General features: G+C 46.9%; 1 protein-coding gene across 2 annotated transcripts; it reads right to left on the reverse strand.

Annotated features, from left to right (window-relative positions):
- Positions 1 to 35,418: 35,418 nt before the first annotated feature.
- LOC140916532 (transmembrane protein 121) lies at positions 35,419 to 221,822 on the reverse strand. 2 transcript variants are annotated; one of them, XR_012160542.2, is made up of 3 exons: positions 221,300 to 221,822; positions 36,832 to 38,740; positions 35,419 to 36,197 (listed from the first exon to the last, which is right to left on the reverse strand). XR_012160542.2 is itself a non-coding variant. In XM_073358186.2 (2 exons), exon 2 carries the CDS (start codon positions 37,955 to 37,957, stop codon positions 37,019 to 37,021), a length of 939 nt encoding a protein of 312 aa, XP_073214287.1. In that variant the 5' UTR covers positions 37,958 to 38,740; positions 221,300 to 221,822; the 3' UTR covers positions 35,419 to 37,018. The 2 variants fall into 2 exon arrangements, 1 of the variants encoding a protein (XP_073214287.1); XM_073358186.2 differs by having other exon boundaries at positions 35,419 to 38,740.
- Positions 221,823 to 288,358: the final 66,536 nt, after the last annotated feature.

Genomic DNA, 288,358 nt, shown 5'->3' on the forward strand with positions numbered 1-288,358 from the left:
TGTGGGTGAGCTGCCAGCCTGACTGGAGACAGGCTCTGAGGAGCTGCAGCCTTCCTGAAACCCTGACTGAGGGGAGCAGTGGGCTGGCTGCTGAGCTGTGGGTTGGCTGAGGCCCAGGGGCCTGTGATTAGACAGGAGGACAGTCTACAGCAGCAGATGTGAACCTGTGATGATCTGGCAGTCGGCTGAGCCCAGCCATGTTGAAGGTTTGGTTGTTTACACATATCTGTTAGACCTTGGTAAAGGCCTCTTTGGCTCCAGAAGTGGTCAAACTCTGTCAAGTGGTCTATCCAGATGGCCAGGTCACTCCTGTGGCTGGAGTAGACCAAAGGACAGTGGGGAAACTGAGGCAGACTTGCTGCATCACTACCTCCAGCCACAAGGGGGCAGGCTGTTGTGCCAGATTTGCTATGAGGAGATATGGAAATTGAAAGAAGGGAGTTGTCTGGAGGAGCTGGTTAATTACACTAGGCTAGGGCAAGGTCTCACTGAGACAGAGAGAAGGGCTTCTTCATCCTAAATAAGTAAATACAGTTTGACAACTACTTCCAGTCCTGCTGTCTGGTGCGGTGCCTGAGGAGGCTGGCTTGGAAACACTAGCACATGGTAGAGTCTGATGAGGGATTGGTACTGTGTTCAGAGAGAGAGCTCAGTTAATCTATCAGGGTGAAATTCACCCCGTGTGGAGGCAAGCACTTAGATCATCCTCATTGACGGCTATGGTGGGGTATGGTTCCAGTGTGCTCTGGCTGTGATACTGGGAGACATTGCCTCTCACTGGACGAGGCCAGCAGATGGCATTTCCCAGGGTGTTGCTTTGCATCTGATTCCTTTCAGTGTCAGTTGTGAGGGGTCTGACTTGGGCGATTGCTCAGTGCTCCCCAGCAATACTGCATATTGCTCTGTCTTTTGCCTCGGAGCAGAATTGGTGAGGCATAAAGGAGGGCATTGCTGAGACCAGAGATGGCTGAGAGAAAGCCGTACTTAAACCCTAGTGGAAGTGAACAGTCGCTGGTTTGGAGAGCAGCAGTTCCCCAGGCAGCCTTGACTGGGCTTCAGAGGGACACGTGTGACTTCTGGCGGAGCCTGACTTTATACACTCCGTTCTCAGCCATGGCCCAGGGAGCTATTTACCATTTAAAAATGACTACCAGGTGGCTTGCTGTTGTCGTCATCATCTATTTAGTGTATTATGGTAGCATAGCCGAGCCCCCGTGATGGACCAGGACCCCATTGCACTCGGTGTACTAGAACAAGAAGACAGTCCCTGCCCCAAAGAGGTTACAAATGAAGTCTAAGCCAAGAGACAGTGGCTGGCTACAAACAGAGAAGGAAGTACCAGGAAACAGAGACAAGCTTGCAGCTTTTCCTTTCTCCCCGCCTCCAACCTGGTGCCCATCACACACCCTGCCTCTGTGATATGGAGATTGTGCTCTGTACGTAGATCTGCTGAAGTGACCAATCCATCGCTCTCCCAGTTAGCATACAGGAGGACGGCCCCGTTACTCCTGCCTCCCACTTCTTCACTCCCTGCAAGCATTAGTTTCCCTGGGAGTCCTGCCCCGTTCTGTCCCATAGCAAAGCAATGTCCTACCAAGCTGTTCAAAGATGGTGCAGATAAAGCCGAGTGTCAGCAGGGAAGAGCCCTCCATTCAGCTGCAAGTGGAAGGTTATACTGACTCTACTGTCTCTGAATTGGTCTGCCCACCCCTAATTCTCCTAGACCTTTTGTGTGTTTTGTTTTTTTGGAGAGGGATGGGATTTATTGGGATAGAAGTGATGGGGATCTCAGTTCATCTATGTTCTTCTCTTATGCTGTCAGACCTTCTCTGAATTTCCACCACTGCATGTGAAGCAAGGCTTGTGGCACCAACATGCTGAGCATTTCAGCTGGCTTGAAGGACCCTGGGGCAATATCAGCTGTGACTGTTTCTGATCGGTTTGGAATAATCTGATGTATGGGTCATTGTAGACAAACTAGTAGGGGGGAAGCTTCCCTGATGACTTCCTTTTGGCAGGTTAAAATGTTTGATGACTAAATCTAAGGTGTGGAGGAGGGCAGTGGTGTGGCAGCTGCCATCAGGCCATGGGGACACTACAGTCAGCTTTCTCACGTCTCTCTCAATGTGTGATGCCAGGCATGCAGCAGCACCAGCCCTTTGCTGTCACTTCATCCAAACGTTCATCCAACAAGGGATGCCAAATGGATTTGGCTGGGCTCAGTGCTTGGTGAGGAGCTGGAGTTTCTTGCTTAGTTAAGCTGTCTTGGAACTATTTATTGGCTCCTGCTTTTAGGTGAGATTTGGGAACACCTTGGGAAACACCTTGGGGAAAAAATAAATTCAGTTATAAATCCTCAGCACATCTACTCTGCCAGATGAATGATGTCAGATCATCTGTCTCTGCACAGATGCTAAGGCTAGTCTATAAGGACCAGAGTGCTGGAAAGGCTAAGAGAAGCTCTCTTTCTCTTTGTCCCTCCAGACAAAATGATTATGTTGTTCATGCAGCTGAAACTGCTGCAAACTCTGGTGTAGATCCTGCTATAAAAGTCTCCTTTTAGAGCCCTGAATTGGCTTGCAAGGATGTTTTTCCCCTTAGCTCTGCCCAAACGGGTGTGACTAAATAGAGATCTAGGGCTAATCTACACTAGAAGCACTACAGCGGTGCAGCTGCACCACTATAGCACATCTGGTGAAGATGCTTTAAGCTGACAGGAGAAGCTCTCCTGCTGATATAGCGCTGTCCATGCCAATGTTGCTCGGGGGAGTGGTTTATTCACACTCCTGAGTGACATAAGCTATACCGACATAAGTGGTAGTATAGACATAACCTTAGTTAGTTGGGGGAGTGTCTAGTTTTGGAGTTTCCAGAGGGGTCATCTGTGGGTGTAGTTCTGGGTAGCTACCCTCTCCTCATAGTCATGCCCTGAGCTGGCTTTTTGGAAGGAAAATCCTGGCAATATGAAATTAGAAGGTATCATTAAGAGGCACCAGGGGAAGCCCTCAGCTGATGACATTTGCTGTATTTTTTTCCCATCAAAGGGCTTGTTCTGACCCATTGTGCTGTCTTCACATCAGATTGCCAATGGCTTTGCTGATTGAATCCCAACTCTTTCCTACAGGAACCAAATGGCCAAAAGCCAAGTCTAATCAATGCAGGACTCTGATGGCCACATTGCATTTCTGAGCTGGAAGCACTGTTACCTGGATACTCAGTGCTGCCTTCTACTTTCTGGAACAGGTAGTTCTGTGTGTGCATCCTTCCAGCTTCAGGAAGGCATTGAGTGTTTTTGTAGCCTTCATCGCTACTGTAAGCATAGCTGGAGTTTTTGTAATGCTCAGACTGGTCTTACGAAACACTCTTGTTCCATAGAAGCCTGTGCTCATTCCTGAGACCCTACAATCCAAATAGGCATCTAGATAGCAATCCTGAAGCACTTACATGAGAGGAAAGTGATCAGGAACAGTCAGCATGGATTCACCAAGGGAAGGTCATGCCTGACTAATCTAATCGCCTTCTATGATGAGATTATTGGTTCTGTGGATGAAGGGAAAGCAGTGGATGTATTGTTTCTTGACTTTAGCAAAGCTTTTGACACGGTCTCCCACAGTATTCTTGTCAGCAAGTTAAAGAAGTATGGGCTGGATGATTGCACTATAAGGTGGGTAGAAAGTTGGCTAGATTGTCGGGCTCAACGGGTAGTGATCAATGGCTTCATGTCTAGTTGGCAACCGGTGTCAAGTGGAGTGCTCCAGGGGTCGGTCCTGGGGCCGGTTTTGTTCAATATCTTCATAAATGATCTGGAGGATGGTGTGGATTGCACTCTCAGCAAATTTGCGGATGATACGAAACTGGGAGGAGTGGTAGATATGCTGGAGGGCAGGGATAGGATACAGAGGGACCTAGACAAATTGGAGGATTGGGCCAAAAGAAATCTGATGAGGTTCAACAAGGACAAGTGCAGAGTCCTGCACTTAGGACGGAAGAACCCAATGCACAGCTACAGACTAGGGACCGAATGGCTAGGCAGCAGTTCTGCGGAAAAGGACCTAGGGGTGACAGTGGACGAGAAGCTGGATATGAGTCAGCAGTGTGCCCTTGTTGCCAAGAAGGCCAATGGCATTTTGGGATGTATAAGTAGGGGCATAGCGAGCAGATCGAGGGACATGATCGTCCCCCTCTATTTGACATTGGTGAGGCCTCATCTGGAGTACTGTGTCCAGTTTTGGGCCCCACACTACAAGAAGGATGTGGATAAATTGGAAAGAGTCCAGCGAAGGGCAACAAAAATGATTAGGGGTCTGGAACACATGACTTATGAGGAGAGGCTGAGGGAACTGGGATTGTTTAGTCTGCGGAAGAGAAGAATGAGGGGGGATTTGATAGCTGCTTTCAACTACCTGAGAGGTGGTTCCAGAGAGGATGGTTCTAGACTATTCTCAGTGGTGGAAGAGGACAGGACAAGGAGTAATGGTCTCAAGTTGCAGTGGGGGAGGTTTAGGTTGGATATTAGGAAAAACTTTTTCACTAGGAGGGTGGTGAAACACTGGAATGCATTGCCTAGGGAGGTGGTGGAATCGCCTTCCTTGGAAGTTTTTAAGGTCAGGCTTGACAAAGCCCTGGCTGGGATGATTTAATTGGCGATGGGTCCTGCTTTTGAGCAGGGGGTTGGACTAGATGACTTCCTGAGGTCCCTTCCAACCCTGATATTCTATGATTCTATAGCCTGCCATTTTGCTGCTTAGTGTCCCGAGCCTGAATTTAATGGATGAATGGACTTTAAGGTGGATAGGAAGCTGGCTAGATTGTTGGGCTCAACGGGTAGTGATCAATGGCTCGATGCTTTAATGGATGATTGGCTCGATGATGGACCAACGGCTTGATGTCTAGTTGGCAGCTGGTATCAAGCAGAGTGCCCCAGGGGTTGGTTCTGGGGCAGGCTTTGTTCAACATCTTTATTAATGATCTAGATGATGGGATTAATTGCACCCTCAGCAAGTTCGCAGATGACACTAAGCTGTGGGGAGAGGTAGATATGCTGGAGGGTAGGGATAGGGTCCAGAGTGACCTAGACAAATGGGAGGATTGGGCCAAAAGAAATCTGATGAGGTTCAATCAGGACAAGTGCAGAGTACAGAAAAATCCCATGCACCACTACAGGCTGGGGACTGACTGGCTAAGGGGTAGTTCTGCAGAAAAGGACCTGGGGATTACAGTGGATGAGAAGCTGGATATGAGTCAACAGTGTGCCCTTGTTGCCAAGCAGGCTAGTGGCATATTGGACTGCATTAGTAGGAGCATTGCCAGCAGATCAAGGGAAGTGATTATTTCCCTCTATTCGGCACTGGTGAGGCCTCATCTGAAGTATTGCGTCCAGTTTTGGGCACCCCAATACAGAGAGGATGTGGAAAAATTGGAGAGAGTCCAACAGAGGGCAACAAAAATGATCAGGGGGCTGGGACACATGACTTACGAGGAGAGGCTGAGGGAACTGGGTTTATTTAGTCTGCAGAAGAGAAGAGTGAGGCGGGATTTGATAGCAGCCTTCAACTACCTGAAGGGGTTTTCCAAAGAGGATGGAGCTCGGCTGTTCTCAGTGGTGGCAGATGACAGAACAAGGAGCAATGATCTCAAGTTGCAGTGGGGGAGGTCTAGGTTGGATATTAGGAACCACTATTTCACTAGGAGGGTGGTGAAGCACTGGAATGGGTTACCTAGGGAGGTGGTGGAATCTCCATCCTTGGAGGTTTTTAAGTCCCGTCTTGACAAAGCCCTGGCTGGGATGACTTAGTTGGTGTTGGTCCTACTTTGAGCAGGGGGTTGGACTAGATGACCTCCTGAGGTCTCTTTCAAACCCTAATCTTCTATGGTTCTATTATTTGCAGGTGTTGTACAGCCGAAACAGCACTGCTGTCTGTCAGAGTAAAGTGTCATCTTGTGGCACTGGAATGTTGTGTCCTCTCCGATGTCTGTGCTGGGTTTAAAAAAGTCAGTTAAAATTGTTTCCAAGTTGATGGAACACAGAGTAATAGCCCTATAACACCCAGTGCTTCCAGCACCAACCCGGCTTCTCACAGTGATGAGAGACTGGCTTCCACACCAACTAGTTCTGAATGTGTACATTACTGCTACCAGCTGTAAGTCCCATTCTTCCATCTGTTAAAGACAGTCCTAGTTTCAGTTTGCCTAAATCAACCCTTCTTTTGCCTGTCCCCAGGGCTCTGTATAGCTCACTGCACAGGGTTATTGTTGTGTGCTACACCTGAAAGGGATTCACTTGATCCCCTTCATCACCTGCATAGCCAGGGGACAAGGAAACCAGCCACCAAGAGGAAATGGTCTCTTGGATGCAGCAAAGGAGGCAGGAAGCAAAACCAGATTGTTGTCTCAATTCAAGCCCCAAGAGTGCATCCTCTCAATGATGTGGGAATGGGGGCTCCCCTTTTCTCTCAGCCAACAGAGAATGCCGGGACTTGTAGTCCAGGGGCTGCTGGGACTTACAGGTGATCCTGGCAAGGCATGCTGGGAAGAGTGCAGGATATTTAAGCAGCTCTCTTCCCTCAGAAGAGGGAGAGACTGTTTGTGGAAATTGAGTTCTCCCAATGACCGGAGAAACCCTGCCTGCCCAAGCACTGGGAAGTGACTGAGTTCTCCCTACAGATGCTGGGAAGAAAGTAGACTCTGTGGAAGGGCTGGTTTCCTTTGCTTTAGAGTTTGTTCACACTTGGCCTCTGACTCCTGGGGAGAGTCAGGAGAAATGCTTACAAGGCAGAAACCTCTGGGCAAGGGCCACATTACTTTTAAGGGAAGCCCGAGGGAGGGGGTGGGGACTTCTGAGCCACTGTTGTGAGCCACTTGGAAGGCTTTGTGCTTTGATAACTGGAAAGTCACCTCATGATGCTGGATATCCAGCCCACTGTGGGGCTTATGCCCCCTCTCACACTTTACACGCTGGTCTAGGAACCACTCACCACAAACTACACATGCCCCATGACCCAGCTGTGACAGCCATGAGACCTGGCACGTGTAAGGAGTTCAAAGGACTATACAGAAATGTGCCAGATGGACATGGACTTTTGGGACAATACGTGTTAAGTGGGTTTCCTGGGGAATCCCTGGTTATGCAGAAACCCAGCTATTTGAAGGTAGGGCCTGAGGAGGGAGACATTGGCTGGTGATAACCTGGTCCCAGGTCTGAGCTGTGTGAAGAAACAGCCGAACTCTCTAGTGGGGGTCTGGTTCCTGATCGAAAAGCTGACATGAACTTGGGACCAAGGGCAGACCCAGCTGTGGGGTTTGAAAAACTGATTCCTACCAGAGCCCGAGTTGCTTTGTGAAGGCTGGTTGTTAGTTGGTGTACGCTGTTAGAACCTGTGCAGAGAGTTACCCACAGATGCTGGACCCCGGTCAGACCTGCTGGGGAATCAATGAGATACAGAGGGCCTGCAAACCTAGTCCCCCACACACTCTGAAGGGTGAGAGATGTGGGTTTCCACCCCAAGAGAGGTGAGGTCTGGGACCCTGAAACTTTAAGTGGGTGCCTTTAAGGAAGACCACGAGGGGTCAAAGGTGGAGTTAACTGTGTCACCAGCTACAGTGACTCCCGCCATTAAACCATGCTTTACACCAGGGGTGGGCAAACTTTTTGGCCCAAGGGCTACATCTGGGAATAGAAATTTTATGGTGGGCCATGAATGCTCGCAAAATTAGGGTTGGGTTGCAGGAGGGGGTGAGGGCTCTGTTTGGGGGTGCAGGCTCCAGGGTGGGGCCAGAAATGAGGAGTGCATTCTGGAGGGGGTTCTGGGTTGGAGCGGGGGAGTGGGGTGGTGGTGAGGGCTCCAGCTGGGGATTTAGGCTCTGGGGTGGGGCTGGGTATGAGGGGTTTGGAGTGCAGGAGAGGGATCAGGGCTGGGGCAGGGGTTTTGGGCATGGGGAGAGGCTCAGGGGTGCAGGCTCCGAGTGGCGCTTACCTCAAGCGGTTCCTGGAAGCAACAGCATGTCCCTTCTCCAGCTCTTACATGGAGGCATAGCTAGGCCACCAAACATATGGTATGTCCCTCCACAGACACCACTCCATCAGATAGACAGACCAGTAAAGTCCCCCACCCCCACATACTAGGAACACCGCTGTACTTAGCTTAGACCTTGTCAGCACTGGGGATTTCAGCCACTAACATAGCTGCCCCATTGCAAATTTTATGCCACACCCACAAGTGGGTTATTGGCAGCAGGGACTGAACTTCTCCCTCACAGCAACCCACAAGCCTCAACTGTTCTGTTATCTGAGGCTGTAGAAGGCTCACCAGCCTCTGTGTGAGTGTGACGTTCCCCTCTGGTGTTATCTGGACTGGTAATCTGCTAGGTAACTCCAATCCTTGATTCTGGGAGCCAGCCTTACCCTGCTTTGCTGTGAGAACCCCCACTCCTGGGCTATTTCCCTCACCCAAAATAAACAGAAAATAACAAAACTGTGACCTCCTCCTGATTGTTCTTAGCCACTGCACTTAAGACTCACTTATAATCACAAATATCAGTGCTTAAAGTGTGAACTTCACTTGAAGTAACAAGCCGTACATACACCCTACTCGCTGCGCCACTGTGACGTTCCCCTCTGGTGTTATCTGGACCAGTGATCTGCTAGGTCTCCCCAATCCTCAACTCTGGGATCCAGCCTTACTCTGCTCTGCTGTGAGAACCCCCACGCCTGGGCTGTTCACTCACAGCCTCTGTGAGTGAACAACTGAATGTTCACTTCGATTGTGCAACTGAATGACACTAGCCAATATCTCTGGTCCCAGACACAACCCTAGAAACCTCCATCTCGGAGTGTCCAGTTATGCCCGCTGGGCACTGCAAGCTTATATGAGTTCGTCAATTTAACAAAGAAATTGATATGTACCAGGCATTTTATCCCAAGGGGAGTCTCTGACATGCTTCAAACTAAACACATTGCTTCAGGTAGAATAAAGAAATAGATTTATTAATTACAAAGATAGATTTTAAGTGATTATAGTCAAAGCATAACAAGTCAGTTTTGGTCAAATGAAATAAAAGCAAAACGTATTCTAAGATGATTTTAACACTTGCAATGCCCTTATAAACTTAGATGGTTCTCACCACAGGCTGACTGGTTGCCCTTTAGCCAGGCTCTCCCCTTTCATCAGCGCTTCAGTGGTGTGGTCTCTGTAGACGTAGGTCAGTGGTTCTCAAGCTTTTGTATTGGTGACCCCTTTCACACAGCAAGCCTATGTGTGTGGGATGCCCCTTATAAATTAAAAACGCTTTTTTAATATTTAACACTATTATAAATGCTGGAGGCAAATCGGGGTTTCAGGGTGGAGGCTGACAGTTCACAACCCCCCACGTAATAACCTTGTGACCCCCTAAGGGGTCATGACCCCCAGTTTGAGAACCACTGATGTAGGTGGAAGAGAGAGGAAGAGCATGGCAAGCATCTCTCCCTTTTATCATAAGAACATAAGAACATCCATACTGGGTCAGACCTAAGGTCCATCCAGCCCAGTATCCTGTCTACTGACAGTGGCCAATGCCATGTGCCCCAGAGGGAATGAATCTAACAGGTAATGATCCAGTGATCTCTCTCTTGCCATCCATCTCCACCCTCTGACAAACAGAGGATAGGGACACCATTCCCTACCCATCCTGGCTAATAGCCATTAATAGACTTAACCTCCATGAATTTACCTAGTTCTCTTTTAAATCCTGTTATAGTCCTAGCCTTCACAACCTCCTCAGGCAAGGAGTTTCACAGGTTGACTGTGCGCTGAGTGAAGAACTTCCTGTTATTTGTTTTAAACCTGCTGCCCATTAATTTCATTTCTTATATTATGGGAACAAGTAAATAACTTTTCCTTATTCACTTTCTCCACACAACTCATGATTTTATATATCTCCATCATATCCCCCCTTAGTCTCCTCTTTTCCAAGCTGAAAAGTCCTAGCCTCTTTAATCTCTCCTCATATGGGACCTGTTTCAAACACCTAATAATTTTAGTTGCCCTTTTCTGAACCTTTTCTAATGCCAGTATATCTTTTTTGAGATGAGGGGACCACATCTGTACACAGTATTCAAGATAAAAAGAAAAGGAGTACTTGTGGCACCCTAGAGACTAACAAATTAAATACTCCTTTTCTTTTTGTGAATACAGACTAACATGGCTGCTACTCTGAAATCTGTCAGTATTCAAGATGTGGGCGTACCATGGATTTATATCAGGGCAATAAGATATTCTCCATCTTATTCGCTATCCCTTTTTTAATGATTCTTAACATCCCGTTTGCTTTTTTGACTGGCACTGCACACTGCGTGGATGTCTTCAGAGAACTATCCATGATAACTCCAAGATCTTTCTCCTGATTAGTTGTAGCTAAATTAGCCCCTATCATATTGTATGTGTAATTGGCGTTATTTTTTCCAATGTGCATTACTTTACATTTATCCACATTAAATTTCATTTGCCATTTTGTTGCCCAATCACTTAGTTTTGTGAGATCTTTTTGAAGTTCTTCACGGTCTGCTTTGCTCTTAACTATCCTGAGCAGTTTAGTATCATCTGCAAACTTTGCCACCTCGCTGTTTACCCCTTTCTCCAGATCATTTATGAATAAGTTGAATAGGATTGGTCCTAGGACTGACCCTTGGGGAACACCACTAGTTACCCCTCTCCATTCTGAAAATTTACCATTTATTCCTACCCTTTGTTCCCTGTCTTTTAACCAGTTCTCAATCCATGAAAGGATCTTCCCTCTTATCCCATGACAACTTAATTTACGTAAGAGCCTTTGGTGAGGGACCTTGTCCAAGGCTTTCTGGAAATCTAAGTACACTATGTCCACTGGATCCCCCTTGTCCACATGTTTGTTGACCCCCCTCAGAGAACTCTGTTAAATTAGTAAGACATGATCTCCCTTTACAGAAACCATGTTGACTTTTGCGCAATAATTTATGTTCTTCTATGTGTCTGACAATTTTATTCTTCACTATTGTTTCAACTAATTTGCCCGGTACTGAAGTTAGACTTACCGGTCTGTAATTGCCAGGATCACCTCTAGACCCCTTCTTAAATATTGGTGTTACATTAGCTATCTTCCAGTCACTGGGTACAGTAGCTGATTTAAAGGACAGGTTACAAGCCATAGTTAATAGTTCTGCAATTTCACATTTGAGTTCTTTCAGAACTCTTGGGTGAATGCCATCTGGTCCCGGTGACTTGTTACTGTTAAGTTTCTCAATTAATTCCAAAATCTCCTCTAGTGTCACTTCAATCTGTGACAATTCCTCAGATTTGTTACCTACAAAAGACGGCTCAGGTTTGGGAATCTCCCTAACATCCTCAGCCGTGAAGACTGAAGCAAATAATTCATTTAGTTTTTCCACGATGACTTTATCATCTTTAAGTGCTCCTTTTGTATCTTGATCGTCCAGGGGCCCCATTAGTTGTTTAGCAGGCTTCTTGCTTCTGATGTACTTAAAAAACATTTTGTTATTACCTTGTGAGTAGCTAGCTGTTCTTCAAACTCCTTTTTGGCTTTTCTTATTACATTTTTACATTTAATTTGGCAGTGTTTATCCTCCTTTCTATTTACCTCACTAGGATTTGACTTCCACTTTATAAAAGATGCCTTTTTATCTCTCACTGCTTCTTTTACATAGTTGTTAAGCCACGGTGGCTCTTTTTTTAGTTCTTTTACTGTGTTTTTTAATTTGGGGTATACATTTAATTTGGGGGATACATATCATGTCCTTTCTTCCCTCTTGGCTTTGCTCCCCCCCACTTCAGAGTCAGGTGATCATTACCTCATTGCAGTCCCAAACTGATCAAAGGAAGGGGGGTGACTCACTCGAGAGTTTGTTGTTGTCTAGGCCAGTGTCCTTTGTTCCTGTGAGGCTGGGCTGGGTTTGTCCCATACATGCCCTGGTGAGGTGTGAACTTCCCCTCCCATTCTGGAAGGCTTTTGCTCAGGCTTGCTTTAAAGCCATGGGGACACATTTTCAGCCCCATAACTATATACATGAATTACAACCTATAACAGCACTATAACAACAATGGTCAGTACATCATGAGCCTTCCGAAGACACCCGACATGAGAAACTTTGCATTAGATACCACACAATCATATTATAAGATGAACATAGGGGTGCTGGGTGTTCCTCCGAGGTACAGAACGTCACAGTGTGGACTATCCACCACTAGAGGACAACAGAGTGCCACTCTGAGCCAGTTACACAAAGCCACAGTTAGCTACAGTTTGGACCAGTGTCACAAGGAAATTTAGATAAACACATGAAGCCCTGGACACTGAGCCCTCTTTTTAAAGGACAGTATTGTTTGATGCCCTTGCAGCTTTTCAGCTGGAGGCTGGAAATGTAGGTGGTTCTCACACTTTTTGGTTTGGGTTGGTTTAAAAAGGAACAGGCAGGATTTTGCCAGCAGGATGTGTCATTTTGCAGAGGGAAGAGTTTGCCAACTCGCCTGCTCAGCACAAAGCTGAAAGGTTACAGACTGCTTATTTTGAATTGTTCCCATTGCCTGCTGCAAAATATAACCTCCACCAAACAAACAGCTGAGACAGGCACCAGTAACCCAAGCATCTGGCCTGATAAACCTGTTGAAACATGTTACTGAATCTGTGTCCAAATTTCCAGACAAGCCTTCTCCATTGACCATGGCTCCTGCCTCTGTCGATGAGTTATCTATTCTGATGGATTATCCCACACGCACCCTAACCTAATTCTTCATTCATTTCCTCCATCAGCAACAACTGATCTCGCTCCTTTTTGTAGCCCACATTCGTTTGCTGCAGGATCAACAATATATCCACCTGACAATGAGCCTGTCCCATAGGCACTGGTGTCAGCATTATCTTTCAGGGATATTGAGCTGTTCTCCAAGAGCAGACTTAACCAAGAGCACCACTGTTTTACATGGGTGCCGGATTGCAACTATGCCAGCCCTCACTCCATCAGAATAATAGAATCATAGAAGATTAGGGTTGGAAGAGATCTCAGGAGGTCATTTAGTCCAACCCCCTGCTCAAAGTAGGACCAACCCAAACTAAATAATCCCAACCAGGGCTTTGTCAAGCTGGGCCTTCAAAACCTCTAAGGATGGAGATTCCACCACCTCCCTAAGTAACCCATTCCAGTACTTCATCACCCTCCTGGTGAAATAGGTTTTCCTAATATTCAACCTAGACCTCCCCACTGAAACTTGAGATCATTGCTCCTTGTTCTGTCATCTGCCACCACTGAGAACAGCCAAGCTCCACCTTCTTTGGAACCCCCCTTCAGGAAATTGAAGGCTGCTATCAAATCCCACCTCACTCTTCTCTTCTGCAGACTAAATAAGCCCAGTTCCCTCAGCCTCTCCTCATAAGTCATGTGTCCCAGCCCCCTGATCATTTTTGTTGCCCTCCACTGGACTCTTTCCACTTTTTCCACATCCTTTCTGTATTGGGGTGCCCAAAACTGGACGCAATACTCCAGATGTGGCCTCCCCAGTACCGAATAGAGGAGAATAATCACTTCCCTTGATCTTCTGGCAATGCTCCTACTAATGCAGCCCAATATGCCATTTGCCTTCTTGGCAACAAAGGCACACTGCTGATTCATATCCAGGTTCTCATCCACTGTAATCGCCAGGTCCTTTTCTGCAGAACTGCCCCTTAGCCAGTCGGTCCCCAGCCTGTAGCAGTGCATGGGATTCTTCCATCCTAAGTGCAGGACTTTGCACTTGTCCTTGTTGAACGTGATCAGATTTCTTTTGGCCAAATCCTCCAATTTGTCCAGGTCACTCTGGACCCTATCCTTACCCTCCAGCATATCTACCTCACCCTGCAGCTTAGTGTCATCCGCAAACTTGCTGAGGATGCAATCCATGCCATCATACAGATCATTTATGAAGATATTGAACAAAACCGGCCCCAGGACCAAACCCTTGGGCTCTCTGCTTGATACTGGCTGCAAACTAGATATCAAGCCCAATGATCTAGCCAGCTTTCTATCCACCTTACAGTCCATTCATACAATCCATATTTCTTTAACTTGCTGGCAAGAATACTGTGGGACACCGTATCAGAAGCTTTGCGAAAGTCAAGGTATATCATATCCACCACTTTCCCCATATCCACAGAGCCAGTTATCTCATCAGAGAAGGCAATCAGAAGTTACTAGATCGCAGGCCCTGGTTCTCATGGGAGACTTCAATCACCCTGATATCTCCTGGGAGAGCAATACAGCGGTGCACAGGCAATCCAAGAAGTTTTTGGAAAATGTAGGGGACAATTTCCTAGTGGAAGTGCTGGAGGAACGAACTAGGGGCAGAGCTCTTCTTGACCTGCTGCTTACAAACCAGGAAGAATTAGTAGGGGAAGCAAAAGTGGATGGGAACCTGGGAGGCAGTGAGCATGAAATGGTCGAGTTCAGGATCCTAACACAAGGAAGAAAGGAGAGCAGCATAATACAGACCCTGGACTTCAGAAAAGCAGACTTTGACTCCCTCAGGGAACTGATGGGCAAGATCCCCTGGGAGAATAACATGAGGGGGAAAGGAATCCAGGAGAGTTGGCTGTATTTTAAAGAATCCTTATTGAGGTTACAGGGACAAATCATCCCGATGTGTAGAAAGAATAGTAAATATGGCAGGCGACCAGCTTGGCTTAACAGTGAAATCCTTGCTGCTCTTAAATACAAAAAAGAAGCTTACAAGAAGTGGAAGATTGGACAAATGACCAGGGATGAGTATAAAAATATTGCTCGGGCTTGCAGGAGTGAAATCAGGAAGGCCAAATCACACTTGGAGTTGCAGCTAGCAAGAGATGTTAAGAATAACAAGAAGGGTTTCTTTAGGTATGTTAGCAACAAGAAGAAAGTCAAGGAAAGTGTGGGCCCCTTAATGAATGAGGGAGGCAACCTAGTGACAGAGGATGTGGAAAACGCTAATGTACTCAATGTTTTTTTTGCCTCTGTCTTCACGAACAAGGTCAGCTCCCAGACTGCTGCACTGGGCAGCACAGCATGGGGAGGAGGTGACCAGCTCTCTGTGGAGAAAGAAGTGGTTCGGGACTATTTAGAAAAGCTGCATGAGCACAAGTCCATGGGGCCGGATGCGTTGCATCTGAGAGTGCTAAAGGAGTTGGCGGATGTGATTGCAGAGCTATTGGCCATTATCTTTGAAAACTCATGGCGATCAGGGGAGGTCCCAGATGATTGGAAAAAGGCTAATGTAGTGCCCATCTTTAAAAAAGGGAAGAAGGAGGATCCTGGGAACTACAGGCCAGTCAGCCTCACCTCAGTCCCTGGAAAAATCATGGAGCAGGTCCTCAAGGAATCAATTCTGAAGCATTTAGAGGAGAGGAAAGTGATCAGGAACAGTCAGCATGGATTCACCAAGGGCAAGTCATGCCTGACTAATGTAATTGCCTTCTATGACAAGATAACTGGCTCTGTGGATGAAGGGAAAGCAGTGGACCTTTTGTTCCTTGACTTTAGCAAAGCTTTTGACATGGTCTCCCACAGTATTCTTGCCAGCAAGTTAAAGAAGTATGGGCTGGATGAATGGATTATAAGGTGGATAGAAAGCTGGCTAGATTGTCGGGCTCAACGGGTAGTGATCAATGGCTCCATGTCTAGTTGGCAGCCGGTATCAAGTGGAGTGCCCCAGGGGTCGATCCTGGGGCCGGTTTTGTTCAATATCTTCATAAATGATCTGGAGGATGGTGTGGATTGCACCCTCAGCAAGTTTGCAGATGACACTAAACTGGGAGGAGTGGTAGATACGCTGGAGGGTAGGGATAGGATACAGAGGGACCTAGACAAATTGGAGGATTGGGCCAAAAGAAATCTGATGAGATTCAACAAGGACAAGTGCAGAGTCCTGCACTTAGGATGGAAGAATCTAATGCACCGCTACAGGCTAGGTACCGAATGGCTCGGCAGCAGTTCTGCAGAAAAGGACCTAGGGGTTACAGTGGACGAGAAGTTGGATCTGAGTCAACAGTGTGCCCTTGTTGCCTAGAAGGCCAATGGCATTTTGGGCTGTATAAGTAGGGGGATTGCCAGCAGATCAAGGGACGTGATCGTTCCCCTCTATTCAACATTGGTGAGGCCTCATCTGGAGTAATGTGTCCAGTTTTGGGCTCCACACTACAAGAAGGATGTGGAAAAATTGGAAAGAGTCCAGCGGAGGGCAACAGAAATGATTAGGGGACTGGAACAGATGACTTATGAGGAGAGGCTGAGGGAACTGGGATTGTTTAGTCTGCAGAAGAGAAGAACGAGGGGGGATTTGATAGCTGCTTTCAACTATCTGAAAGGGGGTTCCAAAGAGGATGGTTCTAGACTGTTCTCAGTGGTAGCAGATGACAGAACAAGGAGTAATGGTCTCAAGTTGCAGTGGGGGAGATTTAGGTTGGATATTAGGAAAAACTTTTTCACTAGGAGGGTGTTGAAACACTGGAATGCGTTACCTAGGGAGGTGGTGGAATCTCCTTCCCTAGAAGTTTTTAAGGTCAGGCTTGACAAAGCCCTGGCTGAAATGATTTAGTCAGGGATCGGTCCTGCTTTGAGCAGGGGGTTGGACTAGATGACCTCCTGAGGTCCCTTCCAACCCTGATATTCTATGATTCTATGACTCTATGATTCTATGAATCAGGTTGGTCAGGCATGACTTGTCCTTGGTAAATCCATGTTGACTGTTCCTGATCACCTTCCTCTCCTCTCCGGACGAGTTGCATCCGAGAGTGCTGAAGGAATTGGCGGCTGTGATTGCAGAGCCATTGGCCATTATCTTTGAAAACTCGTGGCGAACCGGGGAAGTCCCGGATGACTGGAAAAAAGCTAATGTAGTGCCAATCTTTAAAAAAGGGAAGAAGGAGGATCCTGAGAACTACAGGCCAGTCAGCCTCACTTCAGTCCCTGGAAAAATCATGGAGCAGGTCCTCAAAGAATCAATCCTGAAGCACTTGCATGAGAGGAAAGTGATCAGGAACAGCCAGCATGGATTCACCAAGGGAAGGTCATGCCTGACTAATCTAATCGTCTTTTATGATGAGATTACTGGTTCTGTGGATGAAGGGAAAGCAGTGGATGTATTGTTTCTTGACTTTAGCAAAGCTTTTGACACGGTCTCCCACAGTATTCTTGTCAGCAAGTTAAGGAAGTATGGGCTGGATGAATGCACTACAAGGTGGGTAGAAAGCTGGCTAGATTGTCGGGCTCAACGGGTAGTGATCAATGGCTCCATATCTAGTTGGCAGCCGGTATCAAGTGGAGTACCCCAAGGGTCGGTCCTGGGGCCGGTTTTGTTCAATATCTTCATAAATGATCTGGAGGATGGTGTGGATTGCACTCTCAGCAAATTTGCGGATGATACTAAACTGGGAGGAGTGGTAGATACGCTGGAGGGGAGGGATAGGATATAGAAAGACCTAGACAAATTGGAGGATTGGGCCAAAAGAAATCTGATGAGGTTCAATAAGGATAAGTGCAGGGTCCTGCACTTAGGACGGAAGAACCCAATGCACAGCTACAGACTAGGGACCGAATGGCTAGGCAGCAGTTCTGCGGAAAAGGACCTAGGGGTGACAGTGGACGAGAAGCTGGATATGAGTCAGCAGTGTACCCTTGTTGCCAAGAAGGCCAATGGCATTTTGGGATGTATAAGTAGGGGCATAGCGAGCAGATTGAGGGACGTGATCGTTCCCCTCTATTCGACATTGGTGAGGCCTCATCTGGAGTACTGTGTCCAGTTTTGGGCCCCACACTTCAAGAAGGATGTGGATAAATTGGAGAGAGTCCAGCGAAGGGCAACAAAAATGATTAGGGGACTGGAACACATGAGTTATGAGGAGAGGCTGAGGGAGCTGGGATTGTTTAGCCTGCAGAAGAGAAGAATGAGGGGGGATTTGATAGCTGCTTTCAACTACCTGAAAGGGGGTTCCAAAGAGGATGGCTCTAGACTGTTCTCAATGGTAGCAGATGACAGAACGAGGAGTAATGGTCTCAAATTGCAGTGGGGGAGGTTTAGATTGGATATTAGGAAAAACTTTTTCACTAAGAGGGTGGTGAAACACTGGAATGCGTTACCTAGGGAGGTGGTGGAATCTCCTTCCTTAGAGGTTTTTAAGGTCAGGCTTGACAAAGCCCTGGTTGGGATGATTTAACTGGGAATTGGTCCTGCTTTGAGTAGGGGGTTGGACTAGATGACCTTCTGGGGTCCCTTCCAACCCTGATATTCTATGATTCTATGATTCTATGATTCCTCCAAGTACTTCAAAATGGATTTCTTGAGGACCTGCTCCAAGATTTTTCCAGGGACAGAGGAAAGGTTGACTGGTCTATAGTTCCCTGTATTCTCTTTCTTCCATTTTCTAAAGATGGGCACTATATTTGCATTTTTCCAGTCATCCAGGATCTCCCCCAGCCACCACGAGTTTTCAAAGATAATAGCCAATGGCTCTCCAATCACATCAGCCAACGCCCTCAGCCACCAGTGCATTGCACCTAGCCCCATGGATTTGTGCATGTTCAGCTTTTCTAAATAGTCCTTAAACTGTTCTTTCACCACTGAGGGCTGCTCACCTCTTCCCCATACTGTGCTGCCCAGTGCAGCAGTCTGGGAGCTGACCTTGTCTGTGAAGACCAAGGCAAAAAAAGCATTGAATACTTCAGCTTTTTCCATGTCCTCTGTCACTAGGTTGCCTCCCCCACTCAGTAAGGCTCCCACACTTTCCCTGACCTTTCTTCTTATTGCTAACATACGTGTGTTAGGCGGCTTATTCCTTCACCCACTTACTTCCCTGGTCCTTCTCGCATGAACAGAGAGCAACAATACCCGAAGTCGAAAGGTGCAAACATTTCGATGTTTATTGGGGTGAACTTCCAGCAAGCATGATTCCAGTTTCCTTCCTTAGTGTCCCCCTTCCCAGCTCTGACACCACAGAGCCTTACACCTGTGTCCCTGTTCCCATTCCTCCCCTTAGCAAAACATGATTCCAATTTCCCCACCCCCATTCCATGTTCCCATTTCCCCCACCTCCTGATTGACTGCAGACTATATAGTAAAACTTGAGTTCTGCTTTGCTATACCTTAACCAATCATTTTCCTGAAATTTAACTAACCAATCCTAACATATTGTAACATGATTATTTAACCAATTATATCCCACCACATTAATTAGTTTACACTCAGCAAAATTAAATATACAGCAGACAGAAACAATCACAGAACCAGACAGAGATTATACAGACAAACAATGGCAAAGTGGGAACTATAATGACAAAACAATATAGAAGTGAGGATTTCACAAAAGACCAAGGCAAAAAAAGCATTGAGTACTTCAGCTTTTTCCACATCATCTGTCACTAGGTTGCTTCCCCCACTCAGTAAGGGTCCCACACTTTCCCTGACCTTCTTCTTGTTGCTAACATACATGTAGAAACCCTTCTTGTTACCCTTCACATCCCTTGCTAGCTGCAACTCCAGTTGTGCTTTGGCCTTCCTGATTACATCCCTGTATGCTCGAGCAATATTTTTATACTCTTCCTTAGTCATCTGTCCAAGTTTCAACTTCTTGTAAGCTTCCTTTTTGTGTTTAAGCTCACCGAAGATTTCACTGTGAGGCCAAGCTGGTTGCCTGCCATATTTGCTATTCTTTCTGCACATCGGGGTGGTTTGTTCCTGCGTCCTCAGTAAGGTTTCTTTAAAAAGGCTCTCCTGGACTTCTTTCCCCCTCATATTAGCCTCCCAGGGGATCCTGCCCATCAGTTCCCTGAGGGAGTCAAAGTCTGCTTTTGTGAAGTCCAGGGTCTATATTCTGGTACCCTCCTTTTTTCCTTTTGTCAGGATCCTGAACTTGACCATCTCATGGTCACTGCTGCCCAGGTTGCCACCCACTTCTACTTCCCCTTCCAATTCTTCCCTGATTGTGAGCTGCAGGTCAAGAGGAGCATGGCCCCTAGTTGGTTTCTCCAGCACTTGCACCAGGAAGTTGTCCCCAACACTCTCCAAAAGCTTCCTGGATTGTCTGTGCACTGCTGTATTGCTCTCCTAGCAGATGTCAGGGTGATTGAATTCCCCCATGAGAACCAGGGCCTGTGATCTGGAAACTTCTGTTAGTTGTCCGAAGAAAGCCTCATCTACCTCATCCTCCTCGTCTGGTGGTCTATAGCAGATGCCCACCATTACACAACTCTTGTTGCTCTTGCCTCTAAACTTAATCCAAAGACTCTCAACGGGCTTTTCTCCAGTTTCATACTGGAGCTCTGAGCAATCATACCACTCTCTTACATACAGTGCAACTCCTCCACCTTTTCTCCCATACCTGGCCTTCCTGGACAGTTTATACCCATCTATGACAGTGCTCCAGTCATGTGAGTTACCCCACCAAATCTCTGTTATTCCAATCACATCATAGTTCCTTGACTGTGCAAGGATTTCCAGTTCTTCCTGCTTGTTTCCCAGACTTCTTGCATTCATGTACAGGCACCTAAGATAACTAGCTGATTGCCCTGCTTTTTCAGTAAGAATCAGGAGGCTTCCCCTGTTGCACCCTCCTCCTTGTGTTTCCTCCCAGTATCCCAATTCCCCCTTACTTCAGGGCTTAGGTCTTTATCCCCTAGCAAACCTAGTTTAAAGCCCTCCTCATTAGGTTAGAAAGCCTCCCTGCGAAGATGATCTTTCCTCTCTTCGCAAGGTGGATCCCATCTCTTCCTAGCAATCCTTCTTCCTGGAAGAACATCCCATGGTCAAAGAATCCAAAGCCCTCTCTCTGACACCACCTGTGTTACCATGCATTTATTTCCACAATTTGATGGTCTCTTCCTGGGCCTTTTCCTTCAACAGGGAAGAACGCTGTGGTCACAGAGAAATGTCTCTACATCTTGAGCATCTCAAAAGCAGGACTTTAGCTTACCAAGATATTCAAAAGGAACTTTCTTCAAGCACTGAAGAAGAACAAGAAGGGATCAGTGTGTCACAGAAATCGGGGCTATTGTGCATGGAGCAGAGCAAAAGAGTGCACCACAAGAAAACATAGGGGATGAGGTTTTCAAAGCTAACTATAAGGTTTGGATGTGCAATTCCCATTCAGTTTACTGGTACTCAAATCTCTTAGGCAACTCTGAAGGTATGGGGCAGAGGTGGTGCAGAACATCCTGGTGAACACTGATGGAAGAGCTGATAGTTGTTAGCAGCTTTATCCCCATCAGGAACAGAAAGATTCTGCCTCAGTGCAGGCAGGTCTTTCTTCCTTATGCACCATGCTGTGAATACAGGGATGCTGGAACTATGGGTGCGGGGGATGCTGTGGCATCCCCTGGCTTGAAATAATAATAACAATCCAAATACATGGTTTCTGCCTTCAACACCCTCACTATAAAAATTGTTCCAGCACCCCTGTGCTAAATGATAGCTAAATGATGATCCTGTCTCAAGAATGAGCTAGGTCAGATTGATGGAATTCTCCAGGAGATTTTTCTGTGCATTTGTTGACAAGAAGTTGAAGACTTGTCAGAAATCTGGTCTGCAAACTACACAGTAAGCATGCAGCACCGTTCAGAATCTGCTGAGTGAGTGTGCTGTGGGAGAAATATGTCACAAAAGTCTCCAAGAGTTCAAAGTTTGTGTGTGTAAAGGGCTCTCTGAGATTACTGTATGTCTGAAGCATCCCCAGATGTCTTCCATAAAGATGGAATTCATTTGCATACTCTTTTGCTTACTGGTTCAATCACCCACACAACTGCATAATCCCTCCCCTAGATGCAAGATCAGCAATTGGCAGCAAAAGACATGGTGTGTGTACTGCCATTTCATGCACGTCCATGGGTGGGATCAGAAGAAAAACAGAGGCCACTTGCCTTAGATCGAAAACACTCCTTGTGCTGACTAAATAGAATGGTTCTTTTGTTCTGCTTTAGAAAAACTTCAGCACTCCGTGAGAATCCTTGGCCACGTTTACTCTGGAAAGGGTATGCAGGTAGAGCAATACTGGGCTAGTTATTCATGTGAACCCTCCTAGTGGAGACACTGGGATGCAGGCAAGATTCTTTTACCAGTATAATTTATATCAGTTCTGTAAACAAAATAAGCTACACTTGGTAAAAGCACCTTTTTGGTGGTATAACTGTGTGTACACCAGGGCTTTTGCCAGCACAGCTATGCTGGTTATGGGGTTGATTCTTTTCATACTCCTATGACATGGCCATGCTGGCAAAACTTTTCCATGTGGCCCAGGCCTTACGTAGAGTCACACCCAGTGATGAGCTGCCAAAATCTTAACAACGGGTTCCCTCCTCATCCCACAAAGAGGTCGTTGCCCACCCCTACCCCCCAGGGACTCCTGCCCCATCCAACCGTGCCGCGTTCCTTGACGCCCCCCCCCCAGGACTGCCCCCAGAACTGGGCAGGAGGGTCTCGTGGGCCACCGTAGTGGGTGCCCACCCCTAAGAGCCAGAGGCACCTGCTTACCTGGGGCAGCTCCCAGGAAGCATCCGGCAGGTCTCTCTCACTCCTAGGGGTGGGGGTGCGTAGCTGGAGGGGAGCAGGGGGAGCGGTTGCTCCCCCACTGATCGCATCAAAGGTGGCGCCTTAGGCGCCGACTTCCTGGGTGCTCCGGGACTGGAGCACCCACGGGGAAAATTTGGTGGGTGCAGAGCACCCACCGGCAGCTCCCCACCCCGCGCCCAGCCCCAGATCACCTCACTTCCGCTCTGCCTCCTCCGCTGAATGTGCTGCCCTGCTCTGCTTCTCCGCCCCCCGGCTTCCCGCGAATCAGCTGTTTGGCTGGAAGCCTGGGAGGACTGAGAAGCAGGCAGCGGCTTCCTGCTCAGGCCGAGGGTGGCGGAGGTGAGCTGGGGCGGGGAGCAGTTCCCCTGTGTGCCCCCCCCAGGGTTACCCGCTGCGGAGCGAGCGGCCCTCCTCGCACCCCCCCCGCCCCAGCTCACCTCCGCCTCCCTGGGCCTGAGCTGGAAGCTGCGGCCTGCTTCTCAGCCACCCCGGCTTCATGCCCGATCAGCTGATTCGCGGGAAGCTTGGGGGGGCGGAGAAGCAGAGCGGGGGCGGTGTGTTCAGGGGAGGAGGCGGAGGCAGAGTAGATGTGAGCTGGGGCTGGGGGTGGGGCGGGGAGCTGCTGGTGGGTGCTCTGCAACCACCAAATTTTCCCCTTGGGTGCTCCAGGGCTGGAGCACCCATGGAGTTGGTGCCTAAGGCGCCACTTTTGGCCAGTTAAATTTAGAAGCCTTTTTAGAACCGGCTGTCCCCCGTGGAACAACCAGTTCTAAAAGGGCTTCTAAATTTAACAACCAGTTCTAGCGAACCGGTGCGAACCGGCTCCAGCTCACCACTGGACATCCTTTCCTTGCTTTGCACAGGTTTCCTCTGGTCTTTTTGTTTCCACAGCAAACCTCAAGCTTGTCTCTGAATTCCAAGGAACAGCTTTAGCTCTCTGCTCTTCTCTTTTTATTGCCTGTGCTGAGCAATCTGATAACAGTGGCTTTTATGGACACATTGACAAGAAAGGATCGTTTAGCTGGGTAATGAGTGTGCTGAGCAGGGGGATGCTATTACTGCTACAGATGGATTTTTAAAAGCAGATTAGAGGCTTCCTGACCACTGACCTTTGCTACAGTTTGGGCAGCGCATGTACATGCCAGTCAGCAGCCACAGTCAAATGGCTGAGGGTCCAATAGTCTTGTCATTGAATCTTGGAAGTGGATCAGAAGAAACAAAGCTCATGACATGGCAGAAGAAAACAGATGTTGTCAGGGTTATTGTGGTCAGTGCCTGTCTCTCTGACACTGGTGATGAGTGGGATGGATAGACACACAGTCGGGAGGGACAGACCCTTGAATGAACACCCACCTAAAAGGGACACTTGTTACTTTCACATAACACAGAAGTTGGGCAATAAACATAAAATGGCCTTGCTGGGAGATGGCAACGTAACATGCCTTCTAGTCCTAGACTCCAGACCAATAATACACATTAATCAAAATCAGAGAGAGATAAAGCAGGCTGCACCCTAATGCAACAACCAAACTCACCCCACCTTATTCTTGGCTGGCTGGCTGGCTGCAGACTGACTCTGATCACATGCTTCCCAGCAGAGCCCTCCCCCTAGCCTGCAGGCAGGACCAGGAACCACCTGCCCTTCCTAAAGTGATAGGATGTCTTTCCAACACAGTCTTCAATACACCACATCTCTGTCAAATCAGAACTCATAGGGGACCCAACTCTCCCCTCACTAAAGGGCCTGGTCCAAAGCCAATCAAGGGGAGTCTTAAGTTTACACTGAGTTCAGTGGGCTTTGGCTCAAGCATGCACCACCTGTATCATGTTCACTGGAGTCAATAGAACATAATCTGTGTAAATGACAGGCGAATGGGCACATTGCACTGAAAAAAAATCCTTCACTCTGTTACTAATTCAACCCCGATACTGTCAAGGTGGAACCTGATGAGTGGGACTGGGGCAGGCCAGGCAAGTTTTGGTGGGACCTACATTGGTGTGACACCTGGCTCTCCTGTTTGCAAGCTGGGGCCAGGCGGCTGCCAAACAAACATAAGCCTCAGCATGTGACCCTGGCCTCTGTGCACACTCAGGAAAGATCTCTCAGCTACAGTCCTGGTTCCCTGGCATACTGCTAAGGAACCAGAAAGTGCTGGAATAATTTGTGCCTCGCCAGTGAGCTTTTTGTTTCTTTTTAGCTCTTCACTCAGGAAAACTGAACTGGCTACTTCCCTCTGTATTTCCAGGCCCTTGCAGGCTGTGACCTTCTGGCACTAGAAAGATGCTGGTGTGTTTTGGATTCTCAACACTGCAGGAGAAGGATTAGGTAGCAGGGGCCAGATTTTCACAGTCTTCAGGTGCCTACAGAGGCAGCTTGGTGCCCAGTGCAATTCTGAAATGCACCTAAGCAGGCTGGGTGCCTAATGCCATTGATTTCAAACCCTGGGTGCTCAGTTGCTGGGTATTATCTGTAGTCTGTGACCACGGTCCCCAGGAGCAGGGAGCAAGTAAGCTTCTCTGTCTATCCAGGCCCAGCAGGTGGAGGATGGAGGCTCAGTACACCAGCATGTTAAGCCATGCTCTGCATCAGCTCAGCTGTGTGGCCCAGCAAGCATAGGGGAGGGAGGCAGGCCAAGGTCCTGTCTGTTCCTCCTCATGCCATGCTGCCTGTAAGCCTATCTGCAGCTTCTGAGGACCCTCTGTGCCCAGGCCCAGTGGCTGCAGACCCTGCAGGTGTGTATATGATGAGGGAGGGGGCCTGCTGTCCTGTGTGGGCAAGGGAGCCAAGCCAGAGTCTAGTCCTAAGGCTGAAAAATCATGGCTTGTGAGTCCAAGCTGACCCCTGAATCTGGAGCCCAGTGCCATCAGACGCCAGGGAGGCTTTTGGGGTAACAGAAGCACACTTGTTTGGGTAATGGTGTGGGTTTTGTCAGGCACGTGTCGTGTGTTTTATGACTTATGCATTTTGTGTGTAATGCGGGGTGTGTTTTATGGGGCACATGGGGTATGTGTTGCAGGGCACGTGGGGTATATTTTGTGACCTGTGCATTTTGTAGGGCACGTGGGGTGTGTTTTGTGACACATGTGAGGTGTGTTTTGCGACGCATGTGGGGTGTGTTTTGTATACTATATGTAATTAAAAAATTGCTTTTTCAAACCCCTGTAACCTGTGATTCTCACTAACGTTTGTCACTTGTCCAGCTCTTGTGTCGCTGTTGCCCTGACAACTTCACACAGCACCGGCATGAGTGAGGGCTCCAATGTACATACTTTTATCTACTCAGGATAGTAGCTTAAAAAATCCTGTCCTGCTCCCTCGTGCCACACCCACAATTCCATCCCAGCTACTGGGAGCAACCACTGGGGGCAGCGAACTGACAGCTGGGCCAGGGTGTGTGAGAGATGCAGGAGTCAGAGCCTTGCAAGAGCCTTGGCAGGTGGAAGGAGAAGTACCTGGAGCAGGTCCCTCTTATCAGCTAGACATGAATTGTGCTACCTCTGGCTGGCAAACTCTGACCACTGGATTACTAATAAGCCTGCCTCTGACGGGGTCTGTGGGCAACATTCTCAGAAGTACGTAGGCAATTTAGGACCCTATGTTTCATTTTCAAAAGGGTGTTAAGCATTTGGGGCCAGGTATTCAAAGTTTTTAGGTGTCTAACTTCTACTGAAATCAGTAGAGGAGGGAAGTCATTTATTGCTGTTATGGGCCAGTATTGCATCTGTCAGGCTTCCCTCCGCACTCTGAACTATGGGGTACAGATGTGGGGACACGCATGAAAGACTCTCTAAACTTATATTTTACCAGCATAGGTTAAAACTTCCCCAAGGTACAATTCCTTTCCTTGTCCTTGGACGGTATTGCTGCCACCACCAAGTGATTTACACAAAAATTCAGGAAAAGGGTCACTTGGAGTCCCTGTTCTCCCCAAAATATTCCCTCAAGCCCCTTCACCCCCTTTCCTGGGGAGGTTTGAGAACAGTGTCAATACTGACCAGACCCTTTGTTTCTAGGACACTGAAAATTAAACATGTTCTTAAAGGAAGAACTTTATTTAAAGAAAAAGTAAAAGAATCACACCTGCAAAATCAGGATGGAAAGTAACTTTATTGGGTAATAAAAAGATTTAAACACAGAGGATTCCCCTGTAGGCTTAGCTTCAAAGTTACAAAAAACAGGAATAAAACTCCCTCTTAGAATAGGGAAAATTCACAGGCTAAAACAAAAGATAATCTAACGCATTTCCTTGCCCTTACTTACAATTTCTGTAATTTTATATGTGTAATGTATTAGGTATGTTTTCAGGACATGTTTTACCTGCCTGGTCTCTCTCTCTGTCCAGAGAGGGAACAAACAAAGAAAGCACAAACAAAACCTCTCCCGCCCATTTGAAAATATCTTCTTTCCTTATTGGTCCTTTTGGTCAGGTGCCAGGTTATTTGAGCTTTTTAACCCCTTACAGGTAAAGGAGGGATTTAATGCTACCCTTAGCTGTATGTTTATGATAGCGTCCTTTTCCCTCCTCCCCTGGGAGGGAGAAGGGAGTGAATTGGGGCCAGAAGGTCTGTGATTCACAGTGCCTCCTGGCAATGCTACCATGCTGGTGCATGTTGTTCAGGGCTGTGTTCAAGTCATGAGCTAGCCCTAGCTGTCTGGTTGTGTGGAGGCTGAATGCACTCAGAAGCATTTGCTGCTGGGCAGAGTTAGCTTGTTTGTTAAACGTGAATGTGTGTGACCTTGCAATGGGTCATTTATATGTCACAGGACTGAGTCAAGGGCTGGAAAACCTGCCTCAGCATGAGATGAGTTTAGCAAGTTCAGTGAGAGGTGATTTGATCACAGTGGGAAGAAGATTTCTGATGCTAAAGGGCACCTCAGTCTAGCAGACAAAAGACAAACAGACTCCAGTGGCTGGAAGCTGAAGCAAGACAAGTTCAGACTAGAAGTTGGGTGCATGTTTTTAACAGGGAGGTTGGTTCACTATTGGAACCCCTTATCTGGGGATGCGGTGAGTTCTCCATCACTGAGATCTCTAAATCGAGACTGGGTTGTCGCTTTCCAAAAGATCAGCTCTAGCTCCACCAGAAGCTGTGGGCTGGATGCAGGAATCCCTGGGTGAGGGTCTCTGGTCTCTGCCATGCTGGTCAGATGAGATGGTCACAGTGAGCCTTTTCCGCCCTTAAAGTCTATGAATCTATGTTATTGTCACTGGTCATTTCCATGCTTCCTAATCCCTCAGTGTTTTGCTTGTAATGTCCTTGTGGTGCAGTTTACAAGAGGCTTGTGGTGTGTAGGAGATCAGACTAGATGATCCAACTGTCCCTTCTGGCCTTAGACTCTATGCATCTGTGTTACCTGCTGGAGGAATCTTGGCCATATCTTACCAGTGGCATGTGCAGGGGATCCCAGCCAGCACAGCTCTGGGGGAAGATGGGCTATGTTACCTGTAACATCCCAACTCCTCTGCCTAGCAATGAGCTGTTCACAGGGAGCAGCAGCAGCAGCGGAGGGTTAGGGAGCAGATCTGTGAGCGCAGGGCTGGGCAGAGCTTAAGGTGTTACTGTGGGTTCCAGTGGCAGCTGGTAGGAGCATGAGAGGTAGGAAAAGGCAATGGGAGGGGGAGAAGGGTTAGCACCCTATGTTGTGGGCAGAGTGAAATCACTGGGCTAAGGCACTGCTTAGCCTGAGTGAGGCCAATACAAGGGCCAGAGTCACACCAGTTACACTGTCATTTTAGGGCTAGAGAGAAGACTGGCTCAGTGGTCAGGGCAGTAGCTGAGGACTTAAGAGACCTGGGCTCAAATCCCTGCTCTGCCACAGACTGCCGATGTGACCTGGGGCAAGTCACTTAGTCTCCATGTGCCTCAGTTTCCCATCTGTACAGTCGGGATAATAGTTCTGCCTCATAGGGGTGTTGTGAGCAGAAATACATTACAGATTGTGAGGCACTCAGGTGCTATAGTAATGGGGACCATATGGATTTGACACTCTGTGCCTCGGGGGAACCCCCTGCACCCCATGTTCATCCTTATAATATGATTGTGTGGTATCCAATGCAAAGTTTGTCATATTGGGTGTCTTTGGAAGGTTCATGATGCACTGAGCATTGTTGTTATAGTGATGTTATAGTAATTGTTGTTACAGTAATGTTATAACTGCTACAGTATGTTATAATTGTTACAGTAATGAAATGCATCTGATGAAGTGGGTATTCACCCATGAAAGCTTATGCTCCAATACATCTGTTAGTCTATAAGGTGCCACAGGACTCTTTGCCAGTAACGACAGGTTTCAGAGTAGCAGCCGTGTTAGTCTGAATCTGCAAAAAGAACAGGAGTACTTGTGGCACCTTAGAGACTAACAAATTTATTTGAGCATAAGCTTTCGTGGGCTACAGCCCACTTAATCGGATGCATGCAGTGGAAAATACAGTAGGACAATTTTATATACACAGAGAACATAAAACAATGGGTGTTACCATACACACTATAATGACAGTGATCAGTTAAGGTGAACTATTACCTGCAGGAGAGAGAAAAAACCCACCTTTTGAGTGATAATCAAGATGGGCCATTTCCAGCAGTTGACAAGAACAGTAGGGGGGAAAAATAAACATGGGGAAATAGTTTTATGTTGTGTAATGACACATCCACTCCCAGTCTTTATTCAAGCCTAATTTAATGGTGTCCAGTTTGCAAATTAATTCCAATTCAGCAGTCTCTCATTGGAGTCTGTTTTTGAAGTTTTTTTATTGTAATATTGTGACTTTTAGGTCTGTAATCGAGTGACCAGAGAGATTAAGTGTTCTCCGACTGGTATTTGAATGTTATAATTCTTGACATCTGATTTGTGTCCATTTATTCTTTTACGTAGAGACTATCCGGTTTGGCCAATGTACATGGCAGAGGGGCATTGCAGGCACATGATGGCATATATCACATTGGTAGATGTGCAGGTGAATGAGCCTCTGATAGTGTGGCTAATGTGATTAGGCCCTATGATGAGGACATCACTATGATGGTGACTGCTGAACTGGAATTAATTTGCAAACTGGATACCATTAAATGAGGCTTGAATAAAGACTGGGAGTGGATGTGTCATTACACAAAGTAAAACTATTTCCCCATGTTTATTTTTCCCCCCTACTGTTCCTCACACGTTCTTGTCAACTACTGCAAATGACCCATCTTGATTATCACTACAAAAGGTTGTTTTTTTTCTCTCCTGCTGGTAATAGTTCACCTTAACTGATCACTCTTGTTATAGTGTGTATGGTAACATCCATTGTTTCATGTTCTCTGTGTATATAAAATCATCCTACTGTATTTTCCACTGCATGCATCCAATTAAGTGGGCTGTAGCCCACGAAAGCTTATGCTCAGATAAATTAGTCTCTAAGGTGCCACAAGTACTCCTGTTCTTTTTGCCAGTAATGTTATCTCGAGTGAGTCAGCCCCCTTCCTTTGTCAGTTTGGGACTGCGATGAGGTAATGCTCACCTGACTCTGAAAAGGGGGGTGGGGGCAAAGCCAAGAGGGAAGAAAGAACATGATAAAAGGGAGAGATGTTTCCCAAGCTCTTTCTTTCTCTTCCACCTTCATCTATAGACATCACCATCAAGCCTCTGAAGCACTGATGAAAGGGGAGAGCCTAGCTGAAGGGCAACCAGCCAGTCTGTGGTGAGAAGCATCTAAGTTTGTAAGGGCATTGAAAGTGTTAAGATCATGTTAGAATACGTTCTGCTTTTATTTCATTTGACCAAATCTGGCTTTTTATATTCTGATGTATAATCACTTAAAATCTATCTTTCATAGTTAATAAATTTGTTTATTCTACCTAAAACAGTGCATTTGGTTTGGCATTTGTGTCAGAGATTCCTCTTGGGATAACAAGTCTGGTACATATCAGTTTCTTTGTTAAATTGATGAACTCATATAAACTTGTAGCGTCCAGTGGGCATAACTGGACTCTGCAAGAGGGAGGTTCCTAGGGTTGTGTCTGGGACCAGAGATATTGGCTAGTGTCATTCGATTTCACAATCCAAGGAGCAGCCTACATACCAGAGGTTGTGCATGAACAGCCCAGGAGTTGAGGTTCTCACAGCAGAGCAGGGTAAGGCTGGCTCCCAGAGTCAGGGATTGGAGTGACCTAGCAGATCACCGGTCCAGATAACACCAGAGGGGAACATCACGATGGAGTCTGTCCACACTGCATTGTAAATCTGGGTTTACAGTTGCTGGACCTGGGTCTCACAGCCATGCTAAGGCATCCACACTGCACTACACAGAACTTCTGACTCAGGTCTGTGGCTTGAGCAGCGTCCATGCTGCAAAATGACAAGGCATGGCCCCGAGTTACAGCAGGACTCAGGCTCTGACTCACCCGCCTTTCAGGATCCTGGGTCCTGAGTGTGGGCTGACCCAAGTTAGACTGATTTCCATGTGGACAGAAGCCTAGGAAGTGTGCATACCCTGTAAGTGCATACCCTGTAGACAGATAGCCAGGAGAGGCCAGAGCAGCTATCTGTCCTGGAGTAGTAAGGAGGTTGTAGGGACACCAGCAACAAGTATGCCCTTCCCAGGACGGCAAGGAGGGAGCAGCACCCAATGTTTAATTTGTGCCAGAGCTGAGCCTACATACCTCTAGGCTTGGCATTTCATGGCCCCAGCATGTCTGGGCTTGCGGCATCAATTCTGAATGTAAAAAAACTATTTGCACCCCAGCACCTCTTTCATTACAAATGAAGCAGTGCCTGTGTAACCCACACACCTCCTGGGTGTGGTATTCTGTCCCATGTAGTGGCACTGAGACCACTTAAAGAGAGAGAGATAAAATGAGTCTGCTCTACGGCCTTAGGTAAGAGGCAGTTGGCTTTAGCTCATGTGGTAGAGGCTCATGAACTCCAGAGGCCCCAGGTTCAATCCCACCCACCGATGACCAGGGTCTGCCGGCGTTACACCTGCACCAGATTGTGGCTACAGCTCTCAGTGTTCTCCGTTCAGCTAGAAAATGAGCTAAATTCTGCCCTGGCCCTGCCGCTCCCTCTCCCTTCTTGGCAAGGGGATTGGAGCCTTCATTGCTCGGGAAACATTTTGAGCTCCTCCGGTGAAAGGTGCTGGAGACATGCAAAGAGCTGGGGTCAGGCTGTTACTCTGACATTCCCTTTGCCTGCACGCAGCAGGGAGGTGCAACAGCTGTGGCTCACGGGCAGTGCTACGTGAAGATGTCTTCTGCAGAACTTCCCAGCACTAACTTTTGGATTGACTGACCGGGATGAGGGAGGGAAGGCAGTGAAATCAGACTGCAGACTAGCTGCAAGTTCTGTGTCTGATGCCTTATGGCAGCCTGGAAGGCAGGTCTGTATGAGTGCTTAGTGCAGTGGATATCCCTTTGTTCTGATCTCCTGGATGCAGGAGTTACTCTGTGTCCCATAAAAATTACTGACCCATGTTCCAAATGGCAGTAGCCATTATCTGGAACATGGTTAGCGCTCATGTAGCATCTTTATACAGTACCAATGCCAGAGGCATTGCAGGAGTTTGAAGGGTCGGTAGGTTCCCCATATATCTATTATGGGAAAAGCTTTAAAAGAATGGGACATAAATTAATTAGACACCAAAAAGAGGGGCAGAATGTTATCAGGTACTTGAGAGTTAATTGCACTTATGCTAATCTTGATGTATTCTAATGACATCAGTAGGGTTATCATGTAATTCCAGAGTAATTTAGCAATTTAATTAATTTCTGCTAATCTATTTTAAATACCTGCTCTTCTCTCTCTTGCTCTCTCTAGGAAGGGAATGAGATGTCTAATCTCCAGTGCTACCCACTCTACTTGGGGCTATTTGAAAGTCGTTTGATTTTTTTCCATTTGCTTTTCTTCCTTCCCTGTTTTTATCCCAGTGGACAAGCCCCTACAACATCACCCAGGAGGGAAGTGACCTCCACAGAGTTAACAAACATGAATAGGGAGATGCGTCCCATTAAGACTAGATTCAGGTGTGAGGACAGCTGGGTGGCTGGAGTGGTCTGTCAGCACAATCAGGTAGCAGAGAGAGTCCCCAACAAGGTAGCAATGTTGAGCAGACTGGAGTGGCTGCTTTCACTAGGAGCCTAGATTCCTGCCCTGGGTCACCTGGATTGGCTGGGCCCTTAGGACTCGCAAGTAATTCTTCAGTCTCAGAACACTCCCCACACTAGATCTGGTACAAGCCCCACAGCAAGATGGAGCATCACTTACTGTGGCCCATGTTCTCAGAGAGGTGGGAGCAGGGTTGGGGGGGTACCTTTCTGTTTCAAGAGGAGAGCAGCTGTCACCAGCTCCATTTAGCACCAATTATATGGCCTCGCCAAGATCCCGGCAAGTTGCCAACATGGCCTTTGCGTGAGATGAATTTGGTGACTCTGACCCAGCGTGTGGGGTGCCAGCTAACCATGAGCATCCACACTAACCAGGGACATCATATCCCCACGTCCCCACAGCCATCTAGGGAGCATCTTCTGTGTGTGGGGAGGTAGCACTTTTGTTGGGGTGCAAATGGAATCTCATGAAGGAGCTTTGTCTCGTTACATCTCTGAGGAACCCTGGTCACTGAGTAGGCTCGGTCCCAGCTTGTACGGGGGGTGGCTTGGGTTGGAGTGGGTGAGGTGAGGTGGGACTGGGTAGAGAGAGTGGCTGAGAATGTGTGTGTGGGGTGAGGTGTAGCTTTTCTTTCGAAATCCCATGGCCATGAGGGCTCACACTAGCTGTTCCTAGATGACCGTGCTGTGGCCTTGTCCCTGTATGGTCAGCACTGGGAGGCATCAGTGCAGATTGCCCATAGCTGTGCAGATAATGAGTGCCGGCTCCAGCTTTCCCAGTGCGCTGCAGTGAGACGTGCTAAGTACAGGTCCCCTGGGTGCCATGTGGACAAGGCTGTTGTCCTGACTAGAAATGGGCTCAAACCAGTCCTGGGCCCCATCCTCTGCCTTGCCCTGCCCTCTTCCCGGGGGTGGGGGGAGCTCAGATCCAGGTCTGAACGTGGTAACTAGGACAAGTTCAACCCCCCCCCCCGACTCTGGGCGAAAGCTCCCACTCGGTGCTCTGTGCCCAAGCCCTGGCTGTGACGGGCCAAGCCCACACCCTGGAGTGGGCACCTGCAAGCTCGATGACATGCAGATCCAGGCCCATCTCTCACCCTGACAGCAGCTTGCTGAGCTCTCTGAAGCAAGAGGAGTGATGGCTGCCTTGGCAGGCTGGTTGCAGAGGAGACAGCGCTGCCCGCTGGGGTTCCCAGTGGCCTGAGCGTTGTGCCTGGGCCCCCCATGCACAGAGACCAGAGCCAGCCCTGCAAACCCACAGTCCTGCCTAGCTCAGGAACTGGCGGGAACTCCCATCCCTCTGCCCTCCTCCCATTGCAGGGTGGGGATGGCATGGGGAAAGGGTCTGGGTAGGCCGCAGGGAAGGCAGGGCCCTGGTCAGGGACTGTGGAGCTGCTTCTGGAGGGCACTGGGAGTATCGTGGGGCTGCAGTGATTTCTGGGTGAAGCCTGGAATCCCAATGGCTGTAGAATGGGACTCCAACCCATGGCAAGGTCTGGTGGTTCGGCACGAACTATGAGGAAGGGTGCCTTCGCTGCAGCAAGGCTTCACAGCAGAGGCCACAGGGCTGCAGTGGCACCTGACAGGCCGTTCCAGCCCAGTGATTCGGGACTCCTGGGGACAGATGGTGTCAGGGCCACGAGTGAGCAGAGGAGGGCAGCAAGCAGTAGGGTGAAGTGCCCCAAAGGGGGCAGGGTGGCAGTTGGGCCATGGCACTGCAAGGAGGAGTTGTCTGTACATTGTCCTTGCACATTGAACCTCTCAGGGAAGGGTGGCATGTCCATAGCTCAGTCCATAGCTACTCAGGGAGCCTCCCCCATCTCCTTCAAAGGAAGAGCGTAAAAAAAACCACCTGCGGCTTTCAAGAGAGCTGAGGAACTGCTGCCCACCCTCTGCCTCCCGCTCTCCCTGGGGGATGTGTGCAGCACCCCAGAGGGCAGGCCATATAGGAAATCTAGGCATCTGCGTCTGAAAACATTGCCTTGCCCGCTGATGGATATCTGCACTGCAGTGGGCTGGCCACTGCCTTGGCTGACCCTACAGTTGAACCCAGGTCACCCAGCACTAAAAAGCACACGCTGCTGCAGCATGTGCTGAACAGCTAACCTCTGAAGGGGGTGGTGTGGTGCAGTGACGGACTCACAGCCTTTGGGGGTCAGGCACAGAGGACGGTAACAGTGTGTTACAGTAGCACTATAGCCAGTGAGGATCAGTTATTGCCTGATGCAAACTGGATTCCGTGGGCACCTGATCAGGGTAAATAAGAATCTGTGTCATGCCAACAATGCCCTGCCATCGCCTCTGTGCCCTGCATTGTGTATGTTCCCCTGAGAAAAGCAGAATGAGAGACTAGTTCACAGGGTTTTGAAGTAGGGCTTCCTGGGTCAGGGAGGAGAGCAGAGTCAGCAGCTATGTGCTCTAGGGTGGGGAGGGAAGCCAGTGGCATGACCATGCTATTTTGGGGGTTAGCAGTACCAGCATGGGTGTATTATGGTGGGTAGGGGCAGCAGGAGAGAAATCGGAACATCTGGCCTGTGGGACATTCTGAAATTTTGAAATTTGTTTTCATCCAGTATTGGGATGTAAAGTTGAAATTTTCATAGAATGGAAATTCTGAAAAAAAAATCTCACTTCTGAAACATTGAAATAACCTAACTGAAATGTTTAATTTTGATATATTTAAATACCATATAATATTAAAATTTATATTTATAATGTAATATAAAAATCAAACTGAAACAAGAAAATCAGAATGGAACAAAATGGGAAACGCAAAATGAAATGAGAAAGTCAAAGCAAAAAACTCCATTTTGAAATATTTTTATAGAAAACATCATCAGAATCAACACATTCCCATGAAACATTTTGCAATCAATGAAACATCATTTTCTGATGGAAAACTGTTCCATCAAATTTTTTTCAACCAGTTCTAGGCAGCAGAACAAGCAAGCTATGGCACCCGGGGGAGGCCATGAGACACACCATGATTGTGCTCTCTGGGGAGAAGAGAGCACAGCCATGTGCTCTGGAATCAGGATGGAGTAGCAAGAGAAGATGCCGTGGAGCTTGGATGCTGGTTGCAGGAACTGCTGTGGATTCAGGAGATCCCAAATGAGATGGGACACCAGCAATGTTGCAGTACTACGAGCCCTCCACATGCCTCCAAACACAGACACAAAACTACAAATCCGGTTTGTTCTCACTGGGTTTTTATTTTTATTATTCAGCTGCCCCCCAGCAGCGTGTATGAGCCATTTGGCATGCCCAAAGGGGAGGAGATCTGTACATGGTGCTGGTTCCCAGCTCTCCCATGGTCACGCGGCTCAAGCAGCATTTCTCTCCATTTCATGGAAATGTTTTATTTTTAAAAATATAGTAGCTGTGGAAAGCAGCCCTCTTTATAAACATTGATGCTGGAGTGAAATGCATCATCATCATCATCATCATCATTGTCATTATTATTAGCTCTCCTCGGCATCTGCTTCCACTCATGCTGGCCCTGGCTGGACTCACCAGGCCAGCTGCACTGCACCATCTGTTGTAGTCAGGAGCGTTCACACTGCCAGAGCGAGCGAGAGAGATATCCTTCTAAAAATAGAAATATTGTGCTGAGTCATTTGAAGTGAACAAGATACATAAAACACCAGCATTAGATTAACATTAGCTTGTCAAATACTGCTACCCGCTGAGTTGGCTTAGTGCACTAGCAGAGATGGATATCCCTGCTTCCCAACCTGTAGCCTAAGCCGAGTAGCAAGAGAATGAGAGGAGAGACATAGCTGTTTATAGTGTTGGGTGCTACTTTTTGTGTCATTCCTGCTGGGACTAATAGCAAAGGGAGCTGTTCCAGTGGATTACAAACCAAAAGAAGCCAGACCCAACAATGGGTATTCCCAGAAAGGATCAAAGAAGAGACAGTTATAAATAGGGAACAGTAAACACAACCATTTGGAATAAGACACATCTATAATCACAGGATTCACTGGTGCAAACGCCCCTCCCCCCCATTCCCATTCCATACAAAGGACTCTGGTAACAATATCTTCATTCCAGACTTGGAGCGAAGGTGAGAGTCTTAAGGAACAAAGAAATCTCAGCATCGGGGAATTTGGTTGGGCAGGGAAGGAGTGGGTAAAAGGAAGGGAAGGAAAACAGAAGGTGTAGCTGGTTCAGGTCCTTTGCAAGTTCATTTGGTTTTCCTGGAGAACTCCTAGGGCTATACCTGAGATGAAGAGGTCTAGGAAACACTCCATAGTTTGATTAAAATGTGGTAAGTGTTTTGTGCCTGGGAGAGCTCTCCTTGCTGGGACTTGTCCATCACGCATGCCCCATACAATGGGAGAGCAGCTTCTCTCCTCCCTACACCTCTAATGCAATGCAAGCCAATGCTGATGTCCAGAGGTGATCTGTCATGTAACCAAAATTTCCCTGGTGGGTGACTGCTCATGAGAAATGCCCTGTGTACTGTGGATAGTCTGATTGTGAGAGATTGAGTTCTGCTGGAGCTCCAGGGCAATAGCATTCTGGGGGAATTCTTTCACCTGTTTCTTATACTCTAAGAAAGTGCATGCCTTGGTGGCTATGGCAATGATGTTCTTGCCAATAAAGATAGTGGAGACCCTGCTGTCCTGGAACAAGACCATGTTAATGGCCCGGATGAATATGGTGACAATGTTGATGGTGACCAGGCTCAGTACAGGGTAGAGCATCATTTTCTGCGGAGCAATGTGCTCCCCTTGCATGCTAATCTCACTAAGAGAGACACAAGGCAGGATCAAGAGCAGTATGTAACAATAGAAGAACATGAGCCCTTCTGCCCAGATGGGAAGCCCAGTTTTGTGTGGCTCCCACAGGTTGGCCTGAATGTCTAATATATCCAGCAGGTCCAGGGCCACCCAGAAAAGGCGTCCCCGCAGATCCTCCTTCTTCCTGAAGGTTCGTATGTACTCCATGCTGTCCAAGGCCACCAGCACCAGGTAGAGCCCTGGCACACAGATGGACAGGAGCAAGGTCAAGGCCTTCCTGGCCACCGTCTCCAGATTCTTCTTGTCTGCTTTGTAATTCTGAAATATAAAATACAGCTTAATCTCCAGCACAAAGATGTAGAGAAACCACAGGATCATGGCGTAGCCCCGCTTGGCTGTTTTCACCTCAGCCCCCACCCATACCGCCACATAGCGCAGCACGATGAGGAAGCAGATGTCTCCCACCAGGACGATGATGCAGACGCCAATCTTCCGTGGCCCTTGGTTCTGCTCCACCAGGTAGGCGTCCATGAAGGCCATACTGGTCATGATGACAATGGTGGTCAGACACACGTGGCGTTTGTCAGGCGGCGGCAGCACCATGGTGAGGTGAGCGCCTCCTTGTTTCACTTCAAGCACAAGCCTGCATCAAGGGAGGAGGCCCATGGGCTGAGTGAAGAAGCTCATCAGTTATAGACAAAGCACCAAGGCCACCAGGAACAACCCCCCATAAAAAGTCCCTGAAAGGACAAAGCAATAGACAATCCCGGCTCTCCAGGGTCTCACATCAGGGTGCTGCAGCAGAGAAATGCACCAGAAATTCCAAGTCACCCTTCATAACAGCTGATCCCAAAGGCTTAAATCCAGTAGCTCTGCTCTTTAGGCAGCAAAGCTGGTCCCACACTGAGCCCTCAGATAGATCCTCCACGACATCGCCTAACACTCTCCAGTGCTGTTCCCAAGGGCTACACAGGGGTTAAACACATGGAGCCTTCATTAAGAAATCCTCTGCCTCTTTGCTGGGTTTCCCATTGTGGTCAGTAAGAGGGGAGAGAATGCCCCTGAATGGCCTGTGGGCAGCAAGTTAATGTCTCTAATGCGCTTCGTAGCACCAAGCCGGAAATTCTCCTCCAGATCACTGGAAATCAGATTAATAATCAGGCAAGTGAGTCAGATCTGTACTGCCAGGACCCAGTTGGGGTGTAAGAAAGGCAAAGCAGCTCAGGAAATGGCGCTTTCCTCCTGGTGAACGGCTCAGGAGTCAGAGATTAGGGGCTTCTCACTACCTCCGCTGGAATCTCATTTGTATTATCCATGGTGAACCTTGTTCATTCTTCCTGGCATAGGGTTTAAAACCTTCACCTCTGGCCCACCATTCACTGCGATCTGGAAGAGACCAAGAAGAATACTGGTTAAGGGCCTACCAGTCACAAATACCAGGGGTAAAAAGATGCATTTGTGGATGTTCCTCAGCTTTAGAGGTGATGGGTAGGCTCTGAGCTGGACTCCCTACTTGTAACTGAGACTCCAAGTCCTGCACACTCAGTCTGCTTTAAACCTGTGTTAACCAATGCTACCAGAGTGTGCGGGAGGCTAATGTCCCTCTTCTCTTCATGCACAACTTAAATATGTACTAATATTAGAATGCCTGCCTGTGACTCTGGAAGTGCAGAATATCTTTCTATTCAGGGAGATGCACAGCAGGGTGGTGCAGTTACATGGATTTGCATAGGAAATATGCATCAAATGGCAGAGGAATAGAAGCCTCTTCCTAAGAACCCCAGCCCTTAGGTGCAAGAGAATCCCTGCTGGTCTCTATCGGACAGCAACACAGTGTGATGACTGGCCTATCAATTTACCCTCATTGTGAGCTCAGCTGTGAGAAGGGAGGAGTGGAAGGTCCTAAGGTGTCACAATAACCTAAACAGCTAATGCTGATGGGAAAAGGTGAAAAGGAGAGACAGAGGGACTGAATCCAAAGAAAAAGGCTATAACTCAAGGACTGTGTTAAGCGCATGCCTGGTAAACAGGAACAGTGTGAGACTGAAAGTCAATGAGCCAGTATTGGTGTGTCTGATATTAGGCTCAATTGGTGGATGAAATAATGAGGGGATGGGCTGCTCTACTCACCACGGCCTTCAGGGTTCCTTACAGAAAGAGACTTTGGGAGAAAAACTGGCTACTGGAGTGACTTTCACCATCATGGCTGCCACCCCCACCATCTCCTGGGCCCAGCCCTTCTTTGTGCTGATCCTGAGAGGTGTCCTGACCCAACCAGGCCGGAGAGAGGGATCCCAATGACATCACCACCTCCACCAGCTGTGGCTGAATCCCAGCTGCCACCTGGGCTGTGGGACTTTGCTAGCTTTGTGTATTCTTTTCCTTCCCCACTTTATTTCTTCTCTTTCCTATTCCTCTGATTGTCCCTTCTGTCTTAATAAGAATTTGATTTAGCTGGCCAAGACCATCCATTTTACAGCACTGCTGTGCGCCTGTGGCCCGATGGAGGTAGCTAAACCAGAGCCTTGAATAGCCTGATGCTGGTACAAGTTTGCTAGGTCTCGGTGTGGCTGGTCAGATCATGTGCTGGGCCTGTGTTTTTCCATCAGTGAGGTTGCATGTCAGAGTCAACCCCAGAGACAGAAGCTGCATTTTCTGCCTTTGCTGTTCTTTTCTCTCCCCTCTTGTTTGTCTTGTTTTGTCTTCTTGGGAAATGAGATCCTATTTAACAACAGCAACAATGACAGCCCCAGCCCCTCTCAACTAACTTCTTCTCTTTCCCCACAAATGGACAGTTCTTACCATCTAAAGGATTGTCAAACAGGGGCTTTTTCACTTTAAAGACTCTCTCCAGCTGCAGGGAAAGGGAACAAGGGATGTTGTTAAAAAGAAAGCCTCACTTAAAACTTTGCATTTCAAACACATTAACTGTTTTCCTTCCTTTCTATATCTTTAGTAAAAGGTTTAGAAGACTGTTGAATGGGGTGTTTGCCATGGCACTGAGCAGGTCTCTGTGTACCAAACCCTGAACCTTGTTTAACACTGTTTAATACTGGGCAGGGTCTGGTTATGCCAGCACCTTATATTCCATCCCAATTAACACACCACCACCTTTCAAATCATGCATACAAAGAAGCATGGGCGACAAGTGCTGTCCAAGAGGCTCTGTGCGCTTTAATGAATATGGGCTCCAGTTCAGGAGCTGTACCAGTGTGGAAAACTAGGAGGCTCCCTCGCTCCACAGACAGGCAACAGTACACAAGGCTATGGTTCTGCCAGTGGCACAGTTGGGCATCAGCATTCAGTGTAGTATGGGCTGGGTGATAGCTACAGGGCAGATCACTGCCACATATGTGGTGGCCCCCAGCTTGGCCAACACACTGGGGATTGAACCAGGGGCCACTGGAGCTAAAAACATGAATGGCTGCAGCGAAAGAGTCAGGCAGTCGGGGCTGGGGCTGTAACAAACTCCCATTCTCTGTGGATCAGGTACAGCGAGGAACCTGTAGCACACACTCACCAGTGGGTTACACGGAGCCCTGGCCAAACTCAAAGCAAACAGGAAGTTTAGCTTTTACGTCATTCTTGTCCCTACAGTCCTAGTGCTGGATGTTACAACCTGGCCCAGCCCCCTCTGTACGGGCACCAGTCTCCTGCAAGTGGACCTAATTGCTGGGTTTCATGGACTTCCAAGCCATTTGGGTCTGGGTAGAGTCCAGTCCCTGAGTCGCTAGACTGTAGCTCACAAAAGCTTATGCTCAAATAAAAGTGTTAGTCTCTAAGGTGCCACAAGTCCTCCTTTTCTTTTTGCGGATACAGACTAACACGGCTGCTACTCTGAAACCCAGGGATATACTCTTTGCGATAGTCTTGAGGGAATCTATTTCTTAGCCATTACCTGCACTAATTTGCAGAAAGTTTGGTAGGAGTTGTAATAGAAAGAAAGCCTGGGACATGAGGCCTGGAAAAAGAGGCCAGGCATGAGGTGTGAGGCATGAACTAATGTAGTGGCCAGGCCTTGCGAATATAAAGCCGAAGTCAGGCTGTGAGCAGAAGTCAGGCTCTGCCTCCATGCACGTTCACAGTACCTGGCCAGAACAGGGCTGGGATTACCAAAAGACACACATTCCTGAGAAGTGCTGGGCACCGAACACTCACGCAAGCACATTCCAGAAGGGTGGTAGCAAAACACCGCAATACCTAGTATGGAACAAACACACTCCCCGAAGATAACAGGGACACACTTCTCAGAGTAACAGCCGTGTTAGTCTGTATTCGCAAAAAGAAAAGGAGGACTTGTGGCACCTTAGAGACTAACCAATTTATTTGAGCATAAGCTTTCGTGAGCTGTAGCTCACGAAAGCTTATGCTCAAATAAATTGGTTAGTCTCTAAGGGACACACTGACTCCCCCAAAAGATAAGGTCAGGATGACAGTCTGATTGAGAGAGATGTTTTAATTGAACCAACAGGTACAAGGTAAAGGGTGATAACTAGCCACGTCAGAGGAGCAAGACGTAACTTGTTTGTATTGGTGTATAAAGAGAAGTCTCAGCAGGAGTGTCTTTGTCTAGCCGAGGGGGGAATGGGAAGTCCTGCCGTTCTCTGAGCTTGTCCATTGTGACGAACATACATGTGTTAGTGCTTCTGTAGAGTCTACAGGATACTAGGACTGTGCTTCATTAACAATAAATCTGGCTGGGTGCCTTGGCTACTAATCAGGTCTTGTGGTCTTTGTGGGCAGTTTGATCGAGGTCTGCTGTGTCAGCTCTCTGGCCAGAGCTGAGGCAGCACACAGAAAGAATACAGGCGCAGCCGATGACTGACAACAGAAGTCATTTATATTGGCTGGCCCTGGTGCTGGTATTTGTGCTAGTGAAATACTGTGCAGCAGTTTGGGGGAGAAGTTGGCATATTCATCACGTGATTCAGATCTGAACTTGTACCATTAGTGGTTGCCTGAGCCGTACATTAACATCTAATTTCTACGTGTTGGCTCTAATAGCTCCTCCAAAACTTTAAGACAAGATGCCTTCACCCTTATAACTGCATGGAGGGCTGTGCCAGATGAAAACAAGCTGCCGCACACAAGGCTGACATGGTTCCAATAGGTGCAAATAAGCACCGCACACTTCCCACAAGAGCTGCCTGCCTCTGGAAGAAAACAGCTAGACTGGCAGTTCCTGCTAATTGCCATGACTGACTTTGCAACATCCTTTTATAGTGGACATTCATGCACTCATGTCCAGTGCTGCTGGTCCGATGCCCAGCTCAGGTGAACAAGCGCATATCAGGGCCGACAGCTGTGTCTCGCAGAGTGACAGCAACTGTGGGTTAGACAGGTGTGCTGGTCAAATGTCAGAAGCCCAAACTTACATTCACCTGTCGGCAGACTGGGACACAGATCATGGACTAGCCTTAACAGGCTGCTGACTGGAACAGTCTGCCACCGGTCAGAAATTTGGCTTAGTCCAATCTTCACAGTGCCAGCAGTGCCTGCCAGCAAGGCAGACAGTCAACATGGGGTGGAGAAGTGCATGCTTAGAAGATCGCAGGGTGGACTGCAACATTGTGCTACCCTCAATGATCCATCAGTTACATGGCTGAACAATCTAGATATGTGATACACATGAAAGAAGAAACCTCAGGGTGGCACTTTGTGACCACAACTTTGGCCTTGGCCAAAAATGGAGGTTAATAAGCCTACTACAGACTTGGCTAGTAGAGCTGATTCTTCTAGCTCAGGCAGTAGAGGTGTGTGGTCATCCAGAAGTCCCAGGTTCAATACCCCTTGCTAACAACCTATCCAGGGGTGTGGTATTACCGTAGTAGCCACCCACTTTATTTTCTCCCTCTCCCACAAAGCAACAGGAAGGCTCCACTCTCCCCACCTCTGCAGCAGCAGAAGGCATGGCCAGCAGTGGTAGTGAGTAAGAGGCCAGGTGGCTGCCACCTTGGTATTATTGGTTGCTCCCCCTGCTGTAGGATGTCTGCATTCTCAGGCAGACCTTAGTGCCTTGGTTACAGTAGGGGCAGTCCCTCCTTTCTGACTGATCTTCCCAGACTTAGGCAGCTATCACTGCATGGGTTACACATGGAGCTGTTCCCTCTCTTAAAGCAATTGTCTCAGGCTTTCTGCAGACTCAGGCAGACACCACTGCATCAGTTACACTTGGGTCACGTTCTTAACCTTTTCGTCACAACCGCAAGGGTTGGAAACACATTTGTTTTAACGGAAATGAAGCTGAGATTCTGATGTCATCACATGGGTGGGAGTCAGTGTCTTAGGTACCTGCGTATTGTGCCTGTGTCAAAAAAAGGCTAATGTAGTGCCCATCTTTAAAAAAGGGAAGATGGAGGATCCTGGGAACTACAGGCCAGTCAGCCTCACCTCAGTCCCTGGAAAAATCATGGAACAGGTCCCCAAGGAATCAATTCTGAAGCACTTAGAGGAGAGGAAAGTGATCAGGAACAGTCAGCATGGATTCACCAAGGGCAAGTCATGCCTGACTAATCTAATTGCCTTCTATGACGAGATAACTGGCTCTGTGGATGAAGGGAAAGCAGTGGACGTGTTGTTCCTTGACTTTAGCAAAGCTTTTGATACGGTCTCCCACAGTATTCTTGCCAAAAAGTTAAAGAAGTATGGGCTAGATGAATGGACTATAAGGTAGATAGAAAGCTGGCTAGATTGTCGGGCTCAACGGGTAGTGATCAATGGCTCCATGTCAGGTTGAGAGCTGGTATCAAGTGGAGTGCCCCAGGGATTGGTCCTGGGGCCGGTTTTGTTCAATATCTTCATTAATGATCTGGAGGATGGTGTGGATTGCACCCTCACCAAGTTTGCAGATGACACTAAAGTGGGATGAGAGGTAGATATGCTGGAGGGTAGGGATAGGATACAGAGGGCCCTAGACAAATTGGAGGATTGGGCCAAAAGAAATCTGATGAGGTTCAACAAGGACAAGTGCAGAGTCCTGCGCTTAGGACGGAAGAATCCCATGCACCGCTACAGACTAGGGACTGAACGGCTTGGCAGCAGTTCTGCAGAAAAGGACCTAGGGGTTACAGTGAACGAGAAGTTGGATATGAGTCAACAGCGTGCCCTTGTTGCCAAGAAGGCCAATGGCATTTTGGGCTGTATAAGTAGGGGCATTGCCAGCAGATCGAGGGACGTGATAGTTCCCCTCTGTTTGACATTGGTGAGGCCTCATCTGGAGTACTGTATCCAGTTTTGGGCCCCACACTACAAGAAGGATGTGGAAAAATTGGAAAGAGTCCAGCGGAGGGCAACAAAAATGATTAGGGGACTGGAACACATGACTTATGAGGAGAGACTGAGGGAACTGGCGATGTTTAGTCTTCAGAAGAGAAGAATGAGGGTGGATTTGATAGCTGCTTTCAACTACCTGAAAGGGGGTTTCAAAGAGGATGGCTCTAGACTGTTCTAAGTGGTAGCAGATGACAGAACAAGGAGTAATGGTCTCAAGTTGCAGTGGGGGAGATTTAGGTTGGATATTAGGAAAAACTTTTTCACTATGAGGGTGGTGAAGCACAGGAATGCGTTACCTAGGGAGGTGGTGGAATCTCCTTCCCTAGAAGTTTTTAAGGTCAGGCTTGACAAAGCCCTGGCTGGGATGATTTAGTCGGGGATCGGTCCTGCTTTGAGCAGGGGGTTGGACTAGATGACCTCCTGAGGTCCCTTCCAACCCTGATATTCTATGATTCTGTGATTCCTGAGGAAATCACACACCACCATTTTGATACAGCTGAATAGAGGGATACTGACTCTAAACTCCGAAGGCACCATATACTATGTATGAGTTGATCTATTTGCCAAATGATCAACCATTCTTTTCTGACAAGTCCTTATAGAATAACATGTCAAAACACATTATAGCCTCTGGATTATTGGTTAATTGTTGGGAACTGGGGGTGAGGGGGGACTGATACCAGGACTAGGGAGTTTTAGGACACTGAAGATATTTTCCTGTCCTCCTTTACACAGGAAAGTGCATTAAACTTGGCTATGTGTATGGAGCCCAGATTTAATAAAAGCTAGTTTCTTTCTTGCTTGAGGGAATGAGAATGAGAGAATGAGAATGAGAGAGAAGTTAGATTTATTGGCTGTCTAGCAGAATTGACATGGATTTTTCTCTGTTCCCATTAATTCCAGGTAATTGCACTTGCATATTTGTAGTTATGCCCCCCAAAGGAACCAGAATAGCTTATAGAATGGGACACTGGGTCTCAGACAGCAGATGACTTTGTCAAGGTCAATAAGTATGTCACTGGCCAAGACAGAACTTGAATTCTGGTCTTTTGAGTCCCTGGGGAATGCCTTAATCACAAACCATTCCTCCTGCATCATGTGTTCATGGGTGGTTTCCCTACACAGACCTCAGAGAAGCCACTTCCCCGGCATCACACCACAAACTAGGGGTAGAGGAGAAGACAAAACCCAGTTCTTCTGGGTCTCAGTTTATTTCCTTAGCTTTCTTTGCTGCTGCTGCCTCTTCTTCATTCAGTACACACTATCACTGCACTGAAATGCCATCCTGTGTGACTACTGGCCAGGCAATTCAGCTGTATGTCTCCCAGACCACAAATCCACCTGCAAAGGTGGCAGACTTGTTCCCAGGGGCAGCGTAACTAGGCTAAACAAAACTTGGCACCGTGATATTAGTGCTGTGTGTTCTACCCCCAGCTAGGCTGAGTGTGATCTAGGCAACCTCTGTTACTTTGTCTGGTGAATGGGGGACACAGGCCTTGGTCAGAGGGAAGAAGGCCCACAAGTGGTAATGGCAGAACTGGCTGAAAATGAGAATTTCTGTGCTTCAGGAAAGGCTGACATTTCAAAATTTGTTTAATCTTGAATTGGGATGAAAAGTCAAAATATCAACATTTGTCACAGAACAGAAAGTTCTTAAACATTTCAGTTTGCCATTGTGGAAACATATTTTGGAGTGGTTCAGCATTAACTTGTGCTGCCATGAGTTGCCACAGGGGTTCATGGAACTTGTAGTTTGGGTTTCCCCATTCTCCTTTATGGGCCAGGCTCCTGGCTGGACTACATCTCCCAGGATGTAGCATGTTTATGCAACTGTCATGATTCATAACTGTGCTTTAAGAAGAGAAGAGACTGCAATGTATTGTGGGAGATGATGTCCAGCCATGGACCCCAGCCCATAGAAGAGAATTGGTCTATGAGACATCTGAACAACTCCTCTGAGGCAGCTCTGGTGCACACAGATGAATGTTAAAATGCCCTGAAATGAAACATTTTGATTCAGTTGGACACACTGAAATATTTTGATTCAGGATGACCTGCCCCAAAACAAAACGTTTCATTCTGATTTTCCTGACAAAATTTCAACAAAATTGAAATTTTTCCACAGAAAATTTAAATCTTGCAGTGACTGCGTTTGTGATCAAATAATCGTTTCCATGTAAAACGCCCAATCAGCAATTAGAAGGGGAGACGTGAACACATGGCCTCCAGATACTCAGCTGACTGTGTTCCTATTAGGGTGGAGGGTACTTGTTGCAGAGGGTCTCTTAGATGCCTCACAGGAGCACATGTCACACTGCAAACATTTCACAGGTTGTCTGAAAATGAATGGAAGGGTCCAGGAGTACCAGCAAATGGAGCTCCCCGTTGTGACTGGTAAAAATTTGCAAGCACTGTTCAGAATTACTCATGTGCTATGTGAGCAGCAGACAGCACTTAGCATTGCACTCATCAGCATGAGCATCCTCCTCACACTCCTTGACTGTTCCTTGCTGCCATCAGTGCCGTGATTAGTTCTCTCTGGAGGTTTCAGATAAAAATATATAGCCATTTCTGTAACTGCGTTTTAAACTCTTGCCAGGGTTTACTGGGGATTTACAGCCGGGGATGGATAATTCCAGATACATTAGGTCTCTCAGGAGGAAATGGTGGTTTCTGCCTTCAAGTATTTCTTCTTTCCAAAGACACTGATTATTTTAAAGTCTGTGTATGCCTTGTAAAGAAGCTGACGGCACCGTTTTATTTAGAAACAATTCTGCTTGTACATCCTCAGCTTTGCACTTCCCTTCCTCCATTCTGTCTTGCCAGGTGCTATCCAGCCACAGCTGCCTCCGTCTGAGGAATGGGCAGCTAGGAGAACAGCAGAGGTTTCGAAGAAGCACAAAGCCTCCAAAGAACATCTCATGCTTTAAGGAAAATTGTCCTTGGGCGCAGAAGCAATCAGAAATACCCAAATTATAATTCACTGCAAAACTGTTTCCCAGTGGAGGAGTCAGCAGTGATGGAGAAGGTGTAAGTCCTAAACACAGCACCTATTCACAACTGCGGGACACTCTTCAGTCCTTGTGTGGCTCCCCCTAATGCCCTTGTGGGCGCATGTGCCAAAGGTGGTGGGAGAGCTGGGGTAGGTTAGAAATGCCTGCAGTGCTGAGCCTGAGGTGGTAATTGGAGCATTTGCTATACTGTGACATGCACACGAAAAGCCAAGGAGACAGTCTATCAATCAGGTAAGGCACAAGTTTGCAGGCCATGGCTGTGGAGGGATACTCAGTATTAGCCAAGGGCTGGAGGCAGTGATGGATGGGGAAGCCTTACAGCCATTGAATATGTGTAGCTTGGCTGAGCTACAGCTAAGGAAGTGACAATGCTAAGTAGGCACAGTCCTTCCTTGAGTGTGTGGGCTGCACGCCAGCACACCCAGGCTGCCCTGTGCAAGGGTGCAGGATGGAGCAGGACCACAGACCAATGGCACCCCAGGGTCACTTCCCTGTGCTCCAGGATTGGGTACTGGCTCCAACCAATGACAGGTCTAAGAGTCAGAACCCTGCTGTTACACTGTGAAGACAGGTACTGTCCTTCCTGCCTAATGAATATCCCTAACAGAGCCGGTTGGAAACCTTTAACTGAACCATTTTCCACTGGAGAATGTGGTTCTGTCAGAATGGAAATGCTTCGTGAAATTGTGTCGATTTCCCTAAAATCTTGTTTTGGAGAAAAAAATGGAAAAAAGTTCCTGTTTCGACATTTTGTGAAGGAAACATTTTGATTTTTTATGTTGAAATGACTTTGCCCTATAGGCTGTTTTTATTTTGTGTAATATAATATAAAGTGATATAATTTACAAATTCAAAACTGAAATGGAACATTTTGATGTCATCAGAACAAAATGCTTTGATCAACCCAAACATTTTTTTCAGAATTTTCTTCCACAGAGGATTTAGAAATTTTTGGATTTCATTCTAATTCATAATGAAGCCAAATCTCTGAAACTTGAAATCCTTCACAAACCAAAATGTCCAGTCCATACTCTGTACAGCTCTCATCCCTAGTATCCAGCCTCTGCCTCCAGTGTCTCCCACAAGCCTAGCAAGATGTGAACAGGAATACACCACCCTATCTAGACTGGTGCTTTTAGATTTCAGACTCAACTTTGTTTGAACAACTCACTGAACAACAGAAATTCAAAATGCATCATGATCTCATTATTTCCAGTTACTGCCTTCCTTCCACATCAACCCAGACTGGGCAGAGTACCCAAGCCAACATCATGGGTTGGAAACAAAACACAGACTCAAAAAGCAGACAGACCTAAAAGACCAATTGCTGCTCTCTATGCAGGTGTGAACAGCAATGTAAGGAAAGTCCCCACACATAAAATACTATGACTCCTTGGCAAAACGCGAGTCCCCACTGCTAGTTCCATGGAGAGATTTCCAATGCACAGTAATCTGAACAGTTGGCCGGGCACTTTTATATAGAAACCTACTCAAACAGTAGGCCCGAGAAGTCACCAATACAATTAACCAGCACCAGTCCTCTGCTGAAGATCATGTGGGCAAGAAAATCTCAGACAGTCTGCGATTCAGGAATCAGAAATGTCAGTCACACCTATGCAAAGGCATACAGAAAGTCTCCCGACTTCATTTAGACTAAAATCCAGCCCATTGGAAGGTATTTATTCAGGATATTAACAATATCAGCAAGGGATTTCATCATTGCTAGAGCTGAGTGAACTATTTAGAGCACACAATAATTTTGGTTTGTGAATTATTCAGGAACAGATCATAATGATTTTTAAGAATTAGTTTGTTTGTTTCAGCTGTTCACCGTATGGTTTGGAGGAAGAACTTTTAGCCATGTGATTGGTGAACTAAGTAACATGATTTGGATTCAGTTCCTTCTTTGTTTGATTTCAGCACTACGAACATTCATGTTGGACCCTAAAGGTTCGATACCCGAAGGCAAATGAAAAGAACCTAAAATGTACAGGCAGTCCTCGACTTTACAACATTCGACTTACGACAAATGGCACTTATGACATTTCTGAATTGACACACTGATTCGACTTATGACAGTTGGTTTCGACTTTCTGATGCTTGGTCCTGCAATGGAGTATATTGCGGTTCCGATTTACGACATTTCAACTTACGACGCAATTTAAGTCCAAGGACTGCCTGTATCATTTTTAAAAAAAACCTCATGATTTTAAACCAGTCTCTTTTATTCTGGGTGTCTGACTCCAGATTTTTGAATGATTCAGGCAGCAGCAGTCATAATTGCCTGACAAATCTGTTATGTAAGTAATAAAAAGAGCGTCTCAGAATGGCCACAAGAGATCAGCTGGGACAAATATTTATTCACATGAGTAGTCATCAAACTTTTGCTTCCCATAAGAATTCTTGCAAATAAAACCCAGCTCACCTGACTGCTCCTAAATAATGAAATTAGAAGGTCAAAGGAAAAAAAAATCAACAGTTTTGTACTGGAAACCACGAACCTGTGATTGGCTAACACAAGCCTTCTGGGAATGCTGTTGTAGGGGCTTATGTACAGAGGCAGTGTTGAGATTCACTCAGAAGCCTTGGCACAGAACAGGTATTTCTGTGATAAACTAAACCACTGCAAATATGGGATGAGCCAATATAGACTTAAATCAATATGTTAGATAATAAGTTGCTCTACTGCTAATAACTTATGTAAATAGCAGAACAATTACATTGGCACACTCAAGTGCATTCCACAACCTTCCTAATCAATAACGGTTTTAACTCAGCTGGCCAAGTGTGTCTGAAAATTCAGTTCCCTAAGTACACATTGTGATAATGACAAAGTGATCCAATGGAATCAGCGAAGGAGCTGAGGTGTGGAGGGGAAAACAGCAATCCCAATCAGAATATCCAGCCTCTTCACTGAGGGGCCAGAGGAGGGAACGGCACACCCTGCAGCGTAGAGTAGCCTGCTTGCTCAATGCCCACGGCCATTTGAGTAGAACAGAACCACACACTGCAGAACCTCAGCCTGTTAATTATGCCGCATGATTGTTAACTGTATGTTCCCCAAGGTGCCAAGTTGAAGGGTGAGGAAATGTGCAAGGTGATGTGTAAGTCACTGATGTGTGCTCCAGATCCCCCTCCATGCTGATTCACAGAGCCTATGACTTATTACAGCCCTTAGCTATAGAGCCTTGGCTCATTCACTCCCGCTGAACCAGCTCATGCTTTTAGCTCCGGAGGTACCCCATGTGTCAGTCAGGATGGCAGCCATCACAAATGTACACTGGAAGGCATGACTTCAGATACCCCTACAAGCTCTGGATGAGCAGCAATCAAAGGTCAGCTCTACACATCAATTTCATACCAGTATAAATCTAATGGTAAGGGTGTGATGCAGTTAACACAAGCCCTAGTGTGGCTGCAGTTATACCAGCATAAAGGTACTTTATCCCAGGCTAGCTATACTGCCTGTATGGGATTAGATACAAAGCACCTTTATTCCTGTATAACGGTGTGCACATCAGGGGAATTGAACTATATGTATCTGACTTTTGAATGTCACCTAATTCCACTGGCCGCCTTTGAAAATCTCACCCTCAGCGCTCGACCCTGCTCCCAGTGAGTAAACAACAAAAGTCACATTGACTTTGAGGGACACAGGAGCCTCAAGGAGCACTGCTGCCATGGAGCATACTTTTTAGAAAGTGAATTAGTGCTAGTAAATTGTCAGGGAACATCTTTGATCTGCAGTTCAGTTTCTCTGTCATGCGGCCAAACATTTAATTCAGGAGACTGGGAGTCAGGTTTAGAAATGCCTACAAAATCAAAACTTTCTTGTGAAAAATGTCATGGGAAACATGTCCTGTTGAAATTTGTCTGCTGAAAGACTCCAGTTTCCTGTGGGAAATTCCTCAACAAATTGAAAGCAATGTTTTCATTTTATTTAGTTCTGAGACACTTCAAAATGATGTTTTTGTTTAATTTTGGCTTGAAACATTTCCTTTCAACATTTGAAAAATAAGCATTTCAATTTTTCATTTTCAGTTTTGGGATTTTTAGGTTTGTTTTTTTTTTCCTTTTCTCTCCCTTTTTTCCCACTAGAAAAAAGGGGAGGAAGATAAAAAAGAGGGAGAAAAGTGACGGGAAAATAATTTTTGCATTTTTTTTTACTGTTTTTGAAAAGCGAGGCAGAAAGAAGGAGAGAGAGGGGAAAGGTCCAGTTTCTCCAAATAAATCTTTTCCCAGTCATTCAAATGACTCAATGAGTCGGTCGACACTGGGCAGGGGCAGAGAAGGGAATGGCTAGAGAAAGCAAGGCAGTGCTTTCATTGACTGGTTTGATTTTCAAGACAAGGCCACAGGCTAGCAGGGTAATTGGTTACAGGTGCACAGCAAACAGGCTGGTGCAATATTCAGGTCGATGTAACTGCAGTTGTACCAGTGTTGGGTTTGCTCCTCCCCAGGGACGTGATGAAGACCAGCAAGGAGGGGCATTGTTTGAAGAGTGAGATGGCAGCGGCATGGGCACCATTACAGGGCTTTGGATACCACAGGAGCTTTCCTTCTGCCCCTTGACATTTGAGCTCAATCATCGCTTCAGATAGCAGAGCTAGCTCTGGAGCAGGAGATGGCATGTGGCAGGACACGTTGCTGACAGAGGCCAGGGAGGTCAGGCTCAAAGCTTCATGCTCTTCTATGGATTTCCAGCTCTGTTGTGAGCCTGCTCCATTCTGTGGGGACCTAGCCCTTGGAGAACAAGTACATCCGCACTAGCGCACAAGGGTCCATCCCATATATTGAGCGTCGGTCCCACAGTCTCACCGGGGGACTGAAGTATCAGACGTCTGGGAATGATGATTTCCCACAAGCAATAGAACACTCAGCATGTGTGACCCAGGTACCACTCTACCTCATTGGGGTGGGGGACCTATGCTTGTAGCCACATGTGTCAGGGAAGGCTCGTTGTGTGGGGATTTGCAGCTTGCTATCAGGCAAATAATTGAGTGTGGGGGGTGATTAGAAAAAGCCCTGCTAGGACAGCATAGCTGGCTCTGCAGCAGGGCCTCACAGAAACCATGATGAACAAACAGCCAGAAATGTATTCCTCTTCACCAACAGCCTTGGATTCAGCTATGCTCCAAGCCCCTCTGCGTTGGGTTCCAGGGAATATTTGGGCACTGGCAGTTTGCTAAGGGCTAATGCAAATCCTCCGCACAAGCCCATTTTAAATGTGAATGCTTCAATCTCCCCTGGAAGAGAATTCTAAATCCCATGTTTGTCGTGTTCGAAATTCATGCTGTGTTGCTTAGTGACCTAAATCACCAGTCAGGGAACAGAACCAACACAGTGGAGATTTTGAAGGTAGTATGTTAAATATTTGCAGTCTGGCTCAGTGGTTGGGGTCCTGTCTCATCCCCTGCTCTCCTCTCGCCAGCAGCTCCTCCTTGCACCATCAATGGTGCATCAGTGAAAACGGGAGCGGGGTCTTGTGAGACTCCACCTTTCTTTGTACAGACATCACTAACTACCTCGACTCCTTCACACACCTGCACCAAAGGCAGGGACTTCAAACCCAGGGAACCAGGCAGCTTTGAATTTGCTTTGCTGACCCTTGTTCTGCAGAGTGAGAGGAGACCCCTGGCCAGACTGGCTCCCCAGCTCCATTAGGGTGATAACCGGGAGGAACATGTGTGTACCTGGAACCTTCAGGGCCTGACTGAAATGAGCTGGCACATATAACAGGTGCGGGCAGCTGGGCAGACAGAGCTACTTTCCAGTTGTGAATTTCTTAACCATTTTTGGATTAAACCCAAAATTTTACATAGGGCGCTTTTGTCTTCTTCCTCCTTGGGTTTTTCTACTTTCCCCAGCCTGTCTTTCACCTCAGCCTCACAGATAGTATCTATCTAATCCAGTGGTTCTCAAACTGTGGCTTGCGACGCCATTAAAATGGGGTTGCGAGGGCCAGCATTAAATTTGCCGAGACCCAGGGCTGAAGCTGAAGCCCGAGCTCCATCCCCTCCCAGGGGGGCAGAGCTCAGGCTGTGGCCCCTTTTCCCCCCACCTAGGGTGGCAGGGCTTTGGCTCCAATCACCCCCCAGGGATCATGTACAGGAGGGGGTCACAGTGCAATGAAGTTTGAGAACCTCTGAGTTCTAATCTATCTATCGATCCCCGCACACCTCATCTATCTATCTATCTATCTATCTATCTATCTATCTATCTATCTATCTATCTATCTATCTATCTAGCATAGAATCAGAGAAGATTAGGGTTGGAAGAGACTTCAGGAGATCAACTAGTCCAACCCCCTGCTCAAAGCAGAACTAACCCCAACTAAATCATCCCAACCAGGGCTTTGTCAAGCTGCGCCTTCAAAACCTCTAAGGATGGAGATTCCACCACCTCCCAAGGTAACCCATTCCAGTGTTTCACCACCTTCCTAGTGAAATAGTTTTTCCTAATATTCAACCTAGACCTACCTCACTGCAACTTGAAACCATTGCCCCTTGTTCTGTCATCTGCCACCACTGAGAACAGCCGAGCTCCATCCTCTTTGGAACCCCCGTTCAGGTAGTTGAAGGCTGCTATCATATACCCCCTTACTCTTCTCTTCTGCAGACTAAATAAGCCCAGTTCCCTCAGCATCTCCTCATAAGTCATGTGTTCCAGCCCCTTAATCATTTTCGTTGCCCTCCGCTGGACTCTCTCCAATTTGTCCACATCCCTTCTGTAGTGGGGGGCCCAAAACTGGACGCAATGTAGTCTCACCAGTGCTGAATAGAGGGTAATAATCACTTCCCTTGATCTGCTGGCAATTCTCCTACTCATGCAGTCCAATATGCCATTAGCCTTCTTGGCAACAAGGGCACACTGCAGACTCATATCCAGCTTCTCGTCCACTGTAATCCCCAGGTCATTTTCTACAGAACTGCTGATTAGCCAGTCGGTCCCCAGCCTTTAGCAGTGCATGAGATTCTTCCGTCCTAAGTGCAGGACTCTGCACTTGTCCTTGTTGAACCTCATCAGATTTCTTTTGGCCCAATCCTCCAATCTGTCTAGGTCACTCTGGACCCTATCCCTACCCTCCAGCATATCTACCTCTCCCTCAACCTTAGTGTCATCCGCGAACTTGTTGAGGGTGCAATCCATCCCATCATCCAGATAATTAATGAAGTTGTTGAACAAAACCAGCCTCAGGACCAACACCTATCCATCCATCCATCCATCCATCCTCAAACACACCAGTGCCCCTTAATCATGACCCATAGTACCTCATTCTGGTTCAGCTCTACGAATGCTACTCAGTTCAGACCCACAACACCCCCTAATAGGCTAGCCCTGGGGTTCCTCATGCCCAGCTCAGCTGATGCCCCTCAAATGTGACCCACATACCCCAGTGGTATTTCAGCTCTGGGCTCCCACACATACAGCTCTGCTGATGCCCCTCAATCCTGACCTACAGCTCATTCTGTCATTTTAGCTCTGGCTCCCCTGGCCCATGACCTTCAATCATGTCCCACAGCCCACCCTTGGATGTCCCAGCCCAGAACTCCCCTCTGCAACTTCCCTCCAGCTCTGCTAACACACCTATTACACTTGGGAAGAAATCTCTTTGTCAAGTTTCTGCCCTTGCCTCAGACATACCTGATGAAGTGAACTTAGCAACAGAGTGTAGATCTCACTGTAATTGACTGAACTGTGCTCCCTCAGCCCTTGCCACCTGCCCTGTAGCCACGGTTCATGATCAGTGCACAGTTCCCAGGGATACAATAGCTGGGTTTTGCTTTTTCCGTTTTTTGCACTAAGGCCCCATTTTCATTGCTCTGTTTCTTGTTACTTAATGGGAGCATCCCTGCAGCCTCTGCCCCCGGTGCCACCCGGTCCAGCCCCTTCCTGCACAGATACATCCTGCACCAGTCAGAGCAGCGCAGGCAGGTTGCGTCTGGCTGGCGAAGCGTGGCTTCCAAGCAATCCCAATAGCTCTTTGATTGATTATTTCTTAGGCAAGTTTTACAGCCAGTGCCTGGAAATACCCCTGCTCTGCTCTTGTCTATGGCAGGAAATCTTGGGCTGCAGAGGATTTACAATCAATCAGCTTGGGCAGCGGCACTGCATGCTGGCAGGGCCAAAATGCGCCGGTAGCTGAATGTCAGCTTCTGCGCAGTCCCAGGGGTCTGTGTGTCCTGTTAGCAAGGGGATCAGTTGTGTGGGGTCTCAGGGCTGGTTAGACTGATACGGGGCTTAGCCTGCACTAGAGTGTGATCTTTAGCCCTTGAAATCCTGCCTTTCAAAACCGCACACTGCACTGGCATTGCAATGTAGTCTGGCCAGGCAGCACTGTCCGCTACCTTTCTTTTGTTTGCTCTTTTGTTTGGTCTTTGAAGGCCAGAACATGATTTGAACCATCTCCTTTTAAATCCATTCTCTGCCACTGACAAGGGTCAGCCAAGTACCGGCTGCTTTACTGTATAAAGAACTAAGACAGGCTCATCTTCCTCCCTACTATGTTTTGAGCAAGAAGACACATTAGATACGAGCCCTAGTACTCCTTTCTCTCTAAGGGCAGGTCTACACTACTGCTTAAGTCAATGTAAGTTACATCGTTCAGGGGTGTGAAAAAAATCACCTCCCTGAGAAATGTAACTTACATCGGCTTAATGCGGTGTCTGCACCACTGTATGTCAGGAGGAGATGCTTTCCCGCTGATTTAGCCTCCGTTTCTCATTGAGGTGGATTAATTATGTTGATGGGAGAATGCACTCCTGTCAACATAGCATGTCTTCACCAGATGTGCTAAATTAACACCACTGAATTCTGATTTAGCATGTTAGTGAAGACAAGCCCTAAGTGAGGAAGGGAAGCTGAGTGCCCAGGTATTTATTATTTGTATCTCTTTTTTAAGGTGGTGTTTCCCACCCACCATGGTCACAGACTCCTAGACTTTAAGGTCAAAAGGGACCATCATGATCATCTAGTCTGACCTCCTGCACATCGCAGGCCACAGAACCTTACCCACCCACTTCTGTAATAGACCCATAACCTCTGGCTGAGTTACTGAAGTCCTCAAATCATGGTTTAAAGAGTTCAAGTTACAGAGAATCCACCATTTACTCTAGTTCAAGCCAGCAAGTGACCTGTGCCCCAAGCTTCGGAGGAAGGAGAAAACCCCCAGGGTCTCTGCCAATCTGATCTGCGGGGAAATTCCTTCATGACACCAGAGATGGCGATCAGTGGGCGAGACAGCCAGGCAGACACCTAGGAAAGAATTCTCAGTAGTAACTCAGAGCCCTCTCCATCTAGTGCCCCATCACAGGCCATTGGAAATACTTGCTAATAGAAGTTGCAAGATGGCCCATATGCCTTTGTCAACCTTATCAAGCTTGGTCTTGAAACAAGTTAGGTTTTTTTTGCCCCCTGTACTCCTTCTGAAAGGCTGTTCCAGAATTTCACTTCTCTGATGGTTAGAAACCTTAATCTAATTTCAAGCCTAAACTTGTTGATGGTCAGTTTATAGCCATTTTCTCTTATGCCAACACTGGCTCTTAACTAAAATAACTCCTCTCCCTCCCTGGTGTTTACCCTCTGATGTATTTATAGAGAACAATCCTATCTCCCCTCAGCACTTTTGTTAGGCTAAACAAACCAAGCTCCTTAAGTCTCCTTTCATAAGGGAGATTTTCCATTCCTTGGATCATCCTAGTAGCCTTTCTCTGCACCTGTTCCAGCTTGAATTAATCTTTCTTCAACAGGAAAGACCAGAACTGCACATAGTGTTCCAGATGAGGGCTCACCAGTGCCTTGTATAATGATACTAACACTTCCCTGTCTCTGCTGGAAACATCTCGCCAGAGGCATCCTATGATTGCATTAGTTTTTTCATGGCCACATCACACTGGTGGCTCATAGTCATCCAGGTCTTTCTCCTCTCTGTCACTTCCAACTGATAGCTAAAATGCTTGTTGTTAGTCCCTAACTGCATGACGTTGCACTTTGCACTATTAAATTTCATCCCATTTCTACTACTCCAGTTTTCAGCATCCAGATCTTCTGATATTCCAGTCCTCCTCCATACTGACAATACCTTCCAATTTTGTGTCATCTGCAAATTTTATTACCACACTCCCACTTTTTGTGCCAAGGTCATGAATGAAAATGTTAAATAAGGTTGGTCCCAAGGCAAATCCCTGAGGAACTCCACTAGTAACCTCCCTCCTGCCTGACAGTTCACCTTTCAATATGATCCATTTTAGTCTTGCCTTTAATCAGTTCCTTACCCACCTTTCGATTCTCTTATTAATTCTCATTTTCTCCAGTTCAACTAAGCTGGAAACACACTGGGGGGGGGGGGGGCTCCAGCTCGCTTGGCCCTGTCCCCTGCATCCAGGCCTGGGCGGGGAGTGAACGGGGTGGGCCACCGCCACATTCCCAGCTGGGTTCTCGCAGGGAGCCACTGCGCTGCACAGAGCAGCAACCTGGAGTGGGACAGGGGCCGAACATGCCAGGGCGCAGGTGCAGAAGGAGAAGGACAGAGCCACTCTACCTCCCTCTGCCCTTCCCACCCAAGCTGAGCATAAATTTGGGTGGGGGGGCAATTGACCTCGCATGCCCCTCCCATGCATCGCCAATGCCTGTACAAACACTGAACCAAAAGACATTCTATGGTGAATGTGGGAATTGTGGCAATATTTGCATGAGTCCTGTGTTCACCTCCATTTCTCTGTGAGCTTTGCATTGCTATTCACTCTGTGATGGGAAGGGATGAGGTGTTTGATTTGGGTAGTGGCCCGGTTGGAGACAAGAGTTGTTAACAAACTGACTAGAGTTTACATCTGTGACTGGAGGACCCGGAAGAGACAATGGGAATCCCAATGGCTGGGACTTTCACACCTTGAGACCACCAGCCAAGCGGAAAGAGTTTCCCCCACCTCTCTGCAGGGAAGCTGGAGAACAAAGAGGAACGGTGTCAGGCGTCGGGGTTAAGTGCTGAGCTCACAGGGTCTGTCTACACAGCTAAGAAAACTCCCCGGCTGGCCCATGCCAGCTGACTTGGGCTCATGGGGCTCGGTCTGTGGAGTTGTTTCATTGCTGTATAGACTTCCGGGCTCAGGCTGGAGCTTGGGCTCTAGGACCCTGTAGGGTATGTGACAATGTCCCTGTCCCAAAGTGCTTACAATCTGAGTGCCACACAAGAGACCAGAGATGGATCCAGACAGACAGGGAAGTACAATGAGACAATCTGGTCACCAGGCCAGGCAGTGGTATCAGCACACCAGCATCTTCACTATTGTCACATTTTCCATAGGCACCAGGGCAGAGCATTTTTGAGGAGGGATTTGAAGATGGACAATGCGGAGGGTGACATTTACAGGGAGCCTTCCAAGCGCGGGGGGCATCCTGGGAGAAAGCATGAAGAGACTGGTCTGAAAACATAACAAATGGGTGATGGGAGTAGATCAAAGCCTACGAGGGACACATTAGTGCACAATAGTAGGGTCAAGATGGCCAGTTACTGCAGGGCAGGCTACAGCGCTAGAGTGTTGCAGATTTACACCCCAGCTTGCGTCCAATAAGTCTCCGTGTGGACAAGCCCGAAGACTTTGATTCATTGTGATTTGATTTATTACAGCTAGATACTTTTAATGCACAATGCTATCTTCATCCACTTAAGCTTTATAAACACCCTCCTATAAACTAAAAACAATGAGGAGTCCTTGTGGCACGTTAGAGACTAACGCATGTATTTGGGCATAAGCTTTTGTGGGCTAAAACCCACTTCATCAGATGCATGGAGTGGAAAATACAGTAGGGAGGTATAAATACACAGCATATGAAAAGATGGGAGTTGCCTTACCAAGTGAGGGGTCAGTGCTAATAAGCCAATTCAATTAAGGTGGAAGTGGGCGATTCTCAACAGTTGACAAGAAGGAAGGAAAAATCACTTTTGTAGTGCTAATGAGTTCAATGTAATCAAGGTGGCCCATTTCAAACAGTTTACAAGAAGGTGTGAGTATCAGCAGAGGGAAAAATTAACTTTTGTTCCTTTGCTCTCTGTCACTGCTTATCTATCTTTAAATTTTGCTTTGGTGAATAAAACCTACATATTTATAGCTAAGCTTGGAATGATTCGATTTTTATTGGTCAATGTTGGTAAATGTCCAGTCACCGTACACTCAGAAGCCAACAACAATATTTCCAGCAATGATAATTGAAATGTACAGCTAGGCTAAGTAAGAAAAAATGCTGCTTCAGAACTTATTAAAGTTTTATTTATTTATTTACTTTCTATATTGTGACACGTGACGCTGACAATCTGTGTTTTAATGGCTATAAAGCTTTAACTTTTTGAATCTCAATATCCACTGTCATTAATTATTGTCCAACTGTCCCTATTACCTGACCTCCTTAATTTCCTACAACTGTGAACGTTTAAATAGCTAAACATAAAAAAAATGCTTAATACACCCCATTTTGTGCGGGTGCCACAATTTCTATTGATCCAAATAGAAAAAAATCTCGAAAAGAACCATTGATATTATCAGTCTGAATGAATTCCGCCAAGCCTGTCTCTAAGATCTGGAGCCTGTTTTTTAGAAAAGCACCTCAGAATTCAACTGCCACTGAAATGGGCAACTGGCCCATTAAAACTCCTGCAGCCGGTGTGCCTGCTTTATACCATATTCACCCTCATGCTTCGTCACCGGGCTGACGCCACATCTCAATCCCTCTGCTAAAACTTCTTCGCTCCTGGTACATGGTTCCTTTGCTCTCCCACAGCTAGGAGGGCTGAACTAAGCTTTCTTCAGAGTCCCATAGATGCTGCTGCTGGTTGGGCAGGTAGCATCGCTGGGTTCACCCTCCCACGTGCTCAGAGTAAGCCTGCTGCACTTCCCTCATCCATGTGTCAGCCTTTGGGGGAAGGGCTCAGCACAGCATGTGATATGGGGGTCCTGGTGTTATGCCCACTGGGGTCACAAATCACCTAGATGTGCCAAAACCACTGCTCACTCTTTGACTGAGGCTTCCCAAGATTTGTGGTGTCCTCAGCTGTGATTGAAGCCTGGCGCAGATAATCCACAAGGCTGCAAGTCTGTTTCAGGAAGCTAGGGGGTAGAGTGGGAGGGGAGGTTCATCTCACAGACAAGCTCTATACCCCAAGGAACAATCCTGCTTTGCCTTCCCCTTGCACCAGGAGCTGGACTGGAGGGGATCCTATAGCCCTTTCCCACATCCAGCTGGTGTGGGCCCGATCCCCAAGTTATCACCCTGACTTTCTCTGGCCAGACTCCTGTTGAATCCTGGATGGAGTGTGGGCCCTGCCATTCCAGGAATTGCTATGTGACTGAGAAGCTGTGGCTGGCCAGGGACTGGAAATGCATCTCCCGCTTCTCAAAGGCAAGTGCTCCCAGGAACCAACAAAAAGCGAAAGTTGGACAGAGCTGCGTGCAAAGATATAGCAACAGCTGAGCTGACTGCAAAAGACAGTCTCTGTAGTGGAAGCAGATGGCTTCTGAACCCAGCTCTACCTGGCAAATTAGATTCAATTATTTCAGTGATTTCAATTCTGCTATTAAAAATGAGAGAAGCAAAACCCTACAGAACATATGTCACCCGGTTAGTCAGGATGCGTAAAGAGTCATTTTGCCTTTAATTGCCTTGATTTATTCCAGATTTACTGGATGTAAATCTGAAGCCCCCCTTCATTTAGTCTTTCATTAGTGAAACAAACAGATTCTTGTAGGCCTCAGACAATCCTCTCCGCTGGGTTTGTTTTCAGATCAGGTTCCTACTGCAGCGCTATGCTCTGAGCAGCTGTTCAGCATCCAGGCAGGAAGAAGTGGCAGCCTGGTCTAGGTGGAAGGTCGAACAGCTCCTGGAGAGGCAAGTGACCTGTGGTCCTACCATGAGGCTGTATTTTACAAGGGACACAGGTTAGCTTTACAACAATTGCCAGTATTCTCTTTTCCTCCTTGGAAGCTGGTGCCACATTTGCTTTTCTCCAGTCTCTGGGGCTTTCCTGTTTCTCCAGAACTTTTCAAAAAGATTTGCCAGCATTGTCTAGAATCCTAGAGCTAGAAGGGACCACAAGGGTCATCTAGTCTAACCCCCTGCCAAGATGCAGGATTTGTTCTGTCTAAAAGGTTCATCATTAGTTGATTCCAGCTTCACCCCAGGATGCATGTCCTCTAGACCATTTGATTTGTCTGGGTGTTGGCCAAAGCCAGAGAAATGAATTGCCATTGAGTTTTGATGGCTTTGATGAGAGGGAACCCCTGTGTACTGAACCCGGCCCTTGCTGCTATCAACTTGGCCTGGCAGAAGGGTTACACAAGGAATCCGTTGTGTTCTGGGCTGTATGACCCCTCCCCTTGGATGAACAGGTAAGCTTTTGATTTTCGCCATACTCAGGCCCAACCTCCCAGGCTGCCATTAGGCTGAGCTGCCGCAGTGCCTCATGGGAACTGTAATCCAGGTGCCACATGCCCCATTCTCTCTTATGGGGAGGGCTACGTCTTCCACAATGCATCGTGTTGGCTCAGTGGAACATTTCGATGGCAAATTTCTGACCAGCCCAAGTGACGGGCACCATACAAACGCCTAGACAGACATGTTACAAACAACACAAAACAGTTGATGGGTTGTTCTGCCAGCTGCTCTTTCTGTTCTGAACGTGATTTCTTTGAATGGTTTTAACAAGCTCTGCCATGCACAGAATCTCTCCTTCACTGTACATAAAGTTCTGCCTTCCCCACTGCCTGGTCCTGATGGCTAATAGTGTCTTGCTGCCTTGCACGGAGATTAAACAAAGCTACAGCACAGCCTTCTAGGTGACAGTATTACTCACAATTCAGCTGATTGCATTTCCCAGGAACAATCTATTAATGATAAAGCCACCTACTTGCCGCAGAGGTCAGAGCTGAACAGTGGTGATAATTGCTTCTACTTCCTGTGACTGATTGAATAATTTGCAGTCCCTGATCACAACACTGCCCTGAAAGAAAAACCATAAATCCTGCTCCCCCAATGCCCACACAATCACTTACTTCCACTTACCCACTCTGGACACCATCATTAAACACCTGCTTTTACGCTAGTCAGTTTAGAAATTCACTGCACAAAACTGAAAATAGCCACAGATTTGGGGACTCTTTGAAATTTCTCATCAGCTCCACATGGTTTCTTCCAGAATTCACCATGATCTTCCCCAAATCCTCATCCTTTGCATGAACCTTGGATGTGACTTTCACAGGTTTGAAACCACAATTTGCACCTTACACCTCCTGATCCCATTTTCACCAGAGACCTTTTCATGCTAGTGTAAATGGCTGACATGAGAAGGCAATTATTGCTGATGAATAAAAAAACAACCTTTTGTCTCACAGGTTGACTGTGCATTATTTGAAGAAGTACTTCCTTTTGTTTGTTAAACCTGCTACCTGTTAATTTCATCTGGTGACCCTTGATTCTTGTGTTACGTGGAGTAGTAAATAACACTTCCTTATTCACTTTCTCCACACCACTCATGGTTTTATAGACCTCTATCATATCCCCCCTTAGTTGTCTCTTTTCCAAGATGAACAGTCCCAGTCTTTTTAATCTCTTCTCATAAGGAAGCTGTTCCATATGGCTAATCATTACTGTTGCCCTTCTCTGTCCCTTTTCCATTTCCAACATATCTTTTTTGAGATGGGGTGAGTAGATGTGCATGAAGTATTCAAGGTGCAGGCGTACCAGAGATTTATATGGTAGCATTGTGATATTTTCTGTTTTATTATCTATCCCTTTCCTAGTGGTTCCCACTGGTTCCTATCGATTCCTAATGGTAATCTGCTGCCGCATACATACACGGACTTGTGGTTGCCCATCAGCTATACACATGGCATCAGGGAATAGATCTCATGACCTCTAGCTCCAAAAGCCATGGCCTCTACATCAGATAAGTGAAAGGAAAGTCCCCCATGCCTCTCTGAAGTAATGGTTTAGAGTCTCTTTGCAGGATACAGCCACCACAAACTGACATAATTGAGCAGATCTGCACCTGAGAGAGGGCAATAGCTCTCTCTCTCTCTCTCTCTCTCTCTCACATACACACACACACACACACGTACGTATATTAGAAGCTATGAACAAGGACACAACATCCTTATCCCCACCATGCCCTGCTGCTTTTCTATGCCCATTAATTGCCATGTTGTGGTTCCCCACAGAGCTGAACTGCATGTCCCATACCCGGCAATGGTCAGGCATTGGTCTATGGCAAGATGGCAGAGGTGCTGTGGGTTGTGGGGGGCAGAGGAGGAGAGGCGCAAGACTGGGGGCAATGAGAGACAGGACAGAGAAGGGGAAGGGGCCAGAGGAGCAGGTGGCCAAGTGAGAGTAGGCCTGGGGAGGGATACCTCAGACTTGGAGAATGGGTGAGGGAGGGCTGGCTGAGGTTGGGAGGAAACCGGGGTGGCGTGCTCCTTCTGGAAAAGGAAGCAGTTGGCAAGATCCGGGGGTGGGGAAGCTTTGAGGGAAAGGCACGCTAGTCCTACAGCACAAGGGCTCAACTCCTTGGAGCAGCACCACGTCCATTTCCCACTGCTCTCCTCGCAGCAGGCTGGGAGATCCCTCTGGTGCCAATGCTGCCGCTGCATGTAGCTTGGAGCCCTGTGGTTGGAAATGTAGCAGACATGCCTCTCCTTGGGGCTGCTGTGCAGCACCAAACACAGGGAGAAATTAGAGCCCTTCTCCCCTTGCAGGTCAGGCTTGGCATGCTCACCCCCAGTTAGCCCCAGATCCCAGCATGGTCTGGAGAGGAAGGAGCTGCGTGAGTAGAGGGAGTGTGGCTGCAGAGTACCTGTTTACTCATGCAGCATCACTTCACCTTGCTGCTCTGCCTCGCAACCTCTCGGTGCCCAGCAAGGCGCACACACACAGTGCCCAGGGCAGGTGCCAGACTGCAGCTTCTGCTCAGCTCCTTTGCCCGGGAGATGCTGGGACCCACGAATTTATATGCTCAGTGCTCCCTTTCCAGCACCTTCCTTGCCACTGCACTGATGCAGGCTCCTGCGGACAGCGAAGCCAGGGAGTCAGTCAGGAACATGCAATCTCCCCAGGTCCTGACCCTGGCCTTGCTGAGCTGCTCAGTGCTGCTCAGCTGCTGAGTGGGTGAGCACAGCCCTCCAGCTGGGGGGCTAATTTGGCCTGCGGGCACCTGCCACTGTCCAACCCCCTGACAGATTTTAAAAGATCCCTCACCATGTATCTTTGGCTCCGTATGCTGCTCAGTCCACTCATGTTTCTAACGGGCTGTCTCCTTTCTCATGTTTCCCTGTGCCCTGTTACTGGCCCAGCAGGCCTGGGAGCACCCACTCTGGGGAGGCACACATCAGAAGTCTCATTAGAATGCCCTGTTTCAGATGCCCGCTCCTTTCTGAAAAGCCGGGCCCAGTCCCTAGACAGACGTGACTTGTGCACAGGATGAGTAGAATGTGTCCAACCATTCTGGAGGAGAAGGAGGTTAATACAACCCACATTCTTCCCCTCTGAGGAGGGCTTCTGGCCCACACATCATACCCCACATCCCAGACCTTGGGCCCTGGCCATGACCTGGATGGGACTGATGACCTCTGGACCCAGCCTGCTTGTCCTTTGCAGGAAGACAGCAGAAGAGCTGCAGAGCTACAGAGCTGGCCAGGAGCAAAGGGTGGGGGATGGGCTGTGAGACAGAAGCCTCCGGAGCAGAGGGCAGGAAGCAAATGACAGGTGTAATAGGGTGAGAAGGAGCAGCTCAAGCTGATGGGAATAAGCCCCAAGGAGAAGCAGACTTTGGAAGACAGAGCCTCAGGTGGGAGGAATTGGGTCCAGCGGGGGGTCAGGGTGGAAGAGCCTCTTTGTACTTGAACTTTGAATGGAACATTAAAGAGAGGCCAAGTCCCTGGGGAGCTTGGGGCGGGGATGAAGACTCTGGGGGCTTGTTTATCTTTTGGGGACTGGGGTGCTCCAGAAGGGATGATTTTTTTGTTAAACAACTTAGAAGGAACAGCCAAACCATGCTGGGTTGTTTTTTTGAGAAGGCCTGAGAAGGGGAAACTGAGCCACCTCCATTCATGAGGGGGCACTCAGGAGGCAGCAGCCTGGCCACAGCACGGTTTAATTGGGATGGGATCAGCTAAATAGAGAGCCAAAGGATAGGAGAGGGTCCATAGGAGGCAGAGGGTGATGGGGACAGGACTAGGATGACCAGGTGTTCTGTTTTCAACTGGAACACCTGTTCAAAAAGGGATCCTGGTGGCTCCGGTCAGCACTGCTGACTGGGCTGTTGACTGTCTGGTTGGTGGCGCCACACAGCGGGGCTGGCAGGCTCCCTGCTAGCCTCCACGATGCATGACTTCCAGGAAGCAGCCGGAGCATCCCCCCTCCAGCTCCATGGAGTCCCCGCCACAAGCAGCACCCCCGCAGCTCCCATTGCCTGGGAACCATGGCCAATGGCAGCTGCGGGGGTGGCACCTGCGGACGGGGCAGCGTGTAGAGTCGCCTGGCCGCGCCTCCGCCTAGGAGCCAGAGGGTGGACATGCCACTGCCACTGGGAGCTGCTTGAGGTAAGCACTGCCCAAAGCCTGCACCCCTGAACCCCTCCCAGACCCCAACCCTTTGCCCCAGCCCTGATCCCCTTCCTGCCTTCCAAACCCCACAGTCCCAGCCCCACCCCAGAGCCCACATCCCCAGCCAGAGCCCTCCCCCCACATGCCCCAACCCCCTGCCCCAGCCATGATCCCCCTCCCACCTTCCCAACCCCTCATCCCCAGCTCAAAGCCCCCTCCTGCACACCAAATCCCTCATCCCCAGACCCACATCAGAGCTTGCCCCCCCAGCCGGAGCTCTCACCCCCCACCCCAACTCCCTGAGCTAGTCCAATGAAAATAAGGAAGGGAGTGAGGGTGGGGAAAGCGAGTGACAGAGGAAGGGGGGATGGTGTGAGTGGGGGCGGGGACTCAGAGAAGAGTTGGGACACGTGTGGGGCCTCTGAGGAGGTGCGGGGCTGGAAGTGGGGCAAGGATGAAAGTAGAAAGTTGGTAACCTTAGACAGGATGGGGCTGGTGGAGGGAGGGGAGCATGTGGGGCAGGTGGAGTGGGGCTGAGGTGAGGGAGGGGCCTGGAGGGGATTGGAGCAAACAATTAACCAGCACAGGGCAGAGAAAGTCCAGAGTCACAGGCATGCCTGGTACCCTCCCCTTTACTCAAGGCTCAACCTAACATTTACACTCGGTTTCAGGCACACACAGCTGGGACATTGGCTAACAGCGACAGATATCACCCTGACTGAAGTGCTGCACTTGCACGGTAGCGCATAACTGTGGGGAAAGCATTCCAAAGACAAACTTTCCATGTTGTAGTAGAAAGAGAGAGCCTGAAGCCTGAACCAAAGTCAGCTCTGAGCAACAGTCAGGCCCTGTCCAAAGCAGATGCTTGCCAGCAAATCAGTGTCTGGTACACAAACTCGGCACCAGTATTGCTACCAGTGCTAAAACACACTGAACGTGTGACCACATTCCAGCAGGCCAGCACAGGAACCCCCCAGCCTAGCACACAATAAAATGGTTCGACAAAAGTGGTGGATAGTGATATTCTGTCTGAAACATTAGGAATAAAAGTACAAAGACAGGTGGTGAATAGGGATGTTTTGTTTGAGACATCAGAAGGAAAGTACAAGGGGAGGTAACAAACATTTCCTGAAACACATAAGATGATACGTTTCAGAGTAGCAGCCGTGTTCGTCTGTATTTGCAAAAAGAAAAGGAGGACTTGTGGCACCTTAGAGACGAACCAATTTATTTGAGCACAAGCTTTCGTGAGCTACAGCTCACTTCATCGGATGCATACTGTGGAAAATACAGCAGATGTTCTTATACATACAAACCATGAAAAAATGGGTATTTACTACTACAAAAGGTTTTCTCTCCCACCCACCCCACTCTCCTGCTGGTAATAGCTTATCTAAAGTGATCACTCTCCTTACAATGTGTATGATAATCAAGGTGGGCCATTTCCAGCACAAATCCAGGGTTTAACAAGAATGTCTGAGGGGTGGGGTGGTTAGGAAAAAACAAGGGGAAATAGGTTACCTTGCATAATGACTTAGCCACTCTCAGTCTCTATTCAAGCCTAAGTTAATTGTATCCAATTTGCAAATGAATTCCAATTCAACAGTCTCAGGATTTCCAGGTTTATGGATCTTGGGTAGTAGATAGAATATCCCAGGTCGGGGTTCCAGGGGTGTGTCTGTGCGGATTTGATCTTGTGCTTTTTCAGGGAGTTTCTTGAGCAAATGCTGTAGTTTCTTTTGGTAAGTCTCAGTGGGATCAGAGGGTAATGGCTTGTAGAAAGTGGTGTTGGAGAGCTGCCAAGCAGCCTCTTGTTCATATTCCAACCTATTCATGATGACAACAGCACCTCCTTTGTCAGCCTTTTTGATTATGATGTCAGAGTTGTTTCTGAGGCTGTGGATGGCATTGTGTTCTGCACGGCTGAGGTTGTGGGGCAAGTGATGCTGCTTTTCCACAATTTCAGCCTGTGCACATTGGCGGAAGCACTCTATGTAGAAGTCCAGTCTGCTGTCTCGACCTTCAGGAGGAGTCCATCTAGAATCCTTCTTTTTGTAGTGTTGGTAGGGAGGATTAATCCACAGAGACCTCCCTAGCAACACTACAAAAAGAAGGATTCTATCTACTACCCAAGATCCATAAACCTGAAAATCCTGGGCGCCCCATCATCTCAGGCATTGGCACCCTGACAGCAGGATTGTCTGGCTATGTAGACTCCCTCCTCAGGCCCTACGCTACCAGCACTCCCAGCTACGTTCGAGACACCACTGACTTCCTGAGGAAACTACAATCCATCGGTGATCTTAGGACCTAGGGGTGACAGTGGACGAGAAGCTGGATATGAGTCAGCAGTGTGCCCTTGTTGCCAAGAAGGCCAATGGCATTTTGGGATGTATAAGTAGGGGCATAGCGAGCAGATCATGGGACGTGATCGTCCCCCTCTATTCGACATTGGTGAGGCCTCATCTGGAGTACTGTGTCCAGTTTTGGGCCCCACACTACAAGAAGGATGTGGATAAATTGGAAAGAGTCCAGCAAAGGGCAACAAAAATGATTAGGGGACTGGAACACATGACTTATGAGGAGAGGCTGAGGGAACTGGGATTGTTTAGTCTGCGGAAGAGAAGAATGAGGGGGGATTTGATAGCTGCTTTGAACTACCTGAGAGGTGGTTCCAGAGAGGATAGTTCTAGACTATTCTCAGTGGTGGAAGAGGACAGGACAAGGAGTAATGGTCTCAAGTTGCAATGGAGGAGGTTTAGGTTGGATATTAGGAAAAACTTTTTCACTAGGAGGGTGGTGAAACACTGGAATGCGTTGCCTAGGGAGGTGGTGGAATCTCCTTCCTTAGAAGTTTTTAAGGTCAGGCTTGACAAAGTCCTGGCTGGGATGATTTAATTGGGGATGGGTCCTGCTTTTGAGCAGGGGGTTGGACTAGATGACCTCCTGAGGTCCCTTACAACCCTGATATTCTATGATTCTATGATCTTCCTGATAACACCATCCTGGCCACTATGGATGTAGAAGCCCTCTACACCAACATTCCACACAAAGATGGACTACAAACCGTCAAGAACACTATCCCCAATAATGTCACGGCTAACCTGGTGGCTGAACTTTGTGACTATGTCCTTACCCATAACTATTTTACATTTGGGGACAATGTATACCTTCAAATCACGGCACTGCTATGGGTACCCGCATGGCCCCACAGTATGCCAACATTTTTATGGCTGACTTAGAACAACGCTTCCTCAGCTCTCGTCCCCTAATGCCCCTACTCTACTTACGCTATATTGATGACATCTTTATCATCTGGACCCATGGAAAAGAAGCCCTTGAGGAATTCCACCATGATTTCAACAATTTCCATCCCACCATCAACCTCAGCCTGGTCCAGTCCACACAAGAGAACCACTTCCTGGACACTACAGTGCTAATAAACGATGGTCACATAAACACCACCCTATACCGGAAACCCACTGACCGCTATTCCTACCTACATGCCTCCAGCTTTCACCCCAACCACACCACACGATCCATTGTCTACAGCCAAGCTCTGCGATACAACCGCATTTGCTCCAACCCCTCAGACAGAGACAAACACCTACAAGATCTCTATCAAGCATTCTTACAACTACAATACCCACCTGCAGAAGTGAAGAAACAGATTGATAGAACCAGAAGAGTTCCCAGAAGTCACCTACTACAGGACAGGCCTAACAAAGAAAATAACAGAACGCCACTAGCTGTCACCTTCAGCCCCCAACTAAAACCCCTCCAGCGCATTATCAAGGATCTACAACCTATCCTGAAGGATGACCCAACACTCTCACAAATCTTGGGAGACAGGCCAGTCCTTGCCTACAGACAGCCCCCCAACCTGAAGCGAATACTCACCAGCAACCACATACCACACAACAGAACCACTAACCCAGGAACCTATCCTTGCAACAAAGCCCGTTGCCAACTGTGCCCACATATCTATTCAGGGGACACCATCACAGGGCCTAATAACATCAGCCACACTATCAGAGGCTCGTTCACCTGCACATCTACCAATGTGATATATGCCATCATGTGCCAGCAATGCCCCTCTGCCATGTACATTGGTCAAACTGGACAGTCTCTATGTAAAAGAATAAATGGACACAAATCAGATGTCAAGAATTATAACATTCAAATACGAGTCGGAGAACACTTCAATCTCTCTGGTCACGCGATTCCAGACATGAAAGTTGCAATATTACAACAGAAAAACTTCAAAACTAGACTCCAGCGAGAGACTGTTGAATTGGAATTCATTTGCAAATTGGATACAATTAACTTAGGCTTAAATAGAGACTGGGAGTGGCTAAGTCATTATGCAAGGTAACCTATTTCCCCTTGTTTTTTCCTGACCAACCCCCCCCCTTTTCCCCTTCCTCAGACGTTCTTGTTAAACCCTGGATTTGTGCTGGAAATGGCCCACCTTGATTATCATACACATTGTAAGGAGAGTGATCACTTTAGATAAGCTATTACCAACAGGAGAGTGGGTTTGTGGGGGGGGGGGGGATCTGGATTTGTGCTGAAAATGGCCAAACTTGATTATCATACACATTGTAAGGAGAGTGATCACTTTAGATAAGCTATTACCAGCAGGAGAGTGGGGTGGGGGGAGAGAAAACCTTTTGTAGTGGTAAATACCCATTTTTTCATGCTTTGTATGTATAAGAACATCTGCTGTATTTTCCACAGTATGCGTCCAATGAAGTGAGCTGTAGCTCATGAAAGCTTATGATCAAATAAATTGGTTAGTCTCTAAGGTGCCACAAGTACTCCTTTTCTTTTTATAAGATGATACATAAGCTGTTTATCCCAGATTGTTTGTCTCAGTCTATAAATTTGGGATACCTTAACCCTTCGGCTGGCTTAGGGGGCAGTGGACAGTCCTGCCACTCACTGAGCTGGTCCATTGTCACGGCATACATGTCTTAGTATCCCCATATGGTCTGCTGAGTGCTATTACCATGCTTTGTCAACAATAAACCTGGTCAGGTGCCTTTGCTACTAACTGTGGTTATTGGGCAGTTCAACTGGAGCCTGCTGTACGGGCTATCTGGCCAGAACCAGTGCAGCATGCAGAAAGAACATGTACGCACAGCAAACATCTGATGACAAATGTCTTCAGCTTTCAGCACAGAAGTGGGTAGCTTCTGAGCCCAGTGCTGCTCCAATGAAATCCCCCATAATTTCAGTGGGGTCGGGATCAGGCCTGCCACGCTGTACACTCTGCAGGAGGACCCTGTGGCAGGACCCCAGCCAATCACTTTGGGACTTTTTAAACATTTTTTCTTTCTTGAAAAAGAGAAAATAATCCAGGAACGTAAACTACAAGCACCCAAGTCACTGAACATTGCCAATGCACCATGATAGCTGGTAAATTAAATGGTCAGAAGTCAGGAAATGTGAATATTTAGGCTGAACATGAAACTGTATTTCTGTCTCTTAGTGCTCATGCATTAGGGTTATCTTTAATCACTTGATTACAAGCAGTACAATTTCCTCATGAATGCTATCAAATATAGCGTCCTCTTCAAAGTCCATTGAAGTGCCTTGGATTTACACTGGGCTCAGTGAGACCCGAGTTTGCTCCACCACCTTAGCACCCCACAGTTTTGTACAAATGCATTGGTTCAGAACAAGGCAGACTGGAGCACCAGCACTGCTTCTCGCAGTATCATGTGCACCTTGGCAGACTCCCATTGAAGTACTCACCAAGCCGAACCCTGCTTAATATCTGACAGCTGGGCATATAATAGCCACAGGGGTGACTGCCTGGAGAGCTGCAGCTCAGTAAAGAATGCAACACATAGGCTCAGAATGTGACAGTCTTATCTCCCAAATGTTATTGCTTCCACTGAGAATCATAGAAGATTAGGGTTGGAAGAGACCTCAGGAGGTCACCTAGTCCAACCCCCTGCTCAAAGCAGGACCAACCCCAACTGAAGGGTTAATGTCTAGCTATTCCACCTGGAAGCAGGCGGGGCACACCCTGACTGTTTCCTAGGAGCAATGCACACATTGCTCTATCCAAGGACAAGGGCTAGATATGAACCCTGAGAACTTGATTGTTTGGACAGCAACTGTGGGAGGTTTCTTTAGCCTGGGCTCAAGGCCTGAGAACCAGGATTGTAGTAGATAGAGGATGGTAACTAAGCATATGAATCAACGTCATACATTCCTTTGTGTAGCAGTGTGTAATGCTTAGGGGGAGAAATATAATAAAAGGAGAAGGTGGAAGGCAGGGGGGGCAGAACAGCCCATCTCTGCTGACCAGCCTGTTTGCTTGCATAAAGCTGTGTTCTGTCTCATCACTGAACCGCAACAACTGGTGCCCAAACGTGGGGCCCTCAGCACTCACCTCACCTGGCAAGGGTTTCAGACGCGTCACTCATCCACTTCGTGGATCCCGGTGAGTATTTTTCATTGTGGTAAGTATGGGAAACTCCCTCTCTGCTTTGCAAGTGCAACACCGCAATGAGCTGCAGTATTTGCTGCGTAAGGCTCAGCATGACTGCCCGGCTCGAGAACTCACTCTCCTGCTACAGGAGGTGCGTGCCAAGTGCCCGTGGTATCCTGAAGCCGGAAGCCTTAAGCTAGCGGACTGGGAGCGATTGGGCCAGACATTGCACAAAGAGCCTTGGGCGCCTGTGCAGGCTTTACATGCCTGGCACCTCTGCCGCGACGTGGTACAGCGTGTCGCCTCGGACAGACCCTCCCTCGCGAGGCTGGTGCTCTCGCTGCCCCCGTCCGCCCCTGCAGCCATCCCCCCTCCTGGCGATGTGACACAGCGTGTCGCCTCGGAAAGGCCCTCTCCAGCACCAACAGAGGAGCTGCCGATCCTGCCACCCCCGTCCGCTCCTGCAGCCATCCCTCCCCCTGCTTCGCCCCCAGTGCCTCTATTACCACCGCCTCCCTGGCCTTCCCCACCGGAGCCGGTGTGTGATCACCCTCCCCCCATGGGGCCCCCCGGAGAGTCATCTGCATCTGCTCAGAAGCTTTCGCTGGTGCAACAAATGGTTCACGCAGCGAAAGCTCGATCAGATCTTACAGCAGAGGAGCTGGCTGATCTGGTCTCCGTTTGCCCGGTGACCTGGCAGAATGATGACCAGGGCAACCCCGTGGGCACCTGGACCACTCTGCCATACTCGGTGGTTAGAGAGGTAAAGAAAGCAATTCGTGAATTTGGCCTGACTAGCACCTTTGTGCGTGGTCTCATTGAAGGGATGGGTGCTGGGTACTCCCTAATCCCTGAGGATTGGAAAACGCTGCTGCGCATGATGTTGTCACCCAGTCATTATGTTATTTGGCTTAGTGAGTATCGGCAGATGGCAGAACGCCAAGCCCAGGTATATAGAGAGCAAGGTATCATTTATGAGCATTTGGCAGGGGAGGGCCAGTTTGCTACTATTGAGATGCAGTCTCAACTCCCTCAGGCCGTCTTCCCCATTATTTCCACCTGTGCCCAGCATGCTTTCAAGAAGGTCCCGGATTCAGGCAAGCCTACCAAAAGCTTTGTCAGTATCCGTCAGGGTGCCTTAGAGTCCTTTTTGGATTTTACCAACAGATTGCAGGAGGCTATCCTCCGACAGGTGGATAACACTGAGGCAGCTCACGAGCTCCTGTTAAAATTGGCAGTTGAAAATGCAAATGAGGATTGCCGCCGTGCTCTCCAGGCAGCACAAGCCTCTGGTATTTTAGAGCTCTCAGACATGCTGCGGGCGTGCCAGAACATTGGCACACAAGCCCACAAGGCTGGAGTTCTGGCTGCCGCCCTCAGAAAAACTGGGAAGGAGGGGAAGCGCTGTTACCGCTGTGGTAAGGAGGGTCATTTTCAGCGGGAGTGCCGCTCATCTAAGGCACCAGCCCGACCCTCAAAGAAGTGCCCCAAGTGTGGGAAAGGTTATCACTGGGCTAATCAGTGTCGTAGCGGGTCGGGAAACCGCGCGACGGGTCCCCCCCGAACCCAGGGCCAAACGGGGGTGTTTCCTACTCAGGCAATCGCTCCTCTGCCTTGGAATCCGTAGACTCTATGAGGGCAGCGACTGCTGGAAGTGCAGGGCTTGATTTGATCATGCAGGAGGACACTGACTTTCGGCTGCCAGGGGAGGTCTGTGCCATACCTACACAGGTGACGGGACCTCTCCCTGCCGGCTTTGTAGGTCTTGTTCTCCCTCGCTCACATGCTGGGAAACAGGGCTTTTTTGTCATTCCAGGGGTCATTGATGCTGATTACACTGGCATTATTAAGGTTCAGGTGTGGACTCATCTTCCACAGTCGCTCCCGCGTGGACGGTCAATTGCACAATTGATTTTAGTCCCCTATCAGGTGCCAGCTGCCGAGGATCGAACTCGGGGCAGAGGAGGCTTTGGATCTACGTTGTCTCACTCGCCGTCTCACAGCGCGTCTTCTCCACTTGTTGCTCTGACAATGTCAGTTCGCCCCTCGAAACCTCAGTTAACACTTCTCTTAAATGATGTTCCTTTTACAGGGCTGGTGGACACTGGAGCTGACGTTACAGTGATTCGTGATCTGGAGTGGCCAGTTAGTTGGCCTACGGTTCCTTCTAAAGAGTTGTGGGGGATTGGGGGTAGCAAACCCGGGCGCCAAAGTTTGTCTTGGGTCACGGTCTCTAAACCAGGAGGCCGTGCCCTTGCTACAATCCGCCCTTTTGTGCTCCCTGTCCACCTCAATATTTGGGGCCGTGATTTACTTACAAAGTTAGACACCACCCTCGATATTAACATCTGATGGCCCAAAACCCTCCCTCACCCACCGTGCCCTCCGCCTTACCCTTGGTATGGCAATCCTTAGAGCCCGTATGGATTGACCAGTGGCCCCTCCCTCTAGAAAAGCTAAAAGCGCTTCATTCACTTGTGCAGCAGCATTTGCAAGCACAGCGATTGGAGAGCTCCACCAGTCCCTGGAACACCCCGGTGTTCGTTATTAAGAAAAAATCAGGTGCTTGGCGGCTGTTACATGATTTAAGGGAAATAAATAAACGCATCCAACCTATGGGCCCCTTGCAATTTGGCTTGCCAAATCCAAATTTAATTCCTCAAACCGATCAACTTTGTGTGTTAGATTTAAAAGATTGTTTTTTTACCATCCCCCTTTGCCCTTAGAATTAGCTGCTGTTATTTTGGCCTTTCAACTTTTTGCTGATTGTCCCTTTAATTTAATTGTGGATACCCATTATGTTTATCAGGTAATTGATCATTTACCCCTTGCCCTCATTACCCCTCAGGTTGATGCAGACCTCCTTCACCTGTTTTTGTCTTTACAGCATCTTCTTGCCACTCGTCATTTCCCTTACTTTGTTGCTCATATTCGCAGTCATACCCCTCTGCCTGGGCCACTCACTGAGGGCAATGCACGCGCCGATCGCGCGTTGCGTGGTCAGGTAAATTCCCTTTTTTCTGACACCATTGAAAGCCATGCCTTTTTTCATCAGTCTGCCTCTGTTTTGGCCCGGCAGTTTCACATTCCTGCTGATCAAGCACGTTCCATTGTTCGTTCCTGCCCCCACTGTGCTGCTGCTGCTCCTACTTTTTCTTATGCCGTTAACCCCCGAGGTACCGCAGCAAATCAGCTGTGGCAAATGGATGTTACTCATGTACCACAATTCCGCCCCTATTCATTTTTACATGTTTCCGTTGATACTTATTCAGGCTTCCTTTGGGCAACCCCACAACGTGGGGAAGCCACTAACAAAGTTATTCACCATTTGCTGGCCTGCTTTTCTGTTATGGGTCGCCCTTGCCAAATTAAAACAGATAATGCCCCAGCCTACTGCTCTGCAGCCCTCTCCACCTTTTGTGCCCGCTGGGACGTCCGTCTTAAACACGGAATCCCTTATAATTCCACGGGCCAAGCCATTGTTGAACGTGCCAATCGCACACTCAAAACCTTGCTAGATAAACAATTAAAACAAGGGGAGCTGCGTCTCCGAACCTTAGGAGACATTCAACAACAAATGCATATCCTCTTGTTTACTTTAAATAATTTAACACTGAATGCAGATCAGCAGACTCCTGCGGATCGGCATTTTCACAAATCTGAGGTACTGGAAAGACCGCGTGTCTTTTACCGTCAGCTGCCCGATCCACAGTGGCTGGGCCCAGCACCTCTAATCACTTGGGGTCGGGGATATGCTGCTGTGTCTCTCCCTGCAGGACCGTTGTGGGTTCCAGCCCGGTGTGTGCGACCAGCACTTAAACAACATGGCATGGCACCAGGGGCTGTCGAATCCCATACCAGAGTTTCAGTTGACCTTGGAGGAGACCGCGTTGCCCCCCGAGTCGACAATGGCGGGACGGAAACGGAGGAGGCGTAGCGTCCCAAGCCAGCCCGTGACATGGGGAGCAGTAAAAGCATTGGTCGCCACGGCTCAACGAAAACTGGCAGCAGATCAGCAGCCAGAAACTCCTAAGACTTTCAGAGGAACAGCCGTGTTAGTCTGTATTCACAAAAAGAAAAGGAGTACTTGTGGCACCTTAGAGACTAACCAATTTATTTGAGCATGAGCTTTCGTGAGCTACAGCTCACTTCATCAGATGTTTACCGTGGAAACTGCAGCAGACTTTATATACACACAGAAATCATGAAACAATACCTCCTCCCACGTATTGTTTCATGATTTCTGTGTGTATATAAAGTCTGCTGCAGTTTCCACGGTAAACATCTGATGAAGTGAGCTGTAGCTCACGAAAGCTCATGCTCAAATAAATTGGTTAGTCTCTAAGGTGCCACAAGTACTCCTTTCCTAAGACTTTGTTTGTGGCGATTCTCGCCCAAATCACTGCTAATTCTGTGATGATTGTGTGCCTTTTGTGCCTGCTATTTCCTGTAGGGGTTGGCTCGGAAGCGCCTCCCCCGTTACAAGCCCGAATGACATATAACATATGGGAAAGATTGGCTTCAATAGCAAATGTTACCCACTTTTGTTTATCTAATTTTGTAGCAGCCGGAGATTTGTTAGGTACATGCCTTATTCCAGTATGTCATCACCCTGAGGAGATGGAGAATAAGACACTGTTCTCTGCTTATGCTAATCTTTCCTCCCAGTACTCTAGCATGGCTAATTGGGGCCCGGCCAACTATACTCTGCCTCGCACGGCTATATCCCTCCACACACCGTACCCGGCCGGGGCTCACAATGTCACCTGTGCGCGTGTAGTTAACTGCACTAGTGCAAAGGTGCCCTTGGGCTGTCAAAAAATTTCTCAATCCCTTTTAAATTGTTCCCATGCTGTTAATGTTTCATATAATTATGGCCATATCATCCTACCATCAGGATGGGTTTTTACTTGTGGTTCATGCACCTTTAATTATATTCCTGCAAATTTAAGTGATGGCACCCTTTGCTGTCTTAGTAGAATGATACTTATATTGCCTTTTGCTGGTCACAATTGTAGTAAAAGAAGTGTACCCCTTTTAGATGATTATATTGCAGATGTTAAGCTTTTGGTTATTTTGTGTTTGTAATCATTGGGCTTATTTTTTTGTTGTTGCTGTGTACAATGTATTCCTTCCTTGTTAAGACTTTGTAAAATTTTGCCCTGGAAAGCTCCCCAGGTTATGTCCTTGTCTGTCTGGGAGTTAAATAGCATGACAAAACAAATTGACGGCTACCATGAGATGGCCAACTATCAATAAACAAAAAAAGGGGAGATGAAGGGTTAATGTCTAGCTATTCCACCTGGAAGCAGGCGGGGCACACCCTGACTGTTTCCTAGGAGCAATGCACACATTGCTCTATCCAAGGACAAGGGCTAGATATGAACCCTGAGAACTTGATTGTTTGGACAGCAACTGTGGGAGGTTTCTTTAGCCTGGGCTCAAGGCCTGAGAACCAGGATTGTAGTAGATAGAGGATGGTAACTAAGCATATGAATCAACGTCATACATTCCTTTGTGTAGCAGTGTGTAATGCTTAGGGGGAGAAATATAATAAAAGGAGAAGGTGGAAGGCAGGGGGGGCAGAACAGCCCATCTCCGCTGACCAGCCTGTTTGCTTGCATAAAGCTGTGTTCTGTCTCATCACTGAACCGCAACACCCAACTAAATCATCCCAGCCAGGACTTTGTCAAGCTGGGCCTTCAAAACCTCTAAGGATGGAGATTCCACCACCTCCTTAAGTAACCCATTCCAGTGCCTCACCACACTCCTAATGAAATAGTTTTTCCTAATATCCAACCTAGACCTCCCCCACTGCAACTTGAGACCATTGCTCCTTGTTCTGTCATCTGTCACCACTGGGAACAGCCAAGCTCCATCCTCTTTGGAACCCCCCTTCAGGTAGTTGAAGGCTGCTATCAAATCCCCCCTCACTCTTCTCTTCTGCAGACTAAATAAGCCCAGTTCCCTCAGCCTCTCCTCATAAGTCATGTGCCCCAGCCCCCTAATCATTTTCGTTGCCCTCCTCTGGACTCTCTTCAATTTGTCCACATCCCTTCTGTAGTGGGGGGTTCAAAACTGGACGCAATACTCCAGATGTGGCCTCACCAGTGCCGAATAGAGGGGAATAACCACTTCGCTCGATCTGCTGGCAACACTCCTACTAATGGAGCCCAATATGCCACTAGCCTTCTTGGCAATAAGGGCACACTGCTGACTCATATCCAGCTTCTCCTCCACTGTAATCCCCAGGTCCTTTTCTGAAGAACTGCTGCTTAGACAGTTGGTCCCCTGCCTGTAGCAATGCATGGGATTCTTACATCCTAAGTGCAGGACTCTGCACTTGTCCTTGTTGAATCTCATCAGATTTCTTTTGGCCCAATCCTTCAATTTGTTTAGGTCACTCTGGACCCTATTCCTACCCCCCAGAGTATCTACCTCTCCCCCCAGCTTAGTGTCATCTGCGAACTTGCTGAGGGTGCAATCCATCCCATCATCCAGCTCGTTAATAAAGATGTTGAACAAAACTGACCCCAGGACCAACCCCTGGAGTACTCCGCTAGATACCGGCTGCCAACTAGACATTGAGCAGTTGATCACTACCTGTTGAGCCCGATGATCTAGCCAGCTTTCTATCCACCTTATAGTCCATTCATCCAGCCCATACTTCTTTAACTTGCTGGCAAGAATACTGTGGGAGACTGAAACAAAAGCTTTGCTAAAGTCAAGATATATCATGTCCACTGCTTTCCCTATATCCACAGAGCCAGTTATCTCATCATAGAAAGCAATCATGTTGGTCAGGCATGACTTGCCCTTGGTGAATCCACGTTGACTGTTCCTGATCACCTTCCTCTCCTCCAAGTGCTTCAAAATGGATTCCTTGAGGACCTGCTCCATGACCAATACAGAACTGTCCAAATACTAGTAAGCTCCTGGGACATGACCAGGAATTGAATTCAGATCATCTCAGTCCCAGCCCTGTGTCAAAATCATAAGAGTGTCCAATACATAGCACAGGGTCAAGTCTGGCTGGCATACTTCTTATACTTAGATTGTAAACTCTTCCGAGCAGGGACCCTCTCCGTGTGCTTTGTTTGTATGGAACCTAGCACAATGGGTCCTGGTCCATGGCTGGGGCTCGTAGGCACTACCAGAACACAAATAAATAATAATGCTAATCATGAATTCTTTTTGCGAATACAGACTAACATGGCTGTTACTCTGAAACCTGTTTGTGGTGTGTTAATAAAAAGTTCCATTCAGCCACCAAACAGGAACCATTTCAGTCAACTAGCTTTTGCCAAAGTTGTAAGAGGGTGCAAATTGGGAATGCGAATGAAAGCAGCTATGTTGACGGAAAGATGGGCCAGAATTATGAATGCAAATTGTGACTCTGTGCATCTGACAGCTCCAGTGTTTCACAAGCACCAACAGTGGCCAGTGAGGCAATGTCACTCAAAATGGAATGAACGATCAAGGCCACGGTCACTGAATCTCCCGACTTGGCTGCGATGGGACCAGACCCCACAGGTTCACAGCTAATCTCATTCTGACCGATGCTCAGCATCTTTCCAGTGAAAATCTCCTCTCACTTTCTGCTGATCCCTTTCCCTGCTGAAGCTTTTGCTAGAACATAAACGAGGTCCCCGCCCACCAACCTTCTCCCATGCACTCTCCCTGAGTACGCTGTGCCAATGCTAGAAAGACATGGGAGGATGAGGTGTCTGTAGGCCACCGTGGAGACCCCGTTCCATGTCAGAGCCCAGCCCCCTGAAAACGGGTGTGCACAACACACACCTGCCAATGGAGCAAGTTAGCATTTACCATGCCGCTCCTGGCAGGCGAGCTGGCGTTCTGAGTGCATATGTGCAGGGGCTGCTTGCTCATTTACATTCCATGGCTTTCCCTGTAAATCCCTCACTGCCCTTTTTCCGGCACCTTTTCTCTTCCCTCTCTGTCGCTCTCCTCGCAGTCACTCCTTGGTTCTCAGATACTAATCCCTTTGTCTGGGCTGCAGGCAGACAGCAGCCAGAGGAAGCACACAGGGAGCACTGGTGATGTTACAGTTTAGCTTTGAATCAGTCAGCATGTTCTCTCCTGACAGAGATGGAGACCCGCAGCTCAGAACAAAGCCTAGGGACAGAGGAGATTCCGTGCCTGAGCCATCAACACTCTCTTGCCATTCTTCTCTAAGGAGAAATAATTTGTCCTTCTAGAAAGCTTCCCTCAAAGCACTTGGCAAATATAGATTAGTTGAGCCCTGTACTCCCCACTTTGAGGAAGGCCCAGTAAATGTCCCTTTTGCAGCAGAACAGACTTCCTCAGAGTCAAGCAGGAAGTGTGGCAGAACTAGGAAGAGAACTTAGGAAACAGAACACCCACACCAGAAGCAATGACATGGGTTGAGGATAGGTGCTTTTCCTCTATACCTGGCTAGGGCTGGCTATTGGGGCTTGGTTGCGCCCAGTCAGTTAAAAGGATCTGAAGAGTTTAGGAGGGGGTTTTGTCCACAGAGACATAGGCAGTGTTGGCAACTGTAACTGGTCAAAATATTTTCAGCAAATAGTAAATTTGCTGAGAAATCCATTTTTGGGGCACTGAAATTATTCATGAATTTGGGGCAAATTCAGCAAACTGTTTTGGCCCTGATTTTTTGGGGGGAAGGGGAAGATGTTGAAAGATTTTGTTTTGACACTTTCAAAATGAACTTATTTGGTTTTGAATCAACATTTCATTTCAAAATGTCATTTTGTTTTGAAATGATTGATTCAAAATGATTCATGCAGCCCAAAGAAATGTTGTTTGCTTGTTTAGTCAATAAATTGAAAAAAAAAAGTCCATTTTAATTTAAAACTAACCAAATTTGAGATTGTTCAGATTGGTCACCAAACCGAGACTCAGTGCTTTGCTCAGCTCTGTTGGTGACAGTTCTGGCTGGAGCATTTGACCACCTGTCTGTTTTAACTTGTGCTCTGAAAGTGGGGCTACTCCAGTGCAAATGTCACAGCTACTTTTGTTCATTCTTGTTGTTCAAGGCAATAATAGCATCTATGTGCAGCATGTGAAGGACAATAAACTAGGAGAGATTATCCTGAGCCTCCGAACAAGGACATAACCTGCTCCCTAATTATTATTATTACATGTGATTTAATGTGCAATCATATGCCAAAATCGAGTGAAGTTACATAATTTGCCAAGAATCTGCCCAAACTCCAATCTGCCCAAACACAATCCAGCCGGGCCAAATGCACTGAGTGTCAAGCAGGTATAATTTGGCCTTAAATATGCCGATTAAATTTCCAATTGGCACTTTACAGTCACTGTGCTATTAGTCTGCTCATCTTCGATTTATACTCCCCGACAGATCATGCAACTACCTGCATCTCAGAGTTGATAGTGTCGTACCAGTACCACCTGCTAGTCTTGTGTTCACGCTGTATGCACTTGGAATGGCCTACTTAATGTAAGAGTAACTCTTGAAATTAATACCTACTGCTTACACAGCGAGGGCTGTGGAATTGCTCACTTACTGTGGAGCGTAAATCCCCAAACAACACTGACTGAACTCCCTTGCTTTCCATCTGAACATTTCATGCTTTAAGCTGACAGCCTGAATCTGCAACTGAACAAGGTGAGCACTTGCAGCGCAGTGTGTCCATGCTGGTCTGGGGGTGGGTTTGCCTCACTACCTCTGCATAAAACCAGTGCAGTCACACTGCCCACTGGATAGCTAGTCCACAGGGCCCAGACAAACCCCTCAAAGAAATGGCTCATGGGATATTTGGAAAGGCCTTCTGGGAGCCCAAAGGGGACTGTGGGAGAAGAGATCAAACTTCCATAATTCCCAGGGAAAACTTGTATTTCTGGGTCCTTTTTCTCAAAATGGAGGCCAGGATGAAGAGTCAGATCTCGCTTGCTGCTCAGCAAGAAAAAGCACTGCTGCAGCAGCATCTGAAAAGGACCTGTGAGGCAGCACGCTCTTGGAATAAGGCATACGTTTTTAACGGTGAGTGTAACATACCATTGCAACAATGTACCAAGGGTCGTGGTGAAGTTTCCTTCACTGGTAATATTTGGGGGATGTTCTCTGGCCTGTGTCATACAGGAGGTCAAACTAGATGATCAATGGTCCTTTCTGGCCTTGGAATCTACGGGAGGAAAAAAACAGTGTCCCTCTGTGTCATAAATATAAAGGGAAGGGTAACAACCTTTATGTATGCACTAATATAAAATCCCTCCTGGCCAGAGGTCAGAATCACTTTACCTGTAAGGGGTTAAGAAGCTCAAATAACCTGGTTATTTATTAAAGCACCTGACCAAAAGGACCAATAAGGAAAGAAGATACTTTCAAACCGGGGGGGGGGGGGGGGGGGAGAGAGAGAGAGAGAGAAAACAAGCAGGTAAACCATCTCTCACCAGCTGAAATGATACATCTAAAATTATGGAAATTGTAAGTAAATGCAAAGAAATGTGTTAGATTAACTTTTGTTTTAGCTTGTGAATTTTCCTTATGCTAAGAGGGAGTTTTATTCCTGTTTTTTGTAACTTTGAAGCTAAGCCTAGAGGGGAATCCTCTGTGTTATTAAATCTTTTTATTTACCCTGTAAAGTTACCTTCCATCCTGATTTTGCAGGTGTGATTCTTTTACTTTTTTTTTTAAATAAAATTCTTCTTTTAAGAACCTGATTGATTTTCAGTGTTTTAAAAACCCAGGGGTTTGGTCTGTGCTCACTTTTTAACCAGTTGGTTAGTATATTATTCTCAAGCCTCCCCAGGAAAGGGGGTGAAGGGGTTTGGGGAAATATTTTGGGGAAACAGGGACTCCTAGTGGCCCTTTTTCCTGGATTTTTGTCGAAATCACTTGGTGGTAGCAGCAATACCATCCAAGGACAAGGAAAGGATTTGTGCCTTGGGGAAGTTTTAACCTAATCTCGTAGAAATAAGCTTAGGGGGTCTTTCATGTGGGTCCCCACATCTATACCCCAGAGTTCAGAGTGGGGAGGGAATCCTGACACTTTGCATGCCCCAAAGCAGAGCCTGCCTGCTCTTCCATTCCTCTCCCCCTTTGGTGCATCACTAATTTGGCTATTTGTGATCTCAGACGCATGCCCCCTTGGCTGATCTGTAGGGTCTGGTCATAACACGGCTTGTGAGGAAAGCTGATGAGACATTTTTGCTGGAATAGTTTTGCATCAGAAAACACAATTTTGCCAAAATCAAAGCATTTTGTGGAAAAGTTGATTTCAATGACTTTTTTCATGGAAAAGTGTTGAAATGAAGTGTTGTAGTAATGCTGAAATGTTTTGGTTTAATAAGGTAAAAATGTTTCTTGTTTACTTTATCATTTAATTTCATTGCCTGAGTAATTACTCAGGGGTCAGGGCAGCTTGTACAGCCTGCACTGATGTGTCACTGCTCCAGTAACCAAGCTAGGTAGATTAAAACTAGCTTGCCTATGTGTCCACAAGCTGCAGTCAGACCTTGTGAATGACGAGTAAATATACCCTCTGGTTAGATTGTTATATTATATTATAGTTCATGTTTTATGGTATAATACTTCAGCATGATCAAAACAAAATATTTTGAAGTTTGCAGATCAAATTTTTTCAGAATTTCCATTCCATGAACATTTTTGAAGTTGTGACTTTTTGTTCTGATTTGGAATGAAAACAAATTTCAGAATGTTGGCCTTTCCTGTGGGATGGAAATTCCATTTTCTGACTAGCTGTACCTGTTAACGTGAGGAATAAGAAACTTCAGGGTTAATAATAACTATAGTGATGGCTCATCCATCCCTGGGACTACCAAAGACAGAGAAAAAAGGTGTGATAATTTCTGGTCATATTTGAATTCCTGGGCCTTCCTGCAAAGGGCTAAAGGTGGTGAGGGCATCAAGGTAGTGTTCAGTTACACATGTAGTAAGACCGTACTGGGGAGAGGAGAGGAATACTGCAGGAATTGGAGCCATGAGGTGGCATTCAGTTCCAAGGGTCCAGAGATATTTGCTTATTGCAGGCAAACAGGATCTTTGACAACATCTGTATGCAGAGGGGTACCAGCAAGGGAATGAGCAGGCCTGTCTGAGAGTGCTACTCATGCTGCCTTCCCTCCTCCTGCGCACTCCCTGGCCACTCCAGTCCAGCTCTGCTCCCTCCACTCCTCTGAAGCCACCCTCACCAAGTTCACTAATGATCTCCCCAGCTGCGTCTGTTTCTCTTTCTCATCTTGGCTGTCTCTCTCCTCTTGACTTCTCGGACTGCATTGTCTACACTAGAGCTGCTGCAGCGGCACCTCCCTGAGAGGCGGTACCTAGGGTGATGAAAGAATTCTTCCCTTGATCGTGCTGCATCTATACTGCACAAGGCACGAAATATTTCACAGCCCTGAGCAATGTGGCTGGGTCAATCTAATATTTAACTGTAGACCAGGCTTTAGTCTCACTGCAAAGTGATGCTGGTTTAGCTACGTCAGCTAGGAGTGTGAACCAAATCCCCATCTACTCCTTGCCTCTCCCACTGTGCACAGTCTGACTTCTCTGCCAACCCCTTGGGAGCTCCCTCTGTCAGCTCACATTCCCATGCTACAGAGAGTGTATGTTCCTGAAGTGCTCTTACAAAACAGAGTCAGAACACGGACCCTGCCAAACATTTACACCAAGTGTGAGATATCACATTCAACCTGACATTACAGCAAGTGCTAACAACACCTCCAGGGCAGGTGTGGGGAAAGGAGAACAAGCTGATGGTTCAGATCCCAGGAGTCCCTGTTCATCCCCATATGGATAAAGACAAGTTTGAGGGAGCAACCTTTGTAGCAAGTGGGAGGGCTGAACCAGGGGAGGGAGACGTACAAAGGGGCAAGTGGTTAGGAGGGGCAGCAGAGGCTGTATGAGCATCAGCATAGGGTACATCTACACTGTGATAAAAGATGCACGGCACAACCCCGGTCAACTGACTCGGGCTTGTGGACTATCACATTGCAGCAGGAAGCTTCTGCAGTAAAAGCAGTTGAAGTGAAGGTCCCATTGTCCTGCAGGGAGAAGCAGGGATGTGGCATATACCTGAGCTCATCATAATTACCATGGGCAGGGCCAAACGGGCATTATAGACAGAAATGCACTGCCCCATGGAAATCTCAGAGGGGATTGCACAGTGGAGACAGTCACTCCACAAGCACCCCAGAAGATGCGGGTGAGAGGGCACATCTGTATCTGTTAAACAGTGTGGCCCTCCCGGTTATTGGGAGTAGGGCTGGGCAACATGTTTTTGACAAAACTTTTCTCTGTCAGAAACAGCCATTCTGTCAAATGTTTTGAGGAAATGCACTGGGCTCAATTAACATGGCCTCAGGAATGTGTCCCAGGCCATGCAGCAATTCTGGGGGGGCTCTCCCTGGCTATATGCTATTCTGAGGTAATTGTCTGACTCTCTTGTGTTTTTTCCATGAAAAATTTCAAAAGGTTTAATTTCTGTTCCATAGCAGAACAAAAATAAATTGCAAAACCTTGACTTTTTGGCCAGACAGAATTGCTGTTTTCCAGACCGGCCCGGCAGTGCACATTGCCACATGACCACGTGCTGTACAAATTAAACAACACATGGCACCTCCCCCACAGGGTGGAAGGGCTAGGCAGAGACCTGACAAGAGAGGCTGACACAACACGGGAAGTGGCTGGCTTCCATTCCTGGCTCTGCTGCTGATCTCACGTGTGACCTTTGGCCAGTCACAACCCTCCTGCCTCTTGTCTGGTTAGGTTGTCAGCTCTTTGGTGTAGGGGCAGGCTTGCAGTCTGGGCTGGCGCCTCTAGGTGGCACAAATTAATACAAAGAGGCAGGTGAAAGGAGTGACGAGGGCTCCAGCTCCAGAGTGAGCCTGATGGCAGGGCAAGCTGGGGCTGGATGACAGGGGATGGATCACTCGATGATTACCTGTTCTGTTCATTCCCTCTGGAGCATCTGGCATTAGCTGCTATCAGCAAACAGGATACTGGGCTAGATGGACCATTGGTCCTACTCAGTGCAGCCGTTCTTATATGGAATATAGCTGTGTTTGTGATGTCATATTCATGCATAATGGGTGTATTAGTGTGAGCACAATAATCAGAAGACAAGCTCCCCCTTTTCTTGCTCTACCCCATTGCCTTCCTCTGGTGCTTGCTCTGTGACAGCAATAGTGTCTGGGGTTTGCAGCCGTGGCAGGATCTTTTCACCCCACTGTGCCATAGATGGGTCAGTAGAAACTCATTCTTATTCCGCTGCGTTGGAGGGAGGGGAACTGGTGATGCAGCATCATTAGTGCCCTGCCCTTTGCACAGCACCTTTGGAGACCTGGGCCTGTTTGTTTGACTCTGTCACAATCGCCAGGGCACAAGCTATTTGGCACATGCTGTGAATCTAAATGGGTGCTGCCTCTGGCTCTGTTTGATGGACAACAGTTCTGCACGAGCATTCTTCCTGCCAGCCCCATAAAAACTAAGACCTGAGTTGTGCTGCTGTGGTAATTATTTTCTCTGCAGTGGCAGACAGCAGCATCTCTCTCTCTCTTTTGTTGTAGCTGGGTGATGGGCAGCTGCAGGCACTGGGGAGGAAAAGGGTGGCCTGACCACTTAAAAAGGACTTTTGCCAACTTTGATTCTTTGTAGCCAAACACAATGGTTGAAATGACAGTGCAGGTGCTTTCTAAAGACATGACACAGGGATGAGGGCCTGGGAGCTGCTGAGACCTGTATCATCTCCTGGGACTGGGTGATGAGAGACACAACTGGAGCAACTGCCCTGATTCTCCCTCCTCAAGAGAAGCAGCTGGAGCCACATACTTATAAAATCTACTAATAGCTGGCCACCAGACCACCCCAGGGCTTCCTGGTGGCAGGGAGGAGATCCTAGGAGGTCCTGTGCAAAGTTAAAGCAAATAATTGGAGTCAGGATACCTAGGTTCTATTCCTGACTGGGCAGCTAATCTTCTGTGTGACAGTGGGCAAGTCCCTGCCCCTCTTTATGCCTCAGTTTCCCCATCTGTAAAATGGGAGCTAATGATCCTGACCGTCCATGACAAAAGGCTTGGAGATGTGCTGTATAACAGCTGGGTTGTATTATAATGTGGTAAGGCCTTGATCCTGATGGGGGCCAATAACCACTATCACAATGCAAATAATAGTGCACTCCCAGCATACCTTTGTACTAGCTCTGTCTGTGTTTGGAAAACATTTTATAATCAGCCTGAGTTACTCAGAAATATTTGTCATTTGGACAATATGAATAAAGCTCATTGACAGGCAACTAGACTGAGAAAAATATAGACTACTTCAAGCTTCCAGAAATATTCTTCTGCCCAAGATCATACAATGGGTTTCATTTTGGGCAAAGGCAGAGGCGAAGCGTGTGAAGGACATGCGGGGTCACGTCTCCCCTCCCCCCGATTTACTGCTTGGCTTGTACTGAGCATGCTCACACTGCTGCCCCTCCCCCCGCTATTAGCAGGCACAGGTCGTCTCGGGGTAGAGAGAAAGGGCTTGGTTTAACTTGGTCTTATAATGGACAGCTAGCTTCAGCCTTAACTCTAGAGAGATCATAGTATCATAGAATATCAGGGTTGGAAGGAACCTCAGGAGGTCATCTAGTCCAATCCCCTGCTCAAAGCAGGACCAATCCCCAACTAAATCATCCCAGCCAGGGCTTTGTCAAGCCTGACCTTAAAAACTTCAAAGGAAGGAGATTCCACCACCTCCCTAGGTAACGCATTCCAGGGCTTCACCACCCTCCTAGTGAAAAAGTTTTTCCTAATATCCAACCTAAACCTCCCCCACTGCAACTTGAGACCATTACTCCTTGTTCTGTCATCTGCTACCACTGAGAACAGTCTACATCCATCCTCTTTGGAACCCCCTTTCAGGTAATTGAAAGCAGCTATCAAATCCCCCCTCATTCTTTTCTTCTGCAGACTAAACAATCCCAGTTCCCTCAGCCTCTCCTCATAAGTCATGTGTTCCAGCCCCCTGATCCTTTTTGTTACCCTCCGCTGGATGCTTTCCAATTTTTCCACATCCTTCTTGTAGTGTGGGACCCAAAACTGGACACAGTACTCCAGATGAGACCTCAGCAATGTTGAATAGAGAGGAACGATCACGTCCCTCAATCTGCTGGCAATGCCCCTACTTATACACCCCAAAATGCCATTGGCCTTCTTGGCAACAAGGGCACATTGTTGACTCATATCCAGCTTCTTGTCCACTGTAATCCCTAGGTCCTTTTCTGTAGAACTGCTGCCTAGCCATTCGGTCCCTAGTCTGTAGCGGTGCATGGGATTCTTCCGTCCCAAGTGCAGAACTCTGCACTTGTCCTTGTTGAACCTCATCAGATTTCTTTTGGCCCAATCCTCTAATTTGTCTAGATCCCTCTGTATCCTATTCCTACCCTCCGGTGTATCTACCACTCCTCCCAGTTTAGTGTCATCTGAAAACTTGCTGAGGGTGCAATCCACGCCATTCTCCAGATCATTAATGAAGATATTGAACAAAACCGGCCCCAGGACCGACCCTTGGGGCACTCCGCTTGATCCCGGCTGCCAACTAGACATGGAGCCATTGATCACTACCCGTTGAGCCCGATGATCTAGCCAGCTTTCTATCCACCTTATAGTCCATTCATCTAGCTCATACTTTTTAACTTGCTGACAAGAATACTGTGGGAGACTGTAACAAAAGCTTTGCTAAAGTCAAGGAATAACACGTCCACTGCTTTCCCCTCATCCATAGAGCCAGTTAGCTCATCATAGAAGGCAACTAGATTAGTCAGGCATGACTTGCCCTTGGTGAATCCATGCTGACTATTCCTGATCACTTTCCTCTCCTCTAAGTGCTTCAGAATTGATTCCTTGGGGACCTGCTCCATGATTTTTCCAGGGACTGAGGTGAGGCTGACTGGCCTGTAGTTCCCCGGATCCTCCTCCTTCCCTTTTTTAAAGATGGGCACTACATTAGCCTTTTTCCATTTGTCCGGGACCTCCCCAATTGCCATGAGTTTTCAAAGATAATGGCCAATGGCTCTGCAATCACATTCACCAACTCCTTTAGCTCTCGGATGCAGCACATCCGGCCCCATGGACTTGTGCTCATCCAGCTTTTCTAAATAGTCCTGAACCACTTCTTTCTCCACAGAGGGCTGGTCACCTCCTCCCCATGCTGTGCTACCCAGTGCAGTAGTCTGGGAGCTGACCTTGTTTGTAAAGACAGAAGCAAAAAAAGCATTGAGTACATTAGCTTTTTCCACATCCTCTGTCACTAAGTTGCCTTCCTCATTCAGTAACGGGCCCACACTTTCCTTGACTTTTTTCTTGTTGCTAATATACAGAAACTTCTCACTTAAAGTCATCCCGGTTAACGTTGTTTTATTGTTATATTGCTGATCAATTAGGGAACATGCTCATTTAAAGTTGTGCAATGCTCCCTTCTAAGGTCGTTTGGCTGCTGCCTGCTTTGTCCTCTGCTTGCAGGAAGAGCAGCCCGTTGCAGCTAGCTGGTGGGTGGTTGAAGTAGGGTGGACTGGCAGCCCCCCTATCAGCTCCCCACTGCCCTAAATTCCCTGTGCAGCAGCTGCTCAGCAGGCTATCAATTGCCAGCAGTTCAGCTGTCCCTCTCCCACTGCCATGTGCTGCTCCTGCCCTCTGCCTTGGAACTGCTCCCCAAGACTCCTGCTTGCTGTGGGGGGGGGAGGAGAAGAAGAGGGGGGCTAATATCAGGGTGTCCCCTTCCCCCCTGCTCCTGCACCCCACTTACCCCATCTTCCATAGAGCAGGGGGGACATACGGATGGAGGGAGCTGCTGTCCGGTCTCAGCTTGCTGATCTAATTAACAAGGCAATGTACTTCTGACCCCACTCTTCATACTTAAAGGGGAAATCTCTATCTCACAAACACACACATGGTGTGTGTCTCTGTTTCTGTCTGCCCTCCCTCCTTTCCTGTAGAGTGTGAGAGTTAATCCTTGAGGGCTCAGCCAATTGCTAGTTCATCATTTAGCAGTAAGGCATTCCCTGGGAAATATCCCACCCTCTGACTTCACCACCTCAACCAAGCTTCACAATCACCGTCACTGTGTACCAGTATTAAATTGTTTGTTTAAAACTTATACTGTGTATATATATATATATATTGTGACAAAGCTCTGTCCTTGCCTCCATGGGTCCCGCATTTCCTGACAGATTTTGCTAGCCTCAGAGGCTGACTGTCACCCTCCATGTAACCCTTCTCTCTCTAGAGACAAGGGTCACAGTCTACTGAGCCATTTTCATCATAAGCCAGCAAGGGAGGTGAGAAGTTATCCTTCCTTGCACAGTCTCTGTTGTCTCCTAGTCTCAGTGATTAATCAGGGGGCAAAGGGGGGGGAGCCCTGGCCCACACTCTACTCCAGGCTCCAGCCCAGGGACCCTAATAGTATCAGCTATGGTAGCTGACCTTTTAGAAACATGACATGTCCAATTCCCTGGGCTACTTCCCCCACAGCAGCCCTCACTTCCTCAAGCTCCACTTCACCCTTACCTCAGGGCCTCCTTCCTTGTGCCTGATATGGTGTGTACTACTCAGTCTCTCCAACAGTGCAACTTCCTCCCACAGCTCCTGACATGCACACCCACCTGACTGACTGGGAGGCTTTTAACTAGTTTCAGCCAGCCCCTGATTGGTTTCAGGTGTCCCAATCAACCTAGCATTCTCCCTGCCTTCTGGAAAGTTCTTAATTGGCCCCAGGTGTCTTAATTGACCTGGAACAGCTGCCATTTCACTTATCCTGGTACCAGGGATTTGTTTAGCCTGGAGCTAATATATCTATCTCCCACTACTTTTCTATAGCCATCTGACCTTGCCCCATCACTATATATATATATATATATATAGTCTTTTGTCTGGTGAAAAAAATTTCCCTGGAACCTAACTCCCTCATTTACATTAAGTCTTATGGGGAAATTGGATTCGTTTAACATCATTTCCCTTAAAGTCGCATTTTTCAGGAACATAACTGGAACGTTAAGTGAGGAGTTCCTGTACCTGAAGAAACCCTCCTTGTTACTCTTAACATCTCTTGCTAGCTGCAACTCCAGGTGTGATTTGGCCTTCCTGATTTCACTCCTGCATAACTGAGCAATATTTTTATACTCATCCCTGGTCATTTGGCCAATCTTCCACTTCTTGTAAGCTTCTTTTTTGTGTTTAAGAACAGGATTTCACTGTTAAGCCAAGCTGGTCGCCTGCCATATTCACTATTCTTTCTACACATCGGGATGGTTTGTCCCTGTAACCTCAATAAGGATTCTTTAAAATACAGCCAGCTCTCCTGGACTCCTTTCCCCCTCATGTTATTCTCCCAGGGGATCCTGCCCATCAGTTCCCCGAGGGAGTCAAAGTCTGCTTTTCTGAAGTCCAGGGTCTGTATTCTGCTGCTTTCCTTTGTTCCTTGTGTCACAATCCTGAACTTGACCATCTCATGGTAACTGCCTCCCAGGTGCCCATCCACTTTTGCTTCCCCTATTAATTCTTACCAGTTTGTGAGCAGCAGGTCAAGAAGAGCTCTGTCCCTAATTGGTTCCTCCAGCACTTGCACCAGGAAATTGTCCCGTAAACTTTCCAAAAACTTCTTGGATTGTCTGTGCGCTGCTGTATTGCTCTCCCAGCAGATATCAGGGTGATTGAAGTCTCCCATGAGAACCAGGGCCTGTGATCTAGTAACTTCCATTAGTTGCCGGAAGAAAGCCTCGTCCACCTCATCCCCCTGGTCTGGTGCTCTATAGCAGACTCCCACCACAACATCACCCTTGTTCCTCACACTTCTAAACTTAATCCAGATGCCCCAGAATCCATAGCTGTGCTGTAGGGAACAGGCCTGCATTGGCTGGAAGGAGGGAGGGGAAGACTAGATGTACCAGACGAGGTCTCCTCCACCTCCGACGTCTGTCAGCCAGATTCTGATCTCAGTGATGCGGGTGTCTGATTCCAGCGACACACGTGCATTGGTGGCATGACGGTGAGTAAAGCTGCCTTCTAAGGCCTGGTCCACACTAGAAAATTCAGCTATATCAGCCAAAGAATTCTTCTGTCAACCCAGCGCCCACCTCCTGGGTATTACCTGTGCTGATGGGAGAAGTCTGGCTGTGCAGGGAGTGTCTCCACTGCAGTACTCAGCAGTGCTGCTGCAGCGGCCGTGCCATAATGTTTAGGTGCAGACAAGCCCTATGCCGTTCACCTGTGTGTGATTGCCAGCATGGCAGTGGGCTAACTGAGGAAAGATTGCGGGCTGCCTAGGTGGTAACCTGCCTTATGGGGGTGGGAGGGTAAATACACTGAAGACTGGAAGTGCTCAGATACTATCACAATGGGGCCAGATAAGTGCCTTGGATACATTGGTGTAAATCCCTGATTCACTTCACTGGTCCTACACAAAACCCACAGGCTGGAACTCAGAGGAGAAATAGGCCCTTGGCAAACCCCAGGACAGGCACCAGAGATCAGTTTAACCTACCAGAGGAAGCTAATGCAGGCCCTGCCCAAGCACCAGAACCCAGAGCCCATATGCTGCAGCACAGAGGGGTGCATTTTTACTCACTGGAAGGCTGAGGGCTGCAGCTAATTTGCATAAATTATTAAATCAAAAATAAACATGCACGTTCCTAGCTGTGGTTTGTGCTTGTGGTCTCCTGTGTAGTTCAACCAAAACTGAATGGTGGTTAGCTTCACCAGCACGAGATACCTGCAGTTGGGGTTATCCACCTAACCCCAACTCCAAGCCAGCCCAAATGGAGTGCTTCAGATCTGGATCCAAATTCGAGGGCATGAAGCTATACTAGCAGCATCACTTGGTTCATGGCAGGTCAGGGTCGGGAAAGGCTGGCATCTTACTGGACTCAATGGATATTCTCCCTTGGCAACTGTAAAGCCCTGCAAGTGGAGCACTGAAAAACTACCAGCTCTTGGAGAGGCTCATCCTGATGCTCATAAGAGTTAGCAGGAATCATGGACTCTCCCAGCAACCCCAGTGTCTGCACTTGGAAACTAACAGTTTTGTGTTGACGACTTATGTTTAATTCCCCAGTCTCATGGAAGAGGCACAATGGGATCCAATGGCTGGAAGTTGAAACTGGACAGATTCAGACTGCAAATAAGAGTGAGGATAATTAGCCATTTTAATTTAAGTTATTTTAATTTAAGTTAATTTAAGTTTTAATATAAATAATTTAAGCTAGGGTAATTAGCCATTGGAACACACCTACAATGTGGTGGAGTCTCCATCACCAGCAATGATTAAATCAAAATGGGATGTTTTTCTAACAGACCTGCTCTAGTTCACACAGGAAGTACTTTTGGAAAGGCCTGTGTTATACAGGAGCTCAGACTAGATGATCACAGCAGTCTCATCTGGCCTTATCACCTAGGAGTCTATGAAATTTGACCACAAAGATCACTTTTTTGTGGGCATCCATGGCAGTTTTACTTGGAGAAGCTGGGTTAAAAGTTGTATGGAAAGCAGCATCAGGTTGGAGGGGAAACTGTAAAATGCTTTACTTGTTATGGAGCGGGTGAAAATTTGATTCCTTCCCATCTCTGCCATTCAGCAGGCAGGAGGCCTACAAGACTTGAATTGGTTAAAATGGCATGAAAAAATGGTCAAGATAAATGACAATTTACTGCGTTGTGAGGAGGTGCTTAGGGGGTCACCATAGGGACAGCATAAGGACTTTTCTTATTTAAAAACTTTGTTAGCAATTAGAAGGATGATGTGAACAATGAGGACATTAATGACGTTTACAGATTATTCTAATTTGGGGAGGATTACAAATGTCAGAGAGGGCAGAGAAATGGCACAGTGGGATCTAGTGCAGGGGATAGAGGAATGCTAAGCCCAACTATGGAAAATGTCAGTTCCAAATGAATTATTTTGAGCAAGTTGTGAGTTGATGTAAAAGAAGTGACTTTGTGTGTACAAAGTGCAAGCTGGTCTCCATATTGGAAGAGAAGGTTCAAGGTCTGGAGCAACAGGTATCGATCCTGCGTTGCATAAGAGAAACTGAAGATTTCCTGGACAGACGTCAGGATATGCTTCTACAGGCACAAGGTTCTGAAGATTCACAGCAGCGCGGACAGGAGGACGGTGAAGAAATCTGGCAACATGTGACCTCCAGAAGAAGAAGGGGGAACGTCCATGTACCAGCAACATGGATACAGGTAAGTAACCGTTTTCATGTTCTCTCCACAGGTACCATTGTGGGGAGTGGCCCAGATGATACGTCTGGGGGAAGGGAGCAGAAGGAGACTCCACCAGTTGAAAAGCATGAGATGCACTGTCCTAAGGTTGGGGGTTCCACGACCACCACGCCCAAGAGAAAGAGGCGGGTGGTGGTGGTTGGGTACTCTCTCCTCAGGGGGACTGAGTCATCTATCTGCTGCCCTGACCGGGAAAACAGAGAAGTCCGCTGCTTGCCAGGAGCTAAGATTCGCGATGTGACGGAGAGTCTGCCGAGACTCATCAAGCCCTCGGACCGCTACCCCTTCCTGCTTTTCCACGTGGGCACCAATGATATTGCCAAGAATGACCTTGAGCGGATCACTGCAGACTATGTGGCTCTGGGAAGGAGGATAAAGGAGTATGAGGCGCAAGTGGTGTTCTCGTCCATCCTCCCCGTGGAAGGAAAAGGCCGGGGTAGGGACCGTCGAATCGTGGAAATCAATGAATGGCTACGCAGGTGGTGTCGGAAAGAAGGCTTTGGATTCTTCGACCATGGGATGGTGTTCCAAGAAGGAGGAGTGCTAGGCAGAGACGGGCTCCACTTAACGAAGAGAGGGAAGAGCATCTTCGCGAGCAGGCTGGCTAACCTAGTGAGGAGGGCTTTAAACTAGGTTCACCGGGGGAAGGAGACCAAAGCCCTGAGGTAAGTGGGGAAGCGAGATACCAGGAGGAAGCACGAGCAGGAGCATGTGGGGGAGGGGCTCCTGCCTCATACTGAGAACAAGGGGCGATCAGCGGGTTATCTCAAGTGCCTATATACAGATGCACAAAGCCTGGGAAACAAGCAGGGAGAACTGGAGGTCCTGGCAAAGTCAGGGAATTATGATGTGATTGGAATAACATAATATGGAGACTTGGTGGGATAACTCGCATGACTGGAGTACTGTCATGGATGGGTATAAACTGTTCAGGAAGGACAGGGAGGCCAGAAAAGGTGGGGGAGTTGCATTGTATGTAAGGGAGCAGTATGACTGCTCAGAGCTCAAGTATGAAACTGCAGAAAAACCTGAGAGTCTCTGGATTAAGTTTAGAAGCCTGAGCAACAAGGGTGATGTCGTGGTGGGAGTCTGCTATAGACCACCGGACCAGGGGGATGAGGTGGACGAGGCTTTCTTCTGGCAAGTCGCAGAAGCTACTAGATCACACGCCCTGGTTCTCATGGGTGACTTCAATCATCCTGACATCTGCTGGGAGAGCAATACAGCGGTGCACAGACAATCCAGGAAGTTTTTGGAAACTGTAGGGGACAATTTCCTGGTGCAAGTGCTGGAGGAACCAACTAGGGACAGAGCTCTTCTTGACCTGCTGCTCACAAACTGGGAAGAATTAGTAGGGGAAGCAAAAGTGGATGGGCACCTGGGAGGCAGTGACCATGAGATGGTCAAGTTCAGGATTGTGACACAAGGAAGAAAGGAAAGCAGCAGAATACGGACCCTGGACTTCAGAAAAGCAGACTTTGACTCCCTCAGGGAACTGATGGGCAAGATCCCCTGGAAGAATAACATGAGGGGGAAAGGAGTCCAGGAGAGCTGGCTGTATTTTAAAGAATCCTTATTGAGGTTACAGGGACAAACCATCCCGATGTGTAGAAAGAATAGTGAATATGGCAGGCGACCAGCTTGACTTAACAGTGAAATCCTTGCTGATCTTAAACACAAAAAAGAGGCTTACAAGAAGTGGAAGACTGGACAAATGACCAGGGAGGAGTATAAAAATATTGCTCGGGCATTTAGGAATGGAATCAGGAAGGCTAAATCACACCTGGAGTTGCAGCTAGCGAGGGATGTTAAGAGTAACAAGAAGGGTTTCTTCAGGTATATTGGCAATAAGAAGAAATCCAAGGAAAGTGTGGGCCCCTTACTAAATGAGGGAGGCAACCTAGTTACAGAGGATGTGGAAAAAGCTAACATACTCAATGCTTTTTTTGCCTCTATCTTCACGAACAAGGTCAGCTCCCAGACTACTGCACTGGGCAGCACAGCCTGGGGAGGAGGTGGCCAGCCCTCTGTGAAGGAAGAAGTGGTTCGGGACTATTTAGAAAAACTGGACGTGCACAAGTCCATGGGGCCAGATGCGTTGCATCCGAGAGTGCTAAAGGAATTGGCGGATGTGATTGCAGAGCCATTGGCCATTATCTTTGAAAATTCATGGCGGTCGGGCAAAGTCCTGGAAGATTGGAAAAAGGCTAATGTAGTGCCCATCTTTAAAAAAGGGAAGAAGGAGGATCCTGGGAACTACAGGCCAGTCAGCCTCACCTCAGTCCCCGGAAAAATCATGGAGCATGTCCTCAAGGAATCAATTCTGAAGCACTTAGAGGAGAGGAAAGTGATCAGGAACAGTCAGCATATATTCACCAAGGGAAAGTCATGCCTGACTAATCTAATTGCCTTCTATGATGAGATAACTGGTTCTGTGGATGAAGGGAAAGCAGTGGACGTGTTATTCCTCGACTTTAGCAAAGCTTTTGACACGGTCTCCCACAGTATTCTTGTCAGCAAGTTGGATGGATGCATTACAAGGTGGGTAGAAAGTTGGCTAGATTGTCGGGCTCAACGGGTAGTGATCAATGGCTCCATGTCTAGTTGGCAGCCGGTATCTAGCGGAGTGCCCCAAGGGTTGGTCCTGGGGCCGGTTTTGTTCAATATCTTCATTAATGATCTGGAGGATGGTGTGGATTGCACCCTCAGCAAGTTTGCAGATGACACTAAACTGGGAGGAGTGGTAGATACGCTGGCGGGTAGGGATAGGGTACAGAGGGACCTAGACAAATTGGAGGATTGGGCCAAAAGAAATCTGATGAGGTTCAACAAGGACAAGTGCAGAGTCCTGCACTTAGGACGGAAGAATACAATGCACCGCTACAGACTAGGGACTGAATGGCTAGGCAGCAGTTCTGCAGAGAAGGGCCTAGGGGTGACAGTGGATGAGAAGCTGGATATGAGTCAACTGTGTGCCCTTGTTGCCAAGAAGGCCAATGGCATTTTGGGGTGTAGAAGTAGGGGCATAGCGAGCAGATCGAGGTACGTGATCATTCCCCTCTATTCAACATTGGTGAGGCCTCATCTGGAGTACTGTGTCCAGTTTTGGGCCCCACACTACAAGAAGGATGTGGATAAATTGGAGAGAGTCCAGCAAAGGGCAACAAAAATGATTAGGGGACTGGAACACATGACTTATGAGGAGAGGCTGAGGGAACTGGGATTGTTTAGTCTACGGAACAGAAGAATGAGGGGGGATTTGATAGCTGCTTTTAACTACCTGAAAGGTGGATCCAAAGAGGATGGATCTAGACTATTCTCAGTGGTAGCAGATGACAGGACAAGGAGTAATGGTCTCAAGTTGCAGTGGGGGAGGTTTAGGTTGGATATTAGGAAAAACTTTTTCACTAGGAGCGTGTTGAAACATTGGAATGCGTTACCTAGGGAGGTGGTGGAATCCCCTTCCTTAGAAGTTTTTAAGGTCAGGCTTGACAAGGCCCTGGCTGGGATGATTTAGTTGGGATTGGTCCTGCTCTGGGCAGGGGGTTGAACTAGATGGCCTCCAGAGATCCCTTCCAACTCTGTTATTCTATGATTCTATGATTCTATGAAGAAGGGTTAGAACTAACTGATACTGACACCACATGTTTCCAGCAGTGAGGTTAATTAATCATTGGAACCACTTACCAATTTACTAACAAATATGCCCTAGGTTGACCAAAATTTATGGGCTCAAAGCAGGAATCACATGAAATTCTCTGGCCTGTGTTATGCAGGAGGTCAGACTGGATGATCATACTGGTCCCTTCTGGCCTTAGAACCTATGAGTCCATGTCTTTCACTCCTCTTGAGGAGCTTGGATTCCAACCCTGACAACCAGAAGAAGATTGCAGAAGACCATTGAGGGCCAGCCTCAGATCTGGGACCTTCTACTTTTGTGTCTTGTTACTTTTTCCACTTGTAACCACTGAACAGATAAAACAGATTAATCTCAGTTAAGGCTGTGTGTATGCTTGGGGATGCTCAGTTCTTATTATATCCAAACTGGTTCAACCATCATTAGTGAATGATTCCATATAGCTCATTGCTGGTTCATTCTAATGACTAGGAGAACCTTTCATGCATTACCAGATGTTGTGACTTTGGTCTACACTACACAGTTAGGTCAAGAAAACTATATCGCTCAGGGCTGTGAAAAATTTCACACCCTGTGCAACATGGTTAAGCCGGCCTAAGTGCCAGAGTAGACACTGTTAGATTGATGGAAAAATTCTTCCATCAACCTAGCTACCTCTTCTCAGAGAGGTGGATTGAGTACAGCAATGGAAGAACCCTATTTGGTCTACATTACAGTGCTATAGCCGCAATTGCACCACTGCAGCTGTGCTGCTGTAGCGTTTCCTGTATAGGCATAGCCTTAGCGTGAAAGGGAATAAGCAGGATTTACAAAAGCAAGGATGCTTCATCCCTCAGCATGCTTAGTTCATTTATTTTGGCAAGTGTGATTGAGTTCTAATTATTGGTGGTAATATCTCATTGCCTACTAGTAAATGTGCTGCAGTATATTTTATAAAAGTCATCAATTCTTAGCGTTAGGAGATCGCTCAGCAGCTCGGCCTCTCTTAGATGGCTATTAAACCTGTTGCTATTAAGTCTTGGTTGAGTCCTGGGTTGGATTTGATGAGGAGTGTCAGATTTGCAGAGTGGAGGCAATGTACTCTGCTGTATTTATTTGCATTTGTAGCTTGAGAAGAAGCATGCAGGCCAGTGTAGCACCTGCACCTCACAGACACTTAGAGATGAGAAATTTTCTGAAAGCTGTGGCTGTTAAGACAGCTGGGGCTGGGGCGATGCTGGGTTTCAGTTACCAAAGAAAGCAGGAAGCAGTGAAGCAGGTATCCAAATGGAAAAAGGTTCTTGCTGGTGCCTTTCTCAGGGTCTGCTCCATTGTTTGATAGGGAGTATTGTGGGTGGTGGCTGCTGCAGCATTGGCTGAATGACCTGGGGAGCAGTAAATATTCCCTCTACACATCACCCCATCTTCATCTAGGACAAGAAAAATCATCCCAGCCCATAAGTCACTGAGGAGTCACTTCTTGTCCTCTATTTTCCAGCCTTCTTTCCTACCAACCATCTAATAAATCTAATAAAATCTGTCTAATTCAATCTGTCTAGAATGGTGTCTAATTCCATTCCAGCTTCCTGACTGCAGAGTTCCTATATCACTCACAGGTCTAACCAGCTGCATCAGTGGCATATGAGCCAAGCCAACAGGCTGCTGCATGCTGCTCAAGGAAAGCAACTACTTGGAATGGGAACTTGCTCACCTGATCGATTATAGGTTTATAGGCTTCTCTGCAGCTAGGTCTAATTGAATTATCAGGAGCTTTGAGCTCCAGGGTCACAAACAGCTGACTGCTTCTAGCCTTATGTCTGGGCAGTAAACAAGTTGCCACTTAATTTGTGTGGAGATGAACATCACACACCACACTCTGTCTCGGTACTTACAGTGTCTGAGCACCTCACAATCGTCTATGTATTTCCTCACAACCCCCCTGTCAGGTAGAGCAGGGCTGTTATCCATGATACTGATGGGAAACTGAGGCACAAAGAGACTAAGCGACCTTCTCAAGCTCACAAAGGAAGTTTGTGATAGAGCAGGGAACTGAACACCATGCTCCTAAGTCCTAGCCTAGTGACCTAACCACTATCCCATCCTTCCTCTCCAACACTAGTTAGTAGCTCCCCAACATCCGAACGAACTCCTCCCTTGGGGAACAAACAGTTGCAGCTGCGATTCCACTCCACAAGATCTACTCTGTTCCAAAGCACGGGGGACTTGGGCAGGCATCAGCTGTGCTCTCTAATGTAAGAACCAGAGCTGGAATTGTGCTGATCAGATCTTCAGAAGCTTTGCTTTCTGTCAATCTCCTGGACACAGCTTCTGCTGCTGTGAGGCAGGGAGATGGACAGCACAAGATGCATGGCTCTGAATGAATGATTTCCCTCCCTGCTGCGTGGCTCCCAAAAGCATATCTGAAGGAGGCTCTCAATTTCATTAGCTTCATAGGCAAAAATACCCACACCTGGCATACAGTGTTAACAAGCCTCAGCGCATCAAAGAACAGGAGCGATTTGTACATCTCCAAGGGTCTCAAAGTGCTTTACAAACAATTCAATAATGATGCTTCATAAAAACCCGGCACAGTGGAAAAGGGACATAGAGTCATTTTCGGTTTCAGAGTCGTGTTAGTCTGTATTCGCAAAAAGAAAAGGAGTACTTGTGGCACCTTAGAGACTAACCAATTTATTTGAGCATGAGCTTTCCAACTTCCCTGAAATTCACTGGCTTCTTGGGGACAGCATAGCAGCTCCTCCACAGGGCACAGCAACACTGCATGAGAGTGAAGAAGAATACCATGTCTCATGGAAATTGCAGGGGTGATTTAAGGTTAGCTGAATATAATTAACTGAGCTGTACACTGGGATGAATATTCCTGCTCTTAGGGGAAAAATGTGCCAGGTGATTTAGATGACCAGAAATCGTAAGGGTGTGGATTTTATGCCTCATGCAAAGCCATCACTACATGATCCCTTACATCTTGTCTGGGAACATGTCCAGTGCTAGATCAAAAGAAAGAATGCGTCACGGACCAGGATGCAGGCACTCAGAGCAGTAGTGGTCATGCGTAACTCTCAGAGCAGGAGTCAGGAATCAGAGCCAGGGATTAGAGCCAGAAACTGTCAGAAATCAAACCAAGGGTCAGAGCCAGAGTCAGTAGGCAGCAGTGGGGCACAGAAGCAGGGATCTTGAACAAAGCAGGAGGGCAGGAAGCAGGAACAAGGCAGGTATCAGGAGTCAGGCAAGAAGGTAAGATCCAATGTAGCAGCCAGCCAGGAATTCACCTAGTTGCTCAGACAACTTCCTGTGCCTTCTTCTGGCCTAAATAGTGAGTCTGAGCCAATCGGAGAGACCAGATGTCTTCTCCCATCAGGAGCTTCATTGGCAGTGCCTCTGGTAAGCTGGGGTCCACCCACTGACACTCCCTGCTGGCAGCAGCAAGCTGCCAGATGGTGGCTGCGGCCCGAGGACTGCCTCGAACCCACGACCCCTCAAAGGATGCCATTAACAGTATCTCCAGCTAGTTAGGGGAGCACCTCATTGTTCTTCGGGGGACTTCTACCCTCACTGGGTCTGCCTCTAATTAGCATAGAGTAACTAATGGGATTGCAGCTCCAAAGGCTGATTGCAGGAATGACTGGCAGCTAGCTGTTAACTCTACTCCCCAAAAATTGCATGGAAGTGTATTTAATGCGAATTTGCACTCCAGCCTCTGATGTTGTCTCTGCCACTGAGAGATCAGCAAACAACTCCTCCGACAGGGAGGGGGTGACTCCCAGGTCAGCAGAGAATTCCTCAAAGGGTATGCTGCTGGCCTCACATTTCCTCCCTTGTTAGTTCCGAGAAGACACCAAGGGAAGTGGGTGGCACTTACAACTGCACAAATTCTCTAAAGCGGGCTCCAAATGGGCGGTTGGAAAATTCCTGACAATTCCCTGAGCCTAAATCATTCATCCACTTCCAGAGTATTATTTCCAGACTAGCAGAGAAGGTGTCAGGCACTATGTTAATCAAATCAGGAACCATCAGTGTACAGAACGTACATTGTGTTATCAACTGGAATAATAGTGCATGCAAGGTGGGGGGGGGGCACCCCAGCAAGTCAGTCTTGCTAGCAATGGTCTGCTGCATGACAGGGTCAGTGGATTCTTGTGCCACCACCACAGATCCACGGCTCCATGGATCATGAGACCAAAGCAGCCTAAATGTTTTTGATCTCCTGAGGGGTGGCACCTCTGTGGATTATTTCAACAGGTGAGTTTGTAATGTGAAGTGACCTGGTGCCCATTCATATCTGCTGTGTGTTTTAGCTCTTAGGTCTTTGGACCACTGGAGTCAGGTGTATGTTTTCTAATGCTGGTTAAAAAAATGCCATTTATTTTCCACAGGAAATTTAGATTTTTTAAAAAAATTCATGTGATCAATTTTGAAAACTAAGAATGTGCACCAAAAGAAAAAAAGTTTTTCATTGAAAACAGAATGTTTTGACACACATACAAAGTTTTAAAATGTTTAAAAATGGTTCAATGACAAAATGTCTAGCAACTCCAGTGCTTTGATGGTGTTCTTCTCTGAATGATTGATCCACCATGTGTATGGAGCACCAATCACTGCGATATCTGGCGAATAGTGGTCAAAGAGGATTGGCTCTGGAGTGAATGTACCCTAGGCAATGAACCACTGGAATCAACTGAAGGGAAGTGATGGATTCTCCATCTTTTGCAATCTTCAAATCCAGCCTGGCTGCCTTTCTGCAAGATGCATTAGTCAAACACAGGATTTTGGGCTCAATACAGGGGTGCCTGGGGGAAATTCTTTAGCCTGTGATATACAGGAGGTTCATCTAGATGATCTAATGGTCCCTTGTGACCTTAACATCTATACTCAGGTCGAGACTGGAGGATAAGGCACCGATCTTGCGTGTTCTGAGCTCACTCCAGACAACACAGGAGCTGCCAACTGGAATGATACTGCTCTGGGAAGTACCAGAAATGGTGCTTCCTGGAAAGCCATCCAACTATTTTATTTTACAGTATTCCAAGTGTGCTAGCTTCCTGACAGTGCCAATAAAGAGACAGGACCCTGCTTTGAAGCGGTTACTCTCTTCACAGATACATACTCATAGACTGTAGCTGCCCACTCTGCGCATCTAGTCACAGTACGACTGACCAATTGTAAAAAGGTTCATGGTGGACTGGAATGAAACACACGCTAAGGTAAGTGGGCACTGCCTAATGTTAAACCTGGATGCGTCTCCCAAGCCAGTGGATGTGGCACAATGGAGATCTGATTCTTTTCTGTCTGACCGATGTGATGGTCCTTGTCTCATGCCAAACTGAGCAGCAGCAGGGCTCACTGGGAAAGTCACCCTGGAGCAGCCAGAGCGGACAATAATCCCAAGACTGCATCCCCATGCAACACCAGAGAGCGTCAGAGTCCCCTTGCCCCAGAGAGTGTAACATGGTGTGAAAATTAGCTGTACTGGAGCTCATTGTCAAGGAGATCAAATATTTATGGCTGCATTCTCCTGCTTCCAATTTTAAGCCGTGCTGCCTTATTTGTTACAAATTTACACAAATGTTTAAAGACATCTTTACATTCTTTCTAAGTACAAAAGGCTTATTTCTCCATGTAGCATTTTGTTAGTTAGACTCAACCTCGACATCTCATCTCCACCTGCATTCATCCTTGTCTTCAATGCACTTCTTTTCCTCTTAGTAATGATTATCATTATGCTGAGAAAAATGGGTCATTTAGAGCCATTTCTTTACTCCCCAAATAAAAGGCAATGGGATGCAGGATATCATTAAAATTCTAAACCTGACTTCCAACCTCAAAAACAGCCTTCTTGGTATTCATATGTCTCCTCTGCGGCAGGCAGGAGGGGAGGTAGGAGGGCAGAGAAATAACTTTTCAGAGTTTTCCAGTGAGACATGCTCTGTCTGCAGTGAGATGCATTTGCATGCAAGATCCAGCATGATCATTAAGTGACGTGTCAGGAGAAGAAAAAGAACAGAGCCATGGGCACAGTCACTGGCAAACTGAGAGCAGACTGGCAGAGCCATGGGCATAGTCACAACCTGGCACAATTCCAGTGACTTCAATAATGCTATGTGGACTTACGCCAGCTCAGAATCTGGCCCCAGGATATTAAGTAAGACTGACCCTGTGACCAGAATAGTGCTGCTTATTACTCTCTACACACAGTCTCTACTCTACTCTCCATTTACTTTTCTTTGCGACAATGTTCATACTAGAACAAGTCAAATTCATTTTAATGGTAGGATTTTGTGGAACACAATATCAACTGATTTACAAAACTCTGGATATATTATATTTCCGATCCTAGTTCCAGGATAAAAAATGATCTCAATTTGGTGGATCTCATCCTAGTTCTAGTACCATGACTGATAAATATGGGGTGTATCTCAGCCTGCTGCTGCCCATGGTGATTTCTGTATAAATGTTTGTGATTGAGAGCTTTCTAATAGGGGACTGTCTGGGATGGCCCAGGCAGGAAGGAGGAAATGGCTCAACATAGCCATCTAGCATCTTACACTTAATGGTGTTTAAGAGACAATGACAGAATTATTAGCTCTGCTGTCTCTAGAATCCCCCAGTTACAGTGGCGGATTAATTATTTTGCTGCCCCTAGGCCCAGAAATAATTGCTGCCCCCCTCACCACCCCAGCTCACCTCTGCTCTGCCTCAACCTCCACCTCCTCCCCTGAGCACGCCGCTGGGTCCTGCTTCTCCCCGCTCCCTGCCAGTGCTTGTGCTCGAAACAGCTTCATGAAGGAGGGAGGGAAGGGGGGGAACGCGGCATGCTCGGGAGAGGAGACGGGGCTGGGGCAGGGATTTGGGGAAGGGGACCAATAGGGGCAGGGAGGGGTTGGGGCCTGGGGGGTGGGGAAGGGGTGGAGTTGGGGCGGGGCCGGGGACAGAGGGCGCGAACCGGCACCGCGAAAAGCAGCCTGTGGCTGCTATTATAAATTTGCCACTGTCATAAATATAAAGGGAAGGGTAAACCCCTTTAAAATCCTCTCACCTGTAAAGGGTTAAGAAGCGAAAGGTAACCTGACCATAATGACCAATGAGGAGACAAGATACTTTCAAAAGCTGGGAGGAGGGAGAGAAACAAAGGGTCTGTGTCTGTCTGTATGCTGCTTTTGCCGGGGATAGAACAGGAATGGAGTCTTAGAACTTTTAGTAAGTAATCTAGCTAGGTATGTGTTAGATTATGATTTCTTTAAATGGCTGAGAAAAGAGTTGTGCTGAATAGAATGACTATTCCTGTCTGTGTGTCTTTTTTGTAACTTAAGGTTTTGCCTAGAGGGATTCTCTATGTTTTGAATCTAATTACCCTGTAAGGTATCTACCATCCTGATTTTACAGAGGTGATTCCTTTACTTCTATTAAAAGTCTTCTTGTAAGAGAACTGAATGCTTTTTCATTGTTCTAAGATCCAAGGGTTTGGGTCTGTGGTCACCTATGCAAATTGGTGAGGATTTTTACCAAACCTTTCCCAGGAAGTGGGGTGCAAGGGTTGGGAGGATCTTGGGGGGAAAGACGTGTCCAAACTACGTTTCCCAGTAAACCCAGTTAAAGTTTGGTGGTGGCAGTGGAAATTCCAAGGGCAAAGGGTAAAATAGTTTGTACCTTGGGGAAGTTTTAACCTAAGCTGGTAAAAGTAAGCTTAGGAGGTTTTCTTGCAGGTCCTCACATCTGTACCCTAGAGTTCAGAGTGGGGGAGGAACCTTGACAGCCACCCCTACAAATTTGCCGCACTAGGCCTAGGCCTTGTTGGCCTAGGCGTTAATACGCCGCTGCCCAGGTAGACTGCGGAACTGATTTGATGGGAGGGGCGGCCAAAGCCTGCCGACACTTAGAGATGCCTCACGGAGAACAAAGATCCCAGCATGGCTTAAAAGGATACACTCATGCACAGGAACTGGAGTGAAATGGGGCATGTCAAGGAAGCCATGCCTGCTAAGAGCACCCTGCTGTGCTGGCAGGACCTTAGCTAAGACAGATGTGCATAGGCTTTTTGTTTCAAAAACCTTAATGCTTTGTTCCAACTGATAAATAAAAACCATTTTGTTTTAAGGAAGCTGTCGGTCATCATCTCACTGGTCACAGTTCCCAGAGGGAAGAAAAGTGGGCCTGAAATCCAGTTCCCCCCTGGGCAGGGGGCAAATGGCACTGCCCTACTTCACAGGGGTATTGTGAGGATACATACAGTAAAGCCAAGGCAGCTGCTGGAGATGCAGTGAACCAGATTCTGAGCTCCCTAAACCACACCAGGGACTGAGCCAGTGTAGACATGGCCCCTGGACTAGGGAGCTGAGAACGGCACTCCCAGTGCATATTGAGCACAGCTGGGAATTGAGGCCACTGCATCTCCAGCAGCTGCTTTGGATCACTCAGTGAAACTAATCAGGAATGGTGGGTTTCCCTTGTGGTGGCTTGCACTTCCCATAGAGAAGATCCACATCCCTTCACAGACAGCTGCCAGCCCAAAGGGACATCAGCAGAGGAGCTGCTGGAGCAACAGCTTCAGAGAAGGAAGCTGTTTATTCACAGAATAGCAACTAGTTTCCCCTGCATGCCATTTGCCAATGCATCTCAGCTGTGAGCAGTATGGCCTATCAAGAGCTCAGGTGCCATAGCACATTGAGTCCTTAAAGCATAGAATCATAGAATATCAGGGTTGGAAGGGACCTCAGGAGGTCATCTAGTCCAACCCCCTGCTCAAAACAGGACCAATCCCCAACTAAATCATCCCAGCCAGGGCTTTGTCAAGCCTGACCTTGAAAACCTCAAAGGAAGGAGATTCCACCACCTCCCTAGGTAACGCATTCCAGTGCTTCACCACCCTCCTAGTGAAAAAGTTTTTCCTAATATCCAACCTAAACCTCCCCCACTGCAACTTGAGACCATTACTCCTTGTTCTGTCATCTGCTACCACTAAGAACAGTCTAGATCCATCCTCTTTGGAACCCTTTTCAGGTAGTTGAAAGCAGCTATCAAATCCCCCCTCATTCTTCTCTTCTGCAGACTATATAATCCCAGTTCCCTCAGCCCTGGTCTACACTAGGAGTTGAGGTCAAATTTAGCAGCGTTAAATTGATTTAACCCTGCACCCGTCCACATGATGAAGCCCTTTTTTTCGACTTAGAGGGCTCTTAAAATCAATTTCCTTACTCCACCCCCAACAAGGGGATTAGCGCTTAAATCGGCCTTGCCGGGTCAAATTTGGGGTACTGAGGACGCAATTAGACGGTATTGGCCTCCGGGAGCTATCCCAGAGTGCTCTATTGTGACTGCTTTGGACAGCACTCTCAACTCAGATGCACTGGCCAGGTAGACAGGAAAAGGCCCACAAACTTTTGAATTTCAATTTCCTGTTTTCATGGTCACCTGCAGCTTGCCATGCTGGCCAGAGCTCATCAGCAGAGGTGACCATGATGGAGTCCCAGAATCGCAAAAGAGCTCCAGCATGGACCGAACAGGAGGTATGGGATCTGATCATTGTATGAGGAGAGGAATCTGTGCTATCAGAACTCCATTCCAGTTTTTGAAATGCCAAAACATTTGTCAAAATCTCCCAGGGCATGAAGGACAGAGGCCATAATAGGGACCCGAAGCAGTGCCATGAGAAACTTAAGGAGCTGAGGCAAGCCTACCAGAAAACCAGAGAGGCAAACGGTCGCTCCGGGTCAGAGCCCCAAACATGCCACTTCTATGATGAGCTGCATGCCATTTTAGGGGGTTCAGCCACCACTACCCCAGCCGTGTTGTTTGACTCCTTCAATGGAGATGGAGGCAACACAGAAGCAGGTTTTGGGGACGAGGAAGATGATGATGATGAAGTTGTAGATAGCTCACAACAAGCAAGCGGAGAAACTGGTTTTCCTGACAGCCAGGAACTATTTCTCACCCTGGACCTGGAACCAGTACCCCCCGAACACACCCAAGGCTGCCTCCCGGACCCACCAGGCGGAGAAGGGACCTCTGGTGAGTGTACCTTTTAAAATACTATACATGGTTTAAAAGCAAGCATGTTTAATGATTAATTTGCCCTGGCATTTGCGGCTCTCCTGGATGTACTCCCAAAGCCTTTGCAAAAGGTTTCTGGGGAGGGCAGCCTTATTGCGTCCACCATGGTAGGACACTTTACCACACCAGGCCAGTAGCACATACTCGGGAATCATTGTAGAACAAAGCATTGCAGTGTATGTTTGCTGGCGTTCAAACAACATCCGTTCTTTATCTCTCTGTGTTATCCTCAGGAGAGTGATATCATTCATGGTCACCTGGTTGAAATAGGGTGCTTTTCTTAAGGGGACATTCAGAGGTGCCCGTTCCTGCTGGGCTGTTTGCCTGTGGCTGAACAGAAATGTTCCCCGCTGTTATCCATGGTGAGGGGTGAGGGGCTAGCCACGTGGTGGGGGGAGGCAAAATGCGACCTTGGAAAGAAAGCACATGTGCTGTGTATGTAATGTTAACAGCAAGGTTTACCGTGAAAGAGTGTAGCCATTGTTCTAGAAAATGTGTCTTTTTAAATACCACTGTCCCTTTTTTTTTCTCCACCAGCTGCATGTGTTTCAAGGATCACAGGATCTTCTCCTTCCCAGAGGCTAGTGAAGATTAGAAGGCGAAAAAAACACACTCATGATGAAATGTTCTCTGAGCTCATGCTGTCCTCCCACACTGACAGAGCACAGACGAATGCATGGAGGCAGAGAATTTCAGAGTGCAGGAAAGCACAAAATGACTGGGAGGAGAGGTGGTGGGCTGAAGAGAAGGCTGAAGCTGAAAGATGGCGGCAGCACGATGAGGAGACAGGATTCAATGCTGAGGCTGCTGGAAGATCAAACGAATGCGCTCCAGTGTATGGTTGAGCTGCAGGAAAGGCAGCAGGAGCACAGACCGGCGCTACAGCCCCTGTGTAACCAACCACCCTCCTCCCCAAGTTCCATAGCCTCCTCACCCAGACGCCCAAGAACGCGGTGGGGGGGCCTCTGGACACCCAGCAACTCCACCACAGAGGATTGCCCAAGCAACAAAAGGCTGGCATTCAATAAGTTTTAAAGTTTTAAAGTGCTGTGTGTCCTTGTCCTTCCCTCCTCCACCACCCCTCCTGGTGCTTCTCTCCTCCACCACCCCTCCCAGGCTACCTTGGCAGTTATCCCCCTATTTGTGTGATGAATTAATAAAGAATGCATGAATGTGAAGCAACAATGACTTTATTGCCTCTGCAAGTGGTGATCAAAGGGAGGAGGGGAGGGTGCTTAGCTTACAGGGAAGAAGAGTGAACCAATGGGCGGGGGGTTTCATCAAGGAGAAACAAACAGAACTTTCACACCGTAGCCTGGCCAGTCATGAAACTGGTCTTCAAAGCTTCTCTGATGCGCACCGTGCCCTCCTGTGCTCTTCTAACTGCTCTGGTGTCGGGCTGTGTGTAACCAGCGGCCAGGCGATTTGCCTCAACCTCCCAACCCGCCATAAACGTCCCCCCCTTACTCTTACAGGTATTGTGGAGCGCACAGCAAGCAGTAATAACAATGGGAATATTGGTTTTGCTGAGGTCTAACCAAGTCAGTAAACTGCACCAGCATGCTTTTAAACTTCCAAATGCACATTCTACCACCATTCTGCACTTGCTCAGCTCCTGACTACTGTCCAGGCTGCCTGTGTACGGCTTCATGAGCCATGGCATTAAGGGGTAGGCTGGGTCCCCAAGGATAACTATAGGCATTTCAACATCCCCAACAGTTATTTTCTGGTCTGGGAATAAAGTCTCTTCCTGCAGCTTTTGAAACAGACCAGAGTTCCTGAAGATGCAAGTGTCATGTACCTTTCCCGGCCATTCCACGTTGATGTTGGTGAAACGTCCCTTGTGATCCACCAGTACTTGCAGCACTATTGAAAAGTACCCCTTGCGGTTTATGTACTCGTTGGCTTGGTGCTCTGGTGCCAAGATAGGGATATGTGTTCCGTCTATGGCCCCACCACATTTAGGGAATCCCATTGCAGCAAAGCCATCCACTATGACCTGCACATTTCCCAGGGTCACTACCCTTGATATCAGTAGATCTTTGATTGCGTTGGCTACTTGCATCACAGCAGCCCCCACAGTAGATTTGCTCACTCCAAATTGATTCCCAACTGACCGTTAGCTGTCTAGCATTGCAAGCTTCCACAGGGCTATTGCCACTCGCTTCTCAACTGTGAGGGCTACTCTCATCTTGGTATTCATGCACTTCAGGGCAGGGAAAAGCAAGTCACAAAGTTCCATGAAAATGCCCTTACGCATGCGAAAGTTTCGCAGCCACTGGGAATCGTCCCAGACCTGCAACACTATGCGGTCCCACCAGTCTGTGCTTGTTTCCCGGGCCCAGAATCGGCGTTCCACCGCATGAACCTGCTCCCTTAGCACCATGATGGCAGCATTGCCAGGGCCCGTGCTGTGAGAGAAGTCTGTGTCCATGTCCTCATCACTCTCATCAACGCGTTGACGTTGCGTACTCGCCCGGTATCGCTTTGCCAGGTTCTGGTGCTGCATATACTGCTGGATAATGTGTGTGGTGTTTAATGTGCTCCTAATTGCCAAAGTGATCTGAGCGGGCTCCATGCTTGCCGTGGTATGGCGTCTGCACAGAAAAAAGGCACGGAACGATTGTCTGCCGTTGCCCTGACGGTGGGAGGGCCGACTGACGACATGGCTTACAGGGTTGGCTTACAGGGAATTAAAATCAACAAAGGGGGCGGCTTTACATCAAGGAGAAACAAAAACAACTGTCGCACAGAATGGCCCCCTCAAGGATTGAACTCAAAACCCTGGGTTTATCAGGCCAATGCTCAACCCACTAAGCTATCCCTCCCTCTCGTATTTCATAGAATCATAGAATCATAGAATATCAGGGTTGGAAGGGACCCCAGAAGGTCATCTAGTCCAACCCCCTGCTCGAAGCAGGACCAATTCCCAGTTAAATCATCCCAGCCAGGGCTTTGTCAAGCCTGACCTTAAAAACCTCTAAGGAAGGAGATTCTACCACCTCCCTAGGTAACGCATTCCAGTCTTTCACCACCCTCTTAGTGAAAAAGTTTTTCCTAATATCCAATCTAAACCTCCCCCACTGCAACTTAAGACCATTACTCCTCGTTCTGTCATCTGCTACCATTGAGAACAGTCTAGAGCCATCCTCTTTGGAACCCCCTTTCAGGTAGTTGAAAGCAGCTATCAAATCCCCCCTCATTCTTCTCTTCTGCAGGCTAAACAATCCCAGCTCCCTCAGCCTCTCCTCATAAGTCATGTGTTCCAGACCCCTAATCATTTTTGTTGCCCTTCGCTGGACTCTCTCCAATTTATCCACATCCTTCTTGTAGTGTGGGGCCCAAAACTGGACACAGTACTCCAGATGAGGCCTCACCAATGTCGAATAGAGGGGAACGATCACGTCCCTCGATCTGCTCGCTATGCCCCTACTTATACATCCCAAAATGCCATAGGCCTTCTTGGCAACAAGGGCACACTGCTGACTCATATCCAGCTTCTCGTCCACTGTCACCCCTAGGTCCTTTTCCGCAGAACTGCTGCCTAGCCATTCGGTCCCTAGTCTGTAGCTGTGCATTGGGTTCTTCCGTCCTAAGTGCAGGACCCTGCACTTATCCTTATTGAACCTCATCAGATTCCTTTTGGCCCAATCCTCCAATTTGTCTAGGTCCTTCTGTATCCTTTCCCTCCCCTCCAGTGTATCTACCACTCCTCCCAGTTTAGTATCATCCGCAAATTTGCTGAGAGTGCAATCCACACCATCCTCCAGATCATTTATGAAAATATTGAACAAAACCGGCCCCAGGACTGACCCTTGGGGCACTCCACTTGATACTGGCTGCCAACTAGACATGGAGCCATTGATCACTACCCGTTGAGCCCGACAATCTAGCCAGCTTTCTACCCACCTTATAGTGCATTCATCCAGCCCATACTTCCTTAACTTGCTGACAAGAATACTGTGGGAGACCGTGTCAAAAGCTTTGCTAAAGTCAAGAAACAATACATCCACTGCTTTCCCTTCATCCACAGAACCTGTAATCTCATCATAAAAGGCGATTAGATTAGTCAGGCAGGACTTCATGGAGGGAGGGCGGAGCAAATGAATACAAAACAAATCTGGTCTATTTCTTGTTTTGATCCACTCCATCTATCTTTTACATCTTTGTCTGGTAGCAGACGGTGCAGAAGGACTGCAAGCCATCCACATCTCCTGCCTGGCAAAAGATGGTACAATAGGACTGCTAGCCATTCACATCTCCTGCCTGATCACCATAAGATGGTACAATAGGACTGCCTGCAGGGCTAAAGAGAGTGACCTGGTTGAGTCACTCCTAATGTAGCCCCTGCACCCATGTCTGCCCAGGCGCTCCTGACCAACGTGGCCAGGAGCACCTCGGACATGACGATGATGGCTACCAGTCCTATTGTACTGTCTGCTGCTACAAGGCAATGGGTTGCTGCTGCTGTGTAGCAATGCAGTACTGGGTCTGCCAGCACCCAGGAGACATACGGTGACAGTGAGCTGAGCGGGTTCCATGCTTGCCATGGTATGGCGTCTCCACAGGTAACTCAGGAAAAAAGGCACGAAACAATTGTCTGCTGTTGCTTTCACAGAGGGAGGGAGGGAAGGAGGGCCTGATGACATGTACCCAGAACCACCCGCGACAATGTTTTTTGCCCCATCAGACATTGGGATCTCAACCCAGAATTCCAATGGGCAGCGGAGACTGCAGGAACTGTGGGATAGCTACCCACAGTGCAACACTCCGGAAGTCGACGCTAGTCTCGGTACTGTGGAAGCACTCTGCCGAGTTAATGCACTTAATGCACTTAGAGCATTTTGTGTAGGCACACAAAGACAGAGGCAAAAAAAGCACTGAGTGCATTAGCTTTTTCCAAATTCTCTGTCACTAGGTTGCCTCCCTCATTCAGTAAGGGGCCCACACTTTCCTTGACTTTCTTCTTGTTGCTAACATACTTGTAGCAGTATACCCGGAGCTCTGAGCAGTCATACTGCTCTCTTACATACAATGGGAGGGGAAATGTTTCCTGTTTCTCTTCATCTCTGCTTGGTCAGTGAGCTGGTGTACGATGCCTTCAGGATTGAGACAACACTCTCATTTCTCCTCAGAGGGATCATGGGACAGATGACTAGGCTTGGAAGATGTCTCTGAGAGGGGGCTGGTCAAAGGAGGATTAGTGGTATGGTAAAAAGAACTGTGTTAAGTGCCCATGGACCAACCTCCACTGGACAAAACATCTGGTGGCTCAGTCTCTTTAAAATGAAGGGCATACTTCTGCATCCAGCTTTAGTCTTACATTTGTCCCCATCACATTGTCTTTGGCCTATCTTCTCCCTTCCTTTTCCAAGGCTTGCTCCCTGTAACTTACTGTCTGCTGAATTCTCACAACTGCCTTGACACAGCCTCACTGGGAATATGTCATAATCAGCCTCCCTCTGGGCCCATGTATGGGATGTGCCAGCTCCCCCAGGAGGTGTGCATTCTCCATCAATCTCTTACTCTGTGATGCAGGAAGGGTGGTCCAGTGGGGAGGTTCTACCTGGGGACTAGAAAGAGCTGAGTTCAATTCCCTGTTTGCCACAGACTTCCTGTGACCCGTGGCCAAGTAACTTGGGCTTTGTGTAACTTAGTTCCTCATCTGTACTATGGGGCTAATAGCTCTGCCCTGCTCATGTGGGTGATGTGAGGTTAAAGACTCTGAGGTGCTCAGATACCATGGCAATGGGGCCATCTTGGTACCGCAGATAGAGTCTGTTAAGCAAAGAACTGACAATGAGGTCTCCTTCCTCCAGGCAATACCCCTCTTCCTGGCTGCAGTAGACCTCAAGAGATTTTGGTGCACGCTGTGTGACACCCTGGTACCCCCTTATTCACCAGTGTCATATAATTAGGATATGTTTTGCACAAAGTATGCCCTGTGAGGTATCATTCTAAAAGACTGGATCTGCTAGACATTAATATCTTGTTGGATTGTATGTGCTATTGTTGTATGTAAAGTTATGAAGTTTGGCTATGTATGTGTTACTGAAACATGTTGTGAGGTTGAAAACACCCACAAGCAGCCTTTCAGGTACAACAGTAAAAAGGCCAAACAATGTTAATGGCTTATTGAGGAAATACACACAAGCACAAGGATTACCCCAGGAACTGTGTACAACAGAAACCTCTCAGAGATAGCACTACACAATGGGAACTGTTTGACCCAGGTCACAGCAAAAGAGCTTTCTAGCAAGTGGGAAGAAGACATAAAAGGGGGAAATGACATCATGATGGTACCTCACTCTACTTACAACACCACACCTGGAAACACCTGAGGAACACAGACTGAACTGGGGGATGTGATGGTCCCAGACTAAAGGGATTTCTAGCCTGTGTATGAAAACCTGGGAAACCCATGCTGAAAAGCAAAGGCAGCTTGTGCCTTAAGAATCTGCCAGCCTGTTTATCACTCAGGGTGAGAATTTGCTAATTCATATCCTACCTATCTAGTATGTTAAACTCAGTTTGCGTTTTTGTTTACTTACCAGGTAATCTACTTTGATCTGTTTACTATCACTTATAATTGCCTAAAATCTATCTTTTGGAGTTAATAAAGTTGTTTTTGCTTTATCTAAACCAGTGAATTGGAGTGAAGTGTAGGGGAATCATAGCTCAAGGGGCAAAGGCTGTTGCATATTCCTCTCCACATTGAGGGAGGGGGCGACTTTATGAGCTTACACTGTACAGTTCCCTATGCAGTGCAAGACAATATAATTTTGGGTTTATACTCCAGTGGTGGGTGCATGTCTATGGAGCTGGGAATTGCCTTGGTTGTAGTCTTCCTATGCAGGGGCTGGTCAGTGAGCCTGCATATAACTGCAGCTGCATGTGTCCCTGCCTGTATATAGGCTGGTGAAAGTGCAGGCTGGAGGGCTTTGCAGCTTGTCACAGCAGTACAGTGTAAAGAGGGAGCTCAGGCTGGTGGGTCAGGGGACTCAGTAGTACCCCAGTACCAGGTGGCACCCCGGGGGGAACCCCATCACACAATGATCCTCTGCCCCACTACTAGTCTGAAACTCCTCCCTCAAAATCAGGGCATGGGGTGAAGGAGGGTAAATATACAAAATCTTTGTACAGTTATGGGGAGCTACCTGCCCCCAGCACAAGGAGAAGGAGAGCCCAGCAGACACTGCACAGTCGTACACTAAGATTTCTGAAATGTCCTCTGAGCTGCTCTGCTCCCTCCCTCCACACCCAGGGTTGTGATTCCCTGAGGCCTTCTCCCCTGCCCCCACCCACATGAGAAAGGCTTCTCCTTCCACCCCACTTACTTACTCTGAGTAGCACTGTACGCTGGGCACAGTCCCATTGCTTTCAAAGGGCCAATTCAAGGGGCTGGGTGACATTTAGTGGGAGGAAGAACCTGATTACAAGGAATGATTTAGAACTAGAGCTAGTGGGGAATGTTCCAATGCAGTCAAAACTGAAACTGTCCGCGGGAAAGTTAGTTCCAACAAATGTTTTGACTCAAAAAATGGAAAAAAAAAGTTTTGAGAATGTTGTTTTGTCATTTTCAAATTGAAAAACTCTGGTTTTCCAATTCAAAAGAATTTTTTGTTTAGAAATTTTAACTACTTATAGTAAAAACATATTTTGATGGTCAAAATTAAAACAAAATGTTCTGAAATGATCAAAATGGCTCATTTTGATTGACACAAACTGAATTTTTTTTTGTATTTTCAGTTAATTAAAAAATTGAGATTTTAAGTTTTCATCACAATTTGAGATGGGAAAAATGTGCTATATCTTGAAATTTTTCACAAGATGGGAAAGCCATATCTTGCCCATCTATATTTACAACTGCTTGAAAAATAGACAAAAAAATCACCTTAATTCCCAAACTTTTGAAGTTCTTTCTGCAGGGTTCAAAACAGATTCATTTCTAAAATAAAAATGTTGTGAAATTTTTAATTTTTTTTAATCAAAAGCATTCTTGAAATTCTTATAGAAATTTCCATTTTATCCTAAGTCAGGTTTTCAGTCAACAAAACAAAACAAAAACGTCACCAAGTTGCCAACCATTTCGGTATGAGCTTCTGGTAAAAATTTAGATGACAAATGTAATGAAAATTTGTTACTTGTTTTTCTCACCAACAGAAGTGGGTCCAATAAAAGAGATTACCTCATCCACCTTGTCTCTCTAATATCCTGGGACCAACACGACTACAACTACACTGCATACATCTCCTGATATTTGGTGTTTTTTTTAAAGCCCCAGCTCCTGGGGTCATGTAAATACAGTGGAATCTCAGCTTTCATGTAATGAATAAGTAAGTGCATAGTTGCACAGAACAGCTTGAAAACTTTGTACCTTGTATATTGGGTGACCCAGGGATACCCTAAAGACTCAAACTCAAAAGGTAAATAAAAAGAATGACAAATCTTTTATTTGTTCGGCCAATTTAATGAATTTGGGGGTCCTAACTCAGGGTGTCTAGTTAGCAGCCGGTATCAAGTGGAGTGCCCCATGGGTCAGTCCTGGAGCCGCTTTTGTTTAACATCTTCATTAATGATCTAGATCAGTGGTTCTCAAAGCCGGTCCGCCGCTTGTTCAGGGAAAGCCCTGGCACACCGGACCGGTTTGTTTACCTGCCATGTCCGCAGGTTTGGCCGATCGTGGCTCCCACTGGCTGCAGTTCGCCGCTCCAGGCCAATGGGGGCTGCGGGAAGCAGCTCGGGCCAAGGGACATGCTGGCCGCCCTTCCCGCAGCCCCCATTGGCCTGGAGCGGCAAACTGCGGCCAGCAGGAGTCGTGATCAGCCGAACCTGTGGATGCGGCAGGTAAACAAACTGGTCCGGTGCACCGGGGCTTTCCCTGAACAAGCGGCGGACCAGCTTTGAGAACCACTGAGCTATATGATGGGATGGATTGCACTCTCAGCAAGTTTGTGGATGACTATAAGCTAGAGGGAGAGGTAGATACACTGGAGGGTAGGGATAGGGTCCAGAGTGACCTAGACAAATTGGAGGACTGGGCCAAAAGAAATCTGATGAAATTCAACAAGGACAAGTGCAGAGTCCTGCACTTAGGATGGGAGAATCCCATGCACCGCTACAGGCTGGGGACCAACTGGCTAAGGGGCAGTTCTGCAGAAAAGGACCTGAAGATTACAGTGGATGAGAAGCTGGACATGAGTCAACAGTGTGCACTTGTTGCCAAGAAGGCTAAAGGCAGATTGGGCTGCATTAGTAGGAGTGTTGCCAGCAGATCAAAGGAAGTGATTATTTCCCTCTATTCAACACTGGTGAGGCCACATCTGGAGTATTGCATCCAGTTTTGGGCCCCCCCACTACAGAAAGGACGTGGACAAATTGGAGAAAGTCCAGTGGAGGGCTATGAAAATGATTAGGGGGCTGGGGCACATGACTTAGGAGGAGAGTCTGAGGGAACTGGGGTTATATAGTCTGCAGAAGAGAAGAGTGAGGGGGGATTTGATAGCAGCCTTCAACTACCTGAAGGGGGGTTCCAAAGAGGATGGAGCTAGGCTGGTCTCAGTGGTGGCAGATGACAGAATAAGGAGTAATGGTCTCAAGTTGCTGTGGGGAAGGTCTAGGTTGGATATTAGGAATAACTATTTCACCAGGAGGGTGGTGAAGCACTGGAATGGGTTACCTAGGGAGGTGGTGGAATCACCATCCTTAGAGGTTTTTAAGGTCCGGCTTGACAAAGCCCTGGCTAGGATGATTCAAGCAGTGGGTTGGACTAGATGACATGCTGAGGTCTCTTCCAACCCTAATCTTCAATGATTCTATGATTTTGAACACTGGGGGTTGGCCACATTGCTGCAGTGACTCCTAAGGGGTACAGATCATGTTCCTATGTCCATGTCCCTAGCGACACACAACCAAGGAGAGAGAAAAAAATCAGGTTATTGTCTTTTTATGGAATCTTTGCCAGAGCCCCTGTTAATGAGTCTCCAGGCTGGATGACATTCTGCATGCCATATGCTTGGCCAAGCCTTTGAAAGCTCTCCATTTTCCCTGCCCTCCCCCCAGGAAGCAGACTTCCTATGTCCGTCAGTGTAGAATGCCAAGGCCCATGGGCCAGGATTTGGGAAGGTTGATTAGTAGTTTCTCTGTGTTAGCGGATGCCCAGCGACACATACTGGGGTTCCTCTCTCCAATTCCCCTTTGTTTGGCTGGTCTTTGTTGCTCACTGCAGCTGGCAGCCTCCTAGAACCATCACTGATGCCTGCTGCAGAAGTCTGAACAACCTTCTATTTAGAGGTAATTCTGCTTGCATCTCTGTTGCTGTCTGGTCTGTCTCTCTATCCCTGGTTAGTCAATGAGGTGTATTTGAATCGAAACAGACTCCCTGCTGTTTAACAGTCTTCTCATCTTGTTTTATTTCCCACCTGAGGCCATCTTTTAATGGTGCCCATTGCAGACTGCTGAGTGATACCCTCCTGCGGACCATCTCCTAGAGGACTGTCCAGTTATTAGGCACACATCCCGTGGCACTGAATGAAGGGGAAGCTGCTCCTCTTTTTTATCACTTTGGTAGCCACTTTGTGATGCCGGTTTAATGAAATGCAAGGCAGTGTGAATAGAACACTGGACTGGGACTCAGGAGACCTGGGCTCTGCCACTACCCTGCTGAGTGATCTCGGACAGGGTCATTGTTCTGTGCCTCAGTTTCCCCATCTGTAAAATGTGGAAATGACACTGACCCTCTTTGTAAGGCACTTTGAGAGTTACCGATGAAAAGCTCTAGAGAACAGCCAGGTATTATTATTATTGCCTCTACCCCAACTTGAAAAGCTCTGTATGGACCCTCTTATTCCAGTTCAACAGCAGTTTGTTTGGCTCAGCATAAAGTCAGGAGCAAATGAGCCCAAGTCCCCTTCTGCTGCTTTAACTGGAAGGCCCCACTTCCTTCTGCTCTTAGCAGGGTGTCCCACTAGTTCTTACCTCTGCAATGAAGCTAGGTATCAAACCCAGCCAGTGTTTGGCAGGGAAAGCCAAACTCCACAGCCCATCTCTTCCCTCACTGCCAAGCATAGAGAAACTGAGCTGGACTCAGCTAAGACAGACTCTTTCCTTCGGGAGAGCACATGGGGGCTGCAAGGAACGAATGTGAAGGGCTGGGTGCAGGCTCGGCAGGAGATGAGTGTGAATGAGGAGGGCGGAGGGGAGCATGGGGGCTGATGGAGTATGTGAGTGCACTCAGTGCATGTCCTAGTGTAGGGTGGATGAAAACATGTGTATATCTGGAGTGCATCTGTGAGCTGGAGCTTGCGGGGCATTGGCTGAGAAAGAGTTAGACCAGAAACTGAAAGCTGTCCTCAGGAAAAACCTAAACTGAATTATTCATTTTGAGTCACTTTGGCAAAAATCGGTGTCAGCCTGAGTGGTCACAATGTCTTATGAAAGTTTGTTGTATGGGTGACTCGTCCCTGGCTGGACTACATCTCCCGCTTCCACTTTCGTACAAGGTCATCCATGGCCAGAGGACTATTTTTTGCCCAATCTTGGAGGGGTTTGGATACTTTGTTTCTGGGATATGGGACTTGCATGATACTCAAACCAGGCCCAAACCTATGTTTAAATGGCTTTGTTCTAGAACCTTCAAGTGAGGCTAAATCTCAATCAGTAAGAGCTAAAGCAGAGGGTGGCTTATTGGGAAAGAGATCCACTGGTGCATTTGCAACACCAGAATGGGATGTCAGGCTCCCTGGGGTTTTTTCATGTGCCAATGAGCCCTGTGAACACCACAAGAAGAGAGAATAAATTGCTAAAATCACACTAGTTCCCAGGGCTGGCTCCAGCTTTTTTGCCACCCCAAGCGGTGAAGAAAAAAAAAAAAGAAAACCCAATTGAGCTGCCACCGAAGTGCCGCCAAAGAGGAAGAGAGGGAATGAAGAACCCACTGCCGAAGTGCTGCCGAAGAGGAAGAGAGGGAATGAAGAACCCACCGCCGAAGTGCTGCCGAAGAGGAAGAGAGGGAATGAAGAACCCACCGCCGAAGTGCTGCCGAAGAGGAAGAGAGGGAATGAAGAACCCACTGCCGAATTGCCACCGAAGACCAGGACGTGCTGCCCCAATAACACATGGAGTGCCGCCCCTTTCTATTAGCCGCCCCAGGCACCTGCTTCCTTCGCTGGTGCCTGGAGCCGGCCCTGCTAGTTCCACCTCTGTGGTGACTCCATGAGAAATCCCTGAAACTCAGAGACAACATTCTCTCTCCAAAACAAACAGTTCCCTCTCCTCCCAGACTAGGATGCTTTACACTTAAGGACATGTTCTGCTCAGGGATAAAAACAGTATTTGCACATTCCTGATTAGACAAACTCGGGACTGAATCCACTCATTACCCTCTCTGCACTAAGACACCAAACATAAAAAGGGTCATTACACACAGAGCTAGTGTATCCGCATAGATACAGACTTCCTCAATCTGAATCATGAAGTCATGGAAAGAGCCAAGATAACAGTGAGCTTTAAGAATCAGCCTTAGTGGTGGAGACAGGTATGTATGAAATCAAGTGTAATGCTAAAACCCTGTACTAAACCCCACCTGGAAGTTGTACTGTGCTTTCTCCAGATCTAGTAACAATAATTACCCACAGTCAGACTTCTTTAAAACCTGTATGAGAAAGGTGATGGAAAACAAGATGGGAGGATCATAGAATCATAGACAATTAGGGTTGGAAGAGACCTCAGGATCTCATTTAGTTCAACCCCCTGCTCAAAGCAGGACCAACCCCAACTAAATCATCCCAGCCAGGGCTTTGTCAAGCTGGGCCTTCAAAACCTCTAAGGATGGAGATTCCACCACTTCCTAAGTAACCCATTCCAGTGCTTCACCACCCTCCTAGTGAAATAGCTTTTCCTAATATCCAACCTAGACCTCCCCCACTGCAACTTGAGACCATTGCTCCTTGTTCTGTCATCTGCCACCACTGAGACCAGGCTAGCTCCATCCTCTTTGGAACCCCCCTTCAGGTAGTTGAAGGCTGCTATCAAATCTCAAATGAGGATAATCCATACAATGGCCTTTCCATTTTTTACAGCTGCAGGCTCAATGAGTTATCATGTGCTTGAACAAGTGTTTTGTGTCTTTTAGAAAAAATAATTTCTGTTCCTAAAGCACAGGGAATCAAATGAGGGAGTAAAAGTAACAGGATGCGATGCAGGTGACCAATCATGCAGTACAAAAAGCAGATAGTGAACACTGCCAGCGAAGAGTTTGTAAATGATCTACCTTCCGTTGGGTCAGAAAGACCATTCCTCAAACAGTTGCAAATGAGAGTAAATTCAATAATATCATGTTCTGCTCCTGGAAAAGGGGTTAATCTATCCCATAAAAAATGGAGGGGGAATAAACATCACATGCATCACATGCATTACCTTGTAAGGCCATATTATCATGCAACTAGTTTAAACCATTTCTGTATTTGCTCACTGCAGGCCATGCTATTCCTTCCCATGCTGCATGATACCTAGATCCCCACAGGACTGGTGGCTTTTAAATTCCTCACTAAATTGAAGTAGCCAGAAAATGTTCTGCTCCATAAACTGAGTGTTACACAGAAAACACGCTTCTCTCCTACCCCACCCTCCAGTATTGTTTCATTTCAACCTGTCAGACTGCAATCTGCAAATGAATTAGTACCAGTGTGATGGAAAAGGTGCAATATCATCTCTGATGTTGTAATCCCACCACTCGGCAAGGAGGGAAGAGGTTCACAGGATAGCAGCAAAGGGGAAGGAGGAAAGGAGAAGAGGATGGAGGAGATGGATTAGTATCTAACCTAGCTCTTCATAGGCAGATGCAGTGACAGGAGGGGAGTGTGTGCTCAGACCCACTCAGCCTGGCGCTCTGTCTCCTCTGCTGGTGGCTGATGAACCTGCTACCGTCTTGACTAGCACAGCTGAGTCTTTTCGCTCAGGCACTGCCGCTTTAAGATTTTGAGGTCCCAGGTTTTATCCCTGCTGCACGGGCACTGTATTACAAGGGCAGGAGGTGGGGAGGGCATTCACAGGCCCAAGGGAACCGCAGTGGTACTGGGGATAAACATAGCACTTCCTTCTCCAGGGCTGCTGATCCAGGACCAAAGCCCCTTCCAATCATGTTAGTGAGAGGGATGGGGTTGTACACACTGCTCTCCCCTTGCCTTCCTGGCTCTGGCCACCTGCAGCAGCATGGCCTTCCCATCACGAGTAAGGACTCAGGCTGCTACACTGGACTATCAGAGCACAGACCCTTCAGCTATGGCATCCCAAGCATAGGCACTGACTCAGTGGGTGCTCCAGGGCTCAAGCATCCACCAAAAAAATAGGGGTTGCTCAGCACCCACAAGCCACCAGTAGGAGCACATACCTGGCGCACAGTGAAACCAGAAGGCGGAAATACCCACCAGCAAAAACAAAAGTCAAAATCTATGACCCCAAGTGACTGCGGATTGCTTCGCAATGACCATGTTTGGCTCCAACAGGAACTCCCAGGGAGGCTGCTGCTCTGTGGCTTGGACAGAAATCATCCCGTATTTACTTTGCAGTTCTATGGCACTTCCCATATAATCATTTAACTAATCACTACTTAGTGACTGCCAGCCCTGTAACTAAAGTGGTCCAGTGCCCTGAAAGGGCAGGATTTACATAACACTTACATCTCCTGACCTGACCAGACAGCTATTACCTTCGCTTCGGGAGCGTGGCCTGTCACATGCTGTTCACACATTAGAACAGGGGTGGCCAACCTGTGGCTCCGGAGCCACATACAGATTGTCAGAAGTTAATATGCGGCTCGTTGTATAGGCATCGACTCCAAGTCTGGAGCCACAGGGGCCAACTTTCCAATGTGCCGGGGGTGCTCACTGCTCAATCCCTGGCTCTGCCACAGGCCCTGCCCCCACTCCACCCCTTCCTGTCCCCTCCCCTGAGCCTTCCATGCCCTTCCTCCCCTCCCCCCCAAAGCCTCCTGCATGCCACGAAACAGCTGATTGGGAGGTGTGGGGAGGGAGGGGGAGGCGCTGATCGGCGGAGCTGCTGGTGGGTGGGAGGCATTGGGAGCAGCGGGGGGGGGGGAAGCTGATGGAGGAGCTACTGACATATTACTGTGGTTCTTTGGCAATGTACATTGCTAAATTCTGGCTCCTTCTCAGGCTCAGGTTGGCCACCCCTGCATCAGAAGATGCTTATGGGCTTGTACATGGTCCTCACCACCCCTTAACCCTTCCCATGCTGCAGTGGAACCTTCCTTCATCCTCCCATCCAAACTGGGCTACTGGGCCATTTTCACAGTGATGTAAAATAGAAGTTTGATGTGGGAGCAAACCAGTAGCCTGAGTGAATCTAGGCAGGAGTTTCTCATCTGTTGCAAAGTGTTGTTTGCCCCAGAGCTGTATTTAGAGCTGTGATTGTCTTCTCTCTGATATGGGTGTTGACTTATCTCAGACAGCGATACCCCTCCCTCTCAACTAGCCAGCTGTCCCAGCAGTGCTGCCTCCAGAGAGCTGCAACAATAGGACACCAGTCAGCCATGAACAGAGGATTGCAAGCCTGGGAATGTCTTTCAGTTAACAGCTGCTTTCCCAAATGCAGTTACTGCCAAGGCCTGCCTTCGTGCAGCTGAAGTGGCGTTAGTGTTGACTCAGCTCTCACACAGGGTCTGTCTATACTTTGAGCTGGGGGTGTAATTTCCCAGCTCAGACTGAGCTAGCGGGCTGGACACAGACTGTAGCTGTGGTGGCATGGTGACACCATGGGCTAGCCTCCCCAAACACCTGGCTATTGAGTTCGATGGGATCGTAGGCAGGGTGGCTAGCTCCTCCTGCTGCTTGTGCCACTGCAGCTATGCCCTATGTTTAGCATGCTAGCTCAGTCAGAGCTAGCCAAGGTACATGCCCTTGGGCTGGGAATCACAGTCCAGCTTAATGTGACTGGTGCAGAACCAGTGTAGGAAAGAGGCTCCGGGGGATGGCACCTGTTCCGGGGGATGGCACCATGGGGCAGCAAGTATCTAGCCGAAAAGGAGTAACTGGAGGTCACAGAGAGGAACAGGCCCTGGTCTCTGACATGCTCTTTGTACCTCTGCTTTCGGCCCAGTGAGACACAGATGCCCCCACCCTCACTGGGGCCTGAGTCTTAGCAGTGACGAGTTGCAGCTTTCCCCGTGGTCACGGCAGCCCTAGCCTGGGTTGCAGCCCAGTGTCTGGGTTGCATCCAAAGGGCTCAAGGGAGAAAATGTCCATCCTCCCCTCATCTGAGCAGCTCAAAGCAGGTGGCAGATTAAGGAAGCTTTTGCCCCTCCACAGGAGACAGGGATCCATTTTACAAAGTGGGAATTCGGGGCACAGACAGGTCAACTTACTTGCCCCAGAGCATCTAGCAAATGGAACCAAGAGACATGACTCCAACACCCTGACAACATTCCCTTGTGGATAGCCAGGTACCAAGCACCACAGGAGAGTGGTTTCCTTCCGTGCAGCCCTGTGCACTGATGTCAGCTTCACCTGCACTCTCAGGGTCTACGCTGGGATTAAAATAGAAGAGCTGCTGCTGATACCTGGCATACCCGGAGGCAGCTGCTGCAGAGACTGTCAGGGGCTGAACAGTCTCTGCACAGCAGTCCTCAACCATTCCTTCTCCATTAGTGTCAGCACAGTCTGTACCGGACAGGCTCAGGGGAAAGCCCGGAGCTGCTGAGGAAAGTCTCTCCTTAGCCTTTTCTTGTGTAGGACACATGGTGAAGTTTTGGAGAGGGGGCAGCTGGGCTTGGGCTGTGCTGTCAGCGGCCCCAGCTGAGGCACTGTGGAGCTCCCCATCACTTTCCTTTCTCCCATAAAACCCTGGAGCCAGGCACATGCTTGGCCCATGCAGACCAACTCCGTATTACTGACTACAGTAACATTGCTAGAGGCCACTACCCCCACACTATGATCCAATACCTCCCACTGCCAAGGGGGCACAGCTCAGCCTCTGTCCCAGTGGGATTGCTCACTCAGCCACCCCACCTTCACATGTGCAAAGAGACCTTTCCACATGCTCCAGCTGGGCTCTCAGGGAGGAGCCTCTGGAATAGGGTGCTGCTGTATGAGGCTCCTGACTGGGGAGGGGCACTCTGTGCTGAGTGAAGGGACACCAGAGGCTAAGAATGGGAACAGGGTCATGGGCTGGCTGAGAGCTGCTAGTGACCTCCTTGGGGGTCAATAATCCAGACTGTCCTTATTGGGCCTTTTCTATCCTCATGCTTTCCTATCCTCTAATGCATATAAGGATGCTGAGGGAATTGGCTGATGTGATTGCAGAGCAATTGGCCATTATCTTTGAAAACTCGTGGCGATCGGGGGAGGTCCTTAAGGATTGGAAAAAGGCAAATATAGTGCCCACCTTTTAAAAAGAGAAGAAGGAGAATCCGGGGAACTACAGACCGGTGAGCTTTGCCTCAGATCCTGGAAAATCATGGAGCAGGTCCTCAAGGAATCCATTTTGAAGCACTTGGAGGAGAGGAAGGTGATCAGGAACAGTCAACATGGATTCACCAAGGGCAAGTCATGAGATAACTGGCTCTGTGGATAAGGGGAAAGTGGTGGACTTGATATATCTTGACGTTAGCAAAACTTTTGATACGGTCTCCCACAATATTCTTGCCAGCATGTTAAAGAAGTATGGATTGGATGAATGGACTATAAGGTGGACAGAAAGTTGGCTAGATCGTCGGGTTCAACGGGTAGCGATCAACGGCTCGATGTCTAGTTGGCAGCCGGTATCTAGCGGAGTGCTCCAGGGGTTGGGCCCGGGGCTGGTTTTGTTCAACATCTTCATTAATGATCTGGATGATGGGATGGATTGCACCCTCAGCAAGTTCGCGGATGACACTAAGCTGTGGGGAGAGGTAGATATGCTGGAAGGTAGGGATAGGGTCCAGAGTGACCTAGACAAATTGGAGGATTGGGCCAAAAGAAAGAGGTTCAACAAGGGCAAGTGCAGAGTCCTGCACTTAGGACAGAAGAATTGCATGCACCGCTACAGGCTGGGGACCGACTGGCTAAGTGGCAGTTCTGCAGAAAAGGACCTGGGGATTACAGTGGATGTTGGATATGAGTCTGCAGTGTGCCCTTGTTGCCAAGAAGGGTAATGGCATATTGGGGAGTGATAGCTCAGTGGTTTGAGCATTGGCCTGCTAAACCCAGGATTGTGAGTTCAGTCCTTGAAGGGGGCCATTTAGGGATCTGGGGCAAAAATTGAGGATTGGTCCTGCTTTGAGCAGGGGGTTGGGACTAGATGACCTCCCGAGGTCCCTTCCAACCCTGATATTCTATGATTCTATGATATTGGGCTGCATTAGTCAGAGCATTGCCAGCAGATCTAGGGAAATGATTATTCTCCCTCTATTCGGCACCGGTGAGGCCACATCTGGAGTATTGCATCCAGTTTTGGGGCCCCCACTACAGAAAGGATGTGGACAAATTGGAGAGAGGCCAGCGGAGGGCAATGAAAATGATCAGGGGTCTGGGGCACATGACTTATGAGGAGAGGCTGAGGGAACTGGGCTCATTTAGTCTGCAGAAGAGGAGAGTGAGGGGGGGATTTGATAGCAGCCTTCAACCACCTGAAGGGGGGTTCCAAAGAGGACGGAGCTAGGCTGGTCTCAATGGTGACAGATGACAGAACAAGGAGCAATGGTCTCAAGTTGCACTGGGGGAGGTCTAGGTTGGATAATAGGAAAAACTATTTCACTAGGAGGGTGGTGAAGCACAGGAATGGGTTACCTAGGGAGGTGGTGGAATCTCCATCCTTAGAGGCTTTTGAGGCCTGGCTTCACAAAGCCTTGGCTTGGATGATTTAGTTGGAGTTGGTCCTGCTTTGAGCAGAGGGTTGGACTAGATGACTTCCTGAGGTCTCATCGAACCCTAATCTTCTGTGATTCTATGCTTTATATTTTCCACGATGAAGATTACAAAACAGAATTTTATTCTGCAATGCCTTCTTTTCAATTAAGCACAGTGGTGTGAGACTCATCCATCTACCTACCCATGGCATTGTAAAATGCCCATCGCGGTAGCATTTAATTGGCCAAACCTCAATCTCAAAACCTTTGCAAGTGAGTTTCAAACATGCTCATCCAGTACCTCTCCAAAGCTCTCTGATCTGGAAACAGGACCTCCTGCATCCTAGTGTTGAGTCACATGCTGCTCAGGAAACATCTGTGGCTGCATGAATACAGATGACAGCATTACCAGCAAACAGGCATCAAGCAAAGGTACGATCATGAACTTCAGCTCCAAAGCCACCAGTCTCCATCAGATATTACGCAGTGACAAGTCAATCTAATAGATAAGCCCTAAGCCCGTAACTTGCAGTCACACACTAGGCCTCCGAGCCACGTTCCTTTTCTAGGTGACCTGGAGTGTTCACTCCTCCAGAATACAAGCAACTAACAATAACTCTCATCTCTGGCTCTTTCCATCAGTAGATCTCAAAATAGTTCACAAAGGAGCTCAATATCATTATTCTCACACCCAGGGCATGAAGAGGGAAAGTGACTTGCCAAGGTCACTGGCAGAGCTGGGAACAGATCCCAAGTCTCCTGAGCTGTAGTCCACTACTGTATCCACTAGGCCACACCACCTTCATAGCTTGCAGCTCCCACACTCGGTTTCTGAGGCGCATTCCCTCTCTGGGCAATATGAGGAGTACAAAGAGACAGCTGAGCACTCTTGTGAGAATAACCCTGCCTGGCTTACATTCAAAGAACTGCAATGATTCGGAGCTGCTAAACCCCATTACTACTCTCTCCGAGGCTGCTCATCTTGGCTTGTGTAATGCCCCCACCAACAGATCGCTTTGGAAGCATTTGTTTCCAACTGTAGTTAAAGAGAATCTCTCTTCGAATCATCAGTAGGAGTCACTACAGCCTGTGTGGCTCTACAAACTGAGTGGTGGCTGGAGTACTTCTTAGCAGTAAACAGAACTCCAGCTTCCACTGTTGCTATCGCAGGTGGAGCTGCACGAGTCAAGAATGATGCCTCCAGTTTTTCCCACCGTACTCTAAGATCAGCTGCTAGTTTAACCCATTTTGCAAAGCACATATCTACCAGGCAAACAGAGGAGAGCAGAGACGACCCATGCCAGCCAATGGGGTGAGGCAGAGTGAGGGCAGCCATCTTCAGCAGAGTGAGGGCAGCCATCTTCAGCAGAGTTACTGAGCATGCTCAGTCTGTGTGCGCATGCTCAGTGCAAGTCAAGGAGCAAATCTGGGCAAGGGATGTGACCCCACATGCCCCTCCCGCCACGCGTCAACTCTGGAGGAGAGCATGGGACAGTTGGTATAACTTAGTATTACAACAGCACATGGAAACACCGAAGGTTAGGGATAGAGATGAACTCATATGCACTTAGCCTCTCCCTTGCCCCTGATTACGGGAGCCTTGCCTTTCAGTAGTGAAGATAATCCAGTTCTCCATTTTAATGCAGGAGCAATAAATGCATTAATGCAACTGCCAGCATTTAACCCTGGCGGGGAGAAAGAACAATGTCTACCACCGAGCACCTAGAGCCCTGGACATGCGAGAGGCTGATGTTAGCTTCTGAGCTCAGAATCAACCCAAGCGACATAGCTAATACTCACTGCTCAAGCCACTGACCAGCGAGAGCTACCCCCCAAGGCAAGGTAGCTGAGACTGATTAGTGTTTCCTACCACTGATATGTGCTGCCTGGAGCTGAGCCAGCAATTATGGAAATGTCTGGGGCCTGATGCCTCACCAACCATGCCAGCTTCACTCTGCTGTGACTCAGAGTGGCTCTGGCAGCCATATAGCATAATGCAGCAGGGAAGCCAGCCTCTTATCTATCATTCTGTTCTGCCAGCCCGGCCAATGGTTTGTTTGGAGAGTCTGATCCCTGTATGCTTGGGACAGAGGCTACATATCCCATCAGGGATATCTGTAAGCATACAAGTTAAAGAGAATCCATCCATAGAGGTTTCTAAGGCCCAGCTTGACAAAGCCCTGGCTGGGACAGTTTAGCTGGGGATTGGTCCTGCTTTCAGCAGGGGTTTGTCGTAACCATACAGCTAAGGATAGCCTAGAATTCCTCCTTACCTGTAAGAGGTTAAGAAGCTCAAATAATCTGGTTGGCACCTGACCAAAAGGACCAATGGGGAAAGAAGATACTTTCAAATCTGGGAGGGGAAGGCTTTGTTTATGTGTTCTCTGGGGAAGCAGAGAAGCATCAGGTTAGAAAACTCCTTCTCCTAAAATCATCCTAAAATGAGTCTCAATATTGCAAAAAGAGTAAGTAAATAAGGCAAGGCGTGTTAGATTATCTTTTGTTTTTAGCTTGTGAATTTTCCCTGTGCTAAGAGGGAGGTTTATCCCTGTTTTTTTGTAACGTTAAAGTTCTGCCTAGAGAGCAATTCTCTGTGTTTTGAATCTGATTACCCTGTAAAGTTACCTTCCATCCAGATTTTACAGAGGTGCTTCTTTTACTTTTTTTTCTTTATAATAAAGTTCTGTTTTTTTAAGAATCTGGTTTACCTATTTGGTTGGTAGATTATTCTCAAGCCGCCCCAGGAAAAGGGGTGAAGGGGTTTGGGGGGATATTTTAGGGAAACAGGAACTCCAAGTGGTCCTTTTCCTGAATCTTTGTCTAACTCACTTGGTGTGGCAGCAGTACCCATCCAAGGACAGGGAAGGATTTGTGCCTTGGGGAAGTTTTTAACCTAAGCTGGTAGAAATAAGCTTAGGCGGTCTTTCATGCGGGTCCCCATATCTGTACCCCAGAGTTCAGAGTGGGGAGGGAACCCGGACAGGGTTGGAGTAGATGACTTCCTGAGATCTCTTCCAACCCTAAGCTTCTGTGATTCTATTATTCTATAAGTGTGCAATACAATGCAATGCACTGGATGGGGAGCACATGTCACAGTACCATTGGAATCTTGATGCCTATTTTTGGCTGATACCAGTCCGAGTACTCATCCAGTTATCAAGATCATTGCTCCATTTTTCTAGTTTACAATTCAGTATACACTGTTCTCACCCCATCAGTGTCGCTGTTAACCACCCACTGCCGCTAGCCAGAGATCCTGACATGCCCATTGTAATGGAGTACTCTGCTCCCAGGCTCTGTGCCGTCCTGGCTAGTGAGAAGCTCATCACTCCTGGAGAGTGGGGGCCAGGTTCTTTCAATGCATGCTAGAGGTGACTCTAGTGCAAACAATGGAAAATCTGGGTCCAGGTTCCATTCCTCATTTAGATCACAAGTGAATATTATTGGGGTGAGTCTGCTCCTTTAGTCCCTTGTGGACACTTGGTCTGTAGCCCCAAACTGACAGTAAATCCAGCTGAGTGGGGACAGCAGGTTGGGTTCGAGGGGCACTGGCAGAGCTGTGGGGGAACAGGGGGCTGGGAGAGCACGGAAGTCAGAATTGAGAGGCACTGGCAGAGCTGTGTGTGGGTGAGGCAATCAGGCCTGGGATAGCAGAGTCAGAAGAGGGGCAGAAGAGAGGGACATCCACAGAGCTATGTGTGTGGGGAGCCTAAGACTGGAAGAGCAGGGAGTGCTGGAGGTTAGAGGGATGGTGTCGTTATTGGCAGAGCTGTGTGAGGAGAGCAGAAGTGGAAAGTGTCCTGTACATCAGGGTTGAGTGCCAATGACAGAGCTGTATTTGGAGCAGCCTTTCTGCAACCTCCTTCTAACGCATGCAATTACCCTTGTACAGCACGAGCCTTAAACTCACCCAACCAGTCCTTTTAAAAATCACCTCATTTCCTACTATCCTTGGACGCTGTGAATCTACTGCTCCACTGCTTTGTCTCTCCTGAGAGGAGAGCTGGAGGGCCCCACTCCAGAAGTCTGTTGCCAACTATCATTAACTGAAAACGTTTCTGCAAATTGCACTGATCAACTGCAGCAAGTAACCCCCAACACAGGTCAGGCAGTGTGACAGACCTTCTGAGGGGAATGCCAGGCAGCCATAAATGGGGGCTGCACAGAATGCCTCTCTCCTTGTGGCGCCGGAAGATCCAGGAAGCCAAATGCTGGTGAAGCCCAGACGGCTGCACTGTAGCAGTCCCATAAATAACAAGAAAAAAATTAGCCTCCAGTGTGATTAATTCCTGGCCTTTCAGGGTGCTTGATTCATCACCAGAAGCTGAATGGGAATGATAAGAGGGGAGGAGTGTTGCATGCTGCAGTCCTGGCTTATGGCAGGAGCTCCCAGGCCTGGCGTCAAAGCCTGTGGGAGAGAGTTTATGGGGTGACACTGATCTGACTGTCTCTGACCCCTCTCTCCACCCAGGCCACAGCTATTGGGATGGGAGTAACGGATGGGGCAGCTGAGGTGTTCCAGGAGAGCCCTGGCGGGAGACCAATGAAAGAGCTAATGGGGCTGGACAAGCACTCCAGCCAGTGCCCACCTACTCTAGTGAAAGGACAGTGTCAGGGCTTGTGGGATAACATGGCTAACTCCTTTTATATAAACCCAGTCTATTATAACCATGTCTCCATGAGCCACATTACAGTTCTAGGACACAATCGCCTAGCATGGCAGTGACCATGAGATGGTCGAGTTCAGGATCCTGACACAGGGAAGAAAGGAGAGCAGCAGAATACGGACCCTGGACTTCAGAAAAGCAGACTTTGACAACCTCAGGGATCTGATGGGCAGGATCCCCTGGGAGAATAACATGAGGGGGAAAGGAGTCCAGGAGAGCTGGCTGTATTTTAAAGAATCCTTATTGAGGTTACAGGGACAAACCATCCCGATGTGTAGAAAGAATAGTAAATATGGCAGGTGGCCAACTTGGCTTAACAGTGAAATCCTTGCTGATCTTAAATACATAAAAGAAGCTTACAAGAAGTGGAAGATTGGACAAATGACCAGGGAAGAGTATAGAAATATTGCTCGGGGATGCAGGAGTGAAATCAGGAAGGCCAAATCACACCTGGAGGTGCAGCTAGCAAGAGATGTTCAGAGTAACAAGAAGGGTTTCTTCAGGTACGTTAGCAACAAGAAGAAATTCAAGGAAAGTGTGGGCCCCTTACTGAATGAGGGAGGCAACCTAGTGACAGAGGATTTGGAAAAAGCTAATGTACTCAATGCTTTTTTTGCCTCTGTCTTCACGAACAAGGTCAGCTCCCAGACTACTGCACTGGACAGCACAGCATGGGGAGGAGGTGACCAGCCCTCTGTGAAGAAAGAAGTGGTTCGGAACTATTTAGAAAAGCTGGACGAGCACAAGTCCACGGGGCCGGATGCGCTGCATCCGATGTGACTGCAGAGTCATTGGCCATTATCTTTGAAAACTCATGGTGATCGGGGGAGGTCCCGGACGACTGGAAAAAGGCTAATGTAGTGCCCATCTTTAAGAAAGGGAAGAAGGAGGATCCTGGGAACTACAGGCCAGTCAGCCTCACCTCAGTCCCTGGAAAAATCATGGAGCAGGTCCTCAAAGAATCAATTCTGAAGCACTTAGAGGAGAGGAAAGTGATCAGGAACAGTCAGCACGGATTCACCAAGGGCAAGTCATGCCTGACTAATCTAATTGCCTTCTATGATGAGATAACTGGCTCTGTGGATGAGGGGAAAGCAGTGGACGTGTTGTTCCTTGACTTTAGCAAAGCTTTTGACACAGTCTCCCACAGTATTCTTGCCAGCAAGTGAAAGAAGTATGGGCTGGATGAATGGACGATAAGGTGGATAGAAAGCTGGTTAGATCATCAGGCTCAATGGGTAGTGATCAATGGCTCCATGTCTAGTTGGCAGCCGGTATCAAGTGGAGTGCCCCACGGGTCGGTCCTTGGGCCGGTTTTGATCAATATCTTCATTAATGATCTGGAGGATGGTATGGATTGCACCCTCAGCAAGTTTGCAGGTGACACTAAACTGGGAGGAGAGGTAGATATGCTGGAGGGTAGGGATAGGATACAGAGGGCCCTATACAAATTAGAGGATTGGGCCAAAAAAAAATCTGATGAGGTTCAACAAGGACAAGTGCAGAGTCCTGCACTTAGGACGGAAGAATCCCATGCACCGCTACAGACTAGGGACCGAATGGCTAGGCAGCAGTTCTGCAGAAAAGGACCTAGGGGTGACAGTGGACGAGAAGCTGGATATGAGTCAACAGTGTGCCCTTGTTGCCAAGAAGGACAGTGGCATTTTGGGCTGTCTAAGTAGGGGCATTGCCAGCAGATCGAGGGACGTGATCGTTCCCCTCTATTCGACATTGGTGAGGCTTCATCTGGAGTACTGTGTCCAGTTTTGGGCCCCACGCTACAAGAAGGATGTGGAAAAATTGGAAAGAGTCCAGCGGAGGGCAACAAAAATGATTAGGGGGCTGGAACACATGAAAAGCGGGTTTGAACACGGCTGATATTTTTCAAATTCCCTCCAGACTCTGACAATAATCACTAAGCCAACTGACAAAGAGAGACACAGCACATGGTGAAGGGGCTGTGTCTAAGACCAGCACTCGGCTCCCACAAGGCCCAGATCTCTGTTCTCAGAGGGCTTTTGTAGCCGTCTAATTGGCGGGGAGGGGAAGGGGATGGGGATGGGAATTGCACCAAACAGCTTGAGGGGCTGTGAGAGTCCGCGACCCAGCGGTTCTGTTCCCCATTAGCAGAGAGGTTAAGAAATGTCCTGACCATCTAGTACGCAACTTTGCAGCCGTTAGAAAATGCAGAGCTAGAAATGCGCTCCCCCTGGGGCTGATATTGTGTCTGGAACTCCACTGGGCCAGTCTCACTCTGTCTTCAGCCACTAATCTGTCTGTCAAAAAAAAAAAGAAGGCAAACTTGCTCCACCCTATACAAAACCTGCCTTCATATTGCTCATGAGACCATTCCCCTCCCAGAAACTGAATGATTTTTTTCTTTTTATCCTGAATATCTAATATTTTCCCTAAAAACTGTTTTTTAACAGATTTTTTTTAACAAAATGAATATTTTTGTGAAGTGTATCTGCTTTCCACAGAAAATTTCAACTTTTCATTAAAAAACCCACCCCCCCACTCCCCCACCCCAGAATGAAGAAATTCAATTAGGAAATTCTGCTGAAGTGCTTCATAGGAATTGTAGGTTGATGCCAACACTCATATTTTCTTGTATGGGTCCAGTTATCCAACCAGATCATGTTTCCTGTAATGTATTCAGCAATGTGGTGCACCATGGGAGATGTAATCCAGCCTGCAGCATAGCCCAAAGGGGAGAATGTCATCATTAGGCACTCAAACCACAACTCCCACAAGGCCCCACAGTGACATTTCTGGATCAGTTTTCTCAGTTTGCAGCTGAAACGGTGGGGCTTTTGATTTTTGATTTTTTCTGACCAGCCATACTTATTATGGATTAATTATTTTACTGGGGATAAAATGTATGAAATGCTAACTGCCGGGGTCACACTTCTTTCCTTTCCTGAAGCTCAGTGCTACATTGCTGTTCTCTACTCATCTGCTACTTCCTCCAGCATCCTCTGATTGGTTGCCTGATGCATCTTCTAGCTCCCTGCCGAGGTAGGTACTGCACTGGAAGCGGCAGCACAACTTTCTCACATGCCATTGCCCAGCAGCGGGTCTCTTGACCAGAGGGGCCACGCATAGAGAGGGGATCCCAGTTGCTACGTCCATTCAGTCCTTTGCTTCCCCGATGAGGCTGCCAACAAGAGCAATCTATTGGGAACAATGGGAAGTTGCATTCAGTCTGTTGTCACCTATATCATTCTATGATAACTTTGTGGCTCATTCACAGCACCTTCACACATTTCTCTCTGTGTCTCACAACTGTCACCAAAAATGTATACGTGAGCAGCACTGGCAGTGGATAAATGCTGCTGTATGGGTGAGGGTGGAGGGCAGACCTGGAGAATTGGGACATCCAGAAATTTAGTGTTTTCCCAGCCTTTCCACTGCTCCTTCTTTAGGCAGGATTACGCGAGCTCTTTTCATTGTCAGCATGTCGAACCCATATCTTTCACCCTGCCCCGCATCAACCCCAAATACTTTCCACACAGTTCCAGCTGGGTAAGCCATTTCATATCCCATCTTAGGGTCCTACACAGGGGCTATCACACAGATGTCTCTTATTAACATTCACAGGCATTCAGCTCTCCTAACAGGAGAGTAGAACAGACCCTATATGTTTGTAAATACACAATCCTGTACGCAAGGTCTGCTCTAACACTGCTTCCTTACCGAGCTACCTTCCTGTATTTAGCTTATTTACATGGTGCATATTGTATCGCTATCTTGGTAGTTAATTAGTATGTAACTAGGCAGCTAACAGCTGTCATGTAAGTATCATGAAATTCATGCCTTGTAGCTTGATGAATTGTCAGAATGAATAAGCATGTACTAGCCTCTCAAAAAGGAGACATCAGTGCATTTCAGAGGGGAAGAAAGGCGCCAAAGTGACAGCTCTTGGGAGCACAGTCCCCTCTTTACACACAGAGCAGGCAACAGCCGTACGCGTTTTCTCCAGGCTGCCCTTTGGCCAACATGCCTCTGCTCCAACTTGCAGGGATATTCCCATGACCTCTTCAGTCCTTAACCTGTGTTCTGAGGCTGCCAGGAAGAGACCACTTTGGCTTTTCTGGTGGGTTTGGGATATTGGGTGCCTGCCCCCAAGAATTGAACTGAGACCCTCAACTTGCACAGGCAGCCAAAGAGCTATGATATAGCAATGACCTGAATTTGAATTGGGCTTCATAAGCAGCTTCTAATGCCCTGGGCCCTAACATCCCCTCTGCAGTACCATTCAACCTTGATATGACAATATCCTGGACAAATCTTATGGAACTAAGTGTTAGGGGGCCCAGTATATTAAAAATGCAATTGTTTATGTATTATTGTGGAATTGTATGTAACTTCTCTAGGAGATGTCATTAATGCCATTTCTAAGAAGTATTAAGAACTTCAAAAGACTTCTGGGGACAATACATGTGACATGGATTTCCTAGGAAATACTTGAGGTGAGGGGAATGCAAATAACCCACCCCACTTTTTAAGCTTGACCTTGAGCATAAAACCTGGCTGATTACCTGTTCACAGTCCCCTCAAAGGCTCAAACTGGCTAAATGAATGACTCACAGATCCATGAGGGTTCTTGTTCTGGGCAAAGGGGTGTTATGAACTTGAAACTACACAAACCTCCTATGTGGGGTTGTAGGCCCACTCACCTGCCAGAATCCATGTTGGAGTTTGAGTTTTATTGTTTTTAATGTTTTCTCTGTAACACTTTTACCTTAAGAATAAAATGTGCTTGCTTAGAAAGAGCTGGATGGTAACATATACCTATAGCAATGACACTGTGTACCATCTCTGAGGAGAAGCCAAAAGAAGCCAGCTTTGGCAGACTGTCTTGCTGGGGATTTCACAGTATAGTCAGGGCACTGTGGAGCCTGGAAATACCCTAGTAAGAAGGCAGAGAGATGTATGTCTCCACCCAAGAGTGGCAGTGGCTGGGGAGGCAGAAGCCTGAGGGTGGGTGCCCTTGCTGACCACTGAGGGGAAATACAAGTGCAGTTGCCATGAATCATGAAAGCTTCATAAGCAGCTTCTAGCCACATGGGTTACACTGTTCCCTGTTCAATGACACTCAGCGTTTCTGGTACTCATGGGAGAGTGGCCAGCCAGACCAATGGCCTTTCTAAGCATGTCACTGATGAGAACTTGCCAGAGAACTTGCCAGTAGGCAGCCAATTAAACCATGGCATTGAAATCACTGGAACACACTGCAATTCAGAGTCCTCTCTCCCAGAATAAACATGGCCTTTCACCTCCAGAAGCTCCATTCCTGAGGCAGTGGTTGTGCCAAGACAAAGAAACAATACAGCCTGGAAGCCTTTCCAGTGAAGAGAGAAAATGCCACTTGCCCCCTCCGGCTCCGAGCTGTTCCAAGACTTTAGGGCCAGATTTTAATTACACTGTTTCAGGCTTTATTTAATGGAGTTAGTCCATTCCACAGTGCTACTGTGATGATAATCTGGGCCCAGGTTTGCCCCTCCTACACCAACCAAAGAATGTGCAAGAATCTTAGAGCTTGTCTACATTTAAAGCACTTCAGTGAAGACACAACCCACACCAACAGGTGGGGTTCTCTCATCATCATAGGTACTCCATCTGCTCAAGAGGAGCTAGCTAGATTGACAGTAGAATTCTCCCATTGATGCAGCACTGTCTACAATTGGAGTTAGTTTGGTTTAGCTGTGTTGCTCAAGGAGGTAGATTTTTCATACCCGAGCAGTGGAATTATAAAGACATAATTTCCTAGTAGACTAGACTTTAGACATGAAAGCAAAACCAACCTCTGTACATTTAGCACTGGTGTTGGGAATGCTGAATTTCTTCTTAATTCTGTGCTGGCCCTCAGCTGTCTGTGCCCCCACACCAATCAGAGGCTGCCACTCATGTTTCCCTTCAGCCCAACACAGATGGCTGGAGCCTGATGGGGTACAGCATCTCTTTTCCCCTTGTTCAAAGCCCTCCATAGCAGTAATGCACCTTAGGAGAGCCCCAACTGAGCTCTTCATCACTTAGCTCAGCATTGTGCTTACTAATCACTGTTTCCTGCCAAAGGAAATAATAGCCTATGGACAGCTCTTGGATCTTGTTATGACACTCATGCTTTACTCCCAAGGGGCACATGTATGTCTGTCTGACCTTTCAGGATCCTCCCACTCGCTGCTTTCCCTCACCTCTGCATGCTCCTTAGCTAATGGTGGGCCATGGAGAGTCTCTCTTCAGAACTGCTATGTAGTCAGTTAGAGGCGGCCCCTTAAGTTTTTTGAAGCAGTTTCCCTTTCCCTGACATCCAGACTTGTATGGCCAGGATTTCGTTTCTGCGTGAGGGCCTGTATGTCTATCTAGCCAAAGTATTTCTAGAGCATCTGAGCACCTCACAATCTCTACTGTATTTATCCTCACATCACCTTTGGGAGGCAGGGCAGGGCTATTATCCCTTTGTACAGATGGGAACCAAGGCAGAGGGAGACTAAAAGACTTGCCCAAAGTTTCACGGGATGCCTGTGGCAGAGCAGGGCATGAACGTCGGGCTCCAGAGTCCCATGTTAGTGCCCTCATCCCTTGGCCAGCCTTCCTTTTGAGTTTTTCTCCATTTGCAATTGCTGTCCAGTTGGCAGTAGCCATAGCCTTAGTCCTTTGAGCTTAATGGGGAGCTGGGCCTGTTTTGCTAGAGACCTTGCTCTTAGTAATGGATCTGCCCTTGCTTCGACTCCTCTTAGAGCACTGAAACAGTAGGTGCTAAGTGGTGGTAAGAAAGACACGTGCTTCTCACTTCTCACTAGCTGCTAATTCTTTCCTCACCACGATTACCTGTGTATTAGCTCCCAGAGGAAGAGCACCAGAATTATACCTAATACAAAAGTAATCGTGGTGAGGAAAGAATTAGCAGCTAGTGAGAAGTGTGTCTCTTACTTACCACCACTTAGCACAGATGGTTTCAAAGTGCATGAAGAGGAGGTGAAGCAAAGAATAAAGATTTGACAGAGTGTCAGAAGGGCATATGCTCAAGACATAGTTCTCCTCCATTAGAGGAGACTGACTCCAAAGTAAGGACTTTATACAGACGTCCTTTGTGCTACTTACTGTTTTCCCAGTAGAAATTCCTATAGATTTTATGCTGGTGGCACCACAGAGTGGATTTCCCAACTGGCCTTGAGGTAGTGGGGCAGAGCCATCTCAGCCATGGAGTGCCACGCCAGATGCCCTGAGCTACCGCTTGTAAGTGATCAAGTGGTGAATGGGGTTTCACATGGTGGAGTCATGGTTGTCAGCAGGACTTCCAACTATTGGAACCTTATTAGTACTGGAGTGGGGTGAGGGGGTTGAATAAACTCCCACTGTGCTGATTTGGGATTCTTGCTTTTACATCTGTAACTACTGAGTGGTCTGGAGGTTGTGTTTCTGTCTGTGTTCTATTTCCCTTTCAGAGAAGATTGCTTTGTTCAATACACCAAGACCCATGGGTGCTTTTGAGTGGGAAAGAACTACCTGCTAAGGGGGACCAGCAGAGTTCTCTTTTTTCCAGAGCTGAGCTACAAGTAAGGCTATGGGTGGGAGCTTGAAACATTTGATTTAGTTGTTTTCCAAAAGGCACCCCTAAATACTTTGAATCTGGTCATTGTTGCTGCCATCAACACCTGGCAGAATAGTTCCATCTAGAGCCAAACTTGCACCAGTTTAACTTTAAATTGGTTTAAAAACCATTTTAGTTAAAGCACTGCAAACTGTTATCTGACCATTCTTAATTTGATTTGTAGGGATTTAGCTTGTCAGCTCCTTACCAAATTAAAGTAAGTCAGTACTGGCCAGCTTTAAAATGAATTAATAGTGGCCACACTGGAGATTTCACCAGATTTACTAATTTGATTTTTTTAAAAAAATCTTTATTTAAATCAGTGAATATAGACAAGGCGTGGATGAGACGATGGTGTAGGGAGGAGGAGTCTAGATTTATTAGGAACTGGGGAAACTTTTGGGATCAGGGAGCCTATACAGGAAGGATGGGCTCCACCTAAACCAGCGTGGATCCAGACGGCTGGCACTTAACATTAAAAAGGTTGCAGAGCAGTTTTTAAACTAAGAGATGGGGGAAAGCCGATTGCTGCAGAGGCGCATGTGGATCGGACAGAGACTTCTCTTAGAGGAGAGTCTATTGATAGAGATTCTCTAGGTTTTAGTCAGGAGGAGGGGATGAAAGAGGATAAAGTATGGGCCAGATCAGATGAGAAACATTCACATAAAAAAAAAGTGACATATCAGAAAAGGGCAGACAAATAAACAGTGACAAGTTTTTAAAGTGCTTGTACACAAATGCTAGAAGTCTAAATAATAAGATGGGTGAACTAGAGTCCCTTGTGTTAAAGGAGGATATTGATATAATAGGCATCAAAGAAACTTGGTGGAGTGAGGACAATCAATGGGACACAATCATTCCGGGGTACAAAATATATCGGAAGGACACAACAGGCCGTGGTGGGGAGGGGGAAGAAGTGGCACTATATGTGGAAGAAAATGTAGAATCAAATGAAATAAAAATCTTAAATGAATCCACATGTTCCATTGAATCTCTATGGATAGTAATTCCATGCTCTAATAAGAACAGTAGGGATCTATTATTGACCACCTGACCAGGACAGTGATAGTGACTATGAAATGCTAAGGGAGATTAGAGAGGCTATCAAAATAAAGAACTCAATAATAGTGGGGGAGTTCAATTATCCCCATATTGACTGGGTACATGTCACCTCAGGACGAAATGCAGAGACAAAATTTCTCAATACTTTAAATGACTGTTTCTTGGAGCAGCAGGTACAGGAATACACAAAGGGAGAGGTAATTCTCAATTTAGCCCTGAGTGGAGCGCAGGATCTGGTCCAAGAGGTAAATATAACAGGACCGCTTGGAAATAGTGACCATAATATAATAACATTTAACATTCCTGTGGTGGGAAGAACACCTCAACAGCCCAACACTGTGGCATTTAATTGCAGAAAGGGGAACTTGCAAATTTAATTGCAAAAATGAGGAGGTTAGTTAAACAGAAAATTAAAAGGTACAGTGACTAGAGTGAAATTCCTGCAAGCTGGATGCACATTTTCAAAGACACCATAATAGAGGCCCAACTTAAATGTATACCCCAAATTAAAAAACACAGTAAAAGAACTAGAAAAGAATCTCTGTGGCTTAAAAACCATGTAAAAGAAGCAGTGAGAGATAAAAAGGCATCTTTTAAAAAATGGAAGTCAAATTCCACTGAGGTAAATAGAAAGGCGCATAAACACTGCCAAATTAAATGTAAAAATGTAATAAGAAAAGCCAAAAAGGAGTTTGAAGAACAGCTAGCCAAAAACTCAAAAGGTAATAACAAAATGTTTTTTAAGTACATCAGAAGCAGGAAGCCTGCTAAACAACCAGTGGGGCCCTTGGACGATAGAGATACAAAAGGAGCACTTAAAGACAATAAAGACAGGTTTCAGAGTAGCAGCCGTGTTAGTCTGTATTCGCAAAAAGAAAAGGAGTACTTGTGGCACCTTAGAGACTAACAAATTTATTTGAGCATAAGCTTTCGTGAGCTACAGCTCACTTCATCGGATGCAAACTGAATGCATCCGATGAACTGAGCTGTAGCTCACAAAAGCTTATGCTCAAATAAATTTGTTAGTCTCTAAGGTGCCATAAGTACTCCTTTTCCAAAGACAATAAAGTCATTGCCGAGAAACTAAATGAATTCTTTGCTTCAGTCTTCACTGCTGAGAATCTTAGGGAGATTCTCAAACCTGAGCCGTCCTTTGTAGGTGACAAATCTGAGGAATTGTCACAGATTGAAGTGACACTAGAGGAGGTTTTGGAATTAATTGAGAAACTTAACAGTAACAAGTCACCGGGACCAGATGGCATTCACCCAAGAGTTCTGAAAGAACTCAAATGTGAAATTGTGGAACTATTAAGTACGGTTTGTAACCTGTCCTTTAAATCAGTGTCTGTACCCAATGACTGGAAGATAGCTAATGTACCGCCAATATTTAAAAAGGGCTTTAGAGGTGATCCCGGCAATAACAGACTTGTAAGTCTAACGTTAGTACCGGGCAAATTAGTTGAAATAATAGTAAAGAATAATATTGTCAGACACATAGAAGAACATAAATTGTTGAGCAAAAGTCAACATGGTTTCTGTAAAGGGAAATCATGTCTTACTAATCTATTAGAGTTCTTTGAAGGGGTCAACGAACATGTGGATAAGGGGGTTCAAGTGGACATAGTGTACTCAGATTTCCAGAAAGCCTTGGACAAGCTCCCTCATCAATGGCTCTTACTTAAATTAAGTTGTCATGGGATAAGAGGGAAGATCCTTTCATGGATTGAGAACTGGTTAAAAGACAGGGAACAAAGGGTAGGAATAAAAGGTAAATTCTCAGAATGGAGAGGGGTAACTAGTGGTGTTCCCCAAGGGTCAGTCCTAGGACCAATCCTATTCAACTTATTCATAAATGATCTGGAGAAAGGGGTAAACAGTGAGGTGGCAAAGTTTGCAGAGAATACTAAACTGCTCAAGATAGTTAAGACCAAAGCAGACTGTGAAGAACTTCAAAAAGATCTCACAAAACTAAGTGCTTGGGCAACAAAATGGCAAATGAAATTTAATGTGGATAAATGTAAAGTAATGCACATTGGAAAAAATAACCCCAACTATACATACAATATGATAAGGGAAAATTTAGCGACAACTAATCAGGAAAGAGATCTTGGAGTCATCGTGGATAGGTCTCTGAAGACATCCACGCAGTGTGCAGCAGCAGTCAAAAAAGAAAACAGGATGTTAGGAGTCATTAAGAAAGGGATAGAGAATAAGGTGGAGAATATCTTATTGCCCTTATATAAATCCATGGTACGCCCACATCTTGAATACTGCATACAGACGTGGTCTCCTCAGCTCAAAAAAGATATACTGGCATTAGAAAAGGTTCAGAGAAGGGCAACTAAAATGATTAGGGGTTTGGAATGGGTCCCATATGAGGAGAGATTGAAGAGTCTAGGACATTTCAGCTTGGAAAAGAGGAGACTAAGGGGGGATATGATGGAGATATATAAAATCATGAGTGGTGTGGAGAAAGTGAGTAAGGAAAAGTTATTTACTTGTTCCCATAATATAAGAACCAGGGCCACCAAATGAAATTAATGGGCAGCAGGTTTAAAACAAATAAAAGGAAGTTCTTCTTCACATAGCGTACAGTTAACCTGTGGAACTCCTTGCCTGAGGAGGTTGTGAAGGCTGGGACTATAACAGGGTTTAAAAGAGAACTAGATAAATACATGGAGGTTAAGTCCATTAATGGCTATTAGCCAGGATGGGAAGGAATGGTGCCCTAGCCTCTGTTTGTCAGGGTGGAGATGGATGGCAGGAAGGAGATCACTTGATCATTACCTGTTAGGTTCACTCCCTCTGGGGCACCTGGCATTAGTGACTGTCGATAAAAAAGATATTGGGCTGGATGGACCTTTGGTCTGACACAGTATGGCCATTCTTATGTTCTTATGTTCATAGAGCCATGCTGTAGGGAGAAGCTATTCTCCTGCGGTTTCTCCTGGAATGAAAAGCATGTGTGTTGCCGTACAATCTGGCTAGGATATAAACAAACTTTGGGTTAAATTCTCCACTGGTGAAGTCACGGGAGCTGCATCCAATTTACATAGGCCAAGAATTTGGTCCCATATGCCTAGTGAAGAGTCTTGCATCAGAAAACAATACAGCTAAGGTGGAGCAAATAACCAAACCTGTTAGGATACATGCATGGTGTAAATGCCTACACTTTCTCTGGCTGATAGACATGCTCTGTCAAATGCCATCACCTAACTTATCCCAAGGCTTGCTAGGCAGGATTGAACAGGACAGCGTGAGATAGAGATGGCCTGTTAGAACTGAGAGTAGAAGCTCAAATAGCATTACAGGCATCGTTTCTTCTAGCCACAACTGGGAAATTTATGTGCAAAAGTTTTATTAGTGTTTATGAGTTACCTGTGATAACAAAGCTCTTTACTGTCAAATTATACAGACCTCTGTGGGCTAAATTTAGTCCATAGCATCAATGAATGTTACAGGAGTTTATAGAGGAGGGGAATATATCTCCTCCACATTTCAACACGATTGTTAATCAAGGGTGCTATTCCTGATGGTTTCTATAGACGGAAGTCAAAGCATTAAAATTTTGAGCACAGTTCACATATTTGGTTTGGCAAGTCTCTAATTTTGGGTAAAATACAATGAACATCTTCAGGCAGGAACTGAACTTCACTGACCTACCCTGCTGTTAATGGTATCTCAAACATGGACAACGTGGTTTTGGCAGATTTCGTGGTGCATATTATCATACCATAGAACATGATGTGAAGGTTTTTGCTAGCACCCTGGCACCTCTTCTATATTATTATTCCAGCAGAATAAGTGAAACAGCCATTGTCTCCTCTTCCCCTAGATAGATGCTATTTATTGTGTTATTTTATCTGGTGCCACATTTTCTAAAAAATAGAGAAGATTCTTGGATTCTAAGTTGAACACTTCTCTACTATTCCACATTTCACTTCCATTATTTACCCTTTATCATTCAAGCGACCTGTTGGGCCAGTAGAAACCGGATATATAATTCTCATTTGCAAACTAATCATTTTAACAATACAAAATAAATAAAATGTAAGAACCCTAATTCATGAGTATATCTTTTTCTCCAATTAAATCAACTCTGGGGATCAGTCATGAGTAACCTTCAATAGCAAACCCACAGCAGTATGTGAACAGCCCACAGCTCATCATCAACCCTACGGTATCCTCTGCCCAGTTCTCATGAGCCACATTCACAAGCAGCAAGCCAGCTTGTTAACAATGGGGGAAAATAAATTTCACTTTCAAGCTTGCAGAGGGAATTACTATGAGTCATTGACAGTCAGCACGCTTTTCATCAATAGCCTGAAATTATCACATGCAAACCCAGGATCCAAATCCCAAATAAAAACTAAGAACCTGGGGAAGCTCATTGTAAAGTGGGTTTCATGGGGTCAATTGGGTTACCCAGAGTATTAGGGAATGGAATCATGCTCCATCCCTCCCTTACCTCTTGTTTGTCTGTGGAAGTTACTCCCTTCTCAGTTTGTTGTGATGCAGTTGAATAAAGCAGAACATTCCCAGCCTGCAATCCTGTGAGCAGAGTGTTATTTTTGTTGCATTGAGCGGTCCCTTTACAAAACTCATAAGGTCCATTGTGCAGGCATTTTTGAACAGAGAAAAAGCAATATCAACTCCCAGAGAGTCACAATTCCATTTCTATCAGGTTATGTACACCCAAACGGAGGGAAGCTCAAAGCAAATAATGCATCAGAACAAGCTGAGCTTTGGGCAGTTCAGATCTGAATCCAGACTGTGGACTGGGCCAGTCTCTAACTTAATTTAGAAATCTGCTCAACTCACTTCAGAGAATGGGGCTGCCAATGTCATGTTGCTGGCAGTGGCTAGCTATGGCTCAGTATATCCCTGAAAACTAATCCAGAGAAAAATGGGAGGAGGAATTTAATCCTATCGTTCTGGCAGCAAAGCATCAGATGAACCTGCTCATCCTCTGCTCTAAGTTTAACCCCAAACAATATAAAGAGATACTGTTGGGTTCTGGACTGACCCTACTCACAGACACAGCAAAATGTTGGAATTGGAGTGGGAGTGGGGGCGGGGCCTGGGGCGGAGGGGGAGTCGAGCACCCCTGGGTAGAGAGGAAGTTGGCACCTATGCTCTAAATCCCATTGAACGTCAGATTTCTGACAGTAGCGGGCTTTTTATCCTAGAAGACAAAACAAGCGCAACTACTGGAAATTGAAGCTAGATAAATTCAGAACAGAATTATCAGACATATAGAATAATACAGTGTGTTGGGGAAGAGTTGACACAGTTTTTATAAAGGGAAATCACACCCCACCAATCTATTAGAATTCTTTGAGGGAGTCAACTAACACATGGACACTGCTGATCCAGTTGAGACAGTGTACTTGGAATTTCAGAAAGCTTTTGACAAGGTGCCTCAACAAAGGCTCCTAAGCAGAGTAGACAGTCATGAGGTAACAGGGAAGGTCCTCACATGGATCAGTAGCTGGTTAAAATCTAGGAAACAAAGGGTGGGGAAAATGGTGAATTTTCACAGTGAAGAGAGATAAATATCAGGGTTCCCCAAGAATCTATACTCAGACCAGTGCTATTCAACATATTCATAAAGTGTTTGGAAAAGGGGTAAACAGTGAGGTGGCAAACTTTGCAGATGATATAAATTTACTCAAAATAGTTAAGTCCAAAGCAGAGTGCAAAGAGTTACAAAGGGAATCTCACAAAACTGAGTGACTGGGCAACAAAATGGCAGATGAAATTCAACACTGATGAATGAAAAGTAATGCAGATTGGAAAAAATAATCCCAACCACACATAGAAAATGATGGGATCTATATTAGCTATTACCACTCAAGAAAGATATTGGAATCATCATGAATATTTCTTTGAAAACATCCACTCAATGTACAGCAGCAGTTAAATAAGCTAACCATTAGGAAAGGGACAGATAAGACAAAAAATATCATAATGCCTGTCATAAACATAGAGATACGGGTAGCATAAAATCCCGCCTGGGCAGCTGTACTGAATTGCTTTACTGGTAAGGGGTTGGCACCTGACCAGAAGGACCAATGAGGAAAGAAGATAATTTCAAATCTTTGGGGGAGGAGGCTTTGTTTGGGTTCTTTTTGTTTGTTCCCTCTCTGGACGAAGAGAGAAACCAGGCAGGTACAACATCTCCTGAAAACATACCTGAAATGAACCATCTAAAATTACAAAAATTGTAAGGGCAAGGAAATGCATTAGGTTATCTTTTGTTGTGGCTTGTGAATTTTCCCTATGCTAAAGAGGTAGTTTAAGTCCTGTTTCTGTAACTGTGAAGTTGAGTCCAGAGGGGAGTCCTCTGTGTTTTAAATCTTTTTATTACCCTGTAAAGTTACCTACCATCCTGATTTTGCAGGTGTGATTCTTTTACTTTTTTCTTTATAATAAAGTTCTTCTTTTAAGAACCTGATTGATTTTAGTGTCCTAAAGATAAGGGTCTGGTCTGTACTCACATTGCTAAGGCAATTAGTTGGTATATTATTCTCAAGCATCCCCAGGAAAGGGGGTGAAGGGGTTTGGGGAGATATTTTTGGGGGGATAGGGACTTCAAGTGATCCTTCCCTGAATTTTTGTGTAAATCACTTAGTGGTGGCAGCAATACCATCCAAGGACAAGGGAAGGAATTTGTGCCTTGGGGAAGTTTTTAACCTAAGTTGGTAGAATATAAGTTTAGGGGGTCTTTCATGCGGGTCCCCACATCTGTACTCCAGAGTTCAGAGTGGGGGTGAACCCTAACAATGCCACTATTTCAATCCATGGTACACCCACATCTTGAATATTGTGTGCTGATCTGGTCTCCCTAGCTCAAAAAAGTTATATTAAAATTAGACAAGGTACAGAGAAGGGCAACAAAAATGATTAGGGACGTGGAACAGCTTCTATAAGAGGAGATATTAAAAAGACTGGGACTATTCATCTTAGAAAAGAGACTACTGATGAGGGAATATGATAGAGATCTATAAAATTATGAACGTTGTGGAAAAAGTGGTTCTTCACATAACACAAAAACCTGGGGTCACCCAATGAAATTAATAGGCAACAGGTTTAAAACAAACAAAAGGACATACAGTCATCCTGTGGAACTCACTACCAGGGGATGTTGTAAAGGCCAAAACTGAAACTGGGTTCAAAAAGGAAGTAGATAAATTGATGGAGGATAGGTCCATCAATGGCTATTAGCCAGGATGGGCAGGGACCCAACCCCATTCTCTGCATATCCCTAACAGTTTGATTGCCAGAAGCTGGGAGTGGACGACAGAGATGGATAACTCGATAACTGCCCTGTTCTGTTCATTCCCTCTGAAGTACCTGGCATTGGCCACTGCTGGAAGAAAGGATACTGGGCTAGATGGACTACTGGTCTGACCCAGTTTGGCCGTTCTTATATACCCAAGACATCAGAGATCCTATGAAAGACACCCAGTTATATCCTAAGGGCCAAATACACACACTAAAGCAGTGGTCACCAACCTGTAGATTGTGATTGACTGGTTGATCCTGGAGCCCCTGCCAGCTGATCGTGATCTCTGGCCATTAAAAGTCTGGCAGCGCAGGGGGCTAAAGCAGGTTCTTTGCCTGCCCTGGCCATGTGCTGCTCCTAGAAGTGGCCTGTATGCCTCTGAGTCCCCGGGATAGAAGGGGGGCAGAGGTCTCCATGTGTTGCACCTGCCCTCAAGCACCGCCCCCGTAGCTCCCATTGGCTGGGAATGGGGAACTGTGGCAAATGGGAGTTGCGGGGGCAGTGTCTGCAGAGAGGGGTAGCACACGGACCCACGCCCCCCCCAGGGGCTTCAGGGGCGTGGTGGCCACTTTCAGGAGCTGCGTGGGTCCAGGGCAGGCAAGGAGCCTGCCTTAGCGCAGCTGCACTGCTGACTGGAAGCCACGCAGGATAAGTGCCACTCGGCAGGAGCCTGTGCCCCTCCAACACCCCAACCCCCAGCCCTGAACCCCCTCCCTAAGCCAGCACCCCATACCCCCTTCTGCACCCCAAACCCCCTCCTGCACTCCAATCCCCTGCCCCAGCCCTGAGCCTCCTCCCAGCACCAGCACCCCATACCCTTTCTTGCACCCCAACACTTTGCCCCAGCCCAGAGCCCCCTCCTGAACCCAAACTCCCTCCCAGAGCTTGCACCCCTCACCCCTCCTGCACCCCAACCCCTCTGCCCCAGCCCAGAGCCTGCACCCCCTCCTGAATCCCAACCCCTTGCCCCAGCCCAGTGAAAGTGAGTGAGGGTGGGGGAGAGCGAGCAATGGAGGGAGGGGGAATGGAGTGAGCAGTGCATGGCCTCAGGGAAGGGGTGGGGTAAATCCCATGTTGCACTTAAATTCAAAAAATTATCTTGTGCATAAAAAGGTTGGAGGCCACTGCACCAAAGCCACTTTCTGCTGTTCGGGCAGTGTAAAGGATCCTGAGGGTGGAAGTAAGGTCATGCGTTCACCCACTTTAAGGCCTCTCTATGCTGCTAGAGTGGTGCAAAGTGGGAATCAGGCCTCAGGTGTTTCACTTGGCCACTTAGTGTATGTCCAACTGTGCAGCTGGGAGTGAAGCTCAAGCCAGCACACTAAAAATAGCCATGTGGACACTGCGGCTCTGGCAGAGACTCAGGCTGCCACCTTAGCTTGGACCAGGGTGTCAGGCAGGTTTGACTTGGGCAATTATCCTGAGCCTTTGCCAGAGCTGCCGTGACCACACTGCTATTTTTAGCATGTTACGTTGAGCTAAGCTAGCACGAGTCGGACTACTCATGCTGTCAGGTGCAGTGTAGACATACCCATAAAGGCCTGATCTTTTAGCCCTAGAGCAGACAAGTCAAGGCCCCAAGAACAGCCCCAACTGGGTAGCCAGTTTCCTGTACATTCTTTCCACCTAGAGTTTACTATTACTGAACATTTCTCTTTCTATCTGGGTGTGCCTTGATTTAGAACAGCCTTTGTTTTCCTCTTCCTTTTAGAATAATGAACAAATCTGTCACACTTTATAGGAAGGGTACGAATTACAAATAGCATATCAAAGTTTCATAAAGGATTACTATGTGTTTTAATGAATAGTTAATTAATTGTTACAAAGTCCAACAGGTCAGTGGGTTTCTTATAACCAGCTACAGTAATTTCTACTGATCTTATAACCGTCTAAAACAGAAACTGCTCAAGTCTGCAAAAGGCTTATAACAGCAATTCATCATTTGTTAGCTCTTTATACATTATTTATACATGTACCCTTAATTTACACCATGAGCAGTAAACCAAGAATTGCATCAATGAAAAAAAGCTAACAGAAATTAGATCTCATCCTTGTCTTTGATAGAGACTGGTTTAAGCTCTAATGCATGAGGTTCAATATCCCTGTGTGATGGGGTGTACTGGCCCTGCACTGGAGTGGAAGGGGTTAAAGCAGTGCTCTTCGCAACAAAAGCCAAGTCCTCCCAACCATGGTGGGCATGCTCCAACTGCTGATGCAGAATAAAAGGAAGCTCAGTCTGGGCTGGAGGCTGAAGAGGAAGGAGGTACCTCGCCGGCTCCAGCCCAGGAGCAGCCAGGATCTCAGACCGTGGCAGCAAGAGATGACGAGGCCCAGGCAGGGGCCCTGGTACTTGTGGACACCCCAGGGAGATTGCAGTCATCACCTGAGGGACCCAGAGACTCCAAAGACACCCCAACTTCAACTGCAGGAGTTATGGTAGGAAGTAGCCCAGGGAGGGACTAGTCACAGTCCCGACAGCAGTTGGCACGTTGCGGGCGGATTCCCTGACAACTTAGTGGTGAACTCATTTTCTATTACCAGGGCCCTGGTCTGGGAACCGCTGGAGCAGGGAGGACCCGGGTCCCCCTACCCTGTCGCCCCCTTTGGGGGGTGGCCAACCGAACCCCCTCCCATTGACTCTGGTCATTAAGCCGTGCTTCCCCATAGCCATTGGGCTGTGCTTCCCTGCAGTCCAGGGGAGTCCAATTGACTCTGGCCATTAGGCCGCACTTCCCTGCAGTCCAGGGGAGTCCTATTAACTTTAATCACAGGCCTACCCCACCCTTGCCTCAACCTCAGGGGGACAGGGTGTAGTGGACCTGAGACACTTGGTGTAGAATGTGAGCAATGGTCAGGACCTGCTAACAGGATTCGAGTGAGGGGAGACCACCTGAAGCCAGCATAGAGTTCCCCAACTTGGTAACTGCTGCAAAGCAAGATGCAGACAGACAAAATATTGAAGTGGTTCTTAGAGAACCAACAAGGAGACTCAGCAGCACCAGTGCCAAGCACAACTGATACAGCAGATCACCACCCAGCAGCAACAGCTGATGCGCAAGCTGGCCGACCAGCACCAAACTCAGCAGGAGCGGTTGAAGCAACAAATGGCACAATTGTTGTGGCCCGGAGGAGCCCCTCTCCCCGACCCAGTGGGAGCAAATGCAGGAACCCTACTCGCCAACCTCCCAGTCCGACTCACAAAGATGGGGCCTGGAGATGACCCAGAGGCCTTTCTAGTGACTTTTGATGGGGTAGTCACGACTGCTCAATGGCCTCCGGAACACTGGGCCACCTTGCCTGCCCCGTACCTGACGGGTCGGGCCCAGACTGCATACTACAATCTGGACACACTGGACGCCCTCGACTACCAGAAGGTAAAGGCTGCTATCTTAGACTAGGCAAGCATCAGTCCCGAGACCTACTGCCAGCATTTCCGCTGGAGACAATACCCTCTTGGGGCCAGGCCAAGGGTGGTGGCTCAACACCTCCAGGACTGCGTCTGGTGGTGGCTAGAGCCTGAGAAACAGTCGGGGGCCCAGGTGGTCGAAAAGGTGATCCTCGAGCAGTGGACCCAGATCCTTCTCAGCGGGGGGAAGGAGTGGGTACAACAGCATTGGCCCACAACCCTCGCCGAAGCCGTCAAGTTAATGGAGGACTATCTGGTGGCAGAAGTCCTGGACACATGATCCCCCAAGCCGGAAACCCCAAAGGGGAAGGAGGGGCTAGCCAGAGGAAGCCCCTGTCACTACAAACCTGGTAGACCACAGCACCTCCCCCGAATCTTGGCTACGAGCTTGGGACCTGAAGAGAGGCAGCCACCTGGCTGAGGACCAACCTGGAGGGAAGGAGACCTGTTGGCGCCCCTCCCCCCCCACTGAGGATGGGCACACCCACCTAGGGAAGTCAGGACTGGTGCTATGAGTGCGGGCAGGAGGGGCACTTTCACCAGGATTGCCCATACATGGATTGCAGTTATGGCCAAGTATGGGAAGCCAGCTCCTGGGCCCGAAGGAAGGGACCAGAGAAATTTGTGGTCCCCATAAATGTGAAGGGGATCCCAACACAGGCCCTGGTAGACCAGATGCAACCAGACCCTCATCTGCGATGGGATGGTATCTAATCCCAAGCCCACAGGGAAAGGGATATAGTTTCAGTATGTCCACAGGGACATATGGATCTACTCCCCGGCTAAGGTTAGGCTGGAGACTACCCTGCATGACACGGTCCTCCAGGTTGGGGTCACCACCAGATTAATGCACTCTGCGATCCTGAGGCATGATTGGTCTTGGTTCAAGGAGCTCCTAAGGGGCTATGGGCACCAAAACCCAGGCAGGGACAAGGAAGTAACCCCACAGAGAGGGCTACTAGGCCAACTGGTGAATCTCAACCTGGGGGAGGACTTTGTAGGCCCCCTGTTGACTCCGGAGGGGAACTATCACCCTAGACCGAGACCCCTGTGGAGGATGCTCAGGGGGAACTCAAGAATTATGGGGATTTTGTCCAAGTATAGAGGGAAGACCCTACCCTATGCCGTGCCTGGGAACAAGCAACAACCCTCAGCCCAGAGGTAAGGGATGGCACCCGCCACTCAGAAGGGCCCCACTTTGAGATCCAGAGGAATCGCCTCTAATGGGTGGTTAAAGACCCCCGGATGCAGGAAGACCTCTGACAATTACTGGTTCCATGGAGGCTATGTTGCAGACTCCTGCACTTGGTTGACTTGGTGCGCTGGGCAGATCACCTCAGGAGAGAGAAGACCCTCCAAAGGGTGGCCTGGTGGTTCTTCTGGCCGGGCATCCACCAGGAGGTAAAGAATTACTGCGCCTCTTGCCCAGAGTGCCAGCGGACCAGACCAGAGGGGGTATCCAAGGCGCTCCTCATTCCTTTGCCCATGATAGCAGTCCCATTTGAACGTATCGGCCTGGACCCAGTGGGGCCACTGGAAAGGATGGGAAATGGTTACATCCTGGTGGTCATGGACTATGCCACTCCCCTTTCATTGGTTTTCAATATCCCACCTTTTCATTTCATTGATGTCCCCTTATTCTTGTGTTATGAACTAGGAAGAACAGATGTTCCTGATCTCCCTTCTCTAGAGATTTCATTATTCACTGGGACACATAATCCACATCAATGACCTCCCCCAATTCACAGATTTTAATTTTACAGCAGTGCTGTTCTATTCTTCCTCATGACAGAACTTGATTGAATACACAGGAGAATTAAGAGTAAAAATTGAATAAGAATGCCATTTAGTTTAAATAAAATGTATTTCATAATTCTTAGCAACCTAGATGCAAACAACCTTTCATAACAATCAGAGGTAATACAGTATATGAGGTTTGGCCTCTTCAACAAAAGTGCTTTATTTTCATTAAATGCTGAGGATTTGGAGATGATAAAAGTAATTAAGTGTTGAAAATGTAATGATCCATTTGACACAGAGAATGAAAAAAAGATGAAAAATTCCCCATAAAGAATATTATGCAACCACAGAATTGGTGTTAAATATCTTCAAAGTTTAAGGCAGAGAGGTTTGCTTACAGCCGTGACGTTTCTAAGGCACTTGATTAGCCACAGGAGGGCTTTACGAGTATTCCCTGAACTCACTAGCAGTGCAAGGGCAATTACATGGAAATTTTGACTTTCAATTAAAGACAAAAGATGAGTGAATTCAAATACATTTAAGATGAGTGAATTAAAATAAAACCTATTCCCAGGTTCATACCAGGACCTACATGCAGGTGGAAAATTTCATGAAGATCAAGTTTAACTTACTGTGCAATTTGCTCCTTTAATTACAATTAGAATTAGACCCATCCTGTATTTTGCCTGGAATTTTCTCCCTCATTTGGACACTTAATAATTTTCTGTGCATGCTGCTAGAGGGCAAAAGAGTGTGGTCAAAACATGACATCCAGGGACAGGTTGTGCCCTTAGAATCAGCACATGAAGGGCAGGGTTTGGATATATTACTGCCCCCATCCCTACAGTAATAGTGCCCTACTCTAGCTCTCTGAGCAGGACCCCTTCCTGCCACCAGCGCAGCTATGAAGGCCCAGCTCCTCACTCGCCCCTTGACCATAGATTCATCACACTGCAGTTTTTCCTGTGGGAGGGGAAGGCATGGGGAGTTGTCCTGGCCAGCCCCAGTCTCTCTCTGGTCTGAGCGGAAGGGGGTAAGGACCCAGTCAGTCCTGGTCTCTCTAGTGAGTGGAAGGAGAGAGGTCCCACTGTCACCTGGGGCCCACCCTTAGAGATGGAGAAGGAGCGGTGAAGCTGTCAGCGATGTGGCATGGGGGTGCAGTACCTCCTCCTTGGGCTCTAGCCTCCTGGACCCAACTCATAGAATATCAGGATTGGAAGGGACCTCAGGAGGTCATCTAGTCCAACTCCCTGCTCAAAGCAGGACCAATCCCCAATTTTTGCCCCAGATCCCTAAATGGCCCCATCAAGGATTGAACTCACAACCCTGGGTTTAGCAAGCCAATGCTCAAACCGCTGAGCTATCCCTCTCCTCTTCCCAGAACCCCAGGCTGTCATCTCCTCATGCTGCCTCCTCCACCTCTTCTGTCTCTGGGCCTGCTCCGGAAGGAGAGATGGCAGCTCACTTGGCGAGGATGTACATGTGCTGTGTGGTAATGTGACAGGTGGAGCCCCGCAGACATGCCCACACCACTCAGAATGCAACGCATGCATAAAGCAGGATCTGACAAAGAAACTTGCTGGTAACCTGGCTCCCCTCAGGAAAATTCTGGTTGCACCACTTGCCTGTCTCCTGCTTCCCAGCCTGGGACATGAGGAGATAGACTGCCTCATAGGGCACTGCAGGGTAACATGCCTGCAGCTGAATTCCTTCCATTTGGCAGCAAAAACAGAGGTGGAGCAGGTGGGGGGCCAGAACGGTTCAGATACAGGGAGAGAAGGAGCCAGAGCTCCAGAGACAGAGAGCTACCTAGCTGCCATTTCTAGCCTACACAGGAAGAGGAAGAGGGAGGATGGAGTAAGGTCCCAGTGTCTCCAGTAGGAGGATGCAGCCTTTAGAATGGGAGGGAGAAGTGAAGGGCCCTGGGGAAGGAGGAAGAGAAGACGGAATCAAAGGGGGTGACCTAGGAGGAGAAAGGGAGGCACACTGGAAGGAGCTCCCAGAAAAAGGGAAAGAGAGAGGAGAGGGAAATAGATGGGGGAAACCTAAATGCCAGGATAATGTAATAGGAATGTTGATATAATTAAAGATTAATTTAACAAGCACTGTCATATAAGGAGCATTCATTAATGCCACTAAATGGTGGTGGTGGGGGGAACCAAACAACAAGTAACAAATTTGTGCATTGGACACCAAACATCACGTTCTCTTTTCCAGAGAGTGTGTTGAGCTTTGTTGTGGATGGTCCATCACCGGGAGACACAGCACTGTGCAGCACTCACAACTGAACTGCTTTGGACTCTGTAGCCATGTGTACACTGCAAACTTTGGTCAGTCCAAGTTATGCTGGCCTACAGCCACCCTATTTAGTACATCGCTCATGTACAGGCACATGTGGCTGCTTGTCTCAGCACTGCACATACTCACTAGGAACATACGTGCTGGAACTAGGGGTGTGGGGGTGCTGCCTGAGGTCACCCACAAGGCTCTGGTCCTGTCACCAGTTAAGTCCCTCATACAGCCCTGTGATGATTTCAGGGAATCAAGCTGACGCCTATACAGATTGTCTATGAAATGCCTGCTGTTTCTGTTCCCCTTTGCACAGCCCAGACTGTGTTCCCTGAAGTAGGCAGGGTTCGGAGAGCACCTGGCACTTCTGGGCACTCCTGTAAATTAATCATTGTACACAGGATTTACAGTTTGGTTCAATGGCTCTCAGCATTCACGCTATAAAAATTGTTCCAGCACCCGTGACCAGGAATGCTTCTGTCAACGCAAAGTGCAGTGCACCACAGGTAGCTATCCCAGCATGCCACTCACAGCAATGCCTTTTGGGGAATTTTTGCAATGCATTGTGGACAGAAACAAGTCATGCAGGGAGCTGAGAGCAAGGGGTCAAGTTCCCATGGTGCAACTTTCTCCTTCCCACAATGCCACCCGTACCCCATAATTTTCACAGCTTCTTTTGAAACCTCACAAATCTGCACAGCACTTTTCACTGTCCACCCCCTCTGACAGAATTGTAGAGCCTGCACAGGTCTGCATGATTGTAATAAGTATGTTTGGAATCAAACCTTTTCCATTGGACCTGTCTTTGACAAACATGATGCTTTTGGCTGAACAATCAACAAGAGTGTTGATAAAAGGTCAACCATTTCCTGTCTGCAGGTTTCAAAAGAATTATGTCTTGTTTATTTGAAATCTTTCACCCCAACATTTTTTTATTTTGGGGGTTTTTTTCTAAAAATTTAAGGAGTTTTTGCTTTTGATGTATTGTTTCCACCTTTCTTTTATCCCACTTTCCCCCACTGCATTTATTTTCTTTTATCCAATCTGCTCCAGAAAAATGGGAGGGAGAAGAAACAGAGAGAAACTGAAAAAAAAATACACCCCCCCCCTATTTTTTTCATGTTTGGATTTTATCAAGAAATCTGAACCTCGTCTCAAAATAATTGTTTTGGGGGAAAATTCCATTTTTCAGTTTAAAAATCTTTTGGATTGGAAAAATTGCAACCAGCTTTATTCCACCCCACTGCACACGGTATCCCAAGGTGGTTGCACTCTGGGCTAACACTCGGTTACTCAAGGAACGTCTGCACAGCAATAAAAGACCCATGGCACCGAGACTCAGAGCCCAGGCCAGCTGACTCCATCTCACAAGGCTAAAAATAGCAGTGTAGACATTCAGACTCAAGCTTGAGCCTAGGCTCTGAGACCCCGTGAGGGAGGAGGGTCTCAGAGCCTGTGATCCATCCTGAGCCTGGATCTCTACACTGTTATTTTTAGCCCTGCAGCCCAAGCCGGCTGAGCTGAGCTCTGGGCCTTGCTGTTGTGGGTTCCTATTACTGTAGATGCACTCTCAGTTGCAATTCTGCCCTACAAGCAAGACAACTCAGGACGTTTGTACTTTTAAAATAAACAGAGTTCCAGGGCATGTGCTAGACAGACAAGGAATGGATGACACAGGGAGGAGATGGGGAGGGGGGTGGCCATTTTTTGTCCAGCCCCCAGAATTTAATTCTAGAATGCAGTATTTTGCACCATTTCAAAACCCATCATAAAAGAACCCTAAGCCACTCCCCTTTAAATAAAAGTCCCTTTTTAAAGGTGAGGAGCACATTACTCATATTGTCCAGGACAAAACTCCCCTCTTTGAATACCGCCACCAGCTCCCCTTCTGCTATTGCATCAAATTAAGAATGTAAGAATGGCCATACTGGGTCAGACCAATTGCCCATCTAGCCTAGTGTCCTGTCTGCCAACCGTGGCCAATGCCAGGTGCCCTAGAGGGAATGAACAGAACAGAGCAATTATCAAGGGAAAAAATAAACTTATTTTCCCCACCTGCAAAGCTCCACACAACTGCTCCTCCCTTGACAAGCTTGTATTGCCCCACCCCCTCCACTGCACCAATGCCCCCACGCTTATCCAGCCAAAGGTCAGATATTCAGACAGTCCTCCCTGTCTGCCTCTCTGCAACCCCTTATGCCTGGTACAACCTCCCTGAGGTCGTCTGCAAGACTCCAATCCTGTCAGCAGTTAAGTTCTTCGTACAGCCCTGTGAGGCTTTCAGGGAATCGAGCTGACTCATATATAGATTGTCTATGAAATGCCTGCTGTTCCCATTCCCCTTTGCACAGCCCAGTTCCCTGTGTGTTCCCCGAAACAGGCAGGGTTTGGAGAGCACCTGGCACTTCTGGGCACTACTGTAAATTAATCATAATAATAAAAACAAAACTGTTGATCCAATACCATATTAGGAGAGGGATGAGTTATTAATTGAATGTTACTCAGCAGCTAGTATTCAATTGGTTCAATAATGAAAACAATTGCCAGACGAATCCAGACTAGAAATAAGGTGAACAAATTTCATGGTGAGGGTAATTCACCTCTGGAGCAGATTAGCAAGGGATATTAGCAAGGGACAGATTAGCAAGGCATTCTTTGTTTCTTGAAGTCATTGCATTAAGATTGGGTGTCTCTTTCTAAAAGATCTGCTATTCTGCTCTAACTCAACCAGAAGTTATGGGCTAGTTACAGGAATCACGGGCTAAAATTCTATGCCTGTGTTATGCAGGAGATCAGGCCTGGTTATCAGTATGGTCCCTTCTGGACTTAAAATCGAGGGGTGAAATCCTTGCCCATTGACATCAATAGGAGTTTTGCCATTGACTTCAGTGGAAACAGGATTTCACTCTGTGGATCATTTGATCAGGGAGTTGAGCTGAACCCAAATCTGAAAACTGGTTCAGACAGTTTTTTTGAGTGTGTGGAACTGAAAACCTCTGACACATTGAATCCAAACTGGAACCGACCCCCAAAACACCAAAAACTGGTAACCAGTTCAAAATAACAGGTTCAGTAATCAGGCACTGAGGGAAGGTCTTTTGAGGGTGCTGAGGAAGGGTCTCTCTCTGCTCCAACCCTAGAGAGTGAAGGGCAGAGACTACACTTCCCTGGAAGCCACTGGAGGACATGAGAAGGGGGGAAGAGAGGGGTTCTGGGATTGGTAGTGCTCCTGTCTGTCATGCCCACATAAAGGACTGCCCATGGAAGAGAACTACAACTCCCAGAATATCTCCCTCCCCTCTCTAACTCCTTGTTCCTGCTATGCAAGTCAGAGTAGAAAGGGCATTTTCTGGACTGAAATTCATTTTGTCACCACAATGGTCAAATATGACTGACATGGTGTTGTACTAGTGCATGCAAATAATTTATTTAAAACATAAGTAATTTTTCTACAGTGAAAGAAATGTTTATCATCGTATTCTTTTGCATGCATGACAATCTGTAGGAAATGTATCTGATCTGGGTCAAGCAGGTTCAAAGTGGCTGAATCGGTTACCAAACCATCGTTCTAAATCAGTGTCTGAACCAGAACCAAACGGGAGTGTTGGGAAACACTGATGAACTGGAACCTAAACCGAACAAACATTTGTAATGGTTTGATTTCCAGCATTTGACAAATAACATTATTCATTAAGGGCCCGATCCAAAGTCCATTACAATCCATGAGTCTCTTCATTGATTTCAGTGGGCTTTGGATCAGACCCCAAATGCATTAGCTGATTAATAGTATTTGACCAGCTCTGTCCAATATATGAAGGAAGTGGGGGAAGTGTCTCTCTTCAGTTCCTAGTAAACAAATCACTGTTGTTTAGCTCAGCAGAGATGCCAAGGATGGTCCCTTATTATTATTTATATAAGCATAGCACCTAGGATCCCCTAGTTATGGACAGGACCCCACTGTGCCAGGTGTTGTATAAACAACAAACACAAAGATGGTCCCAGCTCCAAAGTGCTTCCAGTTAAATTTCCCTCCTGCCTTGTAGGAAGCTCTCCCAGAGCACTGTAGCACCCAGGGTGGAAAAGGATTTGAAAAAGAAAATAATGTACAAGTCACATCCTCCCAAAAAGAAGAATGAGTGTCTGCTCCCTGCACCGCAGTCTGTGATCACTTGCTCCTGATTTATAGTATGAGAGCGTTTCAGTGGATCAACATGTCAGATCTGTAGAGCTGCCAAGAAATACCATTTTCTTTTAAGAAGCTGAGAGCAGCAGGTCATTAAGTTCCTGTAACTGCCTTGCTCTGCTAGCAAACATATGGGATCATAACTCTCCACTATGGCTCCTCCTTTCCCACTTCACTAAAAGGGATTTTCACGTCGTTCTGTTCTGGCTGTCACGTTCATTCCAGTAAAATGCATTGTTTCCCTTTTTTGTTTGCAATGGTGTTGTAGCCATGTTGGCCCCAGGATATTAGAGAAGACAATGTGGGTGAGGGAATCTCTTTTATGGGACCAGCTTCTGTTGGTGAAAGAGACAAGCTCTCGAGCCACACAGAGCTAGGCTTGTCAGGTGTCCAGTTTTTGACTGGAACACCTGGTCAAAAAGGGACCCTGGCAGCTCTAGTCAGCACTGCTGACCGGGCCGTTAAAAGTCCGGTTGGCAGCGGAGCAGGGCTAAGGAAGGCTCCCTGCCTGCCCTGGCTCCGTGCGGATCCTGGAAGCAGCGGCATGTCCTCCCTCCAGCTCCTATGTGTAGGAGCAGCCAGGGGGCTCCACATGCTACCCTTGCCCCAAGCGCCAGTTCCGCAGCTCTCATTGGCCAGGAACGGTGGCCAATGGGAGCTGCAGGGGTGGCGTCTGTGGATGGAGCAGTGCACAGAGCTGCCTGGCTGCATTTCCACTTAGGAGCCAGAGGGGGGATATGCCACTGCGTCTGGGAGCTGCTTGAGGTAAGCACCGCCCAGAGTCTGCACCCCTGAACCACTCCCGCAACCCCCTGCCACAGCCCTGATCCCTCTCCAACCCTCCAAATCCCTCGATCTCAGCCTGGAGCACCCTCCTGCACCCCAAACCTCTCATTCCCAGCCCCATCCCAGAGCCTGCACCCCTAGCTGGAGTCCTCACCCCCATGCACTCCAACCCTCTGCCCCAGTCTGGACCCCTCTTCTGTGCCCAAATCCCTCATCCCCAGCCCCACACCAGAGCCCACCGCCCCAGACCCCAACTTCCTGTCCCAGCCCTGATTGCCCTCCTGCACTCTGAACCCCTCAGTCTCAGGCTGGAGCACCCTCCTGTACTCCACACCCCTCCTCCAAAGCCCCAGCCAAGAGTCAGCACCCCCAGCCGGAGTCCTCACACTCCCCAGCACCACAACCCCAACCCAAAGCCCCTTCCCGCACTCTGAACCCCTCAGACCCAGCCCAGAGCCCCCTCCTGCACCCCAAATCTCTCATCCCCAGCCCCACATCAGAGCCCGCACCCCCGAGCCAGAGTCCTCACAATCCCTGCACCCCAACCTCCTGCCCCAGCCTAGAGTCTCCTCCTGCATGCTGAAACCCTCATTTCTGGCCCCACCCCAGAACCTGCACCCACAGCCCAGAGCCCGTACTGTCTACCACACCCCAACCCCCTGCCTCAGCCTGGAGCCCCCTCCCATACTCCAAAACCTTTGGCTCCACCCCCACAGCCCAGAACCCCCTCCTGAACCCAAAACTCCTCATCCCTGGCCCCACCCCAGAGCCCACACCCCCAGCCAGAGACCTCACCCCCTCTTGTATCCCGACCCACTGCCTCAGCCCGGAGCCCTGTCCCACACCACAAACTCATTTCTGGCCCCACCCCAGAACCCGCACCCACAGCCCAGAGCACGTACCCTCTACCACACCCACCCCTCTGCCTCAGCCCAGTGAATGTGAGTCAGTGAGGATGGAGAAAGCAAGCGACAGAGGGAGGGGGGATGGAGTGAGTGGGGGTCAGGCCTCGGAGAAGGGGCGAGGCAGGGGGCAGGGCAAGGGTGTTCAGTGTTTGTGATTAGAAAGTTGACAACCCTACATAGAGCTGTTCTTCAGGTCTGGAAAATCATACTCAGAGCATCACACACACACAAGGTAGAACAGATTGTTTAGCATAAGCACTTAACACATATTGTAAGGGACCATTCAAGGTGGAGTGGCCCGTTAACACCCCTGCAGTCATAGGACAGAGAAGGGCTTAGTGGGTTACAGATTGTTGTAATAAACCATATCTCCAGTGTCTTTACTAAAACTGTGATTTTTTAGTGTCTAGCAAAATTATGAATTTAAGCTCCCAGCTCAACTTTTGAATATGTTATGCAGTTTTCCTTTGAGGTTGAGGACTGAGAGGTCAGCTATGGAGTGATTGTTCTGTGGAAAGTGTTTGCATATGGGTGATAGGGTGTTCTTGTCTTTTATTATTTTTTCTGGGAGTTCATTCGAGAGTGTACTGATTGTCCATTTTCACCCACTGGATGAGGTACATGACGTGTTGTAAATGACAAGTAGCACACACGCATCTTGAAAAGGTGTCTTGTGTGGGGTATTGATCATTGTGGCATACGAGATAGGTCTGCAGGTTTTGTACCTGCTGCTATGGCAGCATGGGCGGCCAGTGACCCAGCCACTGGGAGAGGCTAGTCTCTGGCCCCTCCCCTTGTGCCTGAGGCCCCTCCCCTCCCCCTTCCCTTCCCTTCTGCCCCCCTTTCCCTGCAGGAGCCCAGAGCACCCCCAACATGGCCCACAGCCCCAGCGCTGCTGCAATGTCCCAATCCTGGAGGGCCAGGTGGCTGGGCGGTGTGGCGGCGGGGCTGCAGCTCCTGGTGTGCTGGGCGGTGCGGTCTGTGTGTTGGGTGGGCAGCACGGCCCCAGTGCCAGCCACCCCGAGTCCCCACAGCTGCCTGGCCAGCCCCAGCCTCATCCAGCCTGGGCCAGGGCAGAGTGCAGGGAACTGCAGGAGGGGACCTGGGGGCAGGGCATGGGCACACCAGGCTGTTTGGGGAGGCACAGCCTCCCCCAGCCTATGATACCCGCCGCCCAGGGTCTGGTGCTCTTTGGAGCTGGTGGGTCCTGGTCTGTGGGGAGTTTGCCTCTGGTGAGATTGGCAAGGTCTGGGGGTTGTCATCTAATGGCCAGAAGAGGAGGTCTGGGAAAGATTTACTTCTGGACATGGTCTCCAACTTACAATCTGTTAACAACTTATAATAAACAATCTGTTCCACCTTGTATATGGCAGGGAGACTGAGTACCTTTCCCAGACCTGAAGAGCTCCGTGTAGTTCCAAAGCTTGTCTCTTTCACCCACAGAAATTGGTCCAATAAAAATATTACCTCCCCCACCTTCTTACTCTCTTCCCTTTGTGAGGGTTGCGCCCCCTAAGACTGGCTCCTTCAGAGTCTTGTAAAGGGAGCTGTGAGCCCCCTAAAGTGTTAGCATCATCACAAATATTAATGGGGACAGTAGGAAGGGGAAGCTCTGAATAGGGAAGAGTACTGGGATGGCTGCCATGTTTGTTCCCGCCAGTCAACTCACCATTCTGCTGTAACATGGCAACTCGGGCAATGGTGTTACACAGCCAGCCTCCTTGTGTTTACAAAGTATGTTAATGCCTCTGTGCTGTGCTCATTAATCGATGTTCCTGTCCAGGAGCTGAGTTCATACAAAAATAGGACTTAGATATCAAATGAACTTGCATCAGGAGTGCCAGAGCGGGGGGTGGGGGCAAGGGGGCCATGCCCCCTCCCACTTTTTACTGGCTGTAAGGGCAAGAGATGGGGAGGGGGAGAGGAGTGAGAAGGGGTGGGGTCTTGGGAGTGAAGTTGTGGTGCAAGGGAGGGGGACTCAAAGGGAAGGGATGGCATAGGGGTGGAGGTTCAGGGGCACGGGGCCACAGTTCAGGCACTGGTGGTCCCCACACTTTTAGGGAGCTTCCATTGCCCCTGACTTGCATCTCTAAGGCTCCAAAAGTGCTTCTCTGAGGAATCAATGGACCCACCACAAATTCAACCAGTGCAGTAATGGCTTAAGTGTGCTTGGCAATGCATTTAGGAAAGGAAGTGAAAGATCTCATTTCCTGTGCTATGCAGGAGGTCAGAGTAGACTATCATAGCAGTCTCTTTGGCCCTTGAAACTTATGAGTTAGATGCAGTGGGGAATTTCAGTCAACACAATGGAATGATCAGAGTTGCAATTTCCAGAATTTGGGGAATATTTTTCCCATTTCGACATGGAGCAAAACCAAATTTTTTGACATTTCCTATGATATCAAGTTCTGAAAAATGGTTTCAGGTCAATCAGAATGTTTCATTTCTATAAAATCCAAACTTTCCCCCCAAAAGTGATATTATAATATAAAATGTTAAAAACTGAAATGAAAAATTGTTTTTGAAACAGAAAATTGAAACATTCTGATTCTTTTTCACAGAAAGTTATGTTGAAGTCAGCATGCTTCTGCAAAAGTTTTGTTTTTGACAAAACAACAAATGATTTCCATTGGAAAATTTCTGATCAGCTCTAGTCTGGATCCTTCCTAGCACTGCTTAGCTGGGGAGATGTAATTAGCCAACAGCCCAAGCTGACAGGGAACCTTGTCTTGAACACTTCTATAGCCACCATGGAAAACTCCAGCAACAGGTCCTGAGGGACCACTTGGAAACTGACCATTCCCTGCCTCTTCCCTGTACTCCCTCCCACTCACTCACCCACCCCACCCATCACAACAGCAAATTTCTTCCTCTGCACTTCCAACAGATCTCCCAACTGAATTACTGGGGAGCAGCCAGCAGTGGGGATATCAGAGGCCCGTGCATCTGTTGGTGTCTCAGGATGGGACCTTTCTCGAGAGGTGTTGTAATAATAATAGGTGTTTCTCAAGAGGTCCTAAAGAGTACCAGGGTCCCAAGCAGCTCTGAACTTTTAGCTGGTGGTGTAGCAGGGAGGAGGGAGCTCTGTGTGAGGCACCTCTCGAGGGCCAGCAACCAGTGGCGTCAGCTGAGCACAAGATTACCAATAGATAACTGCAGAGCAGGGGTTTTGTGGATCCCAGTGGGCCTGATTCTTGTATTTAGGACTCAGAGTGGCAGGTCCCTTTTGAGAGGACTGTCATCTCTGCTCCTGGATCAATTTTAAAGTCAATAGACTTTCCCTGAATATTCAGTTTCACCCTCTAGGCAGGCTGAGTCATCACACGTATCGAACACAGAAACAATGGCTCTTGACTGGCTGTAATACAAATCAACTCTGTGACTGGTGTGGTGTGGCAAACAGTTTCACAATGTCCATATTTTGTGCATTTATTGCATCTTCTGCCTTTGGCTCGACATACATCTGGTGGGCTATGAATTTTGCCAGTCTTGTGCATGTAGTCTGAAAGATGTACTTAGCCTGGGAATGATTCCCTCAGCCTCAGTGGTCTTGTAATTACTTTTAGCACTTACACTGTATCTGTTTACAGCTTCTAAGCTAGCATCTTGTTTTTTAAGTTTGGTGCGTTGCTCTTGGTTTTGCTGTTTCAACAGCTCAGTCTGCGTTGCTATTCAAATAGCTGTGTATAGGGCAAAGTCTGTTTCTAATTGTAGCTGCTGTGGAAGATTTTTATCTGTTAATCCAATAACCAGCCTGTCTGATATTTTCATGTTTTGCAGTTCCACACGTCCCCCCAAAAATCAGTTTTCTGCTAACGCATGTAAAGCTGTGATAAAAGATTCAGATTCCCCAGGTTGCTGAATTCTCTGATGAAAATATGCCCTTTCATAAATCACATTTCTTGGAAGTATAAAGTATGCATCAAACATAGGCAGAACCTTTTCATAGTCATCTTTGTGACTGTCTTCAGTAAAGGTAAAAGATTTAAAGATATGCTCTGCCTGCTTAGTTATATTATAAATTACAAAGCATATCTGGATGTTTCTAATTTCCCTGTTGAGTTTGGTTACAATTCAAAGTCTTGCAAAATGCTGCTTCCAGTCTTATTTGGAGTTTTGTTGTAGCCATACTGGTCCCAGGATATGCTTCCACTCTGCCTGTTAAGTTCTGAGGCACTGAAGAGTAGCGCATTGATAGAGCGATGCTGCAGCCTTTGCTGCTTTTTTTCTCCCTTCTTCTACTTCCAATCTTTTTTGCCGCTTTCCTTCTGTTTCCCTCTGGCAGTTACGTGTCAGAAGTAAAGGCAACCTACCAGATATGGACTGATTACAGAGCCTCCATTTCACAGAGACACAGGAAATGTATTCTCTTCAAGACACTTTAATGTACTCCCAGCTGTAGCTACTGACTGCTCAGGTAAGGTGTATTACATATGGCGCCACTTCGTGGTGAAATATTTTACAGGCATTACAGGCACCTCCCTCCAGCTTGGATTTAAGTGCTGAACTGAGAGGCGTGGGGCTTAAGACACACCTTTGGTTTGACATTTCCCATTTGATATCTTAGGTGGGGAGCCTCAAATCATGCTGGCTTTTGTGCATCCTGTTCAGAGCTTCCCCCCTTCCCCCCCACACCTTCGTTGTACAGGGAGCCTACACACCAAATTCTGGCTATGAGAATCCCAGTGATTTTCTAGGTGCCTAATAGTGAGGGGTGGTGATGCTGAGAATCGCCAGGCTTGACCTCCTGTGTGATTCTAGCCTGTAAACAATAAATAAAATAAAACTGCTGTCAGTATATAGTTTTAAGGGGGAGGAAGTGCTCCTTCTCTCCCCATTCCTCCCTTCTCCTCAGTGGTTTCATACACAGTAGAGGGAGATCAGTTTGAAGCAAGCCTTTGAGAACAGAGGAGCTACTTCCTTGAGCAAATGCCCATATCCAGATCTGAATGGGAAATACAACCTGCTCATAACCAGAATGGTGAACTGGGACCTCACTGCAGCCACTGTACAAATGAGGGAGCCCTGCTGAATGGTCTAGACAGAACCTATTTAGGTAGTGCAGAAGTGTTCCTTACATTATATTCTTCAGGGCACTGGCCTCTCTGGTCTTAGTTAAAATGACACAAGCAATGGGGCCTCCATGACTTCACTACAGAGTCTATTGCACAGCCAAATAACTCACAAATAGGACATTCCCCTCCTTTCCTTCCCCCTGCCTCGGATTCAGCCTCCCTTTTCCTAAGCCACCACATCTAGGAGACTCCCAGCTGGGACAGAAATCTGCTATCCGATCACAAAGCACAGAGGGAGGGCAGCAGCGTTAAAGGGAGTTCTCCAGATGCAGGCAGATGGCTTTGGGGCCATGTATAGAGTGTGTAGATTTCTCTGTTCAATTTAATCAGCTGCACAACAGCTCATAGCACAACTGGCATCTACAAACTGCTTCCTCCCCAAAGGGCTGCAATTACAGCACATGGATGTTCCAGTGGGTTAACTACATTTCCTTGGCAATGGCATCTTCTCTCTGCAGCCTACTCCATTTGCAAGGTCACTGCTGAGCTTACAAACTTCCTGGATCCTGCTACCTGTTTTATGCATCATTCTTCTTCATCGCCGCCGCCACCACCAGCCAGTCCCTGATCGAATCATTTTTATAGTGCATAGCAGTAGTTCTCAAAGTGAAATAGTGAGAAATCCTGCAGTCTGGGTATGACATTCCTGAGATGCTTTCAAATGACCATTAGAAGGAAGGAAAAGGCTTTGATTTTTTTTTATATTAAAATAAAAATTCACCCATGAGGTTTAAAAAAAACCCAAGTTTCACATGGGTCAGGAAAATCCTGCTTCTCTGTGTGAGCTGGGAAAAGTGCAATGAGCCAGGCACAACTGGGGTATTAGCCCAAGGGTCAGCCTGTCACCATTTGGAATTTGTTCCCCTGCCTAGGGCATATCCCCCAGTAGATGCACTAACAGAAGCTCTCAGAGTAGCAGCCGTCTTAGTCTGTATCTGCAAAAAGAACAGGAGTACTTGTGGCACCTTAGAGACTAACAAATGTATTTGAGCATAAGCTTTCGTGAGCTACATATATCGTGTGATATATGCCATCATGTGCCAGCAATGCCCCTCTGCCATGTACATTGGCCAAACTGGACAGTCTCTACGTAAAAGAATAAATGGACACAAATCAGATGTCAAGAATTATAACATTCAAAAACCAGTTGGAGAACACTTCTATCTCTTCGGTCACTCGATTACAGACCTAAAAGTGGCAATTCTTCAACAAAAAAACTTCAGAAACAGACTCCAAAGAGAGACTGCTGAATTGGAATTAATTTGCAAACTGGATACAATTAATTTAGGCTTGAATAAAGACTGGGAGTGGATGTGTCATTACACAAAGTAAAACTATTTCCCCATGTTTATTCCCCGCCCCCCCCCCCCCCCCACTGTTCCTCACACGTTCTTGTCAACTGCTGGAAATGGCCCACCTTGATTATCACTACAAAAGGTCCCCCCCCCCCACTCTTCTGCTGGTAATAGCTCACCTTACCTGATCACTCTTGTTACAGTGTGTATGGTAACACCCATTGTTTCATGTTCTCTATGTATATAGATCTCCTCACTGTATTTTCCACTGCATGCATCCGATGAAGTGAGCTGTAGCTCACAAAAGCTTATGCGCAAATAAATTGTTATTCTCTAAGGTGCCACAAGTCCTCCTTTTCCTTTTAACAGAAGCTGTTGATTTACCTAGTTGCATATTGAGGAACCCCAGTGCTTCCTCATTAGGCACACTGTCCTGGGGAGAAGTCAGCTCATTTGCTTGTTAGGGAAAACAAATCTCATGCTTCAGATGGCTGCAGGGATCGGGAAGGGATTGTCTCCACTTCCAGGTGCAGCAATGCAAACTTGGCCAGGTGCATTGTGGGGTTTAATTACCTTATTCTGAAGCACCAGCTATTGGCTGCTGCCAGGAGTGAGATACCAAATATGGTGGACCAGTTCCCTGAGCCACTGTGGCAGGAGGGAGGTTATCCAAGGACCAGTGGGTTGATTCAGCCAGCCCCATACGGAACATAGGCAGACGAGAGGAGATAGCTTCCCTGCTCTCAGGCTGACCACACCCCAGCACCCAGAGCTGGGACCAGTAAGGAAAGAAACACAGCTACAAATGAAGGAGAGCAGAGTGCCCCCTTGTGTCTGGGCATAGAGTTGCCAGTATCTTCAGCGCCTGCTGCTGTCTGCCTGCCTCTGGCTCCAGGTCTCAGGCTAGTGACTCAGCCCTCTGGCCAAAGTACAAAGTTCAAAGGCCTTCCCGAGTATCACAAACAAGCCTAAAAGAAAACAAGGAAAGAAGAAATGGGACTGCTAAGCATTGAGGATAAGATGGAGTTAAGACAATCTAGGCATGGCCGAGCACCGAAACCGATGGATTCGAACACTTGGCCTCAGTTTTCAATGAGGGGAATGAAGAACTTAAGGGCAGTGGCAGGGTGTCTAGTGGAAATGAGGATATGAAAGCAGAAATGACATCCGAGGTGGAAGTCAAACCCAAACAGCTTAATGGGACTAAATCGGGAGCCCAGATAATCTCCATCCCAGAATATTAAAGGAACCAGCACATGAAATTTCAAGACCAATAGCAATGATTTTCAATGAATCTCTAAACTTGGAGATTGTACCATATGACTGGAGAATTGCTAACACAGTACCTATTTTTACGAAAGGGGAAAAGTGATCTGGGAAACTACAGGCCTGTTAGTTTGACCTCAATTGTACACAAGGTCTTTGAACAAATTTTGAAAAAGAAAGTAGTTAAGGACATTGGGGTAAATGGTAATTGGGATAAACTATAACATGGTTTTACAAAAGATAGATCATGCCAGAGCAACCTAATCTCCTTCTTCGAGAAGAGAACTGATATTTTAGACAAAGAAAATGATGTAGAGGTAATCTGCCTGGATTTCAGTATGGCATTTGATACAATTTCACATGGGAAATTAGTTAAATTGAAGAAGATGAGGATTAATATGACAACTGAAAGGTAGATAAGGAACTGGTTAAAGGGAAAGCTACAATGAGTCATACTGAAAGATGAACTGTCAGACTGGAGGGAGGTTACTAGTGGAGTTCCTCAGGGATCGGTCTTCGGACCTATCTTATTTAATATTTTCATTAAAGATCTTGGCACAAAAAGTGAGAATATGCACTAATAAAATTTGTGGATGACACAAAGTTGAGAGGTATTGTCAATATAAAGGAGGACCGGAATATCATACACACAGATCTGGACAACCTTGTACACTGGAGTAATAGAAATGGGTTGAAATTTAATCGTTCAAAGTGCAAGATCATGCATTTAGGGACTAACAACAAGAATTTTTACTATGAACTGGGGATGTATCAGTTGGAAGTGACAGAGGAGAAAGACCTGAATTTATTGGAAATTCACAGGATGACTCTGAGCCACCAATGTGATGCGGCCATGAAAAAGGCTAATACAATCCTAGGATGCATCAGGCAAGGTATTTCCAGTAGAGACAGAAAACTGTTGGTACTAATATACAAGACACTGCTGAGACCTCATCTGGAATACTGTGTGCAGTTCTGGTTTCCTATGTTTAAAAAAGATGGATTCAAACTGAAACAGGTGCAGAGAATACTAGGATACTCTAAAGAATGGAAAACTTACCTTCTGAGAGGAGACTCAAACAGCTTGGCTTGTTTAGCCTAACCAAAAGAAGGCTGAGGGGTGATGTGATTGCTCTCTATAAATCCATCAGAGGAATAAATACCAGAGAGGAAGAGGAGTTATTTAAGTTAAATGCCAACATGATCACAAGAATAAATGGATATAAACTGTCTGTGAGGTTATACTCCATATTCTTTATGGAAATATACTTATAATATGGATGTGACATAACAGATATACTTTATGCAAGATGGGTCTTGTAAGGTATCACTGGAAAGGTTATGATTTATTGAATGTGATTATCCAATTTGTATGCATGTATCATTTCTGTATCAAAAGTTAGGAATATGGACTATGTAGCAATTACAACTGGATGTGTATTGGGAAGACACCCACCAGACGACAGGCCATCAGATTTGATGGGCCATCAGGAAGGAACAACAGGACCATGAAGATACTAATCTCTCTCCCTCCTGGGAGGCATTTGGGGACATAACTGTGACAATACTACTTTAGGTGGTCTTGTCACCTGGTACTAAACATTATCTGGGACCTCTTGTAACTTTCCACTGAAAGGGAAGGGGAGTCAAGTTTGGGAAACAAAGGATTCCCGCCTTATGTAAATCTTATTTAAGGGTGGGGAGGAAGGCAAATGGGACTACTCCTCTCCATGGCCTGTCTGCCCAAGAAGAAAGAGTGCAAGACATCTGAAGGGAAGGCTGAGACAATGGTCCAGTCTGAAAAGAAATATAAACTACAGAAACTTTGCAACCTGCCTATAATAACATTTAGGGTAAGAAATTACATTTTGTAACCTATTTCTTAAGTATATTGAGCTTAGCTTGTGTATTTTGTTTTATTTACTCAGGAGTCTGCTTTGTTCTGTCTCCTTTTCTTTTTGCGAATACAGACTAACACGGCTGTTACTCTGAAACCTTTGTTCTGTCTGTTATCTCTTATGCGTAGACTGTCGGTCCTTCATCAGTTGGCATTGCACTGATCACAACACGTCTTCCAATCTTCTCTCGCTCTGGCCAGCCTTCGCCATGCTTGTCCATACCTCCTTGTGAGGAAATCATCCCACCTCTTTGGAGGTCGACCACATGGCCGTTTATGTTCTTGTGGATACCACTCAGATATAGCCGCGGTCCATCTGTTGTTGCTGAGTCGGGCCACATGTTCTGCCCACCGCATTTTGCTGAGCCTGCTTTCAACAACAACATCTTGCACTCCAGACTGCTGCCTAATTATTTTGTTGGGGATGTGATCACAGAGCGGAATGCCCAAAAATGTTCGTTCCGTCGCCCTCTGTGTGACAGACTGTTGATGTTCTTCAATCTTTGTCAGTGACCGTGTTTCGCTGCCATATAACATCACTGGGAGCACGGTTGAGTTAAAAAGATTTGCACATGTTGTTTTGCTGATCTTTCCTTGGAGGATGTCCTTGATGTCATTGAATGCGCACCATCCAGCTTTTTTTCTGCACAACAGTTCGCCTTTCTGATCATGGCGCATGTTGACTTCCTGGCCCAAATAAATGTATTTATCAATCTCTTGGATCTGCTCTCCTCCAAGAGTTATTTGGGTTCTTGACAGAACATCAGATCTCATGTATTTCATTTTCGACCGGTTCATTTTTAATCCGACTTGACTACTTTTCGCGTTCAGTTCTTTAAGCATTCTCTCAAGCTGGGCTGTATTTTCGGCTATCAGCACTATATCATTTCCGAACCTGAGATGGTTTAGCCACTCACCATTGATATTAATCCTGCCCTTCAAGTCTGCTCGTCGAAAAACCAGTTCAAGACAGACTGTGAATAATTTTGGTGAAACTGTATCTCCTTGTTTCACACCTTTCTCGATGGGGATTCGGAGGGGAGTATCGAACAGTGATATGTCGTACTGCAGCCAGAGTTTGCTTCCTTTAGTAATGTGATATATTTCGTGCTGATGCCCTGTTCTGAAAGAGCTTCAAGAATGGCGTTAGTCTCTACGCTGTCAAACACCGTCTCGTAGTCCACGAAGGCAATGCACAAAGGGAACTTGTATTCCCTTGAACGCTCTAGTAGTTGGTTTAGAGTGAAGACGTGGTCTATTGTGCTGTAATTCCTTCAAAAGCCGGCCTGCTCTCTAGGTTGTTGTTCATCCAGGTTTCATGACAGTCAATTTGTTATTATTTTAGTGAACAACTTGTAGATATGTGAAAGCAGGCAGATCGGGCGAGAGTTCTTTAGATTTTCTTGATCGCCTTTCTTATGCAGCAAGATGGTACTGGACTCTTTCCAACTGGATGGTATCTTCTGAATTTCCAGGTAGAGGCTGAACCTTTGGGTGAGAGCTTTCCAAAGTTCCTGACCTCCTGCCTTAAGCACTTCTGCTGTCAGACCATCCTTGCCTGGAGCCTTCCCCTCTTTCATTTGATGGACTGTGTGACGGACTTCACTGATGAGAACTGGGAGTATGTGTTCATCAGTTTATTGAAGTGATGGCATTGGGATGTCTATATGGGGTGCAAACAGCTGAGTATAGAAATCCCTGCAGATTGCCTCCATATCTGTTCGATCGGTTACCGATTCTCCATCTCTGTTTTTCAAAGCTGATAATGACCTGTACAACGCCAGTTCCCATTTGCATTTTTTGAGACTTTTACGATCTTCAGCACCCTTTGGGAGCTTTTCGGTTCTAAATTCCTTGAAGTCTTCCTTCAACTTCATTTGTATGAGCTTACAGAGAAGGGAGTACTCAAGCCTGTCGCTGCCATTTCTTTTAATTTTCCTCTTCTTCTCCAATAAAGTCTTTGTATTTTCCGAGATTCTTCTGCTAACTCTTCTTGGTCTTTCACGCTCAGCTGATTTCACACACCGTTTCAGTCTCTTACTGAAGTTCTCATAATCATTGTCGCAGTCGTCCAGAAGGCTCCAATCCTCCCTAGAAATGTTTTCCTTCAGGATTGCCTCGTCAAAAGCTACCAGTTGGTGCCTTCTGTTCACCATATACAGTGCCTTTTTCTCCATCTTCACAGTGAACGTGAGTCTGGCTCTCAGTAGGCGATGGTCGCTACCGATATTGAATGATGGCACTACTGAAATATCCTGCACAATGTGTCGTCTATCGATCAGAAAGTAATCTATTTCATTTTTTGTCTCCGCATTTGGTGCAATCCAGGTCCATCTTCTGTTGGCCTTCTTTCAGAACCAGGTGTTACCAATGAACATTTTCCTCGTCTCTGCCAATATAGCAAGTCATTCTCCTCGCGCATTTCATTCTCTGATACCATACCTTCCTATGAACTTTTCGCCCTCTCTCCCTCTTCCAACCTTGGCATTAAAATCTCCCATCACAATCGTATATGTGGAACTCTGAGCGAGGGTTTCCTGCAGTTCCTGATAGAATCCTTCTACATCATCATCTTTGCATGCACTTGTGGGAGCATAGATCTGGATGATTTTGAGGGTACAATTTTGTTCAATCGGAGGTAACACACCCCGTTACACGATGACTTCAAATGGCATGAGACAATTTTCAAAGGCCATTCCTTGTTTATGTTGAATCTGACTCCTCCAACTGTCCTCGTGCCTTCTCCTTTTCCTAGAATGACCGTGCTTCCATCCCTCCAGCTGACCTCCGTCTCCTTCTTTCGTCATGTTTTGCAAACACCCAGCACATCGCAGGCTGTTTTTGCCTTTTCCTCCATGAGATGGTTTATTGATTCCTCCCTCGTCAGTTTTCTGCAGTTATAAGTGCACACTGAGAGAGTTGTCTGGTTTCCTTCTGGCGGCCTGGCACCTGAGATTCTTTGCAGCCTCTTGTCATTTGAATGCCTCACTGACTCCAGAGTGGAGATCGAGGAACATGCAGAGAACTGAGACTTGGTTTTCCATGTTGTTCTAGCCATTGTTTTCAGCCACCTGCTGGCTGGGCTGTCAGTGGCACATTTACCTCCTCAACTTAGCTAGCTTACAGCCTCAGAAAGAGGGATTATACGCCCCTCCACAGAGGAAGCAACCCCCTCACTGGGCTGACAGTCTGACACCTTGATAGCATGGTTAGACTTGCCAGAGAATGCACTCCGCTACCATCGCTGTCGAACAGCCAGGGTCACCACTGCACCATGTTGAGGCATCAAGGTAGGATTTGCAACAGGTTATCTCTTATATTCACTTAAAATCCATATTTTGTAGTTAATAAACTTATTTCTTGTTTATAATCTAACTCAATTTGTGCAATTTATAACTGGGGGATGGGTGGTGAATAAGAGGCTGTGCATAACCTCCTTTACATTGAGGGAGGAGGTGGATTTCATAAAATACCTTTGGGTCTGCATTCCAATGCAGGTGGACACCTGAGTGCCGGGGCAAGTCCCTTAAACTGAGCCTTCCCAGAACTGATCTCAGGGTCTGTTTCGTTCTGCAGTTGGGTGTGGCCCAGCCTGTGTGTGTGCTGGAAGACGCTTAATAGCTTGGCTCAGCAAGACAGGTAAAAAGGGTGCCCAGGCTGGCATAACAGGCAGGCTTGGTGGTATCTCAGCACATCAGGTGACATCCTAAGTGGGGAACCAGTCACACTGGCCATTAAAAGGTTAGGCTTGAAATTAGATGAAGGAATCAGAGAAGTGAAGTTCTGGAATTACCTTCCAAGGGGAACATTGAGGGCAAAAACCCTAACTAGCTTCAAGACTGAGCTCGATAAGTTTATGGAGGGGATGGTATGATTGCAAATATCCCTCAAGACCCAGTGATGGGACACTAGATGGGGAGGGCTCTGAGTTGCTACAGAGAATTCTTTCCCACATGGCTGGCTATAGGGCCTTGCTGAAATGCTCTGACCACCATATGGGGGGTCAAGAAGGAATTCTCCCTCAGATCAAATAGGCAGAGGCCCTGGGGTTTTTCACCATCCTTCTCAGCATGAGGCATGGGTCACTTGCAGATCTAAGACAGTGTAAATGGTGTATTCTCTGTAACTCCACCCCCTCTGGCTAGGAATCAGGAAGCTATTTACCTCCCCAGGTGCAGAGCATAACTACTTGGTTGCAGTCACTAGCCTTACAGGGAATGGAGATTAAGCCCTATCACAGGCCCTAAGTGACAGTGATTCAATGTTACTGTGTTATGTGAAGCTGGTAAAAAAATTGAATTTGAAATTATTTTGTTGAAAAATGGATTCCCCCCCAAAAAATAATAAGATTTCTCATTGTTTGTATCTTCATTTTCTCCACTTAAACAAAACATTGTGCAGATTTACACTTGAGTGTTTTTTTGCTCATCCCCCCGCCTCCCTTTTCAGTGGCAAAAATCAAGAAGGGAAAAATGAGGGGAGAAATATAAAAGAGGTAGGGGAGGACAAAATGAAAGAAATAAAAGAAAAACAATAACCCTGAAAAAATCCCTGAAAATGGAATGTTTTCTCTAAATAATTTTGTTTTCAAATTCTGGAGAATCAACACTTTGAAATTTTGCATGGAAGATATAAGTGTTTGCGTAACTGTCTATCAGACTCATGACCCACACTGGGAAGCTGCTGGTAAAATGCTTTGGCATCACCATCCAAAAACACTGCTAGGTGCTGAGTTGCTTTCTCCTCAGTCTACTCATTCAGAGAGACCGACAGCTCAAAGTCTGTCAAGCACTCACAGATTCTAGTCTCATCTGCATGATCATAGATTTCTTCTAAAGAAAAAGTGCTTTTGCCATCATGAAGCTTCTGCTAACAATTGTAATACTCACTTATAGAAGTCACAGGATTTACTGGGACATTGCAGGTAGCAAGACTAAAACTTCCTACCAAGGCCCACCCCCAGATCAAGACAACATAATATCAAAACAAGACAAGATAAATACAGATACAGCACCACCTCCTGATCATTACAATATTTCCATTTTGCGATCAGCTCTAGCATTCTGGTGTAGCTTCAGGTTTTGGCATGTGACAAGCCCTGTTTACACCCTTACCACTAAAAATATATTTGCAAATATTTCACAGGTTTTTTCAAGACTTCTGCACATTGAACTCAGAATCAGATCCATTTACCAGCTATCAGCTTTCCTTTAGAGCATCCCAAGCAATGCAGGTGAGATTTCTGGATTTAGATATACAAACCCACAGATTAGGTGACAATCACAAAATAAATGCACAGCATGAAGATTTGCTGCTAACTCAATGATGGTTTTGCATGAATGAGTCCATAGGAGCAAATTCTATCAAGAACCATCAGGCTATCAGCTAGACTATGATCCAATGGAATACTGACCTTGATTATCATGGAGAATATTGTTGCTTGGCTGACCTTTGACCTTTTCTTGTCAGATGGTCACATTTGCAGATTGTACTGAATTGGGAAGAGTTGCAAATAGTACTTAATATACAGGAGCAATAGAAAAGGATGTTCATGGACAGAAAAACTACCTGAAGGTGATTTGGAGATATGGAAGTTAATATACCTGGGGAAAATTAATCTGTAATGCAAATATTCAAAAGCAAGGAGGAACTGGGAACACAGTAATGCTAAAAGGCATTAAGGAGTTATAGTGGGCAGTGAATTAGACAGGAGTTTGCAATGTGGTGGGGAAAAAGCCAACACCTAGAACTGCTCATACAAAGCAGGGAGTTATTATAATACACCCACTACTGAATGCATCCGATGAAGTGAGCTGTAGCGCATGAAAGCTTATGCTCAAATAAATTTGTTAGTCTCTAAGGTGCCACAAGTATTCCTCACCCTGTCTTCAGGGGTCCCTGAGACTCCACTCAGAATACTGCACTCTGTTCTGGGCACCTCTTCAACTGAAACAATTTCTGAATATATGTATGGTGTAAGCACCATATGAGAGGAAGAGTTTAGCAGATTTGCAAAGAGGTATAGCTAGGCCTAAGGAGTGGAAAAGAGAGGCTGAATACCACCACAAACATTGACAGAGAGCAATATTAGGCTCTGGCATCATCTCCCCATGGAAGCTGGAATAAAGACTGCAGCACAGGGAAGTAATTCCAATGAGGTTTTTTTTAATTTCATTTACAGATTGTGCTCTGTTTCCTCCACTAACCCCTTTGCCACACTCTGCTCTATTTATGTGCACCTGCTTCCCAGTCAAGCCAAACATCTGCAGCAGCTTTAGTTTCAGCTGACAGCGCTGCAGATATCAAAACACTTCTCTACATTTTCCACAGCCCACTGAGAAGGGGCCAGTGTTGGTACCCTGAGCACATGCCAACTTCCCGGTGGCATTCCCCAAGTTCTTAAGCAGCTCCCAATCACATTATTGGGGCACTCTACCTGTTTAAGTCCACACTGCACAGCATCTGGATACTGCTGTTTCACTAAACTACAGAGCACTGAGTCATGCTTAACTAGCAGAGGACAATTGTGACAGAGGGGAAGTCGGGATTTATAATTAAGGCACTAAACTGGGATTCAAGAGCTCTGGCTCTGTCACAGAGGCCTGGGTCAACTCAGTAATGGCCCTGGCCACCATTTGTAAAATGGAGATGATAATCTTTCCTTTCTCAGGCTGGCATTTTAGATTGTAAGCACTCTGGGGAAGGGGTCCTCTTTTGCTATGGTATCTCTACACTGCAATCAGGAGGTGTGACTGCAGCACATGTAGGCATGACTAAACTAACTTGGATTAAGCCAGTGTGCTAAAAATAGCCATGCAGCCACAGTGGCACAGGCTGTAACATGGGCTTTCACCCAAGTACATACCCAGGCTTTTGGGTAGGGTCGTATTTGAGCCACTAGCCTGGGCTGTCAGGACTACACTGCTATTTATAGCTTGGGTATTATGAGAACAGGTATGAGAAAGGAGCATCTGCTTTTTCTTCTCTGCACCATTTATTATTTTATACTTCATCATGTGTCTCCTCTCGAAATTAAGTAGTCCCACTCTGACTCTCATCTAGCTATTTTTGTTGCCCTTCTCTGGGTCCTTTCTATTTCTGCTGTACCTCTGCCAAGCAGGGATGACCAGAACTGAATACAGCCTTCAAGGTGAGACTGTGCTATCGACTTATATAATGGCATTATAACGGTTGCAGTATCACTATCTACGCCATTCTTTATATACAATATTCATGTTTATTTGTTGCTTGGACGGATGCTGCATACTGAGCACATGACTTTTGTGAGCTGCCTACAGCGATGCCCTGGTCTATTTCATGGCTACTTCCAGGTAGCTTAGAATTCAGAAGTGTGTACGGGAAGTTCTAATTACTCCTCTCAGTGCACATGACATTCCCCGTGTTAGCACTGAATTTTATCTATACTATTGTGCTGCCCCCAGCCACCACCTAGCGAAAGTAGGGGGCAGAGTTAAGGTTGTACTTTGGAATTTCCAAACTACTCTTTGTCAACTATGTAACCTTGACTTTGCATTAACATTGTTGGTTCTTCAGTCCATTCTGCAAATATGCCTACTTATCAGTCCCTATCTTGTGTTCTGCTTGCACTGCTAAATTCCTAAACTAATGCGCACACTCATCAGTAGTATATTCATATTAATATAGAATTGACTATTCATTTAAAGGTTTCAACTCATTCACTTTTACTATGTTCTTTTGTATGACCATTCTAGCAAGTGGCACTGATTCTCCTCATCTGCACTGATGTAAATCAGGAATTATTCCACTGATTTCTTATTCCACTGATTTCAGCGTAGTTGCACCAGGATAAAACTGGTATAGGCAAGAAGAATATAAGACCCCGTGTGCTTACTGGAAAGAACATTAGTTTAACCGTAAATTTTTAAGTGAATATTGCAAATTACTCATGTAAGTGAATTCTAAACACGTACGCCTGGGTATTTGCACTGAGACCCTGAGTCTAAGAATTATTCATTCAGTCAGAGAACAGAAACTTGTCATTTGACCCATGTATTCAATCAAAACAGTTCATAATTTGAATATCAAACATTTGCAAAGAGCTTGCAAATGAGCTAAAACCAAGAATTTATTTATTGACATTTGAAATGTTGATCATCAAATGTGTTTGAAAAAAAACATGATCTGTTTATAGATAATTTGCAAGTGGAAAAGAAGCAAAATCCACTGACTAAATGATTCATCAGTAGGAATTATTTGTCCAGACCAAACTGTAACTAGAAGTGCAGCACAAAAAAAAATAGTATCAATATTTCTTTCTTCAGAGAAGTCCACAGGACTTCATATCACCCATCTCTTTTGTCTATAAATAGGGCTTTGTTTAGGTTTATTAATTTCATTTTTGACAGTGTATTTTTAGCAATTTGACTTTCTCCTTGTATATACCGTAATAAGTAATATAATACACATTGCTCATTACAGTAGTATATGTTATCATGGTTAACCTCTGCCAGGTTCCCTCATGTGCTTTAATGTAGTACTGTTTCAAATAACATTTAGTGCACACCAGAGGATCTACATAGACCAATTAATGCGCAACATAATAGTTCACTTTAGAAATCAACCCCCCATCGTCTGCGTTACTGTTCCATATAGAGAAGCCCTTAGATAAAAGTAACCATTTCCAGTATTTATTGGATAAATGCTGATTTGTTTCTTTCTCTCTCCCTTAAAAAAATAATAATTCAGGGGTGTTTTATCAGTATTTATGGGTGAAAACATAAAAATCAGAAGCCCTATCTATAACCCTCCTCTTGTCACAAGCTCTGTGTTCTATTTATGTCCACTTGCCTTCTAGTTAATCTGCAGTGGCTTTACCTTCAGTCTATAAAACAGCAGACATTAACCCTTAAATACCAAGCCTTAGAAATAACTAACCTTCAGTGAGCAGCTAGACTACAGAAATGGTGGAATCCCATCACTTGGGACATTTAAAAACTAGACTCAAAACAGTCAAAAATATGCAATAAGAAGCACCAAATCCGGGATAGACTAAGGATGATCTACTACAGTCCTGGGGCATTAAAATTAGGTTTAATGTAAAATAACTACTTATTTTCTGTAGTTCAGCTGATATGAAGGCTCACTTACCTCCGTACATTTATTATTGTATGATTTGATTGGATAAAGCTTAAGGCATATACACACAGTCACCATTCACAATGAATGCACAGAATCATGACTTGGATAGCAAACTGAATCCCCTTGCAATCTTTTTTCCATGGCAGAAAGCTTCATAAGCACATGACTCTTGCAGCAAAAGAAATTCAATTTATTTGCCCTATGAGAAAGTCTGTGAACAAGAGCTTGCCAGGGCTAAGCGAAAACAATGCAACAAGCAATGGAGGGAAAACGCACCTGATTTCACACATGAACTTCTCTGGAAGAAGGAAAAACCCACCTCTTTACTGGTGCTAACAGTAAGTAACTGGGATAGTAAACATTAGTGGAATGATTGTACTAAGCTAAAGGACAATGTATGTCTTGTCCTTTCCTCAGAGAAAGTTTCCTATGTATTTATTTATTTAATTTCTTTAACCACGCACCTTTGGTGAAGGCACTTTACTGTTATCCAGAAATGGTAAATTAAACAGTTACAGTGATGTATCTGATAGCTCCTTTCCTGCCACAACTGAAAAGAGGAACAACAAGATGGGTGCCACCAGAAATTATTATTTTAATTAGAGGTTTCAGAGTAACAGCCGTGTTAGTCTGTATTCGCAAAAAGAAAAGGAGTACTTGTGGCATCTTAGAGACTAACCAATTTATTTGAGCATAAGCTTTCGTGAGAGACTAACCAATTTATTTGAGCATAAGCTTTCATGAGCTGTAGCTCACGAAAGCTTATGCTCAAATAAATTGGTTAGTCTCTAAGGTGCCACAAGTACTCCTTTTCTTTTTATTTTAATTAGAGTTTTCATCTCCCAGTACACTCCCTCCCTCCCTCCCTCCCTCCCAGGCAAGAACTACTTCTCCCCCACTCTGCTGAGTTCAGTTCCATTGATAGGAAGAGCTCTCACACTGATGCAGTCACTCTCCTTTCAGATTTCATACTCTTGAATTCAGTTGCTTCCTTCTATTCTCTAGGATAAAGAGTTTACTACAAAGAAGGCTATAGGATAGTGTCTGGACTTGTTCTCCAAGCTTATACCACACAAATGGAGAGTGCAGCTGTAGAATTTGTATGACACTCACCTCTAAGCCAACACAACAGTGACTGACCCAGGAGTCTCTGGAGCTAAATGCATGAATCCCTACTGCTTGAGCCGGAGTATCAGGCTCTGTAGGTGGTGGCTGTACACACATGGAAACTCACTTGTAAAAGCAGGCCCATTGACTTCAACTGAAGTCCTCTCAGGAGTTAGCACTTACAGTGGGAATGTGGATTACACAGACAGGCACGCAAAGTGCAGTGGTGTTGCCCTTTATCCTTCTATTGTAGTTATGAGATATTTTTACTCTTAGAAATATGGTGACTGGACCGGATTACTGTCACTGGGAATGCTAGGCTGTTATAGAGAGGGATGAGCCAAACTGAGGTGGAGGTTTCTCTGAAGAAAAGCTGATGTTAGAATTCCCATCATGGGACATTTTGACCAGCTCAGCATCTCTGAGCTGGGCTGGTTCTGTCCATGGGCACCAGGTGTGTATAATTTTTGGTGGTGCCCAGAGCGGGTCCAAGCAGAGCTGTCCTGTCCATAGGACTGACTGGGGCAACTGCCCCAGGCCCTGCTCTTCGGGGGGCTCTGCGCTTCAGGGGGATGCAGGGTCCAGGGCAGCCTGGGGGGTTAGCAGTGGTCTTGGTGCTGGCAGAGGCAAGCAGCCCGCTCCCAGCCCGCTCTGCTCCGCCCCGCCAGCTCCTGGCATCGCTTGGGGGAGGGGGTGGAAGCCAAAAAGAGGCGGGGCAGGGGTGGGGTCTTGGGCGAAGGGGTGGAATGGGGGCGGAGCAGGGGTGTGAAGAGGCAGGGTGAGGGCTTGGGGGAAGGGCTGGAGTGGGGGTGGGGCAGGGGCGGTAAGGGGCGGGGTGGAGCAGGGCAGGCTGGGGCCAGGTCACTCGCTACTGCTGGCACCAGGCCCTCTGCTAGCCCCCCAGACTGCCCTGGACCCTGCGTCCCCGTGAAGCGTGGGGCCCCCCCAAAGCACGAGGCCCGGGGCAATTGCCCCAGTCCATCCCATGGACAGGATGGATCTGATTAAATATAAACCCAAACATTGGTGGAGCCAGACCCACATTCCTGAATATTGGTGGAGCAAGGGCACCATGGGCCCATATAACTCATCACCTATGTTTCTGCCCTCTGGCTTTTCATCACTGTATACACACACCCCTCCAAGAGTGTTCTCTCCAGGGTTGTCTCTGCCACTGCACTGGAACATCCGGACTGATCAATATTGTTATGGTCTCATGGGGAAATCCAGCTCAGAAAGCCTTGAAAGTAGGTATGCCATGAGAACATGGTGCCACACAACAGTTCACTGAAGGTCTTGGGGGAATGATCCTGTGGGTATGAAAGTATTTTGATTTCCATTTGAAATGTGTTCAGTAGACTTTGTGCCTATTGCATACATTATAGCACTAGCTAAGTGCCCTACAGAGCTTGACAGATTATTTCTATGCACTCTTTGAAGAGGCCTGAACTATTGTTCTAAAGCCCAAGGGGAGTTTTTGAATTCCTGTTTATTTCATACAGGTTTTATTTTTTTAAATCAGATGTGGCAGTTGTTTACAGCTGTCATTGTCAACCTTCATGTCCACTATGGCAATAAACATAATGATGCCTATAAATAAAATAAATATGCTACATACTGGCCCCTTCATGCACTAGATTTTTTTTTATCCAGAATAGCTCAATTAAGCATGGCTGCTGGCTGACAATGAATTGCCCAGTGATGGTTTGCAGAGAAATTATATTAAGCAAGACAACTTAACAGAGAAGGCCAGAAGCAGCTAGCATGTGGGATTTGGTGTTGTGTTTGCTCTTCTGAAGATTACTTGTGCCACATCTTGTCCTTATAATCTTTAGAGTCCCAGCCAAAATGATACTGTGTGGGTTGGGTTAAAAGTCACCTGTGGAGCAGAAATCCAACACATTCCATATGCACCACCAAAAGGAACGGTGCACCAGCAGTGCCTGGACAGGCATGTGAGGCCATGATTATGGTTGGCTGGAAACAGACCAGGAAGACAACGGATCCACATTCACATTGCTACAGTGGCACAATGACCTGTGCGACTGATGCAGAGGGGTTGTTTTTCCATTCTGTGAGTGAGTGGTTCCACAGCAGCCTCATTCTCTGACCTTGAGTGGTGGTGGAGAATAACACTCCCTCACCCTTCCACCTACACAGAGCTAAATTGCTCAAGTGTGTGTGGGAGGAGCAGATTTCCCTGTCTGAGAGTGGGATCTGGCACCCAGAGGAATATATACAATCTACTATGACAGCACAGTGAAATACCACAAACTACGTTCAGGCAACACACAAATTGTACAGTTAAGCATTGACTAGTAAGGCTATGCCAGGGTGAAGATTTCAAAGGAGACCTTTAACTTCCCTCATTGTGCAAATCCATTAAGGATTTCGTTGAATGGTCACATACTATACTAGCTAAGAAACCATAACACTGCATGCTTGATTGCATACATTCTGGGTACATTCCGATTAGAGCCATCTATTTTGCTTTGGATTCAATGTAATGTGGTCAGAAATCCAATGTTTTACAGAAGCTTTAAATATAGAATTGCTGTTGTGGAACTGACAACACCTAGTCAGAAATTCCATGTCATGAAAAGATGGATTTCATGTGACAAGTCCCTGTTTCTATTAAGACATTATGAAGTAGACTTAAGTCCAAGTAAAATGAACTTAAGTCAGCTACAATCAATAGTCTTTGCTTTCAGAAATCAGTCAGTTGATACAGGTTTCAGAGTAACAGCCGTGTTAGTCTGTATTCGCAAAAAGAAAAGGAGTACTTGTGGCACCTTAGAGACTAACCAATTTATTTGAGCATGAGCTTTCGTGAGCTACAGCTCACTTCATCGGATGCATGCCGTGGAAACTGCAGCAGACTTTATATACACAGAGAATATGAAAAAATACCTCCTCCCACCCCACTGTCCTGCTGGTAATAGCTTATCTAAAGTGATTATCAGGTGGGCCATTTCCAGCACAAATCCAGGTTTTCTCACCCTCCACCCCCCCACACAAATTCACTCTCCTGCTGGTGATAGCCCATCCAAAGTGACAACTCTTTACACAATGTGCATGATAATAAAGTTGGGCCATTTCCTGCACAAATCCAGGTTCTCTCACCCCCTCACCCCCCTCCCAAAAACCACACACACAAACTCACTCTCCTGCTGGTAATAGCTCATCCAAAGTGACCATTCTCCCTACAGTGTGCATAATTAAGGTGGGCCATTTCCAGCACAAATCCAGGTTTTCTCACATCCCCCCCACCCCCATACACACACAAACTCACTCTCCTGCTGGTAATAGCTCATCCAAACTGACCACTCTCCAAGTTTAAATCCAAGTTAAACCAGAACATCGGGGGGGGGGGTAGGAAAAAACAAGAGGAAATAGGCTACCTTGCATAATGACTTAGCCACTCCCAGTCTCTATTTAAGCCTAAATTAATAGTATCCAATTTGCAAATGAATTCCAATTCAGCAGTTTCTCGCTGGAGTCTGGATTTGAAGTTTTTTTGTTTTAAGATAGCGACCTTCATGTCTGTGATTGCGTGACCAGAGAGATTGAAGTGTTCTCCGACTGGTTTATGAATGTTATAATTCTTGACATCTGATTTGTGTCCGTTTATTCTTTTACATAGAGACTGTCCAGTTTGACCAATGTACATGGCAGAGGGGCATTGCTGGCACATGATGGCATATATCACATTGGTGGATGTGCAGGTATACGAGCCTCTGATAGTGTGGCTGATGTTATTAGGCCCTGTGATGGTGTCCCCTGAATAGATATGTGGGCACAATTGGCAACGGGCTTTGTTGCAAGGATAAGTTCCTGGGTTAGTGGTTCTGTTGTGTGGTATGTGGTTGTTGGTGAGTATTTGCTTCAGGTTGCGGGGCTGTCTGTAGGCAAGGACTGGCCTGTCTCCCAAGATTTGTGAGAGTGTTGGGTCCTTGCAACAAAGCCCGTTGCCAATTGTGCCCACATATCTATTCAGGGGACACCATCACAGGGCCTAATAACATCAGCCACACTATCAGAGGCTCGTATACCTGCACATCCACCAATGTGATATATGCCATCATGTGCCAGCAATGCCCCTCTGCCATGTACATTGGTCAAACTGGACAGTCTCTATGTAAAAGAATAAACGGACACAAATCAGATGTCAAGAATTATAACATTCATAAACCAGTCGGAGAACACTTCAATCTCTCTGGTCACGCAATCACAGACATGAAGGTCGCTATCTTAAAACAAAAAAACTTCAAATCCAGACTCCAGCGAGAAACTGCTGAATTGGAATTCATTTGCAAATTGGATACTATTAATTTAGGCTTAAATAGAGACTGGGAGTGGCTAAGTCATTATGCAAGGTAGCCTATTTCCTCTTGTTTTTTCCTACCCCCCCCCCCGATGTTCTGGTTTAACTTGGATTTAAACTTGGAGAGTGGTCAGTTTGGATGAGCTATTACCAGCAGGAGAGTGCGTTTGTGTGTGTATGGGGGTGGGGGGGATGTGAGAAAACCTGGATTTGTGCTGGAAATGGCCCACCTTAATTATGCACACTGTAGGGAGAATGGTCACTTTGGATGAGCTATTACCAGCAGGAGAGTGAGTTTGTGTGTGTGGTTTTTGGGAGGGGGGTGAGGGGGTGAGAGAACCTGGATTTGTGCAGGAAATGGCCCAACTTTATTATCATGCACATTGTGTAAAGAGTTGTCACTTTGGATGGGCTATCACCAGCAGGAGAGTGAATTTGTGTGGGGGGGTGGAGGGTGAGAAAACCTGGATTTGTGCTGGAAATGGCCCACCTGATAATCACTTTAGATAAGCTATTACCAGCAGGACAGTGGGGTGGGAGGAGGTATTTTTTCATATTCTCTGTGTATATAAAGTCTGCTGCAGTTTCCACGGCATGCATCCGATGAAGTGAGCTGTAGCTCACGAAAGCTCATGCTCAAATAAATTGGTTAGTCTCTAAGGTGCCACAAGTACTCCTTTTCTTTCAGTTGATACACTTTGCCAAGGTCATTCTGAGGATGTCATGGTTCTTTAGGTTGTTGTGACTAATTTATTTTTGACACACTGAACATTGCACACCTGCATCAGCAATGAGTGACCTACATTTATCACCGGTATAACTATACTGACTTAAGTGGAGTTTCACCAGGTATGAATTTGGCCCTTTTGCCATCATCCCCACCTAGCAAAAGTTCTTGCTGGCTTCCCTTGTGTCTAATTCCAGACCCAGAGCCCATTTATGAATGTGAAATGGCATTGCTTTCCTCATGTTGTCTGGAATCACCTTTTTTAATCCTTTGTAATTACATCATCAACAATCATTAAATCAACATGAACAGACCAAAAATGATGACTAGGAAGGAGACCCCTCTCAGCTGTGGGCCATCACTCTGGTATTGTTTTGAACACTGGTAGCCTGACAACTATACACGTAATGTCATAACGCCTGTATGTTATGAGCTCACTAGGCAGATGGTCAGTAGGTGCAAATTGTCAGCGCTCCATTGACATCAATAAACCTGCTCACTTAGGCTTCCATATTGTGTTCCAAGCGACTCAGCATCAACAATGCGTCTACGATAATTAGAGTCTTACCCAACACATTTCTTAGGTTAAACTAGAGCATGTTGAAAATTTTCCAGTAGAACAGTTTTCTGCTGGAAAATGCTGATTCTAGAAAATAATAATTTTATGGGAACATATCTATTTTGTCTAAATTTTTGACAAAATATATCAAAATGCTTCTTTTCATTAAGGTTGAAGGATTTCATTTTGAATAATAAAATAGAAGTGATCAAGTCAAAAATCAAGTGCTTTGTCCTTATTGAAACAAGACATATCAATAAGGTCATTTCAATATTTCCAAAATAAAATTATTCAGCATTTTCATTTCATGGGAAATTGACTTTTTGTTTTGATTTCAAAATGCCAGAATTTTCCACAGAACTAAACTTCTTCATTTTGACTAGCTCTAGATTAAACTGGTATCTCTGTAATCTCAACATTAACTTTTATATTATGAGGTCATTTGGTTAAAGATTTTTAAAACTGATTTGCTATGGCTTATGGTCAGTATCACATGCTATTTACCAGAAATATCCTAGTGAAACCTACACACAAACACAATAGCAAACACCTGTGTCAAGCTGGGTATAATTCTGCAGTTCCAGTTACTGCTCTTAAAGCAACAGCAGTCAGGGTGAGATCCTGTGTATTAAAGCAAAACCCAGTCCACTGCTGGTAGCATCAGTCAGTATGACTGGTTTGCTTTAATCAAACACCAAGTAAGAAAGAAAGTAACACTTTCATTAACAGTTCCTATCAGAACCCTAACAAGTGCAGTCAGGACCCAGGGTCAGAGTTGGGTCAAACCTGAGGCTGGGAGTAGCGGAAGAGCTCGTAGTCAGGTTCTAGACCAGGGTGAATACCAAGGGTCAGTCTGAGTCGGGTTTCAGAATCTGGCTCAGGAGGCAAGGTCCAAATCAAGCCAAGATCAAAGCCAGGAGCTCGAGAGCAAAGAGCAGTCATGGCATCAACAGAGGACCAACACCGTTACCTGGATACTTCCCAGAATGCCCCTTGGGTTTATACAGGCGGGGGAGCCAATCAGGAGCCATGAGACTGCTGACTATCAGACCCCTTGAGGTGGGCCTTCCCATAGTCTGTGACCACAGTGGGTAGTGGAGTGCAAGCTGATTACAGCTGCTGCTTGGTGACATCATAGAGCTACCTAGGAGCTCTTCTGCCCTGGATTCTAGACCCTTACGGCCTTACAGTTTCCTGTGCTTCTCTACCCTATTAGTGTGGCTTGGGTCCTATAGCCATTTATAATTGTTCTGTAGTAACTCTCTGTATGACATGGTTACTCTGAATGCTGTGTAGGTCCCAGGATATTAGAGAGACAAGGTGGGTGAGGTGATATACTTTATCAGACCAACTTCTGTTGGTGAGAGAGACAAGCTTTTGAGCCACACAGAGCTTTTCTTCTGGACATTTGTTGCAGCAGGTTGGAATGATTCATGTCAGTTTCTAGCAGTGGCTGTGATTCCTGTTTATGCCCTGACATTTCACAGAATCATAGAATCATAGAAGATTCGGGTTGGAAGAGACCTCAGGAAGTCATCTAGTCTAAATCCCTACTCAGAGCAGGACCAACCCCAACTAAATCATCCCAGCCAGGGCTTTGTCAAGCCGGGCCTTCCAAACCTCTAAGGATGGAGATTCCACCACCTCCCTTTGTAACCCATTCCAGTGTTTCACCACCCTCCTGGTGAAATAGGTTTTCCTAATATCCAACCTAGACCTCCCCCACTGCAACTTGAGATCATTGCCCTTGTTCTGTCATCTGCCACCACTGAGAACAGCCGAGCTCCATCCTCTTTTGAATCCCCCTTCAGGTAGTTGAAGGCTGCTATCAAATCCCCCCTCACTCTTCTCTTCTGCAGACTAAATAAGCCCATTTCCCTCAGCCTCTCCTCATAAGTCATGTGCCCCAGCCCCCTAATCATTTCTGTTGCCCTCCGCTGGACTTTCTCCAATTTGTCCACATCCTTTCTGTAGTGGGGGGCCCAAAACTGGAAGCAATACTCCAGATGTGGCCTCCATAGTGCCAAATAGAGGGGAATAATCACTTCCCATGATCTGCTGGCAATACTCTTACTAATGCAGCCCAATATGCCATTAGCCTTCTTGACAAGAAGGGCACACTGTTGACTCATATCCAGCTTCTCATCCACTGTAATCCCCAGGTCCTTTTCTGCAGAACTGCTTTTCCATCTTAGCCTTAGCATTATCCCTTGATACATTCCCCATGTTAGACGTTTAATATTGCAATATGGAATTTTTCTTTATTAGATTTTAAACCCTCTTGCCAGACAATTTTTTTCTTAATCTCTGCACTGCATGTTTGCAGTTTCATTGAAATTCCGTCTCTAGGAGACTCTACCCATGAGAGCTGGTTGAAAAATGAAATATTTTTTGAGAGAAATTTCATAGTTGCTTCCATTTTTCAGGCTCCAAAGTGGGACCATTTGTCAATTAGTTTTTTCATAACTTTTAAAATAAAAATATTTATTAAAATTATCAATTTTTCATTTACAAAAATAGGATTTTCTGTATCCAAACCCCTCTATCCTTTTCCCTATGAAAACTGCAGGGCTTGATTCCAGCCCCACCAACTAATACTGCTGTCTTCACTGAGGTCAAGCACCCACTTTACCACTCCTGCAGTGCTTAATTTATAATGAAAGTGGTGTAGAGATATGTTTATGGAAAACTGTGATTTGAAGATGCTCCCTCAGTTGGAGACAGTTGTTGTAAATATGGGAATTTGGAGATGTTCCCTGGAGGCAAGGTTTCCTAACACTGCAGGGCTCTGTGCAGCAGCTCACAACAGAAGCTGTCCTGTTTGTTTTATTAAAGTTTAATTCCTTTCTCATTCACTGGTTTGTTATTTAATGAACCCCAAGATCATTACATGGTGTCAGAAGTGCTGAATGAGAAGGAAACTGCAGTCATTTTGAAGTTAACTCCTCCTCCTCCTTTGGCATAGCTTCAGCACCAGAAGTGTGCCACAATACCATACATATAGATTCATAGATTCATAGATATTAAGGTCAGAAGGGACCATTACGATCATCTAGTCTGACCTCCTGCACAACGCAGGCCACAGAATTTCACCCACCACTATCTATCAACATATTAATGGTGAAAAGTAAAGGAGTACTTGTGGCACCTTAGAGACTAACCAATTTATTTGAGCATGAGCTTTCGTGAGCTACAGCTCACTTCATCGGATGAAGTGAGCTGTAGCTCACGAAAGCTCATGCTCAAATAAATTGGTTAGTCTCTAAGGTGCCACAAGTACTCCTTTTCTTTTTGCGAATACAGACTAACACGGCTGTTACTCTGAAACCTGATATTAATGGTGTTAACACCTCAATGGATGACATCGTCATCTGGGGCTCAATGAAAGAGGAGCATGATTATAGACTTGAGGAAGTCTTGGATGCAATTAGAGCTGCAAACCTCAAATTAAATAGAGAGAAATGTGTTTTAGGGGTTGCAGAACTGACTTCTGTTGAGGACATTATTTCCAACGAAGGTGTAAAACCTGATAAGAGCAAGATTTCAGTCATTGAAATGATGCCACGTCTCCAGTCAAAGAAAGATGTCCAATGGTTCCTGGGAACAGCTAATTATCTTGGAAAATTCCTAATTAATGTATCTACCAAAGCAGCAGCTTTGAAAAAATTCCTAGAGAATAAAAATGAATGGTATTCAGGTGCAGAACAGGAGGAATCATGGGAAGGTTTAAAACAACAACTGATGCAAGAACCAGTGTTGAAGTTTGATGCAGCAGGAAGACCTATTCAAATTTCAGCAGATGTTTCACAGTCTGGGTTAAGTGATTTTATAGAAGCATGAGGATTGTTGGCAACCACTGGCATATGCATTGAAAGCACTGACTGATGCAGTAACCAAATATGCAGAGATCGAGAAGGAGCTTTTAGGAATATTGTTTGCCTGTGAGAGATTCAGTCATTATGTTTATCAACAGATAGTGGAAGTTCGAACAGACCACAAGCCCCTGATAGCATTATTTAGCAAACTGCTAAATGACTGTACCTTATTGATTCAAAGATTGATGATAAACCAGCAAAAGTATGATTTGGTTATCTCCACACCCAGTAAATTCATGTTCACTCCAGGTGCACTTTCCATGGTAGTGGCCTCCATGAAACCAGAGAAGACTTTAGACACACAGATTTAAGCCTACACAGATTTGATTGTAAAGTCAATTGCCACAGCTAACAGAATATGGTTGTGAATCCTTAAAGAAGTGATAATTAAAGGGTGGCCTGAAGAAATAAGCAGTTGCTTTTCAAGTATAACAAACTATTGGAATTGCAGACGTGAACTTATTGTGATAGAGTGATTTTCAGGTTGTTATTCCTGACTAATCTAATTGCCTTCTGTGACAAGATAACTGGCTCTGTGGATGAGGGGAAAGCAGTGGACGTGTTGTTCCTTGACTTTAGCAAAGCTTTTGACACGGTCTCCCACAGTATTCTTGCCAGCAAGTGAAAGAAGTACGGGCTGGATGAATGGACTATAAGGTGGATAGAAAGCTAGCTAGATTGTCGGGCTCAATGGGGAGTGATCAATGGCTCCATGTCTAGTTGGCAGCCGGTATCAAGTGGAGTGCCCCAAGAGTCGGTCCTCAGGCCGGTTTTGTTCAATATCTTCATAAATGATCTGGAGGATGGTGTGGATTGCACCCTCAGCAAGTTTGCAGATGACACTAAACTGGGAGGAGAGATAGATACACTGGAGGGTAGGGATAGGATACAGAGGGCCCTAGACAAATTAGAGGATTGGGCCAAAAGAAATCTGATGAGGTTCAACAAGGACAAGTGCAGAGTCCTGCACTTAGGACGGAAGAATCCCATGCACTGCTACAGACTAGGGACCGAATGGCTCGGCAGCAGTTCTGCAGAAAAGGACCTAGGGGTTACAGTGGATGAGAAGCTGGATATGAGTCAACAGTGTGCCCTTGTTGCCAAGAAGGCCAATGGCATTTTGGGCTGTATAAGTAGGGGCATTGCCAGCAGATCGAGGGACGTGATCATTCCCCTCTATTCGACATTGGTGAGGCCTCATCTGAAGTATTGTGTCCAGTTTTGGGCCCCACACTACAAGAAGGATGTGCAAAAATTGGAAAACATCCAGCGTTGGGCAACAAAAATGATTAGGGGACTGGAACACATGACTTATGAGGAGAGGCTGAGGGCACTGGGATTGTTTAGTCTGCGGAAGAGAAGAATGAGGGGGGATTTGATAGCTGCTTTCAACTATCTGAAAGGGGGTTCCAAAGAGGATGGATCTAGACTGTTCTCAGTGGTAGCAGATGACAGAACAAGGAGTAATGGTCTCAAGTTGCAGTGGAGGAGGTTTAGGTTGGATATTAAGAAAAACTTTTTCACTAGGAGGGTGGTGAAACACTGGAATGCATTACCTAGGGAGGTGGTAGAATCTCCTTCCTTAGAAGTTTTTAAGGTCAGGCTTGACAGAGCCCTGGCTGGGATGATTTAATTGGGGATTGGTCCTGCTTTGAGTAGGGGGTTGGACTAGATGACCTCCTGAGGTCCCTTCCAACCCTGGTATTCTATGATTCTACCACTCAGCTACAGAAGGGGCTGGCCTCACAGTCAACAGATATCAACCAGGCTCCTGAGGCTTGCTGTGGGGAAGTGGACAAGCCTGACAGGCTTTTTGTGGGGCAGGAGCCTACATTTGAATGGCGTTTGAATGGGCCATGCAAACATTAAACCCAGGCTTGCAGGAGGCTCAATCGGAGTATTATGTTCAGCTTCTCTGGGCACTCTGGTCATCTGCAGAATAGGCACAGGCTGAGCCTCTGCTTTACAGCCTGGATTTTATATCCCCTGCTGCTTTTTCAGGGGTCTTTGTTTAGGTTCATCAGCCTCGCAGGGATCACTGGAATTGCAGCTGCCTTTCTAACACCTGAAGCTAGCTTTCCCAAGAAGCAGTGGGACCTATTGGATCAAGCATGGGATTAGGAGTCAAGAGATCTGAGGTCTAGTTCTCTCTCTGCCAGTAACTTGCTGGGGGGTCCGGGGCAAATCAATCACTGTCTCTCTTCCACCCTCTGTTAAAATGGAGACACCTGACTGGGGGACTATGATGAGTAATTATTTTATGTTTATTCGCTGTTGTGAGGATTAAATAGTTATTTTCTGTCCTTGTGAGGATCAATGCTCTTGTGAATGCTCTAAGCATGTCTTGCACTTGTAAGTACTGAGCACAATATTCTGGATCCTTTCATGGTTCTAAAGCCAGATTTTAAAGGATGAACACAGGAGGAACCCATAAGGATTGCGAGAAAACATTATCCACAGAAGCACATGAGTTGAATTTAAAACCTGCCGAAAAGTTTTTAGGGCCCTGGCAAGAGTTTACATGTAACCAATCTATTTAACCAGCTATGTACTATGTATTATGTACTACAGCTTATGGCAAACAAGATGCAAATACTTAGCTAATAGGATTGTATTCAGAAGTGATAATGTAGTCTACAGAGCCTGGAAGAAAGCACCAAGGGGTTCCCATGGGGATGTTGGAACCTGTGCATAACCAGTTATACCGTATTTAATATAGAGCATTACAGGTTCCCTTAATTAGCAGATGGCCTCAACAGATGAGTCAGGAGGCTTGAGCCCTAGTCGCAGAGATCATGATACAAGACTGATGGATTGCAGCATAGAGAGCTATTGGTAATCCTATGCCATAGCTGTTGGGGAGGTGAATAAGAGTATCCTCTTCGCTTCCACTGGACAGTTTGTGAAATTCTTGGTGCCTTCATGCATCCAGCCTGTCTCTGCTTGGATACAGAGCCACACGATTGACCGTGAAATGCTTCCAATCTTTCCTTGCAGAGCACACACCTGTGGTTTTTGAGTCTATTCAGCTAAGCGTCAGTGAAGTAACAGAGCGCCAGGCATAGGTAATGGACATACCTGAACTAAAGAGATCAGCTACCAGTTTAGGCCACGTGGGCAGTCTGCAGTGTGTTACAGTAACAGTAACTGCACCTTGGCAAGTATTCTGTGATCTGTAATTGTACATGCATCACGTGTTGCCACTCTCTTTGTGATGTCAGATAGAACATAGATCTTGCTCTTTGTTTTGCCTTAACTATGCTAAGATGTGCAATGTGGAGTGATACTAGGATCCACTTTGATACGGACTGCCATTTTAATGCAGCCTATTCTAGGAAAAATATCTGGCTATCCCTTGCAAATGTCATCTCTACCATTGACTCGAGCCTGCACAGTGTGAGTTCTCTTAAGCAAGTGACATTGTGCACATGGAGTGAGTCCTAGCACCAAGGAAAGAACATTCTGGTCCAAAAACTCAGCCTCTATAAGTTCTATACCCTCTGTTGTCTCTTGAGCTAACAAAAATTCACCTTTCAACCACTCTAAGCTACAATCCTTGCTTTCCTTCCCCGCACTGGCAGGCCAATCACAGGTTAGTGCAATGTCCTTAGCAAGGATATTATGCTATGTGCCTGTATATAATTTAAACAGCACATCTTGTGTGTCATTACTACAAGGAAAATGCCAGAGCCCATGCTCTCTGACTCACACCTGTGTCAGAGCATCAGCGAAGCATTTTGCATCACTCTAAGAAATCTGAGCTCATCGCTCGCTCTTCCTTTCCCACATACGTACATGCTCCCCTGTGAAGGCCTGTCCTGCACTTTCCTCCCTGAACGTGGTACCTTTTAGCAAAAAGATTAGGTTTGAGACATGCTCTACCTCCACCTCCTTCACTTGCTTACAGATAGCCCCAATGTCCACTGGTTTTTGCTTTGAGTCATTAATCCCACTTTATATTAAGGGTATACTTGTAAATAGTTTATAAAGGGTTCATAAATGAGCCACAGATGTTATAACCATGTTACAGATGTGAGTAGTATGTGTTATAGATGGTTATAAGCACATAAGTAGAAGTTGTTACAGACGGTTATAAGCAACCACACTCTCTATATCTATATACAATAATCAATTAGCCATCTACTGAAACATCTGAGACTGGTTTCTTAATGCTTTATAAACTTTTATAAATGCATCCTTAATATAAAGTGGTTATATTAATTGACTTTTGAATGCTGCTTTTATTCTTAACTCCACTGTCTCACTCATTTTCTCATTACTCACTTTTCCCAAGTCAGATTTTTTTCTGCTATAACTTTTGAGCCTTCATTTATTTTATGTTTTAACATAACTCTGCACTTGCCCTCCCCAGTTTCCAGAATGTTCCCTTTCAAACTAAGTGTATTTGATGATTTCAAGGTAATTCATATTACATTGTTGAAGCTGTTTAAACAAGAAACACACACTTCTGTTGACTACTAAGATTTATAGTCTGCTTACACTTACTGATATGTTAAACTTTACTGTGTTTCTTTTGCTAGTGTTCAGCTCCTCTCTTCTTGACTTCAGTGACAGCTGAACATCTCTCAAAATCAAACTGATTAAATAGAAAATAAGAAAAAATATTGTAATGTCACTATTTAAATCCATGGTGCGCCCATACCTGGAATACTGTGTCCAATTCTGGTAGCCCCATCTCAAAAAAGGTATAGTGGAACTGGAAAAGGTTCTGAGAAGGGCAAGTAAGATGATCAAGGGTATGGAACAGCTTCCATGCAAGGAGAGACTAAAAGATTAGGGCTGTTCAGTTTAGCAAAGAGACAATTAAGGGGGGTATGACAGGTCTCTAAAATAATGAATTATGTGGAAAAAATGAATAGAGAAGCACTATTTACCTTTTCCCAGGATAAAATCAGGGGTCACCAAATGAAATTAATAGGCAGCTGGTTAAATAAAAAACACAAGGAAATACTTTTCACACAATGAACAATTAACCTGTGGAACTCATTGACATGGGATGTTGTGGAGGCCAAGAGTATAACTGGGTTAAAAAAAGAATTAGGTGAGTTCAAGGAGGATAGGTCCATCAATGGCTATTAGCCAAGATGGTCAGGGATGCAATCCCAGGCTCAAGGTGACACTAGACCTCTGACTGCTGGAAGCCGGGAAGGGAAAACAGGGATGGATCTCTTCAAAATTGCCCTGCTCTGTTCACTCCCCCTGAAGCTCTGGTACAGGTCACTGTTGATGACTGAGTATTAGGCAAGATGGACCATTGGTCTGACCTAGTAAGGCAGCTGTTAGGTTCTAACTTAGGTTCTAATATAGATTTAGGGTAACATTTTCAAAAGCACCAAAGTGATTTAGGAGCCTAAGTTTCATTTTCAAAAGTGGCTTAGGCACTAAGGACTTATTTACACTGGTGTAAGACAGAATGTGAATTTAAAGCACTACAGGTATTTAACTCCCTGTGTGAACATTCTTATTCTGGTATAAGAGGGCCTTTTTCTGATTTATTTTATGTCACTTTGGCAGCAGATTAAGTTAAGCTGAAAAAAGCTGCTCTTATTCTGGAGCAAGAGTGTCCACATGGGGGAGTTATACTGGTATAATGAAAGTGGTTTGAACATACTGGTAGAATTGATTTAATTGGAGTTAGGTAGCCAAGTATTTTTCACAATCCCAGAAGGTCCATCTGAGCACCTAAATACCTTTACAAATCTGGACCTTGGGCCATTTTGAAAATGTACCCATAGGCATTTAGGAACCTAAATCTTAAAGACTTTCAATGAGACTTAGACTCCTAAGTTACTTAGGCTCACTTGAAAATTTTGCCCTAATATGCCTACCTTGAAAATTTGGCTCAAAGTTACGACAAATGAAGCATTTATTTCCTTAAATATAATGCAAGGTTAATAGAAAACATGCTATGTTAGGTTAACAAAGGACTGCTGTATTTGCTCAGCTATTATTCTATGTCAAATTTTCAAATAAATTCACTTCAATGGTGGTTAGTCACCTTTCATATTTGCTTTCTGCAAATATGTTAGCACATAGCTTCACTTGCAGAAATGTTGCTAAAACTGTGGAATTTTAGCAACTATTGCAGAATGTTCAATGAATGGTAATTTCAAATTTGTGATCATGAGCATTCCCGTGGGAAATCTGATCTAAGAGTCATGCTCGGCCTGTTGGAGAACACAAACATACCAAGCGACATAAGTCAAATTAGCTTGAATTTCAGTTTGCAAATGCCTTGTGTTTGATACAGTACTTTAAATGAACTGTTCATGAGCAATGCAAGGGCCAGAATAAAGTCACATAAAATTACTGATGAATAATGTTATATGAACAAATGCTGAGGAAAGAGCCTATATCTGAAGCCTGTCAGGTCAGCTAGCTCTTATCAGAATACTCCCATCTGAGATCTGAAACCATGAATCCCAATATGCACAGCAAGAATGAACTTGCCACACCAACCGCACATGGCTGGATTTTGCTGATTTCCTCTGGTGACAGACAACATGAATTAAAGAAGGCACAATTATTTAATGTAAGCTGATATGCAAACACAGTATCTTTGAAGACTCGACTGGGATTTGAACCAACAAACACATTCAGGCAAAACAAGAATTAAAAGCCTAGAGTAACAAGCTTGCTGGATGGCTTCTGAGCTGTAGCCCTTCAATCATGCAAATGGTCAACTGATAGAGCAATTATTTCCTAACAAATAAGGCAAAAGAGATTTTGCTACCTGGGAATGCTTCTCCAGCATTTGAAAGTAGGAGTGTCAGCATCCAAACCAAGTCAAGGCAAACACCATTCTTGTGCAGTCTTCTGGTGAGAAGTGCTCATGAGTTCATTCTTCTGACAACTAGGCAGGAGGAATTAGGTCCTCTCCATCATCTACGGCAGTGGTTCTCAAACTTTTTTTTTTGCGGACCACTTGAAAATTGCTGACTGTCTTGGCGGACCACTTAATGATCTTTCCAAATGTTGTTTGTACCATTATCTAAGTATTGTAAAGCGCTTTGGATAAAAGCGCTATATACAAAAACTTTATAATAATTAACTTTTTTTGTTCTACAAATAAAATCACAACACTCATTTTAATATCAGTAGTCTTACCTTTCTAATGTGATGGATGTCTCTCCCCCACCATGGCAGCCCCCGAGCTGGGGCTGGAAAGCAGGGGGGTGTCTCCCTCTCTTCCCCACTGCAGCAGCCCTTGAGCTGGAGCTGGGAAGGACGGGGGTCTCTCCCTCACCATAGCAGTCACAGAGCTGAGGCTGGGAAGGAGGGATGACTCTCCCCAGCAGCCACAGCCCTGGAGCTGGGAAAAGTCGCCTCTTTCTCTGGCCGCTGCAGCCCTGCAAGTCCCAAATTCCCCGCACCCTCTCTTCTCACCCCCTCCCACCTATTCCCCCCAAGGCCACCACTTTACCTTACATGTGCGGGGTCCAGACACCTAATTAGTGGAGCCACGCCTGCACGGCTCCATTAATTAAGTATGTGGCCCTTCATTCTCTCATGTGCAACTGCCCAGGCGTGCACCTTAGAGGGAACTATCCACGGACCACCTGAATTGAACTCGCAGACCACTGGTGGTCCGCAGACCACAGTTTGAGACCCTCTTATCTATGGCAATGGAATTGTCTCTGCCAATCACATAGCATGGATGTTGTAACCACTCTCTTGCACACCTGTACAGGTTTTATTTACTCAGATAATTCCCTGCACAATGACTGATTAGGGAGGAAGGTGTGTCTCTGATTTGCATAAGCAGTGCACAGCTATTTGAAAATGTAAATCCCTATGCTCTGATTCATGCCTGTGCTCCTATTTTTCCCTCTTTGCTAGTAAGCAATATGAGGCCTCAATTTCTCACTCTCTGAAGCAGAAACCCCCCAAAACTGTATGCTGTGGAGGTTTTTGTGGTGGCTGTGGGGATGGGGTAATAACTGCACACCTGAACAGTGTTGCCAAGATCATAACAACAGGTTCACTGCCTGAAGTGTCTCCTGTGCCAGGGATCAACCTAGTGTGCTAGAGGTATGAGATCTCGGAAGGAGAGGTGAGGGACGGATGCATTTTGCGCGTGCATCTCTGTTTAAACAGGAATGTTTTGCCATTCCCTAGCCATGGGAAGAGGCTGCAACCCTGGGAAAACACAAGAATATGACACTGCTCTTGAAAATATACAGCCGGATTCTGCCTGGCCCTGATGTAGGTGCACAGTGTGTGAAGGGCACATGGGCTCTTCCTTGTGCTGCCAGGCAGAACTCCAGTCTCTGCATTCACAGAAGGACAAAGACTGCTCTGTTCATAGTACCCCAGGGTCACATGGCACCAAGAGGGACAGGCAGGGAAAAGGCAGGGCTATGGCTCCACCCCGCTATGCACCAGCCAGCTGCATGGGGGTGGAGGAGCAAGGTGCACCTTATAAAGAGGGTGTAGCAGCAAGCACTCTGCTTCAGTGCACCAGGTAACTCCCCAATGAGCATCCTCTAATCCCTGCCTTGGGCTCAATGCTGGGCCAGAACAGGCGTAAAGGGGGCTCTCATGGCTCAGAGCAGGGTGAAAAAGCATTGCTCAGCAAGCAAAACAGCGACCCCTAGATCAGAGATGGGCAATGCAGCTCAGCCCAAATTTTTGTGCTGCCACCAGATGCTCACGTGATCCTCAAAAGCCTTTAAATAGGCCCTAAAATTGCAGCAATGCCTATGATAATAATATGATGAGAGTAGATAGCACTGAAAATCCAAGTCTGAGCATTGCACTGTACAACCTACCATACTTATTTAAATAATCGTCTTCCAGATTGTAACCTCTCCTGGGCAGAGCTTACTGTGGTATGCATCTTTTACACATGATAATAAATAACAGCAACCAGATCATCTTGCTAATTATTAAGGAGGAAACAGGACCTGAACCAAGAGCAGATCAAGGCTTCTGCAGGCAGATCCTCCATCACTCATGACCACAACTCTCCTCAGCCCAAGCAAAGAGGAAAAATCAGTTTCCCAATAGGCCTCTGCGGAAGGTGCTTTCCCTCTGAGCATGCTCCAACTTCTGCTTCCCTAAGGGGAGAACTGAAGTCCTGCTATTGGCCCCATCACAGCATCACTTCCACAATGCAGCCAAATGGGATTTTTCTTGCATAGCCTTGTCATCAGAGACTTCTGGCTCTTTGGCCCAGGTGGGTGAGTCTGACCTACATGCTGTTGAGTTTTCCTGGCAGACAGCCCACAGGAAGAGACTACCAGTGCTTCAGTAGTAGAGATTATTGCTCCATACTGTTGCGGCTGATGACTAGTTAATGGGATGCTCATTTAAAAAAATTACTTGCCATGATGGCAGGTCATCCTTTCTGCAATTGTTGAAACCTGTGTGGAAATACAGCGATAATAATGCTTGTAGGATTGCTCTGCCTCCTCCCTAGGGTCTGAACCTGCACCGAAAAAATACGTGGAATTTCAGTCTTTTCCTCGTCCTTCGTAGAAACTCAAAGCTCCACTTCTGCCCCCAGAGAGGCAACCTTTCATGAAACAAAATCTCCTTCAAATCCAGGGCTCAGCACAGATGCATCATTCCCAAGTGCTCTGTAAAATGGAACAATATCCCTTTCGAAATAACCCCCTGATTTGGGCCTTCTCAGCTTAAAACAAAAAATAACCGTTCCAGGTTAGAAACGGTTCAAGGAAATGGAAAACATAATGATGCTGGACAAGGTCCTGGAGTCTGAGGGACGCAGCTGGCAGCTGATACAAAATGATGCTGCTGGATAGCATCGAGCTCTTAGCGAATGTTCAGGTCACTGGCTAGCTGGACTGACTGCACAGTTACTACATGCAGAGGTTCCTTCATGCTGTAGAACCAACTGCTTGTTAAAAATTTTCAATTACTGAGTAGATTTTCCCTTTTCTCTCTCTCTCAAACAGTCCTTCAGCCAAATGTCCCTAGACCTGTAATCCTTCTCCACTCCACTCTATCATTCTTATACACTTACCTTTTCTTTCTTCCAACACATGTCCCTGGCTCGTCCTACACAAAGCAATGCAATTTATTGCCATTTCAGTGTGGCTGGCCAGAAGGTATTGGCTCTGAATTCAAGAGAACAAGTGCTCAGCACACAACTGGCATCAACTTTCCACTGCAAAGACAGATCAAAGGAGATTTTTGCTGAGATCACCCAACGGCATATATATTTTATGTAAGTAAGAGTGTGTGTCCATGTGCAATATATACACCAAGGCAATGTACATGCTTTTTAGGCTAGGAAAACAATGCTGTTCGTATCTTTTTACCATGATGCTGTGTAAGGCCAATATTTCCTCAAAGGTTTGGGTTTATGATACTTTTCCATGGAGTCAGTCTTCTATTATGTTGTTTACTATTTATTTATTTGTATTGCAGTAGCCACTAGGACCCCCAGCCAGGGACCAGGATCTATTGTGCTGGGTGCTGTGCAAACCCAGAATACAAAGATGGTCCCTTCCCCAAGAAGTTGACCCTCTAAGTATAAGGCTCTATATATTCTAACGTTGCCCATCAACATACACTTGCATGAGGAGGAGGTGATTACGACACTGGGCTGGGACCCAAGACATCTGGGTTCAAGTCCTAGCTCTGCCACAGTGTGACCTTGCACAAGCCAGATTATGTCCCAGCCTTCTGAAGACATAAAGGGACATTAGTGGGGGTAAGAGATCTACCTCTCCCCAGACTGCTGCTGCAGGTGATGGTGGTGGCCATATGTCTCATCGCTTTCTCCCCCATGGGCAGAAGGTGGGTGTAGAGCCCTACCAACCCTCCGGTCATCACAGTGGTCAGGGCCAAAACCAGAGTTCTGCCCCCCTGGAGCAACCAGTGAGGAATGGCAACTCTCAGAGAGGATTTGGAAGAGGTATCCACAAATGTGTAATACTTGCACTATGATGCTTTAGACAGTTTCATCAAGGCACTTGTAGTAGGAAGAGAGCCTGAGACATGAGGCCTGGGCGAAAGTAGTAGTCAAAGATTTACTAATATAAAGCAAAGACAAGCAGTGAGCAAGAGGCAGGACCTGCTCACAGAATCTGGCAAGAACAGGGCTGATATTGCAGAAATACACATCCCTAAGAAGTGCTAGGCACAGAGTACTCATGCAAACACATCCCGATATCAAGTGGTGGCAGAATATCCTGATATCAAGGATGTTACCAAAACATTCCCCAAGGATAACAGGAATACACTGACCCCAGTACGTAATAGAGACATTGTGATTGAATTAACATGTACAAGATAATGGGTGATAACTAATCACAGCAGGGGGCAGTAACTAACTATGTCAGAGGGGCAGTACATAATTTGTTTGTATCAGGGTAGAAAAATGTATCTCAGAGGGAGTGTTTAGCCTAGGGAGGAACGAAAAGTCCCACTGTTCACTAAGCTGGTCCATTGTTACGGGCGTACATGTATTAGTGGTCCGATAGAGTCTGCTGGATACTAGTACCATGCTTTTTCAACAATAAACCTGGCTGGGTGCCTTCATACATGAACAGATCTTGTGGTCATTGGGCAGTTCGTTCGAGGTTTGCTGTGACAGCTCCTCTGCACAGGGCTGGGGCAGCATGCAGAGGGAACACACACAGCCAAACATCTAACCACAGCGCTAAGGCTGGCAATCATTAAATAAAGGTCACACTAGATGTCTACATTCTACTCCCCTGTTTTAAGTCCCTAATAATGCCAAAATTTTATAGGCCCGGTTTCTGCCTGAGAGGCAGTGATTTCAGAAAGTTTGAGCAAAAATAGCTCTGGTGTTTGGGAGCATAAAGGACAGTAACAAGTACAGTATACTAGCTGATGGGTGCTACTTAACTGCAGCCTGCTAACATGGCACACTAGGCACTAAGTGTTCTTTAAAAAGGTGTTCATTTCCTCTGCTTCAAACACTAAATACTTTCCCAGTGTAGGCAAGACCCAGGTGGGAGTGGTAAAAGTGGCTCAGAAAAAGGCAAAGGCAATCTCCTAAAGTGTGTAATTGAATAAAGTGAGAATGTGTTGGAGCCCTACATCATTCAATAGAAAAGTGGATGATACGGTGTCATTGGAGAAATAGTATGAGATCCTCTGATTAGCCTGTATGGGAATGCATAGGCACAAGGGCACAGTTAAGGGTGTGTGTTCAACACTAACTCTGCCATTTCCTGATTTTTGCAACCCTGGTGTTCTTTTAATGAAGGGGGGAGAAAAAACTCAAACTGCTAGTAAGGGAAGGATAGCTAGGGCCAGATCTTCTGCTGGCTGTTACAGAAGTGTGCTGTATCTGTATATATGTGAAGAGTTAATTAACAGAGAAGCTGCCACTAGATGGCACTCAGGAATACATACCATTGTTCCTGGGTGTTGAAGGCCCAATAAAATTTCATGTTGTGCACTTGAAGCGGTTTCCTCTGGTCGCTCTTTGCATCGGCTCTTAACAGTGGCATCACCCCATTGGCTTCAGTGGGTCACACTAGCAGAGTAGTTGGGGTCCCATGTTCTGTGCAATTTGCTTCAGTGGCCCTAAGTAGCTGTGGCCTGGCTACATTGCCTGTTGGGAACTTACAGTGAAAAATGGGTGTCTGAAATCTGCTCCATTTTATGCCAATTGAGTGTAGGCTTCTGGGTCCTGGTTAGCTTTCCGCAGTGCCTCTGGGTTTCGGCAAGTGAGGGCACTTCATAGGTTATGGACCATGTGGGTGTATGGGAGTTACATCTGGTGCTAGCTCCTGGCAGTGGAGACAGGTTTCCTGAGTACTCCTGGCTATTGTCCATCTCACCAGTGCTCCTGAACTCCATGGGCACAGAGACACATTGCACTGACAGTTTACGGGAGAGGGAGACTGGAAAATATCTCATTTCTTCCAGTCAGGTGGCTGTATACAAAGTGTGGGACAGAACAGCAGGAGATACAGCTTGGGTTCCTGCCATGGGTATCTTCCTCATCCTTCCTTCTTGGTAGATGGGGAGCAGGAAAGTGAGTTCAGTTCATTCACTGATGTTTCAGATATCCTATGGTGGAGCCTACAGGTGATAAATGCTGCTGAGGAGAGCTCCAGGGCCCTAAAGTATACACAGAAAGGCACACACAGAAAGACAAAGAGAAGGAGGGACCATTCCACCACGATGGTGACTAATCCAGGTCTCCCTTATGAGAGGATTATCCTGGGGCAGTAACGGGGGTTTGCATGAGGGCAAGACCTTTCTGTGTGTAGGAACATTAGTATGTTTCCTGTGGTGTCCTACTTACCCTGAATGTTAAGCTTAAAGAAAATCAACTGGGAAAAAGCTTTTGGGGCATTAATGTATGGAGTTTGGGAGTAGAAACCTCATCACCTGAGACCTTTAAAACTAGGCTGGAGAAATCACTGATGCATACCATGTAAGGAGCAATCCTGCACTATCCCCTGAGCTACAAACCAGGTGACCTTTACAGGTCTTTTGCATCCCTAATTTCCATGATCCCATGACTAAGTAGCTCTCTTGTCTGCAGTCACAGGAGAGCAGTCAAGGATTGAAAAACTTCTGCTGCTCGGAGCCAAAAAGCCAGAAATGCTAGGCATGGGATTATTCAGAGATACTGGGTGACTCAGCAATTAGATATGGAGTGGTCAGTGGTGCTAAACCATCCCACTCAGCAGTGGCCCAAAGTAGTTCTTGTGACAGATGTGATGTTTTGGAAACCTGGAATATTAAATATTATATTGAGAGGTGACAGATGCAATGGATACATGGAATGTTCAAAGCCATTGTATCAACTTTATAAATGCCTTATGCATCCGTATGGGCTGGCTAGTGATTGTATTACTGGCTCAATGGGGGAGCTGATGGATGTCTCCTGGAGGAACTAAAAGCACTGAGGGATAATTAATGCAAATCCCTAATGCAGGTAACAAGTCCTGGGGAGTTTCATGCCCTGGGGAAATAGCAGAGACTGGATTGACCTTGTTAAATGGGCCAGGAAAATAAAGAAGAAAAAACGGTGTAAAAAGACAGGTCTGATCTGGGAGAAGGGACACTCACAATCTCACACTCGATCCAAGATCTGACTTGAAACTGTGACCAGGAGTGCCAGACCTGCAGAAAGGGCCTGAAAAAAGATGGGTGACTGTCTGGTAAACCACACCTGCATATCAGGTGTTCAGTGTTTTATGGTCTGTCTTCTCTATGATGTTTTTGTTCTGAATTAATAGTATTAATAGTAAGTAGGGGCATAGCGAGCAGATCGAGGGACGTGATCGTCCCCCTCTATTCGACATTGGTGAGGCCTCATCTGGAGTACTGTGTCCAGTTTTGGGCCCCACACTACAAGAAGGATGTGGATAAATTGGAGAGAGTCCAGCGAAGGGCAACAAAAATGATTAGGGGTCTGGAACACATGACTTATGAGGAGAGGCTGAGGGAACTGGGATTGTTTAGTCTGCAGAAGAGAAGAATGAGGGGTGATTTGATAGCTGCTTTCAACTACCTGAGAGGTGCTTCCAGAGAGGATGGTTCTAGACTATTCTCAGTGGTAGAACAAGGAGTAATGGTCTCAAGTTGCAGTGGGGGAGGTTTAGGTTGGATATTAGGAAAAACTTTTTCACTAGGAGGGTGGTGAAACACTGGAATGCATTTCCTAGGGAGGTGGTAGAATCTCCTTCCTTAGAAATTTTTAAGGTCAGGCTTGACAAAGCCCTGGCTGGGATGATTTAATTGGGGATTGGTCCTGCTTTGAGCAGGGGGTTGGACTAGATGACCTCCTGAGGTCCCTTCCAACCCTGATATTCTATGATTCTATTGTGCTTGATAGAGGCTGGCTGGTCACTGGTTAACCCTGTCATTGCCCCTCAGAGAACAGTACTGCTGGTGGTGTCACAATTTAAATGGTTTAAATACATTAAATGGATTAAAAGCTGGTTAACTGATAGGTCTCAAAATGTAATTGTAAATGGGGAATCATCACTGAATGATTGTGGTTCTATGGAGTTCCACAGAGGTCAGTTCTTGGTTCTACGCTATTTAACATTTTTATCAACAATCTGGAAGAAACCATAAAATCGTCACTGATAAAATTTGCAGAAGACACAAAAATTGGGGGAGTGTAAATAGTGAAGAGGACAGGTCACTGATACAGAGCTATCTGGATTGCTTGGTAAGATGAGCACATGCAAACGATATGCATTTTAATATGGCCAAATGTAAATACTTCTAGGACCAAAGCATGTAGGCCATACTAACAGGATGGGGACTCTATCCTAGGAAGCAGGAACTCTGAAAAAGATTTGGGGATCATGGTGGATAATCAGCTGAATGTGAGCTTGCAGTGCAATGCTGTGGTCAAAAGGCTAATGCAATCCTAGGAAGCATAAACAGGGGAATCTCGAGAAGGAGTGGAGAGTTTATTTTACCTCTTTATCTGGTCCTGGTGCAACCAATGCTGGTAGACCATTCCCAATTCTGATGCCCACAATTCAAGAAGGAGCTTGATAAATTGGAGATTTCAGAGAAGAGCCATGAAAATGATTAAAGGATTAGAAAACCTGCCTGATAGTGATAGACTCAAGGAGCTCAATCTATTTATAAATGTATAAACAAAGAGAAGGGTAAAGGATGACTTGATCAATGTCTGTAAGTATCAACAAGGGGAACAAATGTATAACAAATACATACAAACATATAATATGATCTCATGCCTGGAAGTTGAAGCTAGACTATTTCAAACTAGAAATAAGGTGTAAATTTTATAAAAGTGAGAATAATTAACCATTGGAACACTTTATCAAGGGTTGTGGTGAATTCTCTACCACTGACCATTTTAAATCAAGATTGGACATTTTTCTAACAGATCTGCTCTAGAAATTATTGTGGGGCAGTTCTCTGGCCTATGTTATACAGAGGGTCAGTTTAGATCATCACAATGGTCCCTTCTGTCCTTGGAATCTATGAACCAAACTCAGACTGCTGAATGAATCATACTGAATTGCAGTCTGCAGCGTAAGGCCCAAGTCTAGAAGGGGAAAGTTGCAGGGCTCTGCCCTGAGAAAGGTGATGACTAGAAGCCTGAGGCCAAATTGGCATGCATTCGAGGAGGCCACAAAGATGTCAGAGGTGCATTTCCCAAGAGAACTCTAACAGTTCTCATTTGGAGATTCCTTAAAGACCATTGTGAAAGGAGCTGGTAGAACTCTCTCACTCTGATTCCCACTGGAACCTCACCAGAGTTGAGCTGTGGGAAATTCTGACATTTCAAAGGAATTCACACATTGGGACAAAAAGTTGAATTACTGACATTTTTGGTGGAACAAAAATTTCCAAAAATAAGATAATTTTGAATTGTCTAAATGTAGTATTGCCAGAAAGCACAAATCAGGACCCCCCCACCTCACCCCCCTGCAAATAATGAGCCTTTCTAAAATAGATGATATTGTATTTTTGTCTGTTTTAATTTTTGAACTCCCCCTGCCGTACCCACTCCCCCTGTGTGTAGGGGTGACAATTAGTGCCTGCCTGAGCTGCCACGGTGCATCATGGGAGTTCTGGTTCTCCCCTACGGGCCGGGTCTTCGGGCTGGCATACATCTCCTTTCTAGTCCATTGAAGCACCCAAACCACAACTCCCATGAGGCACTGTTTCACCACAGGTAGATGCAGCTTATGTTAAACTGACTGTAAATAGATTCATAGATTCATAGATATTTAGGTCAGAAGGGACCATTATGATCATCTAGTCTGACCTCCTGCACAACGCAGGCCACAGAATCTCACCCGCCACTCCTACAAAAAAGAAACCTCACACCTATATCTGTGCTATTGAAGTCCTCAAATCATAGTTTAAAGACTTCAAGGAGCAGAGAATCCTCCAGCAAGTGACCCGTGCCCCACGCTACAGAGGAAGGCGAAAAACCTCCAGGGCCTCTTCCAATCTGCCCTGGAGGAAAATTCCTTCCCGACCCCAAATATGGCGATCAGCTAAACCCTGAGCATATGGGCAAGATTCATCAGCCAGATACTACAGAAAATTTTTTCCTGTTTCAGTTCAGTTCAACAAACTGACAAGCTTCGAATCGGGCTGGAATATTTCATTTCCACTGCCCCAAGGGAAAATTTAAAAATACCAGCAAACTTGAAAATCTTGATTCTGCAGAGACTGCGTGTTCCTGACAGCAATCATTTTGACAGAAAATTCCCACTCAGCTCTCCCCACAGCCCTCTGCACGTCCCTCCCCACAGAACAGTGCGTGACACACACACCGCAGCTTGGGTCTGTGATGGCGGAGGTTCCCCCACCTACACACTAAAGGGTCAGGATTCTTTGTCTGAAAGTGCACTTGGCATTAGTAAGCAGGGCGTGAATATGCCGTGGACCTTGCATGGCAGTCCCCTACCAGAGCTTCCAGCAGGAGCAATATGTTTCTCTGGGAAGCCATGCAGAGCACAGTCCTTGGGGGTGGAGGGACTTAGGGAGAGGGAATCTGCTTCTTGCCTCTCACTTGTGTCCATGCACCATCATTTAAAGCCTGTTCATAACTGCAAACACAAGTTACAACACAGCTGTCTTCATTGCCATATGTAGAGTAGGCAGGGCCTTAACGGTGTCTTGTAACCAAGCAAGGCTTAATTATAACCAAGGTTTGGTGAGAGCACCCAGTTAATGTCCAGTCTAAACTGCCAGTGGTAGCCACACTGTAAGTGGGGCCCCATCTGGGCAGTAGCTGTCGTGTGTTTGTAGCCTAGATATTATTATATTAATAACAAGGAATCTCCCAAGCCTCCCAATTCCTTGAAAAGGCCGCTCAGATCTCCAGGGCTGGTTTCAGTAGTTAGATTCCGTGCTAACAGCCCTTTCCTTCATTTATGGCTGTGTCTAGATGGAAAGTGAGGAGCTGCTATAAACATTTAATGTAACATCCCTGCCTACCTCGTAGTTTCAGCATTTCATGTCCCAGTGGTGCACGCTCACACAAGCATCCTCCAGCCTATACAAAGTCACACACACACACACACACACAAATCCCCCTGCCCTCACTCACAATCACTCCCACACAGGCACCATTCACAGCCCTTGCTCATCTGACATCTGCACACAAAGACATACACAGATACAGACTGAAAGACACACATAGTAACACCCACAGGCACATCTAGGGTGACCAGATGTCCTGATTTTATAGGGACAGTCCCGATTTTGGAGGCTTTTTCTTATATAGGCGCCTATTGCCCCCCCAACCCCCTGTCCTGATTTTTTACACTTGCTATCTGGTCACCCTAGGCACATCTTATCAAACATGCTCTTATACATCAATCTTCTTCCGCAGCCCTCTCATTCCCTGCTTGCCTGCCAGTCATGCACATTGACAATCAGTCACACATACACAGACACACTCAGAAACGCACAATGCACCTGTGTTCCCTCACCCATCTCATTAGCTTCATGTTTCAGAAGTTTCAGTCAGCCAATCAGGAGGCAGAAGCAATCCCATGTGACGTAGTCAGTTTACCGCACAGAAGGAATAATGAACAGTGCAGAGGTTCTCAGGACTTGATTGCACCATGCCCCCCTTCTGACAACAAAAATTACTCCATGACCCCAGGAAGGGGGACCAAAGTGTGAGCCTGCCTGAGCCTCACTGCCTTGGACAGGTGGAGGGGGGGGCAAAGCCAAAGCTTGAGCCCTACCGCCCTGGATGGGGGGCCAAAGCCCCAGGGCTTCAGCCCCAGGCAGGGGTCCTGTAACCTGAGCCGTGCTGCCTAGTACTAAAACCCTCAGGCTTCGGCTTTGGCCTCGGGCAGTGGGACTCAGGCTTCAGCCCCAGACCCCAGCAAGTCTAAGCCAGCCCTGGTGACCCCAATAAAATGGGTTTGTGACCCACTTTGAGGTCCCAACCCACAGTTTGAGAACCGCTGGAATAGTGAATGGTCTAAATAACCAGTTCACACAATATCCACTGGCAGAAAATTGTTCAAATAAATTAATCCATTTGAAGATAATGAGCGCTGCTGAATACACTGAGTGGGAACTAGGATCAGTTCAGGAAGGGTTCACTAGCTGTAGAAGGGGCAACATTTGTAACAAATATTATTTTTAATTTTAATTTAATTTAATTAAAAGCCTGTCTGGGTATCATAAACATGTTTAGTAACCCTGAAATACTGGATTTAATGTGCTGACAGCTCCAGTGATTCCACTCCAGCTGCACCTTACCCAGAGTGAGCCCCCATGCCTGGGCGTGCTGTAGAGAATGAGAGTGAAATCCTGGCCTTGTGGAAGCTAAGCTTAGTTTTGCCCTGCTGACCATCAAGGGCTAGACCTGTGACAGAACCAGGGGGCTTAATTACAGCAGTACCTGGAGCTGTCTCGTGCTGCAGTAATGTGTGGAGAGACCTGGGTCTAGCCCCCTGGCCAGCAGGACAGCCAGGCTGGAGAGGGAAGAGCTAGAGAGATTCCTGGGAGAGACTCAGACAAATACCCCCCAACATAAAAACAACATTGACCATGCCAGCCTCACACTCAGCTTCTTAGCACCAGAGTGAGAGGGGCTGGCTGCTGATTAGCTGTCCAGCTTCATGGAGCTTTATGACTGATCCCATGAGTCTTGAGCAGGCTGAACAATGCTATGGGCCACACACAGTCAACTGAACCGTCCAATTCACTGCCTTTGGCTGAGCAGTGCCCCTTTTGTAGTCAAGTCCCTGTGGTTTGCTGGCACAGAGGGTCAGTTCTTGAAGAGCTTACTCCTCTGGCTGTTCTCAGTGGGAGTTTGGCCTGAGAAAGGGCTAAGTAAGTTGTCAAGGTTCCTCCCCCACTCTGAACTCTAGGGTACAGATGTGGGGACCTGCATGAAAAACCTCCTAAGCTTATCTTTACCAGCTTAGGTCAAAACTTCCCCAAGGTACAAAATATTCCACCCGTTGTCCTTGGACTGGCCGCTACCACCACCAAACTAATACTGGTTACTGGGGAAGAGCTGTTTGGACACGTCCTTCCCCCCAAAATACTTCCCAAAACCTTGCACCCCACTTCCTGGACAAGGTTTGGTAAAAAGCCTCACCAATTTGCCTAGGTGACTACAGACCCAGACCCTTGGATCTTAAGAACAATGAACAATCCTCCCAACACTTGCACCCCCCCTTTCCTGGGAAATGTTGGATAAAAAGCCTCACCAATTTGCATAGGTGACCACAGACCCAAACCCTTGGATTTGAGAACAATGAAAAAGCATTCAGTTTTTTACAAGAAGACTTTTAATAAAAAATAGAAGTAAATAGAATTAAAGAAATCCCCCCTGTAAAATCAGGATGGTAGATATCTTACAGGGTAATTAGATTCAAAAACATAGAGAACCCCTCTAGGCAAAACCTTAAGTTACAAAAAAGATACACAGACAGAAATAGTTATTCTATTCAGCACAATTCTTTTCTCAGCCATTTAAAGAAATCATAATCTAACACATACCTAGCTAGATTACTTACTAAAAGTTCTAAGACTCCATTCCTGGTCTATCCCCAGCAAAGACCCAGCATACAGACAGACCCAGACCCTTTGTTTCTCTCCCTCCTCCCAGCTTTTGAAAGTATCTTGTCTCCTCATTGGTCATTTTGGTCAGGTGCCAGCGAGGTTACCTTTAGCTTCTTAACCCTTTACAGATGAGAGGAGCTTTCCCCTGGCCAGGAGGGATTTCAAAGGGGTTTACCCTTCCCTTTATATTTATGACATAAGTATGTCAAGTTTTGGCCTAATCAGCACATTTCAGGGCCATATGCACAAATAATGGTGGTAAACAAGCATTATGTGTGGCACTTGTTGTGCATTCATCCAATCCAGGTACAGAACAATGCCATGTGACTTTTCAGGCCAGTCATCACAGAGCAACACAGCTCAGGTTTGGAATACCCATCATAAATTCACAGAGTAAAAGATTCCAAACAATATTCATTGAATGATTTCAAATGATGAATACATTAAAAAAATGGTGATGTGTTTTATGGTTATTCTGCCACCGGAAAAGAGACTAATTTCATTAGATAAATTTAGCCATTATGAATTATTCCCCAGCTCTGCTGTGTATGTGTAGTCTGAATAGCACTTTGGATCCTTCAAGATGAAAGGTACTATTATGGAGCTGTAGTGACTTGCTTCCCATTATAGGACTGATTTTGACACTCTACCACCTCCCTGTCTAACTTTCTCTACAAAGCTCCTTTCTGCCATTTCGTCTTTCATCTGTGGTCTCTAGCTGGAGAAGATTTTATTTAAATTTCTTTTTAGAATGCTTGAGATTAATCAAACAAGGCAGTCTGGGGATCTGAGACTCTCACTGAGGTGTTGCTCACAATAAGTCTGCAATTTTTATTTAGTTAGTTTTGTAAACTCCGACCTCAAAATGGCTTGGACTGAAACAATCCGCTTTGTTTTATACATTAGTCCTTGATGAGAACTGCTGCATATTTTTATTAAGGTCAGGTGGGAATTTTCAGTCATTTGATGTGCTGATATGAATTTCTGAGAGCTCTCTGCAAGGCAGCTTCCCATTAATCCTGTGGAGTTTATCACCTCCTTGGTGTTGCCTGCAGCATTTGTAAACTCTGTGGGCTTAGCAGCTGTGGCTCAGGGAGTATATGGGCTCTCTTCTGTGTCTCTGCGGGAAATGAAGTGCTCAACCTGCACACTGCTGCAGCTTGCCAGCCCTTGACAGCAGTAGCTCCATTGCACAAAAAATTAGAAGCTCCACAGGAGAAGGAGGTGCCTGAAGGACACTGAAACCCCCAGTGGGGGCTCCCTGCAAGTTATAGTCTCAGCTGGATTATGGAAAGGATCTAATGCAAGATCAGGGTGAGGGGATAGCTCAGTGGTTTGAGCATTGGCCTGCTAAACCCAGAGTTGTGAGTTCAGCCCTTGAGGGGGCCATTTAGGGATCTGGGGCAAAAAGGATTGGTCCTGCTTTGAGCAGGGGGTTGGACTAGATGACCTCCTGAGGTCCCTTCCAACCCTGATATTCTATGATAAGAGAACCCAGAGGAAGCAGCTGCTGCCTAAGGCAGGGAATGTGCCCTAGCTGCAGAAGAGCTTCCCCAAAGCACCTTTAGGCAAAGGGGAAGCCTGGTTCTCACTGTAGACCCCTCCAATAACTCTATGCACTTCGTCCTGGACCCTCCCTGCTCTGTAAGAACTTAGGTGACCTCTTGCCCCGTACCGATTATGAATTCTAGACAACCCTTTCATTCCCATTGCAGAGTCATGGACACTGGGCCTTCTCTAATCCAGTCATTGGCATCCTCCCCCCACTCCAGTCACAGCCACTGAGGTCTAATGGGGGCCAATCACATACTCTTGAAATCAATGGAGCAGAGAAAGGATAGCAGCAGGTCACTGACCTGCCTGTCTCAGAGCCAATTAAGGGAGAAAGCTATCTGTCTCCATTTGGAGAGAGTCCAGTGGAGGGCAATGAAAATTATTAGGGGGCTGGGGCACATGACTTATGAGGAGAGGCTGAGGGAACTGGAATTGTTTAGTCTGCAGAAGAGAAGAGCAAGGAGGGATTTTATAGCAGCCTTCAACTATCTGAAGGGGAGTTCCAAAGAGGATGGAGCTAGACTGTTCTCAGTGGTAGCAGATGACAAAACAAGGAGTAATGGTCTCAAATTGCAGTAGGGGAGGTCTAGGTTGGATATTAGGAAAAACTATTTCACCAGGAGGGTGGTGAAGCACTGGAATGGTGAAGCACAAGGGAGATGGTGGAATCTCCATCCTTACAGGTTTTGAAGGTCCAGATTGACAAAGCCCTGGCTGGGATAATTTAGTTGGGGTTGGCCCTGCTTTGAGCAGGGGATTGGACTAGATGACCTCCTGAGGTCTCTTCCAACCCTGATATTCTCTGATTCTATTATTCTAATGCAAACACAAAATATTGAACAGTGGCTCACTCAGTGAGCACCCTCTGTTCTGTGCTCTGAACAAGGCAGGGTCCTGTGGAAAAAACAGTATTTGATCATGTAATTAAAGATGGTATCCTAATGCATACACATGTGGGAGGGGGAGGCAAATTAAGGAAGCACAGGTAACCTTAATTCTGGTATTTCCTAACTTTTGCATGCTTGGCTTTGCAACTTTAATGTTCTTTTAAGAGAGTTTTGCATGAGAGAGAGAGACTAGGTTTTAAAGCAAATTGAAAAATGAGGAACTCTGTCCTGAGAAATCATATTTCAGAGTAGCAGCCGTGTTAGTCTGTATCCTCAAAAAGAAAAGGAGTACTTGTGGCACTTTAGAGACTAACAAATTTATAAATTTTGTTAGTCGCTAAAGTACCACAAGTACTCCTTTTCTTTTTGAGGAATCATATTGATACCCACATGGTTCATCAGCAGTAATGGAACCTTTAGATCCATTGGACAGACCTCTGCCACTTGAGCTAATCGAGGAACTGATAGCACCAATGATTATTTTTTTTAACAAGGGCAAAACAACATATTTTACCCAAATCTTGTTCTTGGAAATGGTTGAACCATTTAGGCTGAAATGTTCACACATACAAAAAAGTCAGCCTGAGGTAGACACCTGGCATGGAAAATTTCAGCCCAAGCAGTTAAAGACTGGCCAGGTATAAGCAACTGAAAACAAGGGCTTATAATGGGACGAACCTTAAGTATAGGTGGCACTACTATATAACAATTTGTTGATCTCCAACAGTATACAACAGTGTCTAATTTGGACAGTTGGTGTGAATGGCTCATGGTGTCTAGGATGGAAGTACATGTAAAGCTAGGTGGTGGATGCTGCAATCTTTCGCTGAAGTGGAAGGAGGTCTGGCGGAGCCTTGAGCCCCATATACACAGGATGTTTAGCAGTTCATAGGCTAGTTTGTATAATGGGTAGGTGGGTCACGGTTAGGAGGATGAATGTCTGGGTTCTTCATGGGAAGGGAGGGTTGGCTAGATATGGAGCATATTGCATAACATATTTGTAGTATATATGAGTTCGTTTCTGTCCCTCCCTCTCCTCAGTGGAACAAGGGCCCAAGGATACTTATACCTGATAGGTTAGGTTGGGTTTGAAATTCAGGGAAAAGAGAAGGCCCAACCCTACTTCAGACCCAGAGAATGCCTCATTCCTGTCCTGCCCACAGAGCCCTCCTCTTGCTTCCCTCCGACTCCCTCAGCAGCCAGCCATAGGCTCAGCCCACTCCTTCCTTCTGCACTGCATGAGGCACAGCATGTAGGGGGACAGGCAGATGTGCTACATTAACTCACAGCCCCCCACATTCTTGAGCCCCGCTGTGGGTTCCTCCTCTAGCTTCCCCAGAGTCACTCCCACTGTAAGCTGACATGGATGAATGGCTTCCACTAGCAGTTGTACCTGTCTATGCTGAGGCTGACTGTGGTCCTTTTTCTTGCATCACAGATGCACCAGTCTCTAGCTGTTACAATCTGGGCGACACCAGACAGATACAGGTGCCTTATGCTCCACATGAGTCTTCATGGGCAGTGTCGAGGAGGCTGCCGGTGACTTGCTTCTCTCCCCCCCTCCCTCCGCACCGAGATGTTGTGTCTGACTGCCCCCAGCCCCTGAGGGAGGCAGAGCAGCTTTCAACAGCCACAGGGCTGGATACCAGAGTGTTTGATGTGACTGGAAGATGGAGACAGCTCTCCAGCAGTTTACACCCATTCAGGTTTCTGTAGGGACTACTCTTATCCAGCGGCACTGGGAGAGAAGAACCAGCACAGCACATAGACCAGCCCCACCACATAAATATCACTCCCCAAATCCAAGTGCTGGCTCTGTGGCTGTCCAGAGCTGGTATCGTGATATATTCCTTTTCCCTCCACCTCAGCCTGATCTACTGCTGCCCACCTGAATTAACCTGCCTCTGCCATGGGGGTGCAGAGCTCCGTAGTCAGCTCCTCCCATTCCACTGACACCATTTCCAGAGCTAGCATTACTGGAAGGTTTGGTGTGGGAGGGAACTCTCCACTTGGCACAGGCAGATTTTGGGGGTGCTCTGTGGCAATTTCCAGTCCCAGATTGATGGGATGTGGCTCATTCTGGAATAGCTCCTCCCACAGCGTGGGCACATGGAGAGCTGCAATGGCAGATATGCAGGTGCTGGGAGTGGGAAAAAGAAAGGACTGCAATCTCCCCTTTGCAGTGTGATGCTGCACCCCATAATGCTTTATGGAAATACGCTTATGAATGTATATATGACATAACTGGAATATGTTTTATGCTACATATGCCATGTAACATATCTCTGCAAAGGTTATGATCAACTGAACATATTCATTCTATCTGTATGCATGTGTCATTTTTGTATTCAAAGTTATGAATATTGGCTGTGTACTTGTTTGATTTTAAGTAGCCTTAGTAAGGCATTTGGGCAGCTTCTTTAGAAGGGAATTTGCAAATTAAGTGCCCAGTCAAGAAACACTTAACGGACAACGGATCTTGGAAGGCTCCAATCCACGTAAGAAGTCTACCTGAGGATGTTCAAGGTAGCATGTGAACAATGGCTGCTACCTGTAAGTTCTGAGTCATACATGGACATGTGACTTGCCCATGTGACTCCAAAACTCCATCTTGTAGCTGGGATTCTACACAAGGGGAGGGAGGGGTGTCCACGTACAAAAGAAAGTCTATTTAAATCCCTGGGAGACCCCTCCATTTTGTCTTCAGCTGGCTCAAGAGATAGCTTCTCCACCCCAAAGGATACCTGAAAGAAACTGGAACAAAGGACAGTAACCACCAGGAGGTGGGAGTGGGGGAGTGACTGCTGAACCCAGACTAGAAGGAGGCTAGTCTGTAAAAGAGGCTTATTTTACATATCTGATGGTGAGATTTTATCTGTGTTCAGCTTCTTACTGTATTAAGTTTAGACTTGCGTGTTTTATTTTATTTTGCTTGGTAATCCACTTTGTTCTGTCTGTTATCACCTGGAACCACTTAAATCCTACCTTTTGTATTTAATAAAATCACTTTTTACTTATTAATTAATCCAGAGTATGTATTAATACCTGGGGGGGGGGAACAGCTGTGCATATCTCTCTGTCAGTGCCCCTTCCACTTCCCAGGCAGCCTTGACTTCTCTAGCCTTAGCTCTTCACAAAGCTGTGTGTGTGTGTGTAGGGGCATACCTCAGCACTTTTTGTAGGCTGCCTTTATGAGCAAACAGTTTTCTCTTTAATTCTCCAGCTTTCCTTCTCATTCAAAGGATTCTTTTGTATTCTCCACACACATCGTGATGGGCCGGAATCCAGGCTCGATCGCCCTCTCTCCAGAGGGGCACACAAACATCTCAGGCGTTCCCATATCAAGGTTCTAAGTCTCTCTGCTTCACAGGTGCCAGGAATGAGGGGTGCTGGCTTTGTGCTTGATAGCAATGGCATGAAGAGGTCCAGCTGAACGGGAGCCATCTGTATTTACTTGCTGTGCCTTCTCCTCAATTATCTGCCGTTGCTTTGATAGTACACCTTGTATGTAAATATGGATCTCTCCAGAGAGATGCTAGGAGGCACATTTGGCAATTTAATCGCCTTGGAGCAAAACTATTGTGAGTGGTTTTCAGTTGCAGAAAACAATAAAAAACAATGGAAGAGGGAAAGTGTTCAGATTTATGGAACCAAGACAAGTCTAGTTGGGTTTATCTGTTTCTCCTCGTTTTCCCTGCCATCTTGTCTAATTATCCAAGATATTTGTGTTTCCCAAGAAGCCAGTTTTGTCCTCCTACCTGACCCTGAAGCAAGAGATTTCGGGCAGAACAATCCCTTCCCCAGCAGCATTGTTTGATGGCATGGTGCCCAAGTCTGAGTTCACTGCAGGCTTTGTGGAGAAATGAATCCTGGGTGTTTGGGAAAGGAAGCTGTTAGCTGAAGATGGAGATCTGGGGGATCCAGCATAGGGCAGGCTGTGGGAAATGCTTTTTGTGTAGGATTCTCTCTCAACTCCTCCCCCTCAAAAAAGTTTCTTTTCTTGGTGTGAAAAATAATGTGAGCGACTTGTATAAGTACCATGTCTGTGATGGGTTGGATCACAGAAAAACCCTTGGGAACTGCCAACTGATGTGCTGAGACTACTTCTAAACTGTTTTCCCTGCCAGCTTGGAACTCCAGTACCTTGCCGTGTTTCAGCCAGACCCGCTAGCCTGCTACAAACCCAGGCCGAAGTCTGAACCACATCCCCCAAAAGCTTGCAGGCTTAACTGAAAACAGCTTAACAAGTGTTCCTGTCTCCAACACCCAGATGCCCAGTTTCCAATGGAGTCCAAACCCCAAATAAATCTGTTTTACCCTGTATAAATCTTATACAGGGTAAACTCATAAATTGTTTGCCCTCGATAACACTGACAGAGAGTAAAGGAGGACTTGTGGCACCTTAGAGACTAACAAATTTATTTGAGCATAAGCTTTCGTGAGCTACAGCTCACTTCATCGGATGTAGCTCACGAAAGCTCATGCTCAAATAAATTTGTTAGTCTCTAAGGTGCCACAAGTACTCCTTTTCTTTTTGCGAATACAGACTAACACGGCTGCTACTCTGAAAACTGACAGAGATATGCACAGCTGTTTGCCCCCCTTCCCAGGTATTAATACATACTCTGGGTTAATTAATAAGTAAAAAGTGATTTTATTAAATACAAAAGGTAGGATTTAAGTGGTTCCAGGTGATAACAGACACTTCAGGGCCTCATCCTGCTCTCCTTTCCATCAGCATACACTGGGAGTAATCCCAGTGATATGAATGGAATCACACCAATGTGAGAGGAAAATCAAGCCCAGACTATTCCCCATCTGGAAATGTTATCCTTGCACAATTATCATGTAAACCAGAGCTGAGAAAGCAGTAGCTTGTCCCTTCCCTGTCTCCAGCCCATCCTCCAGGGAGGCAGGGCTGGACTGTACTTGGGACTGCTTAGCCCAGTCTATCTAAGAAGGATTTCAAACTGAGGAATTTCCACCACTTTGCTTGGGAGGCTGTACCACAGTGTAAACAACCTCAGCATTAGAGACCTTTTCCTGGTGCTCAGCCCCACTAATTTTCTGCTTGATTATATCCCACTATTCCTCCTTATATCCCATCTCACTCCATTAAGTCATTCCGATGACTAGAAGCCGCTGGACAACCAGGAATCAGTGGACTTAGGGTCTATCCTGTAGTACCTGATCTAGAACCTCAGATTAATCACTTCATTTCCCTGAGGCTCTGTTTCTTCTCCCACCCCGTCTGTCAGGTCTGTTTAGACAGTAAACTCTTCAGGGCAGGATCTCCTTTCGGTAAGGGTGTATACAGTGCCTAGCACAACAGAACCTGGATCTGAGTCGGAGCCTTTAGGCTATAATTATAACATAATATAAATATTACTGCTATGATATAAATAACAAAGAAGAAACTAGCGGGAATATTAACACAGCTGCATTGGACACCTGTACAATTTATGGTGCACATTGCACAGTCACAGTAATAATATATCAACCTACATATTTAACTAGGAAACCAGGAACAGAAAATATTACATCTCTGTAGCTAGGTGCTAGTACAGAACCCTTCAACATAGCATCTGGGCATCTCCCAGGACTGCAGGGATTTATTCTCAAAAAACTCCTGTGAGGGAGAAAAGTTCCACCTCTTTGTTACATCCAGGGACCAAAGGCCCAGCTCCTCAAAGGTGTTTAAGCTCCTAAATTCAATCAACTTCACACAGCTAGTCTATAGCAGAGCTGGGAACTGGTGACAGATCTCCTGCATCCAAGCTTAGAGCTCCAGCACAATCATTGCTATGGAGTAAGGGGTGTCTCTCTTGGCTTTTTGAGATGAGGTGGATGGGGCAGGGTTTGAGTTCCCATCTCTACCACAGCTATTGTTTGGCTGGAGGCAGTTTTCTGTAAAACTGGGTTAAGCAGGCAGCCGAACATCTGTTTCCACTGTGACGGCTGCATCCTTGCAATGGGAACAAGAAAGAAACCCATTTTCTATTCAATTCAAACTGTTATAAGATGCAGCAAAAATCATGGCCAGACCCTAAAATCGCAGGATCCGCACTGATTTTAATTTTTGTACACCCTGATTTTTGTGGCCCTGGAGGCTCTGGCGGGGGGATTTTTTGGAAGATTTTGCTGTGTGTGTTTCTCTGAGAGACTTACATTCTCCCTCATGTACATTACCCCGCAGCAGCTCTGCACCTGACAGCCAGAGCAGGGAGAATGTGCATGGTGATGTCACAAAGGGGGCAGGGACTCTGCTAAAAACTTAGACAGTAGGTGCTGTGGGTGAAAGCTGATGCTCAACATTGTGAAGATCAGCCATATCTGAGCTGAGGGCAGACCTTGTGGACATGACGATAGCACAGATAGATGGAGCCCAGACATACTGAGCAGGGCTGGGAGGTCCTGCCAAAAGAATGAGAGCTGGTTCTCCCTCCTCCATGTTATAGAAGAGGAAAGTAGGACTGTCAACCTCCACGCCTATCTCCTCCAACGGGAGGGTAGATGTGGGCACTAAATGTGGGCAGGAGCCTGTTGCCAGCATGGGCCTGTACAGTGAGCTTCCCAGAGGGAGTGATATCCACTGTTCAAGGCAGGAGACAGAAGGGGACATGTTTTTGCCTTCTTGTTTTCCCCATAATATTTAGCACCTTCCTCGGTCCTCTAACAATCTGCCTCTCTCAGGCAGGAGACAGCTACAGTGGGACATTACATAGGGGCTTAAGTCCCCAAGGCGAAAGGGAGCAAGTGATGGACAGTTCCTTGCTGATCCCTCCTGTCCCTTTTCACTGGTATAGCCCCTGGGGCACCATGCCAGCATGAAGAGCCATCGTGATACACACAACAAGCCTCACAGAGCCAGAGTCCTGCCAGAGCACAGCTCCGCTCCAGGGAGCCACAGGACAACCCAGCTTCCTCCCCAAGTGGGAAGGGAAGAGCCCCTGGAGTTCTACCCACTGAAGTCTCGGGCAGGAGTGGCTGTAACTTTGCTGCCTGCTTGCAGGGATGCAGCTGTCTGTAACAAATAGCTGGGGGAGGCAGAGAGGGGCAGTGGTGTCAGGTGGGCAGGAGACTGAAGCTTGGGCACTGGCTAATGCACGTTGGTGGGGTTTCGTGGCCAGTTGCCTCCTCACTCGGCAATCACGGTGCCCATGGTTATGTTGATCGATGCCACCCCTTCCCTGCCATGGGGTGCCGGGAAAGATCTAGGGAGTCCGGCTCTCCCATAACACGGAGCTTGTCTGGGAGGAGCTGTAGCTTCCCCCTCCATGTACAGTTCAGGGAAAGCCAGGCTCCCTCCCGCAGCTGCCCACGAGTCACTCAGGCTGGGCACCGGACGGGTGCAGCCCTCCGACTGGCATGCCTGCCACCCACGGGGAGCCCCTGCCTTCGCCCGCCGAGCGAGTGCCTGGGGAAGAGGGAGCTGCCCTGTGGGAGGTGGCAGCCCGAGCCACACTCCAACTAGTGCTCGCTGTCCGAGCAGCTCCACAGGAGGCGGCAGGGGGACCCTATTGACACCCCACGCCCCCATCCTCCCTTCGGCCGGGTCTGAGTCCCTCCCCCACCGGGAAAAGGCTCCGGCCAGCAATGCCTCTGCGCCGGAGCAGGGCTCGGAGCCCGGCTCTGCTCCATGCCAGGGAGTCAGGCAGAGCCGCGGGAGGGCGGCCAGCCCCCGGCGCCCCCGAACCAGCGCGGCGGAGCGCTTGCCCCCTCTCCTACCTGGGAGCTGTCCAGCGGCTGGAATCCAGCGGCGGCTGCCGGGCTTTGCTCGCCTCCCTGCGTGCAGTGAATGCTCGCGGCGCTCGCGCGGCGGGGGCCCCGAGCTGGCTCCTCCCGGGGCCGGAGCTAACCCCCGGCGCGCCGGGGCCCCGGCGCTGTCCCCAGGGCGCAGAGCGTGCGGCGTAATCCCCTCGCCCAGAGCCCGCCGCTCGCCACTGCCCGGCCGGCGCCCGCCGCCTCCCGAGCGCTCCCTGCGCTCCGTTTCGCTCGCCGCCGATTGGCCGCGGGCTCCTGTGCGGGGCCAGGCGGCATCGCCCGCGCCTTCAGCCTGCGCCCCCGCCACCGCCCTGCGTCCCGGCAGCCCTGGGCAGGACGCACGCCGGGGAGCGCGGAGCTGCTGCTGCCGAGGCGGGGGCGGGCGGTGGGGAGGGGGGGGGGCACGGGGGATCTCCGCGGCTGCTGCTTTCACAGGCCGGGGAAGCCGGTCGGAGGCAGCGGAGAGCGGAGCAGCCGGTCGGGCCGCCAGCTGGGCTCCGTGCCGGGGGAAAGCCCCCAGATCCGGGGCGCAAGGGGCGTGGGCCCCGGGCCCTCCTTGGGCTCTGGCCGCAGCATAGAGCGAGGCACCGGCTGGGCCGCTGTCGTTCCGCCTGCCTCAAGTTTTCCTGCTCGCGGGCCCTGAAGTGCCCAGTGGCCCCGTGATCGAGTCCCTCCCGCACAGGGCCCCAGATGGGCTCAGCCCGCTGCCTGGGGCACGTCCCGCTCTTAGAACTGAGCCTGGCACTTTGGAAACTGGCGCGGGGGTGAAGGGGGTCACGCTCACTTTGCAGCCGGGACAAAGCTCAGGGGGACCCAAAACCCAGCCCGGGGGAACCCAAGAGATGGGGCCAGTTCAGGTCAGAGGTCGGTGGGCTTGTGTCCCAATCAAACCGAGCTCCAGCTGTTTTCAGCGGCGCCCCTTAGTCCCTGTTGCATCACGGGGTGGGCCTGTGGAGCCCAGACAAGGGCAGGGCTGTGCCACTGAGCCACTTGTCTGAGCTGAAATGTGGAGAAGACACCATCTCCCTCCCTCGCCATCTGCACCACTCCCCTGGAGAGGGGACTGACCCATGGGGGCCCAGAGAACTTACTTGCATGGCCCACGCAATGCCCTGTGCTCTTCCGTGGGTGCAGTGACACCGTCCCCAGGCACCACTGCCAGATCCAGGGGTAATCCACCCCCTCCCCCTTTGCTTGCCTTTCACCCCCTCCCTTAACACCAGGAGTCACAGAGCTACTGTCACGGAGACCCTGGGCGATGCTCTGGAACTGCTCCCTGTGAAGCCAGTCAGGACTCTGGTGAAGTCTCCTCTCTGTGAGCAGACTGTCTTCAGGGCAAGAAGGTCACACGGCTTCCACCTTCCTGGGTTTGACTTCAGGGCATTCAGCGTCCTCTGCCCCTCCGTGTGCTTCCCACAGCGAGTCTGCCCAGGTGAGGTCCTGGGGGTCCTCAGTCAGACGTGACTCTCAGCCAGCCAGTAAAACAGAGGTTTATTAGATGACAGGAACACAGTCTAAAACATAGAGCTTGTAGGTACAGAGAACAGGACCCCTCAGCTGGGTCCATTTTGGGGGGCAGTGAGCCAGACAACCACGTCTGCACTTCACTCCACATCCCCAGCCAGCCCAAAACTGACTCATTCTCCAGTCCCTCCTCCTCTGGGCTTTGTCCCTTTCCTGGGCCAGGAGGTCACCTGATTCCTTTGTTCTCCAACCCTTTAGCTACCACCTTGTAGGGGGGAAGGGCCCAGGCCATCAGTTGCCAGGAGACAGAGTGTTGGCCATTTATGTACACTGGCCCTTTGCTCTGCAACAATTACACTCCCTTATCCCACCACCAGAGACTTAAGAAATGCATAGGGGAAACTGAGGCACCCCTGCAGTATTCAGAGGAAACCTTAAGAACAGTCCCACTTCATCACAGCTCCTTCACCTGGGGCATCCCCATGGCAACCTGAACTCTGACCCACAGGACACGCTGATGAACTCCCTCCCCAGAGACAGGCATGCTGGGATGATCCCCTTTTCCAGACTAGAAGTACTTGTGGCACCTTAGAGACTAACAATTATATTTGAGCATAAGCTTTTGTGAGCCACAGCTCACTACTTCATCGGATGCATGCAGTGGAAAATACAGTGGGGAGATTTATATACACAGAGAACATGAAACAATGGGTGTTACCATACACACTGTAACAAGAGTGATCAAGTAAGGTGAGCTATTACCAGCAGGAGAGCGGGGCGGGGAAACCTTTTGTAGTGAGAATCAAGGTGGGCCATTTCCAGCAGTTGACAAGAACGTGTGAGGAACAGTAGGGGGGGAAATAAACATGGGGAAATAGTTCTACTTTGTGTAATGACATATCCACTCCCAGTCTTTATTCAAACCTAACTTAATTGTATCCAGTATCCCTTAATTATATCCCCCTACAAAAGGTCCCCCCCCCATGGTAATCAAGGTGGGCCATTTCCTGATTATCATACACATTGTGTAGAGAGTTGTCACTTTGGATGGGCTATTACCAGCAGGAGAGTGAGTTTGTATGTGGGGGGGGCGGAGGGTGAGAAAACCTGGATTTGTGCTGGAAATGGCCCAACTTGATGATCACTTTAGATAAGCTATTACCAGCAGGACAGTGGAGTGGGAGGAGGTATTGTTTCATGATCTCTGTGTGTATATAATGTCTGCTGCAGTTTCCACGGTATGCAGCCGATGAAGTGAGCTGTAGCTCACGAAAGCTCATGCTCAGATAAATTGGTTAGTCTCTAAGGTGCCACAAGTCCTCCTTTTCTTTTTGCGAATACAGACTAACACGGCTGCTACTCTGAAAGGTGAACATATTCACTGACTCCAATGGGCGTTGGAGGAGGCCTAGCTGCTCACAGCTTTCCATCTAGACACCTTTAAACGTTTTAACATGGCTAGAAGACTCCACCTTTCCCCTCCTACACTCTGTGCCAGCGCTGGTCCTTTTTACTCCCACTGCATCCCCTACACACATGCCCTCTCATCTTCCCTGCCATACCTTGCCATCCCATAGCTTGTTATGGCCAGAAGGGACCACAGTGATCATTGCTCTGACCTCTGCATAACAAAGGCCATGGGACTTCTCTGAATTAATTTCTGCTTCAAGTCCAATACATGTCGTTGAACTAGAGCAGAGCTTTTAGAAAAACATCTAGTCTTGATTTAAACTTTGCCAGTGATGGGGAATCCACCACATGCCTCGGTCAGTTGTTCCATGGTTAATAACCCACATTGTTAAAAAATGATGTCTTATTTCCAGACTGAATTTGTCTAGTTTCAGCCTCCAGCCCCTGGTTCTTGTTATACCTTGTCTACTCAATTGAAGAGCCCATTATCAAATTTCTGTTCCCACATAGGAACTTATACACTATGATCAGGTCACAACTTAACTTTCTCTTTGATAAGTGGCATACATTGAGCTCTTTAAGTCTTTCACTATAAGGCAGGTTTTCCAATCCTCTAATTGTTCTCATAGCTCTTCTCTGAATCCTTTCCTATGTTTCAACATCATTCTTGAATTGTGGGCACCAGCCCTGGACACAGTATTCCTGTAGGTTTCAGAGTAGCAGCCGTGTTAGTCTGTATTCGCAAAAAGAAAAGGAGGACTTGTGGCACCTTAGAGACTAACCAATTTATTTGAGCATGAGCTTTCATGAGCTACAGTGGTTGCACTGGTGCCAAGTGCAGAGATAATAGAACCTCCCTACTCCTACTCCAGATTCCCCTGTTTCTAGAGCCAGGGAGTGCATTAGCTCTTTTGGGAGTTGAATTTGTATAGTTCTCGTTTTGTAATCAAAATACCCTGTGGTATGAACTCAAATGCCCTACATAAGTCTAAGTATATACATCAACACTATTACATTTATCAAACAAAATTGTAATCTCATAAAAAATCAAGTTAGTTTGACATGATCTATTTTGCCATAAACCCTTGCTGATTTGCCCATATGCTCAGGGTTTAGCTGATCGCCATATTTGGGGTCGGGAAGGAATTTTCCTCCAGGGCAGATTGGAAGAGGCCCTGGAGGTTTTTCGCCTTCCTCTGTAGCATGGGGCATGGGTCACTTGCTGGAGGATTCTCTGCTCCTTGATGTCTTTAAACCACGATTTGAGGTCTTCAGTACCTCAGGCATAGGTGAGGTTTTTTGCAGGAGAGGGTGGGTGAGATTCTGTGGCCAGAGTTGTGCAGGAGGTTGGACTAGATGATCATAATGGTCCCTTCTGACCTTAATATCTATGAATCTATATTACCATTTTTTAATTCTTTATTAAGTCCCATATCAGCCATTCCATTATTTTGCCCAGGATTGGTATCAGGTTGACAGGCCTATAATTATCCATGTCATCCCCATTTACCCTTTTTTAAATATTGGGACAACAACATTAGCTTTCTTCCAGTGTTCTGGAATTTTGCCAGTTTTCCAAGACTTATTGAAAATCAGCATAAATAGTCTAGAGAGCTCTTTAGCTAGCTGTTTTAAAACTCTTGGATGCAAGTTATCTGGACCTGATGATTTAAAAAGTCTGACTTTAGTAGCTGTTTTTAAACATCCCTCTAAGTTACTGTTGGAAGTGGAAAGCATTTCATCATCATCTGATATTTACCATCATCTGTCTTTTCCCAAATACAGAACAGAAATATTTATTGAGCACTCTGCATTTTCTGCATTATTGTTGACAATTCTGTCATTTCCATCTAGTAATGGACCATTGCTAGGGATTCTTTTGTTCCTAGTATACTTAAAAATCCTTCTTATTGTCTTAAACTCTTCTGGCCATCAGGCTTATCTTATGTCCTTTTGCTTCCCTTACCAATTTTCTACAATTTCTAACTTCTCATTTATATTCATAATTATCAACTTTCCTTCTATCCAAATTTTATTTAGCTATATATTTATTTATTATTGCTGCTTTTGCTTCCCCTCTAAGCCAGGCTGATTTTTGAACCAATGTAGCCTTCTTTCCCGATTGTGGGTTAATGGCTTTGGGGCATCTAGTCAAATGTTTTTAAAGTTCCCGATTATTATTCACATTTCCATTTCCATTCTTCATCCAGGCTGATTTGGCTAATAGTTGTTTTCAACTTTGTGAAATTGGCCCTTTCAAAGAACCAAGTATTATATTATTGTCCCCATCTCCCTGTCCCTTCTCTCCTTCCCCTCTATGTCTGTCTGTTGCCTGCTCCTTTCCATGCTCCTCTCCCCTGCCCTCCTGTGATGTACAGTAACAGACACCCATACCTCTGTTGTACTGTGCCACTCCCCTAGCACAACAGAGGCCCAGTCCTGACTGAGACCTTTAGTGCTACCCCAATTCAAATAACAAATGCTAGTAGTAGTTTCACTGGGGCCTCTATTGGTTCAGAGAAGCATCCATCCTTCTGAATTCTCCAGACCATTTGCTTTTCTCCCATGGGTAGCGTAGAGGTGTATATACGCCATGATGAGATTAACATGAGGTACAAGATCCAAGTCCTGGATCACGAACATGCTCATGATATATACCCAAAAAGCACATAGAACAGGAGCACACACAACATTCTGCAGCCCCAGAGCCCTGGCTCACTTGGAGATGAGTCCCTGGAAAATGAGTCCCTGATGACAACTTTGGTGACTCCATTCTCCTGACAGGCAGTGTCACAGCTTTGGATGCAAAAGTCCCCAGTTTGATATCCTGCTGAAATGGATTCTTCATGCACAGGGGTAATCCTTCACTGGCTCTTCCTGTGTTTGGCACCGCTGGATCAACTGTGCCAGGCCTCGTGGGTTTTATTTCCCGGTATTTAATCAGGATGCATCTATTCTTCTCTCTGACATTAAGAGGCATTTCTGGTTTAATCTCCTCTTTTCAGAGGCTTCCAGTCACTTTGTGAAACAGCTTGTTTCCCAGGGAGAGTTTGGTTTTTGAAGTTTGAAGATGATGTGCTCAGCTGGGTTTGCAGTTTTTTTGAAACACCCTTATTGAAATATATAATTATTTCACTGCAGTGGGCTGTTAGCTTGTGTCGCTTCAGGGAGTGCTGTCGCAGAGACCCCCCTCTGAGGCACAGTCCCCTTGGGGTAGTAATTTGCTACTGGCCTAAACCAGGAGCTAAGGATGAGCCTCCTGCCCTCAATGCTGGTTCAGTTATGCAGGCCAGCACACATGGGGCATGAATCCTAGGCTCCGCCCATTCCCCTGCAGCCAGGGGCAAGTGCAGGAATTTAAATTTGACCTCTTTTGGAGGGGCATGTTCTGTGCCCCCGCTGTGGCCTGGGGGCTGGAAAAGCTATGTGACCCTGCCATGGACCCAGGGGCCAGAGGAGCTTGCTTTCCCCACCGCAGCCCCAGAGGAGCTCTGTGAACCCACTGATTTCTGGGGGACCCATGCCCCTGCCTGCACTCCTGCTCACCTGCTCTGGGGAAGGAGGTTGCAGGCATGTCTCGTACTCCATGTAACTGAGTAGTCCAGGCAGGAGAGTGCAAGGAGAGCCTTCACTGGCCTGGGCAGGCACAATGTAGCCCTGGGCGACTGCAAACAAACCGATGCCATTACATTTCAAAGCCTGCTCTGTTGCAGCATTAAAGGGACACGGGACAAGACACCCATGTAAAGTCATAGCCACTTCTCTGAAGGCCTTGGCATCACACCATCTGTACAGTGCTGTGAGATCAGAGCCTGGAGCCCAGAGCCCATTGGTGCCAGCCATGTCATGCTCTCTCTAGTGACAGGTAACACTGCGCTGCACGAGAGGGAAGAAAGGGGAGATCTTCCACTATTGCTGTGTCTTGACTTTGGACTCGATAGCACGGTGTGTCGCTTCCTCAGCTCCTACCCTTGCGCGATGATATCACATTCATGCCAAGGATGATGGCAGCACACGAGTGCCGTGCTCCGGAAGCAGGCATACACCCTATTTCCCAGCCACTCTGGGATGGGTGTGAGAGTGCTGTGTCCATACACACCCACATACCATGTACAGCCGTCCTGCAGCCTTGCCCAGAGCTGGGTGGGAGTGGGACAGAGAGTCCCTTCCACTTCTCTGCAGGGTAGGTAGAGGTGCTGTGAATTGGAGGAAAGCAGGATTCCTGCTTCCTCCGTTGAGCCGTGGGAGACACTGGGAAGCAGGCAAGGCTACCTAGTGTCCAGCCCCTTATGTGACAGTACATTGTGGCTGCCCTGTCCCACATTCCAACAGCCCAGCTGAGATGCTCCCACATCCAGCTCCAGTATGCCCGTCCATGGCCATCAGGGGCTGCTGTGGTGCCTGGCCTCTCCGTAGCTCCCACTGCTGCAATCCCTGGGGAGGTGGTGGAGCTGGTAGGGAAGGAGGGGAAGGGCTGCAGACTCACAAGTGGGAAAGGTCTGAAAAGGGATGGGCCAGAATGAGGAAGGAGAGATTATTTGCAAATATGCAAATTATTTCATTCCATAATTTGCATTAAATGTCCCCTGTGGAGTTACCCGAGGCTTGAAGACAGGCTAATATAGCTGTCCCTCAACTCCTTGGGCCTGGAAGAAGCCACAGGCAAAGGGCAATGGGGATTAGATGCCCCCTAGCTTGCCCAGTGGTGCAGGGGCACTGGTATGTGGCCTAGGGAGGAGCGCAATGTGTTTGTGATAAATGAAAGGAGGGAGGGTGATCTTCCTTTTATGGACACCGAGCCAGCCAGTAGCTATAAAATCCCTCTTAGTAGCTGTTTTCTAATTGCTCTACCTGTAAAGGGTTAAAAAGTCTCACTGCTATCCATAGGTAAAAGGAAGTGAGTGGGCACCTGGCCAAAAGAGCCAGTGGGAAGGCTAGAACTTTTTAAAATTGAAAAGACTCCCCTTTTGTCTGTCTGTTGTTGTTCTCCCGGGGAGAGGCGGATGGGGCTGCAGCTATGCTGTAAGAAGCTTGGGTCAGATATGAAAAAATCATCAGTATCATACCTAGAAACTACTCATTTAAAACCCCAGATATGTAAGTAGATCAGGAAATGTCTAGGAAAACGCGGTTAGGTTTATCCCTTTTATTTCGTTATGGCTTGTGGAATCCTCTGTGCTAACCCCAGGTGCTTTTGTTTTGCTTGTAACCTTTAAGCTGGACCTCAAGAAAGCTATTCTTGGTGCTTAATCCTTGTAGTTGCTCTTTTAAACTCTAGCAATAGCCTGAGTTCCCAGATGTATTTTATTTCTTTTTTTTAAATAAAATTTACCTTTTTAAAGAACAGGATTGGATTTTTATGTCTTAAGAGCTCTGTGCACATGTTGTTTAATTAGCTGGTGGCAACAGCTGATTTCCCTTTATTTTTCTCAGCTCTTTCCAAGGTGGGGTGGGGGGTGGGGTGAAAGGCCTTGAGGGTACCCCACAGGAAGTGCACCTTCCTGGGCTCTCACAGGGGTTCTGCACTTGGGTGGTGGCAGCATCTACCAATCCAAGGTCAGAGAAAAGCTGTAACCTTGGGAGTTTAATACAAGCCTGGAGTGGCCAGTATTAATTTTTAGAATCCTTGCAGGCCCACACTGTGACGGGTTGGATCCAAAAACCCCCTTGGGATTGCCATCTGATGTGCCAAGACTACTTCTGCCCCTGCTTTTCCTACCAGCTTGAGACTCCAGCACCTTGACTTGCTGAGCCAGACACTCCAGTCTGCTCCAACACAGACCCGGGGTCTGAACCACTTGCCCCAAAGCTGCAGACTTAACTGAAAGCAACTTAAGAAGAGTTCCTGTCTTTAACACTCAGATACTCAACTCCCAATGGGATCCAAACCCCAAATAAATCCGTTTTACCCTGTATAAAGCTTATACAGGGTAAACTCATAAATTGTTCACCCTCTATAACACTGATAGAGAGATATGCACAGCTGCTTGCCTCCCCCCAGGTATTAATACATACTCTGGGTTAATTAATAAGTAAAAAGTGATTTATTAAATACAGAAAGTAGGATTTAAGTGGTTCCAAGTAATAACAGACAGAATAAAGTGAATTACCAAGCAAAATAAAATAGAACATGCAAGTCTAAGTCTAGTACAGTAATGAAACTGAATACAGATAAAAGCTCACCCTCACAGATGTTTCAATAAATTTCTTTCACAGACTGGACGCCTTCCTAGTCTGGGCACAATCCTTTCCTCTGGTATAGCCGTTGTTCCAGCTCAGGTGGTAGCTAGGGGATTTCTCACGATGGCCACCCCTTTTGTTCTGTTCCACCCACTTATATAACTTTTGCATAAGGCGGGAATCCTTTGTCCCTCTGGGTTCCCACCCCTCCTTCTCAATGGAAAAGCACCAGGTTAAAGATGGATTCCAGTTCAGGTGACATGATCACATGTCACTGTAAGACTTCATTACCCACTTGCCAGCCCACAGGTATACAGGAAGACTTACAAGTAAAACAGAGCCATCTACAGGTAATTGTCCTGGTTAATGGGAGCCATTAAGATTCCAAACCACCATTAATGGCCCACACTTTGCATAATAACAATAGGACTTCAGAGTTATATTTCATATTTCTAGTTTCAGATACAAGAGTGATACATTTATACAAATAGGATGACCACACTCAGTAGATTATAAGCTTTGTAATGACACCTTACAAGAGACCTTACACATGAAGCATATTCAAGGTACATTATATTCACGCTCATTAGCATATTTTTATAAAATCATATAGAGTGCAACGTCACACACACCTTCTTCACTCAAAGTGCCAGAGTGGGGAATTAGCCTTGACAGTGTTGCTGTTGCCATGGGGGAGTAGGAGAGGGGAGGGGCTGAAGCTTGGCCATGTGGGCCTGCAGGTCTGGTTTGGGTCAAAGGTGAGCTGCGGTCTGCACCCCTGTCAGTATACACACTCCCTCCCCACTTCCAGCGTGAGAGTAATGGGGAAGAATAGTGATAACACCCAGCCCTGAGCTAGTGCTCCCCACCATAGATCTCCAGACACTGTACAAGGGGGGTTGTCCCGCAGGCCAGTGCCATTAGAACATTAGTACAAACCCAAAGGAATGGGCCTGATTCTGAGCTCACTGTCACGCATGTCACCTGCGTGTTACGCCACTGCCGTCAGTCCTGCGTTAGTCCAATGTGTGCAAGCACAGGATCAGTCTGGTGGGCTCATCACACTGCGCTTTGCCACAGTTTGGAACACTCACCAACACTTTGTTAGTCACAAAAGCTGCCAGTGGCGCTCTGAGGCTGAGATTTTAATTACTAAAATGTTAACAAACTCAGAGCTGCTGAACTGCTCCCTTGTGTGTAGCTGTAGCAGTGTGAAGGTCTTTGGTTACACTGCACAATGTCACCTGCCTGGCAGAGAACACCGTAGGGAAGAGACGGATGCTCTCCCACACCTCCTCCTGAGTCAGATGGTATGTGGGCTAAGGGGGAATAGGGTTACAGCCACATCGAGTAGGTGTTCCTATTGAATTACCCCTTTGCTGTATGCGGGGTGCTCATGTAATGAAAGGAGCGAATCTGGGGAGCTGAATAAAAGTATGGAGGTAAATTAGAAAATCAACTGTGTCCATGTGGTGAGCGTAATCCAATCAGATGCTCAAGCCCTGGGGCCATGCCCTAGCTGCACCACAAGGGATGGCTTGGTGCAGGGGTCAGCAGGTGGAATTCACTGATTAGGAGGAGGCAGGAGACGAGGCTATATGATCATAATGCTCCCTTCTGGCCTTAGGAATTTACACTGCCAGGCAGTCAGTGCTACGTTAAGCTCCAGGATGCCCAGCAATGGCAGAGAGATCTCTCTGATATCCTGGTACTAACACTGTGCAAAGCAGTAATATGTTCATGCTGTGAGAAATGAGCATGAACATATTACTGAGAAATGAGCTAAACAGGACCAGAATCGACACCAGGCATCTGGAAATCCTGCTGCAGCATTAACTCCTCCCAGCATCGAGTAATACCCCTCACCCTCCTTCCTTGCCCACACACTCAACGCAAAGGCTCACTGCTGTTCAGTTTGTTACTGATTGCTTTGGAGGGTGAGTGTTTGCCAGGCCCTCCAGGCAGCCCAGCTTCACTCCCTCTGCCCGTGCTCCTGCAGTGCCAAACCCCCTGCCCCCACACGGGCCAGGAAAGAAGGGCGCTTGTAGCCAGTCCCAGTGGCTCAGCTTCCTGGGCCTCACTCCTAGTGGTAAGCTCTGCTCCTAGGGATGAACAGGGCAAGGCCCATGATCCTGTGGGGACATGAATCACAAAGTCTGCCTCCTGCTGTCCCCGGCCACTCCCTTATTGATCAGCAGGTTCCTGGTTGCAGTGGAAGGTAGCTGTCCTGGGAGGTGATAGCCACAGGGTGGGGGAGCAAGGATGTGTCCAGTATCCAGGGCCAATCCCATTCCCATGCATGACTTTGAGTATCAGGAGAGACCTTTGCTTGGCCTTATGTTCACAGGAATGCAGAGAGTGGAGCCACCGGGCCAAGGGAAGGCAGTGCCCTTTCTTGCTACACAGATGGGCAACTGCATGTTGTACCAGACTGAGCGTTTTCAGGATGTGCAGCTCCGTTCCCAGCTAAAGAGCAAGATCCTGACTTGTCCTTCCAGTGTCACGTGGGGAGCTAGGGGGTGCAAAGCTTACAGAGTGGCTTATCTGGATCACTGCTCTTTGGGGGCAGGGGCACAGGCTCCATGAGGTTATTCCTCCTCCCTGTACAGATGGGCATGGAGTGAATGGAGACTTCAGGTAGCCCCATGCTCTGGCCCCCAGCCAAGTCAGCCTGAGGCATGGCAGGGGAGTTTTCCCTCTCTGTTAGAGGCAGATCTAGGGGTAACCAGAGAAGAGACGGGGACTTGAGGCTCTGTTCCTGGGGCAACACAGCCAGATGCGCTCCTTACATGGGGCGAGAGGTAAAGTCACAGCCGAGCCCATGCCGCATTGCAATAGGCGATGCAGGGAGGTCAGGAATGCCTGGGCACTAGCTCTGAGATGAGGTGCCAGCTTCTGGTGCTTTTGCTGCCATGGGTTTTTGAGCATCCTGAAGCATTGTGGCATTTCAATGGACCCCAGCAGGGGGTGGATGGCCCCTTGAAGAGGAATTAGGGCTCAGTCCACTCATGATAGGCTTCCATCTCAGTTCACCGGGGGGGGGAGAGGGGGGTGCACATAACCTGTTTGACTTATGCACCTTTCCAATGTGGTTTAAACCTAAGGATTGTCACTTGATCAAAAGAAACACATTCTTAGATCATAAGGCTAGAACAGACCTCTGTGATCATCCAGTCTGACCTCCTGCCTAACACAGGCGATGGGAGTTCCCTGAATTCATTCTTGTGTGAGCTAGAGCAGAGCTTTCAGAAAAACATCCCATCTGGACTGAAAAATTGCCAGTGGGGAGAATCCACCATAGCCCTTCGGAAATTGTTCCCATAGTTAATCACTCCTACTATTAAGACTTTGCACCTTATTTCTAATATGAATTTGTCTAGCTTCAACTTCCAGCCATTAGATCATGTTAGACCTTGCTCTGCTAGACTGAAGAGCCCTCTACTATTAAATTTCTGTTCCCCATGTAGGGATTTATAGACTGTGATCAAGTCACCCCTTAGCCTTCTCTTTGTTAAACTAAATTGATTGAGCTCCTTCAGTCTATCACAATAAGGCAAGTTTTCCAATCCTTAAATCTATTCTGTGGCTCTTCTTTGAACTGTTTCCAATTTATCAACAGCTTTACTGAAGTATGGACACAAGAACTGGACACAGTCTTCCAGTAGCAGTTTCACCAATGCCAAATACAGACGTAAAATAACCTCTCTACTCCTACTCAAGATTCCCCTGTTTAAATGTCCATTAGCCATTTTGGCTTCAACATCATACTGGGAGCTCATGTTCAGCTGTCTATCAATCTTGACACCCAAATCTTTTTCAGAGTCACTGCTTCCCAGGATAGAGTCCCCCAGCCTGTATGTGTCGCCTATACTCTTTGTTTCTAGGTGTATGCATTTACATTTGGCTGTAATAAAATGCCTATTGTTTGCTTTCACCCAGGTTACCAAAGCATCCAACTTGACCTGCCCTCTTCATTATTTACCACTCTCCCCATCTTTGTGCCATCTGCAAACTTTATCCATGATTTTATGTTTTCTTCCAGGTCCTTGATAAAGCTGTTAAATAGTGTAGGGTGAAGAAACAATCCCTGCAGGACCCCACTGGACACACACCCACTTGCTGGTGAGTCCCTGTTTACAATGAAGAATTGAAAGGGTGGGGGCCGGGGGTACCTTGGACAAAGGATGGCCCTGTGCTTAGGGCACTAGCATGAACCCCAGGAGGTTCATGTTCAGTTCCCTGCTCTGCCATGGACTTCCTGTGTGACCTTGCGCAAGTCATGCAGGGCTTGTGTACATGGAAAGGTATCACAGCCTAAGCCAAGGTGTGAATTTAACCTGATCTAGTTATACTAGCATGGCTCCCTGTGGACCCAGAGTGAGCGTGGCTCTTTCTGGTTGAACTTACTTCACTTTGGCAGGGGTTTAAACTAAAACAATGACAAAAATGCCATCTTTACACCAGAATAAGAGTAGACTGGTATAAATAGATTGGTTTAACTATACTAATATCCTTACATGGGTATAACTGGGGAAATCTTTCCATGCAGACAAGCCATAACAACAACAACAACAAATCTCTCTGTGCCTCAGTTTCCCACCCATACATTGGGAATAATAGCTTTGCCCTGCTTCACAGGGGTGTTTAGACACACTAAAGACTGCAAAGTGCTCAGCTACTGTTGTAATGGGAGCCAGACAGTACACTGGATAAATGGATGTGCTGTGTGATAGACATAGACCTGCTATGCACCAGAAACAATCTTTCCCCACCCCTGACACAGTGTGCTTTGAGTTGATCTTTTCCATTAGAGTTTCCTTGTCTTTCCCACTCATCACCATTTGCATTTTTTTCACTCATGTTTTTCCAATGGGTATTTCTTTCTCCCGTGTTCCAGTCTCTCTGGAGCAGAACACCAGCCAGGGGATTTGGACTTTGAGTTGACTCTGCAGGTCATTTGAATGGTTAAAAATCAGCTGAACAGAACTTGCAGATGCATCTTTGAAAGCACACATGAGCTAGGTATCGAAGTGCCAAAAACCTAACAATTTTCCATACTGGTGCTGGCTGAATAATTTGAGAGGTTTGTGACTAACTGATTTGCTGATTGGTGGGGAAAATGTGAATTCTTTCATCACACATCATAGAAATGCAGGCCTGGGGGGAGGACTTTGTTTTAGTTTTAGTTCCCCATACTGAGGCAGGACCAAGTAAACCCTAGATGATTCCTGAGAGAGGACTTTGTCCAACCTCTTCTTAAAACCCTCCCATGACAGGGATTTCACCACCTCCCTAGGTAACCTGTTCCAGAGCTTAACTACCCTTATACTTACAAAGCTTTTTCCTTTTTCTAACCTGAATCTCCCTTACTGCGAACTAAGCTGATTTCTTCTTGTCCTAGCCCCAATATCTTATCAGCAAAGGGGTGTAGGCTTCTTGCAGACTGAGTGCCACTGGCTTGATCTCTAGCTAGGTCCTTAAGGTGGTCTGGCTGGAGATTCGGTCTATGTCCATCATTGGTGATCTTATTGCACCACCGAAGCTTTGGTACCCATAGGATCACCATAATTTGTTGGTCTTCCATCCTAATAGTATATCCATGCCAGGAAAGCCACCAAAATGGAACCAGCGCTGATGGAGGCAGTTGCTGGGCTCAGCTACAAATATCCTCATTGCTGAGCTTATCCTGATGTTGAATATGAAGCCACTGAAGATAGTGAGAATCAAAAACTTCCATCTGCTGCTCTTCAGCCATCCTCAGTGCCCATGTTGTGGTGAATATTGTTTGATCATCTGTCAGGCTGGTCAAAAACTACAAATAATTCATTGTGAACAATGTATTGTTTAGCCAAGATGTGTCTGTTTCCAATGCGACTCACATGGCTGTGTCGCTTGCTGACCCCAGCAGATTTCCCTCTGGTCATTTTTAGGAAGGGATCACTAGTGCTGCCTTGAAAAACTCTTTTGAAGATTCAGGGTCAAATCTTCACTTGGTGTAATTGCTGCAGCTCCACTGGAATCTGTGGGCCAGATTCTCAGATGGGGTAAACAGGAAAAGCTACATGGACTGCCATGGAACAACGCTAGTTTATGCTGACTGAGGATTTGGCCCTCTGAGGGTGCTCATGGCCCCCGGCAATGAGGATACAGCTACAGCCTCCAGCAAGAGAGCAGCATGCTAGCCGGGGTCCCCTCTATATGTGTTCTGCTGGGGCTGGGGCTGCAGCTGGATGCTGAGGGCCAGTTTCCTATTTCCAATCCTGCTGTTCTGTGCCACTCAGGGATTCTGCACCTAACTTGCCCAATGAGAATTCATAGAATCATAGAAGATTAGGGTTGGAAGAGACATCAGGAGGTCATCTAGTCCAACCCCCTGCTCAAAGCAGGGCCAACCCCAACTAAATCGTCCCAGCCAGCGCTTTGTCAAGCCAGGCTTTTGTTGATTGGTGGGGAATTGTGATCTAATTTCATCATACATCATAGAAATGCAGGCCTGGGAGGGACTTTGTTTTAGTTTTAGACCCCCATACTGAATTCCACCAGCAGGGGGAGCTCTCAGCAGGCATACTGTCACCCCCTCATGGGCACAGGAGGCACATGGGGGGAGAGGAGGCGTGTCAGAAACGGGGTTGGGCTCCAACCCATCCAACCAATTCTCAGCTCCTGTATGGACTCTTAAGGCCCATACGCCATGGGCACAAACTAGAGACGACTGGAGGCTGCTCTAACTCATGCTGGGGCCAGTTCCCACTCACCCACAGAGTCAGGAAGCCAAAACAGGCTCCATGATTCCTCCCCCCGCCCCACACAAGTCCCCTTCCCACAGCAAGCGGATCTCAAACACTGGGGAGCCTTGAATTGTTCAGCTTTGTGAGTCTGTCAAAAGCAGGGGAAACCCAATGCTTCTGCACAGAACAGAAAACAAGGAGCAAAGAAGCAGAACCCGGGGCAGGAAAGGGTCCTACCCATGTGCCTGTAGCATTGGGTCAGATGGCTGAAGACAACAGCAGCCAGATCAGACTACTCCCTTTTTCTTCCAGAGGCCATATCCATGCTACAGAGGTTGCTCGCAGTGAGATGGCATGTGACTGGCAGGGTTGTGTAGCCAAATGCCCCCAGAGTAGATGCAATTCTACCATCCACACTACTCTTTTCTGGTCTATCTCGTGTCCCCTGGGGGAGGGGCTGCAATAAGCAAGCCCGGCGGAGGCTCGGTATTGTTGGTAGAAGCTGCAAGCTCCCCAAAGCGCTTTCACAGCCCAGTGTCCTGGTGCAGCTACCCTGGCAAAGTGCTCCTAATGTAGACGTGGCCATAATGAGACCCCCGCAGAACGACCCCTCCCCAGTTCTAACGGTCAGCCCCATCCCCCTAGAGGGAAAAGCCACTTTCCCTGGCACTCTAGGAGCTAGCAACAGTGCTCCCGGCCTGATGCACTATGACTGCTCCCTCATAGTGGGAACCTGCCAGCCAGGGGGGTGCTGAGGGTCCCTCTCTGCTCTGCAGGGAGCCGGGAAACAGAGCAGGGGACACAAACTCTCCCAGGTCTGGGTTAACACCACTTGGGAACAGAGCAGTGGGATCACAGCAGTGAATTGGTTTCCCATCCCACGCCCCAGGCTCAGAGTGGGTGAGTGCACAGTGTGAGGGGGCAGTTCCCATGCTGCTCCCCCAGCTTGCTTCCTGTTCCTTCATCCCAGCAGCTCCTCCTTTGGGGACAATGCGGCTGCTGCTGGGCTCTGATTCCCTACTTGTTCCTTCCCCAAGGAGGTGAGTGGGACCCAGGGAGCAGGAAAGGCTGGGAAGCTGCCTCGTCTCTGTGGCTGTCACGCTGCCCTTGCTTTCAGACAGAGAGCTTTTTGTTGCCTTCTTTCTGCACTGGGAATCAAGGGAGCTCAGTGTTTTTGGGAGCCCATTAGCATCCAGCCGAGCAGGAGGGGGCAGGAAAGTCACTGCTCTGCCCATGGAATGCATGATGTACATCCTCAAGCAAAGGAAACTGCTTCTCCCTGCCCGCTCCCCTGTCCCTTGTCTCTGGGCCCCTGAATCCTCTCTGTGGATCCTGGGCTAGGAGCTGGCACTCCTGGCACCTAGCCCTTCTGGATGGTCTGAATGAGTCTCATCACTCCAGTGGCTCCTGCTAATCCGCAGCCCCATTCAGATGCATGGTGCACGGGGGCTGGCATCAAACCCCTGTGCGCTGGGGAACATTCCCTTCCTGCCCCAGTGAGGTGCACATCTCCCATTCCCCAGTCAGCCCATATAACAGTGCCAGCATGCACTGGTATTGGGTGGGGGTGGGGAGACCTCTTGAGGGTAGAAATGACAGTCTGGACCTATACATAGAGTGCTTCCGCCGCCGTGCACAGGCAGAAATTGTGGAAAAACAACACCGCTTGCTTCAAGTCGTGCAGAATGCAATGCCATCCACAGCCTCAGAAACAACCCTGACATTATAATCAAAGAAGCTGATAAAGGAGATGCTGTTGTCATCATGAACAGGTCTGACTACCAAAAGGAGGCTGCCAGACAACGCTCCAATACCAAATTCTACAGGCCACTTTCCTCAGATCCCACTGAGGAATACACTAAGAAACTGCACCATCTACTCAGGACACTCCCTACACTAACCCAGGAACAAATCAACATAGCCTTAGAGCCCCAACCAGGGCTATTCATCTACTACCCAAGATCAACAAACCCAGAAATCCTGGACGCCCCATCATCTCGGGGCATTGGCACTCTCACTGAAGGACTGTCCAGATATGTACTGTCTACTCAGACCCTACACCACCAGCACTCCCTGCTATCTCCGTGACACCACTGATTTCCTGAGAAAACTACAGTGTATTGGTGATCTTCCAGAAAGCACCATCCTAGCCACCATGGATGTAGAGGCTCTGTACACAAACATCCCACACACAGATGGAATATAAGCTGTCAGGAACACTATCCCTGATGATGCCACAGCACAACTGGTTGCTGAGCTCTGTGACTTTATCCTCACGCACAGTTATTTCAAATTTGGTGACAATATATACCTCCAGACCAGTGGCTCCTGTATGGGCACCCGCATGGCCCCACAATATGCCAACATTTTTATGGCTGACCTGGAACAACACTTCCTCAGCTCTTGTCCACTCACTCTCCTTCTCTACCTACGCTACACTGATGACATCTTCATCATCGGGACCCATGGGAAGGAAACCCTGGAAGAATTCCACGATTTCAACAGCTTCCACCCCACCATCAACCTCAGCCTGGACCAATCTACACAGGAGGTCCACTTCCTAGACACCATGGTGCAAATAAGTGATGGTCATATTAACACCACCCTATACCGAAAACCCACCAACTGCTATGCCTACGTTCATGCCTCCAGCTTCCATCCTGGACACACCACACGATCCATTGTCTCAGCCAAGCGCTGAGGTACACTACATTTGCTCCAACCCCTCTGACAGAGACCAACACCCACACGATCTTCACCAAGCATTCTCAAAACTATGACACCTGCACGAGGAAATAAGGAAACAGATCAACAGAGCCAGACGTGTATCCAGAAGCCTCCTGCTGCAAGACAAGCCCAAGAAAGAAACCAACAGAACTCCACTGGCCATCACGTACAGTCCTCAGCTAAACCCTCTCCAACACATCATCAGTGATCTACAACCCATCCTAGACAACAATCCCTCACTTTCACAGGCCTTGGGAGGCAGGCCAGTCCTTGCCCACAGACAACCAACCAACCTTAAGCATATTCTCACCAGCAACGACACACCACACCATAGTAACTCTAACTCACGAACCAATCCATGCAACAAACCTCGATGCCAGCTCTGCCCACATATCTATACCAGCGACACCATCACAGGACCTAACCAGATCAGCCACACCATCATCGGTTCATTCACCTGCATGTCCACCAATGTAAAATATGCCATCATGTGCCAGCAATGCCCCTCTGCTATGTACATCGGCCAAACTGGACAGTCACTATGTATAAGGATAAATGGATACAAATCAGATATTACGAATGGCAATATACAAAAACCTGTGGGAGACCACTTCAATCTCCCTGGGCACACAATAGCAGATTTAAAGGTAGCCATCCTGCAGCAAAAAGAACGTCAGGACCAGACTTCAAAAAGAAACTGCTGAGCTTCAGTTCATTTGCAAATTTGACACTATCAGCTCAGGATTAAACAAAGACTGTGAATGGCTAGCCAACTACAAAAGCAGTTTCTCCTCCCTTGATGTTCACACCTCAACTGCTAGAAGAGGGCCTCATCCTCCCTGATTGAACTAACCTCGTTATCCCTAGCCTGATTCTTGCTTGCATATTTATACCTGCCTCTGGAAATTTCCACTACATGCATCTGATGAAGTGGGTATTCACCCAGGAAAGCTTATGCTCCAATACGTCTGTTAGTCTATAAGGTGCCACAGGACTCTTTGCTGCTTTTACAGATCCAGACTAACACAGCTACCCCCTGATACTTGAGATTTACATAATTACTATGTGGTTCTGACCCTCACCAAAGGTTTATCTGCTTTATGATTTGGGTCCTCTGTTGGTCACCCAGTGGGATTGACTCGTATGCCATGACTGCAGCGTGGTCCTAATGTAGGAAAGACATTTTGGCTGTTGTACAAAAGGGGGAAAAGGACTCGTGCGTTGTTAAGGTTGGCAGACCAAGCAATTAAAGCCAAAATATGCAGGTGCTTGGAAGCTGAGCCTGAACTTAGCCCCTGGTGCCATGCCCTAAGAAAGGGGTCTCTCCTTTACAGAAGGTGATGAGGGTCTGTAACTCCAGATGAAGATGATTTAGATTGTTCTTGGCCAGATGACTCCCAACAGGTTTCTTCTTCCTTTGCCTTGCTGAAATGATCTCTTGACATGTTTGCTGACCAGTTACTTGTGTGATTGTTACTTTATACATCACAAGACAATACCTCTTTTGATTTTCCTATCGTCCCTGTGGTTCTAGGCTCTCTCTGCTTCACCAGTGGAAATCTGGTGAATTTCTTGTTCTAGCACAATGGCATTTAGCAGCTCCATTGCTGAAGCAGGCAGAGCTTTGAGACTCTCCAAGATGAAGAACTTGATTTCTTTCCTAAAATAATGGGGACATTAAACACCAAACCCTAATGTCAATGCAACATTTATGTTGCGGGACAAGGAAATTCCACAGGAACGTGGCATAGTCCAGGGATTAAGACTGCTCCCACAGCAGTGTTGCATGCATGTGTAAGCGGGGGAATAGTCCTGCTATTGTGGGGAACTTTTCTGGCTTCTGCACTACCCCAGTGAAGTGGGCTAGCGAAAGGATCTGAGTCCTTGCTCCCACTTCCTTTACCCAGTGGCCTCCCTGCCCTTGAGGACTCCCCTTCCACGCTCCTGTCTGGCAGCGTCCTCGTAATCCCAACAAGGCTGGGCCCAGGATTCCTGGGGGTCTCAATCCCCAACTCTGCTGTGGTCACCTAGGACAGGGGCTAGGGTGTCCCCACTCTCTGTACTGGGCACTTCTCTGACCCACTGATCATTACATACAATTTGAAGCAAATGCAAGTTAATTATCATAAATCAACAATTAATTTTAAAAAGAATAAGGGAAAATGGGAAAGGTTAAAGGAAACATCACCCTGCTCTGTGGCAGGGAACATCACAAACAGTGTCTCTGGAATGTCAGGGCAGTTCACAGTCTGTTCCTTGTATGTCCCAGGCCTTCTTCTCAGGCCCTGGCTTTGCTGCAGGGATGCTGTGGGTTGGACACTCACTCTGGTGGTGGCCATATGCTCTCAGGCTCTAGGTGGCAGGGCCCTTCTTCCAAGCATTGCCCCCGCCTTGTCAGGGTTACCAACCCCCTCCGAGTCTGGTCTGCAGAACCTCCTGGCTGAGGCGTTGCCCTGTGTTGGGCCCACTGCCCGGGGTCCCCCCTCGCTCTCCCCAGCTGCTCACGACACCCGGCTCTGGACTTCTCCAGCCCCAGCTCCAGCTCCAGCTCCACTCTGTCTTAACTCCAGCTCCACTCTGCCTCAGCATGGCTGCTGCTCTGCCTCCAGCTCCCTGGGCTGCTTCCCTGGCCCCTTTGGCTCTGGTTGCTATAGCTCTGCTCCCAGGACAGGTCTGCTCTGCAGGCTGCTTCTGTGATTCTGCTCCCAGCACTGACCTGCTTCGTGGGCTGCTTTTCTGGCCCCTCTGGCTCTGGTTGCTGCAGCTCTGCTCCCAGGGCAAGTCTGCTGTCTCTGGGCTGTGCCTCTGGCTTTGGGGCTGCAGCTCTGCTCCCAGGACAGGGTCTGCTCCCTCTGGATCTGGCACAGCTCTGCTCTCCAGTTCAGCTTGGGACCCTGTTTTCTCCTTCGCTCGGCCCCACTCCATCTGACCCAGGCAATTCCAGCTCACACGGAGGACAGGACCTCCCTGGCTTCCTGACTCCCTGATAAGCCTGCCCGCCCTGTCATTCAGGCTGACCTGGAGCATTGACTTCTCCCCTTTGTTCCTAGGGACTGGTTTCAGAGTAATCCGATGCATCCGATGAAGTGAGCTGTAGCTCACGAAAGCTCATGCTCAAATAAATTGGTTAGTCTCTAAGGTGCCACAAGTACTCCTTTTCTTTTTCCTAGGGACTGTGAGTCTCAGGGTCCTGATTCCCCATCAACCCTTCCCCCTTTTAGTACTGGGAGCTAGCAACTAAAACGCCCCCACTGAATGTTAGTATGGGGGCAACAGTCCCCTTACACATGTAAAATTATATATTCCTGTTTCTTTTAAAGTGTAAAGATTAATATATTGTTTAAGTCCCATGAAATATGTCCCATGTGCATCACAGCTGAGCTAAAGCTGTGCACCCAGCCTTAAATGTGCACAATGCTGACATTCAAGTGCTTAGAATTGCATTCATGCTGGCATCTTTGCCTTTAATACACCATGTATTGTGCATCTGCTCACTCTTGCATGGGCTCAGAGTGCTGTAAACTCATTCTGCCTGAGATCTACCCTGCAATGGTAGGTCTGCAATTGAGGGTCTGAAGCAGCCAGGGGCTTTTTTGGGAAGAGAAGAGATTCAGGCAAGGGGCCCTTGTGACTCACAGCGACAATGAGTGTTGCTGTGTTTTTGCTTGGTTCCCAGTCACTCCTGACAAACCTTTGTCTCATTAACGCAAGGATCCAGCTTGAGTTTGTCCCTCTCCTGCGGCTGTTCCACACAGAAGGGCTGGTGGACTGGCGTCCGGGCAAATAGCTCTCTGGTGAGAAGGGATCCCTGAGCTCTCTGGCAGCTGCTGAATGCAGGGGTGAGGAGATAGGGGAGGGTGCCCCTAGCCTCTCGACTCCCCTCCCCCACTAGTCTATGCTCAGAGCATCACTAGCCCTAAAGCAGCCATAGTACAACAGGGTGAGGGGGATCCTACCCCGTGGGCCCACCTTCAGCTTCGTTCTGGGCCCTGGCTCTGTGCCCTCAGCACCCCATGCTTCTCCCATGAGCAAGGTGGGCATGGAGAGTAGGCAGCATCCTGGCTGCACACAGGGAGGGAAGTAAGCTGCATCCTCTTCTGGCTTCAGTAAAACACCCCTCCCTTCCTCCCTCCCTCCCTCACCAGCCTCCAAGGGGTGGGATGCCCTGGGAGGAGCTTGGCCTTCCCCAGAGAGTTTCTTTCATCAGCAGAGCCTGCCAGGAATACTGGGGAGTGTATTGCCTTTCCAAAAAGCTCAAACATGCCCAGCAAGGGGTCATGTCAATGATTCCCTATGGAAATATTGTAGAATTTCAGTTCCATGAACATTTTGCATTTTTGGCTTTTCAGACCATTTTGGAATGAATCAAATTCCAAAAACTCAACATTTTTCATGGAACGGCAATTTTGTTTCTTGGCAAGCTCTAATTATAAACCCAACCTGAGCTCGCAAATTCCTTTCCCGCTGGAGCTTGTGAGATTTTTTCTGGGACAGCTGGAAATAGGAGAGATTGGGAAAAGAGGGATTCCCCTTTCAGATGAGTCTAACATCCTGACTGGAGAAAATAGCCTAAGGCTTCAGATTGTTAGCAGCCCTAGAGGGCTATAGAGCCATAGCTGAGGCCTAGAAGGGCAGCTGGTTAATTCTGAAATGATTTCCTAGGAAGATGTGAATCTCAGAGCTCTAAACTCTAAGGAGTCAATAAACTTCTTGCTATATGGTGTAGAATTTATCTCTATAGATGTGCCATATGGAGTCTGGACATCCTCACCAAAGAGCTTGGGCTCAGACAGATGATATATTCTGCAGGTGTAACCCGAGGAGTTTACATGCCACAATGCAGACAATCCGGTGTAAGAACGAAATGCTTCCTAGGAACATCAGTGGAGGTTACTAGCATGAGGAGCTGAAAAAGATGTTTCATTGAAGTGGGCAGCTTTAAACTTCTACTACGCAGAGCAGCGAGTGGGCACCTTGTATAAAGACACACGATCCCAGCTGCCCCGGAGTTCTGCTGAGCACCAGGCTTGTGCTGGGGATGTACTCTGGCTCCTTGTCAAGCAGTGGAGGCTGAATTCCACCGAGAAGTTGCTACTCCTGTTTTTAGCTTTGCTCAGACTTATCTACACTATGAAGTGTTGCTATCAGAGCTCTGCTGGCAAAAGCCCTAGTGTAGAGCCAGTTATACTGGCCGGAGTCCTTTTACCAGTGTAGCTTATGTTGTCCAGGACATGGTTTAACTATGCTGACAATAAGTTGTGTCTCTGCACAGCTACACGCACAAAGCATTTGTAGTGTAGACAAGCCCTCAGAAGTCTGCAAGAGAAGCAGCTTTACTGTTCCCAGCTCCGTTTCTTATTAAAGGTAAATGTTTAAACAGGGCTGCTTTGCACACGCACTAGTAACAAGCTATGGCAGCATGTCCGGGTGACACATTCATGCTGTATCCAAAGGGAGAGCAATTAGAGCTGGCTGGGAACATTTGGGTGAAATCATTTTTGCTGGAAAATGCTGATTTGTTGAAACCGAAACTTTTTGCGGACATGTATCCTCTCCCAGGTCCAGGACCGACTCCCTGGCTAAAACTAGAGAGTTACCCACTCTCAGCTAGCCAGTCACCCCAGGGTAGGGCTCTCAGCTGGGATGCGGGCAATCCATAGCCAAGTCCCTGCTCTGACCCAGGCAGAGGACAGACTTGAATGTGGAGTGCTCTCATCCTACATGAGTGCCCTACTCCCCCACTCAGCTTATTCTGGGGGTCTCTCTCTGGTTGCTTCATAGACTATGTTCAAGGATCTTGGTTTGGTTCCATTGTGGAATGAAAACAAATGCTGAAATCTCAACATTGTTTCACAAAACTGAATTGTGGTTTCCCACCCAGCCCTACTGTCAATAATCTTGTGGGAACAGGTGAATTTGCAGGGCTGAGAGTTCAGAGTGTAATACATGAATCGATGTAAACCCTTATCCCTTTTCAATGCTAATTCAGGGGCAATGACAACTTTCAGCTCTCAGTCATTCTGGTGCTCTAACACTGTTCGGGAGCCTCTTGCCCACCCATCTCAATTCATTTCACAGCTGAAAGCAGAATATGCAAATTGGCTTTGTACAGGGCGGTGAATGGGTTACACACATATATACCAGCAGTTTGCCTGTATTTCTTTGACTGCATATTTCTTCTTGGTAATTGGCCATTTTAGCCTATCTGTGGATTCAGTTGTTACAGGAGTCCAGCTGGCACAATAATCTACTTGTGGTGTACCTCTGGTGCCTCTTTCTATTTGGTCTTTAAATATCAAAGTCAAATATTTAGTTGTCAGCACATACAACGTATGGATTTGTCGCACCCTACATAGCATGCAGTGTTGTTGTAGTTATGTCAGTCCCAGAATATTAGAGAGACAAGGTGGGTGAGGAAACATCTGTTATTGGACTAACTTCTACTGGTGAGAGACAGAAGCTTTCAAGCTACACAGAGCTCTTCTTCCGGTTTGGGAAATTCACTCAGAGTGTCACAGCTAACTATAAGGTGGAACAGATTGTAGCATTGAAATATGTGCTAACTGCTTATGCTAAACAATCTGTTCTTCCTTGTATTTAGCTGTGACACTCGGAAGACCTTTCCCAGACCTGAAGAAAAGCTCTGTGTAGCTTGAAAGCTTGCTTCTCACCAACAGAAGTTGGTTCAACAAAAGATGGTACCTTGCCTACTTTGTCTGCCTAACACCGTGTACAAAACATTTCAAAGAGAAAACTACATTATGAAAGTGCACGTCCCTATTTTTGTTTTGTTCCTGCCTCTCATGGTATCACCCATAGATTACTTGGAAGCTCCAGAGAGCCTTTTCCCTTTGTTCTACGAAGCACCCACCACACCTCTGGGCACAGGTTGAGTAACTAATGTACCATGCTGCAATGAGGCCCCAGCCTGGGCTGAGAAGCAGAGGGAGCCCATGGAAGTATCTGAAGGACAAAGCCCGTGTTTGAAGTCCCACCATGACTGAGGCACTTCTAGCAAACTTCTAAAGATTTCAAGAAGCCACCATATAAGTGCCCAGAGCAGGCAAGGGAACATATGCATTGCCAGGCCTGGGTCAATGCCAAGCTCCATCTACCCCAGTCTCCTCACTGCAACAGTGGCCAGCACCAGTTGCTTCAGAGGCAGAGGTAGTTGCAGCTGGTGTAAGTGGGACAATTCACCCCTCACATAGGTCCCTTCCTGGTCTCCAGCATCTGCCGAACCACAGCCTAAGCCTCTGCTTCATCTTGCCAGCCACCTGCAGCATGAGACTCTGCTCTGGTTCCCAATACTCTCCCTCACTGCTATACACCTGCCCCAGAATTACCACCAGCACTCAGCCAGGTGGGGACCAGTTGTCCCATCCTGAACAAACTTTCAAGACATCAAACAATTTCCCATCCAGAACTGAGGTGAAAAGTCCAAAGCTCAAAAATGTTCACATATGGAAAGTCTGGAAAAGTGTCACTTCCTGCACATGGGCAGTCGTGTGGAGCAGTGCAAAGTGGGTGCCAAGCATCATGATACCAACAGCAGCGTTTCACACAGCCTGTGCTGGGGTAGCTGACTGCACGAGGTGCTGGGGCAATGCAGAACCAGCCTCTGGAGTTTATTGTCCTCTCAGGCTGGATTGATAGCCATGCAAGCTGTGTCTGAGGACTCTGGTCCCATTAAAGCGGAGAAAGAAAATGGATTAGTGGCCTTTTTGTTTCGTAATGGTAGATAAAGAGAATAACTGATAAGGTCTGGTTACCTTTAGAAATAGCAGGAATATCTTACCTCATCTTCCCTTTTTCTGTTGAAGGATTTTTGGATAACTCAGCCCTGCAGGGATGCTGAATACTCAGCCAAGATCTTTTCTCCCAAGTGTACCCTTGTCTAGACTAGGATTCAAAGGGGTGTGGCAAGCACGTGTAACTATCATGTTACAATTAACATGTCTGAAAGGTCTAGTGTAGACAAGGCAGCATATCCTGTTAAGATGCTCTAGCTGATCCCTGGGATCTCTAAACTCAACCAGTTTAGCATGTGCTCAAGCCCCACACATTCCCAGTGGTCTCCCAGCAGAACCCTAGCCAGTCCTGATTGGTAGAGGCCTCTTGCTGCTCGCCCCAGGACACATGCTGGAATATTTTCCTTAGCAGCTTCTTGTGTGTGGCTTAGTCAAAGGATCTTTGATGTTCTGATTACATGACAGCACCTGATTCTCCGGCATTCTGTTTTCCTGAGATACTCAAACAATTCTAGGGCAGAGGCCCCCAAGCTGCGGTTGCTGGGACACATGCTGGTGTATCCGGTCGCACTCTGCCTCTCCAATTCTTCTGCTTACAAGCCTTGTCCATGCTGTGCTATAGGGCTGGCGTATCCCTGACAATCAGAGAGGGTGTGATTATTGCTGAAGCCTGAAGGAAATAAAAACATGAGGCAGAGGATGAGCTCAGTATTCTGAGACACACTATAGCTGGACGAGCCAAGGAGGCATTTATCTTTGCAAGACTTGACACTGTGATTGTTTCCAGCCAATTCCCGGTTGCCTGGGCCTGGGCATAGTTTTCCAGTGGGTTTGATTTTTAGCTATATCATATATCCAAAGAGCTCTAGAGAGAGACTGAGTGGGAGACACAGCATGGCAAAAGGAAACAGCCCAGGTAAGAATTTACACTCAGTTGCAGACAATGTATTGTTTCAGACGCATATAGCGCATGAAAAGTAGCCACTCTCTGTCTGCAATGAGCTCCTCGGTGCTATGTCTCCTTCACCAGATTCTGCATCGCTGAGGCGAGGGGCCCATGTGCACAAGGGCTTGCTTAAGGGATCACGGCACGTACCAGAGCATCCTCTCTGCTCACTCACCACCAGCTTGGGCATGTGCCCATCCCTTCTGCTGGGGGACCCCAGCTTACTTTGAAAGATGGTGGGTGACACATTCTGAAGTGCCTCAGTGTCTGAGGCCCCTGAGGCCCATTGATCTTCAGAAGTGACCAGCATAAAGCCACTGGGTCCATAGCTAAATCCCACTCTGTGAGGACAGGAGCAGAGCATTTCATTTGGCCCTTCCCCTGACTACTCAGCCAGTCTCCGCTCAAGACAGAACTTCCTCCACTGATACTTGCACCATGAAGATGTCACCAGCCTACCTGTCCTTCTCCAATATGCATCTATCTGTCTGAGGTACTTCTCTGGCCTCTGTTGCCATAGCATCTGAGTGCTTCACAGCCATTAATGTGGATGTTCTAACAATGCGCCTGTGCAGTCGGGCAGTGCTATGGGTCTTATTTCTTAGCTGAGGAACTGAGGCCCAGAGACACTGTTGGCCAAGGGTCACACATGGAGCCAGCTGAGCAGCACAGAATGGGAATTGAGCCTGGGTCTTGGCTAGTGCCCCAGCCATTGGGCCACTCTTCCTGTCTAGCAGCTGCTCAGTGCGGGTCACAGTGAGGGAACTGGCCACAACTTTTTAGTACCAGGCAACGCTACCCCTTCAGGGGGCACTACTGAGTTGCGAGAGGCACATCTATTCATTCCTTCCCACGCTCCCGGCACCAGCCGCTGTGGAAGCAAGGAGCAGGGGTTCGAATGCCACTTCCCCCATGGCCTTAATTATGATGACCCCTAGGACATCTACCCCAGCCCCAGCTGAAGGAAAAGATACTCATCTGCCTTTCACAAAGGTGGAGGAGCAGGAATTTTGAACAGCTCCAGCACAGGCAGGAGGGTGGAAGGTTGTCTGGGGCAGAGGATTCATCATGATCAGGGAGTGCCCTGATTGCTATGGCTGTTTCAGCCTCCAGAGGGATGGCCAGTCAGAAGGCATGTCAGAGAGATGAGCCTGAGCATCCTGCCTCTGCTCAGCACCCAGGGCACGGTGTGTCACAGATCTGCTGTTGGCTTCATGGGCTGCTGAGAAGGGATCCAGACACTCAATCCTTGGGTAGTTGAAGCTTCCGTGAGCCTCAGCAGGCTGCAGCCCTGGCCTCTCTGGCATACTTCCTGGGCACCCACTCTCAGCCTGTTACCCCTTCATGGAAATGAAGCTCCGCAGCCCACCTGCTCTAGGACCCAGGACCAGCACTGACCTCCAAGATACCCCACCATCCTAAACACACCCTCTTCCCAAACTCCACCCAAAGGTGTGAGCCTCCTGATTTACTTCTGCAGGGGACCACATGGTGGGTGCAGTGTGCAGAACACACACACCATGCACAGAACATGCTCTTAATCACATGAGAATACACAAATCTATACCAAAATAATAAACCCCACATGCAATTCCCTGCCTCAGTTTCCTCCCCATTCCAGATCACTCTCTGGGCTGTGGTCAGGGTCATCTGGGGCCATCCAGGATCCTTCTGTTGCAGTGCATGGCTGGTGTGCTCTGAAACATGGGACTTTCTCCTCTAGCTCACCTTGGCTGCTCCATCCCCTTCCCCTCTTCTGGCCAAACTTCCTGTGTGTCTCTCTGTGTGTCTTTTTTAAAGCCCTGCTTTGTCCCATCTGTCTCTTTGTCTTGTTTGGGAATTTTCCATTCTCCCAACACCACCCAGTCTGCAACAGGAAAGTGGAGAGTGCTGGTTTCCTCTCAGAAGTCTTTGGCTCTCCCATGTGAGACCTCTGCAGGTGCAGATAGTCCTTATTGATCAGCTGTTGTCCCTGGTCTGGCAGAGACAGACTTGTAAGCCATGGGGGATATACAGCTCTAGAGGCATGCCAACATACAGCAATTTCATAATAACAACTTCATCACCTTAACCAGAATTCTTAAAGATATCCAGGCAGATTCCCCCAAATCATCACAGTGTGACTGTCCCCTTTAAGCTTATAAATCACATATGCTGCACACTTCACCCTGAGCTAAGCTTCCTTTTGGTAAGGTTGGGAGGGGGCAGGTGGCACAGTCATATGCACATAGGTGAACTGTTTATCATTTCATGAATACTAAAATCATAGACATTGCTCAGGTGGTGTTCTCCTGTGCTCAGCTGGGTCCAGCTGAGCAGACTCTGCTGTCTTACTGAATGCCAGGCACATCAGTGGAACATGGCAGTATTTTGTTGCTGTGAAATGTCATTGGAGAGGGGAGCGATCATTAGCAATGAGAGGACCCTCGGAAAAACAGAAACAGGGTGTCACCATGCCTCAGTGGGTCACAGCTGAGGATCCAAAATTCAGGATGAACTGCTGAGAAATAGTGCAGACTTACCCCAAAGTGGTGATTATTCTATTATTAGATATATTAAGCCAGTACCAGAAGTAAACTTCTGTCTCACCACACTGGTTAACAAGAAGTCCAAACGGCAGTGTCGTTAGCCCTTGTTTCACCACCCAGATACTAGACTTTATGATGAGTGGTTATTGAAAACGGATTTCATTAAAAAAAATGTTCTTCTGATCTCAAAAGATCAGCCAGGTCACCAGGTCAACATATAACTCAGATCTTACCCAATAATCATGCTGTTGTGAACACTTTAGTATCTAGTATCTAAACGTTTATTTATAAGAGAAAAGAATAAGGAGAGAATTAAAATGGTCAAGGAAAACAAATACATACAAACATTGCAGAGTTCTTGTATCAGGTTTGAAGCAGTGATGTTACAGACTGCTGGCTTGTAAAGTCTCTGGTAACTTCCAAAATATTGGGAGGTCCTCAGTCGATTGGTTGGAATGCTCCTTTTAGTGTAAGTCCATAGTTCACAGATCAGAGCAGGAAAGAGGCAAAATGGAGATGCTTCCGGGGTTTTATACCTTCTCCCATGTGGAGAGAATGCTGTCAATCTTAGTTTGTGGAAAATTACAGGCACAAGATGGAGTCTGGGGTCATATGAGCAAGTCACATGCCCTTATATGCTTTGATAACTCATAGGAGCAGCCATTATCCATATTCTGGCTAAGGCACCCATAGGAAGGCTCACCAGATTAGGATAGGCTTATTCTATGGCCCATTGTGTTCTTTAATGGGCCATCAGCTTGAATGGTATATTCATAATGTGCTGCCTAGACTGGATGTAAACTATCTTGTGGGATATACCGGGATACACCAGAAGCAAACCCATTTGAAATACTGGTACATAGTCAATATTCATAACTTTAGATACAAAGATGATCCATGCATACAAACAGGATAATCATATTTGATAGATTGTAACTTTTCCATTGATACCGTACATGATATGCTTTGTACCAGGTTTGTTGCAATTGTCTAACTCTGCCAATATTAATGATATAAGTGGTCCTGTTTCAATCATGCAGCATCACCAAGGAAATGACCCCCCAGTGGATCATTCTGATATGGAGGGCTATTGGGAAAGAGCTGTGATTTTTTGGTTCACCCGCAATTCTGAAAAAAAAATTGGGGTTGAAATGAAAGCTTCTTTTTGGTTTTTTTTGGTTTTTGTTTTTTGTTTTTTTTTTTACATATTCAAGGAATCACAAATGTAAAAAAATGTTGGGGGTTGAGCTAAAGGTTTTGTTTGGGTTTCAAGCATTTTTAACTGATTTGTTTAAAAAAAAATTGAAGGAAATTTCCAAATGAAAAGTTGTTTCAAATTGAAAAACGGAAACATTTAGACTTTTTCAGAATCTTTTTTTTCCCACATGAACAATTCAGGCAAACTGACAGGAATTCATGAAACTTTTCACAGTTGCCAAATCTGCATTTTTTGCCAAAAAAGTTTTGACTGAAAAATTTCACCCAGCTCTATTTGGGAGTGGCGGGGTGGGACTAAAGCTTCATTTCCCAGGCTGAGCTGGAGTTGGAGGAGTAATCATTGTTCATGGTTAAACCATCTTTCAAAGAGGTTCCCTCCTGCTCTTATTCACAACACTTTCCACGATTTCACATATGTCTTTTTTTCCTCTTACAACCAAGGAGGTGAAGCTTTTGCTGGGAGATCCATACACCAGGGGATAGAGAAGAGAGTGCAGAGGATCTGATAGTCCCAGGCATGATGCCTGATCCCGAGAAGTAGAATGGCAGAGCTGAGCTCCATACTCAGAGGCAGAGCGGTATGTCTGACCTGAGCTGAAAGAGTGCACCAACTGAGGACAGAGCACTGGAGTGCTTCTGGGGAACAATGTGCATGGACGGGGTCTGAGGGGCACAGCCGACAGTGGGGAGCTCTGTGCATGCAGGGAGCCTGGTGCCAGATGTAGAGCAGGGCAACATTTTTTGGTCAAAACCTTTTTTCTCCAAAAAATGAAAATTGAAGTCGACTGAAACATTTTGCAAAAAAAAAAAAAATCCCCCAAATCAAAATGTTTCCCTTCGACATTTTCAAAACAAAACGTTTCGACCATTCAATGCAAAGTGACTTGTTGTTTGAAATCTTACTTCAATAGACACTATGGGGGGGGCACCAGCTAAAGGGAAGGACACATGATCTCCACACGTGACTCCTCCCCATCCCGCCCCCATCTTGGGACCCCAGTGCTCTCCTCTGCCCCCCGGCATGCTCTGTGTGCAACAGTAGTTGGTTGTGAGAGAGACTGGCTGGGGCGGGGGCAGTGGCAGCCTGCTCCCTGCCCAGGCTCGACTTCTGGAGACAGGAGCTGACTCTGAGCATGCCAGAGGGGCAGGGGGTCTCCAGCTCACTCAACCACAGTCACCAGAAGCCGAGCCTGGGTGGGGCAAGGCACTCTCCCAGTCAGCCGCTGCACTGCACCAGGCAGCATCCCAGGAAGCATGGCTAGAAGAGGCTCTGGCCCTGCCTCTTCCCTTCTGGCTCTGGCCCCGCTCCTTCCTCTCCCCACCCCGGGCAGCTGCTTCACCTTTGCTTATGTCTGCATTAGACCACATTGCATGTAGCCAGCTGTTTGAGGATGCATTATCCACATTATTGACTCTTGCTGAGGGAATCCACCATCATGCCGCCTTCCTGAGGAATGTACCACTACTCTAGGCACAAGAAAGCACCCCCTGGTATGTATCTGTCTGTATACAGGGGTCAGCAGAGCAAGCTCCTTTGATCTGACTTCTTTGTAGGACCTCTTGTCTTTGCCTTATGTTCTGAAAGATTAATGCTGGGAACAGGAAACAGATTCCATGCAATGGCCAATAAATTTCATTCTCCAACGCACTTCCCGGCTGGCTGTGCTGCTTCCAGGAATGGACAATGAGGATCTTTGTTAAGTTAGTTGAGGCACCACCGCCCAGCCGAGTCCTGCTGCCCCGTACAATGAAGGAAAGCTCAGGAGCTCCTGTGCTTTTATAACGCTCCCCAAAGCTGTTTGCAAGCTCAGGTCTGTAAGAGTGCAAAGGCGAGGATGCAGGCATGGCAAATTCACTTTCAGCACACTGTCTAACAGACAGCTCCTTCTTTTTTCCACTTCAGCTCAGCTCCGTACCCGGAATTCAGTGTCAGCAACACCTGATGGCAACACTCCCTGATGGCAACACAGGGAGATCTGTTCCCAGGTTCCTTATCCTGCTTTCCTCCTTAGTTATGTGAATTGCACTCAGGTTTTCCAGCTGGATTTTTGCTTTCAACAGTAAATAAATGTATTTGTGATGAACTGCACAACCATCTTTTGACTGACTTTTCAGGACGTCAGTCTTTATTAAACAATACCTTTGCAACTCCCCTTTTCATCAGCCCTGCATTCTTTTGCTCTTTGGCCAGGTTTCTCACTGGATCCGAGAGCTCAATGTATAATACAGTGGTGCAGTGTGATGGCAGGTAGAATCCCACTTGGAATGTGCAATTCTTTTAAGGTTCTTGGTCCAGACAATCACACAGAAAGTAGAAAGCTAAAACCAAGTCTGGCAAGAACAGTCTGTCTCACCAGAGTTCTAATATCCCTGCTTCTTGGTTGCCAGAAATGCTGTGAGAACAATGTATTACGGTATTTCTGCTCTTGCACACTGGGAATCATTTGACTCATTATGAAATGAAGCCATAGCTGGGGATGGAGCACTGCAGTTGCTTCAGAGTGCACAGCAGCAGTACACAAGGGCTTAGGACCAGAAGTTAAGAAGACTCCCAGGAACAGCATGGAGAACTGAGGATGTCAACCGTCATCTGAGCTGGAATCTGGCCAGGACACCGGAGACAAGTGATCCTAACACTTCATGAAAATATCATCCCTTAAACCAGGGGTGGCCAACCTAAGCCTGAGAAGGAGCCAGAATTTACCAATGTACATTGCCAAAGAGCCACAGTAATACATCAGCAGCCCCCCATCAGGTCCCCCCGCCACGCTCCCAGCACCTCCTGCCCACCAGCAGCGCCTCCCTTTCCCTCCCTGCACCTCCCGATCAGCTGCTTTGTGGCATGTAGGAGGCACTGGAGGTGGCGGGGAGGGGAGCGAGGGCACAACAGGCTCAGGGGAGGGGGTGGGAAGGGGTGGAGTGGGGGCAGGGCCTGTGGCAGAGCCAGGGGTTGAGCAGTGAGCACCCCCCGGCACATTGGAAAGTTGGCATCTGTATCTCCAGCCCCGGAATCGGTGCCTATACAAGGAGCCACATATTAACTTCTGAAGAGCCGCATGTGGCTCCAGAGCCACAGGTTGGCCACCCCTGTCTTAAACAAACTTAATTGAATCTGGCAAAAGGTTCAGGTTTTGTTCACAAGATGCATAGCGGCGTGGTTGGGTCTTATTTTATATACACTGGTTCAGACACACCTAATCCAGTCTGTTCAGATGGGAGCATGACTATGTCCCCGTGGAGACCCCCCCCCAAGCTCACTGGGGGATTTGGGGTGTCTCCGGAGAGATACCTTGGCTCTTGGGATGGGGGATCGTGGTGTGCCTACAGCAGCAGACAGTTAGAGGAGGTTGAACATAGCAAAGAACTAGTATGCCCAGGTGGTAACAAGAGGTCTGAATGTTCTGATTCTACTGATCCCCACATCACAATGAACCATGTGTCCAGTGCAATGGGAGACATTTGATTGGAAAGCTCGGAGCGGTCTGTTTATGGTTCAGCACCATGAGTACCTATATCACCACCTCTATACTACCAGTAGTGTGGCAGCACTTTGGCAGCGGGGAGTGGATGGACAGATGTTTACACACGTGTAACACCTGTTTGAACAGAGATCAACAAACTTTTCACGGCCAGCCCCCATCAAAAGTCATAGTGCATAGGGGCAAAGTCATCACATGGGTATGATAGCCATGGAATGAGTCATTTCCAAAGGACAGGAAAGTCCCCAAACAGCTTCTTATGGGATTTGTAACAGGCTTGTGGCAGGCAAAGGAAAATAAGAAAAAATAAAAGTGAGCTCCATTTACTGAGCCTCAAAATAGCGTTTTGAGTTTTTTATTAGACCTTACTTTATCCATACCAGTACACACATCATCTATCTATCCTATAGTACCACCACATATGGATTTAGACACCTAACTTTAGGCATCTCAGTTTGGCCCTTCACCTCCCTGGCCAGAATTCTCAGACTCAGTGATGTTGCATCTCTGCTTCCACTGAAGTCAAATGACAAAACTCCCAGTGAGCACAGGGCTTTTAAGAATCCCACCCACCGTGCCTTAGTTATTTCATCTGCAAAGTGGGGGTGATGACAAATCCTTGCCCCTCAAGATGACATGGGTTTTAATGGAGAGCCTCAAATGCAAGGTCCTACATAGATACCAAGGGTCATTGTTACAGCCATTGAATCAAAGGGAATAAGGGTGAGTAACTGGCTTCAAATGCTTGAAAACAGAAACAGTTTTCTAATCCTGATACTAAATGAAAGGTGCAGCTGACATGGAATCTGCCAGCCACTGCCCACCCTACAGGCAGGAATACATCCAGACCATAGTTTTATGCTGTATGGAAGACTGTTGGAATTGCAAGCTATCACTTTAAGAGAGCGAGTGTGTGTGTGTGTGAGGGGGAATCCCAGTCCTCCTTACAGGCTAGGGGGCTCTGTAGCAAAGTATGTGAATGGTGCAATCAGTGTCATTCTGGGAAAAGCCAGTTGTTTAAAACAAGGTAGGGTGAGTTTTGCTTTGCTGTGTTAGGAAGCAGCCTGTTTTCTCTCTCTCTGGTTTTGGGGTCTTGTGGGTTTATCATTCTGAATTTTAAGAAATAAAGTTGTGTTATGTTGCAGCCTTTCAGCAAGAGTATTTATGTGTGTGTGCTGTGAACATAACAGGTATATTCCCAGCTAGCCCTAGTTCTTCAGAGCTAAAGTGCCAGTTCATGAGGCTAGGGAGCAGTGTGCAGCATGGGAGGTTTGGTGTGGTTTCTCTCTCTCTCTCTTTCTCCCGCTCTCTGAGTGAGGCACTCTGCCATTTAGCTGTTGCCCAAATTTATGAGGCTGGACATTTTTATAAAGTCACAAAATGGGATTTGGTGGCAGATTTAATGGGCTTATTTAAAAGGAGAAAGAAAATTTGAATTTGCTGAAATGCTCGGTGGAGTTCCAAATTCTTATTTATTCTCCCTGTTGTGCAGCTGGGGCTGGCTCCGAGGAGCTCAGCAACTTTGGGAGACATGCTGGCCACTGGCCAAAAAGCAGCTGAGATGGAGAAGAAATATCTTCCCATCAATTCAGCAAAAGAAAGAGGCTATAAAATAAGTCACTCCGCAGCCAGAGATCATAACAGGCTTTGTGGGATGTGTCCTTTGGGTAAAAGGGCTGAGGGGTTCTGACTCCTTAGCTGCGCATGTAGTGGGGGTGTTGGGAATGGACCAGTTGACCTACATGGCCATTTTCACCTGTTTCTGTGGTTTTCTGTAGGCCTTAGCTCTGCAAGATGGATACATATGCTGCAGCCAGGCTTCCTTCCCTCTCAGCTAATAGATCTAACCATGGCCAGCAACTTCTGTCGTTACAGCAGGGCAGGACCAGCTGGGAACAGATCTCCCATGGTTCCTCCAGCCTGCCCTTCAGTATCATGGAGGAGCTTTCCCAGAACAATAGGTACAAGACTCACTGCCAGCACTCTTCAGCAGTATCTAGGCATTGCAGCACTGTGCCATTGGGGCACATTATCCCCCCTTGATCTCTGCATGGAGAGGCCCCTCTGTGTGGCTGTTTCCCACTTTCCATGGGGAGAAGGGATGCTGCCTCTGTTTCCCATTCCCATCTCTGCAGAGGGCCCTCGGAGATCCTCCAACAGGTGGGATGTAGGGATACACGTCATTCCCGCACCACAAGCCACAGAGTAGTGAGGAATGGGGATGCTTGGAACCCCTTGGAGTGCCCTGTGTGTGGCTGAACACCATGGAAAGGAGGTTTCAGGGCAGAGCCATGTTGACAGGGGGTGGAGGAGAGCAGGGGGCCAGGAGAAGGAGCAGAGACACAAGGTCTCCATGCATTTCCAGCAGATTCCCCTCCCGAATCTCCAGGGATCGCAGATGTTGAGACTCTCCTGCCTCGCCAGTGGAGGGTACAGACCCCCGCCTTGAGGAGGTGATCTAGGGGAGAGTCCCCCCAGGATGTGTTTTCATTGAGGAGGATGAGCTAGGAGGCCCCACAGAGCAGGGCAGAAGCAGAGACATGGATCACTGCTGCCAGGCAGCTCCCCAGTCGCTGAGGAACATGGGCATAGGTTTCCCCATACAGGGAGAGTGGATGTAATCAGGTATAGGGGAGTCTGGTTTAACTCACACCCCATCACCACAGACTCTGAGTGGGCCCACTGTTCTGAAGGGGAAGGTGTGCCTGAGATGCTGGTGTTTCAATAGCTTTTTCACTGCATGGAAAGTAAATTGGGATGACTCTGAAGGTGATGGGGGTGCTGGTATCAACCCCCACCCCTTCCATGCTTGGGGCCAGGAATTGCTGGGCATGCTGTGGCTACAGTGCTGGGGTGCAGCCGCATGACCCATGGCTGAGTCTCCCGCCAGTAGCTGTGCAGCACTCTGCAGAGGGAATTTCTTCTCAGAGTCCTTGGTGGTGAGTGGGAGACAGAGCCATGCAGAGTGGCTAGGCCTCTGCTCCACCCCATCTCCATCTCCAACAACCCAAAGGGGAACCTCACAGAGCTTGCACAGAGCTTCACAGAGCAGTGAGAGGGGGGTTCCTGGGAGGGTGGGCATGGCGTCGAAGAGACAGCTGCTGCACAGGTAGAGGAGTTAGCAGAAGAGAAGCCCTGGCTCTTGGTTTGGCTCAGTCAGCTCAACTCCCAGGAAGTAACCCATTTTGAAGCTGAGCGCAAGTGACATTCACTTGGGATTGTTTTCTGGTCACTGTGGTTTAGCAGGCATCCTCTTGCTCTCTCACCTGCTGTCTCATCTGGGGATGGTGGAACATTTTCCAGGGAAACGCTTTTTTTTAAATGGGCAATTGGGTTTTTAACTAAATTCGATTTGTGCCGAATGTGTCTGCTTCCCTCACAGGTGTTTGATTTGTTTACTAAAAATGCAAAAGACAAAAACATTTCAGCCAAAAACCAAAAGATTTTTTGTCTTTTCACTGAAATGCCAAAATTTGCAGGTAAAAATTTTGATGAAAACAATTATTTTTTTTCTATCTAAGTTTTCTGCAGGGAAAAGCCCCTACTTTCTGGCCAGTTCAAGCGTGCATTCTGGGACTCAGAACAAGCAGAAAACCCGTGTCAGTGGCAGCTCCCTTGCTGACCCTGGGAGCCAAATTGTGCATGCCTGTGAGAGCAAGAATGATCTACTGTAGGGAAGCGAGCAGTACAACTGGATCCATCAGAACATGCCAGCCTGCCAACAGACCTGTCCCTGTGAAGCCCTGTTCCACTCGGTTCTGACCACCTAAGTTCTTGTCCATCACACTCACTGGTCATGCTTCCAGATTCCAATGTTAGGGCTTTTCTCCAAGCTGCCTTGGGTTTTCTCTAACCCTCACACACCTCTGAAGAGTTGCTGCTATGAAGGGCAATAAGTTCTCTCTGTTTTTCCATTGAGAACAACAGTGGTTTTCTCAGCTGAGGTGCCTGCAGTGCCACCCATTGTGGGGGGCAGCTCACGTAATTTATGGTTTTAATTTCTATATGAAGGGCCTACAGGCTCTGCAACAGGCATCATATCAATCACTGACAGGAAGAAATCAAAGCAATGCTTGTTGGGAGGTGTCAAAGGGTCTCTCACCACACTGGCGCCTCCAGCTTGCTATTTCAGGAATTAGCTCAGTCTCAGCGGGTGTGCCATCAGGTGGTGGCGGCTCTCCCGTCCTGGCCTCTGCCTGCAGACCCGTTACGGCTCCTTTCTCTCGGCATCTGCTTCATGGCACAGCCGTCCAGCCATGTCACCTTCCGGTTCCCCCCTTCCCAGGGGACTAATCCAACAATAGTCCAGTCACTCCTCATAGCAGCTTGGCCTTCCACAGCCGGGCCACTCCTTCGGGGAGAAGGGGAGGGGGCCCTGCAAACAGCAGCCTCCCGTTACCTCTTCCATCCAGCTCACTGTCTCTTTTCCCTGGGCCACTTCCCCACAGCCTCAGTCCCTTCTGCTCCTGCCTCTGGCTCCAGCTCCTTTGCCCCCTTCCTAGGGCCTTGAGCCCATAAATCCTGGCAACCCATCAGGAGCTCTCCCTAGCTCTCCCAGTCCCTGCTAGCATCTGTCCTTCCCCAGGTACTGGTCTCTCTATAGCCCCCTGTGAAGCCAGTCTTCTCCCTAGGGCTCCCTGCAGCAGACTAACTCACTCTGGTCTGCAGCTTCCTTTTATATTGGCAGGCTGGACCCTGATTGGCTGGTCCAGCCACTGACCTAATTGTCTGCAGCCACCGCCCTAATTGGCTGTTTCCCCTGCAGCCACTCCTTTGACTGCCTGCCACTCAGCCTTCCTAGGTTGGTTTTAACCCTCTAAGGGCCAGTGCAGAGAAGGTGCCTCATCACAGGAGGTATCCAGGTATCATGGCAGCAGACTCCACCTTTCACTTACATGAACCATACAAGAGTGTTTTATGTTCTTGCTAAGAACAGCCATTTTCCAGCACCGATCTTTGCTGTATTGGTCGATGGTACAACAGCACGAGGGAGGGCTGGGCAGGGCAGGCTGAGCTGGTGTGTAATGAGCCTGAGACCAAAAACGCCTTGGTGATTTTTGATAGAAACAGTAAATGTCTTCTTTCTCATCTGAGCTATTAAACCCTAGAAGAATGAAATAGAAACCCCCAAATTCAAATCACTTTAAAAAGGGGCTGCATTTAATACTCAGTATTCACAAATGTGAATTATCCCACAGCAGAGAGCTCCAAGGCTCGTACTATGTTCCTAGAACCTGATCCAAAGGTGATTGAAGCCAATGGGAAAATTCCCCATGCCCTGTCCCATGTGACTTCCCCTTACAGTTTACTGCTCCAACTCCTGCTTATATTAAGTTCCACACAAAATCATTTTTCCTATACATTGTCTGACTTTTCCAGGTCTCTCTCTCTATCTACTCTGTCTATGTTCTTATGCTGACACCCATCACTGTAGTTTCTGAGAATGGCCCAGTTCACACAGACTTCTGTGCAATCCTACTGGGACCACAGCACCAGAGCGCCTCTGTCAGTTTTGAACGAGCTTTACTATTGAGCTACATCCTAGGTTATGTAGTATGTAAATCCTAGGTCAATGTCAAAGACAAACTTCATTTCCAACCTGTGAGCAAGAGACACGTTTTCTCTTCTGGTGTTTGACATATTTGGTTTTTAAAATCGTGACAGAAAAATAAGTTGACCTCTAAAACGTTACATTATAGTAGAACCTCAGAGTTACAAACATTTTGGGAATGGAGGTTGTTCGTAACTCTGAACAAAACGTTCTGGGTGTTCTTTCAAAAGTTTACAACTGAACATTGACTTAATACAGCTTTGAAACTTTACTATGCAGAAAATAAATGCTGCTTTTAACCATCTTATTTTAATGAAACAAGCACGGGAACGGTTTCTTAGCTTGTCAAATCTTTTTTTAAAACTTTCCCTTTCTTTTTAGTAGTTTACATTTAACACAGTACTGTGCTGGATGTGCTTCTTGGGTTTTGCGGTTGTTGTCTTTGCTGCTGCCTGATTGATTACTTCCGGTTCCAAATGAGGTGTGTGGCTCACTGGTCAGTTCATAACTCTGATGTTCATAACTCTGCGGTTCTACTGTACATATATTAATATTCAATGAAGTATGCTTTAGGGAGTATAGCAATAGTATAGTATTTCCATTGCACTGCTGGGAGTTTCCATTCTGCTCAGAGGAGGGTAATGCTCTGTGCCTGTGAACACCACCGATCATTTTTGGAGAAGTATGGAAATGTTCTCTTCATGTTCCAGGGATAAGGACTCTCTTTCCTTTCTCTAGCAACCCTCAATTTTAACTACAGATTGACATAGCAGAAGACGGATTGTGTGTATGTGTATGACGGATGATGCACAAGTTTAATCTGAGCACAGAAATATGGTGCTTTCTTATAGCTGAAGGGAGATAAGGTGCTGTAAGATGAGTGAGAGACAAATTGGTGTCTCATTTTCTATGGAGGAATGCATCTATGTTGCCTGGGATTTGAATGCTCAGTGCCCAGTTGATGGGCACTATATAGTTATGTGTGGGGGAGTTAGATGTGTAAATCCCTTATGAAACTTTGAAAATCCTAGCCAATAATTTTAATTGCCAAGGTTTTGTTACATTAAAATAACAACTGCAACAAATGTGACGTATTTGTGTGTGACTACGTAAAGGCTCATAATCATATGACATTCACTCCTGTTGGTCTCATTTAGAGCCCATTGGCCTTTCCACTGACTGCACTGGGCTTTGCATCAGGTTCCATGTCACTATCAGTGGTGCCTCACTGACATACCTTACTGCAAATCTACTACTATTATTTGATACATTGTGAAATACTCAGTAACTGGAAACATGCACACACATTTGTGTCAAATCATGACAATGGTCAGTTTTCAATTTATATGCCATTGTGAGGCTAGAATATTACTAACTGCCAGAGCAATAGCCTAGAAGAATACAGTCTGTTCACAAAAAATTCTTATATGATCTCCAGGTCACACCCCACCCCAATCCGTGATGCTCTGTGCAGAATTTGTGCCAAAGAGACAAAGCCTGCCTATGTGAACCCAATGTTGAAAGCAACAAATGATGAAGCAGGAAGCATCTGACTAAATGAAAGAATTTCTTCGACGTGCAGTAAAAATGTCAGTAGGAAGTGGGAAGGCGTGTGAGATTTGGCTCAGGGTCTTGCCTCCAAATGATTCCATCAAGAGCTGGGCTCTATGTCCCGAGGACTGTAAAGGTCCTTTAATTGGTGGGTCTCCAGTTCCACGCTGCTCTCTGGATGCTTGTGGAGGCCAGGGCCCTTTGCACAGAGTCTCATTGTCTATGCAAAGCTCCTTGGCCGTTGTCCCCTCATGGCATTTCACCCAGTAGAGGAGAGAATGGGGAGCAAGCTCCATCCCAACCCACCTGATCTGTGTGCTCTCCACTCTTGGAAGAAGGAATTATACAGTTTAATTTTAGATGGCTGGGCCCAGTGTGGTGTTTATCCCAGAGATATCCAAACTCCTCTCCCTGGAGCACTGGCTTGTGTGCTGCTGAGAGCTGGCTGCCTGGCTGGTCACGTGGCGCTGGCTCCTCTGTCTTTTCTCCAGCTGCTAAATTTCATTAGAAGACAATGACAAATATATGAAACTACTTCCTAATATTCGTTTCCATTCAGGCAGTCGCTGCACTGTGAGATGGTAAATGGATAGGGAGGTGGCCACAAGATGAGCTCTGCATTGAAATGTGACCTGCACTAGGTAAGTTTGGGAACTCCTGGCTTAGTAGATCAGTGGGCCATATTCTCATGTTGCTTCCAGCAGGGCAAAGCTGGAGTTGACTCCAATGAGGTCAATAGAGTTGCACCAGTGTGAAAGCAGTATAAGAGAACCAAAAGGCAGGTAGAATCCATTGTCTTTCCCCACAGCATTTCACTCCATCTAAGTACGCTCTCTAAATTCCTTTCCCTTTTAAAAGATAGAAGGGTAAAAGGCCCATATCATGGAAGGTTTATATTGGATTTACAATAGGAACTGCAGGCTCTGCTGCTATGTATTGTATCTGTACTAGAGGACCCTGGCCCTGCTTCACTTTTCAGAAACCCAGGCTCTGTGTGACACTACTCAGACCCACTATTAAACAGAGGAATACAAAGCCGCAGTGCTCTTGCTGGGGGCAGAGACACAAAAGAGAAACCCAAAATAATTGAGCATAGGCAGGGGAAACACATATGGTCGGCAATTATCAATGATGGGAAACAAAAATACACTGTACACAGCATTCCTTGGGTGTGCCAGATAGGGCATGGCAAACAGAACATGCAGGTTGCAAAACCACTAGAAGTGAAATTCATCCCCATGCAGGGCATATGCACCACTTAGATCCCAATTAATCTCACATCATGGGGCATCAAGGGGATGTAAATTATACCTAATCTTTGGCTGGCCCTCTTTTTATAGGGCTGAACTGCACCTTCTTTGAATTCATCTGGATAACCACCCTCTGCCTATTTCACAGCAGTAAATGCACACACCTGCTATGCTATTTTCCTTCAGTCACAGCTGGAACAGGTTAAATAATAGCCACAAATAATCCATTTGTTATTTTTTCCCTATCGGTTATTGAAAAATTATCCAGAGAAACAGTTTTTGTTGTCACTAATCAGCCACATCTATCAAATATAAATCTTTTGCTATTCTTTCCCACCGACATGTACACAGTTTGTTTGGCAAAATCATTATTCAGCTAGGGCTAATTACAATAGCTTTTATTTTTGCTCACTCAGGACAAGCTGCCTCTGTTATTATCCAACTGCAAAACAAGCGAAGTGGGACCGCTAACAGGGAGTTTCGAGAGGGAGTTTGGAAGGGGAGTGGGAAGGGGGCAAGGTACACTTGCCATTCTTTAAAACCTTTAAACTAAACTATAATCAAAACTTCTTGATTTAAACAAAAACCCTATCATTAACCTAGGTAACTGTAGGAGAAAATGCAGGCAGAAGCCCAGGAGCAGAGTGGGGGCTATCCTGTTTATTGCACTCAGTGTAGCATGTATGATTATCTGCCTTGTGGGCGGGTGGCATATGTGTGCATTCGGTGCAAGGAGCTCCTGGCCCCCAGAGACTGTGTACTGGCTTTGGAGGCCAGGGTGGCAGAACTGGAGGAGCTAAGGGAGGCAGAGAGGTATTTTGATGAAGCTTTCTGGGACACTGCAGATTTGTGCCATCTCCAGTCAGACAGACCCTGCACTGTTAAGGAGGATGAAAGGCCCAGAGAAGGAGAGCAGTCAACAGGAACAGAGGGAAACCTTCCCATAGTTACAACAAGGAGTCCGGTGGCACCTTAAAGACTAACAGATTTATATGAGCATAAGCTTTCATGGGTAAAAACCCCACTTCTTCAGATGCATGGAGTGAAAATTACAGATGCAGACATAAATATACTGACACATGACGAGAAGGGCGTTACCTCACAAGTGGACAACCAGTGTTGAAAGGGCCAATTTGATTGGGGGGATGTAGCCCATTACCAACAATAGATGAGGAGGTGTCAATTCGAGGAGAGGCAAAGCTGCTTTTCTAATAAGCCAGCCACTCCCAGTCCCTATTCAAGTGAATTTTAGTTCTGCTGTTTCTCTTTGAAGTCTGTTTCTGAAGTTTTTTTGTTCAAGTATAGTTACTTTCAAATCTGTTATAGAATGTCCAGGAAGACTGAGGTGTTCTCCCACTGGCTTTTGTATGTTACCATTCGTGATGTCCGATTTGTGTCCATTTATTCTTTTACGTAGGGACTGTCTGGTTTGGCCAATGTACATGGCAGAGGGGCATTGCTGGCACGTGATGGCATATATAACATTAGTAGACGTGCAGGTGAATAAGCCTCTGATGGTGTGGCTGATGTGGTTGGATCCTTTGATGGTGTCGCTAGAGTAGATATGGGGACAGAGTAGGCAATGAGGTTTGCTACAGGGATTGATTCCTGGGTTAGTGTTTCTATGGTGTGATGTGTAGTTGCTGGTGAGAATTTGCTTCAGGTTGGGGGGCTGTCTGTAAGTGAGGACTACCCTGTCTCCAAAGGTCTGGGAGAGTGAGGGATTGTTTTCCAGGATAGGTTGTAGATCACTGATAATGTGCTGAAGAGGTTTTAGCTGGGGGCTGTACGTGATGGCCAGTGGTGGTCTGTTATTTTCCTTGTTGGGCTTGTCCTGTAGTTGGTGATTTCTGGGTACCCATATCGCCTGGCTCATTACAAAAGCAGCTTTGCCTCTCCTGGAACTGACACCTCCTCATCTATTATTGGGAGTGGACTACATCCTCCCTGATCGAATTGGCCCTGTCAGCACTGATTCTCCACTTGTGAGGTAACTCCCTTCTCTTCATGTGTCAGTATATTTATCTCTGCATCGGTAATTTTCACTCCATGCATCTGAAGAAGTGGGGGTTTTACCCACGAAAGCTTATGCTCAAATAAATCTGTTAGTCTTTAAGGTGCCACCAGACTTCTTGTTATTTTTCTGGATACAGACTAACACGGCTACCCCGAATACTTAGTTGGGAGCCTTCTTCCAGATGATGTTGGGGTACCCTCTCTCACAGAACTCCAGTCATAAGGAAAAGGCAGGTGTTAGTAATGAGAGATTCAATCATTAGAAACATAGATAGCTGGGTTTGTGATGACTGGGAGAACCGTATGGTGACTTGCCTGCCTGGTGCGAAGGTTGCGGATCTCTCAAGGCATCTAGATAGACTTATGTGTAGTGCTAGGGAGGAGCCCGTGGTGGTGGTACATGTAGGTACTGATGACATAGGGAAAGGTAGGAGAGACGTCCTGGAGGCCAAATTTAGGCTGCTAGGAAAGAGACTGAAATCTAGGACCTCTATGGTGGCATTCTCAGAAATGCTTCCAGTTCCACGCACAGGGCCAGGTCGGCAGGCAGAGCTTCAGAGTCTCAGTGCGTGGATGAGACGATGATGTAGGGAGGAGGGGTTTAGATTTATTAGGAACTGGGGAAACGTTTGGAATTGGGGGAGCCTATACAGGAAGGATGGGCTCCACCTAAACTAGCGTGGATCCAGACGGCTGGCACTTAACATTTAAAAGGTTGCAGAGCAGTTTTTAAACTAGGAGATGGGGGAAAGTCGATTGCTGCAGAGGCGCACGTGGATCGGACAGAGACTTCTCTTAGAGGAGAGTCTATTGATAGAGATTCTTTAGGTTTTAGTCAGGAGGAGGGGGTGAAAGAGGATAAAGTATGGGCCAGATCAGAAGAGAAACATTCACATAAAGAATCTGACACATCAGAAAAGGGCAGACAAATAAACAGTGACAAGTTTTTAAAGTGCTTGTACACAAATTCTAGAAGTCTAAATAATAAGAGTGCCTTGTGTTAAAGGAGGATATTGATATAATAAGCATCACAAAAACCTGGTGGAGTGAGGACAATCAATGGGACACAATCATTCCGGAGTACAAAATAAATCAGAAAGACAGAACAGCTATGCGGTGGCGGGGGGGCACTTTCTGTGAAAGAAAATGTAGAATCAAATGAAATAAAAATCTTAAATGAATCCACATGCTCCATAGAATCTCTACGGGTAGTAATTCCATGCTCTACTAAGAATATAACAGAAGGGATCTATTATCGACCACCTGACCAGGACAGTGATAGTGCTGATGAAATGCTAAGGGAGATTAGAGAGGCTATCAAAATAAAGAACTCAATAATAGTGCGGGATTTCAATTATCCCCATATTGACTGGGTACATGTCACCTCAGAACGAAATGCAGAGACAAAATTTCTCGATACTTTAAATGACTGCGTCTTGGAGCAGCTGGTACAGGAACCCACAAGGGGAGAGGCAACTCTCGATCTAGTCCTGAGTGAAGCGCAGGATCTGGTCCAAGAGGTAACTATAACACGACCGCTTGGAAATAGTGACCATAATATAATAACAGTTAACATTCCTGTGGTGGGAAGAACACCTCAACAGTCCAACACTGTGGCATTTAATTTCAGAAAGGGGAACTGTGCAAAAATGAGGAGGTAAGTGAAACAGAAATTAAAAGGTACAGTGACTAGAGTGAAATCCTTGCAAGCTGCATGGACACTTTTCAAAGGCACCATAATAGAGGCTCAACTTAAATGTATACCCCAAATTAAAAAAGCACAGTAAAAGAACTAAAAAAGAGCCACCGTGGCTTAAAAACCATGTAAAAGTAGCAGTGAGAGATAAAAAGGCATCTTTTATAAAGTGGAAGTCAAATTCTAGTGAAGTAAATAGAAAGAAGCATAAACACTGCCAAATTAAATGTAAAAATGTAATAAGAAAAGCCAAAAAGGAGTTTGAAGAACAGCTAGCCAAAAACTCAAAAGGTAATAACAAAATGTTTTTTAAGTACATCAGAAGCAGGAAGCCTGCTAAGCAACCAGCGGGGCCCCTGAACGATCGAGATACAAAAGGAGCACTTAAAGACGGTGAAGTCATCGCAGAGAAACTAAATGAATTCTTTGCTTCAGTCTTCACGGCTGAGGATGTTAGGGAGATTCCCAAACCTGAGCTGTCTTTTGTAGGTGACAAATCTGAGGAATTGACATGGATTGAAGTGTCACTAGAGGAGGTTTTGGAATTAATTGAGAAACTTAACAGTAACAAGTCACTGGGACCAGATAGCATTCACCCAAAAGTTCTCAAAGAACTCAAATGTGAAATTGCAGAACTATTAACTATGGCTTGTAACCTGTCCTTTAAATCAGCTACTGTACCCAGTGACTGGAAGATAGCTAAGGTAATGCCAATATTTAAGAAGCGCTCTAGAGGTAATCCTGGCAATTACAGACTGGTAAATCTAACGTCAGTACTGGGCAAATTAGTTGAAACAGTAGTAAAGAATAAAATTGTCAGACACATAGAAGAACATAAATTGTTGCACAAAAGTCAACATGGTTTCTGTAAAAGGAGATCATGTCTTACTAATCTATTAGAGTTCTTTGAGGAAGTCAGCAAACATGTGTACTAGGGGGATCCAGTGGACATAGTGTTCTTAGATTTCCAGAGAGCCTTTGACAAGGTCCCTCACCAAATGCTCTTACGTAAATTAAGTTGTCATGAGATAAGAGGTAAGATCCTTTCATGGATTGAGAACTGGTTAAAAGACAGGGAACAAAGGGTAGGAATAAAAGGTAAATTCTCAGAATGGAGAGAGGTAACTAGTGGTGTTTCCCAAGGGTCATTCCTAGGACCAATCCTATTCAACTTATTCATAAATGATCTGGAGAAAGGGGTAAACAGTGAGGTGGCAAAGTTTGCAGATGATACTAAACTGCTCAAGATAGTTAAGATCAAAGCAGACTGTGAAGAACTTCAAAAAGATCTCACAAAACTAAGTGCTTGGGCAACAAAATGGCAAATGAAATTTAATGTGGATAAATGTAAAGTAATGCACATTGGAAAAAGTAACCCCAACTATACATACAATGTGATGGGGGCTAATTTAGCTACAACTAATCAGGAGAAAGATCTTGGCGTCATCATGGATAGTTCTCTGAAGACGTCCACATAGTGTGCAGCAGCAGTCAAAAAAGCAAACGGGATGTTAGGAATCATTAAAAAAGGGATAGAGAATAAGGTGGAGAATATCTTATTGCCCTTATATAAATCCATGGTACGCCCACATCTTGAATACTGTGTACAGATGTGGTCCCCTCATCTCAAAAAAGATATACTGGCATTAGAAAAGGTTCAGAAAAGGGCAACTAAAATGATTAGGGGTTTGAAATGGGTCCCATATGAGGAGAGATTAAAGAGGCTAGGACTTTTCAGCTTGGAAAAGAGGAGACTAAGGGGGCATATGATAGAGGTATATAAAATCATGAGTGGTGTGGAGAAAGTGAATAAGGAAAAGTGATTTACTTGTTTCCATAATATAAGAACTAGGAGCCACCAAATTAAATTAATGGGTAGCAGGTTTAAAACAAATAAAAGGAAGTTCTTCTTCACTCAGCGCACAGTCAACCTGTGGAACTCCTTGCCTGAGGAGGTTGTGAAGGCTAGGACTATAACAGGGTTTAAAAGAGAACTGGATAAATTCATGGAGGTTAAGTCCATTAATGGCTATTAGCCAGGATGGGTAAGGAATGGTGTCCCTAGCCTCTGTTTGTCAGAGAGTGGAGATGGATGGGAGGAGGAAGTTCACTAGATCATTACCTGTTACGGGCTGGATGGACCTTTTGGTCTGACCCAGTATGGCCATTCTTATGTTCTTACGTTCTAAGCCGAGATTTGTACATTTTAAGGCTGGAAAGGACCACTGCGACTATCTGGTCTGACTTCTTGCATAGCACAGGCCAGAGAATTCCATTCAGAGATTCATGTAGTGAATGGGATAAGGTTGCACCTATGGAGTGGCTCAAAGATTCTAATCTGGCACTAATATGAGATTTGGGATTATGTCTCTGCTCCATCACAGACAGAGTGGAGCCTTGGGCCTCAGTTCCCATCTGTAAAATGGGGCTGCCATAATAGCACTTCCCTATCTCACAGGGCTGATGTGAGCATAAATGTACTGAAGGCTGTGAGGTGCTCACATACTACAACGATGGGCACTGTATAGATACCTACCAGAGACAGCATGTCTCCCAGAGCAGCTGTAGCCTTCCTCATCTCTCGCATACCTCATCTTTGGCCTGAGAATAAGCAGGAAAAAACCAGCCATAGGGCAGTTTTGCGGGCTAGTTATAAGCTCCAGAGAAATGGGGGGTAGAATAGAGGTGCCTCCTTATGCATAAGCCAAGTCTCGCTGCTCAAAGCCTCCCTTATCTGGGGTCTGTCCCTGGGAAATAGCCAACAGTGGTCCTTGCTGTCTTGTTCTAACTTGGTGCACTGGACAGACAGCATGTTCTCTGCTCATGTTCTTCCTCTTGCTTTGCTTTTCCTAGCAGTCTAATCAGAGCTCTTTCTTGAAAAGCCCAGGGCATATGAGTGTCTTCTGGCTGCTATTGGGTTTTGCTGTTGGAGATCAGCCACCTCTCTCCTGGCTGCATGGTCCTGGTTCTGGTTATTTTACTCTTATACCCTCACTGTGTGGGGTAGAAATCTCACCTTAGGTTTAGGGAATGCTGGGGGAGCAGCAGACATCTAAGGCCCAGCCAGGGGCAAGGCAGTGGGGCTGAAAGCTCCATGTGTTTGCCAGAACCCGGCAAAAAGGCCATTTTCATTATGTCCTCAAGTCTGCTCCTTCTCCCATTGACCTTGCTGGCAAAACTCCCAGTGAGTGACATGGGAACAGGATCAGGCCCACTGATTGCAATGATCCTTTTTGAGGCTGTTCCCAGCCTACCTGATGAGACACCCTCATGTTAAAAGATAAGCTGATCCCCCTTGTTCAGTGCTCCCTGTAACCTGGAAATGTGCATACAAGCAGTGCCTCGGGGCCTATCCCAAGCCCCATTGAAGAAAAGGGGAGACTTTCCACTGACTTCCTGGGCTTTGGATCAGACCCTGGAAGCAGCTTGTGTGTTTAACTCCAGAGGTGCCTGGTTCAATCCCTGAGGTTTCAGCCATGAGGGCAGCTGTCCAACATGCAATACCCTTATGGCTCTGTAGTGACACTATAAATGGGGCTCAGCTTTGGGGGTGTTCAGATATTGGCACTTTGCTCTGGATCTGAATTCTGCAGGCACCCCCGCTCTCGTTATAACAGGAGGGACACAACACCAGTCTGACGTTGGAGGGTTTTGTGATCTAAAACCATTCAGCCTTAATTCAGGCATTTACAAACGTTGAGGGCTTGACTTTGCAACCTTAATGTTATTTTATTGCAGGGTTCTTTTAAAATGTAGTTTCTTAAGAAAACAAACAAACAAAACCAGAAACTCCATCATGTGGTACCATATTGGCTTCTATATGTATCAACCTAGACTATTTGAGCTACTGGTGTAACTGGCAACAGTAGTAGGCTGTTATCCTCTATATGGACCAGCCACTGGGTGGGAGGAAGGACACACACTTTCACAGCTATTTGCTGACAGTAAGGGAATGTTGGCACTCAGCAATACTCCAGGGTCAACTCAAGGTGCTGGAAGGGTGAGGGTCTAGTGGTTATAAACCACTGCGCTCTGTCCATCCCCCAGACCTGTCGCTGTCACCCACTGCTTCTCTCCCATGCATCCCCTCCTCCCATCACCCTGCTTTCAGTTCTGGTGCCAGACTGGCCCCTAGCAGCTGGGAAGAGCAACTGAAGGAAAAGTCTTGCTCAGCTCCTGATGCCCCAGGATGGAGCATGCTTAGTAGCTCTGTGGGGATAGTGCGCACTTAGTGCAAATGGAATCTTTGAAGAATTTAGCTGCCACCCTCTAATAAACCTCTACTGAGCGTGTGCAAACTGATCTGCTCAGGGGCTGCTGACTTGGCCACATTCAAACAGACTTTATTGGGATGGCTTGCGCTGTCCAATACAACGGGGGGGAGGAAGATTTTTTTACATGGGCAAACCAGCAAGGTTTCTCCTATCCTCACTCTCAGAAACAACTTAAACATTGTCGCTGAAACTTGGGGAAAAAAATCAGCCTAATGCAGATGCCCAATGTGAAAAAAATCCATCTAAACGGTTTAAAGTTGGCAGTTAGAAGCAACTGAAAACAAGCTCTTTTTATGGGATGTACCAGGCGTCCTTAAACTTGGGTTTGCCAGCTCAGCTGCCTATAGGTAGCTAGGCAGGTGAGCTGGATCTGTAACACACAGTATGGAGCAGAAATGCTGTGTTTAGCATCTCTCCATTTCTCAGCCTTTCTTTGGCTCCCAGAATCAGTGCAAGGAGATAAGCTCACAACAACGTTTTAGATCCACTTGTCCCCTCTCTGTTGCACCATTCACTGGATGTCATAGGTGCCGGCATGCAGCCAGGGGAAGTAAAAAGTCTGTAACATGCCAGTAAACATATTCCACCATGCGGACCCACTTGCCTGCACTCTAACAGGCACTGCCCAGAGGATGCACCACTACAAAAACAAGCCACCTTGAAGGCACACTGGGGCATGGCCATGGAAAAACAGTAACCGCCCACCCTGCACGTGTGGAAAATCCAGCAGTTGTGGCACTTTCCCAGGTAGCTGTAGCCCAAGTATTTTTCCATTCTGTTCTCTGTGACTGCAGTGAAAGGGGGGAGCTCAGGGTGGGGGCAGGGAAGCTGAGTCAAAAGGGAGAGAATCGTGGGCAGCCCCGGAGCATGGCAGTGGATCCAGGGAGACCAATGGGGCATTCTAGGTACCCCAGTACTGTGTGTGATGTGCTGTAGGCATGGGAACCCAGTGTAGGTCAGTGAGTGCCCCCAGCAATGTGGACACACAGCGTTGCTGATTCACAGGTCTCTCTAGGGTGGCCATGTCTAGCACACGGTAGGTAGCCCACTATTAACAGTAATAAATGCACCTGACAGCAGAGAACCGCCCAGCCCTGCTGCTCCTCTGGCCACCCCCATTTACTGTGGGAACCGCCCACCTTGCCCTGCTGCTCCTCTGTCTGCCCCCATTCACTGAGGTGTTGGCCTCCTTGAGCTCTGGTTTATTCCCCATTCCCCTCACTTCACACAGGTACTGTGTGCTCCACTGGTCACCTCTGTCTCTGCTACTCACAAGGCCCATGGCCACACTACTCGCCAGAAGATGGTTGTATCAGTGGAACACGTCCCCATTACTTCCCATTTTCCTGGTGTGTTCCCTGCTTGTGATCACATCGTGGGATGATGGGGCCCTTCCTCAATAGCCATGGTGGGTTGTCCGCGCTGATATCTCAGCTCTCACGCAGTGGCTGACTCTCTATGGGAGGCTGTGTCTTCACAGCAGGCAGCCGGCAAGCCTTCTAAAGCATTTGCTTGTAATTTGCTTCTCTTTCCACTGCAAAGACTCTCTCCCTATCTCTCTGTGCTTTCCCTACCATGCTCTTTGGGATGTAAAGGCAGCTTCACCTCCTGAATGACTCACTCCCTGCACAGACCAGCCATGGATGGCTTGGCCTGTGGGATGATGAGGCTGTGATTACCCCTCTGGAGCTGCATCAACATCTCTGTTACCATGTTGTGAAGAGCTAATGCAGAACTGCAAGCCCATGACACTAGACATGGGCATTGATCAGCGGTGATGGTCACACCTCACAAGCTTGCGAATTCCGGTCTGCTCTGAAAGGATCATGAACTCTTTCCATGTATTAAATGCACCTTGGATGTGGCTGGGTCAGACAGACAGTGGAGACCATGCCCTTTTTAGGGTCAAATCCTAGCCCCATTGAAGTCAATGGGAGTTTTGCCAATGATTTCAGTGAGCCAGGATTTCACCTCCTTTGTAGTTTCCTCCATGTCTGGAAGGCAAGTGGAAAGTGCAGAGGAGCATTAATATGGGGGCAGAAAATGAAAACAAAGGATGTGAACCACAGTTCCTAAAGCCTAAGGATTTGGGAGCTTGGCTGGCAGTGAGCATGGAGCAATGGATTGTTTCTTGTCTCATTCAATTTATTCATCTGCAGTGAAGAAGAGCCCCCCGATTCTCCTCTAGCTCCACTTGTGAGGGCAGCAAGATACTCTGTTTGTACTTTGCAAATGTTCACTTATTTCATCCTGGGAAATAGTCCCTATTTCTGCCTCCTTTATTTAATTCTCTTCAATTGCCTCTAGCCACACGCAACCCTGAATCTTTCTTCCGTGTTCTGTGCAGATGTGTTTGTACATCAGTATTGCGGGGACTCCAGGGGTTGTAATATGGGGAAGGGACCATCTTTGTGTGCTGTTTGTACACAACCTAGCACAATGGGGTCCTGGGCCATGAGAGCTACAGAAATACAAATAATCATAATTAATAAAGCAGAAGCACACAACAGTTGCCTCAGGGGAATTCAAAGGACAAGCTCCAATCCCAGTGGATCATTTGTGCAGCTGGTTGAAGAAAGGTATGCACATTCTGAGGAATAAAATGCACTGTTTTTGTTTTATTTGAATATATCCTTGACTTTTTGACATAAAAAAACCAAAAAACTTTTCCTCCTGGAAAAAGGAGGAAAAAGAAAGTAAAGAAGTTGGTGAAAGTATTTCCTCCATCACACCTGAACAAAAGGGAAAAAAATAACATATTTAATTTCTAAAATTTTCAAATTATTTTTGCCAAAAAAGAAAAAACAGCAAAGAGATTGACATGCTTTTGCCAAAAGTTTTGATTTCTTCATATAAAACCATCAACCACTGTCCTTCTTACTGTGTACAGGGAGTTTTAAAGTCTGTGCCTCTATTCACAATGATCTGAAAATCCTGCACACTTGCTCTCTCGCCGATACTCATATTGTCAGAAAACCACTTCATCTTTGATTGTCACTGGCAAGGAGACATTAGGATTAGTCAGAGACAGAATCTAGAAGCCATAAGAAAACTCATTCCAAATGTGGAGGGGAAACTAGCAGTTAAAAATAAGCTACCAAATGATTCCCTTTTCTATTAGTATCAATGATGAGGCGCTAATGGCTGAGGGAGTTAATGAAATTGACAATAACTGGAAATGGACAGTAAAAGATTCATTATGCTAAAAACTGAGAGGAATGAGAAGGAACAAAAGCAAGAAAGTGCCCAATGAAGTGTGTGGAGCTTCCTGGGAGTACACCTGGGGCTGCCTTCCTCTCCTTTGGGTGGACAGCACCAGCAGGTTTCTCACTAGGAAAAGTAGCAGGATATTGGCCACCATAGGCGTTGACTCGGTTGACAGAAAAAACATAGTGGGTGCTCAGCACCCACCAGCCACCTGCCGATCAGCTGTTTGGCAGTGGGAGGGAGGCGCTGGGGGGAGGGGGTGGAGTGGGGGGGGCGGGAAGAGTCAGAGTGAGGGTGGGGCCTTGGGGGAAGGGGCGGAGTGGTGGCAGGGCCTCAGGGCGGAGTGAGGGTAGACTACCCACCCAGAAAGAAGAAAGTTGGTTGTTGTGTTGGCTACAGCACTAGTGTGAGGGGCAGCATCCCTTGCAGAATGCCACAGCGCCCTCTAGTAATGTGTTAAAGAACTGACTGCGAACCAGCTGAGCAGCGAACAGCAGAGAGGCTAACAGAGGGAGTTTGCCTGGGATCTGCCTGAGGGGAGGTACATTAAGGGCTGCATTAAGGAGGCTGTGTTGTGCTTTGTTCCAGGTGAGCCTTGAGTGGGCCTGACTGTTATAAAAAGCCAGTCAGCTGCAAACCAGCTGAGCAGCGAACAGCAGAGAGGCTAACAGAGGGAGTTCGCCTGGGGAGAGCCCACTGGGGTTACATCTTGCCGGCTTCTCTGGGTAGTTACTACAACTCCTGAGGAAGCTCGTAGAAGGAAGGTAATATGGATGGGGAGTGTACAGCTGTTGTGACCTGCACTGGATGTGCCATGTTTGTCTTTCTTCCACAGGACAGAAGCGACTTTGTCTGTACAAAGTGCAAGCTGGTCTCCACATTGGAAGAGAATATTCAAGGTCCGGAGCAACAGGTATCGACCCTGCGTTGCATAAGAGAAACTGAAGATTTCCTGGACAGACGTCAGCATATGCTTCTACGGACACAACGTTCTGAAGATTCAGAGCAGGCTGCACTGCCGGGACAGGAGGACAGTGAAGAAATTTGGCAGCATGTGACCTCTAGAAGAAAGGGAAGCGTCCATGTACCAGCAATGCAGATACAGGTAAGTAACCGTTTTCATGTTCTCTCCAGAGGTACTAATGTGGAGAGTAGACTAGATGATACATCTGAGGGAAGGGAACAGAAGGAGACACCACTGATTGGAAGGCATGAGATGCACTGTCCTAGGGTTGGGGGTTCCACGACCACCGCTCTCAAGAGAAGGAGGTGGGTGGTGGTGGTCGGGAACTCTCTCCTTAGGGAGACTGAGTCATCTATCCGCCGCCCCAACCGGGAAAACCGAGAAGTCCGCTGCTTGCCAGGAGCTAGGATTCACGATGTGACGGAGAGACTGCCGAGACTCATCAAGACCTCGGATCGCTACCCCTTCCTGCTTCTTCACGTGGGCACCAATGATAATGCCAAGAATGACCTTGAGCGGATCACTGCAGACTACGTGGCTCTGGGAAGAAAGATAAAGGAGTTTGAGGTGCAAGTGGTGTTCTTGTCCATCCTCCCCATGGAAGGAAAAGGCCTGGGTAGAGACCGTTGAATCGTGGAAGTCAACGAATGTCTATGCAGGTGGTGTCAGAGAGAAGGCTTTGGATTCTTTTACCATGGGATGGTGTTCCAAGAAGGAGGAGTGCTAGGCAGAGACAGGCTCCAACTAACGAAGAGAGGGAAGAGCATCTTCGCAAGTAGGCTGGCTAACCTAGTGAGGAGGGCTTTAAACTAGGTTCACCGGGGGAAGGAGAACAAAACCCTGAGGTAAGTGGGGAAGTGGGATACCGGGAGGAAGCACGAGCAGGAGCAAGCGAGAGAGGAGGGCTCCTGCCTTATACTGAGAAAGAGGAACGATCAGCGAGTTATCTCAAGTCCCCTTACACAAATGCAAGAAGCCTGGGAAACAAGCAGGGAGAACTGGAAGTCCTGGCACAGTCAAGGAATTATGATGTGATTGGAATAACAGAGACTTGGTGGGATAACTCACATGACTGGAGTAGAATCATAGAATCATAGAATCATAGAATATCAGGGTTGGAAGGGACCCCAGAAGGTCATCTAGTCCAACCCCCTGCTCAAAGCAGGACCAATTCCCAGTTAAATCATCCCAGCCAGGGCTTTGTCAAGCCTGACCTTAAAAACCTCTAAGGAAGGAGATTCTACCACCTCCCTAGGTAACGCATTCCAGTGTTTCACCACCCTCTTAGTGAAAAAGTTTTTCCTAATATCCAATCTAAACCTCCCCCACTGCAACTTGAGACCATTACTCCTCGTTCTGTCATCTGCTACCATTGAGAACAGTCTAGATCCATCCTCTTTGGAACCCCCTTTCAGGTAGTTGAAAGCAGCTATCAAATCCCCCCTCATTCTTCTCTTCTGCAGGCTAAACAATCCCAGCTCCCTCAGCCTCTCCTCATAACTCATGTGTTCCAGTCCCCTAATCATTTTTGTTGCCCTTCGCTGGACTCTCTCCAATTTATCCACATCCTTCTTGAAGTGTGGGGCCCAAAACTGGACACAGTACTCCAGATGAGGCCTCACCAATGTCGAATAGAGGGGAACGATCACGTCCCTCGATCTGCTCGCTATGCCCCTACTTATACATCCCAAAATGCCATTGGCCTTCTTGGCAACAAGGGCACACTGCTGACTCATATCCAGCTTCTCGTCCACTGTCACCCCTAGGTCCTTTTCCGCAGAACTGCTGCCTAGCCATTCGGTCCCTAGTCTGTAGCTGTGCATTGGGTTCTTCCGTCCTAAGTGCAGGACCCTGCACTTATCCTTATTGAACCTCATCAGATTCCTTTTGGCCCAATCTTCCAATTGGTCTAGGTCCTTCTGTATCCTATCCCTCCCCTCCAGCGTATCTACCACTCCTCCCAGTTTAGTATCATGTCATGTACTGTCATGGATGGATATAAACTGTTCAGGAAGGAGAGGCAGGGCAGAAAACGTGGGGGAGTTTCATTGTATGTAAGGGAGCAGTATGACTGCTCAGAGCTCAAGTATGAAACAGCAACAAAAACTGAGAGTCTCTGGATTAAGTTTAGAAGTGTGAGCAGCAAGGGTGGTGTCGTGGTGGGAGTCTGCTATAGACTACTGGACCAGGGGGATGAGGTGGACGAAGCTTTCTTCTGGCAACTCAATGAAGTTACTAGAGCACACGCCCTGGTTCTCATGGGAGACTTCAATCACCCTGATATCTGCTGGGAGAGCAATACAGCAGTGCACAGACAATACAGGAAGTTTTTGGAAAGTGTAGGGGACAATTTCCCAGTGCAAGTGCTGGAGGAACCAACTAGGGGCAGAGCTCTTCTTGACCTGCAGCTCACAAACTGGGAAGAATTAGTAGGGGAAGCAAAAGTGGATGGGAGGCAGTGACCATGAGATGGTCGAGTTCAGGATCCTGACACAAGGAAGAAAGGAGAGCAGCAGAATACGGACCCTGGACTTCAGAAAAGCAGACTTTGACTCCCTCAGGGAACTGATGGGCAGGATCCCCTGGGAGAATAACATGAGGGGGAAAGGAGTTCGGGAGAACTGGCTGTATTTTAAAGAATCCTTATTGAGGTTACAGGGACAAATCATCCCGATGTGTAGAAAGAATAGTAAATATGGCAGGTGACCAGCTTGGCTTAACAGTGAAATCCTTGCTGATCTTAAACACAAAAAAGAAGCTTACAAGAAGTGGAAGATTGGACAAATGACCAGGGAGGACTATAAAAATATTGCTCAGGTATGCAGGAGTGAAATCAGGAAGGCCAAATCACACCTGGAGTTGCAGCTAGCAAGAGATGTTAAGAGTAACAAGAAGGGTTTCTTCGGGTATGTTAGCAACAAGAAGAAAGCCAAGAAAAGTGTGGGCCCCTTACTGAATGAGGGAGGCAACCTAGTGACAGAGGATTTGGAAAAAGCTAATGTACTCAATGCTTTTTTTGCCTCTGTCTTCACGAACAAGGTCAGCTCCCAGACTACTGCACTGGGCAGCACAGCATGGGGAGGAGGTGACCAGCCCTCTGTGAAGAAAGAAGTGCTTTGGCACTATTTAGAAAAGCTGGACGAGCACAAGTCCATGGGACTGGATGCGCTGCATCCGAGAGCGCTAAAGGAGTTGGCGGATGTGATTGCAGAGCCATTGGCCATTATCTTTGAAAACTCATGGCGATCGGGGGAGGTCCTGGACGACTGGAAAAAGGCTAATGTAGTGCCTATCTTTAAAAAAGGGAAGAAGGAGGATCCTGGGAACTACAGGCCAGTCAGCCTCACCTCAGTCCCTGGAAAAAACATGGAGCAGGTCCTCAAGGAATCAATTCTGAAGCACTTAGAGGAGAGGAAAGTGATCAGGAACAGTCAGCATGGATTCACCAAGGGCAAGTCATGCCTGACTAATCTAATCACCTTCTTTGACAAGATAACTGGTTCTGTGGATGAAGGGAAAGCAGTGGACGTGTTGTTCCTTGACTTTAGCAAAGCTTTTGACACAGTCTTCCACAGTATTCTTGCCAAAAAGTTAAAGAAGTATGGGCTGGATGAATGGACTATAAGGTGGATAGAAAGTTGTCTAGATTGTCGGGCTCAACGGGTAGTGATCAATGGCTCCATGTCTAGTTGGCAGCCGGTATCAAGCAAGGCGCCCAAAGGGTAGGTCCTGGGGCCGGTTTTGTTCAATATCTTCATAAATTATCTGGAGGATGGCGTGAATTGCACCCTCAGCAAGTTTGCAGATGACACTAAACTGGGAGGAGTGGCAGATATGCTGGAGGGTAGGGATAGGATACAGAGGGCCCTAGACAAATTAGAGGATTGGGCCAAAAGAAATCTGATGAGGTTCAACAAGAACAAGTGCAGAGTTCAACAAAAATGATTAGGGGACGACTGGAACACATGATTTATGAGGAGAGGCTGAGGGAACTGGGATTGTTTAGTCTTCAGAAGAGAAGAATGAGGGGGGATTTGATAGCTGCTTTCAACTACCTGAAAGGGGGTTCCAAAGAGGATGGATCTAGACTGTTTTCAGTGGTAGCAGATGACAGAACAAAAAGTAATGGTCTCAAGTTGCAGTGGAGGAGGTTTAGGTTGGATATTAGGAAAAACTTTTTCACTAGGAGGGTGGTGAAGCACTGGAATGGGTTACCTAGGGAGGTGGTGGAATCTCCTTCCTTAGAGGTTTTTAAGGTCAGGCTTGACAAAGCCCTGGCTGGGATGATTTAGTAGGGGATTGGTCCTGCTTTGAGCAGGGGGTTGGACTAGATGACCTCCTGAGGTCCCTTCCAACCCTGATATTCTATGATTCTATGATTCTATGACTCAACATGAAGTGCACCCCTCCTGGCCCACTGACCCCCACTTCCTAGAACAAAGCACTGACTAGCAACATGCTGAGGCATGAGAGAAAAGCACATCTGGCTGAAACCCCAGCACTACTCCCTGAACCCCCCTGGGCCATCCCTGAAAGTCTCCCAGTCACTTGTTGACCCCACCCAGCTTTCAAACTGAGCCAAGAGCCCAGTCTGCAGTGGAATGGCTGCACAGCTCTCTTGTTGGTGCTGTGTGCCAAGTTCTGTCCCTACGCAGAAGTCCAGGAATTAGACAGACAAGGCAGGGGAGGTAATATCTTTTATTGGACCAACATCTCTTGGAAAGAGAGACAAGCTTTTGAGGCACACAGAGCTCTTCTCAGAAGGCAGGTTATTCCAACCATATGGAGAGCCAACATTTTACCCCTGTGAGTGCACAGAAAAGAGATGTCCCTCCAGGGGAGAGGAGGGAAATCCTGGTTGAAATGATTCAGCACCTACTTTCCCTGACCCTCTCTGCCCCATAGCCAAAGCTGGGGAGTCCAGCTCAAAGCCCAGCTAAAGTAAATGGTACTGTTGGCCCTGTAACTAATCACAGGGTCAGGTGCAAATCTGTGATGGTGCACTGTGATACCAAAACTTTTGCAGGGAGCATTCCTCCAGCCCTCTCTGCATCAGTGATGTCAAGCTTAATGTAGACACAGACTTAGACTGGTTTTCAAGAGTCCCAGGTTCTATTCCTGGGCTTGCTGCTGGGTGACCTTCGGAACATCACTTTCCTGCTCTGTGCCTCAGTTTCCCCATGTGTAAAATGGGAATAATGATCCTGACCTGAGCTAGGTATTGATTATTATTATGTTCTCAGCTTCCTTCCACTGCACTCACCGAAAGGGCAGGAATTAGCTGCTAAACTGCTGTAACATGGGGAGGAACATGCTTCTGGGATGAAGGTAAAGTGTCACGTCTGGCTTGCCTGTAGCTTGAGACTGCCCATCTCTCCACCACTCAGCACAGAGATGGAGCTTTTATAAACGCCTCCTGTCCCTATAGCATGTCCCTTAGAGATGGGTAGGAGTATTCAGGGCTTTGTCCCACTCCAGCTGCTCTGAAGGGGCTAATGCTGCTGAAAAGGGAAATGCTGATAAACAACAGCCACAGCACATCCCTGAGAGGTGATGCAGTACACGTTACACAGGATGGGACACAGGGGAAGGGGACAGCACCAGAAGCCTCCAGAGCCCCCAAGGGGATTTCAGACTTCAAAGGAAGGAGCTATTGGGAGGATGAGAACAGAGACACACATAAAACCCAATGTGTAGCTCTGGAGGCTTTGGGCCATGTCCCTAGTTTATGCAAATCAGCATATTCCCCATTAACATAATCAAACTACCCTGATATATAGCAGCTGGACTCTGGCCCATTGCTGTCCTCATGTCTGACAAAGACTAGTGACAACTGTCTAGAGTCTATGTGATCAAAGCATTCTAATTGGCTGAGTGATTGAGATTGCGCTGAGAGTCAGCCAATCAGAAACCAGGATCTTCATAACATTCCATCCAGCTCTGTTTTTATTATGAATTTGATTTTGGCTTGGCTGGGAGAAGTTGGTTCTCTTTGTTGATTATATTCACCTTGCAGGGGGGAGGTTAGTTTTCCAGTAGTTGAACTGGCTGACACTGATTTAATTGTGTGCGGTGTTGTTGCTGTGGAATTCATTTTGAGAAAGAACCTGAACATGAAAAGGTCAGATCCTCAGCTTTATTGACTCCAGTGGATTTACACCCGCTGAGGAGCTGCATCAGCAGCTTCACAACTTGTTATCTGAAAACAGATCAAATGTAACACACTGACAAACAGAGAGAGAGACACGAGGTGGGTGAAGTAATGACTTTTATTGGGCCAACTTCCGGTGGTGAGAGAGACTGTTTTTGAGCTACACAGGGCTCTTCAGGTCTGGGAAAGGTACTCATAATGTCACACATAAATACAAGGTGGAACAGATTGTTTAGCATAAGTAGTTAGCACATATTCTAAGGCAGTGGCTCTCAACCTTTCCAGACCTTTCCCCAATGGATGATTCATCCGATGAAGTGAGCTGTAGCTCACGAAAGCTTATGCTCAAATAAATTGGTTAGTCTCTAAGGTGCCACAAGTCCTCCTTTTCTTTTAGTGATAACTTTGTGAGACATGGTCACTTACAGGTGATGGGGTGACTTTGTCTTTTATAATTTTCCTCTGTGAGTTCATTCGAGAGCACAGTGACTGTCTGGTTTCACACACATAGGTGCAGTGTACAGATTGGTGTTGGGGCACTGTGCAGCAGGAAGAGGTGCTGGTGAGTCACTTGGGGATGTTTTATCCCTGCCAGTCAGCTGGGTGATTGTTACTCCCCCACACACGACTCCAGCACTGCTTTGTGAAAGCTCATCCCCTCGAGTTCACCTGTCATTCAACAGCATTGTCTGTTGTTCGCAAACCACAGCATGGACTGGCTGGTATGCGGGAGCTCATTTAATCTATCCCTGTGACCTTTTCCCTCCCTCTCTTTCTGCCTTGGAAACCTGTGCTGCTTCAAGCTGAGAGCAGATCTGAAATTATTACTGCTGGTTCTCCATGGCTGCTTTCATTAGCCCGCAGGATTTCCCCAGAGTAATCAAACCAAATCAGAAATCACATTAAACCAGCAGTACAAACTCCAGTGTTAGCAACACAAAGTTCTTCCATCATCATTAAGATCAATTAAGTTGCGGCATATTCCCCTTCCTTTGTGCTATGACTTATCCAGTGTGCCATCCTCTATCCAAACAGAAGGGCAGAAAAATGAACAAGGGCAACAGAAAACTTTCAGAGGAAAAATATTATTGCAGCCTTTAAGTTGTGTCCGTTTGATGCAGACAATTCTCTTCCCAAACCTCGCTGCAAAGATAAATAAATCCTTATAGTCTGGCTGTCTGTAGCTTCTTCTCTTATCCTTTCCCTTTACCCCAATGGAATTCTGATAGTACTTTAGACTTACATAGCACCTTCCATCCAATGTGCTCAGAACACTTACAGCAATTAACAAATGATCACATCATAGGTATTATTGTCCCCATGCTACTGATGAGACAGAGAACCTGTCCAATGTCACACTGCAAATCCAGAGCAGAACCGGACATTCTGACTCCCAGTTGTGTACGTTCACTACTCCACATGGGCCTTGGTTAATGGCTGTGATTAGGCTCCAGGAAGTATTTTTCTTATATATTGTTAATGTTTCTTTTCCATTTATTTATGATGATAGGTTCACCTGATGGGGCCACAGCCTCAGCTGGTGCAGACTGGTGCAGCTCATTTGAAATCAGAGGGCCAGATCCTCCACTGGTACAAATCAGCCTGGCTCAGCTGAGGTTAGTAGAGCAATATGCTGATTGACACCAGCTGAAGAACTCTGTTGCTGTTCATAGTCTCTGCCTGTATGAAATCCAATACAACTATAACTAAAAGACAGCCAAAAAATGAAAACCCCACCAACAGAAAACACACAATTGTCTCCCTGTGTGATCCTCGCCCTCCAAAATCCCTCACCAGTGGAGCAAAGGGGTGGTGGAGCAAAGGTTCATAAGGACGAGTGGAAATGCCCCACCACACATGTGAGCACTTACTTTAATCATTAGCGACACTGTACCCAAGTGGAGGTTGCGTGTATTGGAGCTCCCAGCTATCTGCTCTGATCACATGCTAGAATTGCACAGACATTGTTCTTGCACAGATGTAATCTGCCATCACACACAGACAATCATTTCAGGATGTGTTGGTGCTATTGTCATGGAGCAAGCTTAGCATCCTAGCAAAACCCATCTACCTCCCTCTGTGCCCATGAAAATGATGAATAAATTCCCCATCCTGACATCACTGGTCGGTGGCTGCTGGTAGGAGGCCCAAAGGTGCCTGCTTTAATTACAGACTTCATTAATTTTGCAGCCTCTTTCCCCTGTTTACCTGCTGTGCAGCAAGGCGCTTCCCTCCTGCACCACAACATCTGGGCATCATGCAGAGTAGAACAGTGTGGCTCTCCTTAAGGCCACTAGGACAAGAATAAGCATAATTAAACTCTTAAGACTCTGATTACAGACATTGCAAAATCAAATTAGCTACCCAATCTAAAGTTATGAATTTCCCAGGGAATGGACAGTCCAAGTAACATACAACAGACTTCTGGGAATGTCCTCGCATCACGAGCTCACGCCGCCAGAGGTTTCTCATCTACATTAAAGGATATTGACCATCAGATGCCACAACCCCATCCTGAACTTTCAAAAACCACACGGAGAATCCAGAAAGCACTACGAATTCCCAAATTCTCCTGTTTCTAAGAACATATCTACACACCAACTGGATCACTACATTGGTTGTTATTGCTTTTTTAGCAGAGTCATGTGTGGACACTCATTTTAAGAGGTGTCACAAATTCTTCCCATATGTGGAAGTCCAGCAATGACAGTGAAACACAGGAAATGCTCCAAAAATGTCCCAGTTATTTTTGTCATATTGGAACATTTACAGAAATGCTGGTGATGGTCAGAGTAAGTTTGCAAATCTGGAGAAGGCTGAGGAATGTATAGTGCTTGCCAGAAGTACATTTGCCAAGAATGTCTGATTTTGCTTTAACTTAAATAGGTGTGTTGTTCTTGTTGTTGTTGCCGATTTCAATTCAGTTGAAATAGGACCCTTTTATTCACAAATAAGAACGTCCCCACAAAATTGTACCCAAACTAAAGCAGTGACTCACAACCCAACTAGTTATTGCAGGTGCAGCTTGCATGTAGATCAGGCTTAACCCTGCTTGGGAGCTCGGTATGTTGGTAAGATTATGCCTAGCCTGTGTGCAGCATAGCAGAAGGGGAGGTTAATTAGAGAGGAATTTTTTCTTCAAACTGTTTTTTCACCCCAAAGTGCTGATTAGTTTACATCAAAACTGTTCCTAAAACAGGGTCAGTTTTGGCAAATCTTCTGACTCATAAAAATGTGTGGAGAATGTTTTTGGTCTTTTTCAAAGTGACTTTTTGACAGTTTTGAATCAGAAAGTTTTTGAGCTGAAAACTTCTCATTTCAAAATTTTTGCAAATTTAGACTAACAATGGTTAATAAAAAGAAAAAATCAAAATTGAAACAAAATGTTTTAAATTACCAAAATTGACCAGATCTGAAGTGGAGAACTGAGGGCCAGACACCAAAGCAGAGAAATGACAAACTGTTTTAACGTTGTCTTTTGGATTTACAAAGGGTTGAGCACTAACATAGCTAAAGAAAGCAAGAAATGGGAGCAGCAAAGCCCTTTCTGTGGTTAAAAAGTTATCAGATGGTGGGATTGGGTGAGAGTTTTCCTGGCAAAAGGTCCCTGGGTTAATCACTGATTTGAATAGTTTTTGTGGGTAAATTTCCAAAAAGAGGGACCTGAGTCCATATACATAGTTACTGGGCACAATACAGGAATAACTGGATGAGACTATCTGGCCTGTGCTGTATAGCAAGTCAGACTAGATGGTTCCAACCTGATGGACTAGCTGTCATTAAAAATATCCTCTACATTTTTTTTCCTGGTAAATCAAGGCTACTGTGTGTCTTCCTGCAGTAGCCAGTGTTGAGTGGGGCTAGGGGTGAGAGTGAGGGAACAGAAAATGATCTTAAAAGAACAGGCAAATCAGAGTTAATAATTCCCTTAAAGTGAGGCACACGTGCTGGATAATGACTAATTCACCTGCAGCGGTTAGTTTCCAGAAACTGAATATTAACCTTTAAACAATATGAACTTCAAGCAATCAATTTTACAAATCAGTAGCAATGATTGCTCTTGTTCCAGTGCTGGATCAGTGAAACTACACTAGATGTGACAACAGTAAATGAATCATTTTACCAAGGCAATTGGATTCACATGAGACAAGAAACTGAAGTTCATGGAGATGCCAGTTCTCTTTGTTTATTTCACACAGCTAGTGCCAGTGTAACTTGGATGGTATTCACTGTCACACAACTGAACACTGACAGTTCAATTCCCATGCTGTGGCTTGGGTTTCTATTTGAGATTAACACCACTGTCAAATATTGATTAATATAGCCACATCAGGTACAGTGCAAGACAGCCTTCTGACTGTTAATTAGAGCTGGTAGGCAAATGTTTTTCCTGTCCTGGGAAAAAATTTGAGATTCCAAACATTTTTCCCATCCCAAATTGGGACAAAAAGTCAAAAATTTTCATTGATTAAAAATCTGTGGGGAAAAAAATCATTTAGGGTCAATCAAAACATTTCATTTTGATAATTTCGAAAGGTTTCATTTTGACTTCAAGTGGGACATTTTGACAATTTCAAAATTTTGTCTTTCAATTCTTTTTTCAAAGCAGGAAATGAATCAAAACAAGTCCACTCCCATTAAAACTTTCAGTGTTGATGAATTGGCATTTTTCTATGAAAATACATCTTGTTGAAAAATTCTAGCCCCACTTGGATCTGAAGGAGAAAGCAGCCCAGTGTTTGCAAAGTTCTGGAGCTTGTATCCAGCAAACTCTAATGCTAGTCACTGAATGACTCCGGTAATTAGTAATGGGACACAGAACCCCCCCACACCCCCAAATCAAAGGCTTTGGTTCAATTCTGGGCCAGTTATGTGGTGACAGAGTCAATGGCTCTTTGGTGGATGGTGGGAACTCAGGTTGGTGATCTCAGTCCCATTCCTATGACCACAGCACCAAACCCATCACTGCAGTTGCCACTAACTTACCACCCCATAGGCAGTCTCAGCAGAGAGCCTGATGCCGAGTGGGCCAAGGGGATGAAGCCAGTTTTCACCCTTAGAGGTAGCTCCAGCAGATCAAAATCAGGACGCACTGGCACGGGGTATTGCTGGGGAAGCTTGTGCTGCTACTGCCTATGCTCCCCTTGCTTTCGGGATAAAGAAAGGACCCCAGTTCATGGGGTTTTCAGCAGCCTGGCAGGGCTCTTTGGCTAAGCCACCCAGCAGCTGGAGCCCTGCTAGTACTTATGGAATGATCCCTGCAGACTTGGTACGGCAGGTGCACCTGGTTAGCTGCGCTGAGATATTGGGCAGAGAAATTGAGGGTTTAGGGTCAAGTGTTTTGGCCACAGGAACCACAGGGACAGTCCGGGGAGAAGGCTTGGGCTGAGATTTACATTATTGTTGCTGACCTTGTTAGTAAAGCTCAAGCCTGGGAAGAGGATGGGCATGGGCTATAAACAGAGAGTGAGATCCTCACCCCTCTCTTGCCAGGTAAAAGGGACAAAGAACATGAAGGAGCCCTAAAAGCCCTTGATCCATCTAGGGGAGGGTTACCCTGAGGTGGATACTGCAGACACAGCTGTACGGCTGCCTTTGGAGGCCCCCCACGCAAGCCCTGTTGGGAATAGGGCTACAGGTACACAGTGCTTCAGAGATTCCAGCAGTGCCATAGCCCAGAGCAGCCCTAGGAGGTTGCTATAACTTAGACAGGCCCCTCAGGGCTATGTACTTTGTCACGTGGGCCTCTCCAACTCCCAGAGCAGCCCAGAACCAGAGGGTGCAAAGCTGACTTAACCCACCTCCAGGCTGTGAATTCTGGGCTTCCCCTCCTGGAGGCGCAGGCCCAACCTGCACCCTGGATGCATTTTCTGTTTTGGAGCAGGGCAGTATCAGTGCACAAGCACTTTCCATCAGCTCTGAATTAAAACCC

This window comes from Lepidochelys kempii, chromosome 8 (assembly GCF_965140285.1).
Source record: "Lepidochelys kempii isolate rLepKem1 chromosome 8, rLepKem1.hap1, whole genome shotgun sequence".
Classification (NCBI taxonomy): domain Eukaryota; kingdom Metazoa; phylum Chordata; order Testudines; family Cheloniidae; genus Lepidochelys; species Lepidochelys kempii.

Excerpts from the sequence above, each read along its gene's own strand:
- LOC140916532 (XM_073358186.2), bottom strand. The coding sequence starts at position 37,957 with ATGGTGCTGCCGCCGCCTGACAAACGCCACGTGTGTCTGACCACCATT.